Consider the following 241,089-nt stretch of genomic DNA (forward strand, 5'->3'; position numbering starts at 1 on the left):
GCTCTTATAATAGCTTTGCTAGTTCATGATGGAGTAACTATAGGGTATTTCAAATCAGTTTTCCTAACTCAAAATGATAATCCAAAGGTCTCAGATGAAATACTTTTCTACTAGAAAACAAATCCTACAATTTCAAGTGAGCCAATATTTTGGACAAAAAACAATACTGTCATATCTTACTGCTGCTTCAGAGCTCATTACTTCAAAATCCTTTTAAATCTGACTATTGATGTTGATTCATACATTTGGAATTGACATGGCTACCATGCCAATATTTTTTTTTCCGTTTATTTTTACATTCATACCTATTCGAGAAAATCACTCCTGCTTTGCTATTTACATTGATCAACATGTTTGTCACATTCATTACGTAAGCAATGAAAAAGAAAAGATATTGCTTGACCATGATTTCTGATGAATGCAGCCAAACCAATTGCTTATAACAGTCGAATTCGTTTCTACTCATGTCAATAGGACTCAGTTAATGTTGAAAGCATGAAAATAAGATATCTCTGCACTTTTTAAATTCAAAAGCAAAAATTCAGAGCGCAAACTAAGAGTAATATATTTTATCCCACTACAGCAAGTAATATATTTTCCATTCATTTCAAACTTGTTTATGCAAAACCCATTAAATGGTTGTGCCTAACTGCCTATATTGAAAAATGAGACATCATTCATAAAATACTCATCTTGAAGTTCATTGAGGGAAAAAGAAAGAGAAACCAATCTTGCTCCATAAAAGAACAAAGAACCCAAGCTCTCCATAAGTTAAAAAAGGGAAACTAATACATCAATATTTAAATATTACGATTTGTTTTAGATCACAGTTTGAATAGACTCACTTTTTCCAAAATACACTGAATAATGTAACTTTATTATAATATATTCACAGTCTATACTAATACAGGTAATGCACATACTTCTAGGATACTTTTGGCTAATAATTGAGTGATCAACCTAATAGCTAAGAGATCACCCTGTGATACTGCTTTCCTTAACAAATAAAACACGTCTTCCATAATCAGCAGATTAATACATTAACTGATGGGTTACAACATTTTTTTGTCAGCGTGTTACCCTGACACCTTGAGTGGCTAACAAATGGGTTACAACCTAATATGCTAACAAAATGAATGAGTGGCAGATAACGTCAAAACCATTGCAAACAGATTCTTTCAATCACTGTCAGCATTTTCACTAAGTAACGTGGAAGATAAGCATTACTTGCTGCAGTGGTGAATTTGCTTGCTAATTGCAAGCTAGAACATCGGTGTGTGGTGAAAAATAGGATTGTGACTGTCAAACTATGTTTTGCTGCACAATGATATTATATATATAAAAATATAAAACATAGACTACACGTACCTCCACGGATTTACAAACTTAGTATAAAGGTTAGTAAATATATCAAGCATTTCACATGAAATTTCAGAAACCCTACCACAGAGAAAATTTTATCCCCCACACCTTCAGTTTGCTCTATGAGATTTTTTACTAATGACTTGATGCATGTATGTATTGGCTTTAGGGTTTCAGATAATTGCATCTTTAATAATAAATTTGGACTTAGAGCACCAAATCTTCTCAATGACTAAAATTTATTACGACTAAATAAAACTACTTACATAAGGGATTAATGACTAATTAAATAGCAATGATGTGTAATAGTACCATGTGCTTCTTGATAGATTATTTTCTAACTTTAAATGAAGACTACTGAATGTCTGAACAATAAATCATGTCAACAAACTTTTTTCTTACAGCAATCAGATCCCTGTAACAAAGCCATTAAATAACTCGCAACTATAATTTCATATCAGATAAGATAAACTTGCTTCAAATCACAATCTGTTAACTTTGCTTTTAAAATTATATACAATGTAATAGACTAAGAAAGCATAATGGTGCTAAACAAAAGATATTGAAATTAATTCTCCCTCATGGTTTCTCACCAGTCATAAAGCTTCACATATCTTAAATTAATAATGTTAGGTCTAGTCATCTTCTGATTGCATATTGACACAAGTAAAGTTAACTTTAAACCAAAAAGCTGCTTTCCACCAACTTTACATGGACATGAGTTGCAGATCACACAAAATCTATATTGCATCAAATAAATTAAACTCTAAATCTTTCACTACACCTTAAACAAACAAACAGAACTTTAAGAAACACAGTATGGCTACAAACAGATAGAACTATGAAATTTATAAGATATCAGTCAAACATAAACACTCTAATTGCCCCTTAAACATAAATTTCTGGAACACTATACCTGGCAAAAAATTATTCTGAAATCTTAAAAATTCTGCTCATATATTGAACCCAGTAATAAAACAAACATACCAAAGCATTGTGAGATCACTTTCTCTTAACCAAGTCCAACAAACTAACCATCCTATCCCATCCAACAAACTACATATTATTGCATAGCGGATTCAGTGTTTTATGCTTCCATATAAAAAAAAATTCCATTAACATCAAACAAAAGTAGCATATTATCCCATCATTTAAAATAGTTTGCACAATGGTAATATTCAGCTGACATGCAATACAGCTACTCACACAAATCAGAACATCCAATATCTTTTCAAATCTGATCATACATAATACATTTTTGGTATTTAACCATTTCATTACTCCACAAAAAAACCATGACCCTCCTAATCACAAAAGCCAAGTAGTTAAACTATCCTACTCAAGCTTAGAAACAACTTCAATTCCTTGTAGGCTCCTTCAACATCTCCCTCTCCAAACAATGGACTTGATAAAATGTTGGGTTCCAATATACCTTGGTAGCACTCGTATAGTTTGTCAAAGATCAGTCTCGTACAAACAACAAAATAATACACAATCAATCATATCTCCAGGTAATATCATCCAAAAAAGTCTGGTTGGCTATTAATAATAATCATTCAAATATCAATCATATATCCAGGTAATATCATCCAAAAAAGTCTGGTAACAAAATATGGTTTAGCTGTTACCTTGCACCCTCTTCACAAGAGCATACTGTGAAGAAATTCATAGCAACATGTTAGTACCATAAATGGTTGAGCATGTTAGTGCAGTGGACTTGAAGAACCAGAGAAGAAATAAAAAGAAAGCAACTTACTTACAAGTTGTTGAAGCAAGAAACTTCGCTAAATTTCATAGAAGATGGACCAAAGAACCTTCCCCTGCTTTGCCAAAGACACAACCGATCAACTAATATATTATTACCCATAAAATACGTTATCATTTCACATCACACATCTATCTCTGAGGAACAATTTAAAATCTCTACACAAATGAGTCAGTCAATAGTGCATATATTTATACTGGACGTAAATGCCTTAACTTGCTAATACATTTACATCCATGTCAATAATCAATATATACACATATATTATTATCACCAAAAATACACACACACACACACATATGTGTATATGCATACAAAAGAATCATATAATCAAATAACATATAACCCAGAAATAAATAAATATATAAAATAACAAAGTATTTTCTCATACCTCTTTTTCAATTCTCTAAAGAAGACATCTTAAGTCAATGACAGTGTCAAGCAACCCCAGCCCGATGCTCTCAAGTCAGAAAGATCTGAGATACATTAATTAGTAAGGAGGCTCAAGAAGCTTCAATGGCTTCCTAAGAGAAAATAGTACATATCTAATGGGAAAAAAATAAGAAAGGAGACAGAGGTATGGAGAGTGAGCAGCAAGCAGACCTTGAAAAATAAAAATGAGAAATTAACACCTTCGAAACCTCTTATCTCATTCTTTCCTCCTTTCCTGGATTTTTTTGTTCAAATCGAACAATTCATATTAAGCCATTGTTGTGTTCTAAACTTGTTAGTAATCAATCAAACACTAATAGCTACTCAAAGTAACAAAGGCATGCCCGAAAATTTCTTCTGAAATTGGGACGGAGCAAAATTTGAGAACTGAATTTAACAAAGAAGGGAAAAAAAGATGTGGAAGAATAGAGAAGGAAAGGAAAGGAAAGAAAGACCTGTCTGATTTATTAGTTATGGCAGCAACTATGCACAACACTGTAACCACTATGCGCTCGCACCCTTGTAACATCCTAAGTTTTTATCGGGTTTTAATAACCTCTCTTGGTTGATTTTGAGGATAGATTAGCAATTTAATCTTGATCTTGGTGTTTGGGTTGGATTTGAGGTTTGTTGGAGGAATAGGTGAACGTACCCCTATCAGGGTATGTTCGCCGCGGCGTACCGGGAGTTTCAGAGGGGAGTGTCTTCTCAGGAAGGTTTGGCCGCGGCGAAGTCTTGGGGACGCCGCGACGAAGTTGTTCAGGTGAGCGAGGCTTGCCTTTCGGGAATGTTTCGCCGCGGCGAAGGTAAGTGCATGCCGAGGCAAAGTTCTTCTGGGCGAGCGAGAGTTTCCTCTCGGGAAGCTTTCGCCGCGGCAAAGATTGGGGTTCGCCGTGGCGAAAGGTCGCGATTCTATATAATCGCTGGAAGGTTCAGTTGTGCGAAAATAAGAAAATCTGAAGGAGGAGAGAGGAGCTCTGCTAGGGTTTCGGTTTTGAGGCTTGGGAAAGACATTTCTAAGGATCCATTACCTCAAGTAAGTGATTTTAACCTCTAATCTATCTTCTTGATTGGAATTTCTGAGGATTTTTGGTGGAACCCTAGGATTTTCTAAGTTGTGATGAAACTGAGGTTTTTGACCGATTGTTTTGAGTTTAATTGATTGCATTGGGTTAGTTTAAGTATTTAATCGGTGTAGTTTTCTTGGATTTAAAGAATCTTGAGTTTTTGGAGCTAGGGTTTATGGAAATGGATGATTTGGGATTGAGGATGATAATGTAGAGGTTGATTCTGAGTTTTGTGAATTGGGTTATGTTAAGGAGGGTTAAATTGGATGTTTAATGGGTTTAGATTTTGTTGTTGGAACCTTAATTGCTCAAATGGGATGTTGGAGGTTGAATTCCTATAGTGGGTCCTTGAGGTTTGAACTCTAATTGATGTTTGAAAAGGAATTAAGGTTTTAATGGATTGGTATGACCTTGGAGTGTTGCCTTGATAGTTATACCCTTTGAGTTGGGTAGAGTTTTGATGGGAGATAGGAATTTTGTGTCCCCAAGTGTTGTTTTTGGCCACATTATTAGTTTGAAAGCTAATATATGATGGTTGTGTGTTTGTGTGCTTGTGTAGACCGGTTGTGAGTCTTGGTGGTGCACGGGGCCATATCGTTGGTTTGTTGTTCCTTGCTCAGGCGAGAGGTAACCACTTTCTAATCCTTAGTACTTGCTTCTGTGGTATTGTGAGTAGATTTGTGTTTTGTGCTCCAAGTAGTAATTGTGTTCAAACTATATGTTGTGTATAAAAAGGAAAACCGTCTTGTGGGGTTTTGATTGATGATGAATGAAATCTTGAAGTTGTGAAGGATATGCCACTGAATGAGATTAATTGTGAAATGATTATTACTCTTTGATTATGATTTGAGCATGATGCATGATTTGGGATTTGGTGAGAGTTTGATAGTTACTACCACGTGGTAAGGCCTCCATTAATGCATGATGGTTGGCTTAGTACGTCCCCCATAGTGAGGGATAGGCCTTTTGGCTCCCTACGTCCCCCAAAGTGAGGGATAGGCCTTTTATGGCTCCTTACGTCCCCCATAGTGAGGGATAGGCCGGCTTCGGCTCCTGAAAATCCCCCAAAGTGAGGGATTTGGTTAATGGGATTTGCATCATTTCACTCGCATGATTTATTGTGGCTATCTTGTTATTATATTACTTGTGAACTGCCCCACTTGACACCTCACGAGCACCTATTTAGTAGTACCTAGTATTGGAAAGGTTGGTTACTGAGACTTTGTCTCACCTCGTGGTTTACAATGTTTTCAGGTGAAGGTTCCGGGCGTGGGCCATCGGGAAGAGACGCAGAGGCTTGAGCTTGGTTAGCTTTAGACCTCTAGCATTTGTATATGTATGACTAGTATATATTGCCACATTTAGGACTGCTTTTTTTTATATAATTGATTACCCGGTCTTGATGTAAACTGGAGAGATTGTATCTCCTTATTTTGGTTGGCCGGAGGCCATTGCTAGTGTTTGATGAACTCTGGAATATATGGTTGAAAACTATTTAGATGGGCTGATTTTGATGTATGTGTTACCCGGGCCGGAGGCTCGGAGGCCCAGTAGTTGTAAATGAATGAATGATTTCAGTTGCATGCAACGGTTTAAATGTGAATTCAAAATTATGCAAATTTCTTCCTACTATGGTAGTCCATTTAACAGATTTCCTTTTCTACCATAGTAGTGATTTTATGATGAGTTATGATGTTTTTAAGGTTAAGGGTTTTACAACCCTCACCTAAAGGTTGCTGACTAGAGGGACATTGCAGATGGTGAACTCCAAGCTTACATAGAGTGTTTGTAAGTGAAGGAGAAGCAGCAATGATTCTTTAATCTAAGTGAAAGAGAAAGAGGGAGGCTGAAGCTTCCATCTGTATTTAGAAGAGAGGGGAAAATGTAGAGAGAGAAGCAAGTGTCTAAGAAAAGGAGTAAAAAAGTGAAGAAAAGATGAAGAAGGCTGGAGGGCGGGGGAATTTTGAAATTTGAAACACTGAGCACAAAATTTTTTTCTTAAAAAAAATAACAAAACAAAATGAGTGCACGAAGCCACATGCAAGCAGCTAGCACTGTTCATAAGCTGATATTGTTCATAGCACAGTATTTTAAGTGAAGAGCCAATATGAAGATGAAAACAACTCAGCTTGGCTTTGATTTTGATTTAATATTTTAGATTGATTAAAAATGATTAAATAACAAAAAGGGAGTGTCACTTAAGTACCCTGGCCACACCTTATTTACATGTAAGGACCAATAATATCTATTATGCCCTGTTTGGTAGCATGGAATTGGGGAGGAAGGAAGTGGAAGTGGAAGTAGAACTCAAAATATGTGTGTTTGGAGCGCTTGAAGACAATTCCTTGAACTCTTCGTTCCATGAAAAATGATAGAACTCGATTCCATAGGCTCCCTCAAGGAATCGAGTTCCAGTTCTATGGAACCACATCTTCAGACTTACCCATCACCCCTCCTCTATGATAAAACCAAGGATGGTAGTGAGAGAAAGAGGACGGTGGTGCAATAAAAGAGGATGACAATAAAGGTGACGAAGGACGGCGGACAGAGCTTTGACTTCAAATCTGCAATAGAGGGTATCAGACCTTCTTTGTCTTTTCTTTCTCTTTCTTCAGATCTGTAATGGTAAAGGTGGACGGCAAGTGACACTTCGACTTTATCTGTGATGGAGGACGACGAATCTTGTATCTTCTTCTTCTTCCTCTTTAGATCGATGATGGAAGGGAAGATGGCAAGTGATAATGATTGTGGGTAAGAGAGGTTATCCTGTTTTGCTGATTTTGCTTTTTGTTCACCAAACTCTTCAATTTCATATTTTGCCAATGATGATCTCATCGTGCTTTTGTTTATTTCCTTCTCCCCTATGTCAGTGTTCCCATGGTCACTAGTTGGTGGCTGTGGGTTGAGGTCTTTTGGGTAGTTAGGGATTTTTTTGAATTAAAACTAAAAAAAAATACAAAAGGAGTTAGAAACAAAGTAGCTCAACCCCTTCGTCCCCTTTCAAAAAGGTGGAGGGTGATAAAAAATACAAAAAAGATTGTCTAGAGTATGAGACAATTTAGCTAAAAGATCAACTAAAGGAATTTCTTCTCTAGGAGAAAACGTAGGTAAGACCCCCCAGTTGTAATTAAAGAGTATCCTAGTGTCCTCAATAATGTCTTGGAAGGGTGATCCTAAGAACAGCCTCTCAAAATGAGATTAAGAGCTTCAGTACAATCAGAGTAGAGAATGACGCTTCTAAATCCTCTTGACCAACAAAGCTTTAGGCCTTGAAACATGACTAAGACTTCTGTGATAGTTGAGGGAGCGAAATTGATTTTACAACTAAAACCATATATCCAAGCTCCTTCATTGCTTCGTATAACTCCTCCACAGCCACTGCGTCCTTCCTGCATAATTGAATCGTCTACCTCCATGATAGCATACTCTCCTTGTATGCTTTGGTAAACCTGTCTTGCCTTGTTCTCTATATTGTAGAAGGAACAGTTGGTTACCATGTCTTGGTCCCAGTATGCTTTGAAGAAACTTGGTAGGGCATTAGTCTCCTTAGTCGTAACACTATGATTGAACAGTTGGTTACTTCTTGCCACCCAAGTGTCCCAGCAAATATACCCGAATAGGGTCGGCCAGCTAAGCTTCTTCGTAAAGTCTTTTCCTGCTTATTTGCCAAGGTTCCATTTGATCCAGTCTACTCCTTGGAGGGAAGTAAACTGAAACCAAAGAGTGGGATCTGCCATTAATTGCTAGTACTGGATAGCATTTGCACAGTCAACGATCAAGTGCATATCAATCTCTATCTCTTCACAGTCAAAGGGGCAATTTGATGTTACCTCGAGCCCCCTCCGTTGTCGAAGGCTTGTTGTGTGAGCTCTGCCATGTGTGAATATCCATAGGAACGATTTAGTCTTTTCTGGTACCTGCAAATGCCAAATCTTTCTCCAAATATTGTAAGCTTGCTGTTGTGTACCTGTATGAAGAAATTTATAAGCAGAATTAACTAAAAAGCGACTATCTGTGGACGGTCCCCAAAAGTAATAATCCTCTCCTCTCTCCTCACAAGATGGGTGTGTGCACACAATACGATCAACATACTTCAGGGGAAGGACTGCTGCTAACTTATTCCCACTCCATTAGCCCCATTTGTCAACATAATCAAGCACCATTTCTGAAGGATTCGCCAAGTGTTCAAATCCCGGAATTAGCTCAATTAAGGGATGATTTACATCTGATAAGATATCAAACCAGAAATATGTAGATTTACCATTACTAATCTTTCTCCCAAGCCCTTTTGTGAAGTTCTTCTAAACCCCTCTAATACCTTTCCACGTGAGGGATTCATTTGACTTTTTACTGATATGCAATCTTTGGGCATCCCTTGTATCATATTTTGCTTTAATTACTTGACCCACAAGGCTTCTTTGTCACAGACCAATTTCCAACAAAGTTTCATCATAAAGGCTTCATTTTGTTTTTCCAAGTTCTTGATACCCAAGCCTCCCCGCATTTTATCAGTTGTAATCGTCTGCCAAGAGAGTAAATGAAGTTTTTTAGACCCTTCATTTTCACCCCATAGAAAGCTTCTGCTAATCTTCTCTAACTCATTAATGAGGCGCTTCGGGATTAGTGAGGTCTGCATCTGATAAGAGGGTAGAGCAGATAGTACTGCCTTGATCAATGTAGCTCTTCTAGCCATGCTTAGGCAATTTCGTTTCCAACTAGTAAGTTTCCTATTGGTTTGTTCAAGAATGGGGGCAAACATAACATAAGATGCTCTTTTATAGATCAATAGCACCCCCATATATGTACCCAAAACACCTGTCAAATCTACTCCCAGTCGTTGGCTCATCTCCGCTACCCTAGAGAAGTGAACATTATTTGAGAAGCAGATCTTGGTTTTTGCCCTATTCACATTTTGACATAAGACTTCACAGAATTTGTTTGTGCAATCCATCATCACGTCCACTTGCCAAGTCAAGGCTTCCCCAAAGAGGATTAGGTCATCTACAAAGATAAGTGAGATAGAGTGGGGCCTTATTGACCAAACCTAATTGGTTCCCATAGCCCCTCATCAGTTACATCCTCAATAATATGGTTGAGTCTCTCCATGCATAAAGTAAACACATAGGGGGAAATCGGATCCCCCTGTCAGATACCCCTGGTAGGTATAAACTGCTTTTGAAGGTTCCCCATTCCAAAGAACTTGAAAGGAGGGACTAGAGATACGCATCATGATCAAATTTTGAAGTTTATTGTCCAGTCCCACTGCTTGAAGGGTATTATCTATGAAAGACCATTCCAATCTATCATAGGTCTTCTCCAAGTCAACTTTTACGGCTTAAATGTCTTTTCACATTGTAAATACAAATATTAAATTATAATAATACCCCAATTAATTTCACTTCCACTTCTTTCTAAAACTCTTCCATGATACCAAACGAGGCATTAAAGTACTACTATCATGAAAGGATAAAAAAAAGAAATCATCCCCCACCAAGGCATAGAAATTCTTTAGCTCCGCCCAAAAAAGTCTTGAGCTCATGATTTCTTGATTTTCTGTAATAATATATGCTTTAAAACAAGAAGTATTTGGAATATATAATTTCTTGATTTTTCAAAAGATTCTATAACATTGAACTGCTATGATACGTGATCTTAACTTCAGCATTAATTACCATAAAAATTCTTCAAAATGGTTAGGGGAGTATTAAATCATGATTCCCTGGTTCCTAAAAAGTTATATGCAATTGAACTATGAATTACTCTCAACTATATATATTATATATCATGTAAAATAATATATGGACAATACACTAAGTTTTTGAACCATTTGTTGTGTTTGATATGAGTGAATTAAAAGAATGGGACGGAAAAAGGTGATAAAATGGAGCGTTGCCATGTTTGGTGTGAAGGGATTGAAATGTTTCTCCCATTCCTTTTCCATCAAATTTGACTCAAAATAATTCCATCAATCTTTTTTTAATGGTATGGTATTGTTCAACACGGGAGAACAAATAAAAAGACTAATTTACCTTTATTTTCTTATAACTTTTTAATATTAAGGGTAATTTAATAAATTGTTAATGTTATTTTTCATTCCTATCACATTTCTATTCTTTCAGACATAGTAATGCAATCTTATTTCAATCATGCCAAACAAAGGCTTAATCATATCGCTTACATTTTTATTTCTATTTTTTCAATTCTTTATTCCAACGTACTAAACATAATATAAGTAAACTTATCATTTTAATAACCTTTAATTATCAATTTATTTCAAAGAAAACTCGGTTAACAAAACTCGCATTCTACATGTTGAATCTTTGAATTATTAAAATAAAATAAAGTAAAATTGCATATATTTTTTAAAAACTTCTTTGAAAAATTGTGAAAGTTCAAAACTAAAGCATTTTAAAATATATCAAAACATTAATCATTTTATATAAAATTAAATAATCAGAAGAAAAAAAAATACTTTTTTTGTGAAGTATGGATATTCTCTTACTAAAAGCAATTTTATTTAAGGTACTGTTAGACACTAAATGTAAACACCTCTTTTACTAAGAATTCAAGTCTTAATTCGTTTTGTTGTGAAAAACTAGCATTCTTCATTAAATCCAAACCCGTGAAAATAGATATATTCAAGGCCTCAAATAAAGAAAATTTTTTAGTCTTTTTCGCCAAAACTTAAATTTAAATTTAGATCATCCCCAAAACACACATCCCAAGAGACAGGCAAAAGATTCAAGTTTGCAGGGAAAGAAAAGGACGGAAAAAATTGGATTTAAAAAAAAAAACCCAATAGAAGAGGAAGGACATCGTTGATTAGTTTGATGAGATTAATGAGGAATATTCTCATGTTAATCGCAAGAATCTCCAGCATTTCAACAATTGCACTGACGTTCAGCATGTTGGCAAAAAGAAAATTATAAAACATGCTTCTCAAACAAGGAACACCTTTTTACAGCTCTAGAAAAGTTTGTGCTAATTACAAAATAATTCAGCCTTCTCTGTTCAACAATTCCAACATATAATTACAACAAAACATACACAAACGATATTTTCATACCCAAAAACTTAAAAAACGACATCTAAAAGACAAGGAAAAATTGATAGACATGTTATTTTCAGGGGAAATAAGGACGGTCTTTATCATCATCTTCATCTTCCTCTTTTTTTCTCTCCCTTATTTGCAGTAGCGGCCATTTCCAGATCTGGGCATATCCAAATCCCCCCAAATCTAACGGCGTAATGGTGAGACACCTGAATATCCTATTTTGCTCCCCTTTTTTTATTTCCAATGAAGCAAATAAATAAATAAACCAGCCCATTTGTACAACGGAGAAACCTCATCTATCCAAAAAGAGAAGATGAAGTTCGACTTAATGAAAATATAAACAAACGCCATATCCATCCACCGTATCGCCCAGTACCTCACAACCTCGTTCCTTCATTTGTGAAACATCATTCCCAGCTAAGGCTGCTGAAACTTACAAGGATGATGTACTTATTTCGTTTAAGTATCATCAACCTGCGAGTGGAAAACAAAACTGGGAAATGTGGTGGTGATGTCTCTGCCAAGTTTTTTTTTTAAGGGGAAAAAAAAGTCATGCATTAGAAGTTAGGACTTGATGACAAAATACAAATTTAGGCATATATAATGTAGTAACTGGATGTGCAAAGAACCAATAAAAATTTAACAAGAGTGTTGCAGATTAGTGACCAAAGGGCTTAGTTTAGTGAGGGGCAATCCGATCTTTGTTCTTGGCGTTGGTTGATTGTGTGAAGAGTGTCCATAAGGGGAAAAACTTATGTTTCTATCTCTATTCTCTCATTACAATCATGCCTTATGAGATTATCCTAATCAACTTCACAACATTTCCACCACTGGAGGAATAACTTCAAAATTCAAATTACTGTAACGAAAAGAAACTCACTTGAGATACTGAAGAGTCATATTCTTTAAAAGGGATGGATGCCGCAAGACAAGATTTCGCCATTCTTCCTTGTCAATTTTCCCATCATGTTTTGTATCAGCTTCCTCAAATGTCTAAATAGCTTATAAACTGTTAGTGATAAGAAAATATTACAATGACTCGAATGATTTTCTAAAGCATGGTCACTTAAAAAACACTCATTAAGTTAACAAACATAACTAATGAAATTCACAAAAACAAAAAAGGAAAAAAAAAAAAAAAGGAAGCTGAACAAGGTTCATTTTATTTAGTAGAGAATTCTTATTAGAAAGTAGAAACCTCAGTTAAATTATGAGGATAAAGTCACATGGAGAAAGTTTCCTTTTTCAGCTTAAGTTAGCAAACATAACTAATGAACATCTTTTCTACAACCGTTACTTTCCTTTTATGACTTTATTCTGGTTTGAGGATTTCTCATCCCCCAACAATTGTTACTTCTCCTCTTAACATAATTTCTTCTTCCATTAAAAATAAATCAAAATTTTCAGCTGGAAATAATATGAAACCCAACATAAAGAAAGAACAGGCGTCATTGAAAGTTTCCGAATATACAAATAACAAATGAAGACAATGTTTGATAAGCAAGTTGAGCCCATCAGGTAAAAGAATGCACCTTGTCAATGATACTTTCAATCACGTCATCCGAGAGATTCATACCAGATTCTGCTAGAGTGGCAACTACCATTTGTTTTACCTATCGCATTACAGGTATAAGCATTGTCCATAAATGCATCTCACAGCAATTTTGGTACAAAAAAACATATTGAAAGAGACAAGTTCCGAGAAAACAAAATTAGTTCAAACTGATTCTAGATAATCTAAACCCATAAAACTTGGGAATCAAACTCAAATTAGTTTATTTGATTTTGATTCCCATGTATTGTGGATTTAGGTTCCCATATATAATTTTAACCCATATACAGAATAATATTCCAAGAAGGTCTCTGATGGATCCACAGCTATGTAGTTGTGTCCCATAATCCCTAGGCAGTAGAGGTTGGTTACAGAGCTGTCACAGATTGATTTTAGGTATACAAGGGTGGTTATGTAACCGTTAAGTCAATGTTCTCCCTATTCGCTTTGACCAGTTCCTGGCGCCATATTCTGGTTTCCATCATTTTAGCATCAGACTAATGACGGTTTGGGCGATGCTGAACACAAGAGGGAGACTGAAGAGTATATTTTCAGGGGATCTCTCTGTAGCAGGTGGGATAGAAACAATGAGAGAAGAAATTAAAATTACGTTCGCTCATATTGATCTATCATGGTAGGAAAATTTGAATCACACCACTCAAATTCTCAAGACCTCAATTGTGCAATTAACTGCCACAAAATATGATAAATTTAAAAGGAAAAATTGGAGAGCGGAAGGTAGTGGTGCAGATTCTAAAAGCTACGGACTGGGCTTTTTGTGAAAAGTAGAGCACAGTCCTAAGTCATAACTTCAAATTCTCACCTTGGGGAAAAGGTAAAGTTTTGAGGCCTGTGTACTAATGACATTCCCATTTCCTTAATCACACCCTGACAACAATGTATGTTTTGGAGGGGTGAATATAATGGATCCAAAATTATGTAACCGTTTTGGGTAGTCCTTAAGCAGTAGAAGGTGATAATGTAACTAGATAAGTAGACTTTAGGTAGATGGGGGCAGATACACCACTATGAGGGTGGTTTTTGGAAGTTAAGGGAAATCAAGTAACCGTCAGTTTTGGCAACACACTTAAGTGGTGACAGTCTTGGAGGTTCTGAGTTCTGAGTAATTGAAATTTAGAAGGGTGAAGAGAGATGAGAGGGGTGTAATAAATATTTTGGATTATTTGGGAGATTCCTATTGTCGCTATTAAGGCAACTCATTGTGTTATTAGTCTACATAATGTTTTTCCCTGCATTATTTATTCAACACTGTAAGAGAGAAATTACCTCCTGCCTTTCAATAAAGCCTTGCTGTTTGAGATCATACAGCTGGAATGAAACTGCAAGAAAGGAGATTTGGGAATCCCCAACATGAGCCATAAACAGATAGCTATAGAAGCAATAGACCATATGTACTCTACCTCCCTCCCTAATATATAGAAGGACTTAGTCTCTCTTACACTCAATCTTATCGTCAATAGGTGCATTGGGATGGAAGACAGATAAAGCACGAGCAAACTCTTCAAAACCAAGTATTCCGTTATGCTTTGTGTCAAACAAGTCAAATACCTACAAAATTTTCACAATACGAAATCATGAGCATGACATAAATTTCTAAGGGCTCAAATATGCATAAGATATGCAATAAGAAAGGACTTTAAATCCACGAATCATGATTATAACTCAATAAAAAGCCGCCCAGATGATAAATTTCCCTCAACCCCCCCCCCCCCGGGAGGGGGGCCCCAAAAAAGCTAGCAGAAAGGACAGGATATACCAAAATTTAATAGAACATCCAGAAACATAAATGCTATAATCCGTAAGGTACAAAAGGGTTGGAAATGAATTTTATTTCCACAGTTGAAAATCTAATCTATTTCATTGTAAAAGTTGAATTATCATACAAGCGCATCAAAGCTTTCAACATCTATTTCTGTGAGGATAAGTCAAAAGCAGTTGTAAATAAAATTTAAAGATCTTAAAGCTAGACATACTCTATCTGCAAATAAGCTCTCTTTCTTGTTTGTCTTGAATAAAGCCAACTGAAATTCTTCCTGCAAATGAAATGTATACACAAACAAAATAAATATTAAAAAAAAAAAAAAAACAAGGTTCAGAATGAAAACCTAGCAACGCAATATGTATTACCATGTATACCTATAAAAAGGGACACTTGAGATTATAAAAGTGGATAGAAATGAAGGAATCGGTCAGAAAGTTCAAACATCAAAATTATCACAAAACAAATGGGACATCAAATTACATGACGTAACTTACTTTATTTATCAGCCCATCATCAATCACCGCACTGCTAATCTTCTTGAACAGTTCATAAAGTGCCTCAATCTCACTTACACTAACTGCATCAAAAACCAGATGAATATCACTGTTTCTATTCATATAAAAAAATTGAGAGAAGAGGTGAATATGTCAGAATTCCATAAATTTCTTTATTCCCTTGAAGCCCACAGGTCCAAGTACAAAAGACTACGATAACAAATCTCATCAGATAGACAAATAGATCAGTGGAAAATATAAAAGATGAACTAATCATGTGCCTTCAAATGATAAACTTCAAGTATTATTTTAACCCATCTTATAAAATTGCAAAAGAAAGCTTTTCTTTAGAGCCTCTGAGGTATTAAGGATTTGCTACCGCTCTGATGTCTCACATAATACCCTAAACTTGCCTCAAAGTAGCACCACCACACCAGATGAGAACAGGATGCTTTATGAGGCACCGTTCAGATATACAATGAAGCACCACAGAAGAATTTTTTTCAAACTACAAGGGTACTATTGAGGTGTGAGGTACCGCCTACCCTGAATCATACAATTAGTCCAAACTAACAAGGAGGAATTTTGAACTTTTTAAGTATTCTAAACACTTCTATTTCCATTTTTTTCTCCTAATGCAGAACTTGCCGCCCCTAATTTTTTCCCCCCCACCAAAGTCCCACGGAGTTCTCTGGTTTTGCAACTTTTCTTCCCTTATTCTTTTTTCTTCTGATTAATTTCATCTTCCGACATTTAAACCCAATCGAGACCCAAAAAATGGAAAATAAAAAGCCCTATCTCATTCGCTTCACCATGAAACGGATGATAAGCAACAAGTTGTACAGATCAAGGGAAAAATAGATATAGAAGTAAAGTTTGGTTAAAGGAAGAAATGATTATGCATAGAATTCATGTATAGGCCAACAACGAAGGAAAACGCCTTAAAATGTTAACTCAAAACTTCTATAAAGAAACATACAGACTGTCTCCCTTGCTAAAGCTTCTGGATCTTCTAAACCCGTAGTTTGCTTAGACACATCAGTACCGCAACAATTTACTGCAGCAACAAGTAGCTGCTTTAATCCTTCTAAGAACTGCAACATTTTTGTTTCCAGATGTCAAAACACTCCATTCCTGAAAGTGAGGGAAAATACCGTTTAACTAAATGTATAATTTTGAAGGGAAAAAAATCCTGATCTTATTAATTGATTGAAAATACATTTGCGTCTTCATTAACATCATCCAAGCATTCAGATCAAATAAAAGCTTTCCATAATTCTCGCTAATACATTATCAATATCTCATTGGGAGTCACGAGCTGATCCTTCCGTACGCACAAGGTCATGAAGGGGAAACATAAACAGTAGAGAGCTCGACACGATTGATCAAGATGACCCATAGAGGCTAGGATGACTCATCTAAAATTACGTTACCAGTCATGAGTGATCAAAACCTCTTTTTCCATTAAAAACAAATAATCTACATCTTCAGCCAGAAATATATCTAAAAGAACACCCATAAATTCTACCTATCAATGAACTAGGTTATAAAGTCGGTTAACGGTTATCACATAAAAATACGCAAGAACATGGCGGCAACGTGATTGCCGGCAAAACCAGACAATTGAAAATCACAATTCAAGTTAGCAGAGCCTATTCAGATAGTGGCGAACACTTCCTCATCAATGATAAGATCTTACCTCGGTATGCAATAGTCAACTGAAAAAAGACAGCAATATTGCAACACTAGGCATGGCCCTGAATCCAACCTTAATCCTAGATGTCGAACCCAAAACGAAGAAGTTTTCGAAAATCCAGTTTCCAAATCAAACCCAAACCAGGCACCAATAAACAGATTCATCTTCATCGGTTATCGATTAAACAAAGCGCACAATCCAAATCAGTAATAAAACATTAGATTAATTAATTATCATCGAAAAAGACAAGAAAAAGCTCGCAAAAGATTCAGATAAAAAAGCAGTACGAGTAGGTCAAAAAGGAGGCGTGAGTTTCACCTTTCAAAAAAAGCAGAGAATGGAAAGCAGAAAGGAGTCAAGACTCTCGGACATATTTGTCTCACTGTCTCTCTCAATAAGGACGAAACGAAAAGAACGAAGCTCTTTGATCAGGTATTATTATAATATTATATACTAGAACGAAAGAAGGTGCATCGTCCAATGTCTACATCAGTAGATGAGTGATTGCAAAATGAAGCTTCTAATTAAAACAAGAAAACGCCATAATTTGTGAATCAAAGCTCTGGACAGGAAGACGGAAGAGAAGAAGGCTGATAAAAGGACGCCATTTTTGGTCTGAGAAGAGAAGGAAGCTAAATTTGGGAAGATTAAAAAAAAAAGTCAGAATGATACTGAAATTACTGATTCATCTCACTGACATGTGGCTTGTCAATGGGAGTTTTCAGATTTTTGATGCGGTGGAGCTTCTGCATTTCTTAGAAGAAAAATCGCCCAAATTTGGAAGTGTATGTTTTACTGTCTATAATTCTCTAGTTCAATAGATAACTATATTCGAAACGCACATATACATATATATAGTTGATGGAACCACCAATAAATATTTTTTTCGATTTTTAATATAAAAACTAATTTAATTTTTAATTTAATTCTAAATATAAAATCTTAATTTAATTTATTTCTTATATTTATCTATTTCATTCAATTCTAAATATTAGAACTAATTGACTAATTTGAGTAAATTAAGAAAACAACTTAAATTAATTATTTGTAATAAATAAGTTTTGTTTTTCTTAAAATATCCTTACTAATCAAGTTTATTGGTTAGAAATACTATTATTAGAAGGATTATTTTATTAAAAAAATAGATAAATATGAGAAACAAAGTGGATTAGGGTTTTATATTTAGTACCAAAATAAAAGTCAAACGAGGTCTTATATTAAGGACAGGAGGTAGTATTTTTTTAAAATAGTCTTTATGGCACATGTTAAAGATTTTATCAGATAGTAATTATAACTAATATACATGATTAGCAAAGATAGTTTACAAAAAACAATGCCTAATTATTACAAATAACTAACTTAACAAACTTTCTTAATTTATTCAAATTAATTTACTAGCTCTTATATTTAGATCAAGTACTAACAGATTACAATGTTGACTTTGTGGAAATTATTGTTTAAATAATTAAAAATCGAAGCAGATAGATCGTATAATTATTTCTTTCTTTGCCTGGTGCTATTTTACTTATTAAGCTGTTATTTAGAGTCAATAACCTTATTACTTGATTAGCACGGATTCTTGTTTTTTCTTTTTCTTTTTTTCTTCAGTAACCTCAAAATAAGTACCTACCCTCTTCAAGTGAAAAATAATACTTCTCCGATTTTTAATGTACAATTTGTTTAACTAAGTTTATTATATTAAAAAAATTAGATAAGTTAGTTAATTATAAGAAATATTCTTTCAGTCCTAAATGTAAGACCTTTATAGTGTCTATAAGGGTGTTACATTTAGGACTGGAGGAATATGACATGTTTTTTCTAAAACAGCATAATTATCTTTCTTAATATTTCTATTCCCTCTCTTACTTGATTATGGTTGAGGAAGTATCAATACGGATAATTTAAAAAAAAATTAATAAATATGAGAAATAAATATTATATTTAAGACTAAAATCAATCTAATAATTAAGCCCTACATTAAGAGCGGCAGGAGTAACATATTAGATAGAGTGCCATGTCCAAATATATTTTAAAATAAAAATGTATGGAACTGTTCCAAAACTTGATTATAATAAAGCCCTTGAATGACTATATGGGAGTGGTTAACGTTTTTTATTTAACCAATGAATTAACCTCTTACAATCCATGAATTTGTTATCTAATCGAACAAATGCAAAATGTCAAAAATTTAGATATAACGTATAATGTAGAGTATGGAACTCTATTTAAATTGACATGTCCGTGTCCCCGTCTTACTATAAGAGCTAATTGGAAATAATATTTGATTTTAAATATAAAATTTTAATTCATAGTATCTTCTAAATTTATAATTTTTCTCTTAAAGCATTTGAATTGATTGTAAGAGATTCCAATAAAAAAGTGGTTTTAATATATATGATTAAAAAGAATATTTTGAGAAAATCAACACATACTTATTACAGATAACTTATTAAACAAATTTTTTTAATATTTTTAAATTAGTTACCTATCTTTTATGTATACTACAATCAGTTCTCAATATAAAAGTTATTTGAATATTCAATTTGATCCTAAATATAAAACCTCAATCAACTTTGTCTCTAACATTTATCAATTTTGCCCATAATTAATTTCTACGATAGTTACACATGTTAAGAAATATTCATTTATTTATTTTAAATAATTAATTTAACTAATTTTCTTAATATTCACAAATTACTTTAGGTATTAAAATCGAAAGTAGCACCTTTGTGTCAATTAATTATTGGATTCGTTATCAATAAGATTATTGGTGGAAAATATGAAATCTATAAATAGGAATGGGAATAATATTACATGTGTTAGAGAGAAAATAGGAATTAAAATGAAAATGAATTAGGAAAAGGAAGAGAATTTAGCTGGAGTGGGAATAATGAATGGTTCTTATGTTTGGTGCGAATGAAACCAAGTGCATGATTATCAAATGATGTTGATCACATCATTCTTGTAAAAAGTCATTCTCTTTGAAAATTTCAGCCCTTCGCACTTCATGGAAACTTTTACTAAACAAAATTGACTACTAAAGAGAGTAGAAAATATATTCAAAATCCAAGAAAAAAAATTTTAAAAATTGGAACTGGGTCATCTGACAACAAATCTTCGAAGCGAACCAAAAATAATACTCCTCCAATCCTTAATATAAGAACTATTTAACTAATTTGATTAGATTAAGGAAGTTAAGCAAGTTAGTTAATTATAAGAAAAGTGACACATTTTTTCTAAAATACCATAGCCATTTTTCTTAATACCCCTCCTCTTTCTTATACTTAATTATGGTTGAAGGAGTATCCATAGAGGTAATTTAGATAAAATTGATAAATATGAGGAATGGGTCTTATATTTAGGACTAAAACTAACTCAATGATTGGGTCCTACATTAAGGACCGGAGGAGTATTACTTTATCTAATTAATATAAGAACTAATAAGAAGTTAAATTTGATCTAAATATAAGACCGCAATATATTTTGTCCCTTTACTTATCCAAACTGATCATATTAAATAGGGTATTTTAGAAAAATTAACATATATTTTTGATAAATAACTAATTTAATTACTTTTTTAGTCTACTTTAAGTAAATCTTATATTAATAGTAAGAGATTGTAATACTTTTTTTTTTTTGGCCAACAAGAGAATGTAATACTTGAATTATAATAATGCTCTAAACAAGAAAATTCTGATTAACTGACCTAGGTTTTATTTTTGGTTTTCATACTTATATGATCAAAAACAATAAATTCTAACATTGTTTCTCATTATTCAAGCGATTTTATATGCCAATAAAAAAAAAGAGTTTCATAAATTGATGTGATTTCTAATTGAGATTTTTGGTGCATAATTTCCAAACAGAACTTTCATAAAGGGAAATATGCTCTATAATTAATTTACAAAAATTAAGAAATTTAATTTAGTTAGTTATTTATTAAAATATGTATTTATTTTCCTAAAATATTCTTTTCCATTCACTGAAAGCTATCCATTGATTTTTCTAAAATATTCTTTTCCATTTTCCATTTCCATTCACTGAAACCTATCCATCTTAAGAAAATTCCCTTTAATATGGTTCATACTCCAGAAATTGCTTCCGTACACGCATCAAGTTTGCTTTTATGCCTCACATGGTTCATACTTCAAACATTAAACCGCATTCTCAGTTACAATTTCATATGGTTCAGTCTAGTTGATAGGAATGTGTGGCAATTTTGTAAATGAACCATCCTTTGGTTTAGTTGACCCCACGGTGAAGGCCAGCTGATATTCCCTCCGGCAGTCACTGTCCCTACATACTGCTTCCAACCACACAAAGGAAAGACATTAAGAGGCATCTTTTGGGGGGGAAAAAATAATGCATTGGAAGCTACTCTTTATCAGAGCCAGGTTTCGATCCTGGGACCTGTGGGTTATGGGCCCACCACGCTTCCGCTGCGCCACTCTGATTTGTTGATATATTTGGGAACAAAATATTTAAATTTTTATGTCATTGTTATCTTGCCATGCTACTCGTGATTAGGTGTTTCCTTAATCGAAGAATGTCCAACCCTAAGAAAACTAAAAGGCACATCAAAATAGAAGTAGCGATATCAATGGGTGTTAATTCTAATAGAAGGAATTTTGGCCATTTAAGCACGAAATCTTGAGTTTAAGTATGTGTGAATGCAGAAAATGTCTTTGAAAAACTGCTTCTAATCAGGTTCCATAATGCTCAAATTTGACTCAACTAGTGTTAAAAACAGAATAAAGGACACGAACAATTACAAAGAAGTAGAGTGAGCCCTTGTTTGGAATTAAAAAAAAAAAAAAAGGTTCGCCCATAGTTTGATTGAATAAATGGATGAAGAGTCACATAGAAGCGGAATGAGTCTAACCGTGGGATGGATAAAGGTAGCCAAAGTTAACTATTTTGATTGAATAAGTGGCAAGCTATTATGAAAATTAGGAGCTCTTCAAAGAAAACACATCACATAAGAAGGTCCTTTCAAGTGAATAAACCCAACAACTAATAGTTTAAAGAGAGATTACTTCCTTGTAGATTAGAAAACGAATCCTATGGACTTGCTTGATTTTGGTTTAACAATATGAGTATAAAGTTGATTACGGGAGGTGATGTATGAATAAAACAATATTAGTCAAATTTTGATGGGAAAACAGCACCTAAGTCCTAAGTTTTCTCTTTTTGTTCCTAATTATTATTTTTAAAAATATTTTGTAAACCAATTCTAAAAAAATAAAAATCAAATTAGGGAGAATCCCAAAAAAAACTTGAAATTAATAAATCCCAAATTAGATTTGGTGACAATAATTTAATAGGTTTTGACGAAGAATATAACAACACATTTTTGTAGAAATTTTTTATTTAAAATTTAATAATTTCAAGCTTTTATTTGTGATTTTTTTTCACAAATTAACCCTAAAGAATTAAAAATAATTTTTTAATAATTAATTAAAAAATTTAAATTTCTTATTCACAACTTCTTTTTTATTTACTTAAGAGTGTGTATTTATATATATATCTTATTAAATTTATATATATTATGTTTCTTTAGTAAATTTACCAATCTACGTTCATTTCTAATAAAAAATATTTTCAAAAAATACAAACCTATTCAAATTCTTTCCCTATATTTTTTGTTGGATTTTTTTCTCAAATCAAAAGATAAAACAATACATCAAATAATGTGGTTTAATATCGGCTTTTTATTTGATTTTGATGCTATTAACATAATACAAGCCTCACTCCAGGCTAATTATATTTATGACATGTTGGCAGTTAGCATTTTTAAGGTGTGAATTCATAAAAACTTGGCTTCTTCCAACTATTCAAAGAAGCAGGGCTTTTTTTTTTAATCGCCATTAAGCCAATTATAAAGTAGTCAAGGGAGAGGTAAGATCAATGTGGATGATGTGTCTTCTTAGTCTCTCAAGAAATTTGATAACCAAATAAACCCATCATGTTAAATTAATTTAATTGGTATGGATCTAAAAGAATTTTTGGTATTCTTCTACATATTATATTGCCACATTACTCACTAATTCTTCCTTAAAATAAACTCTTTTAGTATGAGTTTTGAGTTGTTGTTATTGATTTTTGTGTGAGTGGATGAATATAATCCTTATAAATAGATATAAAAGAAATATCACAATCCTAACAATTAATATTAACCCACCCCAAATTTCTATTATTAATTGAATATATTATTATCTAAGTTACTTATCTACAAAGTCAATTATTTTTATTTTATTATCTGTTCATCCACCTTATTATTTCAGAGAGAGAACTGAAATATTTGAACTTATATACCTATTCCAATCTAATTAGAAAAAAAGATCTTACATATGATTCCTTTAAATTTATCATCAATTTTTTTTAAAAGAAGAAAAATCTGATAAAGTGAGCCCTATCTACCATATCATTTGATCTTTTTCCCATGTCCTAAAAATATTAGGAGAAAATTAATCAATTAATCCTTCTAATTTGCATCATTTTTCAATTTGTTTTTATGATTTTAAAGCTTCAAAGCCATCCTCATATATTTTATGTTTGGTATTAGCTGCCAACATGATTTTTGTAGAAACAAAATAACCCTTATATTATTATTGTTAAAACGGGATTTTAACGAAAATCAATATGGAAACGAAGCACTGACTAATCTAATATGTTGGGGGTGGTAAAATTTATCTTTTATTATCTAATATGTCAATGAAGTATAGTTTCTAATATGTTATCACCCAAGAAAAACAATTTTTGGGTTGGTGAAATGACATCATGGGGTTAACTAACTGCTCACACGGGGAAAATGCTGGCATGGAGGGAGGATAAATGGGAGAATTTCTAATGTCCCAAAAAAATATAAGTACTAAAAAGTTTCATAATAATTGAATAACAGATAATAACAAATTTTAGTGTAAAAATGACAACAATTCATGCTACTTGTTATTGAAACTTTTTTATAATCACATTACTTTTTTAGGATTTCATAATAATTCTTACAGATAAATCATCGTTACTGGATACCACATTAGCAACCCATAAAAACATATATCATATATTTAGATATATATATATATATATATATATTTCTTTACCAAAAATATGTGTTTTTTGTTCATAACAGCATCATGATACAAAATTCAACTAGTCAGAATGGAAACAAGAAAAAAGACAGCAGAACTGTTTCATGTCATTCACATTTAAACTCTGCAAAAATTTTACAGTAATTCCAACAACAAAAAAATCCTTACACATGTTTCGTTTTAAAAAATCAACCATCTAGATTAGATACCCGATGAAGATTTATTTATGCTGAAGTTTGAAAAAATCTGGACCTGTTTTCTTGACATCATGTTGGTCTAATTAATAATCTTAAAAACAAAGCCTGCTTGAATACCTTACTTATCATCATCAACTATAAGTAAACCCCATTAATTAAACTCTCTATCTACCTTTTTTATTGGCATAATCAGAGTCACTTCTTGCCCTTCTCATGATCTTCCTAGGATCCAAACCCAACCTGCAGAATCCTCTTCCCATATCAGATCCAACCTCCTCAACCTCCCCTCCTCTCACAATCATCTTCCTTTCAAATTCCAAGGCCAATCTGTCTTTATTACCTTCAGCAACAATATTGGAACTTCTGGGTCTGTGCTTGGCTTCTGATCCAGAAAGCTCATGGGGACTTTTCAAAACCTTATAAGTAGCAGTACTGTTACTGTGACTGCTAGTGGCAGCATGATTATTATGAAGTTGGTGGTGGTGGTGCTGATGGCTAGGAGAGGATTTTTTCTCTTGCTCAAAGTAGAGAAGCTGAACAACAGTTCTTAATGGAAGAAGCTCATTTTTCACTGCGTGTGCCCGAGCTTCTGCTGACAGCTTTTCACAGTCCAGAATCCGACATAACCGCTTCTTGTCTGCCTTGCCCAGCTCAGCATGCGCCTGTGTTCATAAATGCAACCTTGAAAATTGTCAAAAGCTCCGTTCCTAGGTCCTATGTTTAGCTAATCATCGCCAATCCACATATCAAGTTACAGATAACCGTACAATTCACAGTTCATAAAATGTGGTTAACATGAACAAAGAGCGTACTCCTCGGCCAAGAGCAAATAGTTAATCTCTTTTTCAAAATAAAGTGGGCAAATGATAGTCTTCTTCTACTGAAAAGTTGCTCCATACGAACCCACTCTTAACTTAAAAGAGAAATGGAAAGAAAAATGACATATCTCAAACATCTAGAATTAAATTGAGTAGCCTAAATATTATATACATAATTTAGTATTTTTATCTTCAAAAAAATTATGACGCGAGATAAAAATAATTTTGAACATTATTGTTTGATGAATGACACGTAAATATTAAAAAAAAAAGGGATAAAGAATAGTGTTATCTAAACAAACCAAATTTACTACAGTATCACCAATGTGTTCTGAGAATTCAGTTTGTTTGGTTTCATTAGTAGCTCTATGCCTCTATCATTTGTTGGTATTGTTCAGTGTGCTGAGAAGTAATTGTTGGAAGGGAAATAGAAAGTTTGAGCTCTCTAACTGTTGAATGTATCTCATAATTTATATAGATATTCCTAAATAAATAACTTTAATAAAATTTATGCGAACCAGAAAATACATTCCACAATTCATAATTTGATTCTTTGTATTCGAGCCCCTGTTTAAACCATTTTGGTAAGAGGAATGGATTCAATTAAGTGAGGGTAAAAACTTGCCCTTTTTGGTCAAAGAAAAGAAATTAAAGCTTATCCAAGTGTTTGTACTTTTTTTCTGTATGTAAATAAAAATAAAAGCAACTCAAAAATCGCAATGGGGCCAAACAGGGAATCAAAGGTCCCCAAAATGTGCTGATATGCTTTCAGTTTCATGAGCATTAGCCCTGAATCTAAGCAAGGGGTTCTTAAAAGTCCAGAAAGTTTAAATTTAAAGTGCCCACTGAAGTTCTATTATAATCCTACAAAGGTAACTCCAACATTAAGATATTCTGTCCAACTTTTGTTCTCAAAAGCTTTATAGTTTTTTAATTCCACTTGAATTAATTTTTCAAGGGGTTCTTTTGATATTCAAGTCCTCTTTATAGACGATTAAAATGAAATTAGTCTAAAAAATTTACCTTAAGATAGATGTTTATTGCTTGGTAGAGATCATCATGCTGTAACCTTGCGATATCTGGAAGAGCTTCAGCAAGAGCAACAAATTTTGATACTGGCAAATTATCATCCCTTGCAACCACTTGAAGATATGAATCAATGAGCTTCCCAACATGTACAATTGATCTTAAGAAGTGGCTGTTATCTGCAGGATTAGGAGACATTCTTTTCCAAAGCTTCAAGTAACTTTCCAACACTGCTAAAACCAACTCCATTGATGATGCTGAAGCACAAGGCAAGTCATTCACAGTTGCTTCATCAAATTGCAGGCTTGCTCTTCTAATCAGTTCTGTCTTAGTGACATGGGAGACCCCAAAATGATCCGAAATCTGAAGAAGTCTAAGCAAAAAACCAACTGAAACTGCCCCTTTATCTGCAGGAATCATGGTCACAATAGTTTCGAGAATTTTCCTGTTTTTTGCCTTGGATTCTTCTGTTTGAGAACCTGAACTGCTTGATGTTCTGGGCTTCATGATTCCTGGTAGCCACCGGCAAGCGTAGACATGAAGAGCTTCTCCTATGAGCTGTGGTAGGAGAAGATAAGTGGCCCTTAGAGCCATGATTATACATCGGAAAAGGTCTATGTCGAGGTCAGAAACATCCTCAGTCCACCAATCTTTTGGGACAGAATGGTGCTGTTTCTTGGCATAACCAGGCCTTGTGTAAGTGAAGGACCATCTGACCTGCAATAGACCATCATTTTTCAAGAAAAAATTATGAGAAAAATAAGTTTGAGAAGTTTTTCTATTATTCTTGAAGGCATGATGTAACATAAAATCTATAATTCTCCTTGACAATATGATATCAGTGAAAGGCTTTTTCTAAAAAAGAACCCAGCATGAATCTCTTATCTGTTATACCAACTGAGCTAGACCTTCTCACGGAGGTGAGAGAACTTTCTCAATTAGTCCCGAGAAGTAATAATGGCGGAGAAATTTTGTGTCTACCTGTGGTGGGGGCGTGAGAACTTTCTCATTTAGTCCCGAGAAGTAATAATGGCGGAGAAATTTTGTGTTTACCTGTGGTGGGGGCGTGAGAACTTTCTCAATAATTGAATCTATGCATTTTCTGACGACACCCAGATTCTCAGCCCATTCTGGTAACTTGGAAGTGGCCTGAAGTGTCACGATGGAGTCCTTCCAGCCTTCAAGAATGCAGGAGTCGAAGAAAGCCTCGAGTTTTCCCCCCAAGTTTCCCTTCTCAACTGACTCACTCATTTGCAGGAACTTAGCAGCACAAAATGCAGGAACGAAGTTAAAAGCACTGATATTGATTGAAATTCCATAGCAATACTTAGCACATAGCTCAAAAGCATCTTCCCCTCCAGGAATATCATGAAGCTCTAGTGACACACCCTCAGAATCACTAGAACTATTACAGCAAAGCCTTTGTAGGAGGCCACATTTTGGAAGAAGTGAAAACTGCAGCTCACAAAAGAAGAATTAAAGATGAACTAAAAACTAAACCTTGCTTTCTTTTTCACATTCCCTTCCTCATTCTAATAGTCTAACTCTATATTTGTACCTTGTGTAGAAAATAAGTGATATCATTTACTTGTACTGCAAGGTCTGAAGGTACGTCTGAAATCAGAGTCCTGCATTGTGAAAACACTGTTAAAAGCATGTGCTTTTTTGACAGTTTTTCAGAAGATGGTTTATTATATATATACCTGGTGGCTTGTTCAGTGTAGAAGGTGTCTGGCCTTGTACCAAGTCTCATAAACTTCATCGTTCTTTGGTCTGATCTATATAAACCAATGGTCAAATAAAGGCCTCTACTTCAAAGCATGAGAGCAAATCAGAATTTCGTACATCTTGTTCGTTGATCAAGTACCGGCATGGAAGGAAACTACAGAAGAAGTGTCTGAAGTAGAAACCCCGAACAAGTTTCTCAAGAAAAAGTAAAGAAATTGAAAGCAGAACTGTTCATCTGAAGAGCAGGAAGAATAGAGCAGACTTCCGAAGTGGAAGAGGGAAAGAGAATGGAGAAACAACGAACTATCTGTAAGGCCTTACTTAAATGGCCCTTTCATCTTCTTTTTTCTCTGCACAGAACCCTGTAATCCATTGAATTTACATAAATAATGTCCTAGCCTGCAAATTGAAGAGCAAGGGTGAAAACAAAAATCAAATCTGTGATGGTGGAGAACAACAAACTGCGTTAGAGACTTTGACTAGAAACCATGAAGCAAATTATTCTGAACCGTATCTTTGAAAGTTACTTCAAAATTCAAGGCTTAATAGTTAAAATTAAGTAAGTGCGGCATAAACTCACTGCCTTACATTGGGCTTCAGATCTTTTTGCCTCCTGTGCAAATTCCTGACATGTGAAACAAGAAACTGAAGAAGAACAGAAGAATTCTAGAACTGAAGAAAATGAACTTACATCGCCACAATTCAACTTATCTAATATTGTTGTTCCTTAAATTCGAAGAGACAAGGAAAATATAAAAAATATAAAATAAAGAAACTAATAATGGAGAAAGGCAAAAGTTAAGATGATCCACTCTTAATTATTGCATATTCTACTTCGGTTACATATTTTGATTTTGATGGGTGCCCACAATTAATTAGGCTTCTAACATAAATCTAACCCTGCATTCACAGCTGTGCCGACAGTTTTTTTTAATTAATCTTCACTATGGTTTTTTTTTTTTTTTTTGGGGTATGCTGCAATTTTTCTCTTTTAATATTTTGGGTAGAGAAATACTCATCCCCGTTTCCTCCTCCCCAAAAAACAGAGAAGACTGTGAAGAAGCTCCAGAGCAAAGGATCACCGATAGAAATGATTTACATTACAGTATAGGAAACACCAACTCTTAAAAAACCGACCACCTTTGTTTTTGATGCTTGTATCAAATATGACGTGACACTACCCAAATACTTCATATTTTGTCGTACGATAATGTCCATATTGTATTATCCATACTACCTGATGGTTCATGGGAAAGGAATGGCTAGTAAAGAATGAACTAACATATGAGACAAAGAAAAATAACTACAACTTTTATAGTGGCTCACTCTTGAATCAAAATGGGTGTATAAATCCAAAGCATATGCATGCCAATAGTCTAATACACACCGCAATCTTCTGAGGAGATGCTTACAATTCCATGTAAGAGAAAATATGTGGCTTTCTTTAGAAAACGATACGAGGAATCCAAGAGAAAGTGATGCAGCAAGTAAAATAACTAGTTTTTGCACCCAAAAGCTTCCTATATATGAAAGAAAACATTATGAGTCTTTTTTCGGTGAAGTCACTTTCATTGTGTCTCCAAGAACGTCAATGTATAAACTAATGTTACATTTCTAATTGAAATTAATTATTGACCCTAAGGGGTCCAATATTGCAGAAGTACTGTCTTCTCAATTATGCTGCACTCCATCAACTATAGGGCAATCCAGAAAGGTGGAAGCCAACTTTTTCTTCTTTTTCTCTCTTTCTCCCTTTTTTTTCCTTTCCCAGTTTTTATCCTCAGATTGCTGAAAGAACTCAGCATTAATTCCACAAAAAGCATTCTTTTAGCTGTTAGGCACGTTTTATCTAAGATTTGCTTCGGATTTTGAAACAAATTGATAAAAAGAAGCATAGAAATCAATCCAGAATCCTTCTTTGAGGATATGATAAGCAGCAAAAATATAGGCTTTTGCCTCCATTCATTTGTTGAGATCTGACATTAGAGTGTGGTCTGTGCTTTCATAGACACATGTTGGTAAAGTGAAATTCATCCATTTTTTTCCATCAGAAGGAAGATAAGAAAAGCTCTTCGTTTCTCTTTTCCTTTTATTTTTCTTCATAATAAGACTGTATCAGGGATGCTCATCGCAAGCCAACTTTTTTTCTGAGGCAACTCTCATAGATCCCAATTTTATGATCATCATGAAAACTCAGAAAGTGAACCGTTAAAGTCAGCATACATATTGCTTTGCTCTACACAGAATCAACAGTGTGTATCAGTTATTAACACTATTTAGCCAGTTATGTGGGTATTCTCTTCTGAAATTGATAAAGTTCATCTGTTACCCATCCCCGCAAGAAGGTGCCATCATTTTCTTTTTGTCCCTATACTTTTGGAATTTTTTAAACAGAACCTACATTGTATGTGTTCCTTTTTCACGCATTTATTTATTTTTTAATCCTCTGACACTAGTGCCCCCATTTTTATATAATAACAGGATGTAAAAAGCAGCTTATGCTTTAGTTTGGAATGGAAAGTCAATCAGGATGCTTTAAACAAGCTAGTAACGACTGGATTAGGCTTTTCATCAAACACGCAAGGGTGACGACTGAAAACCTATGATCAAAAGAGCTAGAGAGGAAGAGAGGATAACTTACCTGTTAACACGGAGCTGATGCTGCTTGAATCTTGGGAAAGTAGGGAAGCATTCACAGTTGAAAAAGCTGCATAACTATGAAGGATTAAATAACTGCACAACAATTGAAGAAAGTGGATAAAGCAGACGCACCAATTTGCGGAGTGAAGCGAATCGAGCATATATTTGGATAGATGTTTGTGCTCATGAGAAGCTGGAAAACAAGTACTTTAGCAGATTCATGCAAGAAATCCTCAGAGAATTAGAGAGATTAGAGAGAGAGAGAGAGGAATGGGGTCTGCCTAGAGTGGCTACCTAGGTATGTTGTGCATGGGTTTGTGTTGGAAACAGCAAGTGAGACACAAACCACAAACTACAGGAAAAAATGACAATGTCTCCTACGCAAGAGTGCAAGGGGACACAGAAGAGAAGGGAAGGACGAGGAGAGAGAGGGAGGGAAGGAGGAAGGCAGAGAGAGAAGCAGTGGTTCTATGGGATTAGTCAACGTAGTAAAGCAATCTATGATAAACGCATTGAATAGATGATGAGATAGAATGGAAAAGAAAAGAGAGGAACTAAAAAAAAGCAAGCTTTGATTAAAGTGTATTATTGCGTTTCTTCAGTGTCATACAAGGGTTAAGCTGGCGTAAATCTCATACATTGTCAAACGCGATATCTTGTCCCTTAATCAAGCAGAGGTCCAAATATGGACACATAAACCAAAGCAACAATATTTTAAATAATTGCAAATAATAATTAATACCCTTTATCTTCTTTACTCTTTAATATATAAGAGCTGTTTGAGTAATTTAAGTTGATAACGCAATTCAACAACAAATGTAATATAAAATTCATAAAACACCCATAACATTATATTATATATCAATTTATTAATTAAGTAAAACAGTTTGGTCAATGCCTAGTTGTTTTGCCAGCAATGTCACTTGCCATACCCTAATGAGGTCCCAATTCAAGTCTAATGTTGACATGTTTGTGTACGTGTGTGTGGTTAATTGTATCAAACAAAAAAATAGTTCACGAAAAAATGATAAATATGATACGTAAAGTACAATAAAGTCTTATATTTATGATCGAATCTAACCATTCAATTAACCCTTATATTAAGAGTAAGAGAGAGTATTGTCTATATATATACTAATAGTGGTTAGGGAGGGATTCAATTCTTTCAGATAAGAGTTCAAACTTTCTATGTATAATAAATTTATAAATATTGTAATTCATTATTCATGATAAAAGTCCTTGAAAACAATGATCAATACCAAAAAAATATCTTCTAAAACCATTTAAAAGTATTGAGGCTGCAAGAAATAAATGCATCTAGAACATAGGTGAAATTAGAAGGAATTAATAAATCTTAAAAATAGAATGAAAAGAATAAACGTGTTTGCTTTCCCATTAGAGCTTGAAAATTGGTGGCCTATGATTGAATTTGAAAACAAAATAAAGAAGGCATGCAATGCAAGTTGGCTTCCTAATTGAATGAAATTAAAGGCTTTTTATAGTGTTGTGCGGGACCTATCAGGTGGAAGGATCCTGTGTGCGCCCCTCATTATGTTTCCCCCCACTAAAGAGCCTTCGGTAGGCCCTCGGTCCCCCTTTGTCGGCCACGTGTCATGTCCTTTGCCGTTGGTTACATCACCATGATGCGATCTCTCACTTGCTTTTGAGCCCCATCTCACCCTACCATATCCCTCTCTCTCTCCACAGCCAATTTCTCATCTTTCCATTTTGTGGAAAATATTGTAATTTTCAATTCATGCATTATTTCCTTCCCCGCCTTCCTTCGCTAACATTTTGCATTTGTCCTTAATTGCTCGAATCATATATATATATATATATATGGGTTAATTAATCCGCAAGTCCTTATAGTTTCAACGAATTTTGAATCAGGTCCCTATAGTTTTTTTTCTTTTTATTAGGTCCTTATACTTTTACCTTTTTTTAATTAGGTTCTTGTATTTATTTTTCTTTTAATTAAGTCCTTATAATTTCACTAAATTTTTAATCAGGTCCATGTAGTTTTAATTTTTATTTATTAATTAAATATAAGCTTAATTAAATAGATTAATACTGAAATATAAAATATTAATAATTAAATTAAATTAATAATTATGTAATAAAAAAGTAATAAAAGTAATTAATTCAGGAAAATTTTTTAGAACAATTAATTTTTTTGCTGAAAAAATTAAAATCATTATAATAATTCATTATCTTTAGAATATTATTGTTTATAAACTAATATTAAATAATATATACTATTTTATGTTTATATAATAGTACTATTAGAATTTATAAAATAAAGAATAAAAAATTCAAGAACTTAATTAAAAATAAGGTGAACTTATAAGGACTTGATAAAAAGAAAAATAAATACAAGGACCTAATTAAAAACAGGTGAAAGTATAAGGACCTGATAAAAAGAAAAAAAACTATAAGGGCCTAATTCAAAATTCATTGAAACTATAAGGATTTGCGGATTAATTATCCCTATATATATATATATATATATATAGACACACACACATATTGGCCACCATACAAACTTATTATATCCATATGTACATACATACCAGTAAGTGCATGCATGATATTCAGATATATGAGGAGAGCCATATTTTAAAACATACTTAATATAAAGTTTGCACAAAATTTAAAATGGTTGAAAATATATAACACTCATATCATATTAAAAAAATTAAAACAATTCTTCTCTCCTTTTTATTACTGTGTATATGTGTGTGTATGTGTATGCTCTAGTAATAAATTTATATAAAACCATGCTTATTATTACCAATATGATTTTATATATAAGATTCAGTATAATGTATGGGTCCCAACATTGATGTATTTAATATTTATTTATAATCTAAACTTTTTAAATTCTTTACAACACATGCCACACAAACTATTTTTTATAGGGATTTTTAGCAGCAAAAAAAAACAAAGAAATGAAAAATTGATAAAAAAATTCTTAAATAGAAAAGTATTTGTGCAAAATATTTGAAATTTTGTAATGGCTCAAGTGCAATTTTTTTTAACTGTGTGCAATCTATATTTTCCAAGCACTTTTATCCAATTAACTTTTTAACTGGGAGTTTTTTTAATCAATATTTAAAAAAATATTATAAAATGTACGATGATATTGGGGGGAAAAGGGCAAAAAATCGCGCGGAGTGGGGGATAGAAGACTGACTAGAGCCTAGTGATGATTTGGATTCCCTCGTGCGTCAATTGTTTTTGTCGCAAACAGGGGACCCACATGATTTTGTGTCAGAGAAGGGGAGACCCACCCACCACTCAATTCCTTCACTTCATACAAGATGTTCTAACTTCTATCATCTATTAATTCGTGGAAAGTTAGGCAACTAATTTAAATAAATTAAAAAATAATTAAATTAATTATTTATAATAAATAAATATTATTTTTTAAAATATTATTGCTAATTAAGTATATTGGCTAGCACTACAATTATTACGAGAACTATATTAAAAAAATAAATAAATATGAGAGACAAAGTGAATTAGAGTCTTATATTTAAAACTAAAATAAAAGCTAAACAAGTGTTTATATTAAGAACCAGATGTAGTATAAAGTTAAGTTACATTTAGTATCTCCAACTATTTTCTCATGTGCACCAGTATCTTAATATATTTTGTGGTACATCTAGTACTCTAAAATATTTTTTTTGATACGTCTAATACTGTGAAGTATTTTTTGATATATCAAGTCCCTCAAAGTACTTTTTTAGATGCATCCAACACTCAAATATATTTTTTGGTGCATTTAGTACTAAGGAAACAAAAAAAAAACTTCAAGGTATTAGATGCACTACAAGATACTTCGAAGTATTAGATGTACATAAAAAAAATAAATTTAAAATTTTGAATGCACCTTAACCCTATATTATATCATAGTAAATAAAATAAAATAAAAGTCTATTTTACTTTCTGAATTAGTGTTCGATGAAATTTGAAATGACTTAATATGAAAGATACATGGAGTGGTTGTAATTTTGATCCGATAAAACTAGTTCAAAAAAACTAGTCATCACAACTTACATTTGCACTAAATTTAAATGTACTATATTATTTCATTGGTCTTTGTGCTTGTTTGGAGCTACTTATTATAAACACATTTTACATAAAACAAAATAAAATTTTTCTCACACATTTATTTTGTATACCATAAATCATAATTACAAAACTGTTTTTAATTTAAAGGCTTTCAAGGTCGAATCCATTTTTCAAAGAAACCCAAAATTGAATAAGCTAGCATACATGAAGTCCTTTATATGTATGCATATGCATACATGCATATGATGCCTTTAATGCAAAGTTTCTCCCTTTCTAATGCCCTTCGTTGGAGCCTACATCCACACACACACACATGTATATACTACCTCCAGTCCTAATTATAAGACCCAGTTGACTAATTGAGGAGATTAAGAAAAGAAGTTAAATTAGTTATTTGTAATAAATAGGTATTGTCTTTCTTAAAATATCCTTACTAATCAATTATATTGGTTAGGACTACAATTATTAGAAGGACTATCTTGAAAAAAATGTATAAATATGAGAGACAAAATGGATTGTGGTCTTATATTTAGGACCAAAATAAAAGTAAAATAGGGTCTTATATTAAGAACCAGAGATAGTATATGTATATGACCAAACAAGTGAATATGATTAATGAAGCTTCGTGCGTTCCTTCCTATTGAATTAATGCTGTTAAGAAGGCGACACTCAAATTTTAGTAATCTTCTTATCCTAAACGAAAGAAACAGCTACTTTTGATTTTCAAATTTAGAAAGCTTAACGATTAAAAGAACATTTTGGTCTCTCTGATGATCGTAATCTGATGACCATCGTGAACACCAATGAGACATGATCATGCGATCTCGACCGACCATAGGAAGAGAAAGATCATTATCTTAAATTTCTTTTCATCACCAGCAGTGTCCATCATGAGATCTTGTTTTTTATTATTGTAATCTTAGGGCATCGTCCTTACTTACTCATATCTTCCTCAAGAAAGGTGATAAGATTTTGTGCCTTTTCATTAAGGTGGTCTTTCTTATTCTTCAGACTCATCAAACACCAACTTGCTTATATTGTGTTTTTTTTTAAATTCTATTTTTATGCTTTGCAGAGCTTTAATTTGATTGATGGATCTTTACCTTATTTAATTAGATTATATTTCGTTTTCCCTCCCTCATCACTTCATAATTAAATGTCGGTATGATGAGAATGCATGCTTTCAATACACACACACATATATATAATTAATTAATTCCCAAAGATGGCATCATCGTCAATAAGGATGTATCATTTATGCTTCAAGAATAATTAGATGTGTGTGTATTATATTTCATATTTTATACTGATATTCCCTCTATCACTAATTATAAGTTATCTTTAATGACTTCACACGCTATCCTTAAACATATACCTTATATCAGTTTTTTTTTTAATCACACATAGTGATGTGTGATTGGACCTTTTTTTTTTCATCACTGTAGCATAATAATAGATATACAGAAATTTGATGCAAATATTTTTTTTACTAACTACAGTTGACTCTTTATTTGAAAAATGAATCAAAATATTAAATTACATAAGGTTAAGTAAGTAATTTGCTTTATATTTTAGGAACATTTTTGGAATAATTGATGTCCTCTTACAGGGAAGTGAATTTATAATTAACTCACCTGCTGAAGTTTCTCTAATGAGGTTATATCTTCTGAGTACTTGTTTGGAGCTGCTTAATGTAGATACTTTCACGTAATGCATAAATCGAAATCAAACTTATCTTACATACTTACATTGTATTTTATTAATCATAATTGAAAAACTACTTTTAGAGACTCAAATTGCCAAACATACACCGAAGTGGGGATGGAGACCTCCCTCATAGTTGAAGCATCTTCTTGATTGTGCCGGAATTTCAATTTATACTGGCTGATATTTAATTTGATTGTCGGAAATGTTTTGTGTTTTTATTGTTTCTAGTTTTTGTTTTGTTTCAGACAGTGTTGTTTGATTTTATATTTATGCCTTTGCGCACACTCTGGATATCTTTCAATGATGGGACTACTTCCGATTCTTAATATTAAAACTAATTGTTTAATTTAAATCAGTTAAATTAGTTATTTGTTTAAAATGTATCTTGATTTTCTATATATAAGGACAAATAATACCCGGCCTTCATATGTAAAATCTATGCATTTAATTTTTTCTTATTTTAAAAAATCTACATATTCTAGATATTTTATTTGAATGTTTTAGATTAAAAATGTGAAAGAAAAGGAGAGGAAAAAAATAAAGTCTCCGTGGAGGACATATGAGAGAAAACAAAGATCATGTGCATGGCTTTCACTTTTTTCAATTCTCTCTCATTTCAAATTAAAAGCCAAAATAAGTGATTCAATGTATATGCACTCACATATATAGATATAAATATAAGTTAATAACTATGTGGGGTAGAAAATGTGACTCACTACCATTCTTCTTTCTTCTTTTTTGGTCCAATTTTTTTCTTTTCTTTTCTTTTTTTGACTAAGTTAGAAAGAGATGGTTAGTCGCTGCCTCTAACCTACTTCGTATAAAAGCTACAACACATTCTCGAGTCTATTTATTATAGTACTCCTCCGGTCTTTATTATAAGACCCAATTTGACTTTTTATTTGGTCCTAATTATAAGACCCAATCCATTTTGTCTCTTATATTTATGCATTTTTTTCCAAGATAATCCTTCTAATAATGATAGTTTTAGCCAATATACTTAATTAGCAAGGATATTTTAGGAATAACAACACTTATTTATTATAAATAACCAACTTAACTTACTTCCTTAATTTCCTCAAATAAGTCAATTGGGTCTTATAATTAGGACCGGAGGAGTAGTAGTGTTTTTGCAACTTGTGGTTAAAATTTCAGCTTCAATATAAAAGTGCATTATCAACATCGACAAGAAAATGACCAAACAATAACTTGATTATCCAACAACTTATTCAACTTTTTTAAAATAAAGGTTTTATTCAAATTATATAGAAAATTCCCTATTTTTTAAATTTTATTTACTTTAATGATAAGCTTTAGTGAATTAAATTTATGTAATTATATTGCTAGATGGGCATTTCCTCAACTATGCAAAAGATAATTAATTATTTTGCCTTCCATTGTTTATGAAATACAAGGAAAATAATGAAAAACAAAGAGAACAAATATGAATCAAACCTTTTCTTTTCTCCCTTTTTTCAAGTCAAAATAACTTTTTTTCTTTTTTACAAATCAAGGTCATTTCAATTTGGAAAAAAAAAATTTGGGAGGATACAGTTATAATAAAATTGATCTGCTTCAATAATTTATCATGTTAGGATGAAAAGAAATCATATATAATTTATTGGTGAGATAAAGAAAGAGAGATGGCAGTGAGAACAAGACATCACTTTCCAAAAAATGTTACTCGTACAACAAAGGAGAAGGCATAGATGAGATGGTTTATCTAATAAAGTGATGGCTACTTTGCTAAGTAGTCCTTATAATTGGCCATTTTTATATGCCTTATAAAAAGAAGTATTTTTCATTTCTCCCTCATCAAGGTTTTTTCCCCCTTTTGGCCCAAGTTCACAATAATTTCTTGTCTTTTATTTATTTCTGAATGATACAAGAATGGTCATATAATTTTCATTTTTGCACTTTATTTTGGGGGGGGGGGGACTCCTCTTTCGTTATTGATACCAGACATGCCATTAATCTACCTTAATGATTATCTTTTCCAAATTTGGGCAGTCAAGAAAGTAAAACACATCCTTTTTTATACAAGCATTGATAATTAACTAGCTTAAGAGGTCTACGTAGACATATGGAAAAACCAATATAAAGCAAAACCCAATCATAAGGCCTAAAACTAGCCCCGACAAAAATAATTAGTGCGGTAAAACTTCTGTGAATTAAACTCTTTCTTTTTTGCTGGTCAAAAAAAAAAAAACTCTTTCTTTTCAATGGTTAATTTATTTACAACACCTGAAGTCCCCCCCCCCCAAATAATGCTCAGTAACTAAAGTAATTTTTAATGCAATGTTGTCAATGAGCATCCTATATTTTAGGGTAATAAGTAGAAGAATATTTTAAGATGCAACTTAACCCTTCTCCCTTCTTTATAACCAATATAATGTTACAAGTTTGGAAGCATTTTTAATTCTACTATTAAAGCACTGTACATTATGTTTTTATGTGCTCTACGTGTAATAAATACCATAAGAATAATAATTTGCCATTCTCAGACTTAGTTTTTTTTTTTTTTGGTAAATATGCTTTTATTCGTTTGAATGGACTGTCTTACCAAATATTACCTGAGTAAATAATTTAATTCAGAAGGCTATTTTCCATAAATCAGGAATCAATCTTATTTTAATACTTACGTCTTTACTCATCCATTTCTTTATTATTACCATATTTCAATTCTCAGTAACATGTTTGGTCCAAAAAAAAAAAATCTCACAGTCACATTAACGTAGAACTCTAAAAACATTTCAATAGTTTTAATTTTTTAAAAAACTAATTACCAACAACAATTGATTCAAGTGATTTGGCTCTTATTTCACTTAAATAAAATCTCGAATTTTAACCAACAGGCTGTTGGTTGGAATGGTAAGCGACCTCACCCTGTAAGAAGGAAAATACAAATTCAAATATTAAAAAATCTATTTGTTGAAAGAGCTTTAACCTTAATATTTTTGGCCTAACAGAAACTAGTTTTAAATCCAAAATGACTTGAGGTACTCTGAATTATTAAAAAAAAAAACTCGAATTATAGCTTTTGTAGATATGTGATCTAACTGTAGATTTGATTAGTCAAACCCAATATATAAGTCATGGAAATTGATTAGTATTTAAAAATAGCTAATTAAATATAATTATATTTCCCAACAAAAATAAAAAAAGGGTAAAAGTGTATTTTTGGTTCATCAACTTTACATATAGTTTCATTTTTATCCATTAACTTTATAAAATATTTTTTTCAATCCTCTAATCTAAACATTATTAGTTTTATTAACAAAAATTAAACATATTTTTTCAATCCTCTAATCTAAACACTATTAGTTTTATTAACCAAAAATTAAATACCGAAATTGAAATTTTAAATATCAACAAAAAAATTATCATTTAAAATTAACGATAATAGAGGTAAGGAAAAAAAATTATATTTTATAAGAGTAAAGGACTGAATTAAAACATTTTATGAAATCAAAAAAATTAAGTATGCATTGTACCTTTAAAAAAACAAAAGAAAAAGAGACTCATGCGTTGCGATCAATATGCCTTTAGTTTGGAACATGCAACCATAGCGGGAAACGTGTTTTCGTAATGTTTGTACCAAAAACAAGAAACGCATTAACACCATCATGACACATTGTGCCCATTAACCCAATTTTTTTTTTTGAAAAAAAACAGAGAGAATATATTCCTCTTAGACTCACAACAATAACATTTTCTCATAATAATCAATCCTGCTGTATCTATATCTATATATATATATAGAGGTTCTCTGAAGAGGGTCTGAGTTAATATTGAGCTTGGATCCCACTAATAATGGAGAACCAAAGCATGAATGATCAGTTGATAGATAACTTAGAGTATTATGATTTTGATATTGACTATGGTTTTTTAAACGAAATCTTGAACAGTGAAACACAAGAGGACAACCAAATTGTTGATTCAAATTATTTTGACATTTCAGAGCTTGATGATCTTATTATTAGTGTTGATGATCAAAGAGGAGTTTCTAGTAATCATCACCAGAACAATGGAAAAGAAGTAGGATGGGTCAAAAGAAGAAAGTTCGAGAAAGGAACTGTGGAGTATGCTCTTTGGAAGCAAGAGATGAAGCTTAAGAACAGGGTCTCAGCAAGAAGATCAATAGAAAAGAAGGAGGTGATTGATTGATTGATTAATTAATTAATTAATTAGTTGGATCAATTATATTAAATGGGTTTTTGTTTTTATTTGATGAGATTTGAGTTTATTAATATTTAGTGATGGTCCTAATTATTATGATACAGGCTTATATGAGAGAACTTGAGGGGAAAATTCAAAGGCTGCGGGCAGAAAATGAATTTAGGAGAAGAGTTATGGAGGTAACTATTATTATTGTAGAGGAAAAAAGTAACCTTTTTTTTTTTTTTATCAAATACTACCTCCAATCCTAATTATAAGAGCTAGTTGACTAATTTGAGGAGATTAAGAAAAGAAATTAAGTTAGTTATTTGTAATAAATAAGTATTGTCTTTCTTAAAATATCCTTACTAATTAAATATATTGGTTAGAATTTTCATTGTTAGAAGAATTACCTTGGAAAAAAATTTATAAATATGAGAAACAAAATGGATTGGGTTCTTATATTTAGAACCAAAATAAAAGTCAAACAAGATCTTATGTTAAATACCGGAGGTAGTACTAATTAGCTAAATTCGGATACCATATTAGAAAGTTTTGTTGATCTTACAATTTTTCTTTTGACACAAGACATATATATGTAGTAACCATTCAACTAATATAACTGCAATTGTGTAGATTTTGCCAAATTCCAAACCGGCTGGTAGCTTAAGTGGATTAAGAAGAGCATTTTCCACATCTGATTTCTATGTCACTAACCAGGTACTTAATTACATTAATTAACAGAACCATATCTGCCTAGAAATTTTCAATGTTTCAAAATTTATTACGTAAAGCTTGAAACTGAGATGGATGTTTTTTCCTGAGATAATATTTTCAACCCAAAAAAATTGCTTTATCTTGCAGGTGGCTGCTGAGGAAGAGGTGGGCATGTATTTGTGAAGAACCATGACTCACCCAAAAAAAAAAAAATGAAATTATAGATATCTCTTTTATTTAAAGAATACTTGTTATTTTTTTAATTTACATTAAATCATGATTTGGTTGGAACATATGCACTCGCAAAATCCAAAAATGAGAAATTTACACGCCTGATTATGTGTTGGGTTGGGTCAAGCCCAATCAGAAGCCCAATATGCTTTTACGTTTTGGGTTAAGCCCAATATTCATATTCCTAGTCTAGCTCTTCATATCTATGGGTGAAGCGAGTTGCAGAACAGTTGGATTCTACGCAATTATTTTCTTTGGTTTTTCCTTGTTTGGTCTCTGAGAAATCAACCCCTTCTTCTTCCTTCTCTGCTCCTTTATTGGCTTCGCCTTCCTCTCTTTCTTTGGTTTCGTTTCCATAAGCGACAGCGACTCTCAGACTGGACGATTCTTTGTCGGAGAAAACGTTAAAGAGCCAAGGGTCGAAACTTGCAAGCGAATATTCCTGCACCACAAGCGGGGGAAAAATTCCTATGCCATGAATTATTGAATAAATATAAGTTTATGTGTGAACAGGTCAACAAATCAGAGTGGCGCAGCGGAAGCGTGGTGGGCCCATAACCCACAGGTCCCAGGATCGTAACCTGGCTCTGATATGGAGTGGCTTCCGAGGCTTTAATTTTTCGGACCGTTGGATATTGATCTCGTCTCATCGAACAGTGCTTATATTGCCACGTCGCATCTAGACATGCGTTGTGTCCTTCTTTAAACGGCACTTGCCTCTCGACACGTCACATCTGAGATTCTACTTACGCGTTGCCTTCGTCTTTAGTCTTACGATTTCATTTCTTTTCCAAGTAAAACAGGCAGCTTTTTTTTTTTTTTAGCCAAAACAAAAAATAACTATTTTCAGCAAAAAAATTATTTTAACAAAATTTTAAATCCCATATATATTTTTTTATTTTCCAAAAATAGTGGTGTATACATATTTTCTTAATTTTCAAATCATAAAATTATATCAGGCAAACCAAATCTGTTAAAACATAAGAAAAATGCTAAAGCAGCAGAATTAAAATTGCATAGAATCCAACAAAACAAGGAAAAAAATTCAAAAAGAATAAAAGAAGATTGCGATTTGCAAGGCAGAAGAAAGAAATTACACCATTCATAATCGATGAATAATGCCGCATCTTATAAACAAACAAACAACAAGCCTTATCCCATTAGGTGGGGTCGGCTACATGAATCACACGACGCCATCGTGCTCTGTCAACAACCCAATCCTTAGATATGTTGTTGATTAAGAGGTCTCGTTCAATGACCTCATTCAACATTCTTCTCGGTCTTCCCCTGCCTCTTTTTATGGGACTCCATCTTGTTTGATCCACCCTCCTTATCGGGGCCTCCAAAGGCCTTCTCTGCACATGTCCAAACCATCTTAAGCGATTTTCAACCATTTTCTCTTAGATAGGTGCCACATCGACTCTTGTCCTGATCTTTTCATTTCGAATCCTATCTTTTCTTATATGACCACACATCCATCTCAACATCCTCATTTCTGCTACTCCGACTTTGTCTCTTGTTTTCCCTTTATTGCCCAACATTCACTACCATACATCATAGCTGGTCTTATAGCAGTCCGATAAAATTTTCCTTTAAGTTTCTCAGGTACCTTCTTATCGCAAATAACTCCGGTAACTTTCCTCCACTTTAACCAGCCAGCTTGTATTCTATGAGAAATGTCTCCATCAATTTTCCCATCCTCCTGTATAATGGATCCTAGGTATTTAAACTTTGATACTTGAGGAATAATTTGCTCTCCCAATAATGCCGCATCTTATAAATTTGAGTTTTTACATAGATGGTTACAGAGAAACGGGAAAAACATTTTAACCCTGAGATGAAACTGCAAATGTGTGATTGAGGAGCTCCTAAAAGAAATGAAGAAAAGAATTTTGCTTGATGGCGTCCGAAGGCCTAAATGAATCATTTACAACAATCATTAGTGTATAACAAAGTACAATTAGTGTTACTTATTCAGTAATAATTACAGAGGCCAGAATATTTACTAGACACAACTCTGGCCAGCAAGCTGTCAACTTTTATCTGAAGAGTGACACTTAATGTACAGAATACCAAAAACGAGATCGATGCTGCTCCTGCAATCCCGAAGAACAAAATTGATGTATAACTAGTTAGTTGCAAGAGAGATGGGTAATCTCTCAAATAGAATTCTGGGTTGAAGAACAAAAGAATTGCATGGTCGAGATCAGAAAAATTCCCCTGCATAACAATCCCAGCAGATAAATCAAGTCCAGCTGATGGAGCGCAATCAAACAGACCGCTAAATCTGTCTGCTGCAGCATCATTAATCAAGTCCAAGCTGATGAAAGGAGAAAACTTTGTGCCTGACAGCAAGTATGGAGTGAAAATGCAGGAATATCAGCTTGCTCTCACCATTGTTCAGGGTCAGTCGACCAACCAAAGGATGGTTCATTCACTATTTCGCCAAGAACTCCTTCTCAGCTAGACTGAACATCACCCTCAGACGTTCTTGCAGTTTTGTTATGATGTTCTTTGTGATCCTTTTTGGACGCTTTGTGCTTTTTAGCCATTCAATTCCAAAGAATACCTGAACTCTGCATCCCTTTGCTTTCGGGGGTAAATCCTCTATTTGATAACGGAGGTGTAGCTGCAATACATTTCAACACATCACTCAATGGTGCAGGATAAGAAAAATAATCTGGGTAGACAACAAACATATACATAGAATGCTAGAAAACAAAGGCAGTATGAAGTTTTTTGTAATAAGGAACCGAAAGCAGGAAACAAGGTTAATCTGGATTCACCCACATTAAAATGGTCACCAAGAGGAATTCCATGAAGGTTCATAACCTCTTCCAGAAGCCAGCCCTTTCCATCCAAAAGGGGAGATCTTTGTTGTGTGCTTGTCACTGCACCACCAAACTGTGAAACATGCTTATCAAATCTGTAATATATGGCCCTCTCATAGACATCTCTGTTCTCTGATACCCAAGGGGTGTAGGAATAATTAAGACAGCCACAGTTCTCCATGACCTTACGATCTAACTCTCCTCCATTGAACAGCTCCATGCAGAAAGTGGCCTTAATTAACCAAATGAAAAGGATTACTGTGATGAGACAAACATCTGAAAAAGAAAATTAACTAGCAAACTATAGATAATTTAAAGAGTAGAGCAAGTATAAACCATACAGACAGATTACTGAATATATGTTCACGTGTGTGTGATGGGTGCGTGCGTGACTGTGTGTGTGTGTGAGAGGGAGGGAGGGAGGGAGGAGAGATTACAGGAACTGGAAGGGTACAAGAATAAACTTCAGACATGCTGACATCATCAAGGCCAAGGAATGTCCCGTTCTCTTCACTAGCGAGGCTTTTGTTCTCAGACTCTTCTTCAACCATCTGGACTTTCTGTTCAGGACTCAAAGATCTGGCCTTCCAGAGAGCCATGATTGTCCTATATCAGCACCATCAAGGTTTCTTAATAACATAGGATATCTCATACTTTTCTATTTCACCACTTACACCGTGTCATTATTACTTACTATTTCATAAAATACCAGCACTTATGGATACACAATTGTCAGAATTTGGATGGCCAAGATTTAACGTGCTGGGCGGCCATTAACATTTACACCAAATTATAAACATAAAAAGGGTTGTTGAGAAATATAACCCAAGTTGACATGAAAGGATAATCAAATAGTTAAATGGAAGACGAAAAGAATAATGCAAAGGAAACAAGTTCATAAAAAATCATGAAGTTTCCCACCTACCTGTGTGCTACGTTAAAAGACACAAAGGACTGAAAATGAAACTTCAGCCTGCCTTCATCATCTTGTGTTTTTGCCCCATGCCTTGCATCCATCCCTTTTCCTGGCCGAAGAGTTATAACAACTATTGGACTCCCCATTGAAGAAAAATTAGGGTCAATGACCTTGATGTCTTCAATGTCCTCCCAAAGAAAAAAGAATTTTGTCTTTTTTCCAAACAAATTTGCATGAAATCCAATTATTCTTGGTGATAGAAATAGGCGCCCCTACACAGAAACAAAGGCCACTTGTCATGATGATACTATAAAAGCACGTAGCAATTAAAGCATAATCAAAAGAACTCGCCATTTCAGCCAACATAATGTGCTTGATAACCCCACCTGCATGGGCATTTTTCTTTTCAAATGGCAGGTGAAATCATTGATGAGAAATTCCTCTGGTGGAAGCCCAAAGACTTTCTGAAAGGCTGAATTTGTTTGAGGCGACCGCAAATTAATCTGCAATTGGTTATAAAATATCAAGAATAAGCCAGAAAAAAGGTTGCCGAAACAGCAGAATGCGTGTGCGTGAGTGTATGAATATATCACTAATAAACAGAATGCCCGGACAACATGGCAAGAAGCATACCTTCTTCCCAACCTCTTTCTCCATTTTACTCAAATAATCTCTTACAACATTGCAACCTCTAGTGTTCTCCAAGAAAATTCTCAAATGCAGCTTGGACTGGTATGCCAGAGCCAATTTCCCTTCAAGAGGAACCCATATATCAGCGAGATCTGAAATATTTCTCTTTAGAAAATTGATTTCAGCACGTCCAAGAGATGCAGCTTGATCAAAAGGTCCATCAAAATCATAAACTTCCACCTCCAGCACAGAAGGAGGGTCATCCATTGCATCAAATTCAAATATTTCTGCAGACACAGATAATGTTCTTAACAAAAATAAAGCTATATTTTGCACAGTAATCCAGAATAATCACTATATTCATCCTTCATCCAGGTATTCAGAATATGAGTTACCAGCACAGATCATGATAAATGATAACATAATATTCACCATTCCATAGAGGATCAGATTTCTGAAACTTGATAGAACTGGTTCGTGTTTTCCCATTGCAAGTAAACACTATATAAGGATCAGAGAATCCACTTGAATCAACAGCCGCTAAATTGCTTCCTTCAATCAGGGCAACAGTCAGCAACCACCCATCTCCTTGTGCTTTAATTCCATGATCACTACCTATAATAGAGTTCCAAGAATAATCAAAATAAGAGAAAACATAAAAGACACTGACAATAAGTACACAAGTCCCAAACAAATATTCGACAAGAGAAAAACAAAATCATGGTCACTCTGATTAAAAAACCAACATTTGTTCAGAGAGATAATGAAAAGACAAATTGATCAAAATAGTGTCTGAAGGCTAACAAATCATCTGAATCAGGCAATTCAAGCAAGAAATGCCAAGTCCTGCCATTCTGGCAAGTCAAAGGCATTTGTTTCCATCAAGTCTAAGTGACCTAATGCAACCTCATAACTAACAACTAATTTTTTTTTTTTTAAATGAAATAGACCTGTGCATTTGGCTAATCAGGTACAATAGTGGAGTCTGGAGACCTTGCAACTGCACGTGGATATTTCTGTTCTGTTCTTTGGCTGCAAGAGAAGTCTCAAATTTCCCTTCCAGCTAGCATCTGTTATTTGGTTGTAAGAGAAGCATACTATCTGTGTCTTCTGGTGAGAAGTTTTCTATTCGCAAAATCTATATCTTTTTGTTTTTCTTTTGCCATAACTAAAGACATATATTAGACATATATATCATTTATATGATATATTTCAGGCTAATTTTCATTTTGTCCACGAATTGCATGATTCAAGCCAATTTTTTGATATACCTAATGATTTATAATCCAAAATCTAACTTTCCAATTCATAACTTGGATTGCAATTTGATAACTATGGTCCAGCATACATTATCATTTATACAGGTAATGGAACTTGTTATCATGCAACTAAAAGAATTTAACAATCATAAAAGGCATTCCATTTGCTCACACATCTGGTTCCTGTACTCAGCAAAAACAAATTCCTGGTTCCAATTCGTGCCAATAAAAAAGTGATTTTTACCAGTTTTCCCCCCTTTCAAAAGTAACGGTTCATTTCTAATGTTAATTTACACATATTCTATGCTTTCAAGCACCTTGTCCACATAACAAAATATCCCCCAACACCTGTTCTCTGTGTTTCTGAAGTTCCAAAACTAGTTGTTCTATCCTATGTAATGTAACTTGCCAATTTCAAATGGATGTTTTACAATTATTTTGACGATCAGTAACTTTGAATGTGTACTTCAAGGTCTTTCTCATTAAGAAGTGCAAATCTTTATAGAAGTAAGCTCTATTAGTATATTATTAGCACCTGCCTGGAGTAAAACACCATTTTCCACCAATGACTAATTGTCCTGCAACTTAAATATAACAGGTATAGGCTAATTTAGAAATTTAGTTTTGAGTAATTTATACAGGGCCTTCTTTGATGGAACCGCAGGGGCCATTTAGCCAAAGTATTCTCACTTTGTTTCAGTTTCTCTTCCCTTGTTTGTTTCTTTTTAACCTAACAGGACCTGATGTCATTGGACTTTTCACTCCTCTCTCTCTCTCTCTCTCTCTCTCTCGTTGACTTGTTTTAAGAACCAAAAGAATTTTCACAAGATATTACATTTCTTCCAATACTGTCAGATAATTAAATATAGCCAATACAATTCTCAAATTAAACATCACGAAAAAAGAAAGGAAGGCAATTGTGGAGTTACCATTTTGTGCTCTGGCCTGCATAAAGCGTGAAATTAAACCCAACAATCGTTCGCCTTGAAGAACTATGACAGCACAAACAACAAATTCACCAATTGAGTCTGGCAAGTCAAGCCCATCAAACTCAAGCCCTTGAACTTTACTGGGTGCAGCCATCCAAATGTGGACAAGAACATACAATACCATGAAAAATGTTAAGACAACAGTGAAATTGGCAAAAAACTGGACTGCCAGCTTCCAATCTGACGGGGGCTCTGCCTGTAGTGATGCCAAAACTTGTTCCTTATTGGAGCCAAGATCCTTTGAATCAACAGGTTTAACAGTCTGAGATAACAAATCTGCAAACTGATCATAGTTGTCCTTCACACCTTGACGAGCCCCATTTTCTATCATTGATTTCATCATGGTACTCTGTAAGAAATTCATTCGCCATGATATCACCAGATGTGAACACTGTTCTCCTGATGGCAATTCATGCCCAGGTGTAATTACAAAGAGCAATTCTACCCTAAAGGTGCTCCCATATGTAACATCTGGAGTGCTGACACTTGCTAGGACGGCAAAATTCTTTCCATCAGCTTTAATATATGTTTGGTCCTCAAACGCTTTGACAGCCTTGATTAATCTAGTGGGAGCCTTGATGTATGTAAGTGATCTTTTCAAGCTCTTGCCTTCATTCTCAAATTTCCAAGGTCCTACTTGGAGTTCTGTAGTGCCTTGGAAATCTGCCAATGTCTTGAGGAAATCTGAATCAGGTGAAAAAATTAACGTATTCAAGTCTTCTGGTGCAATGACATACAGTTGATCTATCAGCACTCCTCCAGGTAAATTGCTTGGAATTTCAGAGCCTTGATCTACGGACTGAATTTTTCCCATAACATCTTCAAAAGTTTCATTAGAGGACTGATCCTCAGTCTTGATCTCATCAACCTCATCTTTACTATTTTCGGATGAATCTGTGTCCACGCTTCTCTCAGGTACTGTTGAAGTGATATCAGAACTTTTATTGAACATTTGAGCAATTCGACCAGCTAATGATTTTTGGGTAAAGGATTTTTCATCCTTAGATGTTGTGGTTTCTTGAATTCTCTTTGGAGATGAGCATGAACTGCTGGTGAGAGATATTGAAGGTGATTCATTAGATGCATTCGATGGTTGATCACCACTACTATTTGAGTCGGAGGATGAATTATTCTGAGAAAAATATATGCTTAAACGAATCTCCCCTGTCCAGCAAACAACTGTCACAATCTGTGCAGCAAATTGCCCACAACATAAATGAAAGCTATAATTTATAATTTATCAAATTTGTTTCTACACTTAGTGAGCAAATTATATTCTCACAGGTCTTGGCTGCTTAAATTACATGAAATCAATATAACAAATCCACGACTTTAACTTAGCAATTAGGCAAGCAAGTAAAATTAGAAAGGAGAAATAGAAAGAACTGTGTCTAGTTCTCTGTAGATTTGTTATCTGATTCTTCAATAAAAATACGAGACGTATATAAAATTCATTGCAAGACCCAATTATGAAACGCTAAGCCTAAGCAAAATCATTGATATTTCCACAGGAGAAACTAATGCAAAAATATTAGAATAACTAAATTCCCTCCCAATATAAAATCAGCACCATAGCAAACAAGGTATAAGTCTTGCCATATAGCATACCACACTCCTTGTTCTTGGACTTCTTGCTTTTGGGCTGCAAAGAATACCAAGCAGTGCCAAGAGATTTAATCTCCTCTTCAAATACAAGTGAAACTGGCACTTTGAGCTGTCCCACGAAGTCATCATTGAAATACCTATCTTCATCCATTACAGAGAACTGCAGCTCCTCATTGAGATCATCAACCCGGAAACTAAATTCTTCATCCCACTTCGGATTCAAGCTCTTCTTGACCACTTTGGTCTTGAACTTCTGCCTTCCCAACTGTATCCTCACGTACGGATCACTTAACCCATTGGGATCAGTTGGCGGCAAATTCTTGGCCTCAATTACCCGAACTACAAGCTTCATTTTTCCAAGAATGGCAAATAAACCAGAATCCCAAAGCAAAATACGAACTTCAATCACCCTAAGAGATCAAAGCTAGTCCAGAAAGACCTCCCCAAGAAAAAAAGAACAGCGTATGCAGAAGAATATGATTAGGACTAGCGTACAGCAAATGAATGAAAGAATTGGAAGCACAACGCCCAGAAAGTGATCCCAAAATCAGAAAAAATTACAGAACTCAAGCGTAAAATCTTGACCTTGAATATACCAGAAAATGCAGCAGAAACTGCTGATCTGTGTTGTAATCAATTCAAGAAAGAACTATTCATTTCGGACTGAACAGTGGTGATAAAAAAAAAACTGAGGAACACGAAGAAAATTCATCAGTAAGGGAAACGATGGGAATTTGAAAGCGAGAAATTGCAAAGAAAATCAATGATTGAACCCAGGAACCTTACACAGAGACGTATTTAATGGAAAACAAACATAAAGACTGTAAATGGAAAACTTTGATGTCCGAAACGGGAAGAGAAGAAGAGGGAACGCAGATTTCAACTTCAAAAGTTCATGGACTTTTTTTTCCTTTCGCAGTGAAAGAAGCAGCCACTAGCCACCGCGTGTTCAATGTTTGACTATTTGACCCATTTTTAATCGTCTCACGGTTCTGACGCAACCACGGAGCCATATTATTATTTTTCTTAATTCTTTTTTTTAATATCAACAATAACTTAGTTGTAGAATGGATAATAAATAAATTTAAATAATTAAAATCTTTAGAACTTTGGTTATATAATATTAAATTTGTAAAATTAATTTACTAATGACAAAATAAGCGAGTTAAAGTTACCTTTTTCCCGATATGTTTAAAAACTTTGAAGGGGATACAAGCTTTATTATTTTAAAAAATAATTAATTAAAATGGTAATAACTTAATTAACTACGTGAGAGACCAAATCAATCAATTGCCAAAGTAAAAATCAGATGGGTGTATTTGCTAGAAATGTCAAAGTGGAAGAAGGTTAATTGTAATTACTCTACTAAGTTTGAAATAATCAATTATTAAAAAAAGAAAAATGCTCATAAAGAAAGCCAAACATTAAATGTAGTATGAATGGCATCGGTGGACTGATTCAAAGGCAAGAGAACTGGGCAATGAATTTTCAATTTTGAGATTGGAATGCAAGAATAATGAAAGAGCCATCTTTGATCTTTATTTAAATGGACCCCACAATAAAGATGTCACCCTCTTTTTGGGGCAAATGCAATCATGATCATTGCTTATATAAATATTTTTTGAGCCCTTTTTCATGTGTTTTGCAGTTATACTTTTGTTCTGGCCAAAAGAAAAGGTTATCCTTTTGTTTATCCTTAAAAATTAGTCATTCATTCTTTAACAGGTAAATTAATTAAATATAAACCTAGGTCTATAATATCATATATTAAAAGAACTGCAATTAATAGGAGTAATTTCAATGTAAATAATTAGGAGTTGTTTAAGGAAATCAATACATATTTTGATGGTAGCATGAAATTCCTGCCATCTGTTTTAATCAATTGATTGCAGTGAAATTTGTAATGTAAAATTATTCATGCTAGAAGCAATTTTTTTAAATCAGCCTCATAGCATATAAAATATATATATGCAATTAAAAACTAATTAATTTGAAGCTTTCATTTAACATGAACCCCATTTTTTTAATTTCTAAGATTGATCCCCAGTCTAATAGTTGGGATGTTTTGAGTGAAAACTAAATCATAGTTTTAAAATTTGAACCAAAAAAATAAATACAATACTCGCTAACAAGAACTTGGATTATCTACGAAGAAAAGAACCAGTCTTTTTAAGTAAAAACATAATTAATTATTCAAATGAGCAATTTAAAGTTATGCATATGATTCATTCACAAGTTTTTATCATTAATATTAATTAAAATAAATAAAAAAACCAAAATTTAAATTATGTAAGTTGATCAAATGGAAATGACTCATCATCTCTCACGAAACAAAGATTCAATTTATAAGCATGACTTGAAAACGTGGAGGAAATAAGAATGTCCTTAACTTGTGGTTGTAGGTGACCACATTCTGGAAAGCTAAAGCTTCCTCTAATTTGTTTTTGTATTTGAAGAAGCATATTTAAGTTAAAAAAAGTTAGGAAAGGAGAATAATAATTAGGGATCCAATAAATAAATAAAATAAATATTAGAATAAAAAAATTTTCAGTTTTGAATATGAAAAGTATGAGTACTGAAATATGAAAATTAAAATTTAAGTAATGCTCAGATGCTGATTAATGTTAGGTCAAGAAATTGTTAAGTAGGGACATGGGTATTAGTTCCTTCATAGTTCATACGGTCAATTGCAGCATCATAGAAGCTTCGCCAAGATAAAAATTCAGTTTTAAGGAATAAAGGACCGCAGAAAAATCAAAAGATTTTTTTAAGGTAATAAAGTTCTTACTCATGTGTGAAGAATGCTCATGTTGATTTGTGGATGTATTATTCTTTTTTTATTTTGATACCTTTAAATTTTTAAATAATGAAAAAAATATTTTGTCCTCAATTTGGAAACAGTTATTTAAATGCGTAAAATGAAAGTAAGACTTGAAACAAATAAATACAAATAATTTTTTTTATGGAATTGATTATTTTGACCAAGTCCAAATAGAATTGAATTTGAGGGACAGGCAAGTGGCAAATTGTACATTATATGCTGTCTTTGAATTGAATTGAGGCGCAGACAAAAATATTTACGCCGAAATGGTTATAAGTAATTTACCTAAACATGAAAAAAGTTTAACTTAAAAATTTTAAATTGTTATCCGAGGATTCTGCGGTCTACGTGTTTATTTACTGCTTCTTTTAGATATGGAGGTACTACTTTATTTGTATCTGTTAGATTGCTTTTTCATTTGTAACTTTTGTCTGTTTTAATGTTCTAGTGATTCAATTAACAAAAAAATTAACTCTGAAGTCTAAATTTTAAACATAAATTGGTGACATGGGATCTGAAATCTGACCCATTATTTTCTTTTAAAAATTATATATGCAAATATTAAATCACAGTTACATCAAATTTTTTAATGACAAAAAAGTCGAAAACATATTGTAGTTAATATGATTCATTGCACTCATCATATTATATTGTTCTTACTAATTCATCTTTTCTGAATGAATTGTTTAAATCCCTTGACAAATTGGATTGATCCACTGCGCCTTTTTTTTTCTTTTTTCAAATAGAACTATATCTAATTTGAATTACATGACAGGAAAGAAAAGCAAAAAAAAAAAAAACAAGAAGGTGAGCGGATTCCTCTAAAGTTTTAAACAATATTTAACAGACATTTACTTTTTTATTTTTATATTACTTTGGTGGTGAGGCAGCTTTTTAACAGTACCTCACCGCGCACCCTAATAGAAAACATTGGCCTGGAAGATAAGCAAGACACCGCCCCAAAAACAAATCTGAAAAAAAATCAGAGAAATTCATTGATAGCTAGATAGGTGCTATTGGAAAGTGTACAGAACAAAATACAAGAAGATCAATCTTTAATGAACTAGAAAAATTCCAGCTTGAAAACATGATAAAAAGCTTCGCAATCCATTTTGCAGCCTGCACCTTTTTCCTCAGCCTTAGCTTTGCATTCCAGTGTCTTTTATTTCTGCCTCTTGTATATCTTAGCCAAGAAGGACTTCAACACTGCTTGAACAGCTTTATTGGGACGAGCTTCAATGGAAGATACAAGCTTCTCATAGCTCTTGCTCTCATACTCCGCAAATACACCCTGTTGGTTTGGAATTCAGTGAATGAACCATAATAAATACAGCCTTCAGTCTTAAATATAAAATCTAGTTTGCAATGCAATCTTATATTTAGGACCAGAGGTAGTAGCTTGTAATAAAACTTAAGATTGAACTCCAGCATCTTAGACCACTTGAAAACTTTGACACTACTATGTCAAATGCCCGTAAATAGTTTTAGTGTGCCCTTTGATGACGATGGAAGCATGGCTTTCTTGTGTTTATCTTCCATTTTAATTGACCGTCATGATTTTTCTGTCTACTTTTGCCATGAAGGTCATCTTTTATGTCTTGGTACGCAAAAATATATTTTATCAAGGATTCCGTTTTCTACTAAATTATAATGACCGTGCATAATGGATGAAGCTTAAACCTGGAGATCAAGCTCTTTGTATAGGGCCTTCACTTTAGCAACGTTTGCAGGATCAGGCTTCCCATAGTTCTCCTGAGAATCACAAACAGTAATAGTCAGATTTGTCCCATGCCCCCTCTCGCCCCCCCCCCCCCCCCAGTTTATCATGAGAAAGAAGGAAACTATAATTCACAATAATATGGCTTCTTACATATAACACTTTCTTTTGTTCTTCATTGCTAAGTTCCAATGCTTTCACAACCAACCAAGAGCATTTGAAATCTTCAATATCTGTGCCTATCTGGCGCCATTGATGACTTGAATGAGAAATCCAATTTGAAGATTAAGAACAGATTGATCATTCTCAGTAACTATGATACCCACCTTTCCAATTGTTTCTGGATCACCAAAGCAATCCAAATAATCATCCTGAAAAAGAAAAAGAAGGGGAGAGGGGTAAAAACTGGAAGCTTACAGCTTTTGACATGGGGGTCGTGATAATAGTTGTACAACACATCAAGAGAGATGTAAAAAGTGAACATGCCACTTGCTCATTGACAAATAATGCTTTTGTGACCCGTCTTAATCGTGATTGTGTTAATTCCAGAGATGGGGGGTTTCCAATTTTCTACTAAATATTACCTGCACTTGGAAGTAGATTCCCATATCAACAAGGATGTTCTTTACATCAATGTGGTTATCCAGATTCTCACCAGCCATGAGCAGTGCACATCCGACCTGAGAAGATATATGATTGATCAACACAAGATCAGATATACCATAGTCGATAAAAAGAGGGGACAATACGAAAACATTTATCTCAAAAATGCATCACATTGAACAAAATAAGTTGACAATCCCATACAGAATCAACGTTTTCTAATTGTCAGCATATTTTCTTGTTAGATCAGGGAAGACAACATTCTAATAGTCTGATACAGCACAAAATAGAGCAACTGATTACGATTGGCATCTCATATGAAATACAGCAACAAACAAACCTAGATTAACACAGTTGTGGGAAGGGCTTATACTTACTGGAAGGTAAAATGAGTAATATGCAGTCTTGTACTGAACAATGCGGCGGTGACTGCACAAAACTTCTATTCGTTAATTACTCAAACACTGAACCAGGTGATTGAAAAGGAACGAAAGCAGAAAATATAATATTGCATCAAAAGGTAGAGCAGTGTCAGAGGATAAATACTAGTAACACGCAAAAATGGATCCATAGCATTTTCCCAAGCAGTGCCAATACTAATAACGTGTGATCTGGGTTAAGGGTAGCAGAAAATAGCACTAGAAATTAACCATTGCCAGGGAACAAGGATTTTCAACAGGAAAACTCATAATTATCTTGAGCAGTACTAATACACAAGTAAGCTCAGGGATGGCAGGATTAAGCATATCTCTGTCATGTCACTGGAACATCCAATCACTTCATAGAATAGCATAGATATTTAACTTAGAGGCAGATATCCATTTTGTGGAGTCATTCCTTCCACCTTTCTTTTACAGCAATTGATTTCAATCTAGAAAGGAAATGGCATAGTTCTCCTATTTAATCAGAACTTTCTCTCACTGTAGCTGCATATGAGCTGGCCTTTCCAATTATTTTTTTTTCAGTTTTCTAGTGGTACTCACAGTGATAATGTGTACTTTGACAGGTCCTTTTCTCCTTCAAGGGTAGTGATTAAATCAATCATCTGTCCGGAAGCAGTCTGAAATTCAACCTATAGAAAGAACACGTATCAAGTTTTAGCTTATTAATAATATATTATGAAAAAAAATCATTTAACTTAGAAGTGTGGATAACCTCATTGAACAAATCAAGAAGATCCACATAGTACGGCTTTCCCTTGAAGTGCTTTTTAAGGATTCTTGAAATATGATTTCGTAGTAGAACCCCATCGTTTGCTGCAATCAAGCCAACCTGTGTCATATAGTAAGGAGGAGTCAGGTGCTTTAACAGCTATGAAAATAACAAAACTAACTTCACGACCTATGCTTACTGTTGCTACAAACCTTGGGTACCCTAAACCAGCATGGATGACCACGCCGTGTATGAGAGTTATCCATGATATCGTCAAGAACAAGAAAATATGCCTGGAGCTGCAAAAGTCATCAACAGCATGTGATGAAATTCCTCCACAACATCACATGATCTCAATATATTCTTTAGTGGTTAGAACAAAAAACAAAGAAGAAGAACAAGATAAAATGCATTCTGGTATCTTGTGGTTCAGAAGCTAGCATTCAAGTGGCAAAAGGTTTAAACTATTAGAATATTAATACCTTGTGATATCAAGATTCATAAAAATTTGCCCTAAATTTTAAATTTTATCATAGATACCTAGTTTTTCTGTGCATTGAAGAATAGGAACAAGAATTATAAACAAGGGAAAAAAAACAAGAAATTATAAATTTTTCAATTGCCATACCCATTCAATACACCAGCCAAGAGCGCTAGCGAGGAAAAATTCCTCTTCACCTAACTCTTCACCTTTTAACAGTCTGTAGCTGTCAATAACGGATAGTCCACGGTTCAGCTTACCTGTAATGTAAGTTATAATCACGTTTAGATGAATAAGATTTCTCTTTCCAAAATAATTCGTGGATACACCCCGTTCTTCTCCTAGTTCTTTATAATTATAATAAACTGATAAGTTCTTCATCACAAATTTAAAAGAAATTCTCGAGTCTCACCTCCAGGCACATTGTAGTCCAGCATCTGTAATAAGTTAGAGTACATAGCACGGTAAGGGCAGGACCAAAGATATATAAGCATATTCAATAAAATTGTAACTACTTTTGGCAATTCATTTGTGCATAAATTTGCAAATGTTTCACACATACAGAGGGGAGGTAGGGAAAATGATCGGCAAACGTTAAATATACAAGATAGCACTAAAAAGCAGAACCACGAAGAAGTTTCTACATGAAACAAAACTGTTGTCTAGAGCACTTTGCCAGTAACAGCAGAAGGTGTAGATCAAACAAAGGATGAAAGCTATCACTAAAGAATTCAATTGTTATAATAATTCCTCACTCTAGCCCCGACACAGTATGATTCAAGTGCTAACAAAACACGCTAGATGAAATCCACGCACAATAAAATATATATCACAAATCTCACTTGAAATGAATAGACTAGAATTTTCAAATTACCGCAGCTTACGTGTACAGTGATTCAAGTCATTTCACTTCCATAGAAGGTTAGGTGGCTTAGTAGCACAGCTAATTATTGTTATAAATTTTACAGTGTTTAATAGCGTGAAGCACAAAAAAAGAACCCACTCAAACTTCCGAAAGTCGTCTTGACATCATAATGAAACCCACTGTCCTCATCTTGATTACCAATAGAGCCATATAAATATCTACCCCGCAATTCTCTGTTACGCAATTTTTCCCACTTTAAAGTGCAGATAATATTATATAATAGTTGCAACCATTTGGACATGAGGTCTCTTTACTTGAACAAGCTTTGCAGAATTGCAATATCCCGTCAACCTTAAACTAATCTCATAGCCCCATTCTAAAACTACGAGAACGCATCTTCTTGCACTGAAAATTTGAACTCCTCGCCAACACAGAAACTGCTTCAAAACCATTTTATCTTATCTTATCCCAACTTAAGAAAGGGGGAAAAAAAACAAAAGGAAAGATCTCGTCATCAGCAAGCTGGAGAACCATACCAAGCAAGACAAGCGCCCGAGTCTCAAGGCGGAGGCGGGAAGCGCCCGACAGAGCAAATAAAGGCCATGAAACAAGATGCTAGTGAACTACGTGATTATAGCAAGAAAGTAACGTACCCGATCGACCCAATTGGTAGCCTCATCGGAGAACTCGAATGCAGGATCGTTGAGTAGTTCCGATTTCAGAACTGAGTATACTTGCAAGAATTTGGACTTTAGATCTGACATTAGCACAAGCTCCGAAGAATACTAACACAGTGAAGAGAAGAGAAGAGGACAGAGGAAAGGCTATGGAAATGGGAAGCTGCCTAAAACGCTTTTTATATTACCATCGAGGGAAACGAGGAGAGAGATTCCCATTGTTGCGCAGAGCCACGGTCAAGGCTTTTTCATGTGAAGAGCGTGAAATTAACGAAAAATAAAAATTCTTTGTTTTGTAATGACTAAAATGCCTACTGGGTTTGTTCGTGAAGTCAAAATAATTAAACAAATAACTGATATTTTATCGAAATTATAAAGATAAATTTATTCAAAAAAATGAATTTTTAGAAAATATTAATGAAAAATATTATTTTTTATTTTTTTTGAAAAAAGTATTAACTTTGAAGGTCATGTTTTAGGAAAATTAGAATGTAAGAAAATAAAACCAGCAAATTTACATTATTTTTTTATTCCGTATGAAAATTTGTTTAAAAATTATAGCAAAAAATAATGGCTAGATAATAACTGTTTACTTGGTTAATTATTTAATAAATAAATTAATATGATAAATTGCAAAACAGATGAGGGCATTAATTTATTTATGGCCTTTTTTCATAGAAATGTACAGTATTTATGAACGCGACAGGGAGAGAAACAAATGACAAGTGCGGAAATAGGATTTGAATATTGTACATGTAAATAACAGACTCCGTCTCACGCCTAATGTAAGAATTAATTTGTCATTGATGAAGGGAAATAAATTAGTTAATTACTATAACATGCTACCTACTTCTTCTTAATATAACAATTAATTTAAATAAATTAAAAAAATTAATTAAATTAGCTATTGACAACAATTTACAATTATAAGTTAATTTTTTTGAAGTATCTTTTTGTAATTGTAACTACTCTTGGATGTAAATAGGTCAAAATGTGTAATCAATAAAGATATTATGGATAATGAATTATAGATTTGGGAGACAAAATAAATTTAGTTCTTATATTTATGACCAAATTCAAATCTTAATTGGCTCTTATATTAAATATTGAAGACAGTTTATCTCCTTCAAATAATTTTGTATAACACTACTTCCTGTTTTTAATATAAAAATTAGTCGAAGATTCAATTCCGTCCTAAATATAAAATTTTAATATACCTTGTTTAATATATTTATTTATTTTTTTAAAATAGTCTCTATGTTAATTACACATTTTAAAGGTCTCATGTTTCATCAAAGAGTACTCCCAAATTCCATTACACATGATTAATTAGAATATTTTTAAAAAGACACATATTCATTATGAATAATTAACTTAACTTAATATATAATCCTATTATAAGGCATCTTTTAGAAGTAACTTTTTATCGTAAATATAAGTAAATAACTAACCCAAACACTAGTAGAATTCTGTGATTCTCTATTTACGTAAATTTGAAAAAAATTATTAATTTAAGACATATTTAATACTTTAATTGTTATTTTTTTACATGTGAGAATTAATTGAGAATGTCTTACAACAAAAACTAGAGGGATTTTTTTTAATATTCATAAATTAATTATTTTACTTATATATTAAGGACTAGAGATAATATTTGATTATATATATCAGTTTCTAGGTTATATAAATTATTTTAATTAAAAATAATAAAATGAGAAATAAAATTAATAAAAAATTATATTTAAAACTAAATTCAATCACTATCTAACTTCTTAATTAATTTCCATCTTCTAAAGATATATATATAAGGACACGGGTTAAAAGATACATTTAACGACCTTCAACAAAGACAATTGTTTTTTCAGCTCAAAAAAAAAAAACAAAGACAATTGTTTTAAAAAAATAATTTTTTATTATAATATTTTTTATTTTTTGGTGCCCTTTATTATCTTTTTTATTATATTAACACGTTTTTGTTATTTTCATCATATAACAATTTTAGAAGGCGTAAAATCCTTTGGAAGGGAGAGGCCGGAGCTCGTGGTCATGGCACGTGGCATCTTCCTATTGACAATAACTAATTCTTCTCTCTCTTTTCATTGGATCCCACGATGTCCTCGTTTTTCACGCTGGGACACGATTGGACGTAGGGCTGAGCATGTAACCCGAAACCCGGCCACCCGCCCGCAACCCGGCGAAATTGGGCCCGTTTGGGCCCGCCCAAAAAAGAAAATAAACGGGCGGGCTTAAATGGGCGGGTTTACAAATTAAATGGGCGGGCTACGGGCACAGGCACGGGCTGCCCGTACCCGCCCATTTATTTTTTTTTTTAAATTGAAGAAAATAACACATTGATAACCCCAAGCCCAGTTCTGCAGTCCAATAATTGAAAGCCCAGTCCGAGTGAGTGTCCGTGTAGGCGTGTACCGTGTCCATCTCTGGCTCTCTACGTCGTCTCCCCTCCCGTTCCCGTCTCCGAAACCGAAAGAAAGACTGAATGTCTGTGCCTCTGTGGTCTGAAATTGTGAAATCTGAATGTCTGGTCTGAACTCTGAACCGCTTCACGCCTTGTCGCCTTCGCTCTCTCAGACTCTGATCTCTCACTCTCTCCTCTCTAATCTCGTCTTCGTCGGTGTCCCGTCTCACGGCTTCCGCACTCCCGGTCCCGGACTCCCGCTGAGCTGAGTCTGAGTGAATCACTGAATCCTCAATCCTGATCGGCTGATCCCCTCGAGTCGACCTCGAATCCTCGCCTCCTCGCCTCAGCTCGGTCTCTGCTTCAGTCGGTCACCACTCACCGTCACTCGGTCTCTGTCTCCCCTGATCCGGTGATCCCCTCGAGTCCTCACCAGTCGCCTCGTCCTCGCCTCGGTCAGACCGTCACTCACTCGGTCGGTGTCTGTCTCCAACTCCAGGCTCCCAGCTGGCCAGCTCGATCTCCCTGAGTAGTCTCTATCTCTCACGAAGGATCGCAGTCACGGTGTCACCGATCTATAGGTATACTCACAAAGCTGGCAGGTTTCAACTTCCTCTTCCTATATCGAGTTTTCTACTTTTCATGTTGGGTTTTGCATTGTTGTTTCAGCCTGGTTCACGCCCGTAAGCTGTTTGATGAAAATACACAACTAAAAAATGTCGAAACTTTACATAGCATTATAGCAAGTCATCGTGCTTTATTGGATTTTGTATATTATATGTAAACGTAGATATTCATCTGGCCTCATCTGCACAATTCCCTGACCTGGGTATTACCATATTCACTATACTGACATGCATGCGGACTACTCTGGCAAAGGATTATGGTGGTGATGATGATGATGAGTGATTGATGATGATTTGATGATGATTAATCCTTTACAATTTTATATTTGTGATTGTCCTCTTTTGAAGCTTGAACCCTTGAACATTAGAAATTTATGATGGTTTCTGATTGTATGGACTATGGAGTTTAGATTTTGATTAATGGTATTATAATTTTCATCTATTTTGATTTTTGAATGCGAATTGCATGCGAACAGCCCCTGAGCAGCACCTGATTGTTAAACGGGTTCCCCATAACCCGTTTAAGCCCGCCCACTTAACCCAGCCCGTTTAGGGACGGGCTTAAACGGGTTATGTACGGGTACGGGCCACCCCGTACCCGTTATTGCATAAACGGGCGGGCTGCGGGTTTGGGGCCGGGCTGCCCAACCCGCCCGTTGCTCTGGCCTAATTGGACGGGAGAAGCATCGGATGTCGCAACGGCAAGACGCTGATTGTTATCATTAATCAAGTGTGTCTTGCATGCCGTATTCCGGTGAAGCTTCTCCTCCATGGCCGTCGATTTCAGGAGTAACAGAAGTCCGATAATAACTGAACAGTCAATGTCGTTGGATCGCATATAAAAAGGGGTCGTGTGTCACGGCTGATAAGTAGGGCATACACCGCAGACGACTCTTTTTCCTTTAAGGTTTATATTTTCATTAAGAAGTGCCAGGTATTTGGGATTTTTTTTTTCTCAATATCATTCTGAAAATTTTCAAATTGTAGCAATATCACCTTAACCATTATCTAGATTAAGTTTGACTACTAATTGACCAAGTATGTTGAATTGACAAGTCCAGATATTATTCACATCTTTTTTTTTTCTGGGTTAAAATGCAAGTTTGTCCTGAAAAGTTTTTATTAAAGAGCGCTGGGTATTTAGAAGTTTTCAAATTGTAGTAATGTTGCCTAACCTGCTATCCATGTTAAGTTTGACTATTAGCTGACCAAATATACTTAACTAATAAGTTCATGTGTGATCCACTTTATTTTTATTTTTTTAAAGTTATCCATTTCATTCCTAGTTCAGAAACCTAGCCCCATTTCTCCTACACAGAAACAATTCTTTTCATATATTTGTTATTTTATCATTGGCTCTTAGTTTGATACTTTCTATAAGAACAAACGTAAAGCAAGAAAATAATTTCTTTCAATTCTTAATATAAGACTTAATTAACTAATTTAAATAGATTAAAAATATTAGTTAAATTAATTAATATGATATTGTTTTTTCAAAACACCCTAAGTATCTTCCTCAATTCCTTCCCTCCTTAACTTGATTATTGCTGGGAGAATATCCATAGGGTTAATTTGAAAAAAAAAATGATAAACATGTAAAATAGGTTTTATATATATTACCAATATTAACTCTCTAATTAACTCCTATATTAAGGACTAGAAGAGTATAAATAATATATATAGAGGAGAAACTCACAAGAATTCTTAAAAGATGTAAATGATGCGGTCGAGCCACATAATTGAAAAGTATAGTAGCCACGATTTTTTTTTAAAATTAGTGTTAAATCCTTACTTTGAAAAAAAAAAAAAGAGTGAATGATGTGTGGACTTACGAGCTCAACTTACTTGGTTAATTCATGATCAAACTTGTACATATATGATGGCCGGAGCAACATTGTTACAATTTAAAAACTTCTAGATATCCAACAACAAAAACTTTCAAAAAAAAAGTAGCACCTTGACTCCTTTTTTTTAATAACTTAGAATATCGTCAAATGTTTGAACTTAAAACAGATTTTTATTAGGCTACAAATGTTAAGGTTAAAACTTTCCTAATAAATGCACTTTCTAAAATTTGTACTCATGTTCTTTTCTTTATCTGCTGTCTCAAGCGGGAAAAAAAAAAAAATTGAAGTCTAATCTATTAACAATTTCAACAAAATAAATGGCTAAAACTCAAAGGATTATTAAATTTCACTGTGTTAATTTTTAAAAACTAAATTATAACCAAGTCAAAATTAAAGGAATTAAATAATTATTTTTCTCTAAATTATATTATAGGAACTCGTTGAGTATTGATTATTTTATTCCTTTTTTTTTTTATTATTATTGAAACTTTCAATCTAATCAAATTTGCCTCAATTGTCAGTTTCGTTCTTGAAATATGATTTTATCAATTAAGACCTTAAAGTTCTCTACACAATTTCATATTCTTAGTTTATCTTGTTAGATTAGCATAATTTTTTATAATCCATGAATTGAAATTAGTATAATTTTAATGACATGATTAATTTTATGTTTTTAATTATAAATTATTTTTAAAAATGACTTGTAATTAATGTCTTTAAAATTATCTCCTTTTCTTACAAATACATTTCATTAAATATTCTTTCCCGTCATGCATAATCTCAATTCATTAAAAGCACTCTCTTAGTTCCTATATAAATTTTGAAAAATATCTGTATAAATAATAATAACAAAATTTTATAAAAATACTTAAAAAATAACTTCTAAAGGTTATTAAATAAACCAAAAACATAAATTAAAAATGGAGCGAAGCTCATAGTGCATCTAACGACTTTTATTGTTTTAAGATTCATGAGATCCGTGCGGCATATATTTTATGGAGAATATCCATTCGTATGACTTGTAAGAGATTCTGTCTTCCTCATGCTCCGAGTCTCGCATTGGTGCCAAATTAAAAAAAAAAACGAAAATATAATATCTAATAGCCTGTTTTGTTTTTGTTCTTTGTTTTTTTTTTCAAAACAATTTTATAAAATTATTTTTTAGAACAAGTTTTGAAAACAAAAAAAAGAATTTGTTTGGATAATAATTTTAAAAAATCATGTTTGAAAAAATATAAAAAATCAAATTTGATAAGTAATAGTTGTCGCTAATAGTGATAGGTAGTAGAGCATAAGTGAGAAAAGAAAAAGATTTCTTAAAATTTTTCAAAACAGAAAAACAAAAACAAAACAAGAAGACATGTAAAAGTTGTTTTAGTGTTTTAGTTTTTAAAAACATTTTACTGTTTTTTGCTTTTTAAAACAATCAACTAAAAACAAATTATTTTAAACAAGTTTTTTTTTTGTTTTCCTGTTTTTAAAAAATAAAAAATTGTTTTCAAAACAAGAAACCAAACAAGCCCTAAATTTTGTTTAATTTATTTCTTTTCATATTATTTCCATTATTTTTCAAAGAACAATTATATATAAGCGTTCTAAATTTTATCAGAATCATCCTTAAAATGACACTGCTATTTCATATCAACAACAAAAAATAATACTCCTCTGACCTTTAATATAAGATCTATTTAACTAATTTGATTATATTAAGAAAGTTAGGTAAATTAATTAATTATAAGAAATATGATATGTTTTTTTTCTAAAATATCATAGCCATCTTCCTTAATATTCTCATTCTCTCTTCTATTTAATTATGATTGAGGGAATATCTATAGGGATAATTTAGAAAAAATTGATAAATATGAGAAATAAGTTTTATATTTAAGACCAAAATCAACTCAATAATTAGGTGCTAAATTAAGGACCGGAGGAGTAATAAAAATAAAAGTTAAAAGTGATTGAATCAATAATCTAATCGGTTTTTTCCCCATATATTAACCAGTTATTTTTTTAACCATTTCTTTAGAGTTCTGAACCAATATTTGAAAAATTAATCTCATTCTCAAAACATTATTCATAGGTCAAATTGACAATAATCCCACTTGGTTAGAGGGGGAAGGAAACTGGCTAAAAATGTAGATATCAAGTTGTTATAGTTATTTGGTGATCTTAAATTAACTTATAGGTGCTCTAATTAATTTGCTTTGAAATTAGTCAGAAATTTGTTATAATTATATTAGGTGATGGTTGATCAACTTACATGTACTTTAATTAATTTACTTTGAATTTAGTCATAAATTAGGAATAGGAACTAGGACCACTTCCAAAAATCAATGGACAAGACTTTAGTTAGAAAGGAAAATCGCAATTAATACGGTTGTTTGTCAGTATTTTATAGGTTAAAAATAATTTAATTTATATTATTGTTAGTATTATTATTACCTTCTCTAAAATTAACCTAATATAACTTATCTTTCTAAAGCCCGTACTTTTTATGGGGGCAAAGCCTAATGCATGGAAAAAGCGATTTTACATCATAAATAAATAAAAAAAAATCAACATCAATAATATACTTCTTTTAAACAAAATTTCATATTTTAGTATTATGAATAAAAGAAATTATGGAAAACATTTTTTTGGGATAATAATAAATTTTAGATGAGTTGGTTTCAAAAACTCTCTAAAACTATAACATGCCCCAAAGTTTAAAAATTCCTTACATAAATACTTATAAATTATTCACGGATAGTGAGATTTTTTTTTGGGGTCCAACAACTAGTTAGATTCAAACCTGCGTCATATGCGGCTTTCTTGCTAATTAAATAAACTTTTATTGACGCATGTTGGGGAAAACTTTACACTCACATAATTCAACATGGTTCAAACTATAAGTTTTGAAAATTATTAAATATAATTAATATCATCGTGTCATCGATATGTGATGTTTATAACAAGCTAATAATATGCCTCATTTTGAAATCTCCAGTTTTGGTTCACATAAAATGTCTAATTACGAGGCACGGTTGTAATTCAAACGATTTTTAAAATTGCATAAGCTTTCCATAAACATCAATATTATTTAGTTACTGCGAATAATTAAAAAATGATACTCCTCCGGTCCTTAATATAGGATCCAATTGTTAAGTTGGTTTTGATCTATTTCTCATATTTATCAATTTTCTCTAAATTACCCTTATAGATACTTCCTCAATTATAATTAGGTAAAAGAGGGACATAAGGTATTAAAAAAGATGATTATGGTGTTTTAGGAAAAATGTGTCACATTTCTTATAATTAACTAACTTACCTAACTTCCTTAATCTAATTAAATTAGTTAAATAGGTCTTATATTAAGGAGTAGTAAACAATAAAGAAGAAAAAAATAATATGAATCATTAAAATTAAGAAAAAATTATAAATAAAGACCCCATAATATGTAAAATTACGATTTGGGATTCTGAATTTCAGTAGATCAAATTACAATTTGATTGAGGGGCATTTCAGATATTTCATTCACATTTCATATTTACAAAAGTGAACTTATTATTTCTTATAGTCAACTTGTCATTTGACTGAGGGGTATTTCAGATATTTTACTATGATTTTATATTTACAAAAGTGAGATCAGATCCTTATTTGCTATTTTTCAAATTAAGAATATCAAATTGTAATTTTACATATTTAGGAGTATTTATTTGCAATTTTCCCTAAAATTAAATTTAAACCATCAAAGTTTCATAATGTCCCATCAATAGGGTCCTCGGACCCCAAAAAGAAATCTTTCATGAAAACGAAATCATGCTGGCTAGGACCGTGTGGGCCGTGGATATGACATAGGCCCAAGGCCCATACTTGTTCTTTCCATCCAACTTCCTCCAAATTTCCAATTATTTTTTGTAGTAAAACCATACCAAGTTAAAGTCAAAGGACTAGGTTACAAATAAGTTAAAACTATAGGAAATAAAATAAGATAAATATATCTTATAGGTTTAGAAGATAAGAGTTTAATTTAATGTTATTAGAAAAACCTCACAATTTAATAATCTTTCTCAATAGAGGCTATGCTTCTCACAAATAAAAGTGATGAGACATGCATTATATCGAGTTTATAGCAAGGTAAAAAACAAACAAAACTAGCCGATTTAACTGAAAAATCAGCCAATGGTCCTGTTTGGTCTGGGTGCTGAAATAGTATTAAACCAGTCAAATTGGGATGAATCGGTAATGAACAGGTTTAGATGATTATATTGCTATTGGTTATATTTTTTTTCATTCAGCTCCTAATATCTCAATCACTATACATTTGAATAAAGTTTAATGATGATTTTGATATCAATGATTATTATTTTAATTATTGATGAATTGTAAAGATCAAAATTCTTAATGTTGTTATACTTTGTTATTATTACAATCAAACTATTATTATATTTCCTTGTATTTTGTTATTAGTGATTATTAATGTTATTATATTATGTTATTTTTAATTAAATTGTATTATTTTGATATGACCAGTTTGACCCTGAGTTGATCCCAATTCGACTAACTAACCGTTGAACCACTACCTCAATTGGTTTAGTGTCCGGTTTGGTTTTTTGTTCTTAGGTTTATAGCTCCTAGAGAGGCTTCTTTGTTATTGTAGATGATCTAGATGTTGCCTTCTTGACTGGACATGATATGCTTTATCTGGTATGTGCGAATGTTCAAAAGGCACAGAGCTACCCCTCTTTTCAGAGAACTAAAGAAGCTAAGTAATATGAAAAGCCCCTCTCACTCCAAGCTCCTAGAGAGGCTTTCTTTGTAACTGTGGATAACTAAGATGTTACCTTCTTGATTGCACATGACATGCTTTATCTTGTACGTACGAATGTTTAGAAAGCACAGAGCTTTTGTGTAATGCGAATATCCAGTCAGGTTGCAAACTCTCTCTTCCCCCCATATTGATACTGTCAAGGGACTTAGCCACCAAATGTCTGCTATTCTGACATAATACTTTTTTATCCATCCCCAACTTTCGTTATCAAGAACCCATAATTCAACAGTATAAATGTCTGATTTTCTCCTGAATGTTAATATTCCAACCTAATTCTCATAAAGGATCAATCTATCCCTCTTGTGGGAGTCTAGATCGGGCAACATCAATGAAGAAAAAGTTAGGATTTTTGGTCAAAGGCAATCAGCAACTCAAAATAGTCCTCCCACTCCTCTACCAAGAGGAATCAATAACCTCTCCAATATAAAAGACCCAACGGATACCATTTCATCATAGAAGTATACATTTTCTAAATTTTGTAACAGTGTGTTTGTGTGGAGGATGAGTAAAGTTCTGGTTGAGTCATACCCTCACCATCTTTTGACCTATACAATACTAATATGTGATAATTTTGAGACCTGGGGCAAAATCCAAACCCCACAACAACACTTACCCCAAAATTGAGAAATTCTTCGCGAACTGGCATAGCATGGACGTGGGCGAGGTTCCATATAGGCATTAAAAGACGAGGTCCCATGATGAGAAGCCACTCGTTAGATGAACCAATTACACGTCCATATGATTCTAGGAGGTTTTGAAGTTCATGCACTTCATTGTTGCTGTCAAAAAGGAATAAATCAACTTTGATTTGTTTTTGGTCATCAAGAAGATGCGTATTGGGAAGAATTTGCTTCTGCTCTACGAGAAGACATGTACTATGTTGGTTATGGTGGTTGAAATAATGGCTAAGACAATATCAAGTGTCGATAACTTGCCACTAATCTTCGTAGGATGAAACGTACCGTAGAAGGTACCTTATTTGCATTCTGATAAAGATTTCATTTACGATGTCTTGTGGAATATATAGTTTTCCAAATTCCATAATCATTGATGCCTTAATCAGAGGAGGTAAACAGGGAGACAAGGGAGAGAGAAACAGAGTAGCACACAAGAATGAAAGAACAGGTGAGAGAGACAAGGAGGGAGAGAGAAATGGGAATGGCACACAAGAATGAAAGAACAAGGGGGAGATGAGGGGGGAGAGAGAATAGAAATAGCACACAAGAATGAAAGAACATAGGAGACAGATGAGGGAGAGAGAAACATAATATGAGGAAATTCTAATGGCCAGCTTTAAGTATCCTAACTGGAATAACGACTAACTAGCTAGCTTAAGAATAACGGTTTGAGAAAAACTAGTTCACTAGTAAGATATGCATTTTATCTCAAGATTCTAATAATTAGTGCATTGACAAATTAAACATGGTGAAAATGGTAGCTAATTTAGATGTTATAAGCAGTGACATGATAATAGTGATGATATATCTCCTTATCACCTTATTTTTTAGGATGGTTTAGTCATTATGATACCAAAAATAACTAAAGTACATTAATTAGGACTTTGTTCTTTATAGTTTATACTTTTAGTGAATTTGAAATTTCAACACAAAAGTTTACTCAAAAAGAAATATAACACAGAAACAGATCCACATTTTAGAGCAGAAAATATAGAAACATACCTCAATGAAATCAGTAAGGAACCAAAGAGGCATGCCTCTGGTAGGCCTGAAACAAAAATAGCATTTGTTTCTTGAGCTTCTCAGGCGTCTATGGCACCAAAATGTTGGTAGCCTCATCCAAATTTGAAATCTCAAATGGTCCATTTTGTATATCCTACTCTTCCAAGCAAACTCTAGAGCAACACAACACCAATTCATCCCCGGGCATTCAGGAATACCTCATAAATCCACCATAACTAATCCACTCGATACGATGCAGATGACTCGTTGAAGAAGTGGATGTCTGGCATGAAGATGTTAAAACGCGGAACAAAGTGTCAAATTTATTTGTCGTACAAAAATTTGCCTAGATCAACTCTCTCCAATAAGAGGCTTGCATTACACGGTGGGAAAATTCTAATACGCATGCTCTTTTTTTTTTTTTGGTGATATAGATGTCAAAAGTAAAAAAGTTATCTGAATTAAATCAATTAATAGTAGGATCATTGTTATTCATTACATATAGATAGTGGCTATTTTGGTCTAATTGTAGTGTTTAGATTTCTTTCTTGTTTTTTTTTTGGTAAAAGAAGAGGCCTCATGCCCAGAAGAAGAGGCCTTAGTGTGCACTACATTAGTTGTCACATTTATGAATTTTCTTTCCCTCACATATAGAAACTATATAATGATCGGTTGATATTATAAAAATGAAGCATTTTATCTTCATGTCTTCATGTTGAACATAAAATGTTAGGTTTATTCTTCAATTTGAAGCATTGCATTAAGAAAATTATAAAAATTATAATCGCATTCTCTTAATGATATTTTCTAGGGTGATTCCTATAATGAAAATAAAATGCTAAATAATGCAAATATAGATTCTTGCTCTGTTTGGAGCCACATTCTGAACGGTTGGAATTTTTCTCACGTTTGGTTTCGTTTTTGGTCCACCTTGCTTATGGCCCAAAAGTTAAATTAGATAGTACAATTGGGTTAAGCTAATGGGAGCTGCTTTAGGCTTTTTTTTATCGTGTTTATTCTGGGTTGGTGGACTAGTGGAGGCAGAATAATTTCTCTCTCTCTTGTGGGTTGGTGACCATTGTTTTGGGTTACTTATTTTATCGTGCTTAATGTAGCTTCCATAATAAAATTTTTAATTTTTTAAAATTATTTATCACTTTATATTTATCTAAATCATTTTTAATAATATTTCTAACTTTTTAAAACATATTTTATTCGTTAAGCTTCCTTTTAAAATAATTTAGAATTATTATATTATGTAAATTGATAATTTTTTTAAATCATTTTTCATGATTTAATAAAAATTATACCCATTTTAGTAATTTTGTAAACTAAATTTATTCAATCATGATCCAAACAATTTCTAGTGTTATTAAAGAACTTATTTATAAAAGCCAATCCAAATATAAATCATGTTATCTAATTTAACTTTTAAAAAAATTAAATTAAAAATAAGCTACTTTTTCTACCGCTCATTCAAAACAGATATTCTATGTGCTCTTCTTTTTTTCTTTTTTCTTTTTTAGAGGATTCTAGGACTCAAATTTGAATGATTACACTATGACATCACAAGGTAATATTTTTCTCCATGTGTCTGTGCTAGTCAACTTTGAAAAGATTCATTAACATAGGCCCTAACGACCCTTAAAATTTGAACAACTAAAACCATGTCCCTAATGACATAACATAGGCCCGTTTCAATGCGAGTGAAAAGACAGACATCTATAAAAGTTGTTACAACATGCATCTTGAAATAAATTGAAATACTATCTCATCTAAATTATAAGAGCTAGTTGACTAATTTGAAAAGATTAAAGAAAGAAGTTAAATTAGTTATTTGTAATAAATATGTGTTATTTTTCCTAAAATATCCTTGCTAATCAAGTGTATTGGCTAGAACTATTATTATTAGAAGGACTATCTTGAAAAAATATACATAAATATTAGAGACGAAGTAGATTGGGGTCTTATATTTAGGATTAAAATAAAAGTCAAACAAAGTCTTATATTAAGGACCAGATAGTATACATTACAATTAGTCTTTTTAAAGTCGCTGATAAAAAAGAAAAAAGTCTCTTTAAAGTCCCTTCTCTAATCAATCCTAGAAAACAATGTATTAAATAATAAAAAAACCAACAATACAAAACCAAATTACATACGCATGAGAACCAAAAAAAAAAAAAAACATTACAGCCCTCAAAATTACAACTAAATTCGGGAAATAAAAATGTTAATTTGAGGTAGAAGAAGAGGATCACAATGCCTCAGAATATATTGTGTAGTGCCACCTAGCGAAACAGAAGAAAACCAAGAGTAAATAAAAAGACTTATGACTGCTAGGGCTAATGAAGATACATCGGGATAATTATCCCCTCACAAATTCAAACCGTCTTGCATCTCTTAATAAAAATTTAAATCTTAATTCATCACATTATAAAAAAATAGTCCTTTTCATTATTTAATCGATCAAGCATAATGAAACTGGCTTGGACATGAACTAACGTGTTAAATGGAGCAACACACGAGGAATGTAATGTCGTCAAATAAAACTACTAATATGTAATTTTCTAATGACCAAAATTGGTCATCTCACGGATTAGCCAACAATCTACACGGTATTTGAATTAGGATTCCGTAATAAAAATCAATTCAGATTTTGCCTCCTTCATTAATCAATATTTATAGATTAATAATTCTACTTTTTGACTATCTCATGTTGTTCGTATAATTTTTTATACTTTTTCCTGCCTTTTCTTTTCTTTTTTTTTACCATGCCAGCAGTATTTTTCTTACCCACAATTCGGTTGGCGATGATGGAACGACCGTTGTGTATCCGATAACCTAAATACAATAGCAGCCCACCAGGAAAATGAAAAAGGAATCATTATTGGTCAGCAATAGTACGCGCGCTCAGATTCGCTCCAGTTTTCTCTGCCCCCTGCTTCTGCTGGCCAAAGCTTCAATTTTGATTTGGGTTTGCCTTCTGGGACAATGCCTTCCCATCCTCTAGCTTCTTTCAACTTCCAAGATCTCTTGGATTCCATCGAAGCTTTCCTCTTTGATTGCGATGGTATATGAATGTCCTGTCGATTTTTCCTCCTGTTTTCCTTCCTTTCTTCATTCTAGTTGTTTGATATGATCGTTACTGTTAGGTGTCATTTGGAAGGGTGATAAGCTTATTGATGGTGTTCCCGAGACTTTGGATATGCTCCGGTCCAAGGTGTGTGTAATGTGATTTACTTTGTTCATTTCTTTTATCGGATTGAACTCATCAGTAATTTAATTTTGTGTTGTGCTTTAGGGAAAGAAGCTGGTGTTTGTGACCAACAATTCCTTAAAATCGAGGAAACAGTATGCTAAAAAGTTCCAGTCTTTAGGAATTTCGGTTTCCGAGGTTTCGTTTTTCTTGAACTAAATCGGGAATGAACTTTCATGTTGTTAGATTTGGAGTAATTCACTCATTGCTACCTTTTTCATTTTGCAGGAGGAAATTTTCTCCTCGTCCTTTGCTGCTGCCATGTACTTGAAGGTCAACAATTTTCCCTCGGAAAAGAAGGTTGGTGAGCTGAACTAATACCGCAAAAGAAAGCTTTTGAAATTCTTACTTCTATTTCAAGTATGCCCAGTTTCATATCTTATGTTGCTTACATATCAATATGTGAAAGACGATAGTTGAGTGGCGTACCCTGCGACGATCTTAGTTAAACTTCATCTTCACCAGCGTTAATCTTTCACGTGCTTGTTTCTGTGTCTGCATAATGAAATCTGAAAGCCAGACACTAAAATATTTTGGAGTTACATTCTCGTGTCATTTGAAGTTTTTGAAGCTCAGTACGCAAGTTTTCGTTAGTGCATCATTCTGATTTCATTAGCTTGTTTCGTCCTAATATTCTCATCATCTATGTTGAGTGATTCGAGTCTCAATATTTTATTCCACTTTAACTTCTTGGCTTCATGTAGGAGACTCCCTATTTTTTAGATAGTACCTTGTTCATAAATTATTAGAACAGTCATTAAGTATTTCACTGTTGCAGTTATAAAATCTAGGTTGAGATTTGTTATTTTTGCCAATCCGAAGATGTCAGTTTAATCCACTGTTCTTTTTTTTTTTTGGTTTGCTTTTCACGTTTCATTCTGCAGATTTATGTAATTGGCGGAGAAGGTATACTGGATGAGTTGCAGCTTGCAGGATTTACCGGTCTTGGTGGTCCAGTAAGTTCAGCTAATTCACTTTTCCCCTTCTTTTCTTAGATTCGAATTAAATTTTAAGGTCACATTCTTTATATTTTAGAGAGCTATCTGTGAGAAATGTATTGTGCTCCCAAATTAATTTCTTTCAGTTCGAGTGATCTTTAGCTTCAAATTTAGTTGGTTAGATGGTCCTTCACTTCTATGAGGTAGGTAGTGGGAGGGAGTCTCGCTAGATATGAAACCTTCCCTTAACAAATTGATTCAAGCGATCAAATTCAAATCTTAGCCTACTGTAAATATTCACTGATACAAGACAGAGACAGGGATGACCGCCACTGACATAGCCCTCATAGAAGAGTTCAATTGTTGCAGGCAGACGGGAATAAAACAGTACAGCTGAATCAGAACCGCTACTTTGACCATGATAAGAGTGTAATGTAACATCTTGCTCAATTTTTCTACATGCATTTTCACTGACTTCAGTGCATGCAGTTAACTGCTGAACTCATTCTTGCAGGTTGGAGCTGTTGTGGTGGGAATAGATCCATACATTAACTACTACAAGCTTCAGTGAGAAAATCTGTCCCCTTTGTTCCTGACTAAAATTTCAGTATATTTTCTTGTTGACTTGTGTCTCCAGTGATCAAACTTAGGATCCTTAATGACTTGTCTGCATATGTAGTTCATAAAAAATATTAAGAGATGCTATCACAACTGTATTTTTGCACCTGCCACGACATGAATTATGGAGAGAGAGCACAAGTTTCTGGCAGTCTTAGTTCGGCCTTGTGGATTAATCTGCTCTGCCGAGTTTTCTAAACTGCTTCTTTTGACGTTTATTTATGCCAAACATCTGTAAGGATAGAGTACAAGGTTTTTGTAACAAGTATATGATACAGAATGAATGACATATTGAACACATTACTCTTTTTCAAGAAGACTGATGCATCAAACTAACAATTACAACAGTTAAAGTAAGTCACATAACCAAAAGGAAAAAAAAAACAGTTAAAGTAAGTCAAAATAAATCACGTGCCTTAGAGAGCGACCTGACAGAAGAATGGACGTTGAAGTTTCAGTATTATTTCTCATTTGCCCTAGGCGAGCCATGAATATGACTATATGAAACAGCTAAAAATCACAGTTTTAATATCTTTTTACATCCTCTGAAATTATTGTGAAACAAGAAAACCTTTTGAATGCTAGCATCAAATCATCAGTTTATTACTCGCTGTTCTTTGCTTCATATGATTATACTTCAATGTCTGACTTCACAGGTATGGAACTCTTTGCATACGGGAGAATCCTGGATGCCTTTTCATTGCCACCAATGGAGATGCAATTGGACATATGACTGCCTTGCAAGAATGGCCTGGTCTGGTTCTCAGTTCCATTCTATTCTCGTAGACTAGAATTAGTATGCAACTTGATTAATTATATGGTCGTATAATGGATCAAAAATGAACTTCAGGTGCCGGTTGTATGGTTGCTGCCATTTGTGGATCAACCCAAAAGGAGCCTGTTGTAGTTGGGAAGCCATCCACCTTTATGATGGACTTTTTATTACAGAAGTAAGAAAGCCAAATGACATAAGTTTGTTGGTTCTTTTTCCCCATTTTTCCTTTCCCGCAGGGACTTGCCACTCGCTTGATATTCTTCTCATCATTGTATAATTCATCCTTTGAATCAGATTCAACATAAGTCCATCCAAGATGTGTATGGTGGGGGACAGGCTAGACACTGATATTTTGTTTGGACAGAATGCCGGCTGCAAAACTCTTCTTGTATTTTCAGGTAATGGATTCAGCTTTCTCTTCGGAGGTGGGGGGTGACAATTGAATTAAAGACCCTATAAGAAAATTTATATAAAATAAAAGACCTTCAAGTTGTGAATATGGGAGTTTGATTTGTAAATTCAGAAGTTTCAAGTGATACGCGGTCCTCACTGTACATTAATGTCCTTATAGGATCTTCAATTGTGATTTAAGAAAAAAGGACTTGTCTTTCGAGTTGTCCTGACTATGAAAATTATTGACAACTTGGTTTGATTACTTTGGGGGAACAGGTGTCACGTCAGAACCTGAGCTGAAAGACCCTTCAAATAACATTCAACCAGACTACTATACGGGCCAACTATCTGATATGCTGAAATTTTCGGGAGCTTAGTTTAATACCTTCCAATTTGGACATCCCTTTCAATTCTTGGGAAATTTTTTTACAGTTGCAGGTAGTCCATAAAAAAGCTACATGCTCTAACTGAGAGCAATTGATCCATACACAAACTATTTCTTTGAGATATCTGATTGTTTCCCCATTCTTATTATTAATATTATTACTGTTGTCATTATTTTGAAATTTTCTTGCCTATCAGTAATAGGAGAATGGACTAGAGAGAGAGATATATATATATATATATAGAAGAAATAAGGTTAAGAAGAAAAGAGATGGCTTGGATGAATAAGTAATATAATACTGCAGTATTTGGTGGTAATAGCCTGTTTATCAATATCGTAGGCCAATATTTGCATCTTCCAATAACTTTGATTTCCACAAAATCATATAAGAGCTTGAAAAATAACATGATGAATGTATATAGATAATCAATATTAAATAATTATAGTAATATAATAAATATTATATATTTAAATTTTTAAAGCTAGGAAGAATTTTCAGTCATGCATAAAATAATCCACATCGATAATGGAGACCCACCTACCCTCTTTAACAATCACTTGTAGTTTCTTGGTTTTATTTATTTGGCTTTTTTTCTTTTTTCTTTTTTAAGTATTTGTGTCTGCAAAACGATACATGACCCTTTATCCTATAAATAATAAAAGAGTCAGTTCAGAAAAGATCAGTGGAACTCCAAACCCAGAAGCACACAATGACGTTTCAATATCATATGTGGTCCACAAGTTTTTCTTCATCTTTCCAGAGAGAAAAGTGAGGATTACAGGTCAAATGGGAGAGATAAGCTCAAGAAAGAAAAGGAAAAGAGGGAAGGGATATATTATAATGTATGAATTGGGCCTTGCTAGTTGCTAGCCAGTACAAGATAGACTCATGGGTCAATAATTTTATCCAAAGCCACTTTTTCTTTATTTTTTCCTTTTTTTCCTTTTTCCTTTTGTAGTTTTTGCTCTTGTTTTTCAACTTTTGTTTTGTGGGCAAGAGATTTTAACATCAAAAGGAGCTATAAAGTGAAGCTTGCACCCAAAATCCCACATTTCCAAAGCTTTCTCAAAAGCCTTCTGCTAGGTAAGGCTATCAAACTCTGAAGCATCATCAAAAACAGGAAAAAAGAAAGTCTCATGCATGTGTGTCTCAAATAATTAATATTTCTCAGCATTTATATGTTTTTATAATAATTTTACATTTTCTCTTTTTCTTTTTTTCTTTGTTGTTCTTTTTTTTTTTTTGTGTTGAGAAAGTCAGACTTGTTTATTGTGGGTATAGACTGAGGGTCCCAAGAGTCAGATGAAAGGCACATGCAAAAATGCCATTGAAGAACTGCTACATCTGGATGCTGCTCATATCAGTCTGTAATGCCATCAGAATATTTAATCCCAGTAACTATAATAATAACAATAATAATGAGCAATAACATGATGTGAGAGGGAGAAAGAGGGAGGGGGAGGACCACTGCATAAAATTGATAGTAGTTTTGAATCATAAAGAGAAATAGTGGCATGTGGCTATGCTAAGGTAGCTCAAAACTCTATGCATGGACCTCTGTGAATCCTCTCTCTCTCTCTCTATATATAATCAATGCCTTTGTTGCAGATATGAATCTTTGAAAATTATTTCGCTGCATGGAGCCTGGCATATTAAATTAGTGGGGTAATTAACTGGCAGCATCACATGCAGAAGGCTTAATAAGAGTATAGATCAGAGTTCATATAGAATAATGAATGCAATTTTCTTCTTTGTGTTTTTCTTTTTGTATTTGCTTAATTAATGGTACATGACATAATGTAGCAAAGAATGATGTCTTTTACTTAATGGTTCCATAGGTTTTGGTGGGAGGCCAACCATAGTATATGTGTATTAAGGAAGGGTCAAAAGGTTCTGTAACATAATGGTACTACTTTTGTTTTAATTAACTAAAAATGTTTGGCATATAGATTCTCCCCTTCCTTTTTTCTTAAATTTTGCTATTTGATTATTACTGTTGTTGGTATATATGGGTGCATTATTGAATACATATGTGCTCAACTTTTCTTATAGGTGTCAACCCATTTTGTACTGAGATGCAATATTTCTATTTTCTTTAATTAATTACATTATTGCAAACATAAGAGAGCTGAAATCTCAATTCTCTATCATGGGTTATTGTCTTCATTTAATTCTTATAAATTTCTTACTATTGGATCAAGATCGTAATAAAGAAGAGTCAATTCTTAAATATTTAAAGAAAACTAGCTCACGGTAAAATTGAGTTTTTATAGCTCTATTTACTTATGCAGATGTCTTGTATCCATTTGCCATGAGATTAATCCAATTGTTAAAAAAACTCAGTTTAAAGAAAATAAATAGAGACCGAAGCTCTACTTACATCTCATCCTACTTTTATCACTTAAACTAGTAACTAGTAATCTCTCTCCGTATTTACCTTTGAAGGAGCAAGCTCTGGACCCCAAAAAAAAAAAAAAAATCCTCAGGAAATAAACCAAGTGTTTTTTGTCTTCTTCTTCTTCTTCTAATTCGAAGGATAGACACTAACTGTTTTGCGTCACAATTAGAATTCAACTCATAACTTCTTACTTAATAAGCTCTCCTAACATTAGACCATAAGGTTATTGGCTAAATCGATTGTGTTTTATGTAATACTCCTCCGTTTCTTAATATACTGTTGAGTTGATTTTGATCTTAAATATAAGACCTACTTCTCATATATATATATATATCAATTTTTTTTAAATTACCTTATAGATACTCCCTCAACCATAATCAAATAGAAGAGGGAGAAAAGATCTTAAGGAAGATGATTATGGTGTTTTGGGAAAAACATATCATACTTTTTTTTATAATTAGCTAATTTACCTAACTTCCTTAATGTAATCAAATTAGTTAAATAGATCTTATATTAAAAACAAAAGAAGTATATATATATATGTACGTACATAGATATAGATATATACTGATGGGGAGAGTGGTGGGGGTGTTGAAGGGGTGTGCTTTTAGATGTGGGACCCAAGTTCTAAGACGATGGATTCAATTCAAAAGCCCCTGATCCTAATCCTACCCTTCAAAGTTGAATGTTTCAATAGAATACTCATCTTCCTTCATGTGTGGCCATTACTAACTCAAGCTGGATTCAGAAAGCGACTTCAATCAAACCAAACACACTTGGAATGGTAAGACCAACCAAATCCCCGCAATACTCTCATTCTCTTTTACTTTTAGACCACACTGATCAATTCCAAATTTCCCACTGCCAGATTTTAATTTTCTCATCTCATACCCAAACCACCTTATGCCAGTCTTACCTTCTTCATGTTTTGAACAGGACTGGTTAATTTGGCCATAAGAACATATATATACTAATATCTATGTGGGAACATGTCTCTTGTGTTGTTGATTGATATTAGTCTTGTGGTTGAGATTTAAAGCAGGGTGAATTGTGGGCATGTTTCTTGTTACAAGTCAATTTAATTACATCACATAGGCCCTCTTGCCTCCATACATGTTTGTGTTGTCAAAATGTAGGAAAGGTGTTTGTGGATATGTGAGTGAGAGACATGGATGCTTTCCAGGATAGATAAGTGTGTTTGGATTATCTTAATTGCATTGCTCCCATAAACAAAAGCATGTCAACTTGGAGAGGGAGGGGGCCTCATTAGAAAAATAAATTCCAACCACTTTGATTGTTAACTTATTTATGAGATTTCGTTCTCATTTGGGGCCTTATACAGTTGTGTATACGTGTGTGTGATTGTGATTACATATTTTATAGTATATCAATAGCTTCATTGTAGGTTGGCGTGAGTGGTATATCAAATATGAAAAATTAAATCTCTACTTATCTATATTTGTCTTTTGTATTTTGAAAAAAATTAGTTTACCCACAAGCGTTATTCCTGATATTAAATATGAGAAATTAAATCACTAATTATCTCTTGAAACAAATTCAAGGAAACAATTTCAGCCAAGTTCTTTGGGAGAGTGTGAAAAGCCTTTCGTTTTTTTTTTTGCTATGCGTATGTATCTTTTTATTAGAAGTAATCCTATTTAAGACACTGTCAGCAGAGATTCAAACTTTAGTTTATCATGTTGTGATAAACTAGTTCTTTTCATTAGACCTAACCTTATCAGTGTGAAAAGCTCATTTATTAGTGCAATCCTTTATCTCTCCCTTTCCCAGTTTCTCTTATTTTAGGGTTTTATGATCCTTATGTTATCCCTTGTCCCATCAACACAATTCAAGCATTTAGAAGGGTGGTCCTTCCTAGTTTTAATTCTAACATATTTTACTTTTTATTAAATTGGATAAAAGTTTTTGAATCTTGAATTTTAGATAGTTTCCTCCCTTAAAGTTTATATTATGCTCATATAATTATTTTAAATGTCAAATATAGCACACTAACATGTTACTCTTTCTTCATCGATAAAATAATATACTACCAAATGTTCATAAATTTACAAAAGTTATAGCGATTAATAATTATTTAAAAGTCAAATGTTTATTTGTACAGGATGAGCATATATACACTTTGGCCAAGATAATTTATGGTATCATCTAAATTTAGAATTAAATATCTTTTGATTTCTTCAGTGGAGATACTTGATAACCTGGGATCTTTAGTTGGACCCTTTAGAAGAGAATAAATAATAGAAAATTAGAAGAAAAAAAAAGTAGGGTAGCACAATTGATTTCATGTGGACTTTCTTTAATTTTCTTTTTATTACTTATTAACCGAACCCCTTTTGTCATAAGAGAGGATCTAATTTAAGACATCTCTTATAATATTAAGATAATTTTTGAATATAAAACATGATATAACCCTTGCTTGAGACATCAAATATAAATCATGTTATTAAATTTATTATATGAAGGTACAATTTTATTTTTAATTTATTATTCTGTAAGTTATTATTTCCTTAAAAACTATAAATATTAAAATAGAGGTAAAATTGTAAAGTTATAAAATTTTAAGATAGACTTAATAAGTTCTAATTTTTTTAATCCTGACAAAACATTTTAGAAATACCTTATAATAGGATGACAAAAAACAGAGTACATCTTTAATAATGAAATATGACCATAGGAATTGGAATTGTGAAGAAGTTACCAACCAAATGAGTGCATAATTCATATTTTGATTGCATACAATGAAATTAAAGCCTCTGCTTTTTGGTAGATAATCAAAAGGAGCAGTAATGGCCATTACTTTTACAAATAGCAGATGGACCACCAAGAGAATGTTATTATTATAGCTGCGGCATATATTCAGTATGTATTACACTTCTAATCTTCATTGGTACACCAAAACATTCTCATTCTTCATTGGTCCATTTCTTAGTGATCTTATTGACTATTAGAGAAAATAGGCTCCCGTTTTAGGCAACAAAAAATCTTTATGTCGGCTTAAGTATAGGAATTTGTATTTTCTCTCTGATGTTTCATGCAAACATAATCATAATAACAATTATTATCTATAGGAAAAAAAATTCCACATCTTGGAAGACCTTCTTTTTACAGTTTTCCCCCTCTTTTTTCTAGGTTGAAATATTAAGAAAATATATATTATGGACTGAAATATATATAGTTTCAGGAAGTGAGTTCTTGAAACATTAATTGAAACATTATGTTAGGGATCTGCGGTTCTCATATTATAGCTATCCATTTACACTTTTTTTTTATAAAAAATAATATATCATTCAATCATTATGCAGTTAGGCATTGCTTATCATGCTTCCATAAATTCAGCTCTTTGCTCTATCATCTATGTACACTTAACTTAAAAAAAAAAAAACAATAGAAATGTAGCATGTGTATTTGACATTAAATTTAAATAGAATCAAAGTATTTTCTATAATATTCATTTTATTTTCAATTGGCAACAAGGATCGTTTCATTGAATAAAAAAATTTCCTCAAAATCCGATCCTAAAATCTAGAATCTAGAATTCAATAATATGACAGCTCAACATTTTTAGAAGCCAAACTGAGCATAATATTATCTATTTATCATGAAACTTAATTCAAGATGAGTAGCCCCAAAAAAAAAAGTTATTTCGAAATTTGAAAAAATAACCCACAAAATCTATTAACTATTATTAAAATAGAAAGGGCATAATTGTCATGTTACTGATTAAAAAAATTGGAGAACACAAACCAAAAGAAAACATTAAAAAATAAAAAAAAAGTAGAGAGATGAAGAATTATTTGGGCACAGGCATGACAGACAGGGGCAAGACCTCAGAAGAACAGAGAACTGTTTTGTGATTTGGACCCCGCTTGTTTCAGGACAAAAACCCAATGAAATAATTGAACCAAGAAAAAGCTTTGCTTTACCTTTGACCTCATACTCTCTCTCTATCTCTTTCTCTCTCCCCCTCGCCCCGCCTAATGGAGTAATAGTACACCACAGGCGAAGGCCCAGTCTAGTTTCATGACTCTCCATAGCTTCCATTCCTCTATGTTTCTCTCTCTCTAAGCTTCCCGGAGTTCTCTTTTCTACATTATTTTCGCCCCTTTTCATCACTGCTAAAGCAACGACGCTGAGGGAGTTCTGATCCTCGAAATAAGGTACTCTTTTGGGCTTATCCTACTTTCCTTTTGGTGGCTCTCATTTCTCTTCATGTGGGTTGCATCCCTTTCCCTTCAATTTTTGCTTTTTGCACCGGGGTCTCCATCTTCCCTTGAATCTACCGCAAATTTCACTCGAAATCAAGGTTCTATGATCAAGATCCAGGTTTCGTTTAATTAGTCTTGATCATTTTCGTTTGGCTTGTCACGATTATTTTATCTGTCTGAATAGGTTAAAATCTGTCCAAAATCTGCATTTTTCGTGTTGGGGCCCTAATTTGATTGACACCTATCTTGCTTTTTGTTGGTCCTCCTAGTCCTCCCCTTTTCATTCGTTTTCTGTAATTTTTCTTTTTCCTTTCAATTTCACTACTTTATCTTTTCGGGGGATGGTGTTGGGAAGATGAGAACCGAGGTGTCTTTGTTAGTTGCTTCTCACTTCTGAGCTTTACTAATCTGGGCATGGAGTACATGCAGCTTCGCAGCTTTATTTTCTTCTCCCCTTCTTTCTGGAAATGAAAGTCACTTGATTTACCTATTGGGGTTAGCTGCTATAATATTTTGCTTTTGGATTTTCTCTTGGTAAATCTGACGTTGAATTTGTTTGATTATCTTCTTGTGGTTTAGCTATTATATGATATCTACGTGATTCACGAAGTGGGCGATATTCTATCACTGCTTACTGGATCTGTTGCTATCCCATCTTAAGTGTGAGTTGTTATGTGACAAGTCCATTGTGGCATAGGTTTTGTCTCTTCATTAATAGATTGGTAGATCACCCTCTGCTCTGATGTTAATGCTAAGCCTATTGCATCAAACTGCAGTCAACGACTGACAATTTTTTCCTGATTCCTTTTATATATTGTTTCTTATCATTGAAGAAATTGCAGGTGATCGGGATTACTGATGGAAGATACAATGCTAATGGAGACGGATGGCCGGTCACAGATTTGGTTGGTTTGATCTGATTTAAGACTGTTTATCATATCTGATGGACTCAAAAACTAGTGCTAGAGCTGCCCAGAAACATCATCATAAGACGGCTGGGATTCAAACAATAGAGGCAAAAGACATCAAATCTTCAAAGACTGGGAAATCTGAACTGGCTGCGCCAGAAGATTTATCAAAATATGTTCAGGACTCGTTGAAGCAGTACACTGGAGACGCTTCTGAAAAGAAGAAGCTAGGGAGTTCAAACCCAAAGGAGTCTGCTGATTCCTTGATTAGTAAATTTGGTTCTTCTGTTTCCTTATCTGTTAATGAACAACTATCTGGAGGAGTTGACCATGTTGTTAATGGGAATAGAGGTTTGCAGGAAAGCTCTATTGACCAAGAAAAGAAAACATTAGAATATGGAAGTGTGAAGAGTAGTTCTGTTTCTGCTAAAGTTAGTGATGGGGCCAGCAGCCTGGCAAAGACCAGTGGAAGTGCCAAGATTAGTGATCGAGTTGATCTTGTTGAGAGTGGCAAGAGTAGCATTTGCAGAGGAAGTACAAGCAGTGATGTGAGTGATGAGAGCACTTGCAGCAGCTTTAGTAGCAGTGTCAACAAGCCTCACAAGGCAAATGACTTGAGATGGGAAGCTATTCAAGCCGTCCGAGCTAAAGATGGAGTTTTGGGCTTAGCTCACTTTAGACTACTGAAGAGGTTGGGTTGTGGGGATATTGGGAGCGTTTATCTCTCAGAACTGAGTGGAACTAAATGTTATTTCGCAATGAAGGTAATGGATAAAGGGTCTTTAGCTAGTCGTAAAAAGCTGCTTCGTGCTCAGACAGAAAGAGAAATACTGCAATCACTTGATCATCCTTTTCTCCCGACATTGTATACCCATTTTGAGACAGAGAAGTTCTCATGCTTGGTAATGGAATTCTGCCCAGGTGGAGACCTGCACACTCTCAGGCAGAGGCAGCCAGGGAAGCATTTTCCTGAGCAAGCAGTAAAGTATGTTTAAGTCAGAACTCCCTTTTCTTTTTTCATTAATTCAAGTGATAATTCATTTGATTATTACGTATAAATTGATGACCTGAATTTTCTAAATTGTTCCCTTGGTTTACTTCTAACAATCTAACACCTGTGGTTAATTCCCGCCTTATGAAAGTGCTTTATTCTACTCTATGTTTGTAAAGCTCTTAGTTCACTTCTTCTCTTTCATTGAGGTATGCAAAGTTCTTAGACTTGAAGATTTTATATTTTTTGAAATAAGAAAAAGTAAATGCAACAAGTCCCAGATGTTGTATCAACTTTATAATATAATTATGCTGTATATCTTGGTGGGTATCCGTAATTCATTGATCGTCAGAGGATGTTATACATATTTGGTTTTGAAAGTCAAACATTGTAAAAGTTTTCAACCATGACAATTGCTGCTGCATGTTATTTGTATTACATTATGTGATTAGGAAAGTAGTCTGGTCATGCATTTGTGGTTCATCTATCTCAGAATACCTGTGGAATGTGGATTTTAAATATACTTGTCTATAGGTCAAGCAAACCAGAATTAAGGGATCACAGATGGGTCTCATGCTCTGCTTTTTCCCCAGGAAAAGCCATCATGGACCTTATTCTGTATTTGGTTTTGACTTGGCTTTTGGCATTTGAGCATGCCCAAACTTCTTCACCTTTCTGAAGTCTGATGATGTCTGCTTGCTAGAGATGCAAGCACTCATGCTCCTAGTCTAGATATAATATTGCCTAGTGAGATCATGGTTTGGATTTGATTTGATGGTAACAGCTTCTATGTTATTGTTGAATTGCAGATTTTACGTGGCAGAGGTGCTGCTGGCGTTGGAGTACCTCCACATGCTTGGCATTGTCTACCGTGATCTCAAGCCAGAAAATGTCCTTGTTAGGGATGATGGGCACATTATGCTCTCAGACTTTGACCTTTCCCTCCGTTGTGCCGTTAGTCCCACTCTTGTTAAAAGTTCAGTCATGGAATCTGATCCTTTAAGGAAGAATCCTGTATATTGTGTGCAACCTGCGTGTATTGAACCGCCTTCCTGCATCCAGCCATCCTGCGTTGCTCCTACAACATGCTTCTCACCTCGGCTCTTTTCTAGCAAATCAAAGAAGGATAGGAAACCCAAAACTGAAATTGGAAACCAAGTGACTCCATTGCCTGAGCTCATTGCTGAGCCTACCGATGCACGATCCATGTCATTTGTTGGAACCCATGAATATTTGGCACCTGAGATCATCAAGGGAGAAGGTCATGGGAGTGCGGTTGATTGGTGGACTTTTGGAATCTTTCTATATGAGCTTTTGTTTGGTAAGACTCCTTTCAAGGGTTCTGGGAACCGAGCTACGTTGTTTAATGTTGTAGGCCAGCCTCTCCGATTTCCAGAAGCACCTGTTGTAAGTTTTGCAGCAAGGGATCTCATAAGGGGGCTGCTTGTGAAGGAACCCCAGCACAGGTTGGCATATAAACGAGGCGCCACTGAGATAAAGCAACATCCCTTTTTTGAAGGTGTGAATTGGGCACTTATTCGCTGCGCCACCCCACCAGAGATCCCAAAGCCTGTAGAGTATGAGAAGATACCTTCCCCAGCCTCATCAGCGGCCGAAAAGGCCAGCAACCATATGTCAATTGCCGATCAGAAAGGCTCTGGTAATTATCTTGAGTTTGATTTCTTCTAGTGTTAGAGACAGATATTGATGATTGCAAAATGGTTTCTGTTGAAAGAAAGGGGGGAGGAACTGTTTTTCAATGTTTAAAGAACAGATGATGAGGAATTGTATGTTTTGTTTTTGTTGGCTGTTTCTTGTTTCACAAGTTGTATGGCATATAATTAATGCATGGCTTCTCTGTCATCGGTGAAAGCATAAAGGAAAATGCCCCTTTTGAACTGCCATTGTCATCTCAAAGCTCCGTATCTATGTCCCAAAAAGATGAAGCATTTTTATATGCCATCAAACTCAACTGGGTACAGTTCTGAGTTGTAATCTATTGGTAGACATTCATTGATCGCAGAACACTGTGAGTTGGAATCAGAACGTTCGGTGACTCCTACTCTCCATAGTACTCACAGATAAACTATTATTTTATCCATACTAGGATTAATGATAAAATGACATCGTAAGCAGTTTTTAGAATAAAAATGTTGTTCTATATATATATATATATATATATTAATTTCGTTCTGTAGTAGTTTTGCGCTGAAAGATGGTCGAAGCAATCTCTGAAACTTCGCCTCTAGAAAGGCGAGATTTCATCTTCCTTTCTCTCTGTCATGGGCTTACTTTCGAAGCTACCAAACGGATCTTAGCTTTCACAGATGTTCCGGCGTTGCAAACAAAGTATATCACGGATCCTCCGTGAATGATTTGAGTGTCTCCGTTCAACCTATCAAAATTGATACGCTTTTCCACAAGATTCATCTTTGACGTTCTTATCTACATGTTCATAATTACATCCACTTTTCTTTTTGACAATCCCTAGCGCATCTAATTCCACAATCTAAAGCCCGGATCCACCGACGATTTCTTTTCGGTCTTAAAGTGGGATTCATCCGGATGCAGAAGAAATTCTGGGCCCGGGCATCTTCTTGAAGGGAACACCACCACGAGATTCATCTTCTTCCCGTGAAGATCCAGATAGCGGAGTGTCACATTCGCTGGAACGTGGCGAGGCAGCCCCAACCAGGTCATAAATCACGTCCTTTCCTTCGCATATGATCTTCACGTCACAGTTCTCAGGTGCTTTCTTCACTACCTCAACTGCCATTGCTTTTCTTCTGCGAGACCCACTTTTCCTATCATCAATCCAATAACTGAAACGTTGGAAATTACAAAATGCTCCTTCCGATCATATCGGATTTGGATTTGGTAATTAGAGGTAGCTTAGGGAGACTATGTTAGATTCGTTGTAATTCATTAACTAATTTATTTGACTTTCTTAATATATTCAAATTAATTAAATACTATCTCCACTCCTAAATACTACCTCCTGTCCTAATTATAAGAGCCAGTTGACTAATTTGAGAAGATTAAGAAAGTAAGTTGAGTTAGTTATTTGTCCTAAATAGGTGTCGTTTTTCCTAAAATATCCTTGTTAATCAAGTGTATTGCTAGAACTATCATTGTTAGAAGGACTGCTTTGGAAAAATATATATAAATATGAGAGACAAAGTGGATTGGAGTCTTATATTTAGGACTAAAATAAAAGTCAAACAGGGTCTTATATTAAGGACCGGAGGTAGTATAAGATCTTATGAACTACTACCTTCGGTCCTAATTATAAAAGCTAGTTGACTAATTTGAAGAGATTAAGGAAAGAAGTTAAGTTTGTTATTTGTAACAAACAGGCATTGTCTTTCTTAAAATATCCTTACTAATCAAGTGTATTGGCTAAAACTATTATTGTTAGAAGGATTATTTTGAAGAAAAAAATACATAAATATGAGAGACAAAGTGGACTGGGGTTTTATATTTAGGACTAAAATAAAAGCCAAATAAGACCTTATATTAAGGACTGAAGGTAGTAATTTGGAGGAGTTATTGAAGTTAAATAAATTGCTTTAAAATAATTATATTTATCATTCTTTTTCAAATTAGTTTTTTTAACTCATAAATTTGCATATAATCTAATAATACATATGATTGTTTTAGAAAGATCATGTATTCATGTAGCATATAATGTTTTTTATTTTTCTAAATTAATTAATTGAATTTTATATTAAGGACTTTTATATTAAAAATTAGAGTCACCTTACCTGAGATTAGATTTGGTAATTCCAAGGACTAATTTTTGGACTCCTATGTTGTTGATGACATCCACAATACTTTCGGCCGCGTTGTCGCCTTCAGTAAGCATTGTCTCCACCTTGACCTGTATGTTTTGCAAATTAGTTTTGGCATTTAGAATCATAAATTAAATGAATTATATATGTATATTTTTAATTCAGTTTTAATGTAAAAGGTTAAGAAAAATGTGACCTGACTCCTAAGAAAGGGACAATCCTGTAGGCTCCTCCAAACAAAGAAATCTAAGAAAAGGCCCTGGCCTTTTTCACGTCCTACTCAATATGGGCTTTAGGCCCATTAAAAAGGAATTAAATGGGTATTATTTACCCATACACACACACGCGCGACAAAAGCAATTTCATAGTAATTTTTATTTGTTTCTGTTTCGGAACAATTGGATATATATATTTATATATATATATATATATTTGAAGTTCATTTATGCTATTGAGGAACTTGCATGATTTTCCATAATTTGATTTAATTAAAAACTTATATTTTAATGGAGAAAGTACTTAAACATATCAAGTGTTTGGATTTGTCTGAAAGTGCTTTCTAAAAACACTTTTTTGTAAATCAAAACAAATTTATTCATATATTTACTTTATAAAATCATAATTTAGTTTCTATTTGAACACTTCCTTAATATATCAATAAAATATAGAAAGTTAAATTATTTTTTTAAAAAGATCAGAAATGACGTAATTAACTTGCTTCGAACACCAAGCATAATTAATTATGAAGCTTCTAGGAATGTGGGATGACATTACCTGGGAAGCAAGGCACAAGTCAATGAACCTTTGAAGAAGACGTTTCCGGTTGCATTTGTGTTGGTCTAAGTAGAGATTAATGTGGGACTTGTTTACGTGGCTCCTTGGAAGTTTTCCCACTGCAATTAATTGCCACAATTAACTAAATTAAATATATATAATAAATTCTACAAACTAAGTTTTTATATATAATACATTTAAATGCGTATACGCGCATAAACATGTCAACGTTAGGTTGGAACTCGAGATATCATCAAACAATTATACAAATTTATTGATGAAAGTGTTTTGCATATATTTTTGTATTTAAATGTCAACCATATACATTAGATATTTTTCTTGCCTACCAGATTCCCTTTTTCATCGTCACAGCCCCAGGTGGCAAACTCTTATTTGATACTCCCTCTACTTCACAGTTGAGGGCACTTTTGTATCGCAAATATTAAGAAAATTCAATTTTTTTTAAACCTCATAAAAATTCAATTTATTCTTTTAGTTTTGCCCTATCCACAACTAACACTCATATAATTCTTAAAACTACAAAATTCCTACATTTTGGACTGACAATAATTTCTAAAGACATGTTTTACATTATTATGGACGGGAGCTTCAAGGGAGTATTTTTTAAGCAGAAATAAAAAGGAAGAGTGACATTTAAGTTCCCAAAGGATGAATCAATGATAGGTATGTTTTTAAGATTTTTTTTTTTTGAAAATGAATTGTAGACATTGATTCAAATAGTTGCAAAAAGAAATCTCAATTGTAAACTGAGAGTTACATTTGAAATTTAAATGTCTCATTTGCGATTAAGATTCTTGAATTTGAGATTTTATGAATCAATGTCAACTCATTTTTTGGAAAAGTTGTCAGAAACCTAATTGTTACTCCTCCGGTCTTTAATATAGAACACAATTGTTAAGTTGGATTTAGGGTTTAGGGTTAATGGGTTAAGTGGGTTTGGTCCTCAATATAAGACCCATTTATCATATTTATCAATTTCTCTAAATTACCCATATAGATACTCTCTCAACCATAATCAAGTAAAAGAGGGAGATGAGATATTAAGAAAGATGATTATGGTGTTTAGGAAAAATGTGTCACATTTTTATAATTAACTAACTAATTAATTTTCTTAATCTAATCAAATTAATTAAATGGGTCTTATATTAAAGATTGGAGGAGTATTAATTCATTCATTCAGGCCTTACTTGCTTGACTAGAAATCTTACTACTCTTTTGGTTGAAAAGTCAAGGTTGTGAATTCTGTTCCCCCAAATTATGAAAGAAAATAACATTGACCTCCCCAAGCTCCAAACACATCATTTTTGCAGTGAGACTCCAAACATATCTTCATCCTATGTTTGATATGAAAGAAATGAAGGGAAGAAGAAGGCAGGAAAAATTTTAATGGGTTGGATTTAAATAATTGGAGAACTGGGATTATAAAACTTCAATAAAACTAAGATGTAAAATAAAATAGTAAGAAATTAAAAGGGTTAGTATAACATTTGGTTCTTCAAATTTGCCTTCATTTTGGTTTTGGTCCCTAAAAAGGCAAAATAGTTAAAGTTTTTATTAGATGATAGGGATAAATGTTATAAATGGAAAGAAAAAAATTTGAGGGACTAAAATCTATGGTTTGAAATTTTAAAGACCAAAACCAAAATGAAGATAAATTTAAAAAAACTAAAGTTTGTATTACCCCAAATTAAAAATTAATTAAAAATTTTAAGTCTACTCATTTTTTAGATTTTTAAACCAAACTCATTAAAATTTGTCCTGCCCTGCTTTCCATGCCTTGTACCAAATAGACCTTAGAAAACGATCAAAACTAACCACTCCTGATGAAAATCATTACGAAAAAAAGGGGGGAACCCTAAAACGAAGTGAACTAATAACCATTACAGAAACAGACAAGCCAAAAAAAAAAACCAAGACAAAATAGAAGTGATAAAGAAGAGTTACGATACACTTACTGGGACTAGGAATAAGTCTAACCAGGGGGAAGACATGAAGAAGACGAAGTGTTGTGAAAGGTGTGATCCAGTGCTTTAACGTCCATGAAAGTGCTTCCAAGCTCGACTTATCACCATGCTTGCCCACACACACATGCACAACATCCTCCCGCCAGCTCCGAAAATCCAGAGAGAACACACTACTCTCACAATCTTCTTCTCTTATCGTATCCAAACCCTCCTCCTTCGGGTTCTTCCCTGTACCAAACAAAGAATCCGAATCGGAATCCGAGTCCAAGTCCAATTCCAAATAACCTTCTTCTTCTTGTTCTTCTTCTACCTCCCTTGTAGCCCTCTCGTTGTTGGTTTCTAGGCTAACATCATCATCATCGAACACCTGCTGGTTTCTCTTGAACCCTCTGAAACTGCTAAAACTGGTGCAGTTTGATGAGATTTCTGATTCATCATCGGATAATGTTTCCTTTGACGACATGTTCGATCATTCCCAGAGACTTTTAAAGATTGAGGCTTTTGCTTCCGGTAGAAGCTGGGTTTGCTTGCTTTTGATTGATAGGGGTTTATGTTTATGGATCATGCTTGGGAGATTCTGAAATCAATGAACCGAGTCAGACGGTGAGGAATGTTGAAGGGTTTTTCACGGAATACAGTTAGAAGGAACTTCAAATTCATAATTTTGACTGGGTTTTCTTTGGTGTACAATGACATCTGGACTTTTCTTTATTTAATTTTGTTTTCATAATGACATCACGTAAACCGTATTTTTTTATTAGGTACAAATATCTTTCTAATTATATTCAAGACATTATCAGACACTTCAATTCTTCCAAAAGAAATTTGAAATGATGAATACCATTTTTAATATATTATGGTACTTAGCTTTTGGTGGTTAGTTTAAAATAATATGCTGTGTAATAGATTATTATCAATTCAATCAGTGCGTGATATATATATATATATGTATATATATGTTCGGCTAAAATACAAAGAAAGAAAGAATTTAATTGAAAATACATGATTTATTTTTCTATTTTTTTAAAAAAAAATTATTTTTATTTAGTAATTAATTATCTTGATGGTAGAGTTTTATACGAGTGTGTCCAAATACATACGCGTGATTTGTTTGGCTATTATTGCAAGATAGCTCATATATGTTCATAACTTCGTATTTATCATGGAAAGAATAACGCAGAAGCAAGCTGTAAGTAACATCTGGTCCAAAAAAAGAAAAAAAGCAAGCTGTAAGCAATAATTCGATTTGTTTTTTTTTTTGTTTTGTTTTAGGCGTAGTAATATAATTCGATTTTGTTGTTGGTACCATATGTATTTTGATCCGAAATTTTCCCCGTTTTTGATATTTGTAGATAAATTTGCAAATCAATCAACGTATTACAATAAATTTAAATACTCCTCCGGTCCTTAATATGAGACCCATTTAACTAATTTGATTAGATTAAGGAAGTTAGGTAAGTTAGTTAATTATAAGAAATATGACACATTTTTCCTAAAACACCACAATCATCTTTCTTAATACCTCATCTCCCTCTTTTACTTGATTATGGTTGAGAGAGTAGAGAAAAATTGATAAATATGATAAATGGATCTTATATTTAGGACCAAAACCAACTCAAGAATTGGGTCCTATATTAAGGACCGGAGGAGTATATTTTACTGTAAATTTCCTTTGTACTTATTCATATTGTTTTCAATTTTATAAATTATACTCCTCCGGTCCTTAATATAGGACCAAACTCTTGAGTTAGTTTTGGTCCTAAATATAAGACCCATTTATCATATTTATCAATTTTCTCTAAATTACCCTTATAGATACTCCCTCAACCATAATCAAGTAGAAGAGGAAGAGGGGGTATTAAAAAAGATGATTATGGTATTCTAGGAAAAACGTGTCATATTTTTTATAATTAACTAACTTACCTAACTTCTTTAATCTCATCAAATTAGTTAAATGAGTCTTATATTAATTAAGGACCGGAAGAGTATTAACTATGGTTATAATCGATAAAAATGATTATTTAATATATCTAACTTACTTTCGTAGTTGTACTCGATTTGAATAGTTGGAATTTCCATTTGTTTTCATTTTATTTAATACTTTCTTTATAACAAATGTAAATCTTGAAAAACTCAAATCATTCTGCTTAGTTTTTAATTTTCCCTTACATAATGGTCTAAATCAAACATACAAAATTTTAGTTACACAATATGATGATATGCAATAAAGCAAAATCTTCAAATACTTCACTAATTAATAAATGATTAAATTGAAAACCCTAAAATATTGTAACCATTTATTAGTGTTGTTTTCACCTTGCCCTGTCCACTAATTTAATTGTAAGAATATACTTATATAACTTATTAAATTTTCATGATTTATTCACTAGAACATTTTAGTATTTCTAGAAATTAAGAGTAAATTTTATAAATATTAAATATTAAATTATACTTTTCCAATCCTTAATATAAGACCCATTTAACTAATTTGATTAGATTAAAGAAGTTAGGTAAGTTAGTTAATTATAAAGAAAAGTGACAAATTTTTTCTAAAATACCATAATCATCTTTCTTAATACCCCATTTCCCTCTTCTACTTGATTATGGTTGATGGAGTATCCATAAGGATAATTTAGAGAAAATTAATAAAGATGAAAAATGGACATTATATTTAGGACCAAAACCAACTCAATAATTAGATTTTATATTAAGGACCGGAGGAGTATTTTTTTACATAAAAAACAAGCTATCAAGTCATCTTTATTTAATAAATTTTAGTATTTTGTAAACTTAAATTAAACAGATCCAGTTCTTTGAATCTAACTTTTACACACACACACAGCTATATAATTAAAGAATCATATTTTTCACGCAAAAAAAAAAAGAATAATATTTTTAATATAGAGCATGTTGTAAATATTTTTTTGTTGGGTGCCTCTTTGAAGTGTGATTCGTTTTTTAAAGTATTTCGTATAAAAAAAGAAAATAAATGAGACGTTTGATTTGCTGAAACACGCCTATACCAAGGGCGAATTAAATTAATGCGTCGACTTGTTGAAAAGCATATAAAACAGAATATGCCTTTTTGGCTTGTGATAATTAATCATCATTAATAATCCAAGTCAAGTCACGCTTAATTGATTACATCACCGCTTAAATATAAACTAATTTAATTTTGTGATGCTTTCGCTTTTCTTGTCTTTGCACTTCACACAAGTTTCGTCATTTTATATACACAATTTTTCCCGTTTTGTTTACGTTTTAGCATTCCTCAACATTGAGAGAACAGAAATGTCCATATATTATTGAAAATAGTTGCTAATTTCTAAAAATAAAATATAAATATATTAATAAATAAATAAATAAGTGTTTTTTAATGTGCTTAGAAAAAATTATAATTGATGCTTGTATATAATATAATTGCACACACCCAAACACACATTTCTGACCTTTTTTTTTGGCCCGACTTTTTGGTGTACGTAAATTGCATAGGGATTGATTTGATATGTTGGCGTATGAATAATATCATGATTTAAGATATTTAACTTATATTATAAGCGGTGTATTATTATTGATTTCTGCCATAATTTAAACTTGAATTAAATAAATATTAACGTATTAAGTGTTGTTTTTTTGGGGGAAATTTCAACCATTAGGTGGTTGTACCAAAATAATGTTAGAGGCAGTGCTTAAACTGAATTACTTTGAAGGGGTGTTTGGGATGTACTAAACAAGTGCTTGGATACAAATAGAGATAAAAAAATTTTCACATATTTATTTCAAACTTTGTAAAATAACTTTTGAAATTATGGTTTGATTTTTTCTCAAAACACCTTTTAAAGTGTAATCAGTCTTAATCATTCTTCTAATGATATATAAATCAAGGCAGAAAGTTAATTAAGTGGTAAATCACGTATATTATATATATATATATATATATATTAAAATATTGGTATCTGGGCCACGAAGAGGATCGTACGCAAATTTTAAGGAAATCGTATGCATTTCTTAATTTTTTTAAAAAAATTTGGGTACGTGGAGACAATTCTTTGATGAAATTTTGTTATTCGTATACCTTGATTATCGGCTTAGAGTATGTTGGATTAGCGTTGGACAAAACTGACTTTTAACCCAATTAACTTTTATAACTGATATTAGAGTAAAAGTCAATTTGGATATATTTGGATAGGAGCTTTTAAAAAGTCAGTTGAAAAAGTTAAAAGTTATTTGGATGATTAATAGAAAAGTTAGTTTAGTTGTAAAATGACTGAAAAAGACATAGACTTTATTAAATAGTAGTATTTGAAATTTTATGTTTTTAATGTGATAATAGTTTAAGAAAATACATAAAATTATTAAGATAAAATATAAATAGTTTATTTGTGAAATTATCAAATAAAAAATTTGTTACGGAGAAAAATTTGAAAACATATTATAGATAAATTTGAAAACACCGTATAGATAATTAATTAAATATATATAATGGACAAACATGAATATAAATTAAAATTCCTTTGGTTTGAATAAAAGCTCATTATGCTAACAAAGGAGATAAGGCAGAGGAAAAAATGTGAGGATAAATCTGAGATGTTCATTTTTAATGATTACCGTTTAAAACTGCAGTTTGAAAATGCAGTTTTTTTTTCGTTGAGTTTAACTAAAATTGAAGGCCAGAAGTTAGTTGAAAAAGTTAACTCAGCCAAACAACGTTTTTTGTTTGACTCAATTTGCAACATCAATTTTATCATTTCTAAGACACTTTTACTATTAGAAATGGCAATCCAAACATACTCTTAGTGTCTTAGAACTCAACTTCTGGGCCCAAAAGAAGGCTTTATTAACTTTGGTTGGTTTTCCTTTATTTCTACTGTACGCGCATTTATTATTTGATCATTAGTGTCATATTTCTTTTTTTTTGGGGGGGGTTTGATAAGATGTGAAGCTGACTTTTAATTTGTTTGAAAAACATCTTTGATTATTTTGATTCATTTCTTTTTCATTTTACGAATTAAGATATCTAATACAACACAGCACACGTTGGCAAAAAAAATGCAAGTGCACGTGTGAGGAGAGTCTGCCACCTACCATTGTTACATAATACTCTATCCAGATTAATCGATTACTTAGATAGGATTTCAAAAAAGTACTAGATATTATGTGGATGGCCCAAAAAATTATTAGAAATATAATAAAACGGTACACGAGAGAAAATGAAGAATGAAATCTTAGAGCTATAAATTACTACTTCTTATCATTAATATCAAATATATATAACTAATTTAAAGATATTAAAAAAATTAATTAAGTTGATTATTTATAACGGATATGTGTTACTTCTTTAACATTTAATCTTTAATTATATGCACTAAAACTATTTTTGATAAGAACTTCTTACAATCAAATAGAAATATTTTGAATAAAAATTATAAATTTAGAAGACAAAGTAGATTCAGATATTATATTTAGAACTAAATTTAACTCTTAACTAGTTTTTATATCAATCACCCAAGGTAGTACATATAGAAGAGAAACATGGTTTGAAGTTTGAAAACAAAAATATCGAAACCAAAACACAAACACATAAAATCAGAGACAGAACGAACACAACAAAATATGAACATTTTACTTATAAATTTAATCAAAGTGATTCATCATGTCTATTACAAGTATCCGACACGGACGTTGATCAATAATGATATAAATCCTCGTGTTTTGAGGCCAGATAAATCTCTTAAAAGCATATGTATATACACACACTCTCAAAAACCTTAAACTAGAATAACTTAACTACATGAATAATTAATATCGTCATTTAAACATGGGTTTAAAACAAATGCAAGAAACTGGACCATTGTGACGATCCTCTTCTTTCATGTGCATGGACGTCTGAATGTGATTATCATTACTATTATTACTCTCGGCCATGGCTGCACGAGGGGAAGGAGCATGAGGAGAAGGAGACATCATGGTCAACATTTGTTGGTTGACTTCTTTGCCTTCACTTATAATTCTGACCCTGCAACTTTCTGGTGCATTCTGCAGAATCTGATCTGCTATCCCATTATTCCCTCTCTTTGATCTCGATTTTCTGCTCATCCAAGAATATAATCAACACCAAAATCTTTCAACTTAAGCCATGAAAACAGGTAAAAAAATTTTTTAGAAGCACGTCATTTGAAATCCGAAGATCTCCCAATGAGCATTTAAAGCAGCTGTGACTCAAAACAAGACTTTTGGTTAAACTAGCACAATCCCCTTACTAGCTCAACTATGCCCTTGCAAGTAAAAAGTAGCATGATTTAAGGTATTGTTAGGAGCAAAAGTTTAAAAGGAAAGCTCATCCAGGGTAGGAAAGTCTCTTAAACTTGTACTAGTACATGCATACCTTAGATTGGATTTGTTGGTTCCAATGACAAGCTTTTGTATGTGAAGAATGGGGACGAGCTCCAGGATTGCCTTGGCCACCGTGTCACTCTCAATTAAAATGGTGTCCACCTTGACCTGTTAATTAATTAATTAGATCAACAAATTAATTAAAATCTCTCTTTGAAATTAATTAATTACTTGGAAAAAAAAAACAAGCAAGAACCTGCGAAGAAGAGCATAATTGGAGGAACTTGGAAAGCAGGAGTCGTCGCTTGGCACGTTGTTGAGCCTCATAGCTCTCAATCTGCTCTGCACTCACTTGGTTCTTTGGAACCATACCCATTCCCACTGTGCGTCATATCATTAATCCCATCAACGAGGTGGTAACATTAGTGAAAAACACTAATTTAATTATATATTAAATGATAATATATAAAATATATTTTCGTCTCTGTTTTAAGTGTAATTGTATAGGCACCTGTAGTAGTAATTGAGTTTATGATATTGCATCTAATTCTTGCTATGTATTTATTATAAAAGCAAAAACACATCCTCGAATAAATTAGAGATAAAAAAAATTTAAAAAAGTGACGTCTTAGAGATTGAACATGTCTTTTAATTTGTTACTGAAATACAAAAAATAACTTTTACAAAAGTTGCCACTATAAACTGATTAAATACTATATATAAAAATCACAATAATAAGCAACAAAAAAATTTAAAATGTGTTTTTCATTCTTTACACAGCAATTAAGCATCTCCTAACATAGCCAGATTCATAAGAAAATTCTAATGTCAAACATGCTGATTAATGCCTTTTGACCTTAAACTTCACATTTTTCTTTGTAATTATTGTACTAAGCGCGGCGCAAGCTTTAGGAGAATCAAAATTTTCAGCAGCAGTTTATACTAAATGTATAAATAAAATTTCTGCTCCAGCAAAATTTTTCTATCTATCTTTCTATAAAGGAAAATCGATTTAGCAATTTAAAAAGAGAGGTAACGATTTATTTTTAAAAGAAAAGGCTTATAAAAATACTCATAAATAAAATTAATAAAATCTTGATATGATTGAAACTTTCACCTCCCGGTCCCAAGCTAAGCCAAATAATCCTTATCATTAATAAATTTCTATGGACTCAATAAGAGCGAAGGAGATTAAATTTCAATGGACTTAAAAAAAGTCTAACACACGACGGTGATGAGGGGATCAAGTTTCTATGGGGGTAGGCCCTCGCTTTGACAAAATGTGCACTCAACTACCTCAAACAAAAAAGACAGCCTTGTAACTAACAGGGGTTGGATCTAACAGAAAAGATTAGTTCCTCAAAATGTGATGAACCAATGTTTGAATTTCTGTTAGGAGAGGTGCCTATATTTAGTACCTGATAGTATTTCGAATAAGATTACCTCTAATAAAAAGATACATATGTTTTAGCCAAAAAAACAAACAAAAAACAAGACAACCTCGTACGCAGCTGCCAATCACATACAGAGAACAAAAAAAACATGTTTCCTTGCCAAATCTAGCTTGTTTGGCAGTGCGGGAATCCCTATGAGGGAAAATCACAGTAATTTAACTAGAATTACATAAAAGTCCTAAGAAAAAAATTGATAAATCTCTTAAAATTGAGTTATTGTTAATAAGTCGCCTGAAAAATACTTGTGCAAAGAACAGATAGAAGAATAAGTTGTAATTTAATCAATTTGACTCGTATATATTGATGGATGATTTGTAGGTCCTTCTCCAATATTTGTAGGTCAAATTGAGAAATTTATAACTTACTATTATATTTGCAAGCACAACTTTTTCAAGTAACGTATTGATAATAACACAATTTTAACGAACTTATTAATAATTAATTTCATTGCTTGAGACCTTTCTATAATTTTTTTTTTGGTCTAGTAGTAAAAACAACAAAAATTTAGGGCCGTATGATGTGTTTGTTAATAGTTAGTTAAGCCCAAATTAAAACAAATTAAACAGATGATTATTTGAAGTAAATTTGAGGACATGAGAGTCCCGACAATTTTGCTCTAAATGAATAAATCTGAAAATGAATTAAAGTAAGAAAATTCAAAATTGTGGCTCACATGGATTAGGAATGTGTTTGATCTCAGGGAAGACGTGGATGAGATAGACCATGGTGGAAGGAGAAGTTATCAGGTGCTTGAGGGTCCACGAAAGAGCCTCCATGCTCGTCTCGCTCTTCCCCACTCCCACATACACACAGTCCTCTTCTTCGACCCCCACCGCTGCCGCCGCCCATGACCCGCCGTGGCTCTCCTGCACCTCCGAAGACCTCTCTTCCTCTATCTCCCACAGACCCTCGCCACCGCCGACCCGGGCGTTCTTATCGTCGTGGTCGTGATCCATGGCTTCGTCGGAATACTGACAGCACTGAATTGGCTCACTTAATATTACAGACATAACAACAACATATATATAGGTATATGTAGTATGGATCTCTTTGAAGTGGTCTTTTGGTTCTTATGGTCTGAGATGGTTGGTTCTAGCTTTCTCTCTCCACATATGAAGAAGAAGAAGGTAATGGAATCAGACAGGGGGCTTTTTGTTGAAGGTTTTTGAATGAGAGAGATAACAGCAGATTTTGAGACATGTTAAGGAACGCGGCGCCGGATTGAAAAGAATATAAATTATAAATCTGCCTCATAGATTAGATCTGGTTTAGGTTATTCACTTTCGTTATAGTTTTGAGGCTGTTTAGAATGATATATAAATAATTTTTTAATTATAATTTACAAAATGCTTTTCAAAGTTGATATCGTCATCTGTGTAAGATCTATTTTACATGTTTCTTATTTTTTTTTAAATTAATCATATTAATACTCTTCAACAATAATCAAGTTAAAGAAGGAATGAGGGAATTAAGGGAGATACCTAGGATGTTTTAGAAAATAATATTGTATTAACTAATTTAACTAATATCTTTAATTTACTGAAATGATTAATGAGATTTTATATTAAGAACCGAGAGAGTATTAGATAAATATGTTATAAAAGTTTTATCTTAGTTCATGTAAAATTACTTATAAGTGCTTACCTAATACAAATACAAACAAACCCTTTAACATGTACAAAAAGAGAAATTGAGTTACAAATTACTCCTAATTTCCTCCTTCAATAATAACTTTATATGAATTAGTAAAATTTAGTTAAAATTATTTTTAATAAAAATTATTAGTTAAAAAATTTTATTAATTAACCAGAAGATTTATACTTTGTTAATGATACTAAAGAAAAACACTAATATTTCAAGTAATATATGTTATATCTTATAAAATCTTTACAATAAAGAATGGAGATAAATTATACTTATGATTTGAGACATATGAAAATAAAATTATATACAGTCAACAGTAGCTATTTTGAATGGTGTGCCTTTCATTAGATAAGATCGGCTCTTGTTCTTTTTGTTCCCCAAATTATTCGGTATCAAAAATTAAATTAAACCTAACCAATATAAATTTGAGTGGAATTAAATTCCAAATATAGAAAATTATATTCTTTTAATTTTTCATGTCAATGAATTTAAAATCAAAAATTTATTTTTAAACTTTAATGGTTAGAATTTTTTCCCTAAATTAACAAGTACGATTAAAAGTTCAAATTTTATTAATTAGAAAAAAATTAAATTAGAGATATAAATAAATACTGCGATTTAGACCATTTTATGTGATTTTCAATTTTATATTGTACACATACAAATGGTTCGACTTTCAATAAATTCTGGTCAATGACGTACATCATGCAAAATTATTGGTACCTAAAGCATCTCAAAAATAAGAATATCTTATCTTACGAATTTACAAGTTCCTTATCCTTTTGTATGAATTTATTTGCAATTTTTTATGATTTTTTCCCGAAGCAATTTTTTATGGTTTAATTTACAAATTTCAATGCCTTATCTTCAACTATATTTTCAATATTTCTCTAGTCCTAAATATAAGAACAATTTTGTAGTGTAATAATTACATATTTAGGACAAAAGGGAGTATTAAATATTTTTGTAAAATTTTTCAAATATTATTATTCCAAATTAGGCATTCTTTTTTATATCAAAGCTTAATTTTAAATACCTGTCCACATATATACAGCCCACACTATTATCATAACTTGAACTAACAATCTAATATCAAGTGATTACATGCATTGCATGTGAGTAAGCTACTGTAGTTAGTGAATGATAAGATTTGTTATAAATTTAACGAGTTATATTAGTATTGACATGACATTTTATTATGGGACTAAGATGTGCATGTATCCGTGAAACAGAATAATACACATTAAAGTTAATAAATGAAGCTAAAATGTCATAGCTATTATACCTATATTTAATGTTCATCACTTTATGTGGTGGAGCCTGCTTGATGTCTAGGCATTAGTAACGAATATAGTTATATTACACTTGGCAGACGTAACATTTTTTTATTCATCTAAAAATATTCATGGGGATTACTTAAAAAAATTTATGTTATTAAGTACACGCAAAAAAAAAAATGGAGTACTTTATAACTTGATTTTCACTCTTTTGTGCAAATTATTTGACTTGATGCTACAAAAAAAGCACGTGTAAAGGGCAATCAAATAAACATATTGAACATTGACTTTGACTTTTGGTGTTGTGTTGAGAGAAGAGGACATGCACAGCAATGTAATACAGCAAATTATGTTCTGCTTGCGGCCCTGCACTTTTTTTTTCCTTCCCAATCAAGGAGAAAGACGTAACAAAACTCATATTTTCATTTGAAAAATATGGCAAAGCGGAAACTCAATCGTATAGCTCAAAATATCAAATTTATTGAGGATATTATAATCAAAATAACTAACATTAGCTCGCACTGTTCAAATTTCAAAAGACAGATCAATGAAAAAGTTTTTTAAAAGAAAAATACCATTAAAAAAAAGGGGAGTATAATTTAGAACTAATAACTGAGGTGCTGGTCATAAGTAAGCTAATTTTTTATATTTGTTAAAAAAAAAACATATCCAACTATTTGCAACCGTGGATCTACGTCGTCATGCCATCTATCCTGGGAGCACTTAATAATTGTGCAAGACATTTTAAAATAACCTGGGTCATACTTTCAGTAGGTTTTGGCCCAGGTCATTGTGGAATATGCGGGAATTATGCCTTTTCGTTTTTGTCACGTTGACTTCTGTGTTGAGTTTTTAAGTTGAATGATAAAATAAACTCGTCATAGATATAAGACTCATTTTATAATATAAATTACACTATAAAATGAGTTTTATCTATAGGATGAGGTGAGTATTAATGTATTATAATTAAACTGTAACACAGTTTGTAGTAGTTTTTTAGAAAATATTTTACAGTATACAAAATAAAGTATGTGAGAAGAGTTTTATCAAAGAATTTTTTTAATTGATTGCGAGTGGTTATCCAAATTCTCCCGCCTAGTAATTCAGAGTTTGTCTCGCAGGCATTTTTCTGAAAAACAAAACAAATATACGAAAGGTTTCATAGTCTGGAGACAAAACGACAACTTCCTACTTCTAGTGAATAATGATGATATATCGATTCATATGATTTTTAACAATCCGTCCATTTAAAAAGAAATAGACATTTTAGTATTTACTTGGTTGACTTGAGATTTATTTCATTTGGGACTAACGGGGCCAACAAGCCAGGGGAGTTTGCTTCCCTGCTTGTGGCTGAAACAAGAAGAAGAAAGAGAGGTGACAAACAGAAATAGGTACTGGCGATAGAAGACCGTGGTAGAAGCCTAGTAACATCAAAGCTCTTTTAAGTGAGAAGCCTTAGGTTCGATTAGGTTTGATAAAAGACTGCAAGAATGAGTGCAGAAAGGTAGAACTCATTTAGGTTTTGGAGAGGATGAAAGAGGGCAGATGGGTTAAAGACCCAAAATGCTTTTGTAAGGAACATCCTGTGGGCCTCATTTCCCTAAACTGAAATACAAAAGAAGTTTGGCCCAAGCCCAATTTCATTCATTTCATGCTCAATCAACTATACTCCCACCAGCCCACCAACAAGTGTTGATCCAAGTGAAAGGGATTTAAACACTTTAAGCATCATATTCTGAGTTTGATCATTGGGATGATGTGTATGGAAAAATACTCCTCCGGTCCTTAATATAAGACTCATTTAAGTAATTTGATTAGATTAAGGAAGTTAGTTAATTATAAGAAAAGTGACACATTTTTCCTAAAACACCATAATCATCTTTCTTAATACCCCATCTCTCTCTTTTACTTGATTATGGTTAAGGGAGTATTCATAGGGGTAATTTAGAGAAAATTGATAAATATGAGAAATGGCTCTTATATTTAGGACCAAAACCAACTCAAGAATTGGGTCCTATATTAAGGACCGGAGAAGTACATAGTTAGGAAGGATTCCCGTTACAGAGAGTATCCCGAGAGATTAGTGTCTTACCGTTTGGATGGGAAGATATTCTGGATAAATGAAAAAAAAAAAAAAAGCTCTCACCAGGCCAAATGAAGGGGGAAGAGTCATGTAAGTCTGATGTCTTCATGCCAAACATCCTCTTCTTCAGCGGGTTATCCACGTGGCGCCCAGAGCGGTGGGAGTCGTTTCAGGCTTTATGCATGAAGAAGCCAATGGAAGCACGTGGACATGGGGTTTGGAATTTGGAGGATGAACAACGGGGTGTGGGTTAGGTATTATTTCTTTCGAATCATTAATTATTAATAACTAAATATATCAAATTATAAAACAAGAAGAAAAAAATGAAAGAAATTAATGTTATGCTACTGTGTTCTTCCGCACAGAAAGCGTGAGTTTGATTTGCTTATTCAACGTCTGACCACTTGGACTTCGACCAGCTGCCTTTCTTCTCACACTTTTCTTGGAATCAATTTCCCATCGATCTTTTCTTTCTCTTGTATACCAATATCTCAATCTATTTAAGTTCATCACTCCCACAATTTTAGTTTGAGGATGAGAATAGAACGAGGGCAGAGGGTCACAACAAAGTTAACATCGGATGGTCTTTCTGGCATTTTTAATCCTGAGGGATCAACCTCACTAACGGTTGAAAGTAAAAGGAGCGCTTAAATTGAAAAAAATAATAGAAGGACTAATTCAACATTATAAGGAGTGAGAGTTTAATTTTTCCTTTGAAATAATAGGGTCCAACTTTGAATAGGCATTGGGCGAAGTCATGGGGAATATGTGGGAATTATGCCACCTTGTTTTTTTCACATTGACTTTGCTTTTAAGTTTTGACATTTGAATAAAACATACTCCTCCGGTCCTAATTATAAGACCCAATTGACTTATTTGAGGAGATTAAGGAAGTAAGTTAAGTTGGTTATTTATAATAAATAAGTGTTGTTATTCCTAAAATATCCTTGCTAATTAAGTATATTGGCTAAAACTATCATTATTAGAAGGATTATCTTGGAAAAAAATGCATAAATATAAGAGACAAAATGGATTGGGTCTTATAATTAGGACCAAATAAAAAGTCAAATTGGGTCTTATAATAAGGACCGGAGGAGTATTATAAATTTATAATAAACTGCAAGGTAGTACGCAATTCTCCCTTCAGCTCCTATTATAAAGCATGAATTTTTGTCTTAAATATATAAGTTATTAATTAACTAATTAACTATTACTTTTCAATTTTATCCTTATTAATAATTAAAGTTTAGTGTTGGAAAAACTCGTCAAACTCCATGTTTATTTATCTACATCATTATATTGGGGGTAATCTGAAAAAAAAAACTTGATCTTTGATAAAACCAAATAGACCATTGATAATCATTTTTACCTGTTTTTTGGGTTTTGGGACCTGATCTTTCAGTGTCGCTATGAAATCCAGCATTCAGCCATAATATGCAGGTGCAGGATGACAATCTTAATTTTAGAGGTATTGTTGTTGTGGGATTTGGGTTCTGCCCTGTCTTTAGAGGATATATTTTTTTAAAGATGAAATGATATCGATCTAGCAAGCGTATTCTCTATTGGAGGGGTTATAGATTTTTCTTGGCAAAGGAGTGGGAAGATTACTGTAAGTTACTAATTACAAAAACCCTAAAATTTTTTTTAATAGCAGCATCGGATTTAGAGTCCCATATGATAGACAGGATGGATCAATAAATATATGGCCTGAGAATAGCAGCAGACTCCTCTGATCAAGGAATTGGGTGCCTCAATGCCTTATCAATCTGGGGAGAAGAATTATTATGTAACCTCATTGGATACCAGAATTATATAAAAGCTAGACCTGAAGAGGCCTATTTCTCCCTTCTAAATATTCACACAAACGAGGTAAAAAGGATTCTCTCTAGTGGAAATTCAGGTTCCGTTTGGTTGGAGGGTTTTTGAGGAGAGGAGAGGGGAGGAGATGGGTGTGTTTGGTTGGGAAAAATAGAGGGGAGAGGAGGAAAGAAATTTGTCTTTTGCTACTCCCCTCCCCTCCCCATACTCCCCTCTAAATTTGGGAGTTTTTTGGAGAAGAGATAAATATTATGTCTAATATTGACCAAACTATCTATATTAACTTTTTAATATTCCAAGTTTATCCATCTTATTAAAAATATTTTTTTCACTTCTTTTTCTTTTTAGCCACTAATGATATTTGATAATATAATATTATAATATATACATATCATATATATTAATATATACATATCATAACATGTGTGTATTATAATTATATATCATAGCGCGTGTGTATTATAATCTCAGATAACATGCATATATATTAATATATACATATCATAATGTCCGTGTTATAATTATATAATATATACATATAATATATATTAATACATATATTTATAAAATTAATGAGATAGGATATTAAATTTTTTATCATATTTTCTAATTTTTTTAGTTTTTTTTATCACATATAAGTGAGGTAATTGGTTTTTTTTTTTAAATTGATAAATTAAGAAATAATAATTTTGATGTAAATATTGTAATAAAAAAAATAAATCGGTCTAAATATAGAGATAAGGGCATATTTGTTAATTTATAATTACCTCTTCTCTTCTTCTCTTATGAACCAAACAAGAAATCTTCTCTTCCTTAATTCCTTCCCCTCCCCTACAACCAAACAAAACCATGACCTTCATTCTCCTCCCCTCTCCTTCCTTTAATTAACCTCCTCTCCCCTCCCTTCCCTCGAACCAAACAAAGCCTCAAAGGCAACAAATTCTCGGTCATACACAAACACAAGGAAAGCCTCTGTACGAGCTTGCAGTGAAAGAGGCAGGATTATGTTCATTTTCATAAAATCTGTCGTTTCTTCAAGGATGGTTTCCTTTGCTAGCTTTCTTGGTTCTCTTGCATTTCTTTCGTTGAATGTAGAGTAGGTCATTGTTGTAAAGCTCAATTGGCTTATCATATTGAATGAAAAGTGTTCGCAATGACAGACTGAATCTTTTTCCAACAGTTATTATTGTTGTTGTTATTTTTCTACCATCCTTTTTCTAATAGTAGGGTTTTGGGTTATAATGCAAGCTACTAAATAAAGCCTTCTTACCGCATGATTAAAGTTGAAATGAGTTAACAGGAGATTTTAATTAAATTATCATATTTTAATCCTATCGTCACTTGTTTCAGATTCATGTCAATATGGATCCATCCATGTTATGTTGCGTAACTAGGACAAGCTTTGGCGCTAGATCGATGTTTAAGGATCGTGTTTTGTTATTCTTCTATTAGCCATGCAATGCTAGTTCGGTGGCTCTATATTGCCAGTATAATGGTCAATCGTGTGGTTACAGTTTCTATTCAAAACATTCCTTCCTAACTTTTCCCCCCAAAATTAAAAGACTTTGATCATACTTGTGTTATTTATTTCCCAAATCTAGTCGGTTTGTCTTGTACATTCTGTATTCTTTATTGGCCGCAATGAAATCTGGCTCAAATAATTTAAACCGAAATTAAACCAGCATCTACCTTTAATTTTTCTTTCTGGCTACAGAGGGGTAGCATGGTCTTTTAACAAAATTAAGAAATTTCTAATAACACCTATTCGTCTGATTTGTTAAAAGTTTAGGTCTAACTTGGAATTGTGATATTTCAACTTGATTTAATTGGAAGTCTTCCTTGTAATAAAAGCTCTCCCATAAGTGGAATGTGTATTCAATCTCACTTATGCTCGTCAGGTTTGTTCTCCTAATTCAAGGGGAAAAAAAATCAAATCAGAACAAGTTTTCTCTAATTTATTTGTCCATGAATTCATATTTATCTACCAATACCATATTTTTAATGATGTTTTTATATAATAAATAAATTGGATTTAATTCATTGAGAAACCAGCATAATATCTCACATGATTTTGAAAACTGTTTTAAAAATTTAATTTTCTCACATATTGTATATGAGTGTACTACATCATTTTTCTTTTTGCTGTATGTATTTCTTTTTAAATACATAGACTACATTCAGTTTGTAAGTACAGAGGATGCAAGCTGTACTATTTACTGCTTCGCAAGTTCCGTTGGACGTTACCTTAAAAAAATCATGTTAAGTAGTTGTGAGCTTATGAGCTTTTCTTTCTAGAAATTCTAGTGGCTGGTGTGTCACAATGTTTTATTTGATTCTTATAGCTATTGCTCTTTGGAATCTGATATTTGGCACATTATGAATCTGGAAAAGGGCAGACTGAAGTCTCAAATTCTCTTTATTGAATGGTTTGATGAAGCATATATAAATCTTTTCTAATGTTCCTTACTGTTCGTTCATTGATTCACTCCTGTTTAGTTTGTTTATCTGATGGCTTCACTCTATAGTTCATGCATTTAACTAAGTGTTCTTTTGTATAGTTCATTTGAATTTAATTAACTTGCAAAGTTGGCATCTCTCCCACTCTTGTGTAGAAATGTTGGTTTTGGATTGGCTATAGAAATAGATATTCAAATATACCAACATTGAGTCTAGTAGGAGAGACTAATCCCTTACTATGTAGCAAACTTGAATCCTTGCTCAGTAGGAAGATATCCATGCTTAGCAGAAGAAAAAAAGAAACATTCAAATAGTTTGAAAGAATTTTCTTTTTTCATATAGCTATCTGACTGGATCATATTTGAGGATTGTTAAGCCCAATTGGGAGTAGTCTTGAAAGTGTTTTCTTATGTTCGCATGGACTCAAACTTGAAACCTCGTGTTTAAACACTCAAAACCCATTTCATTATGGTCAATGCCTGTTTGGCTCGTTTGTAAGAGGGATACTTTCGATATGTTCTTTTATTTTCATTTTCAATTTTATGAACTAAAGTCATGAATTGTGAAGCACAGTATAAATAGGAGCTAGTCATGGCCAGTTTGGTGGATGGTTTTAATAGAAGACAATGAAAATTTTACTTTCTGCTCTTCAATTTTCTTGAGATTTGCAAGATTGTACATAAAAGATGCTTAAAATAGCAGCTTAAAGAATTGGATATTTTCTCTATATACCTTGTAAAAAACTCGTCTTTTAAAGACTATAGGGACTAGAAAAAACCAAGTTTCACAATGGGCATTCATACATATAATGATCAAAATAGAAGTGTTTCAGGGTCGTGTTCTTGAATTTTTGTTGCCAATGGATACAAGGCTTTCCACATAATTAAAAGTACCAATAACCTGGCCATATCTGTCAGCAATAGGAAACTTGTGGAGTTTATTATTTGTGAGATCGAAAAGATATATACCAAATTCTTCTTGATACATGCCACTTATAGAAACAGCTTCATTCCTCCAAATAGGATACAAGGGGGAGGAAGCAGCCCTACCAATAAACTTGATAAACTTGGTACCATTCATCTCTGCCCAGATCCTCCACCTGATGTAGCCTCCTCCTCCTCCTTTATCCGCAATTCAATGTTAGAAAGCAAAGCAAGTTTGTTCTCATACGTGGTGATAGGCCCTTGGTTCACAGGGATTGGGATCAACCTAAACACTTCCTTTGCAGTGTCAAATGAAAGTATGAGTCTATTATCATTCCCGCTGTTGATGTTGTTGTAGGCAAACTAATAAATAGCTTTGTCAGTGGCAGTAAATGAGTATCCAATTCTAGTATGACCTAAGTTGCCAAGTTCTACTTTCTTCCATGACCTTGTGGAAAATGAATACACCTCTACACAATGCTCTGGTGAATACAGAAGTTCATAAATTCTCACTATCTTGTAATCATTTACAACTGTGTTAAACCTGAAGCCTTCACGGCAGAAACCACCACCATTAAAGTTACTAATAACCTTGGGTATGCGATGGACCTCTCTGGTGGCTGGATTCCACAAGATAAGGTGTTAAAAGTCCTGTGTATAGTTTTAGTTGTTTATTTTTTTGGGTTTTAGTAGTTTTGGGCCTCAGCTCGTTAGGCCCATTTGATCTGTATATATGGACCCTCTCAGGTCCAGACTTCAGTTGTACAGTTCTTTCACACAATGAAATAATACATGATTTTTCCAATTTATCCGCTACTATTACGTCTTCATGGTATCAGAGCCATCTGGTTTGTGATTCAAGACTGTACTGCTTGGCCCAATTGGAGGCCCAAGATTGCTTAGGGTTTCCAAGAAAGGATCCCTCCAATACGCACCGCATGAGGTGCTTGTTCTGAGACTCTCCTAAACGCATCGCATGGGGAGCTTCATCTGAATTCTTCGTTCACCGAAAACTGACCCCACACCGCGGAATCAAGATTCCGACGATTTCTCATGCCGGGTGTCATTGCCACTTTGTATTTCGACGATTTGAACCTGCAATGTTTTTGTGATTTAGATTGGGGTGCTTGTCCTGCTACTAGACGATCAGTAACTGGTTATTTGTTGAGGTTTGGAGGTTTATTGATTGCTTGGAAGACTAAGAAACAAAACACGGTATCCAGATCCTCTATAGAGGCTGAATATAGGGCTTTGGCAACAGCTGTATCAGAAGTGATTTGGGTCATTGGATTATTAAAAGACTTAGGAATTAATCATGTAGAACTGGTCAAGGTGTACTATGATAGCAGGGCAGCAATACATATTGCTACAAATCCAGTTTTTCATGAGCAGACTAAGCATATAGAAATAGATTGTCACTTTGTAAGAGAAAAGGTGACTGATAGGTTGATTAGTTTACAGCATGTAAAATCTGCAGATCAAGAAGCAGATATTCTAACCAAACTAGTGAGCAAGGACAAGACTTCTAGCCAAGTTAGGAACTGTTAATCTATTTAGTCCCAAACTTGAGGGGGAGTGTTAAAAGTCTTGTGTATAGTTTTAGTTGTTTATTTTTTTGGGTTTTAGTGGTTTTGGGCCTAAGCCCATTAGGTCCAGACTACAGTTGTACAGTTCTTTCCCACAATGAAATAATACATGATTTTTCCAGTTTATCCGCTGCTATTGTGTCTTCATAAGGGAATCAATTTCGACTTCAAGAAGACAGACGAGGCCATAGCTGGAACCAATGATGCCGACCTGAACAAAGGGAATAACATGGATGGAAGGTGCATTCAGAGGAATAAGGGTTTTCTTGTCGGAATATTCCAGCAGACCAAACTGCAAATCGTAGGTGTCATGACGCCATTGGAGGAGAAGAGAAGGGCCACGATGATGAATTGAGTGGTGGAGGTGTTGTTTGATGAAGAGCTGGGTCTTGAAGAGATCGTTCCAACCTTTGCATACACATCGTAATCGGAGTAGAGATTTCACAGGAAGCCTTTTGAGAATGTTGACCATGATGTCGTGTGGAAGAAAGAATCCGCCTTCTTTCACTGTGCTTGCCATCAGAAACTTCGAATATGAATTGGAAAAAGAGAGCGTCCTGGGGTTCTAGAGGTTGTACAAGGACACCATGAATATACCAAGTGATCTCAATATATATATGTGTATATATAGTACCTCCGGTCTTATTTTATAAAATCCTGATTATATATTACAAACAAGATTTTATAATTAGAATTAGAGAAAGTAGTATATTATAATTATTGAATGAAGGAAAATCAAAAGAGAATCTTTGTTTTTTAACTTGTAAATCAGAAAGAGATATATCTATATCTTTTAGGTTGTTTAATCATAATCAACTATTTTGAATATATATATATGTATGATTATTACTTACTAAATCGGCATACGTATATAATAAATTTCATTTCATATAGATATTAAAATTAAATTGAATACCTTTTATCCTTCAAATTTCTTTTGATATTATGTTCTAGCACAATCATGATTATTAAAGCATTGTTCAAATACTCAAGACAATCCCTTGCGAACATTTATACCCCAGTCTTGTGGTGCTTACAAATTTGCCAACTACAAAAATATATTTTTATACAAATTAAAAAAATATCATTCTAGTACAATCATAATTATTCTTTTCTTGAGGTTAGCATCATCAAATCGAATGGCTAGCAAAAAAAATATAAAATCAAATTATGAAGCTGATGGCATTGTACGTAATAGAAGCTCTCGCACAAGTGAAATATAAATTCAATTTCTCTTATACTCATCAAGCAAGTTCTTCTAATTCAAGGGGAAAAAAAATCAAATTGGACAACATGTTCTCTAATATATTTGTCCATGAATTCATATTTTAGATCTTTTTTTTTTGGGGGATAAAGTTTTAAATTCTTTGTATATCTCGCAAAAATAAAGTGTACTTCTATAAAAGTTTGATTTCAGAAAAATCATCTTAGAAATGCTTGCTTACCGTATTTTTAATGATTTTTTATATAATGAATAAATTGGATTTAATTCATTGACAAACTAGCGTAATATCTTACTTGACCTTGAAAACTATTTTAAAAATTTAATTATCTCATATATTTTATACCAATGCAGTGCATCTTTTTTTTGCTGTATCACTTTTCAAATACATAGACTACTACATTCATTTTGTAAGTGTAGGCGGTACCATTTACTGCCTAGCAAGTTCCTTTGGACGTTACCTTAAAAACCCATGTTAAGTTGTTCGCTTATGAGCGTTGCCTAGAAATTCTGGTAACTGGTGCGTCACAATGTTTTGCTGATTTTTGTAGCTCCTGATTTCTAATCCTCTTTGGAATCTGGATATTTGGCACATTATGAGTCTGAAAAAGGGCTGATTCAAGTCTCAAATTCTCTTTGTTGGATTGTTTGATGAAGCATATTATCTTTTCTAATGTTCCTTACTTTTCATTCATTAATTCACTCATGTATTTAACCAAGTCTTCTTTTGTATAGTTCATTTGAATTTAACTTGCAAAGTTGGCATCTCTCCCACACTTCTGTAGATATCTTGGCTTTGGATTGGCTACAGAAATAGACATTCGGTACCATGCATTCCCACGGACTCGAATTTAAAACCTCATGTTTAAGCACTCAAAACCCCTTCCATTATGATCAACGTTTGTTGAGTAGTTCGTAAGAGGGATATCTTCTATGTTCTGAATAGTTACCAGAATCTTTTTTTTTTTTTTTCATTTTCAATTTTACGAACTAAAATCATGAATTTTGAAGAACAGTGTAAATAGGAGCTGGCCATGGCCAGTTTGGTGGATGGTTTTAATGGAAGACAATGAACATTTTACTTTCTGCGCTTCAATTTTCTTGAGATTTGCAAGATTGTCCATGAAAGATGCTTAAAATAGCAGCTGTAAAAACTTGTCTTTTAAAGACTATAGGGACTCCAAAAGACCAAGAAGTTTCACAATGAGCATTCATACATATCTACCCAATATTTTTTTGTGCGCTTTTCCCCCAGGATTCTGATAAAGAGTTCCTGAATACAAATCGCCATCCTTTTTCAAAGGGGTGATTGATTGTGTTGAAGAAATGGTCATTTAATAGGAATCCAAAGGTGATGATTCAGCCGGCACCTTGTCTTGCTGGCGCAACCTCCTAAGTTCACCTTCAAGTGCCATTTTTGCAGAATCTGCCATCTCTGCATTCTTTAGAGCCATCTCTGTTGCTGCTTTTATTTCCTCAATTGCCTTCAGATTGGCTTCCAACTTCTTGTCTGCTTCACTTTGTCTTGCCTTGATTGCCACAACCTGAGTTATTGCAGCCAGCTCTGCCTTCTCCACAAGATCAGCACATTCCTTCACTTTCCCTGTCACTGACTCAAACTTATCAACAGATAGTTTGATCTTACCATGATCTTCTGAGTTTGGTACATCACTAACTTGATTCTTGTTGTTTCCTTGCATCTCAGACAAGATCTTCATCTCCTCAAGGGCTCTTTGCTCTGCTGCTTTCACTTCTTCGGCCTCTTTTAGCACAATCTCCAGCTTTGTTTCCAGTTCTTGAGCCAAAGCTCGCGCGTTCTCGGCTTCTTGCTTCAGATCGTGTGTTCTCTGGTTCTTCTCTTCTGCTTCCCTTTTTGCAGTTTCTGTTTCTTCTGTTAGCTTCTCTATTTTCATTCTTTGTTCATGAAATAATTTAGAAGCTTTTTCCAACTCCTCTATATTTGCTTCTCCCTTGCTCTTTTGTAGTTCATCTTTAATGTAACTGGCAAGAGCTTCTGATTTTTGTTCCTTGTCTTTCAAGATTCTTTGCTCAGTCTTCACATTTTCTAATTCATCCTTTAACAAAGCCACTAGGTTTCTCAGAGAGCTTTCTTCTTCAGCAACTTCTCCTAGTGTCTTTGTGGCTTCTTTGAGTTCTGAAGTTATAGCTCTTGCAGCTTCCATATCAGAAGCATGTTCCTTCTTCATCTGTTCTTGCAAAACTTCAATCTCTGCACTTGTTTCAGCAAGTTTAGCCTCAAGATCTTCTGTATTCAATTCTGGGTCATATTCCTTCATCAAAGATTCCATCTTTGCCTCTGCTTCTTCCTTACCATTCTTGTAAGAATCATATTGAGCTTCTCTCTCTGCCATGGCCTTTGCTTGTTCCTCTTGAGTCTGCAAAGATGCAAGCTTTAACTCCTCAACAGATGTTTTCATGGCTGCAATCTCATTCGAGAGCTCGCTGATCCTTTCTGAGTTCAACTTGGCTGAACGTTGAGCTTCTCCGGCTGTCTGAAACGCCGCCAGCTTCGCCTCTAAAGCCGCATCAAAATCTTGCCTGATCTTGGTCAGTTCTTGCTTGGCAGCATCAAGTTCTTTCACAGTGGTTGTGTATTCTTTTCTTGCATGCTCGAGTTCTAGCTTCCAAGCTTCAAAGCCCACTTCTTTCTGGGACTTGGCCCTTTCAAGCTGCTTGGCCTGATTCTTCACAGCTTCTGCAGCCTCCATGGCGGCTTCCTTGGATTCTCTAACATTTGTCAGCTTCGTTGTGAGATCTTGAAGTGTCACTTTTGCCTTCTCAAGCTCAGCAAGCGCTTTAGATTTTGTGGTCTCAGCACTCTCCAGCTGCTTCTTTATCTTGTTCAGTTCTCTCTGTGCCAACAGAAGCTGCGTCTCCTTTTCTAGTACATTCTGCAAATCATACAAAAGATGCTCTCAACAACATTATTATTTGCAAATGTGTCCTTTGAAAGGCCATGCAAAACAAGATTTCCTCGTATTGGCTTGAGAAATAAAAACCAATACCACGTCTCAAAGAATGCAACCACAAAGTTTGAAATGTGACATCATGGTATGAGAGAGTTTTAACGTTAAAATGTGTGGTTGATGATGAACATGGTTATGTTTCATAGAGGGTTTGATGCTTACCTCGGATGATCTTCTCCTGACAGAACGTTTTTCCTTGGAAACAGCAACTTCACCGAATAAACTGACAGCAGCTTTCACAGATTGAAATGGCGCCCTTGTGTCGATCTCTCCAACCTCTCCCCTCGGAGAACTCATGTCCTTCTGTGAATCCATTTTCCTGAAGTTTACCATTTTCTCTGCTTCTTCTTCCCCTCCTGAACACGATGATCTTTCTCTGCGTTACCCAAAAACGAAAACGAAAACCAAAAAAAACTGTCGCAAATGAGCCATGAAACACATAATACTATGACCAAAGGGCCGATCATCATCAAAATGATGACTAATTACCTTAAAGTTTGATGTTTCTGGAGACAATGATGATGATGATTGAAGTGCAAGAAGCCAGATGATGAATTTTTTAAGGGAGGAAGATGGTTGGACCTTGAAAGAAACCCAGACAGAAAACACGCAGGTTTCTTTTATGTCCAACGTTTGGATTATGAGCATGAGAGGCTTTAGGCCTTTGAAAAAAAGAAAGTCTCCAAAATATGACTGGTTTGTGAATTGGCTTTGCTATTTTAGCGTACAAGAACGCAGGTTTGTGGTGTGATTAGAACAGTAAATGTTAACCGTACAGGGTAGCAAGATTATAGAAGATAAGAGAAAATAAGACATTATTTTCTCCCTCTGCAATTGAGAAATTCATGGAGGTATTTGTGGAGATGAAGGCAGATCTTTAACATGCCACGCTGGACATTTCATGGTGAAATTGGTTCAAAAATTTATATTATAGGCATGCTTGGTCTATAAAAGGAAAATATTTACTTTACTCTCAAACTAATATTATTATCGGGTTAATATGATTAGGCTTCGTATTTTGAGAAACATTATTTTTGTTTAAAAATTTAGACAAAGTCATGAATTTTTTTGTAAAGAAAAAAATCAAATGATCATGATAAAATATAAATGGTAATACTATTGTGGGCTCAATATTTTAAGAGGATGAAAATAAACTTATACAAAAGATAAATTTTCACTTTTAAATTTTAATAATAATAACTTAATGTGACATTTTTAAAGTGAGATTCTTGATTATTAATATCAGTGTCACTTTCGATATAAAATCCCTTTTTATAATATTAATACAGAATATTAAATAAATCTTATACATTTAGTGTCGTTGTTTTCACTTTTTAATTTGATGAAGTATAATTAATATACAGCAATAAAAGATTTTATGTAATTTTGTTTTTAAAAAAAAATGAGATCTAATTATCTTACAGATATACTCCCTCGAAAAAAAATAAAATAGTTCTATTAATTAGATCTTTTGATATGTAGAAATATATACTACTCGTACTTCTAATTTATTATTCTATATTTTCAATTTTATCATAATCCTCCTCTGGCTTCTCGTTTCATTTACCTCTGATTATTATAATTTAAACTTGCAAATTTCACAAACAAATGTTTGTTTTATAAGAGAAGTCTCATTCTCATTCAATCACATTCACTAACCAATAACATCCCTACATCCTTAGAAGTTAGATAAATAAATTACCTCCGGTCCTAATTATAAGAGCTAGTTGACTAATTTGAGGAGATTAAAAAAATAAGATTAGTTAGTTATTTGTAATAAATATGTATTGTCTTTCCTAAAATATCTTTGTTAATCAAGTGTATTAGTTAGAATTACCATTATTAGAAGGACTACCTTGAAAATATATATATATAAATATAAATATGAGAGATAAAGTGGATAGGGGTATTATATTTAAGAGCACAATAAAAGTCAGATGAGATCTTATACTAAGGACCGCACGTAGTACAACACAATGCAAGATGTAAATCAGAAGTATAACCATTCTTTCTTCAACAGAATCACAATACATTTTATTCTCCAACCATCCTTACAATGAAGAAAGTCCAACCCTGGAAACTGGCCTGCAAAATGCAAAAAACTCCATAATCTTTTCACATTTGTTTACAAAAGGCAAAGACCATTAACATTTACTTAATTTCGAATTGCTAATGATCATTATACAAAATAGCTAAACTGTTAATCATCTTTCCTTTCCTATAAAAGACTCAAATCTTTTCCCTCTCATTTGAGGTGTTTCATTGACAGCCAAAACCCACTTTAACTGTAAAGCCTTTCTATTAGGTAAATATTCATGAATAATACTACTATTTAACATAATCACTACGCCAAAACAATTAAAAGAGAATTTCCCTTCTTCAGGACCTTATCTTAATAACTCTAATATCAACTCTGGAATTGAGTTGTCTTGCCAGACTTAAAAGGGGAAAAAAAGATTACATGTGCTCAAAGACGAGAGCAGACGCCCCTCCCCCTCCATTGCAGATAGTAGCAACCCCATACTTCCCCTTCTTTTGTCTCAATACCTGCGTCACAAAACTTGACTAACACATCCTCAAATTTGAAAAATAATAATAAATAACACTCTCCAAGGATAAGAGCTTTATTTCCAAATTCAGTTTATGCTGGAGTTGTAGAGACCCAAAATTAGAGAATTTATAATAGCAAAAACTTACCAATTAATTGTGAAAATGAGAGTTATAGACCCTTAACTATGAACTTTTAAATATAAAAGTATCATCAAGGACCATAGAAATACATTACTTTATGTGCTTCCTAAAATTACCACTCATATACCTTAAAATTACAACATGATCTTCAGATATTATAGAACTGGTTTTTTCATGTATAGATAATAATAAATTTAAAACATCTTTTTAACATTAGGGATTATAGACGGTAATTTTTTTTTTTTTCAAATTACATGAATGGACAATTAGAAGTTCAACAAGTTACATAAGCTGCCGGTATAAAACACCAGCCTTATCATTCTCAGCTAGTTGAAGACATCATAACGGAGGTTGGTTCGTTGAACTATATATAGGAACTATCAATATTGCTCTGAGCAAACTTGGCTATAGCGCATTCATTGGCTTCCCTAACTGAAAGTTACTTCCCTGATGAATCAAATTTCTCCTTCATAATAGTTATCCTTCCTCTCGTTTCTGATCAGCATGTTATATCCTCAGCACAATCTGTGAAAGTTTTAGTCCGCCCCCATCCCAACCGTTTACACATCATGATACCATAAGACCTCTGATTCCTCCATCAGTAATTCTAAGAAGCACCAATAGTAACTTATTTCTCTGGTCTTTTAGAGGAGTCTTAATTTTATTAAGGTCTTTAACTATCATTAATAAAACTTATGGTTCTCAAATGTTGTTTTTTCTTACTAATTAGTGAAGTATAGAAGAGGAGCAAATCGAGGTTAAGAATTACCCCTAACAGTGTTACTAAGATACGAGCTCCACTGCAGCCCAAGGGGTGTCCCAATGCTACAGCTCCACCATGCACGTTAACTTTCTCCTACGTTGAATTCAAAAGGCACAATCATCTATCAGATTTAAGCCAGTACCATATAAGGACGGGATAGAGAAAAAAAGAAGCAAGAAACAGCATATCAGCAGGCAAAAAAGATTTCATCCACCAAAAGAGCGGCAGTACCAACACTCACAGGATTAAGACCAAGAAGCTTTTGATTCGCAAGAACTACAACCTGCATAGAAAATGACAATGCAGTATGAGATGACTAAAATTTTCACTCATTTTATTTTGTAACAGTGTGATGATTATATGGGAATTAAGGTTTTTAATTTAGGGAATTGAGATAACATTTGGGATTTGATCAAATGCTTTTGGGCATAGCGTTCCATATCTAGTATCCTTGTAGGATGAGGACACCCATTCTTTTCAGATTTTATTTTGGCAGCTTATGAATAGGCATATCTAGTAAGTCATTGCCGATGGCCATTATTATAAAAACATTGAATTGATCTTGGAATTTTGAGGATTTATTTCCTTGTCTTTTACTCCCTTTCCTGTTCCAGTCAAGATTCGACAATACAGGTACAAAATCCTAAAATATGAGTAGAATGTATTCTTACAGAGAAGGCTTCGTTTATTTCATAATAATCAATTTGAGAAGCCTCCAAACCAGAATTTGATATGGCTTTTGGTATTGCGAGAGCCGGCGCAGTTGTGAATACCTCCGGTGCCTGCCAAGAGAACCTCACTTCAGCTTTGAGTTGTTCATTTTAATCAAGGCCAAGACAAGTTCCAATAACCAGTCATAGCACCTGAGCTGCATCTGCATATCCCTTTATCTTAGCTATTACTTGCAATCCAAGCTGAAGCACCTTCTCTCCGCTCACTAGCACTAATGCGGCAGCGCCATCACTGGTCAAGTCAATACATTAATTATCAATTAAAGAGCAAGCAGTTAAGAACTTTTATGATTACGATATCCTTAAATTACAGCATGGTGTACAATCAGCAGTCAAACTTCTTGCAATGAGGTAATGGGTTGTTCCCACAAAATTTACATGGGTATCAATAGAAATCTGCATTGGAGCCAACCCATAAACCCGACTAGACTAATTAAGCATAAGTTTTAGTCCATTACACTGAGGGCTGACACAGGCCATGTCACATGACAAGGGACCAGAATAACGATTGACTTCAGCTCTAGTTCTAGGCATAAACCTCACTGACCTAGTCAATAAGCAGGACTACTTCTGATATGCCAAGTATGCAGAGAGACGCATCATAAGGGAAGAGAAAGAGGACCTTATGCTAGAAGCATTGCCAGCAGTTACAGAACCCAGATCCTCCTTGAAGCTTGGCCTAAGCTTCTTTAGCTTTGCAGCATCAAACTAGAGACAATTAAACAGATTATGAGAGATATCAAGCAAAGTGCATAAATTCACATCGTATTCCAATTTGAAAGAATGTCATAAGGACCATGGATCAAGTAAATTCCAAATAAGGATTACCCTAAAGGCTTCTGTAGTTCAGAGCTAGCAAACTGTACTATTTATAAGTCATAAAAAGGGCAGTTCACCTCAAACTCCATGCAATGCAAGGGGAAACATGTTTACTTAGATGAAAATTTGTACGCCCTATCTATTTACCTTTCCCAAACATTCATCTTTATCAATAAAGGTGAAGGACTTCCCTCTTCCTGCAGAGACTTCAACCTGAAAGTGCAGATAGCGGCATGGAAACCACATCGAAACCATTGCATATTCTCAACAATGTAAAATGATTAGGAATTGGAAAATCAAACCGGAACTATCTCCCATGTAAAATGACCAGAATTTTGAGCAGAAATTGCTCTCCCGTAGCTTTCTATCGCATAAGAATCCTGAAAAGCAACACAGTGCGGTGGAATGGAACAGAAATATAAAACTTGGATTGCAAGACAAACAGATGTGAAAGTCGGGAGGACTAATGACATGTAAAATGGTGGTAAAACCAAAACAAAAAGGGACAACAACTGACAACGCCAAGCAACTAGATACCAACACAACAAGCAAAAAGGATGTTGATAGTAATTCAGGGCAAAACTAAATGACCTAGTGAAAATAATTAATAATATCGATAAAAAGAATGAGAGAATGAAATACATTAAAGAATTTTAAAATACAGTCCGCCAACGAGTAATACCTGCTCCTCTCTTGTTATGTCATGAAGATCAGCACATAGCTCAGCACAAACACCCATACCGAAGTCATTATAAACATCCCAAAGGCCATCCTTGATCATACCATCAACGATAGTATCATGCCCTACCCGAGATCCCTTCCTGTTTTAGACACAATATATACAGAACATGTTGAGATTATTAGCAACCAAACATGCAAACCAAGTCAAGATTTTCTGACGTGAGACTCAAGTTCCATACTTTGCTACTCGGTCCTAATATATACTTTTATTAACCAAATCTCCAAATTAACTTCTTGAAATACTACCAAGTGATTGATTAATTATAAAAGAAGCAAAATAAACATCAACCCAAAATAGCAGCAAAAATAATTCCTCCTGTTATCCCCAACATATTCTTTCAGCTCTCTAAAGCCAGAACTTTTTCCAAAGAGAAAATGTATCATTCTTTCAGTAATTTAAGAAAGAAAGGAAAACCTTGCTTGTACCATATACTTGGGTGCATTAGACATGCTTTCCATACCACCAACCACGACAACGTCATGAATGCCCGATTGTATTGTCAGCGCTGCAAGCATAGTAGCTGCAATGAAGAAAAAAATAAATAGAAACATGACTTCACCTCTCATTCACAACAATTCAAACTTAAATTAAAGTGAGATGATCTCTTAATATATAAAATAAAGCCTACCTTTTATACCTGCTGAACAAACTTTGTTAATAGTAGTGCAGATTACAGATGAAGGTATGCCCGCACCTAAGGCAGCCTGTCTGGCAGGGGCTTGCCCTAAATTTGCAGCGAGAACATTCCCAAAGAACACCTCTTGCACGAGTGATGGATCTACATTTGCTCTCTTGAGAGCAGCTGCAGTTTCAAACATGGAAACTAACATGAATCCATTGACCCACCAAACTTCAAGATACAAACAACATTATCCCGTACTAGTACAAATAGGAAGAGCTTTTATTGTTTCATTACGATGGAGTTTCTGATTGCTCGTTTTATTTCTATTTAGGTTGCTTTCTTTTTGGGTTAGACGTGTCCTCGCCATGTGAGGGTCTATGTTCAGCACATCTCCAAGTCGAAAGGATAACATTTTCTAAATGATGATAAAGCTGCACACTTATCGAACACAGGTGTCGACTGCCTGTTGTGGCAGTTCATGGTGATCACCAAACACAAATTTGTAGCTCAAATTATAGGGGGAAACATATTTTCCTGCTAAAATTTACTGAATTATACTCTCCCCAGTGATGTGTTAAAAATAGAGTAAGTTCAGTAGTTTTACACTTAATTGCTATAGAACCAAGCTCCGTCGCTGAAATAGATGAAAGAGTGCCAAGGAAAGCACCGATTGGCGTCCGCGCGACACCAACAACACAGACATCTGTAATCAGATACACCCAGAAGACCCGAGCTCAGCAGAGGATGAATAATTAATAAAAAGACTTTAACTTGGGAAAACTATTGATATGAATTAGTTGTTTTTCTAATATGCAGTAGCTAACTACTTTAAGGGAATATACCAGCAAGCTAATTAAGTCCAAAAAGATGTTGCTTATGAATTTATGTGATGATATGATATAGATAAATGATGATTCTGTCAAATCAAACCAAACCTCGTGGCTTTACAGAATCAGGGCCAGGAGACATTGAATCGTCGGGAAAGACCCTCAGATCAGAAAGGAGAAAGCTCTTGACAACAAAAGCATCAATGAATGATCATGATGTTAGAAGTGTGAGTAAAGACGAGGCTGGCAAAATTTGAGTACATGATAGAAAAAGGTACTAAAGTAAGCTGATCAATAATCGAGAATAGCTACAATTGCCGACAAAACACAACTGGGGTCACGGTATTCCATAACTTCTTTTTTTGCTTTCTTCTTTCCTTACTCGGTCTTTACCTACAATATCCTGCTGGAGTTAGGATCCAAGTATACCTTTTACAGATAAGATTCAAGCATTGCATCACCATGTCGTGGGACTACCTCCTTCCCCTAACGTCAACCTTTGTTGATAATTCCTTATTTTCTTTTCTTTTTTTTTGGGTGGTAATTCCTTTCTTTCTTTTGATGTACCATACCTTGTCTTTTTTTTTTTTTGCCAAAACAAGAGTCCATTTTATTAAAACTCAAACAAACAGATACACACGCTAATAGCCACTTAAGGTCCAAAAGGAAAAATGCTCAAAAAGTCCTAGGAGTACAACCTACCACACAACTGAACCAAAACAAAAAAACAGCAACAAGAAAACAAAAACAGAAAGAAAACACCGAAATCAAACAGAAAGAACAAGCAAGGGAGCACAAGCCAAGAACAAATCAGCCAATACCACATTTCTCAAAGCTATCACATATTCCTGAAGCAGCAATACTGGTATCTAGGCTTCTACAAGAGGTGCGTTCATTAGCCTTGAATAATTCCCACCTTTCCAGGTCCACGGCCAAAGCCTTCTCCAGGAGGGGTGTTGGTTTATCAACCCACCCATAAGGGTACACTCCCTTTCTACAACTAACAGCAAGACAATCTGCTGCTTCATTACTCTTCCTTGAAACAAGAGTAATTTCTACACCACTCAAATCATTCAAGGCCTCAATTACCTCCTGCATTTCCCATCTACCATTCCAAACAGCATAATCTACTGATTTATTCTTCCAGCACCAAACGATTTATGAGCAATCAATCTCAATTATAGCATGAGACATATTCAACTCTTTGATAATAAGCACAGCTTTCCTAACAGCAAGGACTTCAGACAGAAAAGCCGAATCTGCCTTAACTCCTTCATCGAATCCCCATAGGAACAAACCATTTTCATTTCTACAGACTAAACCGATAGCAGCCATGTCTGGGGTAAAGGAGCCATCACAATTAATTTTAACCATACCTACAGTTGGGGGACACCATACTGAACATTGATCTTTTTTCTTCATCTCCTCTTCTCTATCTATCTGCCACCCTTTTGCTCTCCAAAACTCCCTTATTGCTTTATCTGCAGCATTCACGACCTTAATGGGATCAGGTTCTTTGAACTCAAACACTCCACTATTTCTTTCCTTCCATATCAACCAGATAATCCACACCACATAAGCAAGTTAGAAGTCATTCAGCAACACATCATCATATAAAATCTTTTTTATCCAGCGACCAAAACTCTGGAATTTACAACTATCAACCTTCCAGGTTAATGTAGAAGCAAACCATACACACTTTACCCATGGACATAAGAAAAGGGTGTGTTCAAGTGTCTCTATTTCTAATTTACATACTGGGCATAATTCAGATGTTCTGCATTTCCTTCTCACCAAAGCTTCATTCACTGGTACTGCACCTACCAAGCTTCTCCACATGAAATTTTTAATTTTAGGCAGCACCCTCAATTTCCACACTTAGTTCCATATATCATTTGGTAGTGAGAAGGAGCTTCTCGCTCTACCATCAATCACATTTCTTCTTGACCTTGCCTCCACATAACCTTTCTTCACAACATAAAGTCCATTCTTTGTTTTATCCCAAATAAGCTCATCCGTTCTTTGGAAATGATCAGATCCAATACTACAGATTTTTTGTAAGATTTCCACAAAAATCAAAGGTTGCAGATTACTCATATTCCACCTGCCATCTATTATCAAATCAGAAACGATCCACTTTTTTGCTTCTTCCGGGACATTCACTATATCAGCTAACCTTCTCTTCATCTCTAGTATCCATCTATCAAACCACACATTTACCCTTTTCCCATCACCAACTTTCCAGAAAGTATTCTCCTTCAGCAAATTTCTACCATCCAGAATGCTGGACCATAGCCAAGATGCTTTATGGCCTATTTTGGCATTCATAAATGGAGTATTAGGGTAATAAATTCCCTTCAGCACCTTTACCCACATTTCCTCTTCATTGTTCATCAATCTCCAAGCTGTTTTAGCCAATAAAGCATCATTCATTGCTTCAAAGTCCCTGAATCCCATTCCTCCATCCTTCTTAGATCTGGTCATAGAGCTCCATGCCTTCCAATGGATCTTCCTTCCCTCTTTCCCCTCATTCCACCAAAAATTCGCTATCATTCTGTCCAGATCTCTGCAGGTCTGTTTGGGAAACTTGAAGCAATACATAGGATACATAGGCACAACATTGATTACTGATTTTATAAGTACTTCTCTTCCAGCCTGGCTCAACAATTTACTGCTCCACCCTTTGATTTTCCTACCAACTCTATCCTTAATATAAGCAAGGGCCTAATTCTTTGGTTTTCCCCATACATTAGGAATTCCTAAGTACTTGCCCGGCTCTTCTATGTCCTCAATCTTCAAAATATTGCAAACTCTTCTCCTTACTTCTCCAGGAGTATTTTTTGAGAAAACTACTCCAGATTTAGCAAAATTTGCCTGCTGTCCAGATACAGAACAATAATCTTCCAGAAGCTGAGCTAACTTCTTACAATAACATTCCTTAGCATCCATGAAGAATAGTACATCATCAGCAAAGAAACTATGTGTCAGCATGGGGCAAGAGTTTGACAGTTTAATACCTCTTAAGAGACCCATCTCCACATTCTTCCTGATCATACTCGACAGAACATCAACAACCAGGATGAAAACATATGGGGAAAGGGGGTCTCCTTGCCTTAAGCCTCTTCCTGGACTGATCTTTGCCACTCTCCTACCAGAAAGACATAGGTTGAGTTTAACTGAAGATATGCATTTCATAACCAGATTAATCCACTTCCTACAAAAACCGAATTTGAGAAGGGTAGCTTCCACAAAATCCCATTCCAGCCTATCATAAGCATTGCTCATATCCATTTTCAAAGCAAAATCACATCTCACACCATTCCTCCTTCTCCTCAAGAAGTGAAATACCTCATGAGCAATAGTTACATTATCATGAATTAATCTGCCTAGGACAAAAGCTCCCTGGTTTCTTGAAATGCAGTTGGATAGAAACGACTTGAGCCTATTTGCCAGCACCTTAGAGATTACCTTATAGACAAAGTTGCATAGACCAATAGGTCTAAACTGATTCACATCCTCAGGTCTGTCTACTTTTGGAATCAGTGTCACATTGGTTTCGTTAATGACAGTAATATCACCTTTTCCTTCAAAGAAGTCCCTGACCATCAACCAAATTTCTTCCTTCACCGTCTCTCAAGAACTCTGATAAAATCTCCCACTAAATCCATCAGGCCCAGGCGCTTTGTACCATACCTTGTCAAATTGTGCTTTTTTCTTTTTTTTTCCTAACTCGAAATCCAATAAGCTCCTAGTCTTACACTTAGTGTCAAATGATATTACTTGGTGATCTTTACCGTGAATCAACTTAATAAGTCCGTTAAATATAATCAATCATTTAAATTAGTAATTAGCAGACATACATATATACATGTATATAATTTTATAGCTCGCTGGTCAAAAAAAAAAATTTTATAGCTCATTAGAATCAAAATAGAGAAAAAATAAATTTTAGAAAATCTAAATTTTCTTTTGTAAAAATAATGATATAAAATATTGAAGTAGGGCGGTCGATTAATGGTAACATTTGGATCAAAATACTTCTTAGAATGTATGTTTTAAAGTAAGTTCGTTGTAGATCAAATCAAACTACTATCTCTAATCTTTAATATAAAAACTAGTTAACTATTTGAATAGATTAAAAAAATTAGTTAAATTAGTTATTTGTAATAAATAAGTGTTAACTTTTCTAAAATATTATTGTCCATTAAGTGTATTGGCTAAAACTATTATTATTATAAAAACTGTCTTAATAAAAAATAGATAAATATGAAAAAATAAAATAGATTGACTTTTTATCTTCAGGATATGAGCTTTTATATCAAGGACGTAGTATATTTATATCTAGAGAGAGCAGTAGGATTCATGCCATCAATTACATGGAGTTTGCCACAGTTAAAATTCGAAGTGCTCGAGGCAACAAAATCCTAAACAGGATCGCTTCAAAAAAGATGTAATCCAAAGCATTTCCTAAAAACATTTCAGAGCCAGTCATAAAACACGCCTAAATGTGAGATTGATGCGCGTAGCTTCAGCTTTTGCTCGCTTAGGCACAGAATGGAGCCAATCCCGTTGTGTATAACCTCTCATCACCAGAAGTGATCCATGCTTGAGTGTAAATGTATGTTGATCAGCATGATTGTTCTTCTTTAATCGCTTCTTCGAAGGTTCACCGCTTCCCTCTACACATCCAAACCAAAATATTATTTTTCCTTCTGGGAACAATTCTGGCTTTTGTGTTACACAGACAATGTACTTCATTATCCAGGTATACAAAAACGCAAAATATATATAATCAAACACGACTAAAGTTGAAGGACTGTGTGTCAATATGATAGAGGGACCTTTCAACCCAGAAATATAAAACTGGATTTTAGGGGTCTGTTTGATTCTGTTAGGGTAATGCAATGTGGTTTGAAAATCTCAAACTCAATACTCGATTCGTTTTCATTCAAATGATAATTTATAATATTAAAATAAATAAATGAAATACCATTATGAATTAAAAACAATGTAAATAATCAAATAAGTTTGAAATTTTATTTAAGAAAGTGTGAGCAAAACACAGATGAGGGAACAGATTCTCATAACAGGATCAAGCAAGCCTTAGATCATCCTAATCATTCAGAAGACAGAAATAGAAAAGTACAAAATCAATGTGGAACTGCAATGCTAAATTAAATTCACTAAGACAGAAATACAAACCATTAGATCTTTTACTTGGTTTCCTCTTCAAAATGAACTCACGTTCACATCCAAAAGACAGTGAAGCAATTTCAGGGGCTGGTCCATATAGCTTCTCATCATCAGCATGCCAACCCACATAGTCATTACCGCCTTTGTACCTATTTAAGAGTATGCTATTAAAACTACTCCCGGGAAGAGCCTTATGAACCTTCAGAAATAAGGGAGGTATTAAGTGCTGTTAACGAAGCCTACCAAATTTATCAAAATATTAACAGCACTTAGAACAGAAAATTTTCATGAGTCATACTGCACCCAAGATATCTTTCAGTGGCGGGTAATCATCCCAAGAATAAGCATGTGGTTGATATCCACTGTAACTCAATTCCGTCAATCCTGGAGCTGCAACATAACACATGTCTCTAGGCTGCGGCAAATTAAACAACATGAAAAGCAAGAAGTCCCAATGTTAACCAGATGTATGAAGAATAAAACTGTTTAAGGAGATTACGGTTGTTGCATAATACATAATTAAAAGAAATTAGTTTTACGATCAAATAACAGCTTTCTCAGAACTTTGTGTGAGGGCCGTCTGTATCAGTAATTACCCATGTGGGGAAAACCCAAAAGGGTGGTCATATAAATGGTCATGATACCAATAATTTCCTTCTCGCTTGAATAAACAGAATTCAGCTAAATATTCAATTACACTCAACAAAATTTTAATGAAAATGATCAATCTTATGACATGAGCTCTGTATCATGCAGTGTCAAGGCAAAGCCAATAGCACATTCTCGGACACTGATAACAACAAAGTACAACAGTGACGCAGAAAGTTTCACAGAAGTTCCAATCGCAACCAAAATTTCTTTTTTGACAACTCAATATTAATGTAATTGGTTTCACATTGAAAACAACCAAACCCAAACAAGCAATTCAACAACTGCGAGCGGACAGCAGATGTAATGTTCCATAAAATCACTTAGACTGCAAACTTCTTTATCAACCGATGGTGCGCTAATTATTTTTTTAGTACAATAATAAGCAAGCAGTTGCTTATACATAAAATTTCATCTTTGTCGAGGTTATTCAAGGACTGTCACAGGCGTATAGAGAAGCAAATATCTTTATTTCCATAACAAATATTCAGGAAGTTAGGCACTAACTTTGTTGTCCATAACAATTATAGTAATAATGGTAACAGTAATATTCATACATGTTATCGGAAAAAATAGTGACATTCATACAATAATATCCAAATGCCTTCTGTCAACGAAGTGATCCGTTCAGAAAATACGTGAAGGTTTGAAACAGAGAGACAAATAAACGATCAAAAAGAGAGGAAAATAATAAAATTAGAGTTAGACGGACTAACTTGTCTTTGGGTCAGAATCCCTAATCCCTAACTTCAATAAATAATAACACATGCATCGTAGCCATAGGGAAAGGAAAGAGAGAGACCTGAATGCAAGATCTTCCAAAGACGCGAAGGATAGGTCTGGTCCACGGGATATGCTTATTGAGGTAATCGAACCACATCCATGACTGATCCAAGGGAATGAACCTCCGGAAGTGTATGACTTCGCTGGCGTTTCCAAGATCGATAATGTGCTTCTTCAAAGTGTCATCAGGATTATCCTCGTCAGAGAGTGTAGACACCGCCTTCAACTTGAATAGATTCATCGGAGTCACGCCGGCAACCGCATGTATTTACGCGCCACTTGGGGTTAGAAAGCCTATATCGTTCTTCGTTTTCCCGCTTTCTCTATGCCTATTCCTTGTTGGGTTGGGCGTGGGGACAATTCCCGCTTTATCTCTCTTTTTTAACAATACTTATTGATTATTAATATTATATAGGGTGGTTTGGATTGACCGGGAAAAAATAATTTATTTTTAATCTGACTTTTAAAAAAATAAAATTGAGTAAAAGTTAAATTAGAAAAAGTAAATTATATTTGAATTAGAGTTTAAAAAAGTTAATTTGTAAAAGTGAGATTAATAAAAAGTTGTTTGAATTATGATTGATTAAAAGTAAATTTGTTTGAAAAATTACCAAAATAGGTATGAACTTTAATAAATAATAAAATGACTAAATTAAAAAAACAAGTTAAATTAGTTATTTATAATAAATATGTGTTGTCTTTCCTAAAATATCTTTACTAATCAAATTTATTGATCAAAACTACTATTATGAAATAAACTATCTTAAAAAAATTAAATAAATTTTAGGGATAAAGTAAATTAGTGTCTTATATTTAAAACCAAAATAAAATTTAAACTAGATTTTATAGTAAGTGGATTATATCTTATATTAAGGATCAGAGGTAATATTTTAAAGGAGACGACGGATCTTTTTTTCCCCACTTTAGTTATGCTTGCTTAATTAATTACATTTTCGGTGGATTTAATTAATTGCATTTGACCATAACGGGGTTAAGAGATCAAAATTATAACAAATATTTTATAAAATAAGATGCGTCGAATATCATCAGTCACACCGTATAAAAGCTCGAATCAACAAGCATGAAAAATAAATACTACGATCAAAATTAAATGAAGAAAATTGAATAATCTAAACACCGATCAACCAAAAAGTGGTGAGTAACCTCTCGAAGCTACACAATGCGGCGCTTTACATGACCAAAGCGACGGCGGCAATGCCAAAGGCAACAGATCCTGCAATGGCAAAGCGATTCGTAGCAGCGTCGTTCTCAATAGGCGCTGAAGCCTCAGAAGGAGGCATGGAGATCGAAGTAGGAGTATTGGCGGTGGGAGATGGAGCTAGAGAAGGAGAAGGGGATGATGCAGTAGGCGATGGAAGGGAGCTCCTACTTGCCAGAGATGGAGAAGAAGCCAATGGAGCCGTGGTTGAAGATGATGACCTCACGGCGGAGATGTGATGGAGCTCACAGCGACCACCGACGGAGCTTTTGGCGAGGAGGCGACGGACCTCGTTGGGTGACGAAAAAAGGAATATGAGGGAATAATATGGCAGAAGTGAGAGAAAAATAATAGGGGGAATAAGCTCTGACATATCACAACGGTCCTTGCTGGTAAGTTCTTAAAAAATAAGCTCCTTCTTCCAGCTTCAAAGAAACGCACATATATTAAGATCATGAAAGATAAGCTCAATTGGACTTAAATTCTCTCAAACTGCACTCCATTTCTCAATCAGTTTTCTACCAAAAATAAGTAACTTTTGGTCCAAATTAAGCCTCCCAAATAGGCACACGCTCTCATAATTCCCATCCAACTAGGCATCTCTTTTTTTTTTTTTTTTTGATGAGTTAGGCATCTCTATACGTAACTCCGCCTATATTGTATAGTCAGTCCCAAGCCCGAATAAAGAAGGAGGGTTGTGTTAAACCCTCGACAGCTAATGTAAAAACCCTTCGAATCTCATGAACATGGATCAACGAAGTAATTATGCTAATGCTAGGTCGTTGCCCAGAAATGACACGCTGTATGGCTCGAGTACAGTGAGAAATGAGCTAGAGCCGCTACATCGTTGCCCGAATGTAGTGTTAAACGAGCGAGGGCTACCGCACTCTCTTGGACGGAGGCAGTTAAAGAAGTTAGTTCATGAGAATGAGATTAGATTTGGCACTTGGAATATTGGGACGCTAAATGAGAAATCTATGGAAGTAGCAGGAGTTATGAGAGACAAAAAGATTAATATCTTGTGCCTCCAAGAAACCAAATGGACTAGAGAAGCTGCCAAGGAACTTGGAGAATATAAACTTTGATACACAGGAAAGGTGAATCAAGGAATGGGGTTGGTATCATTGTTGTTGATGGAACACGGAAAAAAAACATGGTAGAGGTTAAAAGGTTTGATGACAGAATAATATTGTTAAGAGTAATTGTTGGAAATGATACTATCAATATCATTAGTGCCTATGCACCTTAGGTTGGGGCAGAGGCACACCTTAAAGATATGTTCTGGGAAGATATGGAGGGGTTGGTTCAAAGCATACCACTCGAAGAAAAATTTTTTATCAGTAGGGACCTTAATGGACATGTTAGTAAGGAAGCAGGACAATTCAGCAGGGCTCATGGTGGTTTTGGTTTTGGGGAGCTTAGGACAATCTATTCTCGACTTTTCTCTTGCATACAATCTTAAGTTTGTCAACACTTGTTTTAAGAAGCAAGATGAGCATTTAATTACATACAAAAGTGGTGTATCAAAATCACAGATTGATTTCTTTTTGGTTAAGAATCCGAATAGAAGATTTCGTACTAATTGCAAAGTGATTCCAGGAGATGGGATGACTACCCAACATAGAGTACTTATCTTTGATGTACGTTTTAAGAGTACCAGGCAAAAGTACCATCAAGTGGTAAAACCCAGGGTTAAGTAGTGGCAGTTAAAGGGTGAGATACGGGAGTTATTCAAGAGGACCCTTTTAGAGGAAGGGATTTGGGAGTCGCAGGGAAATGCAAACATGATGTGCGAAGAGATAGCTACAAGGATTCATTTGGTAGCTAAAGCAATTTTGGGAGAATCCAAAGGTTTTGGTCAGAGAGATAAGGAGACTTGGTGGTGGGATAAGAGTGTGCAAAAGAAAGTCAAACAGAAAAGAGATTGTTTTAAGGCCATACACTTTTATAATAGTGTAGAAAACCAGGAAAAGTATCAGTTGGCTAAAAAAGAGACGAAGAGAGCAATGAGCGAAGTACATACTAAAGCTTATGAGGGGTTTTATCAGGAGTTAGGAACAAAGACGGGAGAAAGAAGTATTTACAAGATTGCGAAACAAAGGAAGAGGAAAAAGAGAGATCTGGACCAAGTAAAGTGTATAAAGGATGAAGATGGTAAAGTTTTAGTTACTGATGGTGATATTAAAGACAGATGGGAGGCTTACTTTTACAAGTTGTTTAATGAGGGAAGCAATTATGCGACTCAGGATTTACAGGACTTGCTAATTAATGAAGATGATCGAAATTTGGCTTTCTACCACAGGATCTGTATCGGAGAGGTTAAGGTAGCTCTAAAGAAAATGGACAATGGTAAAGCCGTTAGGCATGATGGTATTCCTATTGAAGTTTGGAAATGTTTGGGCGATGAGGGTGAGGTGTGGCTAACCAAGCTTTTTAATGAAATTTTACGCTCTAAGAATATGCCGGATGATTGGAGGAGAAGCATTTTAGTTCCTATTTACAAGAATAAAGGAGACATTCAAAACTGTGTAAGCTACAGAAGGATAAAACTTATAAGTCATACAATGAAGTTGTGGGGAAAAGTGATGGAATATGGGTTGAGGCTGGAGACTTCTATTTCGGAAAACCAATTTGGATTTATGCCAGGGAGATCCACATCAGAAGCAATCTATTTACTGAGGGGGTTAATAGAAAGATATAGAAGTAAAAGAAGGGATTTACATATGGTTTTTATTGACCTGGAAAAGGCTTATGATCGTGTGCCAAGAGAAGTAATGTGGAAGGCTTTGGAAAAGAAAGGTGTACGGGTTGCTTATATCAAAGCCATACAAGATATGTATGAGGGGGTAACTACCAGTGTAAGGACGCCTGGAGGTGAGACAAAGGACTTCCCTATTAAGATTGGCCTATATCAGGGATCCTCTTTGAGTCCGTACTTGTTCAACATTGTTTTGGATGTTCTAACTGAACCTATTCAAGAAAGAATCTCTAAGTCCCTACTTTTCGCGGATGATATAGTTCTCATGGCGGAATCAAAAGAAGAGATTAACATTGAATTGGAGTTATGGAGAAGGACTTTGGAGTCGAAAGGTTTCTACTTGAGCAAGAACAAAACAAAATATATGCATTGTGATTTTAGAGGGAGGCAAGGCAATGGGGATTTGGAGGTGAACATGGGGGAGCAAATCATTCCTCAAGTATCAAAGTTTAAATACCTAGGATCCATTATACAGGAGGATGGAGAAATTAATGAAGACGTTTCTTATAGAATACAAGCTGGCTGGTTGAAGTGGAGGAAAGCTACCGGAGTTATTTGCTATAAGAAAGTACCTAAGAAACTTAAAGGAAAATTTTACTGGACTGCTATAAGACCAATTATGTTGTATAGTAGTGAATGTTGGCCAATAAAGGGAAAACAAAAGCACAAAGTCAGGGTAGTAGAAATGATGATGTTGAGATAGATATGTGGTCATACAAGAAAAGATAGGATTTGAAATGAAAATATCAGGATAAGAGTTGGTGTGGCACCTATCCAAGAGAAAATGATTGAAAATCATTTAAGATAACTTGGACATGTGCAGAGAAGGCCATTGGAGGCCCCGGTGAGAGGGTGAATCAGACAAGATGAATCCCATAAAAAGGGACAGAGGAAGACCGAAAAGAACACTTAATGAGGTCGTTGAACGAGACCTCCTAGTCAACAACATATCTAAGGACTGGGTTATTGACAGAGCACGATAGCATTGTGTGATTCACGTAATCAACCCCACCTAGTGGAATAAGGCTTGTTGTTGTTGTTAGGCATCTCTATGTGTGGTGTCGTCCGACGGCACCGTTTTGGGTGTAAAATGAGGGGATTTTTTGGGTATTTTTGGAGTATTTTTTCAATACAACAAGTATCTTAAAATAATTTTTGGTACACTCAACATATTAAAATATGTTTTTCATGAGTGCTTTTATGGTAAAAAGTTTTTTGTACATTCAAAACTCTAAAATATTTTTTAATAATACCTAGTATCTTGTAATACTTTTTTGTATACTCAATAGTCTAAAATATTTTTTTCAATAGCACCTAGTATCCTAAAATAATTTTTAGTACATTTAGTATTACCTGGCATATTAGAAATTTTTTTAATAAACGCCTAATATTCAAAAATAATTTTTTATACACTTATCATCATATAGTATTTTTCAATAGAATCCAATATCTTAAAATAATTTTTACTTTAAAAATATTTTTAGGGTTGCACTTAGTATTCTAAATTTATAATGCTTGTTGCTACTAATAAAAATATTTTAAGATATTGAGTGTTATGGGTATTTATGAGAAGGGATAGGATTTTTGTCCTGTCTTTCGTTCTAGTCATGTTGTTCCACCCCACTGGGATTGGGATGGAATGTTATGTTTCAAATTTTTTCAATAATCCCTTACAATTCTGGGTCTTGATTTTTTTTATGTTGTAATATTTGTTTTCTATTGGCTTTTAAAGAAAAAAATGCTAAAAAGTTTTTTTTAAAAGCCTAATTATATAATGAAAAAATAGTGTAAAAGTAATGTGGTAAAAAAAATAAAAATTATTATATAATGGTTTCATGAATTATTTTATTGAAAAAAAGATTTTGTTAAAATGACATTGCAACTAAAGATATAAAAATTACTATAAAAACAATTATTAATAAATTAATTGAATAACTTAATAGTAATTATTAATAGGTAATTTTTTTAAAAAAAACTAAAATACCATAGAACAAAATAGAATAGTCCAGTAACTATGTTTTGTCCCATTTTGAATCGACCGAGATTGAGACAGGACAAGTGGGACATCCCAACCGGGTGTTATCAGAAAATTATTTAAGGGTGCTGAGTATATTGGATATTGAGTGTTATTAGAAAAATATTTTAGAAATAAAATGATAAAATAAAATTTATTTATTATCAATATAAAAATAAAAAATATTATACTTACAACGGTCTCTCCTAATCTAGCTATTTTAGTTTTATTTAGATTATGTGATAAAATTGATCTAAATGAAAATCGTGTCATTAGCTATTAACGCTTCTCTTCTTACAAATTATGAAATTATGAATATAGCATAGGAATCAACATCTATAATTAAAAAAACCATTATAATTACTCAACAGAAATTAAAAAATAGAAAGTACAAAGAATTGATTAGCTACTTTTCACCAATGAAACTACGGGAGTTTTATATTCGTTTTCCTTTTCTTAAGAAGAGACAAAAGATTGCTTGTATCAAATTAGATTAGATGTGCCTGTTGAGATTTTTAAGAATATCACCTAAGAAATATACTACTTATGGTCTTAATTATAAGAGCTAGTTAACTAATTTAAGAAGATTAAAAAAATAAGTTAAATTGGTTATGTGTAATAAATAGGTACTGTCTTTTCTAAAATATCCGTGCTAATCAAGTGTATTGGTTATAATTATTATTATTATTAAAAAGACTACTTTAAGAAAAAATGTATAAATATAAGAAACAAAATGAATTGGGGTTTTATAATTAGGATCAAAATAAAAATCAAATAAGGTCTTATATTAAAGACCGGAGGTAGTATATATATATTTTGCATTGACTATAAATCTAGGTTTTAGCATGAGCCATAACCAGGTTTAAACATTTTCCTTCCACTTTGCTATCGTATTATCACTGATTCACTCTTTGTCTCTCATCAACCAAAACATCTCATTGGATTGAATCTAGAGTCAGGAATATGGGTTGTGACTCACGGGCTAACCTGCCAACCTGCCATAAAAGAGCGGGTTAGAGTTGGCATTTTGTCAGCCCGCAAGGTGTGGGCTGCTCTAGCCCGCACCGTATAACTCGCGGGCTATGGCGAGCTAGCCTGCGGGTTGGCGGGTTGGCCCGCCTAACCTACCACTTTTTTTTTTCAATATAAATAATATGTTACTCCCTCCGTTCCTTATTATAAGAGACAAATAACCAAATTGTGTTGATAAAAAAAATAGTTAAAATTAGTTAAAGACAATTAATGTGTAAAAAGTATAATGTTTTTTCCAACAATGCCCCCATTAATAAGGAGAGAAAGTATGAGAGAGAACAATTAAATTATTAAAAGAAAGAGAAGTGGGAGGGAGAAAGAGTACGAGTTGGTGACAAAATAAATAGGGGTAAAATAAGAAATCAATACAAAAAAATAGAGACAACTTTTAAGTGTCTCTTATATATGGGAACATGCTATAAGCATTAAATGTCTCTTATAATAAGGAACGAAGGGAGTATTATATTTGAAAATTTTCTTCTCTTTTTTACATTTCAATTTTCATGTTTTATAATATTATAAGCAAAAAATATTTTTAAAAATAAGCATACTGTATTTATAGCAAAACTTTAATAACCTCAAATATAAGACAATATTTATTACAGAAAAAAAATGTTTTGGAAAAACATCGTAAATGAACTTAAAAAAAATTAGAAAAATGCAATTCTAATTTATTAAGAGATAGTGTTTTGTATCAAACATGGCATTTGTGTAAAAAAAATTATAAAATTTATCACTTGATGAGTTGATGTTAAATATTAATCATGTAAAATATTTATAATGTATTATTTTATATTTGTATTGACTATTTTAAACGTGGTCAAACATCATTTATACTTGTGATTGCTTTTAAACTTTTAGACCACCATTTATTATTTTAAAAAATTAAATAAAAATAAGATTTGAAAATTGAGAATAAAAAAAAAAATGGTGGGCTGACGAGCTGGCCCGCCATCTCACTGTGACAAGTTAGGGTTGAGATTTTTCCAGCCTGCTAAAATGTGGGCTGCTCCAACCCGCACCGCAAAACCCGTGGGTTGTGACAGACTGGCCCGTATTCCCAACTATAATTGAATCCGCGAAGCACACTACAATAAAAATAACTTCAAATCCAACAATCTTAATTAATGATACTGATTTTACTCCAATTCCATCTTCAAAATAATCTTATCATAGCTGACAAACATTTTTAAAACATGATTAAATTGAAATATGCTAAGTATTAAATTTCTGATGGAACAAATATATTAATTTTTATGCTTAATTTTCTTCAAAAATTACGCTATTTCATTTTAAAAATTTTTTAATAAACAAGACATAAATATCTAGATAAAGATAAAACTATAAAAATGTGGTATCCGTTAAAATCTAAGATAAGCGGCAAAATTTAGAAACATCTCAAAATAGAGGGGCTGAGTGCAATTAATTTAAATAATTAAATTACTTTCTTGGGCCAAAAAAATAATTAAATTACTTTTGGAGACTCCCAAAAAACAAAAAAAACTTTTGCAGAGGTCAGCACGTGAAATCTCGCCTACATTTGGAGTTTATTACGCTTCGTTGTTCGGAAATCGAAACACAAACCCTCTCTCTCTCTTCCCCTCTCCCTGCTCAAACCTCACACTTCTTGCAACTTCATGAAAAGAGCTTCGAAGACTTTGAAAACTGCATCTTACTCTGTTACGACATGGCTCTGAAGCCGCAGCAGCAGCTCAAGGAGTTGGGATCCAAGCTGGACACCCTTCCCGCTACCAAGGATGTTCTCATCAAGCTCTTAAAGGTGTGCATTATTTTTAAAATTTTTTTGGCGGCATCGCCTCTCAGTTTCTTCGTTCACTGGTCTCAAAATATTGGGGTTCCCAGTGCCAAATTTAAGCTTCTTCTGGGTTAGTTGTATTGCTTGTTTTCTGTTTCCCTGCTGGAAAGCCAGAAAGAATAAAGAGGAAAAAGCAATGGCAATTTTTTTCTTTTAAGCTAATTTGCCTTCTTGAAATTTGAATTTAGCTGAAATTCGTCAAATTGTTCTTCTAAACGGGTTAATGGGGCGAAATCTATTGCGGTTTGACGTAAAAGTATGAACTCGGGGGTGTATTTTACTGCCAAGTTTTCTGCCATTAAGGCAATGCCAATAGAACAATCGGATGTATATGTTACAGCTATGCCTTCCATAATTAAAAAGAAAAACCGGCTGCTTTAAGACACATATTATTTGGATGAAATAATTTAATTAATACCTGCACTGCAAGTCTGTCACCTGACGGGATGTGCATGTTGGGTCAATCTCAAAGACCCTGGTCCCAGTTGATTAAGAAGTCAGCAGTCTTTAGTCTGAAGAGAGAATTGAATTATAAGATTGTTAATGAAGGCTTGATTAGAAGTTTAGGCAGTGCTGTTTAGGTTCTCATATGGACATTTTCGTCAGACAGTTGTTTCCTGAAAAGCTAATGGATCTTTTAATTGTCACTGAACTTTCTATTGATGACAAATGGTACAGTTTCTGCTGGAATTTACAATTAGTGGTTGAGTATATGAATCCAATATGAGATTATAGCATTTCCATGTATTAGGTTTGCTACTTTTTCATAGCAAATGAATGCACTGTTACAAAGATGGAAAAAAGTTTTTACATTCACGGGCATTTAATGCTTGATGGCCCAATGTGTGCCATGTGTGCCATAATGTTGTTTAACATTAGCAGTTCTATTTTCTTATACCCTGTAGTTTCTAAAGAAAGTTGATTATACTTTATTAATCACTGCCAAGTCGCTTCCTGCCCCCAATAATTTTTTCTCCCATATGCAGCAAGCTGCAGCTTGCCTTGTTGAATTGGATCAATCGCCATCAACTTCAACATTGGAATCACTGAAGCCCTTTCTAAATTCCATCGTTAAGCCAGAGTTGCTGAAGCACCAAGATAGGGACGTCAAACTTCTAGTTGCAACCTGTGTTTGTGAGATAACTCGGATCACTGCACCTGAAGCCCCTTACAGTGATGATGTTCTACAGGTGCGTTTAAATCACTAAGGTCATCTGATTATATAAATTGTGTCTTCTTACTTAAAAACTGTCGTTATCCATTTATTTTCAGTCAAGAGAAAGAAAAAATATGGCTGGCATTATAGTCTACTTCTCCTTCATTGTAATTATTATTTGATCTCTTTGTAGGACATCTTTCAGTTGATTGTGGGCACTTTTAGCGGTCTGAGTGATACCAGTGGTCCATCCTTTGGCAGGAGAGTTGCTATATTGGAGACTGTTGCAAAATATAGATCATGTGTAGTGATGTTGGATCTTGAATGTTATGATCTGGTGAATGAAATGTTCAGTACTTTCTTTGCTGTTGCTAGGTTAGTTCATCATAAAATCTTTTGTTACTCTTGAGATTTTAATGTAAAGAGCGAAAAAGTTGGGTGCTCTTGAAGCTATCTGGTATTCCGAAATTAAAAACTTGATATTTTGTTGGTTTCCATTTTGTTCAGAATCCTGAATTTTCTTGGCTGCCCATGCCATAGTGACAACATGAATTATAGATAATTAGGAAAGATACACATTTTCATGTTTTAGGAATGAGATGTTTTGTTAGATAAATCATGTAATACTATACAAACTGTGAACTTATTGTTTTTTTTCTTCTCTTCCTCCCCATCATTGTTTTGCTCCCTGTATTGTTTAGTCCTAGTTTATTAATTTATAATGTTAAGTATGAAGTATATGAGATGTTTAGCAAGTTGTACGTGCCACTATTATAGCTATTAACCAAACTTTATCATACTAGGTTCATTGCTCGTTTGTTTTTAACCATTCAGGTTCATTACTTTTTGATTGGGTGATAAGTAGGAAGATATGTTGTAGCCATTAGCTTATATGTAAAATTTTTCTGTTATCCTTTGTTGATCAAAGATTCTCTTTGGATTAATGGGTGGTAATTGTACTTCCCCCCTTTTCTCAGAGAGGATCATCCAGAAAGTGTCCTATCATCAATGCAATCTATAATGGTTGTTCTTTTAGAAGAAAGTGAGGATGTCCAAGAAGATCTTTTATGTACTATACTGTCTGCCTTAGGTCAAGGAAAAAATGTAAGTACTGCTTCATTTACTATTACAAGCAGATAGTTGATGCTCTTGCCAAACGAGTTTCTTGCTTCTGCTGCTCTAATTTTTCATATGGACGTGATTGTGTGGAACTTTAATTCTAGGGTGTTACTACGGCTGCAAGGAGGCTTGCTACGAATGTTATACAGCAATGTGCAGAAAAGCTCGAACCTGGCATCAAACAGTACTTGCTATCATTGATGTCAGGAGATACCAAGCCAGTGAATGGTCAAGTTCAATACCATGAACTAATTTATGATCTGTATTGCTGTGCTCCCCAGGTGCTATCAGGAGTTATCCCTTATGTGACAGGAGAGCTACTGGTAATTAGTGATTTATTGGCTTTCCTAATGCATTCTTTTATGGTTTCTGTTAGTGGCTCATATTGCCTTAAAAATGAGTAAAGGGCATATTGCCAATTATGATAAAGATGTTTCGTTTTATATTTTATTTCTTAAGTTGTTATGCCTTTTGACATTTAAGGTATTGGAATTCATAAATCTCTAATATCACATTACTATGAGTAACTTTTTTTGTTTATAAATTCCTTGTTGATATCATTTATGTGTGGCAAAACCATGCGTTTTAGATTGTCACTCACATTCTGTGAATAGATTTTCACTTGTAATTTGGTATCTGCAGACAGACCATCTGGAAACCCGTCTGAAAGCGGTGAGTTTGGTTGGGGATATAATCTCTCGTCCTGCGTCTTCCATCCCTGAAGTGTTTCAGCCAATATTTTCAGCATTTTTGAAAAGGTTAACGGACAGAGTTGTTGAGGTTCGCATGTCTGTCCTTGAACACGTAAAAAGCTCTCTGCTGTCAGATCCTTTTAGAGCCGAAGCCCCTGAAATAATCTGTGAGTGCATATAATGTGTAGATATTCAGTCTGTCAATCAGCCATGTGCGTGGTTCCAATCATAATATATATGTTAATTTTATGCTGGTATAATGTTTTAGCTGCCCTCTGTGATCGGCTGTTGGATTTTGATGGTACTGTTCGGAAACAAGTTGTGGCTGTCATCTGTGATGTTGCATGTCATACTTTAAACGCAATTCCTGTTGAAACTGTAAAACTTGTTGCAGAGCGCCTTCGTGACAAATCTGTATGTAGACTTCCCATTATCTTTTTTCTTTTTTGGCATTTCATAATTGTGTTGATTGAAATTGACATATTTCCCCTTCCCTCTTCTGCTTTGAATTTCCAGCTACTCGTTAAAAAGTATACCATGGATAGATTGGCCGAGATATACAGAGTTTTTTGTGAGAAGAGCTCTAACAGCTCAATAAATCCCCGTGAGTTTGATTGGATTCCAGGGAAGATTCTCAGATGTTTCTATGACAGAGATTTTAGGTGAAGTACCTAATTCTTATACCACACGAGAATATAGTTTTTTTTTATCACCTATTTGCGTCATTATTATTAATTTTTCCTATTATTTTTTCAATAACATGCAAACCAATATTGTTTTGTTATCCATATGGTGAGTCCTGACCTTACCTAGATTCTAACAGTTAAAGTGAGTGGCGAATTGCTTTAAAAGGATAACTGGCTGTTTAGAGATTTTCTGATCAATCCAAAGCTTCATGTAGTGCAGTTTTATTTCCCAGATTTTGGATGATTCAGAAGTCTAGAAGATCTTGAAAGTTTCTGGTCTTTGTGGTTTTATTCAATTGAGAACTGCTGCCTCTAGTCCCTAACATAAGAGCTTGTTTGGGGGGGGGGGTTGAGTTTGGGCCACATATAACCATTTTGTCGTCCATGCTCATCATTTTTTCTCCAAACTATCCTCATTGATTGCACATGCTGAGAGTGCTTGCATTAAGGGGTGGTTTCAATGCAAATAGTTTAAGAGGGTATTTTAGGAAAACTAACTCATATTTTTGACAAATAACTAATTTAATAGTTTCCTTAATTTACTAAAATTAGTTAAGTAGATCTTATATTAAAGACCAAAGGTAGCATAATATATCATTTTGGTGCTATTCTATTGCTCCTGGTAAATAGTTCATGTGAAGTTTGTATTTGACATTGGCTTTGGAAGGGTACTTATGTTCTAAGTCCATATGTATCACAAGGAGGGCAGGGATAAATGAGCCAAAAAAAAAGAAAAAGAAATTAATAACACTAATGTTGATTGTACCTCAATTCTTGTAATTTAATTTAATTTTTATAAATTTGTATGAATATAGAACCATATCTACTATTAAGAGAAACAAGATAATATTTTGTTGCATCTTTGCTCCTAACCTACTTTTGTAACTTCTTGTATCATTTGTAATCTGATTATGGTGATGCCATCCATTGGATTGGTTTTAAGTGAAGAAATCTGTCATTCTTAAAATTGCTTGATATCCTGGCATACATGAGAGCTCATGGCTGATCAGTCAATTCAACAAAAGGCCATTGATTCCCATGTTATGCCAGAATCTATCTTTCGGCAAAGTTCTTGCTCCCCCTTGTGTTTTTCTGCACTCCTGTAACTCAAGTTTCTAATGACGTTTTGTGTTTGTGTGTGTGTCTGTGTGTGTTTTGAAGTATACATTGAATAGAGTTGGACGCTTTGGTGGTGTGCGTTATATTAGCATCCAGGTTAACAATCCTCCTAATCACTTTGTGCTGCAGATCAGATATAATTGAATTTATTCTTTGTGAGTCCCTATTTCCAGCACATTATTCCATTAATGATATAGTTAAACGCTGGGTTGGGATATTCTCTGGATTTGATAAAGTGGAGGTCAAAGCTCTTGAGAAGGTACTGGAGCAGAAACAAAGGTATGCTTGTGCTTGGTCTTTCATGGCTTATCAATATTGATTGGCAATGAAGTTTTAGTTTTTACTGTATCTCTTTGCCTGCAGGTTACAGCAAGAGATGCAGAAGTATCTTTCTTTTAGGCAGATGGGTCAGGTAGTGATTTCACGAGTTATAAAGATGATCTATTTGAAGGAAATTTGATGAGCTAAGACATTGATTGTGTTTATATGTAGGATAAAGATGTTCCTGAGGTTCAAAAAAAAATTCTGTTCAGTTTCCGTGTAATGTCTCGTTCATTTGCAGACGCTGCAAAGGCCGAAGAGAGTTTTCAAATTCTTGATCAATTAAAAGATGCTAATATTTGGAAGATTTTGACAAATCTTGTTGATCCAAATACCAGCTTGCATCAAGCTCACTCTTATCGGGTATGATAATTGGAGGCTGAGACACAGTTTTGTGATTGTTTGATATTTTGATATTCCTTTCTGGAAATCACGAGTCAAACTAATTCTCATAATTCTTTTGTGAGAAACATGTAATTTCCATTTCTCTATGGACTGATTTTGGTTATATATATGTGTGTGTTTTTGCAGGATGATTTGCTTAAAATACTTGGTGAGAAACATGGGCTCTATGACTTCCTGAAGAACTTCTCTGTGAAATGTTCTTACTTACTTTTCAACAAGGAGCATGTAAAAACGATTCTCTCAGAAGTTGTTGCAAACAAATCTGCAGAGAATGCAGAATATATACAATCTTGCATGAATATATTGGGGGTAGGACATGTCATTCCAATGTTCTTAGATTTTTGCACATGATTCTCAAATATAGATAGATTTATACTATTTTTCTTCATCACAAATTGTACCGCTTGGCTTCTGTGCAGATTTATATTTTTTCCTCTTAGCTTTTATTACCACAGTAGGTGGAAAGGAGAAAAAGTACCCACCCTCTTTATTGTTGCTTGAAATAGTAACCATGGCAGGCTGTATGATTATGGCCATGGAAATTATAAATACCGGATTTTACCTTCTAACTTCCATGGTTGACTTCCTTTGGATAAACTGCAGATAATTGCTCGTTTTTGTCCATTTCTTCTTCGTGGCAGTGAGGAGGAACTTGTCTGTTTACTTAAGGATAACGATGACATGATTAAAGAAGGTGTTTTGCATATTTTAGCAAAGGCTGGTGGTACGATACGTGAACAACTTGCAGTTACATCAAGGTGCTAATGTTAAAACTGTTATATTTGTTTATCCATAATTCATTTTAGATTTCGATATAATCTTCTTGTCTCATGCAGTTCTGTAGACCTTATATTGGAGAGACTATGTTTAGAAGGTAGTCGGAGACAGGCCAAGTATGCTGTGCATGCACTTGCTGCAATAACAAAGGATGATGGGCTCAAGTCTCTATCTGTTCTATACAAGGTTCCATATAATTAATTGGCGGGTGTGACAGACAATTTTGCTCTGTTGCTATTGTTTTGATTATTCTCTCCCTTCATGCAGAGGCTTGTGGATATGCTGGAGAAGAAAACACACCTTCCCGCTGTACTACAGTCTCTAGGATGTATAGCACAAACTGCCATGCCTGTTTTTGAAACTAGAGAGAGCGAAGTAGAAGAATATGTGATAAACAATATTTTGAAAAGTGATAGTGTAAGCCTTTCAAAATCCCCCGTAGAGCGTTCTTATTTATGAGGTGAGCTTTGGACGGAACTGAATTTTGTCTACACATTCGCTTCACTGTTTCAGAAAGATGATGCTGGAGCATCTTGGGATGATCAAAGTGATATTTGCATGTTGAAGGTAGGTGGGAATGGTAGTCCTCTCTGTATTTTAATTCAGCATAATGTTAGCATCAATATGTGGTAAATTGAAAAATACTTATAAATTCGCTGCTACATGGACTGCTTATTCTACTATTTTCCTTCTCCATTTCTCTTTCTTGGCTGCAGATATATGGCATTAAAACCTTGGTAAAGAGCTACTTGCCAGTTAAAGATGCTCATGTTCGTTCTGGTATAGATGGTCTTCTGGATATCCTTAAGAACATGTTAACTTATGGTGAAATATCTAGTGACATACGTTCAAGGTATATCTACTACATAGTAGTTTTTTTTTTTGGTCAATATATTTGACAATGACCATGTTCTTTTTTTCCACTCAGTATTAGATGATAAATTTATGCACTCATTTATGCCTTCTTACAGTTCAGTTGATAAGGCTCATTTGAGACTTGCATCTGCCAAGGCAGTTCTTCGTTTGTCAAGGCAGTGGGATCACAAGATACCTATTGGTCTTTTTTACTTAACTTTGGGGACATCTAAGGTCTGTTCCTTGGGTGCTATTAATTTCTCCTTGAGCAATTATAGTTTTTTACCACTATATCATCTGAGATGAATTACTTCTATTCAGTTGTTTAGGCTAAAACTAATTTGTTGGTTTTGATTTAAATGTGGAAATAAGTTCTTCCTTTTGATTTCATCTGGTCCTTCAGATTAACTTTCCTCAAGCTACTACGATCTTCCTGAGCAAAGTACATCAATATATAAAAGATAGGCTTTTGGATGCCAAATATTCTTGTGCCTTCATACTCAGCATTTTTGAATCCCAAGCAGATGAGTTTGCAGAGGTAATTTTGTTTTGAAAGATTAACTGCATCATTTTTGTATTTCTAAACTTCTTTCTTGGTCTATCTAAAAATTTGATGTTAAGTATGGGCTTTTCATGATGGCTCTTGTTTCTTCACGCAGGGTAAACAGTACTTAGCTGACATTATTCAAGTGCTTCAGCAAACAAAGGCCAGGGAACAATCTGTGCAATCTGATGTGAACACCACTGTCACTTACCCTGAATGCATCCTTCCATACCTTGTCCATGCGCTTGCACACAATTCATGTCCCATGGTTGATGAGTGCAAGGAAGTCGAAACATATGATAATATATACAGGTACTATGTTGCTCATATAACAAGCCTGTTGTCTTCCTGCCATAACCAATATGTGTGTGTGTGTGTGTGTTTTTTTTTTTTTTTTTTTAATATATAGACGCATATAACAGAAACCATATAGAAAAAGAAAAATTTGGAAGAGGAGAGCAAATGAGAAATTTAGTTTTTTTCCCCCTCTTTGTTTTTGAGTAAAACGAACACTTTTGATGCAGGTATCTATGCATGTTTATCAAGGTTGGTGTTTTATTGATCATCGTGTACTATGTACTGCTTCTGAGTTATGACTCGTATTCACAAGATATTAAACATTACATCATGTTAATATTGAAGACATTTTTGCACACTTGGTCTGCATAATATTATTTGACATCCTTTGGGAAGCTCATGCAGAATGGATATTCTGCACATTCATTTACGTGGTGTTAACATGTTTCCTTAGGGGTCTGATGTTCATGCGAATGCCTAGTTTATCCTCTCCTGGCACACTCAAGTATCTTTTCTTTGCTGGCCGTGACGTTAATATTTGTTGGTTGTACTTTTGAATATTTTAGTGTCAGTATGGTATATGTTACGTATATATGTGTTAATAAACTTTGATACGTAGCAACTGTTGAGAACGCCTATTCCCTATGTATTTATAATGTTCTGAACTTCCAGGCAGTTGCACTTGATTCTGTCTATTCTACTACATAGAGATGAAGATGCCAAGTCAGAAGCAACTAATAACAAAGATAAGGAGGTTATATCTACTATTACTTCCATCTTTCGAAGCATCAAGCACTCTGAAGATATAGTTGACACATCGAAGTCAAAGGTTGAGGATTGATATTGTTACGGTATTTGACATAGTTGTGACTGATATGAAATTTGAACCTTACTATTGTGATCAATGAATTTCCAGAATTCTCATGCTATTTGTGACCTTGGATTGGCAATCACCAAACGACTAGTTCAGAAGGATGGTGATTTGGAAGGATTGTCAACATCAGTCACTCTGCCCTCAATGCTATACAAGGCGTGTGAGAAGAAGGAAGGAGATGACTCTTCGGTATGGTATTTCTCTTGTGCAATTATATAGTTTTCATTTTGATTGCGAGGAATTTTGTGCCAGACAATCCTTCCTATGACTTGTAATTTTATGAGACTAGTCTTTTGATTACCCCAGTAGCTGATTCAGTTGGAATTAGCCAATGCCCTGTAATTTAACAGTTACAAGATCATTAGAGCTGTGCTCAATAATGCCTCTGAATCTTTGAAACAGGTTAGTGAAATGAAAACCTGGTTGGTGGATGAAAGTTCGTTGGCTCACTTTGAATCACTTGAGCTAGAAATGGTATGTTTGATGCAAAGGATAAAGCTGCATGACAATTTTATATGCATGTTGTTTCTTGATCTAAGTGGATTCTTTGGTATGTCAGGTTCCATCTGAATTAGCTAATGATGATGTTCTAAAGGACAGTGAAAAGGATGGAAGCGAAGTGCCTCTTGGAAAAATGATAAAGCACATAAAATCTCAGGGAACCAAGAGAAAGAAGGTGAAAAAGAACAAGTCTATGCCAGATGATATGAAAAAGGCTGAAAATGATATTGATATCTTAAAAATGGTCAGACAAATCAACATAGATAACTTAGGAATGACTACTAAGTTTGAATCGAGTAATGGTCACGAAGATCCTTTGAGCAAGAAAATGCAGAAGGAATCAGCTCATGCAGTGAGTGGAAAACGAAAATCTGGTGAAGAAACACCTATCCAAGTGCCTAAGCGTAGGCGGTCGTCCTCAACTCCAGGAAGTTTCAGATCGTCCAGTGGCAATTCAAAGGCTTCTCTGACAGTTTCAGGAGACTCCCCTGAAGCCAAATTACCCTCTGATGCAAAACTTATCCCTGATACAGATACCAAAACTAAGCAGAGAAGGAAGGTCAAAGGCAGTAAGCCAGGTTTATCTGTGTCATCCTCAAAACAGAAAGCTGAGGCCTCTGAAAGCTATCATGATGATGAGGCCTACAAATCTGATGAGCGTGACTTTAAGGTCAAATCTTACTGTCTAGGAGCTTTTCTGCTTATATAGAATCTTGGGCTGTAAGTTTTCAATATTGTATACTTCTACTTATTGTCTGCCGCTGTTGCAGAGCACTGATAAGCTAAAGAAAACTGACAAGGTTTCAAGTAGCAATGCCAAGTCTTCCACAGGATCTTCTAAAAAGCAGAAAAGAAAAAGTATTGCAGGACTGTCAAAGGTAAAATTCATTGACAGCTTTCTTAATCAATGTTCCAGAGGCATCTCTGCCATGGGCGGATTTTTTTATATAAATCTTTGATTAGTTGAACCTATAATTACTTATCTTTCTGCCTTTGTACAGTGTACAACAAAGGAAGGTGGAATTGATGCTGAAGACCTGATTGGTTGCCGAATCAAAGTTTGGTGGCCTATGGATAAGCAGTAAGTGCCAATAATGAATTCAATAGACCAGTTGCAGAAGTTAAAAGAAAAAAGAGATGGCTTTGATGCCACTTTATTCTGTATAAAGGAAGAAAGAGAAAAACATGGTTTTCTGGTTCTGAACATTATGAACGTATTCTCTGTATAATGCTGCCTGTTGACCCCTGTGAATTTTTTTGCTAAATCTCTTGAATTTCTCCTTGTATGTTTATTCCTTTTCCCAGCTTCATCTTCTCTTCATTAACTGGTGTTATCTTTTTCTGGATTCAGTAGCAGCATCGCTTCATTATCTAATGTGCTCTTTGCATGGGACACGATCCTAAAGTCTCTTGCATTTTCTCATTTCAATATATAACTTGAATTTAATTTAGTAAAGTTGAAGTGCTTATGGTTGCCTCTATGTATTTTAGATTCTATGAAGGCACTGTAAAGTCATATGACTTACAAAAAAGGAAGCATGTGGTAAGCTGGATGATACTGAACTCATGATTTGGTGTGTTTATTGTGGGCCTCTTACCATTTGCAATCCTGATGCAATTTTCTTTTATGTCATGTCAAAGATATTATATAATGATGGAGATGTAGAAGTTCTCCGTTTGGAAAAGGAGCGCTGGGAGCTTATTGACAAGGGTCGCAAATCTGCTAAGGTCTCTGATTTTATATCATTATTCTCTTTTTCGCTGGATTATTTGTAGTTTTCTATTTCCAATGAAAGTAATTAGTTATGATTGAAATCTGACGCTTCTTTTATTTCCGTTCCAGAAGCTAAAGTCTTCCAAAAATCTTTCTTCACCTCAAGTGTAAGTATCCCCTCTACAGGATAGTTTCAAATATTAGATGGTGTATCTATTGTAAAATTGAGCATAGTATGAGTATATTAAGCTAACCTTCTTCAAGTTTTGACCAAATAACACTTAATACACCCATTGTTCCAAAAATTCCCTTGTCTCTTGTGATGTTATGATATATATTACAAAAATCTTCCTCATAATTTTTTCAATGATAAATAAGGTAACTTTTTGCACTAAATGGCTCTCTGATTTTATTCCTAATAAGATAGCAAAGGCAGCAAAGTTAGTGTTAGTTCACAATGAGACTCTAATTTATTGATATGACAATAAAGACAGTTAACTTATATTTCTGGAAGAAGTACATACTTTGTAGAAAGTTACCTTCATTGTCAGAATAAATCAGAGGGAAGCGGAGTGTGATTTTTAGAACAAGGGGGGTATTAAGTTTAATTTAACTGGATCTGGGAGTTTAGTACCACCTCTGGTCCTAAATAATAGATCTAGTTTGTAGTGTAATTTATGTTGCCAACAATATTTTATATTTAGGACCGGAGAGTATAATTTACTCTTTTACGCTATGGAAAAAATTTTGAATACGATCTTATCTTCTTGAAATGGATTTTTTTTTTTTTTGGTTGTACTCACCTTCTTTTGGTCCATTGTGAGAATGCTATCTTCCTTTTGATGGCTGAAGTTTTTGTGTATTTTACAGGTCATCTGGTCAGAAACATAAAGCCTCTGGTAGTTTGCAGAACAAAAAATCAAATAAGATGTGAGCGAAAAAGCTGAGACCATTTTTAGAGATTTATGATTTTGTTTTATATCTTAGTCATTTTAGTTTGTATACTTTATGTAGAATTAATGGTGAACAATCTTCAAGAAAGAGTGTAACACTTGGAGAAAAAGGCAAGACGAAAAATAATTTTCACCAAGAGGATATTAAAGAGAGTTCTGAAACGACGATGACATCCAAAGCTGATGAGACGGACTCAGGTATTTTATCCGGAGAACATGCTTTGTGTGTTAACTGCCTTGATTTTCATTTATCTTCAGATCAATTTTATGTGAAGGTGATTGTGTATTAAACAAATTCCTCCTCTGGATTTAATGATTTGTGACCTTTATGAAATTTGTGCAGTCATACTGATCTGTTTTTAATTATGTTCGTTGCTGACAAATCCATCTTCATGCAAAAAATTCTGTTGTTAGCTCTTTCCTTTGTCGGTAATATTAACACCAGAAAAGAGTATATTCCATTCTTAAAAACAATTTTTTATTTGTTTATTTTTAGATGAATAGAACGGGCTGAACCGGATTTTATTACACGTAACTTACTTTGTAAAAATGAGAAGAACTTCTATGATACAAATTACGAAATTGAACTGCTGCTCAGGCTCACTTAAATCGGAGGATCATATCTTCAACCTTGCTTTAGCTATCGCTTAATTGTAATATTTTTCTGTCTAACTGATGCATGTTGTCATTTTGATTAGATTACATGTGGTATTCTGCTCATTCACGTATTTGATCGGTTGACTTGTATGTCTATTGAGGGCATGTTTACAAATTAAACTTAATATACAAGAATGTGGCAGGAATATTAGCGTCTTCTTGTTACTGACAGATTGAATCATTCCAGTCAAACCAAATATGCTGTCTTAACACTGAAATCAAACCCTATCCCAATATGTAACAAAAACTTGTGTTAATTTCTATGCCGACTGATTGATTTTGAAGTTGAAATTTTAATATTAGTGAAATTGGAAGACACCAGATGTAAAATAAATTACAGAAGTAGTCATTTCTGTTTGTTTATATTCTGTGGATGTACATAATTATTTATGTTATTCATGGAAACAAGCTTCAAAACTAGTCATTCCCAATGCTTTTAACCTGCATGTGTCCTGAATTCATGAGTTGACACAAAGTAATGATAAATTGTTAGATTTCCAAGTTTCTTTTTTACTGAATATTGCACTTTGGGTTTCCTCATTGTTGTGGAAGTAGACTTAAGCTACGGCTTCACTCACTCTCTCTCTCACACACACTTTTTATTTTTCCTTTGCAAGGTGACTTTGGAGGGAAGCCGGCTGAAATATCATCAGATGTCGTAAGAAAAGTCAACAAAAGTAAAAAGAAAGTAAAAAATATTTCAAGAGGGAAGAAACTTAAAAAAGAGAAGAGCTTGAGTTATATGGAAGAAGATTCAGATGAAGAGAAGCAGGAATATGACGAAAGGCTTTCTGAGGACCCCCAAGGTGTTCAAAATGTCGAAGAGAGTGGTTCAGAAGAGAGAGAAGCAGATGAATCAAGTGGAGGCATGAGAGAGAAGGCAAATGGAGAAGCGGAGTCTGATTCTGAAGGGAATCAAGGAGACAATTATTTTGAGGAGAGCGGTCCCCAAGAAACGGACCAAGCACATAAAGAGTCATCGAGTCTTGATGGTGTCAGGAATGCTGAGATTTCCGAAGATGAACCTCTTGTAAGGAGCTTGACCTTTTGCACTTTCCCCCTTTTCCACTGAATTAGTATTTTGGTTCTTCAGAGATGCACTTTCTTCAGGCGGCTTTTGAAAATTTAGTCATAGATATACTGTCTTGGTCTTCCAAAGGGTATTTTATCTCCAATATTGTCCATATATTAAACGCCTTAATAGTTCATTATAACACAGAAGTGACATGCCATAACTTTGAACTAATGTTGCCGGGCAATGCCTTGCTGGTACTTAAACATGCGATGGTTTATGCTTGAAGTAGCAGCACCATATTGGCTGGTGCTTTATAATTGCATGTTTTAGTAGCAGATATTTAATAATTAAACCAGTTTTGTGTTAAGTCATGTCTCTGGTTTATGTTACTTGTCGAGGGGTTTAGTATGGTTATTCCATTAAGATGAAACACTCATATTGAACTGAGACGTTCCAGCTTCGATTGATTAAATTGAGGGAAGGTGCATCTTGCGAGGGCCAACCGGTTAATTCCTCAACCTCTATATGATGTTTATCTTTAAAAAATTCTAACATTTATAACTTTCCCTCATGCAGAGCAAATGGAAGCCTCGTACTGGGAAGAAAAGTTCAGGCCAAAAGCGGTGAGCAGTTTAGCTGGCTGCAACATTTTATTCTTTTCAATACGAATTCATATGGGAGCTTGAATGAAGATGACTGCCACATAACTTTAACACACTTGTAGTCACCCTGTAGAGTGTAAAATACCAACCATTCCTACGCCTAGAGAGAAAAACGATAGAGCACTTAGGTTCTAGGTTATGTCCATCTTGTATTAATCTTAGTTATTATTATTAGGTTTAGCTTATGATTCATGAGGGTGTCGTTCGCCCGTCCAATGTAATTTGTTATTTGTATGATAAATGGGGTATTGTGTACAGCTAGCTATAGCTATACGTGGGAATAATTGTACTTAGCATATTCTTACTTTCTTAACATCCATGAGAATGATGATTTAAGTATAAATTTTTAATCTTGTTCGTTGCTGTGTTTGACTTATGAATCGGTGTTTTCTGTTGGGTGGAGATACAGATTCATTGCTTGTTGAAATCAGGGGTTCAATGGGTCTTTCTGGGGTCCATTTGAATCCTCATGTGATTTTTTATTGCATTTTTTCAGTGGTTAGTGTGTATCTAGTAGCTTGAAATATTTTTTCAGGTAGAATTTTGTGATGCATTCAGCATCCTGAAATATTTTTTTTGGATGCGTTCAGTACTGTAAAATATTTTTTATTGCACACAGCACCTGAAAGTATTTTTTTAAGATGTATCCAGCATTTAAAATTATTTTTTTTTATGCATTTAGCACCAAGGCTAAAAAAAATATATTTTAAAGTACTAAACACATTTAAAAATATTTTAGAGCATTAGATACATTACGAAATACTTTAGGATGGTAGATGCATCTAAAAAAATACTTTAAAGTACTGGATATATCTCAATATTTCTTTTGGGGGGTTGCTATGGAAAGGTTTTTAAGAGAAATAGATTTTGTTTGCCCACATGTTTTGATTTTCTTTATTTTCAAATGGAAAAAAGCGTGGTTGCTTTGCCCTGGCTTCACAGACACCGCTTGGCGCAAAAGATAAACTCGATGGGGAAGGGATGAGCTCGACCTGTTGTGAGAGCATGATAGATTTTATTATATATAAATATTTTTCTGAAAGTAATAAGTTAAAATATATTTTCTTCCAACAACTTTTCATGTTTTTAGTCCAACCCGTTAACATAAGTGAATATCCTCTTTTAAAAAACTTCTGTAGAACATTATATGTGTTATATTTATTAATTTCTGTAGGTTAGATTTGCCTGTTGAACTTTTTAAAAATAGTCTGCATGTATTTTTAATAACGACAATTGTATTAAACTAATTTGATTAAATTAATAAAGTTAGGTAAGTTAATTAATCATAAGAAAAGTGACACATTTTTCCTAAAACATTATAATCATCTTTCTTAATAACCCATCTCTTTCTTTTACTTGATTGTGGTTAAGGGAGTATTCATAAGGTAATTTAGAGAAAAATGATAAATATGAGAAATGGGTTTTATATTTAGAACCAAAACTAACTTAAGAATTGGACCCTATATTAAGGACCGGAGAAGTAGATAAAAATAAAATGTTTAGAATACAAATTTAAGAGGAGAGTTTTATGAAGAGAACCCTTGATAACAGGGAAACATCATGGAAAACTATAAAAGAAGCATAGTCAAAACTTCAGATAAGAGCGAATATTCAAAGCAATGCCATTTTGCAATGCACTGGAAAATTTTGTTAGATTGAAAAATTTGGAACCAACACACCAAATTGTCAGAAAAGGATGCAGATGGTGATAAGAAGAAGAATAAAATGACATTCATGAAATCAAGTTTTCATGGATATAAGAATTGTAGATATCTGAAACCTCCAAAGTAAAAGTTTTCATAAGTAGAAGAACTGTGGCTACATTATAATAGAAGTTAGGTCCAGTAAAAATAACTAATTCTTCACAACGTGGTGAGTTTAAGTTCAAAACTCCGCTGAAAGAAGTATTCATATTTAGTGCTCGATAATAATTCGAACATGATTGCTTCCTGATTGTTACTTCTTCAAAGTGATTTCATAAATAATGTAAGTGTCCTCTTGGAAGAGAATTTGATAGAATTTAACTCCCTTTGAACTTTCTAAATCATAGATTTCAATACGAGGCATGTTATTAAGTAGAGTTGAAGACAGACTGGATGCATACAATTAATTTTTTGGGCATTGACTATAAACCTAGATTTTAGCATCAACTATAACACATAAATGTAAATTCCTGACACGTTGTCATCTCATTATTGGCTCACTCTTTATTCTCGTCAAGCAAAATATTTCATTAAATTGAATCTACAAATCACATATTAAAACTTTAAACAAGTTCAAATCCAACAATTTTATGCAATATAAAGAATCTAAATAATTGTAAAAAAAAAATGTAGACAGGACAAAAGTGACTGAAGTTAGTTAGGTTGAGGTGTTGGCTGGGGCCGCGTTGCCGTTGATGGATTTTTTTGTAAAAGCATTTAGTCTTTTAATGTTATAACTATATTTTTTTAAAAAATAAAATTATACACTAATTTCATGTTCATATCAAACATATTTTTAAATCTACATTATTTTTTTTATTTTCATTAAAATATTTTCAGCAAACCAAACAGGGCCTTAAAGATCTAGACAAAAATAAATCTATGAAAATGCATCTGCTAGAACGGAAGATAAACGGCAAACGTTGGAGGGATCTAAAAACAGATGGACAAAACTGCAAAACCATTTAATTTGAATAATTAAATTATTTTCTAGGACTATCCGGGGGAAAAAAAAAAAATTCTGCAGAAGTCAGCACGTGAAATTTGGCTTGCATTTGGAGTTTATTTCGCTTCGTTGTTCGAAAATCGAAACCGCCCCCCGTTCTCCCTCTTCTCGACTCAACACTCCAACCAGATAACGAAAACAAAACCCTCTCTCTCTCTAACACGCGCGCGCGCACAGACGCACACACGCATCTGGGCAAGACTCAGCTTCATGAAAGAGCTTCTAAGACTCTGAAAACGATATCATATTCTGTTAGATATGGCTCTGAAGCCCCAGCAGCAGCTCAAGGAGTTGGGATCCAAGCTGGACACCCTTCCCTCTACCAAAGACGGTCTCATCAAGCTCTTAAAGGTGTGCATTCTTTTTTCGAAATTTTTGGTAGCTTCGCCTCTCAGTTTCTTCGTTCACTGGTCTCAAAATTTTGAGGCTTTCAATGCAAAATTTGGACCACCTTCTGGGTTAGTTGTTTTTGCTCGTTTTCTGTTTTCGCTTCTGAAAAGCTAGCGAGAAGAAGAGGTAAAAAACAATGGCAATTTTTATGTTTTAAGCTAATTTTACTTCTAGAAATTTGAATTCAGCTGAAATTCGTCAAATTGCTCTTTTAAACGGGTTAATGGGGAGAAATCTATTGCGGTTTGGTGTAGAAGTGTGAACTCAGGAGTGTATTTTACTGCTAAGTTTTCTGCAATTAAGGCAAATGCCAATTGTATGTATTAAGCTAAATTGTCTTTAAGAATATCGGATTTGGATTATATGCGTCAAATTTTCTCTTCTAGACGGGGTTGCGGGAGCAAAATTCTGGACTACCTGTGGAGTTGGTTTAGCAGTGAGAATTGAAGATGCATATGTTACTGCTATGCCTTCCGAAATTAAGAACAATCAGAGGTTTTACTGTTTGTGGTTAGACATATGTTATTTTGAACAAGTTTATGAAGAATCTTTGACTTTGCGTTGAGTTTGAAAGTTTCTTCACTTGAGTTAGATGAATCATCAATCGACTTATACAACCCTTGACATTTATCAGTATTACTCCAGAAGTCTTTCATATTGTACCAATCACATTACTGATTGCATAGTCTTAATACAATATGCATAGAATATTAATTACAGTCTCAATAACACAATCAAGAATATGTTTATGAATTGTACGGGTACCTGAAGAAGTCCCTGTAGTTGCTTGCTTGATCTAACGCAATAAGGTGAATAGATTCTTCAGCCTACTTTGCCCCTTAGCTTTTCATGAATAGAGAAGAATAGTGAGGGAGCCGAGAGCTTTCTAGACTACTAGGGTTTTCTGAGTTATTGTATATATAATAATCTTATGCATATTTTATAACAGTTATATAAAAAGCCCTTGTAATATAATAATATTAATATCTTAAAATTCTCTCTCATTATTTTCTATATTATAATCAGATTGTGATAGGGAACCGCATACATTAAAGGGCTGTAGGCTGGAGCCTCTATCCAAATGGGCAATGTATGAAACAACCTATTACATAACACACATAGAAATGGGGCACGATCTATTCTAGGCTTAATTAAAACAATACTAATTGTTTAAAATAATATTAGATGTTCCCATTAATTAATTAATGCTAATCTACACATTTATTAAATTTATAAAATTTAATCCAACAATTAATTTTCTCCTCCTCTAAATGAGTGGTCTACACTGCTTGTTGCCATGCTATTGGTTTTACCCTCTTGGAAAAGCTTCAGTCTCTGTTTAAAGAGATTCTTGAATGAGGTAAGTTAATACATGTACTGTATCTCTTTCAACTGATGGGAAGTGTATGTTGGTTCAGTGTCAAAAACCCTGGTCCCTGTTGATTAAGAAGTCAACAGTCAGTAGTCTGAAGAGAAACTGTATTATAAGATTGTCAATTAAGGCTTAATTAAAAGTTCAGATGGTACTCTTTAGTTGCTCATATGAACATATTCTTCTGACATTTGTTTCCTTATAAGCTGCTGGATCTTTTGATTGTCATTGAACTTTCTATTGATGTCAACCGGTACAGTTTCTGCTCAAATTCACCATAAATAGTTGAGCATATGGATCTCATATGATATTATAACATTTCCATGTATTAGATTTGCTAACTTTTCATAGCAAATGAATGCAATATTACAAAGAGGGAAAATTTTTTCATTTATGAGCATATAATGCTTGATTGCCCAATGTGTGCTGTAATGTCATTTAACATTAGAAGTGATTATGACATTTATGCTGTTATACCCTGGTTTCTGAAGCAAGTTGGTAATACTTGATCAATCACTGCCAAGTCTCTTCCTGCCCTCAATAAGAACTGTTTTTCCATATGCAGCAAGCGGCCTCGTGCCTCGTTGAATTGGATCAATCGCCATCAACTTCAACATTGGAATCACTGAAGCCCTTTCTAAATTCCATCGTTAAGCCAGAGTTGCTGAAGCACCAAGATAGGGACGTCAAACTTCTAGTTGCAACCTGTGTTTGTGAGATAACTCGGATCACTGCACCTGAAGCCCCTTACAGTGATGATGTTCTACAGGTGCCTTTAATTCACTAAGGTCATCTGATTATATAAATTGGGTCTTCTTACTTAAAAGCTGTCGTTATCCATCCATGTTCAGACAAGGGAAAGAACAAATAGGGCTGGCATTATGGTTTACTTGTCCTTTATTTTAATTACTTTTTCATCTCTTTGTAGGACATCTTTCAGTTGATTGTGGGCACTTTTAGCGGTCTGAGTGATACCAGTGGTCCATCCTTTGGCAGGAGAGTTGCTATATTGGAGACTGTTGCAAAATATAGATCATGTGTAGTAATGTTGGATCTTGAATGTTATGATCTGGTGAATGAAATGTTCAGTACTTTCTTTGCTGTTGCCAGGTTAGTTTGTCATAAAATCACTTGTTAGTTGTAAGCTATATGGATTTAAATGTAAAGAGTGAAAAAGTTGGATTCTCTTGAAGCTTTGTGGTACTCCAAAATCACAAACTTTGATATTTTATTGGTTTCCATTTCGTTCTGAATCCTGAATTTTCTTGGCTGCCCATGACATAGTGACAACACAAATTATAGATGATTAGGCAAGATACACATTTTCATGTTTTAGGAATGAGATGTTTTGGTAGATAAATCATGTAATACTCTCTACAAACTGTGAACTTATTGTTTTTTCCCCCTTCCTCCCCGTCATTGTTTTGCTTCCTGTACTGTTTAGTCCTTTTTTATTAATTTATAATGTTAAGTATGAAGTATATGGGGTGTTTAACAAGTTGTACATGCAACTATTGTCAATGTCAACGAAACTTTATTATGCTAGGTTCATTGCTCCTTTGTTTTTGGCCATTCAGATTCATTACTCTTTGATTGGCTGAAAACTAAGATACTCCTCCGGTCCTTGATATAGGACTCAATTCTTGAGTTGGTTTTGGTCCTAAATATAAGACTCATTTATCATATTTATCAATTTTCTCTAAATTACTCTTATGGATACTCCCTCAATCATAATCAAGTAGAAGAGGGAGAGGGGTATTAAAAAAGATGATTATGGTGTTTTAGGAAAAATGTGTTACTTTTCTTATAATTAACTAACTTACCTAACTTCTTTAATCTAATCAAATTAGTTAAATGGATCTTATATTAAAGACTGGAGGAGTATGTTGTGACCATTAGCTTATACGTAAAATTTTTCTGTTATCCCTTGTCAATCGGAGATTCTCTTTGGATTAATGGGTGGTAATTGTACTTTTTTCCCCTCAATCAGAGATGAACATCCAGAAGGTGTCCTGTCATCAATGCAAACTATAATGGTCGTTCTTTTAGAAGAAAGTGAGGATGTCCAAGAGGATCTTTTATGTACTATAATGTCTACTTTGAGTCAAGGAAAAAATGTAAGTACTCCTTCAATTGCTGTTACAAGCAGATAGCTGATGCTCTTGCCAAACGAGTCTTCTTGCTTCTTCTGCTCTAATTTTTCATATGAATATGATTGTGCGAAACTTTAATTCCAGGGTGTTACTAAGGCTGCAAGGAGGCTTGCTATGAATGTTATACAGCAGTGTGCAGGAAAACTTGAACCTGGCATCAAACAGTATTTGCTCTCATTGATGTCAGGAGAGAGCAAGCCGGTGAATAGTCAAGTTCAATATCAGGGAGTCATTTATGATCTGTATTGCTGTGCTCCTCAGGTGCTATCAGGAGTTCTACCTTATGTGACAGGAGAGCTACTGGTAATTAGTGATTTATTGGCTTTCCTAATGGACTTTTTATAGTTTCTATTAGTGGTTTATGTTGCCTTTAAACATGAGTAAATGGCCTATTGCCAATTATGATAATTATGTTTCTTTGTATATTTTATTTCTTAAGTTGTTCTGTCTTTTGAGGTTTTAGGTATTGGAATTCATAAATCTCTAACATCACATTACCATGAGTAACTTTTTTTGGCTTTTAATTTCTTGTTGATATCATTTATGCAAGGCAAAATTATGCTCTTTACACTGTCACTTAAATTCGATGAATATATTTTTCACTTATCTGCAGACAGACCAATTGGAAACGCGTTTGAAAGCAGTGAGTTTGGTTGGGGATATAATCTCTCTTCCTGGTTCTTCTATCCCTGAAGCATTTCAGCCTATATTTTCAGAATTTTTGAAAAGGTTGGCGGACAGAGTTGTTGAGGTTCGCATGTCGGTCCTTAAGCACGTAAGAAGTTGTCTGCTGTCAGATCCCTTTAGAGCTGAAGCCCCTCAAATAATTTGTGAGTGCATATAATGTGTAGATACTCAACCTGTCAATGAGTCAGTGGGCGTGCATGTTTACAATTGTAATATATATGCTGATTTTATGTTGGTAAAATGTTTTAGCTGCCCTTTGTGACCGGCTGTTGGATTTCGATGAAACTGTTCGAAAACAAGTTGTGGCTGTTATCTGTGATGTTGCTTGTCATGCTGTAAATGCCATTCCTCTTGAAACTATAAAACTTGTTGCAGAACGCCTTCGTGACAAATCTGTATGTACTTATCTTTTTACTTTTTTGGCATTTCATAATTGTTAGTTGATTGCAATTGACAGACTTCCTCTTCCCTGTGTGCTTTAAATTTCCAGCTACTTGTAAAAAAGTATACCATGAATAGATTGGCTGAGGTATATAGAGTTTTTTGTGAGAAGAGCTCTAACACCTCAATAAATCCCCACGAGTTTGATTGGATTCCAGGGAAGATTCTCAGATGTTTCTATGACAGAGATTTTAGGTAAAGTACCTAATACTTATACTGCATGAGAATTTTTTTTTTTTTTTTCAAAATGATCTATTTGCATAATTATCATTAAGTTTTCCTATTGGTTTTCCCCCATTAATAATCACAGAGTAAGCATGAACCACTGTTGTTTTGTTATCAATATACTAAGCCCTGACCTTACCTGGTTTTTAGAAGTCAATTAAAAATGAGTGGCAAATTGCTTTAAAAGGCTAACTGGCTGTACAGAGATTTTTCTGAGAACTATAAAATATCATTTCACTGCTATCCTTCGTAGTAAATAGTTCATGTCAAGTTTGTCTTGGACATTGGCTTTGATAAGGTAGCTATGTTCTATAGTTCACGTCAAGTTTGTCTTGGACATTGGCTTTGATAAGGTAGCTATGTTCTAATTCATTGTCCCTAACAAGGAGGGCTAACTTGAAATGACAAAAAATTACATTTGAATAACATCAGTGTGGATTATACCTCAAATCCTGTAATTTAATTTAATTTTGTAAATTTGCATGAATATAGGACCATCATTACTATCATAAGAAACAAGATAATATTTTGTTGAATCTTTTGGTCCAAACCTGCTTTTTAATTTTGAGACAAGAGAGCATAAAGGAGGAGCTTTGACACTTGAAATGAAAACTATCCGACCACTGGGTATAGCTTGCATCATTTGCAATCTGATGGTGGTGATGACATCCATTGCAATCTTTCTGCAAAGTTCTTGCTTCCCCTTGTGTTTTTCTGCACTCCTGTAACTCTAGGATCCAGTGACGTCTTATTTTGTTATTATTTTTTTAAGTATACAATCGGTAAAGTTGGATACTTTGGTGGTGAATGTTATAGTAGCATCCAGATTAACACTTCTGATTACTTTGCGCTGCAGATCAGATATAATTGAATTTGTTCTGTGTGAGTCCCTATTTCCAGCACAGTATTCTGTTAATGATATAGTTAAACATTGGGTTGGGATATTCTCTGGATTTGATAAAGTGGAGGTCAAAGCTCTTGAGAAGGTACTAGAGCAGAAACAAAGGTATGCTTGTGCTTGGTCTGTCATGGCTTATCAATATTGATTGGCAACGAAGTTCAGTTTTTACTGTATCTCTTTGCCTGCAGATTACAGCAAGAGATGCAGAAGTATCTATCTTTTAGACAAATGAGTCAGGTAGTGATTTCACAAATTATAAAAATGATCTATTTAAAGGAAATTTGATGAGCTAAGACATTGATTGTGTTTATATGTAGGATAAAGATGCTCCTGAGATTCAGAAAAAAATTCTGTTCAGTTTCCGTGTAATGTCTCGTTCATTTGCAGACGCTGCAAAGGCCGAAGAGAGTTTTCAAATTCTTGATCAATTAAAAGATGCTAATATTTGGAAGATTTTGACAAATCTTGTTGATCCAAATACCAGCTTGCATCAAGCTCATGCCAATCGGGTATCATAGTTAGAGGCCGATAGACACAGTTTTGCAATTGTTTGATAATCCTTTTTGAAAATCAACATTCAGACCAATCCTCATGATTCTTTTCTGGGTGAGAAAATAAAGAAACCATAGTTCGCATTTCTTTATGGGCTGATTTTGGTAATATATATGTTTGCAGGAGGATTTGCTTAAAATACTTGGTGAGAAACATCGGCTTTATGACTTCCTGAAGAACTTTTCCGTCAAATGTTCTTACTTACTTTTCAACAAGGAGCATGTAAAAGCAGTTCTCTCGGAAGTTGTTGCAAAAAAACCTGCAGTGAATGGAGAATATATACAATCTTGCATGAATATATTGGGGGTAGGACATGTTATTCCTATGTTCTTAGCTTTTTGGACATCTTTCTCAAATATATAGATTTATATTTTTATTGTTCATCATAAACAGTACCACTTAGCTTCTACGTAGATTTATTTGTTTTTAGTTCTTAGCTTTTATCACCACACCAGGTGGAAAGGATAAATAGTACCAGCCACTTTAATGTTACTTGAAATGACTGTAAAACAGTGTTTTATTCCTTTTCTTGTTGTTGATTAAATGGTACCTGTGGCCCCCCCACCCCCCCGGGGGGGTAATTGTCTTATAAGTTTAGATGCTTGGGTCTTTGCCATGCCCTTTTTCCAATGATATCATATGTTTGGGTCATTTTGTGGTCAAAGCTGTACTTTAGGCTGTCTGATTATGGCTGTGGAAATCATAAATACTGGATTTTACCTTCTCTGACTTTTGTGGTTAACTTCGGTTTGGATAAACTGCAGACAATTGCTCGTTTTTGTCCATTGCTTCTTCGTGGCAGTGAGGAGGAGCTTGTGTGTTTACTTAAGGATAATGATGACATGATTAAAGAAGGTGTGTTGCATGTTTTAGCAAAGGCTGGTGGCACAATACGTGAACAACTCGCAGTTACATCGAGGTGCTAATGTTAAAACTGTTATAATTGTTTGTCTATTTCATTATAGATTTCGATATAATCTTCTTGTTCCATGCAGCTCTGTAGACCTTATTTTGGAGAGGCTATGTTTAGAAGGTAGTCGGAGACAGGCTAAGTATGCTGTGCATGCACTGGCTGCAATAACAAAGGATGATGGCCTCAAGTCTCTGTCTGTTCTATATAAGGTTCCATATAATTAATTGGCGGGTGGACCAGACAATTTTACTCTGTTGCTATTGTCTTGATTATTCTCACTTTCATGCAGAGGCTTGTCGATATGCTGGAGAAGAAAACACATCTTCCCGCAGTACTACAGTCTCTAGGATGTATAGCACAAACTGCCATGCCTGTTTTTGAAACTAGAGAAAGTGAGGTTGAAGAATATGTGATAAACAATATTTTGAAAAGTGATAGTGTAAGCCTTTCAAAATCCCCCGTAGAGCGTTCTTATTTATGAGGTGAGCTTTGGACAGAACTGAATTTTGTCTACATGTTCGCTTCACTGTTTCAGAAAGATGATGCTGGAGCATCTTGGGATGATCGAAGCGATCTTTGCATGTTGAAGGTAGGTGGAAAGAGTAGTCTTTTCTATATTTTAATTCAGAATACTGTTAACATCAATGTAGTGTTTGTAAATTGAAAAAAACTTATAAATTCACTGTTACATGGACCGTCTCTTTCTTGGCTGCAGATATATGGCATTAAAACCTTAGTAAAGAGTTACTTACCAGTTAAAGATGCTCATGTTCGTGCTGGTATAGATGGTCTTCTGGATATCCTTAAGAACATGTTAACTTATGGTGAAATATCTAGTGACATACATTCAAGGTATATCTGGTTCATAGAAGTATGGTTTATTTTAATCAATATATTTGACAATGACTTTGTTCTTTTCTTTTTCTTTTTTTTTTCACTCTATTAGATAATAGATTTTTGCACTCATTTACGCCTTCTTACAGTTCAGTTGATAAGGCTCATTTGAGGCTTGCATCTGCAAAGGCCGTTCTTCGTTTGTCAAGGCAGTGGGATCACAAAATACCTCTTGGTCTTTTCTACTTAACTTTGGGGACATCTAAAGTAGGTTCCTTTGGTGCTATTAATTTCTCCTTGGGCAATTATAATTTTTTTACCACAATATTATCCATAGATGAATTACTTCTATTCACTTGTTTGGTCTAAAATTAATTTGTCAGTTTTGATTGAAATGTGGATGTAACTTCTTCCTTTTGATTTCATCTGGTCTTTCAGATTAACTTCCCTCAGGCTAAGAAGATTTTCCTAAGCAAGGTACATCAATATATAAAAGACAGGCTTTTGGATGCCAAATATTCTTGTGCCATTATACTCAGCATTTTTGAATCCAAGGCAGATGAGTTTGCAGAGGTAATTTTGTTTTGAAAGATTAGCTGCATCATTTTAGTATTCTAAAATTTTATTTTCGGTCTAACTAAAATTTCATGTTAACTATGGGCTTTTCATGATGGCTCTTGTTTCATCACACAGGGTAAACATTACCTGGCTGACATTATTCAAATGCTTCAGCAAACGAAGGCCAGGGAACAATCTGTGCAATCTGATTCAAATTTCACTGTCACCTGCCCTGAATACATCCTTCCATACCTTGTCCATGCACTTGCGCACAATTCGTGTCCCAATGTCGATGAGTGCAAGGATGTTGAAATATATGATAATATATACAGGTGCTATATTGCTCTATAACACAACTCTTGTCCTCCCGCAAAATCAATATGTGCCCACTCTTGTGAATGCCTATTCACTGTGCATTTGTAATGTTCTGAACTTTCAGGCAGTTGCACTTGATTCTGACAATTCTGTTACATAGAGATGAAGATGCCAAGTCAGAAGCAACTACTAACAAAGAGAAGGAGATTATATCTACTATTACTTGTATCTTTCAAAGCATCAAGCACTCTGAAGATATAGTTGACGCATCAAAGTCAAAGGTTGGGGATTGATATGATTACTATATTTGACATAGTCCGGACTGATATGATATTGGTGACTTACTATTGGGATCAATAAATTTCCAGAATTCTCATGCTATTTGTGACCTTGGGCTGGCAATCACCAAACGACTGGTTCAAAAGGATGGTGATTTGGAAGAATTGTCAACTTCAGTCTCTCTGCCCTCAATTCTATACAAGGCATGTGAAAAGAAGGAAGGAGATGACTCTTCGGTATGGTATTTCTCTTGTGAAATTTTATTGCTTTCATCTTGGCTGTGAGGTATTTTGTGCTGGACAAACGGTACCTGCTGTGGTATTGCTAATTTGTAAAAAAATCTTGGATAGACATAATCTACTAAAAATAGGCAGGCTAAGCGTAAGAATAGTTGGAATGCTCACTTGTCAGGTAGATTTTAAACATAAGTTAGTTGATGCTTTTAGTCCAATTTGTGTCATTGGTAAGCTCTGCTAGATAATCTTGCGTGGTTTTGTTACAGCAAGACATTATCATTTTATAAATTGGGATTAGCATTGTACTGTTTGGTGGATGTGACTGTTCTAAGTTTTGTCCAGTCCCTGATGAACAGGGCATGAGATTGGATTTTCATTCATCCTTGTTGGTCCTTGGTCTATCCTATGACTTGTTATTTCATAAGAGTAGTCTATTTTGATTACCCCAATAGCTAATTCAGTTGGAATTAGCCAATGCTCTGTAATTTAACGCTTGCAAGATCATTAGAGCCGTGCTCATTAATGCCTCTGAATCTTTGGAGCAGGTTAGTGAAATGAAAACCTGGCTGGTAGATGAAAGTTCGTTGGCTCACTTTGAATCTCTTGAACTAGAAATGGTATGCTTGATGCAAAGGGTAAAGCTGCGTGGCACTTCTTGTGTGCATGTTATTTCTTGATCTAAGTGAAAGTGATTCTTTGGTATGTCAGGTTCCATCCGAATTAGCTGATGATGACGATGTTCTAAAGGACAATGAAAGGGATGGAAGTGAAGTGCCTCTAGGAAAAATGGTAAAGCACATAAAATCTCAGGGAACCAAGAGAAAGAAGGTGAAAAAGAGTAAGTCTGTGCTGGATGAAATGAAAAGGGCTGAAAATGATATTGACATCTTAAAAATGGTCAGACAAATCGACATAGATAACTCAGGAGTGTCTGCTAAGTTTGACTCAAGTAATGGTGATGAAGATCCTTTGAGCAAGAAAATGCAGAAGGATTCAGCTCATGCAATGACCAAGAAACGAAAACCTGGTGAAGAAACACCTATCCAAGTGCCTAAGCGCAGGCGATCTTCCTCTACACCTAGAAGTTTGAGATTGTCCAGTGGCACTTCAAAGGCTTCTCTGACAGTTTCAGAAGACTCCCCTGAAGCCAAATTACCCTCGGATGCAGAGCTCATCCCTGATACAGATAGCAAAGCTAAACAGAGAAGGAAGGTCAGAGCCAGTAAGCCGCACTTAGGAAAGCGGAAAACTGAGGTCTCTGAGATTTATCATGATGATGAGGCTTACAAATCTGATGAGCATGACTGGAAGGTCAAATCTTACTGTCTGATAGTTTTTGTTCTTGTATGGAATCTTAGAATGTAAATTTTCGATATTGTATCCGTCTACTTAATGTCTGCCCCTGTTGCAGAGCCCTAGAAAACTAAAGAAAACTGACAAGGCTTCTAGCAGTATTGCCAAGTCTTCCACGGGGTCTTCAAAAAGCAGAAAAGAAAAAGTATTGCGGGACTTGCAAAGGTAATCTTCCCTGACAGCTTTCTTAATCAATGTTCCAGTGGCCTCTCTGTCCCATGTGTGGACTTTTTTTTTTTTTTTAATATACACAATCTTTGATTAGTTGAACTTATAATTTCTTCCCCTTCTCTCTTTGTGCAGTGTACAACAAAGGAAGGTGAAATTGATACTGAGGACCTGATTGGTTGCCGAATCAAAGTTTGGTGGCCTATGGATAAGCAGTAAGTGCCCATAATGAATTCAACAGACCAGTTGCAGAAGTTAAAAGAAAAAGGAAATGGCTTTGATGCCATTCTTTTCTGTATAAAGGAACACAAAAACATGGTTTTCTAGTTCTGAATATTATGATCATATTCTCTGTATATGGCTGCCTGGTGGCCCGTGATTTTTTAGCTAAACATTTTCAATTTAGTTTTCCTTGTTTGTTTGTTACTTTTCCCATGGTTCATCTTCTGATCATTATCTGATGTTAAAATCTTTCTGTTTCTGTATTGAGCAGCAGCTCTCTTCATTATTTACTGTGTTCTTTGCATGTCTTTGAATCCTTGGGACATGATGTTAAAGTCTCTGACATCTTCTCGTTTCAATATATAAATTTAATTTAATTTAGAAAAATTGAAGTTCTTATGGTTGCCTCTATGTATTGTAGATTCTATGAAGGCACTGTAAAGTCGCATGACTCACAAAAAGGAAAGCATGTGGTAAGCTGGATGATACTGAACTTGTGATTTGGTGTATTTGCTGTGGGCCACTTACCATTTTGCAATTCTGATGCAATTTCTTTTACACGTCATGTCAAAGATATTATATGATGATGGGGATGTAGAAGTTCTGCGTTTGGAAAAGGAGCGCTGGGAGCTCATTGACAAGGGTCGCAAATCTGCGAAGGTCTCTGATTTTGTATCATTACTTTTTCTTTCTCTGGAACAGTTATAATTTTCTATTTCCAAAGAAAGAAATCAGTTATGATTGAAGTCTGATGCTTCTTTTATTGCCTTTCCAGAAGATCAAGTCTTCCAAAAATCGTTCTTCACTTCAATTGTAAGTATCCCCACTACAAGATAGTTTCAGTTGTTAGATGGTGCATCTGTTATAAAATTGAGCATAATATGAGTAAATTAAGTAACCTTCAAGTTTTGATCAAATTACACTTAATAGCCCTCTTATTCCAAAAATTCCCTTGTCTCTTGTGACGTTACGTTGTATATTACGAAAGTCTTCCTTCTAATTTTTTTATGCTAAATGATGTAACTTTTTGCACAAAATGGGTCTCTGATTTTATTCCTGATATGATAGCCAGCAAAGTTAATGTTAAGGCTCAAAATGAGACTATAATTTATTAGTTTGACAATAACAGGTAACTTTTGTCTCTGGAAGAAGCACATACTGGGTAGAAAGTTACCTTCATTGACAGAATAAATCAGAGGGAGCTGAGTGTATTTTTTAGAACGAGAGGGATATGAAGTTTAATTTAACTAAATCTGGGAGTTTAGTGTAGTTTACTCTTTTACGTTATGGAAAAAAAAAAATATTTTGAATACGATTTTATCTTCTTTAAATGGAATATTATGTTTTTTGTGCTCATGTTTTTTTGGTATTTTGGTCTGTTGTTCCTTTTGATGGTTGAATTTATTGAGTTTTTGTACAGGTCATCTGGACAGAAACATAAAAGCCCTGGTGGCTCACGGAGTAAAAAATCAAAAAAGATGTGAGTGAAAAAGCTGAACTTACTGTTAGAGATTTGAGATTTTGTTTCATGTCTTAGTCATTTTAGTTTGTATACTTTATATAGAATTAATGGTCAACAATCTTCAAGAAAGAATGTATCACTCGGAGAAAAAGGCAAGTCAAAAAGTAATCTTCACCGAGAGGATGTTAAAGAGAGTGCTGAAACAACCATGACATCCAAAGCTGATGACATGGACTCAGGTATTGTGTCATTAGAGAATATGCTTTGTATGTTAACTGCCATGATTTTCATTTGTCTTTAGATCATTTTATGTGATGTTGATTGTGTATCAAACAAATTTCCCCTCTGGACTTAATGATTTATGACCGTTAAATGAAATTCCCGTAGACATGCTGATATGTTTTTAATTATATTCATTATGGACAAAATCCATCTTCATGCAAAAAATTTCCATGTCAGCTTTTTCTTCCGTTGGCTGCATTAGCGCCAGAAAAGATGTTATACCATTCTCTTGAACCATATTTTAATTTGTTTACTTTTGCATGACTTGAAAAGGCTGAACAGGACTTTATTACACGTGATTTACCATGTGAAAATGAGTGTACGTTTTTAGTAGACGAAATTAAACTACTCCTCAAGTTGTCACTTAAATCGGAGGTTCATATCTTTAGGCTTGCTCAAGCTATAATGTAATTGTAATATGTTTCCGCCTAACTGAACCATGCAGTCATGTTGATTTGGTTCCGTTTCGTATTCTACTCACTCGCAAATTTGATTGGTAGACTTGTAAGTCAATGGAGGGTATGTTTACAAGTGATTTTTTTCCCTCAAGGAGGGATTATGTGGTGACTGCATATTTAGTAGTACATGCATGTGGCAGGAAGATTAGTGTCACCGTTACTGACATACAATCATTCAGTCAAACTAAATATGCTGTCTTAACGTCAGAATCAAACCCTATCCTAATATGGAATAAAAACTAAACTCAGGCTTCACTCGCTCTCTCTCTGTCTCTCACATTTTTTATATTTTCTGTGCAAGGTGATTTTGAAGGGGAGCAGCCTGAAATATCGGATGAAGGAATAAGAAAAGTTAAAAAAGGTAAAAAGAAGGTAAAAGGTGTTTCAAGAGGGAAGAAGCTTCAAAAAGAGAAGGGTTTGAGTTACATGGAAGAAGATTCTGATGAAGAGAAGCATGAATATGACGAAAGACTTTCTGAAGATAGAGAGACTATCCCCCAAGGTGTTCAAAATGCCGAACAGAGGAGTTCAGAAGGGAGAGAAGTGGATGAATCAAGTGGATCCATGAGAGAGAAGGCAAATGGAGAAGCAGGATCCGATTCTGAGGGGAATCACGGGAACAATTATTTGGAGAGCAGTCCCCAAGAAATGGACCAAGCACATGAAGAGTCATCAAGCCTTGATGATGTTGGGGATGCTGAGATTTCCGAAGATGAACCTCTTGTAAGGATCTTGACCTTTCGCACTTTTTTTAACCCTTTCTGACTGAATTATCATTTTGGTTCTTCAGAGATGCACTTTCTCCAGGTGGTCCTCCAAAATTCAGTCATGTTGTCCTAGTCTTCCAAAGAGTATTTTATTTCTAGTGTGGTCCATCTTAAACCCCTTAATATGTCATTAGCACATCTGACATGCCATAACGTGAAACTAACGTGTTCAGACAATGGCTAACCGGTACTTAAACATGCGATGGTATATGCTTGAAGTAGCAGCACCATATTGTTCGGTGTTTTATCATTGCATGTTTTCGCAAGAAATAGATATTTAACAATTACAAAGGTTTCATGGTAAGCCATGTCTCCGTTTTATGTTGATTACTTGTCAAGGGGTTTATTATGAGAATGCTATTGATGAAATACTCCTTGGAGCCGCGGAATGAGACGTTCAAACTTCAGTTGATTAGGTGCATCTTTTGAGGACCAAAATATTAATTTAGTTATCAATACTGATGCAAAATTTATTGCTCATAACTTTGACTACTGCAGAGTAAATGGAAGCGTCCTTCCGGGAAGAAAGGTTCAGGCCAAAAGCGGTGAGGAGTTTAGCTGCAACATTTTAGTCTTTTCAATACAAATATAGATGGGAACTTGAATTAAGATGACTACCACATAACTTTAACACACTTGTAGTCACCCTGTAGAATGTAAAATAACAACCATTCCCACGTCTAGAGTGAAAAATGATAGAGCATTTAGGTTTTAGGGTTATGTCCATCTTATATTTGTTAATAGGTTTAGCTTATGATTCATGAGGGTGTGGTTCATCCGTCCAATTTAGTTTATATGATAAGTGGGGCGTTGTGTACAGGTAGCTATACCTATACGTGGGAATAATTGTACTTAGCATATTAATACTTTCTTAACATCCATGATATTGATGATTTATGCATAAATTTTTAATCTTGTTTGCTGCTATGAATCGGTGTTTTTTGTTGGGTTTGGTGTATCTCTCGGGCATCCTTTGGATCCTTGTATGCTGTGTGATTTTCTTACGACCTTAATGGGGTTGCTATGGAAAGTTTTTTTTTTTTTTAATTTACTTTTTCGGGAGAAATGTTGTTTAATTTTTAATTTTCTTTAATTTTAAATTAAATAAGCCAAAGCCCTCTTGGAGCAGGAGACAATCTTGGTGGGGAAGGGATGAGTTTGAGCTTTTTGATGCGTTTGGTATGAAGGATTTGAAAGGGAGGAAAGGAAGGAGGAGGGATTTTGATTATTTTTTCTTGTTTGGCAAGATGAAAATTTTACAAAGGGAGGAAATTTTTTTTTAACATTTTCCCTCCTCTTCTCTCAAGCCTCTCCGCCAAAATTGGAGGAATTTGGAAGGAAAAGATATTTTGGTTTGTATTGACTAATATGTCTATATTATTTTCTAATAATCTCATGTTACCTTTTAGCACCGAATTGTATGTGATTTGACATACTTGTGGACTCAATCATGCCTCTTTTTCTCGTTTATATACTATCAAATATAAATATAAAAAAAAGTTGGTATCAATTATATTTTAATTTTCAAATGCAAATCAAGCACACAAAAAAAAAAATACAAATAAGTCATTTATGTTGTCTTTAAAAAAGTTAATTAGCTACTACTCGTACTAGTATAAAGGAAAATGAAAGCTAGAAAAAATATATTCAAATTAAACATTTACTTCATTAGACTAGATTTGGTATGAATACAAATAGTTATTGGATATATAGTAGCTATTAATTACGTATTATCATTATATTTATTTAATTTTGCTAATTATAAAAAGTTGATTTTATATATTAAATGTTATTTATAATTATATTTATTAATTACTTTATAAAGTTTGTAAAAATCAACTTAAAAAAATAATATAAAGATAAAGTTGTCCATACAAAAATTGCTTCTCGTCCCTTTCTAAACCAAATAAGATAACATTAAAATTTCTCACCTCTCCTTCCTTTCTATTAATCCAAACAAGATAATATTAAAATATTTTATTTTTTTAATCTCTTTTTTTTTTTTATTAAAATTTCTCTCCTCCTGTTCTTTTTTAGCCAAACACACCCATTTGTGTTTTTTGGGAAGGGGGTAGGAAAGTAGGCCCATTCTAGAGCTCCAACTGATAAGACGACAGGAGGCGAACACGTTGCGTGCCTAACTGCCCGTTCAAAGAAATGGAAATAGAAATAAAGAATAAATTATTTTTACAATATGAAATTTTTCTTTTTTTCAACTATATTAATTAAATTAATTTTAAAATATAAAAATATCGAAATGCCCAAGGAAAAAAAAAAAAAATCAACAGGGCTTTATATGCCTACCATTTTACCTTGGTACTTGATAAAGAATTAAATAGCAAGCAATATTAGACTTGTTCATGAGAAGGGCACGGGAATATGTTTTCTTCCCTCTTGGTTAAATCAATAGGAAATGATGGAGTCGGGGTACCGTTTCATGGTCTTCTTTTCCTTTACTTTTATGGATCCGGTACAGACGAAGAATGAAATATCTGTTAGTCTTCATAATAAACGTAATATAATTATTTCATTGTCAGAATTTAATTTTATTTTCATTCTTATTCTCATTTAAATCAAATGGAGTTACATGCGCGCGCTTCCAGGGAGATTAAACAAAACGAGAATATGACATCAAAAGCGTTACTTCTTTTTGACCTTGAAACATCAAAGTACAACTTCAAGATCAAGGATCTCTCTTCTTTTTTTAATTTATCGTTACAAGTTCAAGGATCCTCCTGATTTTGAACAAACAGAAAAATTATTAACAAAATTTTAAAAAAATCCAGTCACATGATTCGGATAACAGACAAGAATGAAGAGTGAGCCTCAGCAGGACCAAAAAAATCAATGATACAGATTTATAATGGAGAAACCACTCATACATATATAATGGGGCTAAGGCCACCACATCAGAATCACACAATGTTGACGTTAATCTTCACAACGTCAACTTAACTTGCAAGTGGAGTTCAATAAATGGCATGATAGGCACAACCAACCTAAGCAAGAATCCAAACTCTTGCATAGAACACCGAGAGTGGATAAATGGACGACCACCGCAAAATCTGAGACTAACATGTTTCCTGCTTCATATTCATTACTAAGATTATTGCCAAAAATATCTGACTGAATGAATATGAAACAGCAGTAAACTGAAAAAAAAATACCATATTTATGAGAATCAGCTCTTACTTTACTCCTTTTCAGTCTTTGATGACATTGAGGTATCGCTAAAGGCTTTCCCAATATTTGGGAGCCGATTTCGGTATAGAATGTCTAACTCATCGAAGTATGGGCAAGCTTTACTGTTTAGCCGGCGCTTCTTCCCACTCTCCATTGTTCTCTTATAATACTTATTGATGTTTTCCCATTTCTCCTTGCACTTCTTTGCAGAACGATTGTAACCCATATTATGCATTGCTTTAGATATCTCCTCCCATAAAGATACTTTGGATCCCATCCCTTGAAATTTGTGTTCTGAAGAAGTTCTTAGAGTTATGAGTGCTTGTACTTCAGCTTCTGGCCATCTATTATTACTCTGATCATTCTTGAAATCCTTTTGGATGTTCGCTTCACCTTCATCCTCTTCTCTTGAGCTGGTTGCTGCCGGTTGGGGGATTTGAATTTCATGGCCCAGTAAATTCTGAATTAATGATATGAGAGCTAGGTTGTTAGATTTTTCTTGAGCTCTGGCCTCCTCATCCTTTTTACTCCTTTCCATCTCCTTTTGCTTCCAAGCTTCTTCTCTCATAGCTCTTTCCCTTTCTTTCTTTTCTATCATATCCAGCAGTTGCTTATGCATCTGCTCTTGCTTCTCCATAACCTTCATCGCCAAATTTTCTAGAAAAGCTTCAAACTTCATCATTGTCTTTTCTCTTTTCTTTCCACTCCCGGGTTCTTCCACACTTTCAGACGAATCACCATCATTGTCCCAAGATGAACTGCAACAAGGAATAGTTCAAAATAACAGTTCAGACTTCAGAGGCAATACCCACATAGCAATACAAGCATTATCACCCCATTTTTCAGGTTATCAGTAAGATTACAATATCCTCTTCCCCGAGCTTAGTTACAGAGCATTCATATGCTAAAATACCTTGTATTCGGTATGATTAATGATGACCCAATTATGATAGGTCATTATGCTAAACTTCCTAGTTGCCATTTGCATTTACCTCAACTGTAACGCAATAAGTTCCCTGTTTCTGTCACCTACAGTATGATTTCACATGAATGACTCAAGAACACACAAGGTAAGTTCAAACTTCTGTTCTTTTGCTCTTTTCCCCTCTTCTTTACTTGCAAATTATCGTATGACAATGGAAATGCACCATTCATACCGTAAATAATCCAGACTTTACATAATGAATTCTCCACTGTTTAAACCCTTTACAATGAAATCAGACTTTTTGTTTACAGGAAAGTTAAATTTCAATTTGCAGATGTAGAAGTAAGAATTGAACCCTAGACAATATACACAGGTCAATTTTACTGGTGAGAAGTGAGCTCCATAGTGGACATTACTTAGATGACACAAGACTGGTGAAAAAATTTTGGGTAAGAATAATAAGCAGCTAAGCACCAAGCTTTTTTTTATTTTTTTTAAAGATACTTTGTCGGGATGCTCTGCCCCACTGCAAAAGATAATAATAAGATAATAAAGCAAAAGTATAATTTGATGACAGAAAAAAGAAAAGGAAAAAGCTACGAAAAGTGTTTATATTAAAATCAGGGAAAAAAAAAAGGGAAAACAATTTGCAAGAGGCATGTAAACGAACCCAATTATACGGCATAAAAAGATTCTAAAACCAGAAAATTCGAGGGATCGAATTCAGAGCTCACCCAGGTTCCTGCTTCGGTTCACAAGTATGACACGGCCGGAGCACTGCCGGATTCTCCGTCTGGAGGCAGTCATTTCCGACGACATCATCGGAAGCTTCTTTCCTCAGCTCCTCGCAAGACACAACTCGCTGATCCAGAAACTCAGGGTTCTGACTTGACTGATGACAAAGGTAACCCACATCGTCAGACGGTCCGGCGAGCCCTCCATTCTCAGGAATCTCAAGGTCCGGCGGGGAAGAAGACCGGTCGAGGCTCCGGATGGGGCGGAGCTTCTGTGGCGTGGGGTTGAGAAGCCGGCGGTGGTCGGCGACGTCGGGAGGGTGAAAACCCGGCGTGGGATGGGCGTAAAGGAGGTCAGAGGCGTCGGGAAAGGGGGCCACGTGGTAAGGGAAATCGTCGACGGTGAAGAGGTCGTCCATGAAGAGGGTCGTTAAAAACTTGCGGCGCGAGGGTTAGGGAGAAGGTGAAAATGAACATGTTGGCTAGTAAATGTGAGGGTAAAACTCTGGTAAAATAGAGGGCTGAAATTACCAATTTTGTAATTTGTTGGCCCCTATTTACGAGATTGTCCCTTCGTGAAATTATCTATGCAGGGCTCAGATTGTGACGCAAGAAAGCAAACTTTATCTCGAACTCTAATTATAAAATTTTATTAATTATAAACGAGATTTTATAATTAAAATTTAAAATAACAGGTTTTATGTCGATTTTAACATTTGGATTACCATGAACTTGATGACGAGCACCAAATTTGGGCACAGCTTTTCCTTAATGTATTGCGTATTTTAGAATATATATGTGTATAATATATAATTTTTTTGAAAAAAAGAATAATTCATGTCGTTTTTTCTTCTACTAGGTCCTTATAATTTCCTCTATTAAATATTAATATTTTATTAATTTACAAGAGGTGGTATTAATAGTGCATAACATGATTCTCACTTAACAACACGCGTGTTAATTTTTTGACACCAATCTAAATAAAATCAAAATCAACCAGATTATTATTTTTTTCCAACCAAAATCAACCAGATATTTTTTTTCCAACCAAAATCAACCAGATTATAGATTATATATAAATGCAACGAAACGATCATGAGCATAATAATTTTTTATTATTATGATGATAGTAAATAAATTTCATTTTACTTATATTCTGTGGCAAATTGCTCATCACAACTACAATACTTTATCCATCTTCTTTCCCAGTGGTATCCCTAAATATAAAAAATAAATAATTTTTGTCTGAAATTTTTAAGCATATTTTTCTACTTTCACACTCATTAAATATATCATCTAATATCTCAGTGCAATAAATTTTCATTCATTATTTCTCGTATTCTATCTATATAAATAAGGGTATAATTAAAAATATATATTACACATTTATGGTCTTTAATCAAATTTAACTAACAAACATTATAATTTTGATAATTATTTCTTATAATAAATGACGGAGTGAGAGAGTACTTAACAAATTATCAGCATAATAACAAATATTTGGAATTGAAAAACCATAACAACTTTTTTTTACTTGAGAAACCATAACAACTCAAAAAAAAAAAATCGTTTAGCTTCATTTTTGTGCAGCTTGAACTTTGCACTTGCACCTTGTTTTCAGAAATACAAGTGATACAGTGACAGTGACAGTGACAGTGCATGACTCTGTGCTTAGTGGTAGGCCCATTTCTTTGACAAATGAACTTTAAATTTAAAGAGAAATCTACTTGATTTTATAAGTTTTAATTTAGAATTATCTCAATACTTAATTTTTTTAATTATTTTTCCCCAACTCTCTCTCATTATATGTTTATACATTTTTTATTTTTTTTGAATTTATGATAAGAATATATTTAAAAACAAAAATAAAGTTCTTACCAATTTATTACTTTGAACTAATTTTAATCCATAAATTATAAATTAATTAGATGAAACCTGGGAGGGGGGGGGGAGGCCAAAATGAGCACTGCCAGAGTGCCAGTCCCGCGGGAGCATCGTCACATGTCCACTCTCTTATCCTTTCCCCGCCAAGTTGCCTTTTTGCTTTCGAAGTTCTCACCTTTCAAACCTTTGAAGCTGATTCCGCTTTCATTTCAACATCAGAGTCCGTTTCTCAAGGGACGAACCTGTTTTTTTTTTTTTTTTTTTACCAAAGGGACGAACCTGTTCAAATCAGCAAAGCCACAATAATGACTAGGAAGAAAACAATGCGTCACTATTCCATTGTGGGATTTAGTTCACACCCAATAATGACAAAAGCTTGCAAAATTTCGCAGCCCTGTAGAATTTTGGGCCCAATACTGATACAGCAACGCACAAAGAAACTGAATGGAAATTTTGTATTACTGAACTAGAGTAATGTACAACACATGGACCCCTTTAACTAAGACTCAAGGCCCGACTCCTATTTATAAGAAGCAGAAGATAAAAAATAAACCAAGAAGGTTAAAGAACCTAAATGTCGTATTGAGTAATACGACAGATTATTAAATTACAAATACTCCTATTTTAACACTCCCCCTTAAGTTTGGGGCTGTACAAATCTATAGTCCCTAACTTGACTAATAATTTCCTTTGAACATCTCCCCCAACTGCTTTGGTCAGAATATCAGCCTATTGATCAGCAGACCTCACGTGTTTTAAATCAATTTGCTTCAGTTCCCACTTTTCTCTGATGAAGTGACAGTCTACCTCTATATGTTTAGTACGCTCATGATAGACTGGATTTGCTGCTATATGTATCGCCGCTTGACTATCACAGAAGATACTCACTGGTTGCTGGTGCTGAATCTTCAGATCCTTAAGCAGTCCCAATGCCTAGACAATCTCAGATGTAGCCATGCTCAATGCTCTGTATTCAGCTTCAGCTGAAGACTTTGAAACTGTGCTTTGCTTCTTTGTCTTCCACATGACTAAAGACCCAGCAAACTTAAGCAAGTATCCAGTAACTGAGCGCCTTGTTAAACTACATGAAGCCCAATCTGAGTCACAGTAACACTCCAATTGGAAAATCCCTTCTGAGCTAAGGAATATCCCAAGTCCAGGTCGTCCCTTTAGATATCTCAATACTCCTCGTGCAGCCCCCATGTGTGCTTTGGTTGGACGATGCATAAATTGACTGAGGGTCTGCACACAAAAGGAAATGTCAGGTCTGGTCATAGTTAGATATATTAACTTACCAACCAACGTTCTGTAGCTTTCTGGGTTCTCCAACAACTCCTCCTCTTTGCTCTTACCCTTTTCATAAGGCATAAGCTTGAGCTTTTGTGGAAAAGGGACTGCTAAGGGCTTGCACCCACTCATTCCTGTTTCAGAAAGTAAATCCAGAACATATTTCCTTTGGGATAACACTATCCCCTTTTTAGATTTAGCCACTTCTATACCAAGGAAATATTTCATTAATCCAAGATCCTTAATTTTGAAAGTATTATGCAGAAAATCTTTTGCTAGTTTAATCCCCTTTTCTGAACTTCCAGTTATTAAAAGATCATCAACATAAACCAGAATCAAAACAATACCATCATCACAGTTCTTAATAAACAAAGAATAGTCATTCCTGCTCTGTTCAAAACCTCCTAATTTTAAAGCCTGTGACAGCTTTTGATTCCACTGTCTAGAGGCTTGTTTCAACCCATAGAGAGATTTTCTTAATTTGCACACCATATTCTCCCCCTTAATGTCAAATCCTTCAGGGATTGACATATACACTTCCTCATCAAGGTCTCCATGTAAAAAGGCATTATGTACATCCATTTGGAACAAATTCCATTTATTTAAAGCAGCCAATTTCAATACTAACCGAACTGTAAACATTTTAACCACAGGGGAGAAAGTTTCATGATAATCCATCCCTTCCTTTTGATTGTATCCTTTTGCAACTAACCTAGCCTTATATTTATCTATACTCCCATCAGAATTATACTTAATTTTATATATCCATTTGCATCCTATAGGCTTTTTACCCTTAGGCAACGGAACTATATCCCAGGTATGATTGCTCTTAAGAGCCTCTATTTCAATTTTCATTGCCCTTATCCAATTTTCATCTTTTGCGGCTTGCTGGTATTTTGTTGGTTCAGATACAGAGTCAATGGCATTGAGAAAGCATATATAATCGGGAGAAATATTAGAATAAGACAAGTAGTCATGAATAGGATATTTACATTGCTTCTGTCGCTGTTCCTGTTTAGTTCCAGAAGTAAGGAGGGAACAAACATAATCATTTGACCAAATGGGGGGTCTTCTATCCCTAATGGGCCTAATTGGGGTAGATTGATGTTGGTTGTTTATTTCATTTTGCCCATGAATAATATCTGTTTCATTTCTGCTTGTTAGCTCATGGTTCTCACTGTTAGCTTCATTGTTAACTGGAATTCTTGTACTATTTTGTATCTGTATACTTTCTGGTTCAAACCAGAACATTTCTCTTAAGTCTTGATTAACTCCCCTTTGCCCTTTTCTCACAGCATCTTTAAAGGGAAACTTATTCTCAAGAAAGTTTACATGTCTACTTACCAGAACCGTTTTTGTGTTTAAATCAAGGAGAACATAACCCTTTTGATTTTCAGGGTATCCTAGAAAGACACAAGGAATAGCTCTAGGCTGCAATTTGTCAGTAACTCTAAGATCTGTGACATAAGCTAGAGAACCAAAGACTTTCAAATTATTCAGATCTGGTTGGGTTCCATAAACCTTCTCATAGGGTGATTGGTATCCTAATACTTTGGAAGGAATTCTATTCACCAAATAGACAGCCATTTTCACACACTCACCCCAATATTCTACAGGCACATGTGACTCCAACATCAGACTCCTAGTTACTTGCATTATTGTTCTGTGTTTTCTTTCAACCACTCCATTTTGTTCTGGAGTATAGGGACAAGAGGTCTCATGGATAATGCCTTTTTCTTGTAAGAAACTTCTCAATTCATTGTTCTTAAATTCTGATCCATTGTCACTTCTAATTCTTTTAACATTCGTATGAAATTGAGTTGATACATAGGCAAAGAAATTTTTAATATGTGTAACAGATTCAGATTTATTCCTCATTAAAAATATCCAAGTTCCTCTAGAGAAGTCATCGACTATGGTCAGAAAATACTGGTATCCATGATGTGTTGGAGTCCTATATGGACCCCAAACGTCAATATGCAAAAGTTCAAAAATTTGCTTACTTTTTATACAGCTAACAGTAAACGGGAACTTTGTCTACTTGGATTGAGCACAAACATCACAAACTTTATTCATCAAGGAACTATCCTTTATTACAAAATTTAGATGCTTCATAACAGAAAAAGGGGCATGTCCCAATCTTTGGTGCCAAAGACAAACATCAGAACTATTAACAATTTTATGATCACTTTGAACAGCACTAGCAATATGACCAGATCTAGCAATTTTCAAGTAGTATAATCCACTAATCTCTTTACCAATCATCCTCATCTTCCCATCCTGAAGGCCCTGCATTACACAGAGGTCAGGAAAGAAAGATACAACGCATTTATACTCTTTTGTAAATCTAGAAATTGATATGAGATTGAATTTCAGAAGTGGAGCATGCAGGACATCAGATATAACTATATCATCAGATATTCTAGCCGTTCCTATGTGAGTTACAGGCACACGATTTCCATCAGGTAACCTAATTGATCGAATAGGACCATTATAAATCTTATAATTCTCAAGTAATTCTAGGCTTCCTACCATATGTATTGTAGCTCCAGAATCAAGAATCCAATTGACATAAGCTACATTATAAGAATTAGGAATCGCCAAACCTGTACCGGTCAAGGCGTGAACGGTGGTCTCTGACTCCTTCTTCAGAAGCTCTAGGAGTTTCTGATATTGCTCGTTGGTGAAGCTTGGTGCTACCGTGGTTGCTTCATTTGCATATGCCTCTGGATCATGAGTTGAATCGGACGCAGCTTGTCCCCCCTCTTTGATCTGCTTGGTTCGAATTCCTCTGAAATTGGGAGGATATCCCACTAATTGGTAGCAATTCTCCCTCAGGTGTCCTTTTCTTTTGCAATGTGTACACTCAAGATTACTCTCCCCTCGTCCGCGGCCTCTTCCACGACCACGCCCCCTGGCGGCCATTGCAATTCCTTCTCCTGGGGACGGTCTATCATTACTGGCGATCGATTTCTGAGTCTCGTCTTGAATTATCATGGCGTAAGCTTCGTTCACTCCTGGCAGAGGGTTCATCAGGAGGATCTGGCTTCTTGCGTGATGATACGAATCACTGAGGCCCATCAAGAACTGAAGAAGCTTCTGTTCTTGAACAATTTGAGCATAGCTTCTTGAGGTCTCGCATGTGCAGGAGGGCAGAGTGACTAGTGCCGACTGTTCCTCCCAAAGTTCCTTTAACTTCGAGAAATATGCGGCGACTGAGAGGGATCCTTGTCTCAGGGAGGTGATTTCTCGGTGAAGGGCAAAAATTCGAGCTCCATTCTTTTTATCAAACCTCTCCTTGAGATCAATCCATACGTGGTGTGCATTCTGGAAGAATATAACCCCATTCGCGAGTTCCTTTGAGAGCGAGTTAAGGATCCAGGACAAGACCACGGCATTGCACCGCTCCCACTGGTCGTGCAGTGCCTCGTCGTGGTTTTCTTTCTTGCATGCTCCAGTGATGAATCCGAGTTTATTCTTCCCCAACAGAGCGATCTTCATTGCTTGACTCCAAACCGTGTAATTCTCTGTGCCGATGAGAACGTGGGAGATGATTGAGGCCCCTTGCGTGTCCGATGGATGGAGGTGCAGGGGATGAGTGAATGGTAGGTTCTCGGCCGCAGTCTTTTCGTCCGCCATGGAAGACTCTGTTCGTGGGGTTGAGAAAGATTGAATCTCGGTTTAGGGAAGAAAATGGGCTTGCTATTCGAAGAGAGGGAAAACCCTCGGCTCTGATGCCATGTAGAATTTTGGGCCCAATACTGATACAGCAACGCACAAAGAAACTGAATGGAAATTTTGTATTACTGAACTAGAGTAATGTACAACACATGGACCCCTCTAACTAAGACTCAAGGCCCGACTCCTATTTATAAGAAGCAGAAGATAAAAAATAAACCAAGAAGGTTAAAGAACCTAAATGTCGTATTGAGTAATACGACAGATTATTAAATTACAAATACTCCTATTTTAACAAGCCCAAGTGGCCATTCTCCCTTCTCCACTCCACGAGTGTGAAGTCCAACTTTTTGTGCTAATGTACTGTGTTTTGATGTTTTATGTCGCCGAGGATACCAATAATAAGAGTAGCTGCTTCGCCAGGTGGTGAACTCCGAACACGGCCTAAACTAAGCCTAGATATCTTCGTTCATGATTCTCGTGTCCTGATAGTTTGGTGAGAACAACTTTGGCTTCATGTCGATGTCCATTTTGTCTGGCTGGATATGATCAAGTTTCGAATTTTCATAAGCGTTTTGCGCTTTGGTTATCAAGGGATCAGTTAGCTTTCCCAGTTCATGACAGCCATTTTTAGTTCTTTTTGCTCTCGCATGCAATAAATTTGCATCTGAGAAGTCAGAACATTAACATCAACTGACGATAACTACAGTGGTGTTATGGTTGAAATGAAGCTCTAAGAATCGGCACGAAGGTTGCAGGATCCATTGGCGCGTCCATTTCAACCATAACACCATTGTAGTCATCATCAGCTTGTCACTTATCAATCATATCATACAAACCTGTATCACACAAGTTTTTGTGGCTTTCTCAATTTTCAGATTGACACAAAATTTTTGGAAGTGTTGGCCTTTAGGTAGATACAAATTGTTCTGGGTTTTTTTCTTTTTTTTTTTGGATTGGAATCTGCAAGTTTACGAAGTGCTAAACATTTCCTTCTTCGTTCATCAGCCAAACTCCTAATTCGGACTTAATGACGAAGTCAGGGTTATTCATCTTGTGCATGCTGCGCCCCCTTTCTTTTGACGTCCAAGTGCAAGAACAGGAGATAGGAGCTGCCCAGGTGCATAATTTTCTGGCAACCTAGATTCTTCATGTCAAAAGTAAATGCTTATAGTACTTTTTAATAGGGATAGAGAAGAAAAGGAAACAAGCGATGAGTTTAACAATGAAATGTTTATCCTGTCACACTAAATCACATTCTAGGTGGAGTTATGTTCTGTTTAAATTAATGTAAGTATTAGGGGGGTGCGGAAACAAGATGATTATTACAGCCAAAGGTAGAAAGATTGTTAGGTAGACTAGTGGATAACTGGAACTATGTCAAACACACAAGAATGATTGTTAGGTAGACTAGTGGATCACTGAAGCTATGTCAAACGCATATTTCAGTAGGATCTAGGAATAATGAATAATGAAACTTTCTCACCCTCAAGTTTGCCTCAGTTATCAACATGGTCCTTGAAGTTTAATCTTTCATCAATCAAATCCCTATAATTTCATAAACATACACAGCCGGTCCTTATGGTTTGAAAATATATAGTCCCTCACACACGTGGTATAACCTCGAAGGTGGCACCTTCTTCATGGATTGCAGAAAAAATTGCTGGTACGATGAGATCAAATAAGAATATGAAATTGTGCATGAAACTTTAGGGATTTGATTAACAAGATTAAACTTGAAGGACCAAATCGATAGTATATCGTATTTATGCTGTCTTGTCTTGCTGTGTAGTGGATGCCTTTTGAGGAATATGCAGCTCAGCCATTCAATGAGAAGAACAAGTTTGTGAAGCAGATGGATGAAGTGTGCAGGGCAAAGATGGGTGGCCATTATTCTGGGTTTAATGCAGTTCCTTCATCTTCACCCTTCCCTAACAGAAAGAGCTTTCATGTACTTGAATTCTGGGGATCTCATGCATAACAACGGTTCTCTCTAACCTGCTACTAATATTTTTAAACTCAAAATTGAGTAATACTAATTATTGTAGAAAAGAATTTTAGTATAATCTTTGAGAATGTACCATGGTTATAAAAAAAAATTTAATTCGCCAGAAATATTAACCATGATAGAAAAGATTTAAAGTAATCATTCAAAATGTCTATCATGATTACAAAAGATTTACTAAACAAATTGTATAAAAACCATAGTAATATTTCACAATGACTGGTTCTTGAATTCTAAGGGCCTTAAGAGGTGTAATTCCCTTTAGACATTCACCAAGTTATGTATATAATTATGAGAGAGAGATGAATATTTAATTTTGACCATACAAGTATTTTTATATAGAGTATAACTTATAAAAAAGACCAATCATATTTCAATTCTAATTATAAGATTTTGTTTATAAATTACAAACGATGTTTTATAATTAAAATTTAAAGTAACATGTTTTATGTCTATCTTAACATTTGGATTACCATGAACTTGATGAGGAGAGCCAAATTTGGGCACAACCTTTACTTATGGCCCGTTTAGAACAATTTATAAATAGTTTTTCAATCATGATTTACGGAATACGAGATAAGTATATGAGAAGAGTTTTATCTCGACTTACATATTTGACCGCTATTCTCAACAAGCCCTTAATGTATTGGGTATTTTAAAGTACCAGATTATAGATTATATATAAATGCAACGAGATGATCATGACCATAATAATTTTTCATTTTTATGATGGTAGTAAATAAATTTTATTCTACTTATATTGTGTGGCAAGTTATTTGTCATTGCATCTACAATACTTTCTTTGTCTTCTTTCACAGTGGTATTGCTAAACATTGGAAATAAATTATCTTTGAAATTTTTAAACACATCTTTCTACTTCCACACTCATTAAATATATCATCTAATATCTCCTTGTAATAAATTTTCATTCATTACTTATCATATTCTTTATGTATAAATAATGGTGTAATAAAAAATATATATTACACATTTATTATTTTTAATCAAATTAAACTAACAAACATTGTAATTTTGATAATTATTTTTTATAATAAGTGACGGAGTCAGAGAGTACTTAACAAATTTTCAGCATGAAAACAAATATTTGGAATTCAGAAACCATAACTACTTTTTTTTTTAACTTGAGAAACTATAACAACTCAAAAAAAAAATTTATGGTTCAGCTTCATTTTTGTGGAACTTAAACGTTGCAGCTTGTTTTCAGAAAAATAAGTGACACAGTGACGGTGACAGTGCGAGACTGTGTGCTTTGTGGTAGGCCCATTTGTTTGACAAATGAACTTAAAATTTAAAGAGAAATCTTATGGATTTTATAAGTTTTAATTTAGATTTATCTTAATATTTAATTTTTTTAATTATTTTTTTTGCCACACTCTCTCTCTCTCATTATATGTTTTATAATTCTCTTTCATCTTTTTTTTTCTTTTTGCATTTATGATAAGGATATATTTAAAAACAAAAATATTGTTGTTTTTAACTAATTTTGATCCATAAATTATAAGTTGATTAGATGAAACTTGAAAAAAAAAAAAAAAAAGGACCAAAATGAGTACTGCCAGAGTGCCAGTCCCAAGGGAGCAACGTCACGTGTCCACTCTCTTATCCCTTCCCCGCCAAGTTGCCTTTTTGCTTTCTAAGTTCTCGGCTTTCAAACCTTTGAAGCTGATTCCATTTTCATTTCAACATCAGAGTCTGTTTCTTAGTGACGAATCTGTTCAAATCATCAAAGCCACAATAATGACTAGGAAGAAAACAATGCGTCACTATTCCATTGTGGGGTCTTTTTTTTTTATTTTTGGTAAATCCATTGTGGGGTTTAGTTCACACCCAATAATGACAAAAGCTTGCAAAAAATCGCAGCCCAAGTGGTCATTCTCCCTTCTCCACGACACAAGTATGAAGTCCAACTTTTTGTGCTAGTTTACTGTGTTTGATGTTTTATGTCCCCGAGGATAATAATAAGAGTAGCTGCTTCGCCAGGTGGTGAACCCCGAACACCGTCTAAACTAAGCCAGGATATCTTCGTTCATGATTCTCGTGTCCTGATAGTTTGGTGAGAACAATTTTGGCTTCATGTCTATGTCGATGTCCATTTTGTCTGGCTGGATATGATCAAGTTTCGAATTTTCATAAGCGTCTTGTGCTTTGGTTATTAAGGGATCAGTTAGCTTTCCCAGTTTATGACAGCCATTTTTAGTTCTTTTTGCTGTCGCATGCAATAAATTTGCATCGTTTTATGGTTTCTCCCTGAGGTGATATTAGGTTGGTCTGGACACAATTTTCACTTGATCTTTATAATGTCAAATTGAAATTCAGACAGTACTACGTACTTATTATGTCCGGTTATGGAAAAATTTGATATACAACAGCTCTGAAGTTTGTAAGCTTCTGATTGAACTCACTGATTCATGCATATTTAATGGTACTATGAATGTTCTGCTCTCCCTTCTTCTCTAATCATAGCAGACGAATCAGTTTTGAGGGGTGTTAGCCGTTGCTTCAACTGTGTTGTTTTCCTCTTTGAAGGCAATGTTTAATACCATTGCTCTTCTTTGGCTAGGAATAGTCTCAATAAAATGAAATGGTCTTTGGTTTTTCGTCTAATGCTGTTTCCTTTCATGTTCCTTCACGGTCAAGATGAAAGTGGCAGCTCCTTTTCCCATTTAGGGTATGACAGACTAAACAAGTTCAACAGAAACTGTTCCACGAGCGGTTGCTGAGAATGGAGTCAGAGAAGTTAGACTATTAGCATCAACTGATGATGACGACAATGGTGTTATGGTTGAAATGGACGAGCCTATGGATCCCGCAACCTTCCTGCCGATTCTTAGAGCTTCAATTTCACATTGGAGACAGCTGGTAGCTTTTCCTATTAGTTTTATACTGTTGTTCATTTTTCCCTCTTTGATTTCATTTGTTTGATGAATACTTGCTTGTGCCAGTAGAACCAGATATGAGGCTTTTTCTATAGTCAGATATGCATTATTCATGCTTTATGTTATGGCTGTGCTGTGAGAGAGCAGGGAAAGGAAACATGCAACTTGGACTATACGAGATTGTGATGCATACTGTTTGGATATCTTCTTCCTCTTTCCTCTTCTCATGCTAGTTTCATGCAAAAGCGGATCAGATACGTGGGTTTTTCCTTGAGAAATTATGCACTGTTTCTCCTTTTTTATAGTTCAGGTCAACAAAAACAAGTACAAAGGAGTTTTACTTGTGTATTTTGCTCATCACCAAAGCACACAGTTGCACGTTGTTTTTTATGTCCTATTTGGTATGAAGCATTAAAAATGAAGGATAGGGATTGAAATTATGATTGAAAAAAATTATTAAAATTGTATTTAGTATGAGTAATTACTGATTATATGGGATTAGGTAAACCCACATAGAAGTGGGATTGGAGAATACCATATCCTTCATAGTATTCTCCAATCCCCCAATCCTATATTACAATTAATCTCTCATGCTAAACACTATTTTAATAGATTTTTTCAATTCCAATTCAAATTCTTATCTCTAATTTTTAGTGTTTCCTATCAAACGCAACCTTAGTGTTTTTAATTTCCTCTTAGGATTTGGCGTGAATGTATATATATGTATAATATATAATTCTTTTTTAAAAAAAAAAAAAGAATAATTCATGTCGTCTTTTCTTTTACTAGGTCCTTATAATTTCCTCTATTAAATATTAATATTTTATTAATTTATAAGAGGTGGTATTAATAGTTGATAACATGATTCTCACTTAACAACCCACGTCTTAATTTTTTTGACGCATCAATCTAAATAAAATCAAAATCAACCATATTATTATTTTTTCCAAACAAAATCAACCAGATTATAGATTATATATAAATGCAACGAAATGATCATGAGCATAATAATTTTTCATTTTTATAATGATAGTAAATAAATTTTATTCTACTTATATTGTGTGGCAAATTACTTATCATCACATCTACGATACTTTCTCCGTCTTCTTTCACAGTGGTATCCTTAAACATAAGAAATAAATTATCTTCGTCTGAAATTTTTAAACATATCTTTCTACTTTCACACTCATTAGATATAGCATCTAATATCTCCCTGCTATAAATTTTTATTCATTATTTCTCATGTACTTTATGTATAAATAAGGGTATAATTAAAAACACATATTACACATTTATTGTTTTTAATCAAATTAAACTAACAAACATTGTAATTTTGATAATTATTTTTTATAATAAGTGACGGAGTCAGAGAGTACTTAACAAATTATCAGCATAATAACAAATATTTGGGATTGAGAAACCATAACAACTTTTTTAGACTTGAGAAACTATAACAACTCAAAAAAAAAAAGGGGGGGGTTTAGATTCATTTTTGTGGAACTTAAACGTTGCAGCTTGTTTTCAGAAAAATAAGTGACACAGTGACAGTCACAATGCTTGACTTTGTGGTAAGCCTTTTTTTTTTTTTGGACAATGGACTGAAGGGAAAACCACCTAACACAGGTGGTACCCAAACAGTCACCTTATCTATTTATACACACTAACACACTCACACACCTATCCAATGTGGGGTTTGAGAACACCCACAAGGGACCCCAAGCATGCACCATTTGTTTGACAAATTTATAAGCTTTAATTTAGATTTGTCTCAATATTTATTTATTTTTTTTTTTTTTGCCACTCTCTCTCTCACACTCATTATATGTTTTGTACATCCTCTTTCATCTTTTTTTTTTACATTTATGATAAGGATATTTTTAAAAATAAAAATATAGTTCTTACCAATTTATTATTTTTAACTAATTTTAATTCATAAATTATAAGTTAATTATATGAAACTTTAAAAAAAAAAAAAAAGACCAAAATGAGTGCTGCCAGTCCCGCGGGAGCATCGTCAGTGCCACGTGTCCACTCTCTTATTGATAGAAACCAGAGAATTTACACAGCGGAAAACATAAAACCATCTATTGACAAAATAATATGAGTCCATACATCTGCAGTGTTACAAGCACTCCCTAAATAGATCAGTGTAACGGGCTATAACCATAATGGGCTTAAGAACCAGGCCCAAGCCTAACACAACACAACAGAAAATACACTAACTATTTTAACACTCCCCCTCAAGTTGGGGGCTGGAACATATTACAAGCACCTAACTTGCTAAGCAACCTCAGTTGCGTTTCCTTTCCTACAGGTTTGGTTAAGATATCTGCCTCTTGATTGGCAGATCTCACATGCTGTAACTTTACAAGTCCTTCAGTCACTTTTTCCCTCACGAAGTGACAATCTATCTCGATATGTTTGGTGCGCTCATGGAAAACTGGATTTGTGGCTATGTAAATTGCAGATTTACTATCACAGAACACCTTCACCGGTTCTTGCACAGGAATTTCCAGATCTGTCAGCAAGCCTCTGACCCAAACAACTTCTGAAACAGCAGATCCCAATGCCCGATATTCAGCTTCTGCTGAAGATCTTGATACTGTGGGCTGCTTCTTTGTTTTCCAGATGATGAGGGAATCTCCTAATTTGAGAAGATACCCCGTGACCGACCTCCTCGTGGTCTCGCACGACCCCCAATCTGAATCACAGAAGCACTTCAGACTCAGATCTCCATCCGAGCTCAACCGAATCCCAAGGCCTGGTGACTGCTTCAGATATCTTAGCACTCCTAGAGCTGCCGCCCAATGAGACTTCATAGGGAGTTGCATGAATTGACTAAGCACCTGCACAGGAAAGGAAATATCAGGTCTTGTCATTGTTAAGTAAATAAGCTTCCCAACTAGCCTCCTATACTTCCCTGGCTCCTGGAACAAGTCCTCCTTCCGGTGTTTCTTCTCTTCATAGGCTGTCAGTTTCATATGTTGCGCCATAGGCAATGTTAGTGGCTTACACCCACTCATACCGGTTTCTGCAAGAAGATCCAAAGTGTACTTTCTTTGGGAAAGCACAATACCTTTCCTTGACCTAACAACCTCTATACCTAAAAAATACTTCATCACTCCTAAGTCTTTGATTTTAAAATGACTATGCAGAAAGCCCTTGACTTGTTCGATTCTCTGTTCATTACTACCAGTTATTAGAAGATCATCTACATAAACTAATATAATTACAGAACCATTATCATAATGTTTAAAATACAATGAGTAATCATATTTACTTTGTGAGAACCCCCCACTCAACAAGGCCAAAGACAATTTCTGGTTCCATTGCCTAGAAGCTTGTTTAAGCCCATATAAAGACTTTTTGAGCTTACAAACCATATTAGCTTTCTGATTCTCAAATCCTTGAGGTATAGTCATGTACACTTCTTCATTAAGGTCTCCTTGCAAGAAAGCATTGTTTACATCCATTTGATATAATAACCAATTATTTACAGCAGCCAACTTAAGAACAGTCCTCACCGTTACCATCTTAACCACTGGAGAAAAAGTTTCATTGTAATCTATCCCTTCTACTTGATCATATCCTTTTGCTACCAATCTAGCTTTATATTTGTCAACACTCCCATCTGGTTTGTATTTAATCTTATATACCCACTTACAACCTATTGGTTTCTTAGTTTTAGGCATCGGAACTATATCCCAAGTATTATTTTCTTTCAAAGCTTGTATTTCACTTTTCATGGCAGCCACCCAATTCTGATTTTTAATAGCCTCATGATAATAAGTAGGTTCAAAGACATCATCAATAGAACAAAGAAAACACATATGAGAAGATGAGACATTATCATATGAAATATAATCCTCTATAGGGTACCTACATTTAGACTTAGGCTTCGGTTTTACACTGGGCTGTCCTAAGATAGACTGTGTCATATTGCAGATGTAATCCTTGGCCCATATGGGAGGCCTTCTTTCCCTATTAGGTCTTTCTGTCTGCATTAAAGCATCAGTTCGGATGTGGTCTCCAGTATTATCATTAGTTCGAATGTTGTCTCTAGCATTTTCTTGGTCAGATTGTCTATTGACAATAGATAGATCATTACGGTGTACAGAAATATCATCAAGATCATCAAAGAAAAACATGTGCTTCATCTCCTTAGACACTCCCCCTTGATCAGTACTATGCCCATTTTTGAAAGGAAAAATATTTTCAAGGAATCTGACATGCCTGCTTGTAAAAATATTGTTATCTTTCAGATTTAGCAAGACAAATCCCTTTTGATTAGGAGGATAACCTAAGAAGACACATGGTATGGATCTGGGCTTAAATTTGTCAGTAACAACCAAATCTGTAGCATAACATAGGCAACCAAAAACTTTCAAGTCACTATAATCGGCACCATGTCCATGAAGGATTTGATAAGGAGTCTGAAATTTTAGAATCCTACTTGGTATTCTGTTAACAAGATAAGTAGCAGTTTTAATACATTCCCCCCAAAACCTAATGGGCAAACCAGATTGAATGATTAGGCCTCTTGAAATTTGCATTAAAGTTTGATGTTTTCTTTCAACAATACCATTTTGTTCTGGGGTATAGGGACAAGTAGTCTCATGAACAATACCTTCTTCCTTAAAGAAACCATTTAAATCATGATTAACAAACTCACTACCATTATCACTCCTTAACCTTTTGACATGCGAACCGAATTGAGTTAGAACATAAGAAAAGAAAGTCTTGATGTGATAACCAGTTTCAGATTTGTTTTTCATCAAATAAGTCCATGTAGCTCTTGAATAGTCATCCACAATAGTAAGAAAATACTTAAAACCAGCATGTGTTGGGACCTTATATGGTCCCCAAACGTCCATATGAATCAGATCAAAACAACCAGAAGTTTTAATGCAGCTAGAGGGAAAGGGGAGCTTTGTCTGTTTTGATTGAAAACAAGTATCACAGCTTTTATTGACTATTATAGACTTATTTTTCACTATATCCAAATGTTTGATTACATTGAGGGGCGCATGTCCCATCCTTTCATGCAGAAGCCACAAATCCACAGACTTATCAGTATCACAATCATGAACAGAACTCATACAATCATAACCCTTTTCCAGTCTCAACAGATATAAACCATGGTCTATTCTACCAGTCCCCCTCATCTTCCCATCCAGAAGGCCCTGCAAGGTGCATTTATCAGGATAGAAAGAAACAACACAAAGAGTGTCTTTTGTGATCTGTGAAACAGAAATCAGATTAAATTGTAGTTCAGCAGCATATAGGATTCGATTTAACTCTATTCCATTCGGGAATTTAACCTTTCCTATGTGAGTTACCGAGAATCTATCACCATTTGGAATTCTTATATGTTTAATGGGTCCATTATACGTCTTATAACTGTCTAGCAACCTTAAATCACTAACCATGTGTGTGGTGGCTCCAGAATCAATAACCCATTTACTGTGATTCAATTTAGTGATAGATAGATTAGGCAAACCTGTACCGGTGAGGGCATGCGCGTTGCTCTCTGAATCCTTCTTCAGAATTTCCAGCAATCTTTCATATTGCTCCAAGGTGAAGCTAGGGGATACGACCGTCGAAGTGTTAGTGAGGGCTTCTGCTTCTCGGTGCCCACCACTTTGATTCCCTTTGCTTTCCTGATTCTGTCTTCCTTTGGGTCCCCTGTAATCTGAGGGAAAACCAATAATTTGCCAGCATTGGTCTTTTGTGTGACCTTTCTTGCGGCAATGATCACACTCAGGTAGGGGAGAACCTCTCCCTCTACCTCTTCCTCTTCCTCTTCCCTTCACAGTCATCGCCATTCCTTCATGTGGAATTCCTTTCTCTAGGCTTGCAATATTCCTCTGTGCTTCATCCTCTAGCACCATCGCATAAGCCTGATTGACTGTGGGGAGAGGCTGCATCAGTAGTATGTGACTCCTAGCATTTGTATAGGCCTCATTTAGCCCGATTAGAAACTGCAGAAGTCGCTGTCGTTGAGTTGCTTCATTATACGCTTGAGAAGTGGGGCACTTACAGGTCGGTATTGCCATCAAATTCGCCTCTTCTTCCCACAATTCTTTCAGCCGAGAGTAGTACCCCGAAACCGTAAGATCACCTTGCCGGAGTGAGTGAATTTCACGGTGAAGAAAAAATATGCGGGATCCAGAGATCTTGTCAAAACGCTCCTTGAGGTCTTCCCACGCGGATGAAGCATCCTCAAAGTATACCAGACTGGCTGCAAGATCCTTAGAGACCGAGCCCAATATCCAAGATAAAACTATCGCATTGCACCTTTCCCAGAGTGCTTGAAGCTTCGGATCTTGGTCACCCTTCTTGCAGGTTCCGTCGACGAAGCAGGTCTTGTTCTTCCCCCGGAGGGCGATCATCATCGCCTTACTCCATACTGTGTAATTGTCGCTGCCCGTGAGAACCAATCCAATAATCGATGTCCCCTGCGTGTCGGACGGGTGAATGAAAAGGGGGCTTGTGAAGTCAATCGCAGTATTCGCCGATCCCTTTTCTTCGCCCATGAAATCAGTCACTGTGGTCAGTGTTTCTGAGTTGCGAGGGTTCCTAGCGGCACCGAAACGAGAACGGAAGGACTGGGTCGCGGCAAGATGGGGATAACTTTCGGTTCTTGGATTTCCGGGTATGCAAAAACTTTCGGTTCTTGGATTTCTGGGTAGGCAAATCTTGGGCTTCAGTTGATGGACTCAAAGTATAGACAGTGGACCACTCGTGGCTCTGATGCCATGATAGAAACCAGAGAATTTACACAGCGGAAAACATAAAACCATCTATTGACAAAATAATATGAGTCCATACATCTGCAGTGTTACAAGCACTCCCTAAATAGATCAGTGTAACGGGCTATAACCATAATGGGCTTAAGAACCAGGCCCAAGCCTAACACAACACAACAGAAAATACACTAACTATTTTAACACTTATCCCTCCCCACCGAGTTGCCTTTTTGCTTCCAAACCTTTGAAGCTGATCCCACTTTCATTTCAACATCGAGTCCGTTTCTCAAGTGACGAATCTGTCCAAATCAGCAAAACCACAATAATGACTACGAAGAAAACAAAGCGCCACTATTCGATTGTGGTGGGACTTAGTTCACACCCAATAATGACAAAAACTTGCAAAAAATCACAGCCCAAGTGGTCATTCTCCCTTCACGCCACGAGTATGAAGTCCAACTTTTTGTGCTAATGTACTGTGTTTTGATGTTTTATGTTCCCGCGGATACCAATAAGAGTAGCTGCTTCGCCAGGTGGTGAACTCAGAGCACCGTCTAAACTAAGCCTAGATATCTTCGTTCATGATTCTCATGTCCTGATAGTTTGGTGAGAACAATTTTGGCTTCATGTCTATGTCGATGTCCATTTTGTCTGGCTGGATATGATCAAGTTTCGAATTTTCATAAGCGTCTTGTGCTTTGGTTATTAAGGGATCAGTTAGCTTTCCCAGTTTATGACAGCCATTTTTAGTTCTTTTTGCTCTCGCATGCAATAAATTTGCATCGTTTTTCGGTTTCTCCCCTCCCTGACGTGATATTAGGTTGTTCTGGACACAATTTTCACTTGATCGTTTTCGATTCATAGAAACTATATATTTCCTTTCTGTTTGTATAATGTCAAATTGGAATGCAGACAGTACTACTTACGTATTATGTCGGGTTATGGAAAAATTTGATACAGAACAGCTCTGAAGTTTGTCAGCTTCTGATTGAACTCATTGATTCATGCATATTTAATGGTACTATGAATGTTCTGTTCTCCCTTCTCTAATCATAGTAGACGAATCAGTTTTGAGGGGTGTCAGCCGTTGCTACTGTGTTGTTTTCCTGTTTGAAGGGAATGCTTAACACCATTGCTCTTCTTTGGCTAGGAATAGTCTCAATAAAATGAAATGGTCTTTGGTTTTTAGTCTAATGCTGTTTCCTTTCGTGTCTCCTTTTCCCATTTAGGCTATGACAAACTCAACAAGTTCAGCAGAAACTGCTCGTCGAGTGGTTGCTGAGAATGGAGTCGGAGAAGTTAGAACATTAACATCAACTGATGATGACTAAAGTGGTGTTATGGTTGAAATGGACGAGCCTATGGATCCTGCAACCTTCGTGCCCATTCTTAGAGCTTCAATTTCGCATTGGAGACAGCTGGTAGCTTTTCATATTAGTTTTATACTGTTGTTCATTTTTCCCTCTTTGATTTCATTTGTCTGATGAATACTTGCTTGTGACAGTAGAACCAGACATGAGGCTTTTTCTATAGTTAGATATGCATTATTCATGCTTTATACTGTTTAGATATCTTCTTCCTCTTTCCTCTTCTCATGTTAGTTTAATGCAAAAGCGGATCAGATACAGAGGTTTTTCGAGAAATTATGTACTGTTTCTGCTTCATGTTATAGTTCAGGTCAACAAAAACAAGTACAATGGAGTTTTACTTGTACATTTTGCTCCTCACCAAAGCACACAATTGCTGTTGTTTTTTAGTGTTTTTAATTTCCTCTCAGGATTTGGCGTATTTTCCGCACCTCTTACTGATTATGAAGAACTTATTATTTGTTTCACTTGGCCGTGATATGTGAAGTTCACTCAAATTCTTTTCTGTTCAGCTTCCTCAATTGGTTGTGCGCTTGAGATATTTTAACATTCCTAGAAACAATTAGTAGAAATCTTTTTTCACAGACAAATAAAAGCTTGTCACTTATCAATCATATGATACAAACTTGTATCACACAAGAATTGGCTTATGACACCAAAAGGGCATTTTTTCGGTACAATGATATGCTTGCCCCGAGGGAATCAAGAACCTGCCAGTGTCTCAATCCTGTATAGTTGATGAATCAACTTTGTCTGACAGGGCAAGAAAATCGTTTGGATGAAGTTACCTATACAGCAAGCCTGTCTTGTTGAACCTCTGGTTAAGGTACCCTTGTGCTTTTGAACTTTGATCAAGAAGAAAAATTTTTGTTCATTATTTGCTGTGCATTTTTGTAAATTTATTATTAGTTCTGTGGCTCTTCTGTACAGGAAGGATTTCAGTATCACGATGCGGAACCAGAGTATTTAATGCTTGTATACTGGCTGCCTGAAACTGCAAGGGATATTCCGGCAAACGCCACACATCGTGTATGTGTTGGTGGATTTATCAAGAACGAAAAACGAGAGGTATTTCCCCTGCTTTATGTCAATATATAGTGAAGTTGCACAATGAATCTCACAGGTTAATTGGAAAAGCTTCCTCACAGTTCTAGGGCTGTGATCAGTATTATATTGCCTTTGTCCTTCTGTGCAAAAAAGTGACTGGGAAGAATTCTAAAATGTAGTTCTATTTTGCATTTTTTCATTAATGTGTTTTGTTACTAGATCCTAGTGGTTCAAGAAAAAAGTGGACCTTTTTGGAAACCTGAAGTCTGGAAACTCCCCACTGGATCTGTTGACCAGGTAAACATGTAGTTCATCAGCTCGTTGCAGAGTAAGAAGTAATGATGGGCGTGTAAAATTTACTTAGTTTAACTTATCCAGGGAGAAGATATTCGTGCAGCAACAATAAGAGAGGTCAAAAAAGAGACAGGAGTAAGTATTCTGATTGTGGTACCTATAAACAGTAGAAGAAGTAAACTATATACATATATGCCTAAGTTTTTGTGGCTTTCTCAATTTGCAGATTGACACAGAATTTTTGTAAGTGTTAGCCTTCAGGTAGATACAAATTGTTCTGGGTTTTTTTTTTTTTGGATTGGAATCTGCAAATTTACGAAGTGCTAAACATTTCTTTCTTCTTTCATCAGACAAACTCCTAATTGGCACTTAAGCACGAAGTCAGAGTTATTCATCTTGTGCATGCTGCGCCCCCTTTCTTTTGACATCCAAGTTGAAGAACAAGAGATAGGAGCCGCCAAGGTGCATAATTTTCTGGCAACCTATATTCTTCATGTTAAAAGTAAATGCTTATCGTACTTTTAAATAGTGATAGAGAAGGAAAGGAAACAAGCGATGAGTTTAAAAATGAAATGTTTATCCCATCACACTAAATCACATTCTAGTTGGAGTTATGTTCTGCTTAAGTTAATGTAAGTACTAGGGGCGAAAAAAACAGAATGATTATTACAGCCAAAGGTAGAAAGATTTTTAGGTAGGCTAGTGGATCACTGGAACTATGTCAAACGCATACTTCAGTAGGATCTAGGAATAATGAATAATAAAACTTTCTGACCCTCAAGTTTGCCTCATTTATCAACATGGTCCTTGAAGTTTAATCTTTCATCAATCAAATCCCTATAATTTCATAACCATACACAGCCAGTCCTTATGGTTTGAAAATATATAGTCCCTCACACACACGTGGTATATCCTCGAAGGTGGCAACTTCTTCATGGATTGCAGAAAAAATTGCTTGTACGATGAGATCAAATAAGAATATGAAATTGTGCATGAAACTTTAGGGATTTGATTAACAACATTAAACCTGGAGGACCAAATCGATAGTATATCGTATTTATGCTGTCTTGTCTTGCTGTGTAGTGGATGCCTTTTGAGGAATATGCAGCTCAGCCATTCAATGAGAAGAACAAGTTTGTGAAGCAGATGAATGAAGTGTGCAGGGCAAAGATGGGTGGCCGTTATTCTGGGTTTCAGGTACTTTAATTCTGGGGACCTCAAGTGTAACAACGGTTCCCTCTTTTTTAAACTCAAAATTGAATAATACTAATCATGATAGAAAATAATCTTACCATAATCTTTGAGAAGGTGCCATGATTATAAAAAGAAATTGGACTCGTAAAAAATGTTAACCATGATAGAAAAGACTTAAACTAATCATTCAAAATGTTTATCACGATTATAAGAGCTTTACTAAACAAATTGTATAAAAATCATAATAATATTTCATAATAATTGGGTCTTGAATTCTGGGGGCCTCAAGAGGTATTTTAAAATATGTTCCTCTGGTCCTATTTATAAAGCACTTCCAACATATTTTACACAGACAAAAAAAAACCTTAAACTTCATTAACTCTTATTTAAAATTTAATAAATTTTTAACTTTATTCCTATTTAATATATATTATACCTCATATAAACAAAGTCAGCACAATAATAAATGAAGGGTAAAATTGTACATCCATAAAAAAAAATCTCTCAATACCCTATAAATAGGACCAAAAAATACCTTCTCTCTCTACCCTATAAATAGGACCAAAAGAGTATGTGTGTATAATATATAATTTTAAAAAAAATAATTCATGTCGTTTTTTCTTTTACGGGGTCCTTATAATTTCTTATATGAAATATTAATATTTTATTAATTTATAAGTGGTGGTAGTAATAGTTGATAACATTATTCTCACTTAACAACTCACGTATTAACTTTTTGACATCAATCTAAATAAAATCAAAATCAACCATATTATTATTATTTTTCCAACGAAAATCAACCAGATTATAGATTACTAGTATATATAAATGCAACGAAATGATCATGAGCATAATAATTTTTCATTTTTATAATGATAGTAAATAAATTTTATTCTACTTATATTGTGTGGCAAGTTATTTATAATTACATCTACAATACCTTCTCTGTCTTCTTTCACATGGTATTGCTAAACATGAGAAATAAATTATCTTTTTCGGAAATTTTTAAACATATCTTTCTACTTTCACACTATTCAACATATCATCCAATATCTCCCTGCAATAAATTTTTATTATTATTTCTCATGTACTTCATGTATAAATAAAGATATAATTAAAAATATACATTACAAATTTATTGTTTTTAATCAAATTAAAGTAACAAACATTGTAATTTTGATAATTATTTTTTCTAATAAGTGACGCAGCCAGAGAGTACTTAACAAATTATCAGCATAATAACAAATATTTGGAATTGAGAAACCATAACAACTTTTTTTTGACTTGAGAAACTCTAACAACTCAAAAAAAAAATTTATGGTTTAGCTTCATTTTTGTGGAACTTAAACGTTGCAGCTTGTTTTCAGAAAATAAGTGACACAGTAACAGTGACAATGCGAGACTGTATGCTTTGTGGTAGGCCCAGTCGTTTGACAAATGAACTTTGAATTGAAAGAGAAATCTTATCTTATAAGTTTTAATTTAGATTTATCTCAATATTAATTTTTAATTTTTTTTGCCACACTCTCTCATTATATGTTTTATACATTCTCTTTCATCTTTTTTTCCTATTTATGATAAGGATATATTTAAAAACAAAAATATACTTCTTACCAATTTATTACTTTTAATTAATTTTAATTTATAAATTTATAAATTATAAGGTGATTACATGAAACTTGGGGGGAAAAAAAAAGGACCAAAATGAGTACTGCCAATCCCGCGGGAGCATCGTCACGTGTCCACTCTCTTATCCTTTCCCCGCCAAGCTGCTTTTTGGCTGTCAAAGTTGTCGACTTTCAAAAGCTGATTCCATTTTCATTTCAACATCAGAGTCCGTTTCTTAAGTGACCAATAATCAGCAAAGCCATCATAATGACTGGGAAGAAACCAATGCGTCGCTATCGATTGTGGGATTAGGTTCACACGTAATAATGACAGAAGCTTGCAAAAAATCTCAGCCCAAGTCGTCATTCTCCCTTCCCCACGACAAGAGCATGGGGTCCAACTTTTTGACTGATACACTCTTTTTTGATCTAATTTTTTAAAATATATTTATCTCTTTTTATAAAATTATTTTTGAGTTTATCTAAACATTTCATATATTATTACCTATTTTATTCCTAATTTAATATATTTAATAATTTTTTTTATTTATCTTATTATTACTCTCTCATATCTATCTATTTATATATAAAGGTATATTTGGAAAAAAAATTATATTTGTTATAATTGTTTAGTTAAAAAAATTTTATGATAAGAGAAGGAATAGTACTGTGTCTTGATGTTTTATATCCATGACGATCCCAATAATGAGGATAACTGCTTCGCCAGGTGGTGAACTCCGAACACCGTCTAAACTAAGCCTAGGTATCTTTGTTTATGATTCTCGTGTCCCAATATTTTGGTGAGAAACTCTGCCGATGTCCACTTTGTCTGGGTGGATAAGACCAAGTTTCGAATTTCCACAAGCGTCTTGTGCTTTGGTTATTGAGGGATCAGTTAGCTTTCCCAGTCTATGACAGGCATTTTCAGTTCTTCTTGCTCTCGCATGCAATAAACTTGCATTGTTTTTATATTAAGTTTGTCTGGACACAATTTTCAACTTGATCATTTTCAATTCATGGAAACTATATATTTCCTTTCAGTTTGTATAATGTCAAATTGAAATTCAGACAGTACTACTTACGTATTATCTCCGGTTATGGAAAAATTTGATATAGAGCAGCTCTGAAGTTTGTGAGCGTCTGATTGAACTCATTGATTCATGCATATTTAATGGTTACTATGAACGTTTTGTTCTCCCTTCTTCTCTAATCATAGTAGAAGAATCAGTTTTGAGGGGTGTTAGCCGTTGCTTCAACTGTGTTGTTTTCCTGTTTGAAGGGAATGCTTAATACCATTGCTGTTCTTTGGCTAGGAATAGTCTCAATAAAATTAAATGGTCTTTGGTTTTTAGTCTAATGCTGTTTACTTTCATGTTCCTTCACGATCAACATTAAAGTGGCAGCTCCTTTTCCCATTTAGGGCATGACAGACTCAACAAGTTCAGCAGAAACTGTCCCACCAGCGGTTGCTGAGAATGGAGTCCGAGAAGTTAGACTATTAGCATCAACTGATGATGACTACAATGGTGTTATGGTTGAAATGGACGAGCCTATGGATCCCGCAACCTTCATGCCGATTCTTAGAGCTTCAATTTCACATTGGAGACAGCTGGTAGCCTTTCGTATTATTTTTATGCTGTTGTTCATTTTTCCCTCTTTGATTTCATTTGTTTGATGAATACTTGCTTGTGACAGTAGAACCAGACATGAGGCTTTTTCTATAGCTAGATATGCATTATTCATGCTTTATGTTATGGCTGTGCTATGAGAGAGCAAGGAAAGGAAGCATGCAAATTGGGTTCTACGAGATTGTGATGCATACTGTTTGGATATCTTCTTCCTCTTTCCTCTTCTCATGTTAGTTTCATGCAAAAGCAGATGAAATACAGGGGTTTTTCCTTGAGAAATTACGTACTGTTTCTGCTTCATGTTATAGTTCAGGTCAACAAAAACCCGTAGAGTGGTGTATTTTTTTCATCTCTTATTGATTATGCAGAACTTACTATTTGTTTCACTTGGCCGTGATATGTGAAGTTCACTCTCCCAAATTCTTTTCTGTTCAGCTTCCTCAATTGGTTGTGTGCTTGAGATATTTTAACATTACTGGAAACAATTAGTAGAAATCTTTTGAACAGACAAATAAAAGCTTGCCACTTATCAATCATATGATACAAACTTGTATCACACAAGAATTGGCTCATGACACCAAAAGGGCTTTTTTTCGGTACAATGATATGCTTGCCCTGAGGGAATCAAGAACCCACCAGTGTCTTAATCCTGTATAGTTGATGAATCAACTTTGTCTGACAGGGCAAGAAAACCGTCTGGATAAAGTTACCTATACATCAAGCCTGTCTTGTTGAACCTCTGGTTAAGGTACCCTTGTGCTTGAGAAGTTTGATCAAGAAGAAAACTTTTTGGTCATTATTTGCTGTGCATTTTTGTAAATTTACGACTGGTTCTATGGCTCTTCTGTACAGGAGGGATTTCGGTATCACCATGCAGAACCAGAGTATTTAATGCTTGTATACTGGCTACCTGAAACTGCAAGTAATATTCCGGCAAACGCCACACATCGTGTATGTGTTGGTGGATTTGTCATGAAAGAAAAACAAAAGGTATTTCCCCTGCTATATGTCAATATATAGCGAAGTTGCACAATGAATCTCACAAGTGAATAGGAAAAGCTTCCTCACAATTCTAAGGCTGTGATCAGTATTATATTGCCTATGTCCTTCCGTGCGAAAAAGCGAGTGGGAAGAATTCTAAAAATGTAGTTCTATTTTGCATTGTGTGATTAATGTTGTATTCTCTATTTTTTTACTAGATCTTAGTGGTTCAAGAAAAAAGTGGACCTTTTTGGAAACCTGGAGTCTGGAAATTCCCCACTGGATCTGTTGACCAGGTAAACATGTAGTTCATCGGCTCATTGCAGAGTAAGAAGTAATGATGGGCGTGTAAAATTTACTTAGTTTGACTTATCCAGGGAGAAGATATATGTGCAGCGGTAATAAGAGAGGTCAAAGAAGAAACAGGAGTAAGTATTCTGATTATGGTAGCTATAAACTGTAGAAGAAGTAAACTCTATACGCACGCACGCACACACACACACATATATGCCTAAGTTTTTGTGGCTTTCTCAATTTGCAGATTGACACAGAATTTTTGGAAGTGTTAGCCTTAAGGTAGATACAAATTGTTCTGTTTTTTTTTTTTTTTTGGGATTGGAATCTGCAAGTTTAGGAGCTGCTAAACATCTCTTTCTTCTTTCATCAGACAAACTCCAAAGTCATACTTAATTACGAAGTCAGAGTTATTCATCTTGTGCATGCTGCGCCCTCGTTCTTTTAAGATCCAAGTGCAAGAACAAGAGATAAGAGCTGCCCAGGTGCATAATTTTCTGGCAACCTAAATACTTCATGTCAAAAGTAAATGCTTATCGTACTTTTTAACAGGGATAGAGAAGGAAAGGAAACAAGCGATGAGTTTAAAACTGAATTGTTTGTCCCATCACACTAAATCACATTGTAGTTGGAGTTATGTTCTGCTTAATATAATGTAAGTATTGGGGGGAAAAAAACAGAATGATTATTACAGCCAAAGGTAGGAAGATTGTTTAGTAGACTAGCGGATCACTGGAACTATGTAGTAGGCTCTAGGAATAATGAATAATGAAACTTTCTGACCCTCAAGTTTGCCTCAGTTATCAACATGGTCCTTGAAGTTTAATCTTTCATCAATCATATCCCTATAATTTCATAACCATATACAACCAGTCTTTATGGTTTGAAAATATATAGTCCCTCACACACGTGGTATAACCTCGAAGGTGGCAACTTCTTCATGGATTGCAGAAAAAATTGCTGGTACGATGAGGTCAAATAAGAATATGAAATTGTGCATGAAACTTTAGGGATTTGATTAATAAGGTTAAACTTGAAGGACCAAACTGATAGTATATCATACTTATGCCGTCTTGTCTTGCTGTATAGTGGATGCCTTTTGAGGAATATGCAGCTCAGCCACTCAATCAGAAGAACAAGTTTGTGAAGCAGATGGATGAAGTGTGCAGGGCAAAAATGCGCGGCCATTATTCTGGGTTTAATGTAGTTCCTTCATCTTCACCCTTCCCTGACAGAGAGAGTTTCATGTACTTGACCTCAAATGTAAAGAAGAAGAAGAAGAAGAAGAAGAAAATGATTCACCAGAAATGTTAACCATCATAAAAAGACTTAATCAGAGAAGAGGAGGGGAGAGAAGAGGAGGGGACAGATTTTAATAGAGGAAAGGGAAAGGAAGGAGAGGAGAGTAGAAAGGTTTTAATATTATTTTATTTAGATTTATTAAAAGAGAAGGGAGGAGAGGAATTTTAATATTACCTTATTTGGTTCACGAGAGAAGGGGACGGAAAAATATTTTGACATCGACAATTTTGTTTTTATTTTATTTAAGATTATTTTCTAAATTTTATAAAATGTTTAATAAAATAGAATTGTAAATAACATTTAATATATTGAACAATACATATACCAAAATTCTAATATACTCTAGAGCATGAATTATTATTGAAAAGAAGGCTAAAGTAATATTCAACCACTACTTATGCTGTATTGTATCTTTGAATGAAATATTTGGTTAAACAAATAAGCTCATTAGATGTGAGATCTCGTTTTTATCTATTTTTATCTTTATGGCTACAAAGCTCTGAAGATTTAAATTTTGACATATAAAATTATATATGTCAAAATTTAAATTCTTAAAATTTTGTTTATTGAATTGTTCATTTTATCTTTTCAAATTTTACATTTACATGCAAAAGAGAAAGCAATGTCTGGAGACAAAACAAAAAGGATTTAGCGTAGTATATGGATATTAAAAATAAATATGGGTATAATGGTTATAACATGACAAAATATTGTCTTTTCCCTCCAAATCATTCTTATTTTGGAGCGGAGGTTGAGGAGGGGAGGGGAAAGAAAATTTTTTCCCTCCCTTTCTAAAATTTGTGTGTTGCTAAAAAAGAGAAAATGATTAAAATTCTTCCCCCTCCCTCTCCTCCTCTCCAAATCCCTCATACTAAACACATCTTAAGCTAATCATTTCAAAATGTCTATATAATTATAAAAGCTTTACTAAACAAATTGTATGAAAACCATAATAATATTTCACAATAACTGGGTCTTGAATTCAAGGGACCTTAAGAGGTGTAATTCCCTTTAGACATTCACCAAGTTATGTATATAATTAAGAGAGAGATGAATATGTAATTTTGACCATACTAGTATTTTTCAATTACTCTCTCTAGTCATATACATATGCTAATGTAAATTAAAAGGTTAGTTAAAATTAGTTAAAAACAATGAATACATGAGAAACGTATTTATTTTAGATATACCTTTATTTATGAGAAAAAAATGAGTGGGAGAGGAAATGAGTGGAGTAAAAAGATGAAAGAGAATATGTGAAAAAAATATGAGAAAAAATCTACCAAAAGAAACAATATAATTAACCCCGCGGGGTTAGGTCGACTGGCTGGGGTCGTCCTAACTTAACCACGGATCTCAGGTTCGAGACGTAGGAACGCAGCACTCCAAGGGGCCAGGGGGCGCCATCCGTATGGATCCTTGCAAGCTCCCGAATCCGGATTAGTCTGGGGACGTTGTCACGGCTGAAAGACGCCTATTTCCCTGGGATACCGGATGGAGTAATCCAAAAAAAAATATAATTATTGGCCTACGGGGATAAAAATGAATAAAATTTTCAGATATATGTATATAAAGTATAACTTATAAAAAAGATCAATCATATTTCAAAAATTGTAGCTTATATATAAAACATAGTAAGTAGATATTTAATATAAGAGCTTGTTTAACTTTCGATTTAATCCTAAATATAAGACTCCAATCTACTTTGTATTTCATATTTATCTATTTTTTCAAAATAGTTCTTATACTAGTTACACATATTAAATATTTTATCAAATGATACTTCTAACCAATATACATGATTACTAAGGATATTCTAAGAATATAACACCTATTTATTATAAATAACTCACTTAACTATTTTTTTTATCTTTTTAAATTTATACGAAGGACTGAAGGTAATGTTTGATTCAAACTTGGGGGGAACTACTGTTATGATACCTACAAGTTTGCTTTGTTGAAAATAACCCATGACTTGGCTATTTCACATATGTGACGAAGAAGAGACTAGAGAGGAGTGGTGGGCCCCATTGCGATTCATGGGTGGAGGAAATTCTGTCTCTTTCCCACCACACTCTAATGTATTTACGTAGATTCTTCAACTTATCTTCCACAAAGTCATCAATTGATTTGATTATTCAATATTGGATTATATAAACTTTCAACTTGTTCTTTTGGCTCGTACTCATAATTTCAACACTCTCTCCTCTATCTCTTCATGGTCACCATTTCTGCTCTGACCCAGCTGGATACTTTTGACTGTCCATTCAACCTGTTATTTTACTATTCAAAGATATAATGATGAGTCTAGAGCTGGTAAAACGGGCCAACCCGCGGGTTGCGGGTTGGCCCGTGGCGGGTTGTGGGTTGTCCGGTGCGGGTTCAAAAGGCTCGTTTTCTGGCGGGTTGGCATTTTGCCAACCCTAACCCGTCAAGGTGGGTTGGCGGGCCAACCCACCAACCCGCCAAAATTTTATTTTTGTTTTTTTTTTTTTTTTTTTAAATTTTCTTATTTTTTTAAATGTTAGCAATTATATATAATACAAAATAAAAATACTAAAAATGATATAAAATATTAGAAACATCCAAATAAAAATTACAACACAATAAAATACAAATAGTATATGATTGTCCAATTTTCCAACATGATAATACACAAGTTCACACATTTTTTTTTCAATGAAACCAATGAGCAATATTGAATAACCTTATTTATCTAATTATTTCTAATGACAATAAAGTTTGAAGTAAAAATTTGCTTTACTTTTGTCTTTGTTATCTATTTTAAAAAAAAAAAAAAGGTGGGTTAACCCGCGGGTTGGCCCGCGGGTTGGCGGGCCAACCCGCCGCGGGTTAGGGTTATGGCGGTGCGGGCTCATATTTTTCAGGTGGTGGCGGGTTGGCCAAAGGCCAACCCTAACCCGCCTCTTTTGGCGGGTTGGCGGGTTCGACCCGCGGGTCCAACCCATATTACCGACTCTAGATGAGTCAACTTATTTTTTCAAATATAAATTATATGACCGTCGGTGGCATGCGAAGCATGAGGGATCAACCAAGGTCCAATATAATTAAACCCACGGAGAACTAATATTTTATCTTTATATGAAATATTTATCATCTCTTTGTAATCATTTCTACCGACTGTTATTAATGTAAAAACTATATAACTAATTTAAATATTTAAAAAAAATTAATTAAATTGATTATTTGTAATAAAAATTTGTTGGCTTCTTTAAAATACTTTATTTAATCATGTACATTTGAATTATCCTTCAATAGGAACCTTTTACAATTAATAGGATCATTTTGAAGGAAAAAATATAAAATAAGAAGACAAAGTAGTTGAAGATTTAGGATCAATTCCAACCCTCAAGCCTCCACCAGCTCTTATATTAAAAATCAAATGTAATACTCCTCCGGTCCTAATTATAAGACCCAATTGACTTATTTGATGAGATTAAGGAAGTAAGTTAAGTTGGTTATTTATAATAAATAAGTGTTGTCATTCCTAAAATATCCTTGCTAATTAAGTATATTGGCTAAAACTATCATTATTAGAAGGATTATCTTGGAAAAAAAGGTATAAATATAAGAGACAAAATGGATTGGGATCTTATAATTAGGACCAAATAAAAAGTCAAATGGGGTCTTATAATAAGGACTGAAGAAGTAATTAATAAGAAAAAACTTAGGTCAAGTTTCTTATGTATATTATGTCAAGTTTTCCAATCAAACAGGGTCATGTATCTTTTTTTATTTCACATGTACTTATAATTAAATGCTATTAAATGCTAATATTTAAAAAGTCATGTTTGATTGAAGAACTTGACATCATAGATATAAAAAAATTGGTGTAAATATTATCCTAATTAATACTCCTATAATCTTTGATATAAAACCTAATTAATTGTATTTTTTTCTTAAACCATATGAAATAAGTCTTACAAATATAGGACTAATATCAACTCTCTAATTTAGTTCTATATTAAGCACAATCGGAGTAACATCTATATTTTAGAGCCATATATATGATTTCACATTTGAAACTTTTCTTTTAAAAATTTCATTCCACATTCTCATTTCTCAATTCCCCCTGGGCAATGAAAATAATGACCTCAACGGACCAAACTTTGCTACTTGGCATGGGTTTGAAAATAAATGGGCTTATATTTATAGGAGGCCTGGAAACCCATGTTTGCCCAAAATCACAGTATGGGATTATCCGATTATGCCCCCTTTCAGAGGAGTTTGGCCAATCCAAAAATACTTAAAATACAGAATTATGTTCATATTAATATTAAGAAAATATTTGGGCTCTAGCCCTCCTTATTAAAAAAATATATTTAAATAGAAAGATTTGATTTTTTGTTCTTCTGAATCTCATATGATAAACCCGTTTAGTTTATAAATCCCCAATCGCAACACGGCTCATCCAGCAAGAAGGTATATTATCTTACCCGCCCAAACTATAACGAAGATCGCATGGTTTGGAAAAATTGCATGCAGAGACCAAATTGAACGCAGTAGTTAAATTACAAGGATTAAATATTTAATTTTTATTAGAAAATATGGTAAAATGAATAGAAATCATTAACATGTAAAAGAGATTATATGTATTATTCTATATATGCTTTTGACAACTTTAATAAAATCAGATATTTTATAGGTGATCGTGCTAAATGTATGCATCTTACAATTAAGTTAAAAGTTGTATAAGAACTCTGATCATTCCCATTTGCTAAATCACTGCCCATAATTTTTGCATTCTCAACGATGAAAGCTATTCATAAACATTAATTTCCACCCATATATATATATAACATAAAAATCTTTAAAGAGAAAATAGTACACAGAAAAATGAAGACGAAATAAACGTACGTATATCATTTGTATTGTAGGATCAAATGTTCGTAAACTTTTCTGTATATGGACACGAATATTTTAGTATGAAACAAGTAATAAAGAGGGAAGAAATTAAAGAAAGTAACAAAATAAAAGTGTCAAACTCAAAACTTGCCTCTGGAATATCAATCTCTGTGCTTCGTATTAGTAAATATTAACCAGAATGAGAGCGGTCAAGTCTTGAAAATCCTCAGCAGTCCCAACCCTAAGAATCCCATTTGGATAGTCGCCGTCCCTCGTCTCGCTACGCCGCCCTTCCGTCACAGCGCTGGTACTCGTCCCCGCCATCGCCTTATACGCCGCCTCAAAAGGCTTCATATACTTTTGCAGGTAAATCTGGAGTGGTTCCACGTAATCATCGAATCCGAGGTGAGCCAGCGCCGAGATGATGCCGTCGCCGGTGAGCGTGAAGTCCTTATTGTTCTTGACGGCTTCGCTGGTGATGAAGACGATGAACTCCGTCGAGCATTGTTCGACCATTTCTTTCACTTCTTTAGAGATCCTCGTCTTTGGCGGTAACACCTTCTTCATGGTATCTCCGACTTTCGTAAGCGAAAAGGTTCGCTCTCTTCCGCCGCTGCCTCTGCCGGCTGAGTTTCGCTGATCCCTTGACGCGGCCATTGAGTCTTCTGCGCTTCAAGAATGTTGCTTTCACCGGCGAAATCAATACAGGAGGCTGGCGTATTAAGTTGTAATTAAGAGTAGTATTCTTTGCGGTAAAGGTAATTTAAATTTTTTAAAGAAAAGAGAATATAAAGATAAAAATAAAATTATATTTCTACTCATTATAAGCATAAAAATTTCTAACTATTAACATTCTCAAATAATAACATATTAAGTTTAAATTTTAAAAATCATAATTGTTAAAAAAAACTATTATTTAAGACTAATGATTTTATGGTTAAAAAAACTAAAAATATACTTTTTAAAATTAAGAGGCTAAATTAAACTTTATATAAAATTAAAAAACTAAATGTTTCATTTAAGTTATAATTAATGGCAATTCCCAACATGCATTGCGGATAAGTCTTTTGAAACGGGTGAGCCAAGAACGTCAAGAACAACATTTCTTTTTAACTACGTCGCACGCATCAAATATGAAACTCAATAAGATAATACCGATTCGAAAGAAAAAGATTGAAACCCTAAGATCGATCGTCTACATAATTCACCATGAAGATCCATTTCCAAATACCCAAACCCCTCGTCATTTAACCATCTAATCACGTTTTGTGGTAGTGGTAATCCTAGCTGCATCACGCATCATATCTTAAGTACTCTTTCTAATCTTTAATATAAAAGTTAGTTTTAATTTTTATTTTAGTCCTAAATATAAAATTCTAATTCACTTTATCTCTCATACATATTTATCTATTTTTTAATGTAGTCTTTATAATAATAGTAGTTTTAACTAATGCATTTGATTACCAAGAATATTTCAGGAAAGAGAACATTTATTTATTACAAATAATTCACTTAACTAATTTTTTTAATCTACTTAAATTAGTTAACTAACTTTTATATTAAGGATCGAAAGTAGTATTATCTAGTGATCATGCCATGCACATCAAAGAATTTAACATGCAACTTAATGTTCTTCGCATGCATTTTTTGTCAAAACAAATCCATAGTATAGCTCTACATATTCAGTTTCGTTGGCTAATATAAATATATATATATATATATATATTTTGCTTTTGCCAACACGTTGGCTAATGCAAATATATTCTTGTTTAGTAAATGCATATGAAGTTGGTCGATGCCTTCGGTTAAAATTAAATTGGCGCGCAAATGATCTATAAGCTAAATAATGTTGTTTAAATATAACTATGAGACTTATCTTCATTATAATAATACACCCATGGACATATGGCATGCATCAAATTAAACTCATTAAAAAAAAATATTTTCTTTCAGAATTTAAGGGGAAAATACCGCAATATATAAAAAGCACAAAATGTGGAGGTTAATGGTACGACATGCCCGTTATTTTTGTCTCCCTTGTATTATTAGCTTCTTAACAGCTAACATATTTCCTTTACTAACATTTTCCTCTAATTTAAGCCGCAAAAATATTAAAAATATCCGCACCAACCCTTAATATATGGGAGAACTCATATCTTAAATACTCATTTAAAAGAAAAAAAGTAAATTATAACTACATCATTATATCTAGAATAATAATAAACCCGATCAAATATTTTTTATATCAGTGTAAATATATTCATTAATCCTAAATGTCACATAATTAATAACACCCCAAACTTAATTAAGTTGGAAATATGCACGAATTCTATGGGATATTAATTTCATCAGTATTCATAATCTCTGCATTCTCAACAGCAAATGTCACATTACTTACAACGAACTGATCGTGATTTTCTTTTAATCTCATAAACCTCAGAAACATTAATGAAGTTCCAATATAACAGTCCTTTTAAATTTCTCTGTTAATAAAGTGGCAACATGGGCATAAAATATATTTAAAGAAATTAATTTTAAAAAAAAAGAAAGCAAACAGAAATTAAAAGGAGTATCCCAGGCTTGCTTTGGAGAATCAGGTTAATTTCTACCTTGCTTCAAGAACGTTGTACACACTTCACATATCAGTAGTTCAATATAACGATCCCCTAATAAGCGTCTCTGTATCTTCAAAATTGATGAACTTGCCGATTGGAAAGAGAAAGACTGAAACCCTAAGGTCGATCGTCTACATACTATTTCACCCTGAAGATCCATTTCCAGATTCAAACGCGTCCAAGTTCAACCACTTAAGCACGTCGTCTTCGTCGAAGTCGAAGTCGCCACCGCCGGCGGTCTGCTTTTGTTGCCTCTCTCCCATTACAGCGTCAGTCTTCTCCTTTTCCTCCGTCTCCCTGCGATTCGGATCCCCGTCGTTGCCGGCACCGATAATCCTCTGTTGGCCTCCTCCCATCCCAGCATCACCAGCTATCTCCGGCTCCTCCTCCATATCATCAGGATTGTCGTCACCATCAGCAGCGCCGCCAGTTATCTCCGCATCTTCCTCCTGTGCATCATCGCTATCGCCGTCTATCCAAACGGCCATCTGGCGTTGATTCTCGTCCCACTCCCTATACTTGTAAAGGTATCTAGCGAGTAATGTGCTGTACATGTGGAATCCCATGAGGTCCATGGCTTGGAGGATGTCGTCGCCGGTAAGGCTTCTGCGTTCATCGGTGTTAGGGAAGTTTTGGTGGGCGCCGGACATGATGAAAAAGATGAACTCCGTCGCGGACACTTGCACCAATTCTTTCGCATCTTGAGTGATCCTCGTGCCATCTGGTAAGACCTTCTTCATGATCCTTGTGATGTTAGCCATCGTAAACAGCATGTTTTCATCTAAGACTCTGACGTCACCACCACCGCTTCCGCCTGCGGTTGCCTGAGCCGCTGACTCGGGCTCTAACTCGGCCATCCACTAGCTCTCTCTGCTTCAACGGTCTTTCAACAAACTCCACTTTACTATAATGAAATATGAATTACGCACACAGTAACTAAAATAGCTTATTAGCTAGTTTATATACACATTGTTATAAGTTAGTTATGAAGAAGAAAATATATATTAAGTTAATTCAGTTTTAACGGTTTTCACATTCTTGAGTCTTTTTTTTTTGGTCAAAACATTCTTGAGTCACTTGGCAAAAAAGCCATTAATAAGAACGAGGATTATTATTTGAATATAAATATGTGATATTTAATTTCTAAAAATTAAAATTTTGAGTAACTAAAGTGAATCTAGGATCAAGCTGTTTTATACATTGAAGGAATTAATATGTAGTAATGATTATGCAAATAATATTTTAAAAGACAAATTACCAATAATTCTAAGTTATACTCCCTCCGTTCCTTATTATAAGAGACAAATAACCGAATTACGTTGATCAAAAAAACAGTTAAAGTTAGTTAAGAACAATTAATGTATAAAAAGTATAATTTTTTTCCAAAAATGCCCTCATTAATAAGGAGAGAGAGCATGAGAGAGAATAATTAAATTATTAAAAGAAAGAGAAGTGGGAGGGAGAGAGAGTGTGAGTTGGAGATAATAAATATGGGTAAAATAGTAAATCAATACAAAAAAGTAGAGACAACTTGTAAGTGTCTCTTATATATAGGAACATGGCATAAGCATCAAGTGTCTCTTATAATAAGGAACGGAGGGAGTAGTATGTTATTTGAATAAATAGTACCTAATTAATCGTTAACCGCAAATCAAAATATCCTTTTGCGAAGCCATGGAAGAGAGGAGGCTAATAGTTATATTCTCATTTATATCCTAGCCTCTCAAATGGCTCTTACAGATGTTTTATTTTCTGGTGATGGCTATGCTATGCAAATTAAAGCAATTTAAAAAAAAATGCTAATTTAACATTGTCAAAACAAATTTTCATATTTACAAAAGTTGAGTAAGGGGTGTCTGGATAAAAAAAACACTTTTAAAAAGTGTTTTCGTGTAAATTGAGACAAGTCTCATCTTATATATTATTTCATATTTCATAAAATCATTTTTAAAATTGTAGTTTGATTTTTATCCAAACATCCTCTTAATAAATTGCTTAGAATCTAAATATTTAAACGAGATTCGGAGGACTTGTTAGTATGTAATTTTTTTCGCCTGAAACTTGCATGAGTTATTTTCTCCTATCTAAACGACATGTAAGAATTAATGTTGAAAGAATTAGCATTGAAAAATGTCAAAATTTAAGTATCATTATCAACTAAGGGCTAACCTTTTTCACTAAATCGGTAAGGTTAGTATGATTAAAAAAAATTTATAAGCTACTTCTATAAATATTGGAGATCATTCAAAGTTTCTTGTGATGGTTTGGACTCTAGACAGTTAAATTATAGAGTCGAGACGCAAGGGAGAATGATGTAACTTAAAAATGAGACCAAAATAGCGTCTTAGAGGTTTATCGGGCCAAGCCCAAGTTTTTCGGCCCAATATCCAGGCATACATTTTCCCGTCGTGAGAAAATATTTGTGGAAATATCTAAATTATTGGGACATGTCGATGAGAGAGGCTTGGAATCAAAAAACAATGGTGATCCCTTATGAGAACAAGGACTTGCTTCCTCACCCCGGGAGTGATGACGTGGCCATTGCTTCAGAGAAATATCTAACTAATATAATTTCTTTTGAAAAAAATTTATAAAACATGAAAATATATAAGAAGATAAGGAGAGATGATATAGTTGATAATAAGCTTTGGAAATTAGAACCAAAATCCCAATTTAAAAAAAAAGGTATTATTGCGATATAAGGAATTGCGAAGTGACTCAAATGCCAATCATCGCAAGAACGATGTGGGGGCATGTCTGCAAACCCCCATGGAAGGAAAGAGGTTATGGGAATGCGGGGAGAAGGAGGAGGAGGAAAAATAACTGTTAAGGGTGTTTTAATCTTTTTATACTCATCATTTTTTACTCTTTTTGATCCCGCATATATAAAGTAGATAACTGTAATATTTGGATTTTAAAAAAGTTGATTAAATTAGTTATTGTAATACATGTCTATTAGTTTCTTTAAAATACTCCATCTTATTGTTATTCTATTGATGAAAATCCTTTTTTCATACATACATTCAATAGGAATAGGTGAAGAAAAATTTTATAAAGTTGAAAGACAAAATAAATTAAAATATTATATTTAAGACCAAAACAAATATCCCAATCAGCTCCTATATATATTTAGAAAAAAAGGTAATAATAAAAAAATTGGCTTACATAATCATTCTATATACTTATATATATATATTACTTATATATATTACTTTCGGTCTTAATTATTAAATTATAAAACCTACTTTATAGCTTATAAATGAAGTCTTATCATTATAAAATTTACAAACAAGATTTTATAATTATGATTTGATGTAATGTGTGCGTGCGTGTGTCTATATAATACGGGTGTTTTGCAGATTTTTCATTTTAATAAATCCGTACAGTTTCTCGTCACAAAGTTGGCCATATCAATTCGCTGTAGATTATCAAAATTATTGCTGTTGCTTTATGTTATATATTCCCATATATATATATAATGTCCTGTCAAATTAATTAATTTAATTAACAAGATTTTGCTTCGCATTAATTCACTATTATATAATCCATTTTAAACATTTCTGCCGTCATTTTCATGTATCCGCTCAGCCATAATTACTTGCTATAATCTTTCTTTCCAAGCCAGTACCTATTCTTTTATAAGTTTTAGATATAAAATATCAAAAATCTCAGTTAAGGCATGAGCTAGCGTATATGTTGTTCTTCTTGCATTTAATTTTTAAAAACAACGAACCAAAATGTGTCGCTCTCTTTTGTTTAATTACGAGAACGAAAGACGGTCATATTAATTAATAAAAACAACATGAAAGTGAAGGGATTAATTCTGAATAAATGTCATAATTGTTTCAACCAATTATGAGGGAAATGGAGGGAAAGAGAGAGGAGAAGAAAATTAATAATTCATCTGAAACAATTGAAAATTTATGATTATAAAATTTTAATAGAAGATGCAGGATAAAATAGTAAGAAAAATTAATTAAAAAAATCAAACTCACTTCTTCAATTTTTCCAAATCAATATCATTAAAATTTTCTTTCTCTCTCATTCTTTTTTTCTCATACCAAACATATTGTGTTATCAGAATCATCCATTTTTTCCTAAAAATTTATAACAAGAATTGGAGGGAGAATATGAAATTATATATAAATAAAGAGCTAAAATGACAGTAAATTTTATATACCATGCGTGTATATAAATGAGATTAATTAAGTAGAGAGAATAATTGAAAGCGACAATATTAGAGAGAGAGAGAGAGAGAGAGAGAGAAGGGATAGTTGGGATGGGTTGAGAAAAGGGAGAAAGAGGGTTTGAATTTAGCTTAGCTGCCAAGGTTGAGTCAAAAACATACGTGTACGTTATTACTTAACTCAAGCAATTGTAAATAATGCTTTGTTTTGCCTTTACACCACAAAAATTCTGTTAATTATAATAAAGTGAATTAACTTTCTCTAATTAATTAAAGAATATTCTTAATTAAATAAACTATATGTTTGTGGCAGAAGGGTAGGCTACCAACTTAGTTAATACCCTAGCCTTAACTTCCCTTCCCAACTTCCAACTTCTTTTCCTTCTCTTCTTGGTCACCTAACTTCCCATTTTACCCTCCTCTCTTCTTTATTCCTTGTTCAAATACATTCAAGTGAACCAACTTTAATTAGTCCTTATCTTTTCTCAAGTATTTAGTTAAACTATAGTTTTAGTGCCACTTTGATTTTATTTTTATAAATCACTTCCAACATATTTTACAAAAATTAAAAAAAATCTTGAAACTCATTTGATTCAATCTAAAAATTTAATATGTTTCTAACTTTTTTTCCTATTAAATATGCATACTTTAAGAATTAAATAACATGCACCAACATTTAATAAGAGGTAAAACTAGTGATACAAAATTAATGACATGTTTTATAATTAAGAGAAATTTTGTTTTCATGATCAGAACCAAAGTGATACATTACTATTTTGACAAAAAATTGTTTATCTTATTTAAAATTATTCCATATTTATACTCCAAATATATATGAATTGGTCATTTATTTCCTTCTATTGCTCTATATTATTGACAATTTTGTATAAGTGCACTGTAAGGATCTACTGAAAAAATCGGGAAAAGTGCACACATAAAGTTTTTCCTATGGATTTCACCCAAACCCCAAACTTTATTATTTTAGTTAAAAAAAACACAGGAAATCTTAAATTAAAAAACTTTCTAAGAAGTGAGTGATTAATATTGTTTACCACGCATGCATGGTTTGGTTATCCGTAAGTAACAGCATTATATTATGTGGTGAGAAAACTTGTAATGGAAGGCTTACAAATATGTTTAAAATTGAATTCCATTACGTAAATATAATATAATAAAGTCAAACCAATAAGGGCAAAAGCGTAACTTGAACGATCAATGGGATTGCCTCCTGAAGGCATTGCTTATATATATCTTCCTGCCGTGTTGGGTTTGAATATCTTACGTAACACAAATAAGCGCCAACAAGAAGATGATGACTAACTTTTGCGGCTCTCACGCCCTTGTGATGCTCCTTCTTAACCTCTGCTTCATCTTCTTCCTTCTTCAATCTCCAGCGCCGGCATTAGCCGCCGGAGAGGATGTGGATGGAGATATGTCGGAGTTACTGAGCAGAGAAGAGATGGTGCAGATGGCTGGATATGGAGAGGAGAAGCTTTCCACAGTGCTTGTGACAGGATCTGTTCATTGTGATGCCCATAATTTGCATGGAAAAGCCGATGAGCTTCATGCATGGCCAATTCCAGGTACCTACATAAACATATCTCAAACCCTTTTGCTTTTTCTGCGGCGGCTCGTTCTTCTCTAAATTCTGCAGTTTCTGCAGCGCGAGCATACATATATATGGTGTTCATATTTCATCAAACTCACAACTTATATTACTTTTATTACTTCTCTAATCTTTAATATAAAACCTAATTAATTAATTTAAATAGATTACAGCTGTTAATTAGATTAGTTAATATGATATATTTTTTACAGAACATCCTAACTATTTTTCTTAATTCTGTTCCTACTTCTCCTACTTGTTAAGAGGTTCCCAGGAGAAAAATAAACTCAATTCTCATTTATCCAAATATCTAACAGCATGAATATTTCTTAGGCTTTCGCACGTCTTTATTGAACATGTTGGTATATGCTATCAATTACTTTCTCTTGTGTGTGTTTGGAATCACTTTTAGTTGTTCTGCCAAAAATGTTATCCATATATTCTGCTCAATCCAAACACAGCATTAAAATTTAATTTCCTTTGATGATGATCTCTTCCCATCTCTTCAATCTGGATATGCTGAAGTGTTTTTTTTATTTCCTTAAAAGGATTGAAAACAAGGTTCTTACATATTACTCCCTCTAAGATCTAGCTTGTTTTTCAAATTGAACTACAAACTTAATGTTTATATGTTGTTGTGGTTTTTTGGGTTATTAATATATATGCGTAAATTAAAAACCGGAAAGAAGATATGCTGTTATATCAGAGAGCTATATGCAAGCTAATCACTAATAGTCATGTGTTTGCTTTTAGTTTGGGAAAATTAATTCACTGTAACAACACAAACACGTACATTAGTATATGTCAGTTACTACATTAATTAAGGATTATGTCAAGATTAAGATGTTGTACTAAGGTTAACAATATATATATGCTTCAAATTAAAGCAGTGAACTTACTGTGTAGATCTCGAGAGCTGTTGGCGTTTCACTATTAATTTGGTGACAATATTGAGTAATTTTGCTTTCTGGTTTTTGGTGAAACTTCAATTTTGAAGAAGAAACACACACACACACACAGACGTATATATTTGTGTGTGTTGTCTCATATTCACTCAATCATATTGCAGACTAATTAAGGCTAAACTGCTTCAAAAAGAATGATCTGCATGGAGGATAGAAAGAAAATGATAGCAAACCAAACAAAAATTAGAATATATATATATATATATATATATAGAAATCTAAAATATCACTGAAAGAATTGAGTTAATTCTCATCCTTAAATCTTAAGCGATACTGCAAAAATGAGACAACAACAGGAGCACGTGGTTTGTATTAAGGAAAGTGAAGATGTTCGAATGGTATTTGATTTTTGTTAATATCATAAGCGACACATCGCTGAGAATAATAAATATTGATTAGATATAATAAAGGGGTTTCAAAATCATAGTTAACGTCGGAAAACCCATAGCATTAAATTAACAATTATGATAGGTCACCATCAGTATTTTAGTCAGATGTTGCCCAACTTTACAGGTTTAAATGTTTGAGTCACCTTCTCTTAGACGTTGATGAACCGAAGGAGCAGGAAACAAGGTTCAAGGGTGAAATGGAACTAAAACATCGATCTGAACTTTAATTTAAGACAGTTAAGCTCTGTTCGGTTAATTATACCATAAGAACGGTCTCTTTCCAATCTAGAGAAATGACGTATACAATATTTATTGTCATATTTGAATGTTGGGTAGAAAGATAATTCTTGTCTATGATCTTTTTGAAGGACGTTACTTTATCATTTTAATTATTACTTAGATAACAACATTTATTTTTTAATCTTCAAAAGCACTGATGGCAAAAATATTTATCATTCACCCTCAAAATCAATCTTTATTGCGTTTTTTTTGTTTACTGTACCCAAAAAATCATTACACTTCTCTTATTTTATTTGTAAATCGGAGAGAGAAAAATCTTTTTAATTTATTTATAAGTCATATCATTAAACTTTTTTACATCAAAATATAATTTTGCACCTCACTTATTATTGGAAAGTGTCTATATTAAAGAGATAGAGGTAAGAATATTGAAAAGTTATTAAATTTTAAAATAGGGCTAATGATGTCGAAAGTTCTTTTTTTTATTTTTTGGTTGCAGTAAAACACACTAGAAGTGACTTCTAAATAAAATTAAAAAAGTGTTTTTAATTACTGTTTCTGGTCCTAAATTATTAATTTGGCTCGACAAATTTATTTCTGGAGCGATTTAAACACTCAAAAATTCTCAAACTTATGCAGGGGCTTTGGTGGCCGTCAATTGCGACAGCTACGGCGGCCGGGGGGGAGGAAAGTCGACGGTAGCAAAAGGTGTAACGGATGAATATGGAGACTTCATGATCGATATTCCTTCACACTTGCATGCAATTCCCAACTTGGAAAAAATATGCAGAGTCAAAGTTCAGCAGATCCCAAGGAACTCACGGTGCCAGCCAGCTTATATCAAGAGACACAAGAAACTCGTATTATCAACTTTTGGGAATGGCATTCGAACTTACAGTGCCGGCAACTTCAGATTCCAGCATTCCGCTTCCAAGCCCTTGCATGGATAAACACAGAGAGGAAGCAATATAGCAGATTAAATCAATCATGAACAAGTCTCAGATATGTGCTTTCAAATATCTGATATGTTTGTTTATGATTGACCTGCTTTTCGTATATTTTGTAAATTAAATGTGAGACAGTCTTATATATAGTCTTACAAGGAAGAGTCCCATGGCTCACTTAGATGGCGCTCTAGTCACAGTATTGAGTTGCATGGATTTTAAACATTATGGTAAAGAAAACTGTAAAATGCATTTGGGTTGCATGAGTTATTTGATGTTTCTAAATGCAAAACACTTCTGGCATTTTGTCATATAGAAGGCTAAAATGATTCTAAATTGCTTCATTTGCTACCAGGATCAATAAACAAGAAGGTAAAAGCATGGAAAAACCAATCCCGTCTTTGATTAGCTTATGTATCTTTAGACTGAATGATTTCTGTGCTTAGAATTCTTCTGATCACTGCATCTATGAAACATCTAAAAGATCAACAAACACAGCATTTCAACCAGACTAACCTATCTTAACTTCAACAAAATTCAATCGCTATGATCTTTAAGTCTTCATGATTCTAACAACAAAGAACTTGTTGAAGCAGCAGATAGGTCAACCAACGACACAAGTAGTTGAAAAATGGCTGACTTAAAGGAACTCTGATAGCTGAAATAGGAGACTTTTGAATACCACGTCAAGGCAATATTGCCAAGAAGTCAGGGCTTTTCAGCAGCTTTCTGAGAAGCTTCAGAGGTTATGTACTTCGCAACATCAGCACAGCAAGTTAGCTTTTCTGCCTTCTCATCAGGGATTTCAATGGAAAATTCTTCTTCAAGAGCCATAATAAGCTCCACCCTGTCCAAGCTGTCGAGGTTCAAGTCTTTCTGAAAATCAGCTGTTTCAGTAACCTACACAGTGAAGTACAAGTAACATCAATTCCTGCTAACGATCCTTCATTGGTAGAGATCTGAGTCATAGGCAAAATTTCCACTTAAGGTCCCAAAGGTGGGGAAAATGAGCCAAAGGAATTTGAAAATAAAAATCTCTTAGAAAGACCAAAATTATATTTCCTATAGTACCACTGGTATCTTCTAGAATTACAATTCCTATTCCTTATAATCACAAATCTACAACATTATTGTAGCATAGAGAAGACTAGGTTGTGAATTTTAAAAACATGAGTGATGATTTCAGGATGCGTTGGTGGTAAATTTAGCCCTTGAAAAGAATTTTGACTTTGAAAGTCTCCAAGAACAATTATTGTTACCAAGTTCGTGCTCATGAGTGAAATATCCCCTAGCTATAGTGGGCATTGCCTTGAAAAACAAGAACAACCCATCTAGCTAACACCCAAGTTTTTATTTTGTACCCTACAAATAAATTTCCCAAAGCGAGTATAAATAAAAACATTCAATAAGGCATTAATACTTAAAAATAGAACCGTGCCAAGTCCTATTCATTTCCAATACAACTTAACTTCAAATGGAAGTGGAACCTAGATAGTAGATACTGTCGTGCATCCATATCAGCGTTGATGGTTCTAAGAAGACGTTACATATAGTGCATATTCAATGGAGCAACAGATTTAAAGTTAGCAATATAAAATTGACACAATTTAAATTTGCACATTAACCATTAGTCTAATACCTTAGAAGCGTTAATCCTATTATAGTTCTTCACCAATCCAATAACTCGATCCAATATCACATCAGAGCTGGCATCAGCTGAGGAGCAAAGGCATCTCAATTGCATCAGAACATTCTCATCCCTCACCAAAAACCATCTTTCATTTGACCTCCTCAAATTTATATGTCTCAAGATAGACTTCCTTATGCTCTGCATATCCAAGAGATCTGCAAAGGTCCAAACACTTTCGAATTGATGCAACCGAGCAAATTGAATAATAATAAGATACATAATGAATAGAGGAAATAAGAAGAATAGAAAACTTTTTATCTGGAGTGCCCAGAAAGACCAGTGGAAACAAGCGTTTCAATTCAGATTTAACAAATTGTAATAATGGGTAACCTTAACAGCAGTTGAATCTAACAGATGTAATGCCACAGGTCGATTTACCCCTATAATCGAATTGCACGTGGCTTTCACAAAGACCAACTAGGGAGTTAGCAAGTGATCAAACTGTCAAAAAGGAGGGCTATAAAATGAAGGCTTTATTTCCAACAACTATGTGTTGGCCGAATCCAATGGGAGGCTGGTAACAAACAGAATCACATGACATCAAGTGAGGGACAGCTGAAAGCAAGACCCAGGTAGCATAAAAGTTGCTAAAATAAATGGGTCAGGGAACACCTCAATTAAAATCTGACGCGTGCAGCCTAAGGTTAGATGAGCTTTTTGTTATATGCCTAAGCCCGCAGTCCAAACTATTGCTCAAACCCATCCCGAAGAGTTCCATACGTAAGGAATATCTACTCTATGGTTCCTCATCAAATAGGAAAGTCTATGCATCTAGAGTAGGAATCAAGGGCACTTCAGAAAAAGGAGCAGTGAACATACACATGTAAAACAATTATTAGACACGACACAACATTTTTATATTACATATGAATATTGCGTTGCCGTGTCCGTGGCACCTTCATGTCCCATGTGCCAATGCCAAAGTCTATTAAACACAAACAGCATTTTTAAATTTCAAAAGCCCTGAATAAAATGAGCTTGTTAAGTGAATAAGTGAACGCAAATATGTGTTCCCTACACTGCAATATCATTCAGTTCCTCTCAACGCAAAAGAAAACAGACCAAGGCATCCGAACATGTTGACAAATTCAGAATTTCCAGAATTAGAAAATAATCAGAAATTAAATCAATAGCAGTATTGGAGGGAAGCAAACAAGAAGAGTTATGCAAAGCATCAATAGTTTCGAATGAACACTTCATATCATGTCGAGTCAGCCAAACATGTTATCCTTTCAGAAACGGCACCTACAGCACAGAGCACAGCCTACATTGTGTTCTGTAGGTCTCGCATGCGCTTTCGAGTATAGTATGAAGTACGAACTTCTTAAACGCACAAGTGAGAAAAGATACGGTGCTCCATATATTTCTACAATGCAATCTCACTCAGCCAGTATCAATGTCACCGAAAACAGAATCAAGTACCCACAGACAAAGACTACATGAGTAGAATGGCGGAAAATAAGCCCGAGCATAAATAGTTAAAGATAGCAGACAGTGCTTAGTGCGTACCAAATAAACAATTGGAAAGGAATGGATACTCACAAGATTCGCCGAAGCGTCTGGGATTTGGTCAGGTGTCTGATATAATGGCGGGTAGGGTGTTTGACGAATTGCCCGGGTGAGGCATTCACTATTTGTTATTCGTTTCCACGGGCTCCTTTTTTTAATTTCCCTTTTTTTTTAATCTCATTTTCCACGGACTCAAGCCATTCGCACACAATAATTTTTTGCCATCGGTAAAAATAATAATAATAATAATAATACTCATTCTACCATATTATTAATATAGAATAAAAATAATATTTTTTAGCCATCGGTAAAAAATAATAATAACACTCCTTCTACCATATTATTAATATATTATTGGCCGAAAAAATATGCTACCTTTAATTTTTAATATAAGAGTCAATTACCCTCTTGATATGAGAGAAATGGAAAAAGAGAGGGGGGGATTTTTGATTAGTTAGATTTAAAAAATTGAAAAGTGGAATCAAAAGCTTTCAATTAATTTTTATTATAGTTTTATATTACTTTTTCTTTTTATTAAAGTTTTAAAAATTTCCTTCTTCAAATTTTTTAAATAAAATTTATTGAAATATTTTCTCTCCTCCCCTCACACCAAACAGTACCTAAGAAAATTAATTAAATTAATTATTTGTAATAGATAGATGTTATTTTTCTTAAAATATTTTTATTATCAAATATATTAGTTAGAACTACAATTTAATAAAACATTTAATATATACACCTACTTACAAAAACTATTTTAAAAAAAATAAATAAATATGAGAGATAAAATAGACTGAAGTCTTATATTTAAGATCAAATTGAATGTTAAACTGATTCTTACTCCTCTGGTCCTATTTATAGGGTAAAAAAAAGTTTTTTTGGTCATATTTATAAGTTACTTCATTAAATTTTTACTATAAATGTACCATATTATCCTTCATTTATTATAATGCAAACAGTTTTTTTTAAAGGAGTATACATTAAATAAGGATAAAATTGAAAAGTTGCTATATTTTAATTAAGAGTTAATGCAGTTTAAGGTTTTTCTTGATCCGTGTAAAACATGTTGGAAATGCCTTATAAATAGGACTAGATTAGTACATTAAAAACCAAAAGTAGTAACAGTATATAAAAAACTGTTTACCTCTGATCCTGAATATAAGAACTAGTTGATTAATTTGAGTAAATTAAGAAAGTAAGTTAAGTTAGTTATTTTTAATACATAGATGTTATCTTTCCTAAAATATACTAACTAATCAAGTTTATTGGTTAGAACTATCATTATTAGAAAGACTATTTTGAATAAATAAATAAATGAATATGAAAGATAAAATAGATTAAGATTTTATATTTAAGACCAAAATAAAAATCAAATAAAGTCTTATATTAAGGACAAGAAGTAGTAAAATTTTAGGGTTTGTTTGGTTGGAGGGGAGGGGAGGAGAGGGGAGGAAAAATGAGCCCCTCCCCTCATTTGGTTAAAAATTTTGGAGGGGAGGAAAACCAAAATGTCCCCTCCCCTCTCCTCCCCTCTCTCCCTCCCCCATTTTAGCTCCCCTTCAAATTGAGGGTTTTTGGATAGAAGCTAAATTTTTAGACCATTATACCATTATAGTTTTTTTAATATTCCATTTCTATCCATAAAATATATTATTATAATATTTATTTCAAATAAAAAATATATTATCCTAAGTAAAAAATAAAAAATATATAAATTATTATAATTAAAAAATATATTATAAAAAATTATTTAAATAAAAAATTATAATATTATAAAATTAATTGTTTCTTATAAATATATTTTAAAGCTAAAAAAAGATAGCCCAAAGAATAAAATTTCATTTTTCTTAGAGCATATGAAATTTGTTGATTTGATTATTTTAATTATATTATTATATTAATTAGAATAAAAAATTACAGTACCAATTTTTTAATGCACATATTAACATGATAAGACTGAATTTTTATTAAATTATATAATTTAAATTAAGATGTAAATTAATTTATATAATATATTAATAAAAAATATAAACTAATATGTAAGGATAAAATGGTAAATTGATTATTACTATCCCTCCCCTCCCCTCTTTGAATCAAATAAAGGATCATTAAATATCTTTCCCTCCCTTTCTTTTTAATCAAATCAAACAAAGTGAGGATAAAACTTCCGCTCCCCTGCCCTACCCCTCTCTCCCCTCCTCTCTACTCTCCTCTCAAAGCAAACAGGCCCTTAATTTTATCTATATTTCCTCTTAATTTTAAACTTAGAATATGTGTTTTTTCTCTGTTAATTAAATATATTAATCCGTTCGCTACTTTTGTTTTGTTATCAACAATATAAAGATTGGGAAACTTAGTGAATTAGTTATTCTTTTTAATATCTTAAAATAGTTTTAACAGAAAATGTTATTGTCCCAGTTAAAAGAGATTTTTTTTTCCTTTTATATTAAGTATTTGGTTAGAAGATCTTGAAAGAAAATGGAGGGGTCCTTGTTTGACTTATCATAAATTTTTCGAAGAGAATATTGAAAAAATTTATCATTGAAGAATTTATAATCCAAAAATATTTAAGAATTTACGTCATTGAGTGGGTGCAATCATTTTTCAATTGTGTGCATTATATCTACAAATATATGCAAATATCTTTCATATTATACATAACTAAAAATAAGTTGCATAGGATGAAAAAGAGTTACGTATGCTGAATATATATTGCATTTAGGTTTCTAAGCAAACTTCATACACCTATGGAGTTTGGACAATAAATTTTAAATGACTTTTTTTTTTATAATTTTATTTGAGACACTGTTAGCTATTAAACATATTATATTAAACATAGTATTAAACAAGAACACTTGATTCGAATGTTGACTTACCAACTACTTTGATACATCTCCCTCGTTATGTTGAGGTAGATTTTGACAGAACAAAAGAAGGAAGGAAAATATTTTTAGCCGTCCAGCCTAGACACATAGGAATTATTATTATTATTATTATTATTACTACTACTACTATTTTCATTTTGCGTGGGAACAATCCAAGAAGAGATAGATTTTCCGGGATCTCAGTATCTCACGTGTACGACGAATCTATTTGAGATTTATGTAAAATCTAAAAAGTGATCGTTCCTTATTATTTACGCTGGTAATTAGGCAATAATGTAGGGCTCAGAAACTTTCAAATCCTTAATGCTTAGAAATTAGAATGATTGCCCAATGAAACCTGGTGATTAGTTAATGCCAGGGAAAGGGAGCTTTCGCACCATATTAAAAGGGAAAACTACAATGTGATCCAAAGTTTTTTTTTTAAAAAAAGGAAATAATTATTTTATCGATTTTATTTACAAATCAAAGTATCAAACTTCAATTATTAATTTATAGGTAAAACTATATAAAAATTTTAGTTTGGTCTCTTAATTATGTAGAATATTTTTCTAATCCTTTAATTTTAACCCAATTTATTGAAATGACGATTTTTTTGGCCTGTCACTGTTAGTTTTTTTTAAAAAAATTTAATATGTCCTTATTTAAAATATTCTGTTAGTAATTAAAATTTAATATCAGTAATTTTTTTGTTAATAAAATTAATAGTGTTGCTGTTAGCAGATAAAAGACGCTTTATAAAATTAGGAAAATTCTCAGATAATATAGTTATTGGCTTTATTTTTAATTTTAAATTTGACTGTGAGTTTCACATGACATGATAAGATAGTTTATAGTGGAAACCCATTTGCAACATCTGCAAGCTGAGGGGAAGGAAGAATAGGTTGCTTTATATGATGCCTACTAAAGAGCCAAAGTCCTACATCAATTTGATATAACATAAAGAGAAGTCTTCAAATTAATTGATGATGCCCACCCACTAAATATTAATTAATCAATCAATCAATAACCATTTTACTATTTTTAGATCCCTTGAATTTGTGCAATATTTTGTGTAGTTGGAAAGAATGTCATCAAAAAAGGGTCAAATTTGTATGAAATTTACCTTTTTTTTCACTTTAGGAAAAAAAAATAGGTCTTTTCAATTTTCAATTCACGAGGCTCATAATTTTTCCTCTGGGCCTATTCAATACTACTATGATTCTTAATATAAGATATATTTAACTAATTTGATTAAATTAAGAAAATTATGTAAGTTAGTTAATTATAATAAATATGACATGTTTTTTGAAAACACCATAATCATCTTTCTTAATATCCTCCACCTCTCACTTACTTGATTATAGTTGAGGGAGTATACATAGAGATAATTTAGATAAATTGATAAATATAAAAAATAGGTCTTATATTTAGAATCAAAATTAACTTAAACAATTAGGTCCTATATTAATGACCAGAGGAGTATTTTGATGGCCTAAATAATTTTATAAAAATGTAACTCAATAGCTGCCGGATGGATTTTGTCACCCAATAACGCTAAACTCTAGTTCTATTTTAAACTAAAATTATGAGTTTGAAATTTCTATAAAAAAATATAATATGAAAAAAAAAATTAATAGCTGCCGAGTAAATTTACAAATGACTGACCAGGGCTCGTTTGATATTGCCGAGTTAAAACTAACGTAAGGAAGAAGCAATTGTGTGTTTGGCAAAATTACTTGATAATCTCTGTTGATGTTACTAATTGGTAAACTTATTCAAAAAGTGCTTTTCTTATTGTCAAATTAGAAAATTATATATCGAACAAAGTAGGGGAAAAAAGTAAGAGTTAATTATGGTAATCAATCGTTTTAAACGCCATAAAATTTTTTAAAAATGCTTAAAAAATAATAAGAAGCTCCGATTTTTTATTTTAGATGGATTCAATTTTGATACGATTCATATGTTATTTCAATATTATCATTTGAATTAACATTCAATAGTTATTCAAATAATTACTGCTTTTGGTATAATTTTGCCAGAAAAATTTTACTTTCCAAAACCATTTTTTTTAAGGAAAAAAATATTCGATCTCTTAGGAGTTAGGGCAAACACGGGCTTTAAAGTGAAAGAATATATATGAGCAGTGTTTTTCTTTTTAAATAAAGCTTGATTGAATGGGAAAGTATAAAAAGGCCTTTCCCCGGTATAATTACTTTATTTTCCTGAAATGGAATATTGTGGACCAAAAGGAATAATATATTATTATATTTATTATTGAATACAAAAATAAACCCAAAAAAAAAAGAAAATAATGTACAAATAAACCAAATGACTCGACTACATAGAATTGGGTTTTATTATCTTATAATTGTTGGCAGTATTTTCACTGATATAAAAGAACCTGGTGTGGATGTCGAAAACTTTTTTGCCCCTTGCTTTTATCTAAATATTTTGGTTTGATTAGTGTAAATTCAAGTATTATCATGCCTAAGATAAATCTCCAAACATAATTTTTTTTTTATTTACAAGATTCCAACTCACGATATTATTTGAAGGATATTAACTCTGTTTTACTTAGCCAAACCATTGTTTAATATTTCTTTTTATTATTACAATTATAGTATTATTGTGTTTTTAATTAAGATGATTATGTTTAAGACATGGATTAATTAATAGAAGTTAGGTCTGATGAAAAAGTCTAAACCCTTATAATATGGCGAACCAGTATTCTAATTTTTGTTAGGAAATATGTTCATATTAAATACCAAACATCCCCAATTTTTTAGAATACTTGTACATCCCCAATTTAAAAAAAAAAAAAAAAGACATGGACTGTGTGCGTGGAAAATAGTAAAATCAGTCAAAATTTGTGCATCCACAGGTTAAATGAAAAACATTTTACAGGGCTGGATTTGCAAAAATCCGTTCATAATATTTTAGGTTCAGTTCAGAATACTAAGTGTTATTAAAAAAAATATTTTAAGTTGATGGATACTATTAATATTTTTTAAATAGGTCAGAATATATATATAGAGAGAGAGAGAGCACATTGTTACATTTTTTTTTCCGATCACACTGATTAAATTAATTGATAAGTCGTCTGAATAAACCAATGAAAAGCCATAAAAATAATAAAAAATATTAATTTAAAATGGACACAAACCAAACATGAGGACGCCTTAATTGCGTCAATCTTCCACTGCCTAACCCCACGAACCAAATGGGGCGAAGCAGATGACTCAAATCATCAATCACTTACCTTCTCTGAAAAAAAAAAATACTACTTGGAAAAAAAGTAAGCCAAGCTAGCAAAAATTAAAATAAATAATCATAGTATGTGACAAATCATCCCATATTTGAGTTATTTAAGACTTCAACTGATCCAAATTTAACTCAAATTATGAGAAAGAGGTAGTTCTTTGTATTCACATAAATATGTGACCTCGTATTTAAGTAGTCACAATCATTGTCACCTAAATTAATTCTTCTTGTTAAATATGAAATTTTTATATCTATATATGAATATAACTACTACCTCCGATCCTTAATATAAGACCTCATTTGATTTTTAATTTGGTCCTAATTATAAGACTCCAATCCATTTTGTCTCTCATATTCATACATTTTTTTCCAAGATAGTCCTTCTAATAATGATAATTCTAGCTAATACACTTAATTAGCAAGGATATTTTAGGAATGACAACACTTATTTATTACAAATAACTAACTTAATTTACTTCCTTAATCTCTTCAAATTAGTTAACTGGGTCTTATAATTAGGACCAGAGGTAGTATTTTAATCATCTACTGTTTTATTTTAAATATAATATATGGGACACATGTAGGATTCTAATATCTACCGAATACTAATTTTTTGCCGGAAATAAAAAAAAGACTATTTATAAGCGATTAATAATAATATATTTTACCTCAAACTTTGAACAAAGTAAAATGTCACATTTTGATTGGAAAAAGACTAATCTGATTTACTTTTCAAAGTCTCAGAATACACTAGATGCATTATTCCTATTCCATTAATAGTAAAATTTACCTTACCCACATTCTAATTCTCATTCTAATTAGTGAAAAATTCATAAACCTATTTCATTTGGAAGAGAAGAAAAAAGATCAAATCTTTCATTTGAAGAAAAAATCATAAAAAATAATTAAACTCACAAGCTCATACTCAACAGACACTTTTAAGTGGCTTCATTATAAATAAGTGCTTTTATATTTTATAATGTGAAATTACTTAAAATAAATTAATCTAAACAAGTACCAGTATGTTCTCTTTTTTGTCACAACCCAAACATCAATAATATTTTTTTATATAAGATTCAAACTTGCAACATCACATTGAAATAGAATGTTTATTTAAATCTGATATTTTTAAGTGTTTATAGGTATTTTTATATAAACAAAAACAAAATTTTGAGATACTTAATTCGTATTTCATAAATTTCATGAATCATAATTAAAAAAATTATTTTTAAAGGCTCCTATAGCTAGTCATTGAATTACCAACCCCAAAGCCAACGTCATGAGCCATAAGGTGCCAATGGTATGACTTGACCAGTTGAACAAGATTTTAAAAAATTCATATTATATGTAAATTATGCACAATTTAGCTTATCTGGTTAGGTTGGACATCGCCGAACTCGAACGCTAATTAGGGAAAAACCCATTTTATTTGAGCCAAAAAAAAAAAAACTCAAGCAGAAACAGAAAATGTCTGGAGTACGAATAAAGTGAGATTTCACATAAAGGTCACAATCCTGAGGAAAACGAAAGGGGGATGATAATAGCGCATCTCCTCTCAGTGGCTTCCTGGGTCCTTCACCGTTGATGGGAAGAACAGAAAGTGGCGGTGTCTGTGTGCAGAGCAAGAGGTAGAGTGAGGAATTGAGGAAGAAAGCAAATAGCATCTGGAACCAAATTAAAGGGCAAAGAGAAAAAGACTCCGTCAATATGATGACGTGACGACCATCCCCACTACGCCCAACATCATTGGGCCACCATTCGATCTTCCAAACTCGTCGGAGAATATCATAATTACCCTACACTTTCTTCTCAGTGATGCTTAAGTGCTTCTTAAAGGAACAAGTTTCGATTTTTCTCTCTTGTAATCCCATATAATTTTTCACAACCAGAAGGGGAAAAAAAAAATTCTCTAGATGGGCATCTGTCGGAATTGGACCCGTATCTGCTGATTTTCCTCTTTCGATTTCTTCAATTCGTAGTGGGTTCTCTCGGGAGAATCGTATCGGAATATTTTATTAGTGGGTTCTTTCAGTTTCTGTTTTCCCCCCCTTTTTATAGCTCTTTGAAGTAGTAATAACGATGGGAAATGTGAATGCGAGAGAAGATGGGAATGGAAGTCCCTCGGGGGCCGAAGAAGAAGGTGGAGGCAGTGGCAGTGTACAGGAGGCCATTTCCGCAACGAATAACGTGTCTTCTGAGTTGATGGGTCAATCGCCCCCCACAAGCCCTAGAGCTACCCAATCTCCATTGATGTTCGCTCCGCAAGTGAGTTTCTTCTCTTTCTACCTGTTGCTGGTTTTTATATCTATTGGGGAAATGGGTGTTTTATAAAATGTTCGCAGGAGATTTAAAAGGTCCCCCCCCCCCCCCCAAGCGAATATCTAAACCCATAATTGAAATCAGATAGGGAGATCAAATAGGTTTTGATTGAATCTAATTCTTTGGAAGATTAAAATGCTTGTCGGAAGGATGGGCTGCGCTTGTTTTACTTCAGATTTTTTTAGCGCCATATGGTGCACACTAGATGTTTGATGCAAGTCCACTAGGTGGAGATGAAACTCTCTCTCTCTCTCTCTCTCACACACACACACACGCATCTCTCACTCGCTCACTCAAATTATTCAGTTTCTTTTTCTCATCTGTTACTCTATAGCCTTAGTTGATATTATGGCAACTTGATATCTGAGAGAGGAAAGCTGATTCATAACGTTGCCATCTGTGATTATGTTCTAGGCAATTAGTTTATCTGGGAACACAATTGAATATTTTGCTGTAAGTGGGTTGGGAAGCAAGTCGATCAGGTTTTTGGGATCACTTCAAAAGGGGCTATATTGACAGCTCTCTAGAATCTTGTCTAACCAATGAGTCACTTGTCCTACCCCCACCCACCTCCACTAACGAGTTGATTGTGGAGATTATTGATTGGGACATTTTGAGGTTTTCTTTTCTTTCTAACGAGTCTGATTCTGAAATTTTTCGCCACATTCCATATGTTCTTGACTGTTATTCTTCTTATACCTGTTTCAAATTTTCTACTTCCCTTATCATTAGGTTCCAGTGGTTCCACTTCAAAGACCTGATGAAATGCAAGCCCCGACTCATTCTTGGATGCAAGCTTCTCCAGCATATGAAGATATATGCAATGAACAAGGAATTCCAACGATGATTACTTGGAGTTATGATGGGAAAGAAGTAGCTGTGGAGGGATCATGGGATAATTGGAAAACAAGGTTTGGAAAAGCTGTAGTCTTATTTATTTGTTTTCAAATTGTAGTATTGATTGTCATTCAGATTCTAATCTTCATTGTTTATCAGAATGCCCATGCAAAGATCCGGGAAAGACTTCACTATAATGAAGGTACTGGCATCTGGTGTTTACCAGTACAGATTCCTAGTTGATGGACAGTGGAGGTATGCTCCTGACCTGCCCTGGGCTCAAGATGATGCTGGCAATGCCTACAACATCTTAGACTTACAGGTACTTTACATATATATATATATATATATATATATATATTGTCTGCACTCAGTTTGACAGTTATCACAGTAAGGAATTCATAGACAATCTTTCAGTTGAGCAGAGTAACGAGGTCTTTTTAATAGCTAAATTATGTTGAGTTGGATCGATTTTCAGACACAATTAGGGCTTTAGGTACAAAATGAATCTTGTACATGGTTATTGTGAATAGCCTGATTATCTTCTAGCGACTTGCCTTTGAATGCACTCTTCTCAAGTCATGCAACAGATTTCTTCTCTTTTTATTATCTCCTACTCTTTGACCAAATTCCTATTCTCTTATGAGCGAGAATATTTTGTTTCTACATACATGGTTTCAACCTCACAAATGTACTCAATTCCATTCATTTTTGAATTGTGAGTGGAGCCGTCAGCCAAGCTGGCAACCTGTTTTTACTATTTGTTCTAAATGCTCACATTGTGTGATAATGCTTATACACTCTTGCAGACTATTTTTCAAACCATGTTATTCGTGACTCTAAGCTGACAGTGAATTTCCCTCTCTAGCAGCTTGATGTCTAATAACAAAGGGGCTATGATGTACTAATATCCCGGCTCAAGCTATAAAGCGAAGCCATAAATTCAGGATGTCTATTAATCTTATAATTTCCCTCCCGTCTGTAAGGAGGGAGGAGTTAATATTGAAGTAATTGAGCTTGCTTTCACCCGTTATATACATGTATTTTTTAATGGGATAAAGAATTTCTCTCTGTAGCTAAGTAGCTGGGAAGTGGCTTTAATTCTTAAATATTCAACTTCAAGTTGTATTTTATGTGAGATTTGGATGCACAGACATGCATAGTGGCTGGCAAAAATTGCAAATCCTAGCCAGGACGATGCTATTGTATATCTTGTTTGGGGAAATTGGATGACTCTGTTATCTTCTTCTGCTGGGAGGAATCGGTACTTAAAATGAAACTGCGAGTGATGGTTCTTTTTAATCATATGCAGGATTATGTTCCTGAAGACATTGGAAGTATTTCTGGTTTTGAACCTCCTCAGTCACCAGAATCAAGTTATAGCAACTTACAACTTGGTTCTGAAGACTATGCAAAGGAGCCACCCTTGGTTCCCCCACACTTGCAAATGACTTTGCTCAATGTGCCTGCTACTAATATGGAAATTCCACCTCCTTTGTCAAGACCTCAACATGTGGTGCTCAACCATCTTTACATGCAGAAGGGAAAGACCAGCCCTTCGGTGGTTGCACTTGGTACGACTCATCGGTTTTTGGCCAAATATGTCACTGTGGTGCTGTACAAGTCTTTGCAGAGGTAAACGTAGATGGCATGGACCATTTAGTCCTCAAAAGCCTTTCGTTAGTTAATGTGTCTGAGTAGGTATAGTAAAGAGATAAATGCTGAAGCTCAGTCATGAAGTCGAGATTGTAGTACATGTAACGGAACTGCTTGACGGCCATTTATCAAACAATCTGGTTCCCGCAAGTAAATTATTTGATGTTTCTCTTTAGGAATTTTGTTTAAATAGAAGGGGAAGTGATAATTTGCTATTATCACATGTAGCTGAAAATAACTTTGGTGAGTTATGCTATTTGAAAGCCCATATTCACTGCATTCACATTTTTTCCCTTGTAGTAAACTATCATTTGAATTCCTAAAAGATGCTTGTTCAATCATTCTAGTCGTTACAAGAATCAAGGTAACTGCTATGATTTGACTCCAGACAAGTCTATGCCGCTTCTGTGATCCATTGAAAAAGCTTAAATAAGAACAAACTGTGGGTGATTTCTTGGGAAATTCATGTGTCATAACTCATACTGTTTATTTCAATGAAACGGGGTGCTTCACCAAAAAAAAAAAGCTTTCTTGGGAAGGTCATTTCCTCTGAGAAAACTGGTATATAAATTTAAGGAGTCTGAAAAAATGTCACATTATGAATGGGTTGAATGTGTTATCAGGTGAATTTTGGAGATAAATTGAAACAGTGCAAGGATGATTGAAAGAAGCGTGTGGGGGGTGGAATCTCGTTCAATTGTGACCCCCACCTTTCTGACACCTAATATAGTATCTGATGCAGCTATGGTGGGGCATGCCAAATGTTTTGGCTTTTAAATCTCGTTGTCAGTTTAATTCTTTGATTCTTTTTTTTTTTAAATCAATTTTTGGTGGCATGCTGCTCTGATTGCTACCTTTTGAAGTGGCAAATTGAGTGTCTGTATTTTCTTGTTATTTGATTCAATCACTCCCAGGAGAAGTTGCTGCTAGACGCAACCCTCCCAAACTCTCAGTCCTTCACAAAAAATTAGAGACGGCGAATTAAAATTCATATACAATCAATACTTCCTCACAAATTTCAAAGTTACCAAACACTTCAAACACCATAGAAGTTATGCAAATTTTGAAGCAAATGAATACTAGAATTCTAAAGAAGTTGTTTATAGGAAGCCCAACAAGATTGGCTACGTTATGTTTGGATTGTCAGCTTTGCATTTTGCTCTGCGAGTGAGGAATAAGCCTAGGTCCAACGTGATGTTAATCAACAATATTCGAATTCCATGCCTCTTCAATGTCTTTCTGTGAGGGCAACTTGTGTGTTATGTGTTTGCCTCCGCGCAGAAAAAGTGAAAAAGAAATGAGAAGTTGACTTCAACTTCGTACGAACAGGTGTCTCTGGTTCTGAGATTGCACGCATTCCTTCAACTTTTGGAACTTGATTCTGCACCGCCCTGCAATTATTCCCTTTTATCAGTCTTTTGAACGGCCACACAAAATTCCTAATATGTGGTCTACTGATTACACGTGAATCAAATTAGTTTTAAATATTTCAAGCAAATTTCCTTGGCAAGAAAAGAAAAATTTCAAGCCCATTGAGTAGAATTTTGAAGAAAAATTACCAGTGGTCCTTTGGTTCAACTATTCATAATTTTCAAAGTGTACTTCCTAATAAAAGGAAAAATAACTTCTCAAGAAATTTATCATATCTTGCTTATTTATTACTACCTCCGGTTCTAATTATAAAATATTGTTTATAATCTGCAAATAAGATCTTATAATTAGGACTAGAGATAGTATTTTTTCTCCCTAAAACATAGGTCTCCTCCGATTAAAAGTAATCATATTTGAGACACTGTCAAATACTAAATGTAAACACATCTCCAGGTGAGGATTCGAATTTTGATTCACGACCAGAAATAATATGTTACTTCTCAAAAGTTAGCTTTATAAGATAAATATATTAATTTTTATAATAATAACTTAAATATCCTTATTTCAAATTTAAGAAGTTTAATTATAAAGGATTTTTTTTTGCCAGAATTATAAAAATACTTTTAGACATTAATATAAAACAATTGGGAAGGACAACGTCCTGATGTTTCGCTTGAAAATTACTTCTCTAGTTCCATGAGAAACTGGGAGACCAACTAATCATTTGTGTCGTGGAGAATTTTACTCTTCCTCCTCACTTCTTCATATCGTGTAGTGTAACCACTAAATTTTGTTGAAGCTTAGTAATCATACATTTGTCACATTATACTTCCTCCATAATAACCCCCTAATAATAATTTTATTTAAATTAATAAAATTAGTAAAAATGATCGGCAAAAAAAATTAGTAAAAATTAATTATTTATTATGAAACATCAAAATTTCTCTCAACGATTTAGAATTTTGATTAATTAATTAGATTTTTTTTTGTTTCGTAAAATAGTTGTTTTATTATATTTGAACGCTATAATTCTTCAACAATCATCAAAGAAAGACACAAAAGGTGAAATAAAGCGCGCATTTACAGAGTTGATATAAATTTTGATGAAGTTTAGTAATCATATGTTTGTCACGTTATACTTCCTCCATAACAAGCCCCTAATTTCAATTAAAAAAATAACAAGTCCCTAATAATAATTTTATATAAATTAACAACATTATTAAAGATAATTATTATTATAAAATATCAAAATTTATCTCAATAAAAATTAGTAGAAAATTTTGATTAATTAATCAGAAAATTGTACAAGATAATAGCTGAGAAAAATTAACGTTTTAGACAAAATATGTTACCCTTCCGGTCCTTAATATAAGACCCATTTAACTAATTTGATTAGATTAAGGAAGTTAAGTAAGTTAGTTAATTATAAAAAATGTGACACATTTTTTTTAAAATACCATAATCATCTTTTTAATATTCATTTTTCTTTTTTACTTGATTATGATTTAGGGAGTATCTGTAAGGGTAATTTACAAAAAAAAATTGATAAATATTAAAAATATATTATTACATACGCGGAAGATATTTATAATACAGACAGGACAAGTGTTTTGTTCTCTCTTTTTCGTTTGGCGAAATAGTTGTTTTATTAGGTTTTTTTTTTTAAACCTGACAGTTGTTTTATTAGATTTGAACGCTATAAAAAGGAAGACACAAAAGGTGAAATAAATTAGAAGCACGCATTTACAGAATTGCTCGGCAAACGGCAATATGCTATATACCCTCCCCAGCCCCCACTATTCTCAAACCATAACCCACTTTAACCCCCCACAGTAATCTACTCTCCTTAATGACGAAAATGAAAAGATCCTATCTTATTAAATTTTCTAATCAAATCCCAGCACACACTCACGACGCTAAGTCATAAAAATCTAACTTTGGTAGAACCCGATAATGGTGGATCCGATTCTCTCATCCCCACTATGGAAGCTATCAGAAAACTGGACAGCCTTCCACTTTAATTCCAGGAGCAGTAGGACAAGAAGCTAGAGGACAATGATCGACGTCACTGCCCCACCACTTTAAGTTATGGCCGGCGTTTTGCAGGGCGAAGAAGAGGAGCACCCCCATGAACGCCGTGCCTGCGTCCAGCGCCGCCGACAGGACGTAGTTGTACTTCTGCCACCACCGTTTGTGGTACTTGAACACGAAGAAGTTGAAGATCATTCCGGTGAGAAGCCAGCTGGCGATGTTGGTGGGAGTGGCCGGCGGCATCCCGGCGAAACCATATGATATGACGGGGATGTTAATGAGGGGAATCCATTTCTTGTCGGGGTAGATTTTGCTGAGAACCCAGACGGGCACAGGGAGGACTGCTCCGATGAGGAATAGCCAGACCAGGTTACGGTACATGCCGCCGGGACCAAACAGCCGCCGGGGTCCGATGAGACCCCATATGACGGAGGCGTCGAAGGTGACTCTGAACTTGGGACATGTCCAGGGACTGTCGTGATGAGCCTTGTCGTCCATGCAAATATCTTGAATGCCATCTAACATCCACCATGCAACTGCTAGGTTCACTATCGCCGAAACCAGTGTACCCACCAACTACCACGCAAGAAATTACATAAACTTCGTATTTTATAACCTAGTATTTTATGATAAACATATGGATTTGTATACTATGAATCTACAAGTCTGGAATGTAAATTCATATCCTACACACTTACTTCAAAACCTTCAATTATGAGGACCCACCTCTGTAAAGGGGCCCCATCTCTCAGTTTTTCTCTTTCTTATCATTTCATTTATGGATATGGATGTAAAGTAGTGATTCTAAAGGTAGAGATTGAGGGAAAAAGTGGGTGGAACTCAATTCATTACACACTTTGAGATCTTTATGCGGAAAAGAAATTTAGAGTGTGTTTGGATGATACCAAACCATGATTTGGATAATAGCTTCTGGAGAATAGATTCTGAAAAAAATAAATTTTATAAAAAAGTGATTCTAAGAAATGAGAGTGTTTGGATAGTTATTATCAGAAACACTTTTTATATGTACAAATTATTAAAAAAAAGCATAAGTTAATATGATAATTACATAAAACATAGATTGTATGATATATTTTAATTTGAAGGAATAAAATTGTTAATAATATATTTTTTACCAATATAATTAATAATACATAAGATAATATAATTAATAAATAATTAATATGTGTATATTTATTTATAAGATATAAGATTAAATATGTTTATAAAAAATTAATTAAAGGGTGTTAAAGTCATATTATTATTGAGATTTATTCTAATAGGTACAATCATACTCTCCAATTTAAGCCAGAAGCAGAATGGATTCACTTCTCTTGAAACCATGGTTTCGACCCAAACCATGGTTTCGACCCAAACCATGGTTTCAGATAATTTGTGCCTGTTTGGATTGTTTTTTTCCCAAACCATGGGTTGGGTCTCCAAACCATGGTTTGGCCTGCTATCCAAACAGGGCCTTAGAAGCTCCAATCTCAAAAACGAATCAGAAATGAAATATATAACTGTATTTTTTTTAGCAAGAAACTGGTGGTTTTGGTGCAGTACCTGCGCAACATACATGGAGCGTGGAGGGATTTTCATGTAGTGTCCAAGTTTGAGGTCTGACAAGAAAGCGAGAGCATGAACAGTGCTGATTCTTCCATAGATTTTGAAGAGCAAGTTTGCAATTGGTTTCCCAGGCAGCACATAACCAATCATGAACTGTGCTATTATGTCATATCCTGGTTGCTGCAACATAACAACCCCCACAAAAAAGCTTAAAACTCAAACCTTAAAAGGTAACATCCTCATAATTCACCCAATGGTTTTATCCTTCGTCGTCAAGTCAAGTTCACTCACATCTGACATATTAACCGAATCTTTCAACGGATATTGGGGATAGGAGCATGGAGACAAATGACAGACAAGTGGGAATGATTAATTGATTACCTGGTTGGTGGTGGCTTGAATAACACCAATAGGGAGGGTGACAATGAAGGCCAAACCAAAAGCAAAGAGCATTCCCCACCAAGGAAGTTGGACATCCTTTTTCCACACAAAAGACATGATAAGGGACAGAACAATGCTGCCAAACAGCAATACGAGGAACCACCACTGAGGCACTTGTTTGTATGCTTTCATCAGCCTCGCATGCACATCCACCTTCACATTACCCATTGCTGACCTACTTTGTCTCAATATGTCACTGCACAAACAAAACCAGTTCAATTTAGTCACACACACATAAGTATGCATCCATCTACACTAAATAGGCCTCATGAGCATTTTTGTTTGGGAAAATCGGCGAAAAGTCCCTATTTAGAAATTATATTGACAAGAAGGACCTGACATGTTTTTATGCACAGAAAGCACATGTACTCTGCAGGATTTCACACACAAAAAGTACTAGTACTCCAATTCATGTCCTTCTCGCCCGTAAAGTTTTCAAGAAGGGACTTTTCACTGATTTTTTCCCTCTTTTTTTGTGCTATAGTTATGCCGCCAAATATACCTGCCGTGAAAGAGTGCGACATGAGTGAGAGTTGCTGTGAATCTTGCAAAACCGGATCCGATAGACAGTGCAAATAGAGGACTAAGGTAGAGCTTGCCATATTTTTTGTAAGCCTCGATATCGAGATCATAATTAGGGGTCAAGATCTTTGTGGTATCGTACTTGAGTCCATCAGATTTGAACAACTGGTTTGAGAATATTGGGAATTTCCTAGCATCAAAAGTGTTGAATTTCCAGTAACAAATAGGAACAATGATGTAGATGAACATGATGAAGCCTATTCCCACATTAACAATGGAAGACCAAGGAGTGACAAGAGGGCTGCCGTGGTAGGCAGAGATCCCAGCCCAGTCAAATGTGAAGGCCCCAATGCCCAGCCCATGGTAGCCTGAACCTACTTGATGGGCCGTGATGTTGTGTGGCCAGGCCCAGCAGACCCAGGAGAAAAAGGTTAAGATGGTGAAGAGATAGCCTGGGAGGGCATAGTACAGAAAGCTAGCTCCCATAGCTATGAGGAAAAACTGCATCCTTGTGAAGCCTTTTGATTTGTTCTCTTTTTCATGGAGTGCCCTGGAAAATGAAGTTACTGATGTTATCAGAAACAAGTTAAAATAACACAAAGAACGACCAAAAACCCTATTTGGTTCCTGACATAATTCAACCTTTTCTGTAGTGTAAATTCTTTGGGAAAAAGGATATTGCGCTTTGCTGATGTAGAAACAGTGACAGCATAATATATGTTATATATAGTTTCAATTTGAGCCTTTTCTTTTTTCAGAGTTATGCCCTCCTGTCAGAGAGTTATTGCACCAATCGGATAGGATAGCTTATGAATGAACCTACAGAATAAAAGCATAAGGAACCTTCCATCCAAAAATGTTCTTTTTTAGCTCCTCACATCCTTTGAATTCATAATCGTGGCATTGCTTCAACCTCGAGAATTTGGAACAGATACAAAACTTTAAATCTATAATGCTTTCATTTAGCAAATCTGAACAACTTCTAATAGACAGGCCAATAATTTAAACTAGTCTCAGTCAAAGTTAGACTAGATTAGATCCAATAATCCTAATCCAAAGTTATCGTCTGGTTCCCTTAACATTTGTTGTATACCATGAAAGTCCTTGCAGCTACATCTCATCAGCACAAGATCATGATTTTATTTTTAATATGAAGCAAAAAAGTTTTAAGTGATTGTCTTCTGAAAAACAAATGCGTATTGTGCAGAAAATGAACATGATGCAAGGAAGGCGAGCGACAACCTGGAAACTAACAGAAGCATCATATGAAATTTAGTGAAATTCATGGGAGTTTTCACATAATCACTCTATCATACTGATTGTTACACAGTAACATGTCGGAAAGTTCCCTCTTTTTCTTTTTTTTCTCTCTCTTAACAGCTGAAACCGTAGGGCAGATAAGAGAAGTTTGCTCCCAGAATTATACTGATATGAAATTCAAAACAGTCTTTTTTTAAAAAAAAAAATTGTTGGTTAACTTACTTTTGGGGAGATTTTTTTTTTTATCTATGAAAGCAGTTCTTTGATTTTTCAAAGCTGTGCGTACCTAAACATCTCTATCATCATGTCGATTAAAAACAAAGACTTCAACTCTTTTAATTATTAACTTGAAGAGTAAAGAAAGATAATAATGAAGCAAGAAAGAGAGGGAGGAACCTAAACAGAGAGACTTGAGCAAGATTTGACGGCCACCACATTTCTACAGGATCAACCAGGTACCTCCTCAGAATCCCAGCCCAGCCATACCCCAACACCTGCAAATCACCAAATCATCAAATAATTAATACACAAATTAAAAAGACAACTTTATTAAAGTAAAACTTTTCGGACAACTAGAAAGCAGATCGATCACAGAATATTTGTTCCAAATTAAAAAAATGAAAAAATTCAGAACTTTATCAAAATAAAATAAACCAAAAGTAAAGACAAACTTCGCAGACATCGGACTCGGAGATTAAATTATTTCTGCATGTTTCGCAATTAGTATAGAATTACGAGAAACGAAGAATTAAAGAAATCGAATTTGTTAAAAGCGCTGGAGAGTAACGTTTATGGAAGAGTCAAGCTTACAGAAATTCACAGATTTTGAGGAGAAACAAGATCTTAGAAAGAACCGATCACTTCGAATCAAATGCGCGCTTAAAATTGCCATAGAGAAAGATTGAACCGAAGCAAATGGAGAAAATGCATTGAACTTTTTCAGCAGAAAGATCTCACCTGGGTGGTCAAGACGATGAAAAGAGCACAGAGGAAGCTGAGGGTCTGTTTATAGTAAGCTTTCATGACAGTAATGGCTCCAATGGAGTAAGCATCGCCTCCTCCGATGGAAACACCACAGTTAGCGAAGATAGTGATAATCACATGCTCTTTGATGTTGAACGGCCCGGGATTCAAGCTGAATCTCCAGCCGAGCAAGTTATATTCCGTGGTGGGAAGAACAGAGGCCATGAACTTTCCGATGGGGAGGACGGCGATTTGCATGAGAATGGCCGAGATGGTGAGGGGCTGAGTACGGAAGGTGAAGAATGTGTTGAGGAAGATGAGGAGGACGCAGGAAGTGATACCCAGAAACCAGGCCCTGAAAGTCATCACCGGAAGGGAAGGGTCGTCTGTCTCCGGCACCACCAGAGCCACCTCCTCCACGGGACAACGCTCGTCGGAGGCGTCGCCGTTGGAGACCTTCTCGGCGTCGGGAAACTTCTGGGAGTCGGGCTTGGACGCCATTGAAGAAACTGTAAAAAGGAGGGGACAAAACAAGAGAGAGAAAGAAAAAGACAGAGCACTCTGATTCTGTTTCAGTCACAGAACGGGTTTCATTTTGGAGTTAGTGAGTGAGTCGTTAGTAAAGAGATAACACAGTAGTACTTGGCGGCAGGGGAATGCAGGTGAGGGGTGCTTATAAAAGGAGTTAGGATTGGCATTTCGGGGCGAAATCTCTTAATTGCCCTCGGGAACCATACTAACATAGAAATTTGAGAGGCTCTGGCCTCCGGCGCGTGTGTACACGCCGTTTGCTTGTGTCGCTTGTGTGTACACCGAGGTGTGTATACATGTTTGTGTTGTACTGACATGTGGGTAGCGTATGTCGCTGTCATGTTTGCGTGTATTTTTACATTTTTTAAAGATTTTTTGAA

At 34.1% G+C, this 241,089-nt stretch overlaps 22 protein-coding genes, 2 non-coding genes and 2 pseudogenes across 48 annotated transcripts; 10 read left to right on the forward strand and 16 right to left on the reverse strand.

The window, feature by feature from the left end:
- Nucleotides 1-11,549: 11,549 nt before the first annotated feature.
- Nucleotides 11,550-17,881, reverse strand: LOC114714423 (calcineurin B-like protein 3). 2 transcript variants are annotated; one of them, XM_028899164.1, is made up of 9 exons: nt 17,524-17,881; nt 16,489-16,643; nt 15,510-15,592; nt 15,227-15,286; nt 14,693-14,801; nt 14,520-14,572; nt 13,213-13,293; nt 12,561-12,673; nt 11,550-12,197 (listed from the first exon to the last, which is right to left on the reverse strand). In XM_028899164.1, the coding sequence occupies exons 2-9, from the start codon at nt 16,610-16,612 to the stop codon at nt 12,140-12,142; spliced, it is 681 nt and encodes a 226-aa protein (XP_028754997.1). In that variant the 5' UTR covers nt 16,613-16,643; nt 17,524-17,881; the 3' UTR covers nt 11,550-12,139. The 2 variants fall into 2 exon arrangements, with proteins under 2 accessions (XP_028754997.1, XP_028754998.1); XM_028899165.1 differs by lacking the exon at nt 17,524-17,881 and adding an exon at nt 17,209-17,402.
- Nucleotides 17,882-21,587: 3,706 nt separating this feature from the next.
- On the reverse strand, nt 21,588-21,659 carry TRNAM-CAU (transfer RNA methionine (anticodon CAU)). Its single transcript has one exon. It is a non-coding gene; the product is annotated as a tRNA-Met (tRNA).
- Nucleotides 21,660-24,380: 2,721 nt separating this feature from the next.
- On the reverse strand, nt 24,381-31,136 carry LOC114714425 (BTB/POZ domain-containing protein At5g47800). Of its 9 annotated transcripts, XM_028899173.1 has the most exons (10): nt 30,997-31,136; nt 30,835-30,895; nt 30,704-30,769; nt 28,651-28,687; nt 28,180-28,500; nt 28,038-28,107; nt 27,893-27,962; nt 27,388-27,789; nt 26,332-27,051; nt 24,381-25,152 (listed from the first exon to the last, which is right to left on the reverse strand). In XM_028899173.1, the coding sequence occupies exons 5-10, from the start codon at nt 28,205-28,207 to the stop codon at nt 24,655-24,657; spliced, it is 1,788 nt and encodes a 595-aa protein (XP_028755006.1). In that variant the 5' UTR covers nt 28,208-28,500; nt 28,651-28,687; nt 30,704-30,769; nt 30,835-30,895; nt 30,997-31,136; the 3' UTR covers nt 24,381-24,654. The 9 variants fall into 9 exon arrangements, with proteins under 9 accessions (XP_028755006.1, XP_028755007.1, XP_028755005.1 ...); XM_028899174.1 differs by having other exon boundaries at nt 28,180-28,412; nt 30,835-31,136; XM_028899172.1 differs by having other exon boundaries at nt 28,180-28,424; nt 30,835-31,136.
- A 10,974-nt stretch (nt 31,137-42,110) lies between these two features.
- TRNAM-CAU (transfer RNA methionine (anticodon CAU)) lies at nt 42,111-42,182 on the forward strand. The gene has a single exon. It is a non-coding gene; the product is annotated as a tRNA-Met (tRNA).
- Nucleotides 42,183-43,465: 1,283 nt separating this feature from the next.
- Nucleotides 43,466-50,702, reverse strand: LOC114714420 (C2 and GRAM domain-containing protein At1g03370). Of its 2 annotated transcripts, XM_028899160.1 has the most exons (10): nt 49,823-50,171; nt 48,155-49,378; nt 46,399-46,581; nt 45,970-46,253; nt 45,723-45,839; nt 45,346-45,608; nt 44,858-45,026; nt 44,380-44,652; nt 43,984-44,218; nt 43,466-43,809 (listed from the first exon to the last, which is right to left on the reverse strand). In XM_028899160.1, the coding sequence occupies exons 1-9, from the start codon at nt 50,169-50,171 to the stop codon at nt 44,027-44,029; spliced, it is 3,054 nt and encodes a 1,017-aa protein (XP_028754993.1). In that variant the 3' UTR covers nt 43,466-43,809; nt 43,984-44,026. The 2 variants fall into 2 exon arrangements, with proteins under 2 accessions (XP_028754993.1, XP_028754994.1); XM_028899161.1 differs by having other exon boundaries at nt 43,466-44,218; nt 45,970-46,088; nt 49,823-50,702.
- Nucleotides 50,703-53,629: 2,927 nt separating this feature from the next.
- Nucleotides 53,630-58,326, reverse strand: LOC114714379 (farnesyl pyrophosphate synthase 1). Its single transcript, XM_028899114.1, has 12 exons — nt 58,112-58,326; nt 57,006-57,030; nt 56,741-56,853; nt 56,325-56,411; nt 56,116-56,232; nt 55,944-56,032; nt 55,338-55,389; nt 54,942-55,037; nt 54,684-54,728; nt 54,511-54,600; nt 54,321-54,392; nt 53,630-53,931 (listed from the first exon to the last, which is right to left on the reverse strand). The coding sequence occupies exons 1-12, from the start codon at nt 58,220-58,222 to the stop codon at nt 53,803-53,805; spliced, it is 1,026 nt and encodes a 341-aa protein (XP_028754947.1). The 5' UTR covers nt 58,223-58,326; the 3' UTR covers nt 53,630-53,802.
- A 14,063-nt stretch (nt 58,327-72,389) lies between these two features.
- LOC114714418 (phosphoglycolate phosphatase 2) lies at nt 72,390-76,059 on the forward strand. Of its 2 annotated transcripts, none has more exons than XM_028899157.1 (11): nt 72,390-72,583; nt 72,666-72,733; nt 72,815-72,907; nt 72,998-73,069; nt 73,654-73,725; nt 74,077-74,136; nt 74,222-74,274; nt 74,982-75,079; nt 75,176-75,275; nt 75,395-75,498; nt 75,770-76,059. In XM_028899157.1, exons 1-11 carry the CDS (start codon nt 72,505-72,507, stop codon nt 75,868-75,870), a joined length of 900 nt encoding a protein of 299 aa, XP_028754990.1. In that variant the 5' UTR covers nt 72,390-72,504; the 3' UTR covers nt 75,871-76,059. The 2 variants fall into 2 exon arrangements, with proteins under 2 accessions (XP_028754990.1, XP_028754991.1); XM_028899158.1 differs by having other exon boundaries at nt 72,815-72,898.
- Nucleotides 76,060-82,239: 6,180 nt separating this feature from the next.
- Nucleotides 82,240-86,306, forward strand: LOC114714417 (serine/threonine-protein kinase D6PKL2). Of its 2 annotated transcripts, none has more exons than XM_028899156.1 (3): nt 82,240-82,455; nt 83,337-84,396; nt 85,212-86,306. In XM_028899156.1, the coding sequence occupies exons 2-3, from the start codon at nt 83,447-83,449 to the stop codon at nt 86,089-86,091; spliced, it is 1,830 nt and encodes a 609-aa protein (XP_028754989.1). In that variant the 5' UTR covers nt 82,240-82,455; nt 83,337-83,446; the 3' UTR covers nt 86,092-86,306. The 2 variants fall into 2 exon arrangements, with proteins under 2 accessions (XP_028754989.1, XP_028754988.1); XM_028899155.1 differs by having other exon boundaries at nt 83,346-84,396.
- A 600-nt stretch (nt 86,307-86,906) lies between these two features.
- On the reverse strand, nt 86,907-91,498 carry LOC114714430 (U-box domain-containing protein 35-like). Its single transcript, XM_028899180.1, has 4 exons — nt 90,944-91,498; nt 88,968-89,086; nt 88,167-88,282; nt 86,907-87,206 (listed from the first exon to the last, which is right to left on the reverse strand). The coding sequence occupies exons 1-4, from the start codon at nt 91,413-91,415 to the stop codon at nt 86,960-86,962; spliced, it is 954 nt and encodes a 317-aa protein (XP_028755013.1). The 5' UTR covers nt 91,416-91,498; the 3' UTR covers nt 86,907-86,959.
- Nucleotides 91,499-96,552: 5,054 nt separating this feature from the next.
- LOC114714431 (U-box domain-containing protein 35-like) lies at nt 96,553-99,635 on the reverse strand. The gene is made up of 4 exons (XM_028899181.1): nt 99,413-99,635; nt 97,542-97,666; nt 97,338-97,453; nt 96,553-97,040 (listed from the first exon to the last, which is right to left on the reverse strand). Exons 1-4 carry the CDS (start codon nt 99,513-99,515, stop codon nt 96,761-96,763), a joined length of 624 nt encoding a protein of 207 aa, XP_028755014.1. The 5' UTR covers nt 99,516-99,635; the 3' UTR covers nt 96,553-96,760.
- Nucleotides 99,636-110,663: 11,028 nt separating this feature from the next.
- LOC114714397 (F-box protein At1g11270-like) lies at nt 110,664-111,002 on the reverse strand. The gene has a single exon (XM_028899138.1). The coding sequence runs from the start codon at nt 111,000-111,002 to the stop codon at nt 110,664-110,666; it is 339 nt and encodes a 112-aa protein (XP_028754971.1).
- Nucleotides 111,003-113,086: 2,084 nt separating this feature from the next.
- LOC114714398 (WEB family protein At1g12150-like) lies at nt 113,087-115,072 on the reverse strand. Its single transcript, XM_028899139.1, has 2 exons — nt 114,902-115,072; nt 113,087-114,664 (listed from the first exon to the last, which is right to left on the reverse strand). Exons 1-2 carry the CDS (start codon nt 115,070-115,072, stop codon nt 113,087-113,089), a joined length of 1,749 nt encoding a protein of 582 aa, XP_028754972.1.
- Nucleotides 115,073-116,636: 1,564 nt separating this feature from the next.
- Nucleotides 116,637-128,903, reverse strand: LOC114714384 (probable acetyl-CoA acetyltransferase, cytosolic 2). Of its 9 annotated transcripts, none has more exons than XM_028899122.1 (16): nt 128,578-128,903; nt 127,426-127,542; nt 127,137-127,326; nt 121,712-121,810; nt 121,123-121,287; nt 120,900-121,005; nt 120,426-120,564; nt 120,046-120,123; nt 119,891-119,956; nt 119,547-119,632; nt 119,057-119,156; nt 118,865-118,975; nt 118,435-118,476; nt 118,200-118,286; nt 117,201-117,286; nt 116,637-116,824 (listed from the first exon to the last, which is right to left on the reverse strand). In XM_028899122.1, exons 1-16 carry the CDS (start codon nt 128,797-128,799, stop codon nt 116,791-116,793), a joined length of 1,728 nt encoding a protein of 575 aa, XP_028754955.1. In that variant the 5' UTR covers nt 128,800-128,903; the 3' UTR covers nt 116,637-116,790. The 9 variants fall into 9 exon arrangements, 8 of the variants coding, with proteins under 8 accessions (XP_028754955.1, XP_028754954.1, XP_028754957.1 ...); XM_028899121.1 differs by having other exon boundaries at nt 121,114-121,287; nt 128,578-128,902; XM_028899124.1 differs by lacking the exon at nt 121,712-121,810 and having other exon boundaries at nt 121,114-121,287; nt 128,578-128,902.
- A 698-nt stretch (nt 128,904-129,601) lies between these two features.
- On the reverse strand, nt 129,602-130,150 carry LOC114714399 (classical arabinogalactan protein 1-like). Its single transcript, XM_028899140.1, has one exon. It carries the CDS (start codon nt 130,148-130,150, stop codon nt 129,749-129,751), a length of 402 nt encoding a protein of 133 aa, XP_028754973.1. The 3' UTR covers nt 129,602-129,748.
- Nucleotides 130,151-137,156: 7,006 nt separating this feature from the next.
- Nucleotides 137,157-152,120, forward strand: LOC114714382 (sister chromatid cohesion protein PDS5 homolog B-A). Of its 2 annotated transcripts, none has more exons than XM_028899119.1 (33): nt 137,157-137,361; nt 138,384-138,587; nt 138,747-138,928; nt 139,531-139,657; nt 139,777-139,995; nt 140,315-140,531; nt 140,633-140,778; nt 140,881-141,026; nt 142,299-142,448; nt 142,533-142,581; nt 142,662-142,853; nt 143,022-143,204; nt 143,499-143,653; nt 143,732-143,858; nt 143,940-144,089; nt 144,186-144,239; nt 144,389-144,525; nt 144,644-144,761; nt 144,931-145,065; nt 145,187-145,383; nt 146,041-146,197; nt 146,285-146,431; nt 146,645-146,716; nt 146,802-147,413; nt 147,514-147,621; nt 147,745-147,824; nt 148,235-148,286; nt 148,385-148,471; nt 148,587-148,624; nt 149,328-149,387; nt 149,472-149,608; nt 150,685-151,097; nt 151,659-152,120. In XM_028899119.1, exons 1-33 carry the CDS (start codon nt 137,269-137,271, stop codon nt 151,707-151,709), a joined length of 4,995 nt encoding a protein of 1,664 aa, XP_028754952.1. In that variant the 5' UTR covers nt 137,157-137,268; the 3' UTR covers nt 151,710-152,120. The 2 variants fall into 2 exon arrangements, with proteins under 2 accessions (XP_028754952.1, XP_028754953.1); XM_028899120.1 differs by having other exon boundaries at nt 148,590-148,624.
- Nucleotides 152,121-154,594: 2,474 nt separating this feature from the next.
- Nucleotides 154,595-169,952, forward strand: LOC114714383 (sister chromatid cohesion protein PDS5 homolog B-like; annotated as a pseudogene).
- Nucleotides 169,953-171,826: 1,874 nt separating this feature from the next.
- LOC114714386 (trihelix transcription factor GTL1) lies at nt 171,827-174,443 on the reverse strand. Its single transcript, XM_028899129.1, has 2 exons — nt 173,864-174,443; nt 171,827-172,962 (listed from the first exon to the last, which is right to left on the reverse strand). The coding sequence occupies exons 1-2, from the start codon at nt 174,280-174,282 to the stop codon at nt 172,215-172,217; spliced, it is 1,167 nt and encodes a 388-aa protein (XP_028754962.1). The 5' UTR covers nt 174,283-174,443; the 3' UTR covers nt 171,827-172,214.
- Nucleotides 174,444-181,602: 7,159 nt separating this feature from the next.
- LOC114714362 (nudix hydrolase 2-like) lies at nt 181,603-182,725 on the forward strand. The gene is made up of 2 exons (XM_028899092.1): nt 181,603-181,832; nt 182,505-182,725. Exons 1-2 carry the CDS (start codon nt 181,743-181,745, stop codon nt 182,691-182,693), a joined length of 279 nt encoding a protein of 92 aa, XP_028754925.1. The 5' UTR covers nt 181,603-181,742; the 3' UTR covers nt 182,694-182,725.
- A 1,558-nt stretch (nt 182,726-184,283) lies between these two features.
- Nucleotides 184,284-199,162, forward strand: LOC114714400 (nudix hydrolase 2-like; annotated as a pseudogene).
- LOC114714429 (nudix hydrolase 10-like) lies at nt 198,703-202,102 on the forward strand. The gene is made up of 8 exons (XM_028899179.1): nt 198,703-199,484; nt 200,183-200,248; nt 200,353-200,490; nt 200,700-200,777; nt 200,859-200,909; nt 201,023-201,057; nt 201,149-201,260; nt 201,865-202,102. The coding sequence occupies exons 1-8, from the start codon at nt 199,296-199,298 to the stop codon at nt 202,087-202,089; spliced, it is 894 nt and encodes a 297-aa protein (XP_028755012.1). The 5' UTR covers nt 198,703-199,295; the 3' UTR covers nt 202,090-202,102.
- A 5,021-nt stretch (nt 202,103-207,123) lies between these two features.
- Nucleotides 207,124-207,600, reverse strand: LOC114714401 (nuclear transcription factor Y subunit B-1-like). Its single transcript, XM_028899141.1, has one exon. It carries the CDS (start codon nt 207,598-207,600, stop codon nt 207,124-207,126), a length of 477 nt encoding a protein of 158 aa, XP_028754974.1.
- Nucleotides 207,601-209,701: 2,101 nt separating this feature from the next.
- Nucleotides 209,702-210,415, reverse strand: LOC114714402 (nuclear transcription factor Y subunit B-1-like). Its single transcript, XM_028899142.1, has one exon. The coding sequence runs from the start codon at nt 210,413-210,415 to the stop codon at nt 209,702-209,704; it is 714 nt and encodes a 237-aa protein (XP_028754975.1).
- A 4,641-nt stretch (nt 210,416-215,056) lies between these two features.
- On the forward strand, nt 215,057-218,173 carry LOC114714404 (uncharacterized). Its single transcript, XM_028899143.1, has 2 exons — nt 215,057-215,327; nt 217,584-218,173. Exons 1-2 carry the CDS (start codon nt 215,057-215,059, stop codon nt 217,892-217,894), a joined length of 582 nt encoding a protein of 193 aa, XP_028754976.1. The 3' UTR covers nt 217,895-218,173.
- Nucleotides 218,174-218,261: 88 nt separating this feature from the next.
- Nucleotides 218,262-221,184, reverse strand: LOC114714378 (acyl carrier protein 3, mitochondrial-like). 4 transcript variants are annotated; one of them, XM_028899113.1, is made up of 3 exons: nt 221,121-221,184; nt 219,528-219,733; nt 218,262-218,788 (listed from the first exon to the last, which is right to left on the reverse strand). In XM_028899113.1, exons 2-3 carry the CDS (start codon nt 219,720-219,722, stop codon nt 218,597-218,599), a joined length of 387 nt encoding a protein of 128 aa, XP_028754946.1. In that variant the 5' UTR covers nt 219,723-219,733; nt 221,121-221,184; the 3' UTR covers nt 218,262-218,596. The 4 variants fall into 4 exon arrangements, with proteins under 4 accessions (XP_028754946.1, XP_028754945.1, XP_028754944.1 ...); XM_028899112.1 differs by lacking the exon at nt 221,121-221,184 and adding an exon at nt 220,398-220,582; XM_028899111.1 differs by lacking the exon at nt 221,121-221,184 and having other exon boundaries at nt 219,561-219,810.
- Nucleotides 221,185-228,741: 7,557 nt separating this feature from the next.
- On the forward strand, nt 228,742-232,303 carry LOC114714363 (SNF1-related protein kinase regulatory subunit beta-2-like). Its single transcript, XM_028899094.1, has 4 exons — nt 228,742-229,477; nt 230,264-230,442; nt 230,528-230,690; nt 231,681-232,303. Exons 1-4 carry the CDS (start codon nt 229,292-229,294, stop codon nt 232,005-232,007), a joined length of 855 nt encoding a protein of 284 aa, XP_028754927.1. The 5' UTR covers nt 228,742-229,291; the 3' UTR covers nt 232,008-232,303.
- A 2,795-nt stretch (nt 232,304-235,098) lies between these two features.
- Nucleotides 235,099-240,801, reverse strand: LOC114714419 (oligopeptide transporter 3). Its single transcript, XM_028899159.1, has 6 exons — nt 240,173-240,801; nt 239,612-239,709; nt 237,936-238,505; nt 237,374-237,629; nt 236,990-237,172; nt 235,099-236,002 (listed from the first exon to the last, which is right to left on the reverse strand). The coding sequence occupies exons 1-6, from the start codon at nt 240,677-240,679 to the stop codon at nt 235,388-235,390; spliced, it is 2,229 nt and encodes a 742-aa protein (XP_028754992.1). The 5' UTR covers nt 240,680-240,801; the 3' UTR covers nt 235,099-235,387.
- Between the last annotated feature and the right edge of the window lie 288 nt (nt 240,802-241,089).

The sequence above is a fragment of the Neltuma alba genome, unplaced genomic scaffold, assembly GCF_004799145.2.
Source record: "Neltuma alba isolate B1F8T4 unplaced genomic scaffold, ASM479914v2 tig00011501_pilon, whole genome shotgun sequence".
Lineage (NCBI taxonomy): Eukaryota > Viridiplantae > Streptophyta > Magnoliopsida > Fabales > Fabaceae > Neltuma > Neltuma alba.

Bases quoted from the DNA above. Each gene is read 5' to 3' on its own strand.
- LOC114714404 (XM_028899143.1), top strand. From the start codon at position 215,057: ATGACTAACTTTTGCGGCTCTCACGCCCTTGTGATGCTCCTTCTTAAC. The intron at 215,328-217,583 runs GTACCTACATAA...AAACTTATGCAG, and splicing joins TCATGCATGGCCAATTCCAG to GGGCTTTGGTGGCCGTCAAT.
- LOC114714418 (XM_028899157.1), top strand. From the start codon at position 72,505: ATGCCTTCCCATCCTCTAGCTTCTTTCAACTTCCAAGATCTCTTGGAT. The intron at 72,584-72,665 runs GTATATGAATGT...CGTTACTGTTAG, and splicing joins TTTCCTCTTTGATTGCGATG to GTGTCATTTGGAAGGGTGAT. The intron at 75,499-75,769 runs GTAATGGATTCA...TTGGGGGAACAG, and splicing joins AACTCTTCTTGTATTTTCAG to GTGTCACGTCAGAACCTGAG.
- LOC114714363 (XM_028899094.1), top strand. From the start codon at position 229,292: ATGGGAAATGTGAATGCGAGAGAAGATGGGAATGGAAGTCCCTCGGGG. The intron at 230,443-230,527 runs GTTTGGAAAAGC...ATTGTTTATCAG, and splicing joins TGGGATAATTGGAAAACAAG to AATGCCCATGCAAAGATCCG. The intron at 230,691-231,680 runs GTACTTTACATA...AATCATATGCAG, and splicing joins ACAACATCTTAGACTTACAG to GATTATGTTCCTGAAGACAT.
- LOC114714417 (XM_028899156.1), top strand. From the start codon at position 83,447: ATGGACTCAAAAACTAGTGCTAGAGCTGCCCAGAAACATCATCATAAG. The intron at 84,397-85,211 runs GTATGTTTAAGT...GTTGAATTGCAG, and splicing joins TTTCCTGAGCAAGCAGTAAA to ATTTTACGTGGCAGAGGTGC.
- LOC114714419 (XM_028899159.1), bottom strand. From the start codon at position 240,679: ATGGCGTCCAAGCCCGACTCCCAGAAGTTTCCCGACGCCGAGAAGGTC. The intron at 238,506-239,611 runs GTTCCTCCCTCT...TTCATTTTCCAG, and splicing joins GCTCAAGTCTCTCTGTTTAG to GGCACTCCATGAAAAAGAGA. The intron at 237,173-237,373 runs GTAATCAATTAA...GTTATGTTGCAG, and splicing joins TTCAAGCCACCACCAACCAG to CAACCAGGATATGACATAAT.
- LOC114714362 (XM_028899092.1), top strand. From the start codon at position 181,743: ATGACGAAGTCAGGGTTATTCATCTTGTGCATGCTGCGCCCCCTTTCT. The intron at 181,833-182,504 runs GTGCATAATTTT...CTTGCTGTGTAG, and splicing joins AGGAGATAGGAGCTGCCCAG to TGGATGCCTTTTGAGGAATA.
- LOC114714386 (XM_028899129.1), bottom strand. From the start codon at position 174,282: ATGGACGACCTCTTCACCGTCGACGATTTCCCTTACCACGTGGCCCCC. The intron at 172,963-173,863 runs GTGAGCTCTGAA...TCCTTGTTGCAG, and splicing joins GAACCGAAGCAGGAACCTGG to TTCATCTTGGGACAATGATG.
- LOC114714402 (XM_028899142.1), bottom strand. From the start codon at position 210,415: ATGGCCGAGTTAGAGCCCGAGTCAGCGGCTCAGGCAACCGCAGGCGGA.
- LOC114714431 (XM_028899181.1), bottom strand. From the start codon at position 99,515: ATGGAGGCTCTTTCGTGGACCCTCAAGCACCTGATAACTTCTCCTTCC. The intron at 97,667-99,412 runs GTGAGCCACAAT...TATGACGCACAG, and splicing joins CAAACACATTCCTAATCCAT to TGGGAATGGGTATGGTTCCA. The intron at 97,041-97,337 runs GTATGCATGTAC...TTGGATGAGCAG, and splicing joins ACCAACAAATCCAATCTAAG to AAAATCGAGATCAAAGAGAG.
- LOC114714399 (XM_028899140.1), bottom strand. From the start codon at position 130,150: ATGTCAGAGCTTATTCCCCCTATTATTTTTCTCTCACTTCTGCCATAT.
- LOC114714420 (XM_028899160.1), bottom strand. From the start codon at position 50,171: ATGAAGCTTGTAGTTCGGGTAATTGAGGCCAAGAATTTGCCGCCAACT. The intron at 45,840-45,969 runs GTATGCTTCTTG...AACCAATTGCAG, and splicing joins AGAAAGAGGTTGGGAAGAAG to ATTAATTTGCGGTCGCCTCA. The intron at 45,027-45,345 runs GTAGGTGGGAAA...GTGCTGATATAG, and splicing joins TCTTTTAACGTAGCACACAG to GACAATCATGGCTCTCTGGA.
- LOC114714429 (XM_028899179.1), top strand. From the start codon at position 199,296: ATGACAGACTCAACAAGTTCAGCAGAAACTGTCCCACCAGCGGTTGCT. The intron at 200,778-200,858 runs GTAAACATGTAG...TGACTTATCCAG, and splicing joins CCACTGGATCTGTTGACCAG to GGAGAAGATATATGTGCAGC. The intron at 200,910-201,022 runs GTAAGTATTCTG...CTCAATTTGCAG, and splicing joins AGGTCAAAGAAGAAACAGGA to ATTGACACAGAATTTTTGGA.
- LOC114714425 (XM_028899173.1), bottom strand. From the start codon at position 28,207: ATGCCGGTACTTGATCAACGAACAAGAT. The intron at 28,108-28,179 runs GTACGAAATTCT...TATATAGATCAG, and splicing joins ACTTGATCAACGAACAAGAT to ACCAAAGAACGATGAAGTTT. The intron at 27,790-27,892 runs GTACAAATATAG...TGTGAGCTGCAG, and splicing joins TCACTTATTTTCTACACAAG to TTTTCACTTCTTCCAAAATG.
- LOC114714397 (XM_028899138.1), bottom strand. From the start codon at position 111,002: ATGGTCAACATTCTCAAAAGGCTTCCTGTGAAATCTCTACTCCGATTA.
- LOC114714384 (XM_028899121.1), bottom strand. From the start codon at position 128,799: ATGAATCTATTCAAGTTGAAGGCGGTGTCTACACTCTCTGACGAGGAT. The intron at 121,811-127,136 runs GTTTGTATTTCT...ATCTGATTACAG, and splicing joins ACCAAGTAAAAGATCTAATG to ATGTCTGTGTTGTTGGTGTC. The intron at 120,124-120,425 runs GTATTACTCGTT...GTTGCTTTTCAG, and splicing joins ACATAACAAGAGAGGAGCAG to GATTCTTATGCGATAGAAAG.
- LOC114714382 (XM_028899119.1), top strand. From the start codon at position 137,269: ATGGCTCTGAAGCCGCAGCAGCAGCTCAAGGAGTTGGGATCCAAGCTG. The intron at 138,588-138,746 runs GTGCGTTTAAAT...ATCTCTTTGTAG, and splicing joins ACAGTGATGATGTTCTACAG to GACATCTTTCAGTTGATTGT. The intron at 138,929-139,530 runs GTTAGTTCATCA...CCCTTTTCTCAG, and splicing joins ACTTTCTTTGCTGTTGCTAG to AGAGGATCATCCAGAAAGTG.
- LOC114714378 (XM_028899110.1), bottom strand. From the start codon at position 219,797: ATGTATCTTATTATTATTCAATTTGCTCGGTTGCATCAATTCGAAAGT. The intron at 218,789-219,527 runs GTATTAGACTAA...TTCACTGTGTAG, and splicing joins ATAGGATTAACGCTTCTAAG to GTTACTGAAACAGCTGATTT.
- LOC114714430 (XM_028899180.1), bottom strand. From the start codon at position 91,415: ATGTCGTCAAAGGAAACATTATCCGATGATGAATCAGAAATCTCATCA. The intron at 89,087-90,943 runs GTAAGTGTATCG...AATTAATTGCAG, and splicing joins TAGACTTATTCCTAGTCCCA to TGGGAAAACTTCCAAGGAGC. The intron at 88,283-88,967 runs GTAATGTCATCC...CAAAACATACAG, and splicing joins ACTTGTGCCTTGCTTCCCAG to GTCAAGGTGGAGACAATGCT.
- LOC114714401 (XM_028899141.1), bottom strand. From the start codon at position 207,600: ATGGCCGCGTCAAGGGATCAGCGAAACTCAGCCGGCAGAGGCAGCGGC.
- LOC114714398 (XM_028899139.1), bottom strand. From the start codon at position 115,072: ATGGTAAACTTCAGGAAAATGGATTCACAGAAGGACATGAGTTCTCCG. The intron at 114,665-114,901 runs GTAAGCATCAAA...TATGATTTGCAG, and splicing joins TCAGGAGAAGATCATCCGAG to AATGTACTAGAAAAGGAGAC.
- LOC114714379 (XM_028899114.1), bottom strand. From the start codon at position 58,222: ATGTCAGATCTAAAGTCCAAATTCTTGCAAGTATACTCAGTTCTGAAA. The intron at 56,854-57,005 runs GTGAGACTCGAG...CTTACATTACAG, and splicing joins GGACTACAATGTGCCTGGAG to GTAAGCTGAACCGTGGACTA. The intron at 54,601-54,683 runs GTGGGTATCATA...CAATGGCGCCAG, and splicing joins ATCCAGAAACAATTGGAAAG to ATAGGCACAGATATTGAAGA.
- LOC114714423 (XM_028899164.1), bottom strand. From the start codon at position 16,612: ATGTTGCAGTTCTTAGAAGGATTAAAGCAGCTACTTGTTGCTGCAGTA. The intron at 14,802-15,226 runs GTATGTCTAGCT...AAAATTTTGTAG, and splicing joins AGAGCTTATTTGCAGATAGA to GTATTTGACTTGTTTGACAC. The intron at 14,573-14,692 runs GTAAGAGAGACT...CCTTTCTTGCAG, and splicing joins TATTGACGATAAGATTGAGT to TTTCATTCCAGCTGTATGAT.